The sequence below is a fragment of the Misgurnus anguillicaudatus genome, chromosome 9 (assembly GCF_027580225.2).
Source record: "Misgurnus anguillicaudatus chromosome 9, ASM2758022v2, whole genome shotgun sequence".
Classification (NCBI taxonomy): domain Eukaryota; kingdom Metazoa; phylum Chordata; class Actinopteri; order Cypriniformes; family Cobitidae; genus Misgurnus; species Misgurnus anguillicaudatus.
The window spans coordinates 33,267,016-33,555,373 of record NC_073345.2 but is presented as its reverse complement, the minus strand read 5'-3'; the positions used below and the strand labels follow the sequence as shown (position 1 = coordinate 33,555,373).

At 36.9% G+C, this 288,358-nt stretch overlaps 7 protein-coding genes, 1 long non-coding RNA gene and 1 other non-coding gene across 17 annotated transcripts in view; 4 read left to right on the top strand and 5 right to left on the bottom strand.

Annotated features, from left to right (window-relative positions):
* The window catches only part of shc3 (SHC (Src homology 2 domain containing) transforming protein 3), a 38,628-nt gene extending 27,169 nt beyond the window's left edge, over positions 1–11,459 (bottom strand). The window contains exons 1-4 of one of the 2 annotated variants that reach the window (XM_073871533.1): positions 11,350–11,459; positions 7,936–7,984; positions 7,741–7,796; positions 2,764–4,679 (exon numbers count right to left, since the gene is read on the bottom strand). In XM_073871533.1, the coding sequence (XP_073727634.1) occupies positions 2,764–3,324 (561 nt within the window). In that variant the 5' untranslated portion in view covers positions 3,325–4,679; positions 7,741–7,796; positions 7,936–7,984; positions 11,350–11,459. Of the gene's footprint in view, positions 1–2,763; positions 4,680–4,916; positions 5,106–7,740; positions 7,797–7,935; positions 7,985–11,349 lie in introns of those variants that run through there. The other variant, XM_055180279.2, reaches the window with a different exon arrangement.
* Positions 11,460–11,559: 100 nt separating this feature from the next.
* LOC129423809 (cyclin-dependent kinases regulatory subunit 2) lies at positions 11,560–17,527 on the top strand. The gene is made up of 3 exons (XM_055180280.2): positions 11,560–11,758; positions 12,058–12,185; positions 16,753–17,527. The coding sequence occupies exons 1-3, from the start codon at positions 11,700–11,702 to the stop codon at positions 16,794–16,796; spliced, it is 231 nt and encodes a 76-aa protein (XP_055036255.1). The 5' UTR covers positions 11,560–11,699; the 3' UTR covers positions 16,797–17,527.
* A 1,576-nt stretch (positions 17,528–19,103) lies between these two features.
* Positions 19,104–117,708, bottom strand: sema4d (sema domain, immunoglobulin domain (Ig), transmembrane domain (TM) and short cytoplasmic domain, (semaphorin) 4D). 6 transcript variants are annotated; one of them, XM_055179845.2, is made up of 20 exons: positions 117,510–117,708; positions 95,815–95,915; positions 54,924–55,057; positions 50,639–50,784; positions 50,488–50,550; positions 50,263–50,361; positions 49,873–49,966; positions 49,636–49,752; positions 49,240–49,391; positions 41,567–41,742; positions 41,211–41,367; positions 40,531–40,753; positions 40,333–40,448; positions 35,767–35,936; positions 34,091–34,137; positions 31,586–31,972; positions 28,595–28,789; positions 23,403–23,615; positions 20,315–20,403; positions 19,104–19,711 (listed from the first exon to the last, which is right to left on the bottom strand). In XM_055179845.2, the coding sequence occupies exons 2-20, from the start codon at positions 95,850–95,852 to the stop codon at positions 19,682–19,684; spliced, it is 2,646 nt and encodes an 881-aa protein (XP_055035820.2). In that variant the 5' UTR covers positions 95,853–95,915; positions 117,510–117,708; the 3' UTR covers positions 19,104–19,681. The 6 variants fall into 6 exon arrangements, with proteins under 6 accessions (XP_055035820.2, XP_055035823.2, XP_055035821.2 ...); XM_055179848.2 differs by lacking the exon at positions 28,595–28,789 and having other exon boundaries at positions 19,106–19,711; XM_055179846.2 differs by lacking the exons at positions 19,104–19,711; positions 20,315–20,403; positions 23,403–23,615; positions 28,595–28,789 and adding an exon at positions 77,927–77,998 and having other exon boundaries at positions 30,289–31,972.
* On the top strand, positions 87,949–90,814 carry LOC129447638 (uncharacterized). The gene is made up of 2 exons (XR_012371254.1): positions 87,949–88,207; positions 89,852–90,814. It is a non-coding gene; the product is annotated as an uncharacterized lncRNA (long non-coding RNA).
* Positions 117,709–123,926: 6,218 nt separating the features above from the next.
* Positions 123,927–206,923, bottom strand: LOC129423207 (synaptic vesicle glycoprotein 2C). 2 transcript variants are annotated; one of them, XM_073871532.1, is made up of 15 exons: positions 206,806–206,923; positions 203,072–203,186; positions 192,067–192,148; positions 160,965–161,710; positions 148,381–148,561; positions 146,833–146,984; positions 138,434–138,567; positions 136,025–136,114; positions 135,750–135,860; positions 134,938–135,026; positions 134,247–134,411; positions 130,187–130,320; positions 127,107–127,310; positions 126,612–126,771; positions 123,927–126,017 (listed from the first exon to the last, which is right to left on the bottom strand). In XM_073871532.1, exons 4-15 carry the CDS (start codon positions 161,551–161,553, stop codon positions 125,834–125,836), a joined length of 2,193 nt encoding a protein of 730 aa, XP_073727633.1. In that variant the 5' UTR covers positions 161,554–161,710; positions 192,067–192,148; positions 203,072–203,186; positions 206,806–206,923; the 3' UTR covers positions 123,927–125,833. The 2 variants fall into 2 exon arrangements, with proteins under 2 accessions (XP_073727633.1, XP_055035405.2); XM_055179430.2 differs by lacking the exons at positions 192,067–192,148; positions 203,072–203,186; positions 206,806–206,923 and adding an exon at positions 171,823–172,336.
* A 128-nt stretch (positions 206,924–207,051) lies between these two features.
* trnal-cag (transfer RNA leucine (anticodon CAG)) lies at positions 207,052–207,134 on the bottom strand. The gene has a single exon. It is a non-coding gene; the product is annotated as a tRNA-Leu (tRNA).
* A 14,029-nt stretch (positions 207,135–221,163) lies between these two features.
* On the top strand, positions 221,164–269,028 carry cert1b (ceramide transporter 1b). Of its 2 annotated transcripts, XM_073871522.1 has the most exons (18): positions 221,164–221,765; positions 222,433–222,567; positions 245,012–245,128; positions 251,557–251,664; positions 253,647–253,785; positions 256,670–256,753; positions 256,945–257,102; positions 257,648–257,746; positions 257,824–257,904; positions 261,130–261,222; positions 261,357–261,437; positions 261,794–261,889; positions 264,725–264,857; positions 265,581–265,651; positions 265,797–265,925; positions 266,131–266,260; positions 266,997–267,125; positions 267,379–269,028. In XM_073871522.1, the coding sequence occupies exons 1-17, from the start codon at positions 221,622–221,624 to the stop codon at positions 267,122–267,124; spliced, it is 1,926 nt and encodes a 641-aa protein (XP_073727623.1). In that variant the 5' UTR covers positions 221,164–221,621; the 3' UTR covers position 267,125; positions 267,379–269,028. The 2 variants fall into 2 exon arrangements, with proteins under 2 accessions (XP_073727623.1, XP_073727624.1); XM_073871523.1 differs by lacking the exon at positions 261,357–261,437 and having other exon boundaries at positions 221,165–221,765.
* Positions 269,029–274,333: 5,305 nt separating this feature from the next.
* hmgcrb (3-hydroxy-3-methylglutaryl-CoA reductase b) lies at positions 274,334–283,886 on the bottom strand. Its single transcript, XM_073871521.1, has 19 exons — positions 283,728–283,886; positions 282,831–283,018; positions 281,824–281,935; positions 281,651–281,738; positions 281,468–281,552; positions 281,147–281,252; positions 280,952–281,058; positions 280,762–280,875; positions 280,548–280,678; positions 280,237–280,460; positions 278,743–278,846; positions 278,463–278,657; positions 278,220–278,378; positions 277,977–278,134; positions 277,765–277,870; positions 275,084–275,254; positions 274,830–274,970; positions 274,593–274,751; positions 274,334–274,498 (listed from the first exon to the last, which is right to left on the bottom strand). Exons 2-19 carry the CDS (start codon positions 282,996–282,998, stop codon positions 274,334–274,336), a joined length of 2,493 nt encoding a protein of 830 aa, XP_073727622.1. The 5' UTR covers positions 282,999–283,018; positions 283,728–283,886.
* A 4,297-nt stretch (positions 283,887–288,183) lies between these two features.
* The window catches only part of LOC129423214 (urokinase plasminogen activator surface receptor), a 10,717-nt gene continuing 10,542 nt past the window's right edge, over positions 288,184–288,358 (top strand). The window contains exon 1 of the mRNA XM_055179439.2: positions 288,184–288,345. Within this exon, the coding sequence (XP_055035414.2) occupies positions 288,297–288,345 (49 nt within the window). The 5' untranslated portion in view covers positions 288,184–288,296. The remainder of the gene's footprint in view (positions 288,346–288,358) is intronic.

The following is a 288,358-nucleotide window of genomic DNA, read 5'->3' as shown; positions in this document are numbered from 1 at the left end:
TAAAAATATGATTTGTTTCTGTTGTTCTTTGTATAAACCAATACATTTTAATAAACCAATAAATTGTTCGTTCTTTGATTCTACAGCAGAAAGAAAAACCTGGTAGGGTATAATGCATGATTCATCTGTCACGAATCAGAGTCATCTTCAGCTAAATTAAGCCTCGATGTTTACAGTCAATGATCGTAAACATGCTTAAAATGTGACATTGGCCAGTTTGAACTTAAAGCACACAATGTCGAAAAGCAAATAATGTGCTAAATAGGGTTAATAATTTTCTATTTCTTTTCCAATTATTTATGATTTAATGCTTGTTGAAATTCAAAGATTTAAAACAACTCTTTAATAAGAGAATCGATAGACGGATATTTTCATGCAACTCCAATTAAAAGTGCACGTTCACTATTAGTGGTCGGCCGATATGAGGTTTTGTAATGATACCGATATGGAGAAATAACATAAATGTAAATAAGAAAAACAGAAAAATGGGGGGAAATTATGTATAAAATATACTCTTTTTAAGTACCTGAAAAATAATTATCTGTACCTCGGATCTAACAATTTATACTGTAAAAATTCCTTGTTGCACTCAAATTTTTAAGTTTAATCAACTTAAATTTACAATTAATGTGAACTTTCTTGACTTGTAAGGAGTTGCTATAAATTATAAAAAATTGAAATAACTAATAATAAGCCAATTCAACTTTATTTTAGTGCTGGCAAAGATTAATCGCGATTAATCAAATACAAAATAAAAGCGTTTTGTAACATAACATACAAGTGTGTTATGTGTGTAATTATTATGTATACACACTAGGCATGGGCCGGTATAAGATTCTGACGGTATGATAACCTTTAGCAAAATACCACGGTTTCACAGTGTTGTGGTATTGCCTTTAAATTATAATATGCTTTCAAAAAATATATTATTTTTTCATAATGTATATTAAATGTAAACATCAAATCAATTACATGACTTAATGATTTAATGAATTTTGTATAAACACAGCTCATACCTTGGATACGGTATCACAGAACATTTTAGTGGTTTTGAAACCTTGACTGTTTAAAACCTCAGTATACCTTAAACGGGTAACCGGCCCATGCCTAATACACACATTTATTTATGTATTTAAGTAACATTTATGTGTGTATATATACTTATTTATATTTTTATATATTATATATTATATACACTTTTTTTTAATATATACATAAAAAATTCTGAAATGTATACATGTGTGTGTGTTTAAATATACATAATAATTACACACAGCACACACACATATATTATGCAAAAAGTAACTTTAATTTTGTATGCGATTAATCGCGATTAATAATCGCAATTAATCTTTGCCCAGCACTACTTTATTTGTATAATTTATAGCAACTCCTCAGTAGTCGAGAAAGTTTAAATTAATTGTAAATTCAAGTTTGAATAGGTAGAATTTTTTACAATGTACGTTACTGTTTGAATACAACTTTACAGCGCAGCAAAATGTTGTAGTGTGTAACACGACGTGACGCCATTAAAAAGTAATTAAGGATTGGTCATTTTAATGTCTAGTAGACTTAGGATTTACATTTGAGTGTTTTTCATTTCGAGCAATAAATTTAACGAACAGATGTGATAAAAAAGTACAAATATCGTCCAACTTTACTTTAGAGACTTTACACCAGACCTGGAATTCATAAATATATGAGAGTATTTTGAATCAAATGCACAGAAAATGGGGTGAATTGTGCACATACCTGAAAATAAACATTTGACAAAGTGCACAGCAAAATATTATTTCATCATTCGACGCATATACAAGAATAATAACTCTAGCAACACATCATCATGTTTGGAGACGATACAGTAACAGAACAACATCCGCTTGCTCTGGTAACCGGTCGCCGTGGTTACGGGATTTGCATGCACTTCCCTTTTGATGTGATAAACTTGCAGATAATTTGAATAGATCAAATCTGTGCAGGTAAAGAAAAATAACCAGAGTCACGGACAACCGGACCACCACACCTGTTTAACGGAAAGTGACGCATAACTAGCTTGTGTTAATATCACCCTGTACATTACAAGTCTGCCAATTACACACATGCAGATCTCGGTGATAGAGATTATTGCTGTTTACATGACATTACTTATGATGACTAGAGACCAATGAAGAAACGTTAAGAGTTTATCTCTTTATGCGCAACAACATGCCACATTAACCGATTCATCTGATATGCGGTAACAGGTTTGTTTATTTATGAATTAGTTGTTTCATAATTTTTTTTTTTATTTTGCGTTTGCTTTTGGTTTACATTTATTTATGTTTTGACTGAATCAAATGATGAACTATTAAATAGATAGTACCACATGAACTGTTGCTTAACATTAAAATAAAAGGCCTTACACTGTGATGAAAGATTGTGGTCTTACCGCCCACCTGTACACGCATGTAAGACACAAAGACAAACCAGATTACCAATAAATGCTGCACTGTACGTGGCAGAACAGACTGTGCTTCTGCGATCAGCTGTGCGTTTGGCATGAAAAGCATCATTTCATTTACAGCAGAGTCACCGGTGACCTTGCTTCCAGCTGCACTTTTCCAAACCGTACACGTAATCCCTCTGTACCAGCACACGGACCGGAAGATTTTGTATTCTGTACCTTTACCTTTGTTTTCATCTCTCTCTCTCTCTCTCTTTGATGAAAAACAGAAAAAGCTGAAGAGAAATCCGAGAGGGGATCTGGCAAGTGTGCAATCTTACCTTAACGACGTACGTCACTCCAGGTCCGGAAATCTTTTCACTGGAGTGCAGCCACCCGCGACACGGCTTATTCACCAGCCCTTCGCAGCTGGCGCTGGCCAGGTTCCAGCCCTCTCCACCGTGCGGAGGCTCTTCCATCCTCACCTTCTTCCCCGAGCTCCCGGAGCCAGGCTCCAGCGGGACGTGCGGCGGTCCGGAGCTGCCCGCCGGGAGTGCGGATGAGCTAGGGCTGCCGGAGCCGCCTCCCCCCGCCCCTCCCTGGAGCTTGGACACGGCCAGGTCCTTGACGGCGGACGGCAGGCCCTTGATGCCCAGCAGCCCGGAGGAGTTGGCGAATTTGAGGTTGGAGACTTTGTTGATGAGGGTGCACAGAGTGGTTCCAGACTCTTCGGCGGGGTCGGGGGGCAAGACCTCGGCCGGCGGGGCGTAGGGAGGGTCGCCCACGGGTGGTGACGGCGGGACGGCCGAGACCTTGGCGTTCATGGAGAGACCGTGCAGAAGCTCATCGACGGACGTCACTGACTCATTCCGGAATCGGTTGTATTTAGCACGGTGAAGCATTCCCCTCTGTATGCCGGTCTACGCACGAAGGGACACCCGGCTGACCGTCCGCTTCTTTAGCATGCTGGACCCGAGAAACCGTCCTTACGCGGGCGGCGAGCAGCTGCTCGCTGGGCTGAAGACGGTGTTGATCGTGGCCGAGGGCTTTTGCTGTGGACGCTACTGTCAGGAAAATCCGATGCTGCACAGCAGCTCAGAGACCAAAAATAAACCACAAAACGCGGAATCCATGGAGACAAGAGGACGACGAGAGAAAAGCAGCGCGAGGTCGCTCCTCTACAGAGGGCCAGAGATGGCAGGGAGAGAGACAGAGCTCTAGTGAAGAGATGTCTCTCTCTCTCCCCGCATCCTGGCAGATCCCAGAACATGCATGACTCACTCGGGGAGAGAGAGAGAGAGAGAGAAAGAGAGAGAGAGAGAGAGAAAGATAGAGAGACCCTTCTCAACAAAAGAGTCACTCAACACTGCAGAGCACTTTCTGTTACAAAAAAAACTCCCACTTACAGCTCGGTAGGACCAATCAATTCTCAAAATTTGCCCTGTCCATAGGAACGCCTCCTGGTTTGATTTGGTTCATGCGACTAAACTAAAGCATATAACTGAAAAGATTGCTCTACCAATCCATCAATCGTACAAAAAACAATCGAACCTCAGAATGAAGTTAAGACTAAAACAATGCAACATTGCATTAGAAGCGAAAGGTTTTCAATTGAATGTACGCATAAAGAAACTTGAGTTTGTGGCGATCACTAATTTTCTAGATTTTATTCATTCAGTAGCATCTCACACAGACGCTGAACATTGATTACGAAATAATAATCCACCGCATTAATTACAGAATAATCTAAATTCAAATACAATCACCTTTCGCTCGCCACCTTGTCGATCTGGTAGTTTCTACCTGTCTTATCCATCGCCGCAGTTTATGGAAAACCTGGTCAAATTTAAACCTCAAGACCAATACGGTTTAATCTCTTTGTTCAACAGCTCGTCACATCTGTTCGTCCTCAAATATTACGAAACATCGGCATAATTCCATCTCCCAGACCTTCAAAACAAGCCTAGTTTTTCTCCTGAATGAGCTTTGTTAAATAATTTAACGTCTCCCTCAAACACACAATGTCGAGATGCAATCTTACTGAAACGCCATCCAGATTCAGTTGAACCAGTGATGTCAGATCTCTCAGTCCCATTAAAAAAAAAAACAGCGGCATCAAACCCACGACATTAAAATCGAGCCATTCATGAAGAATGTCCAGAGGAGCTCGACTCATGAGCGGCACTCATTCACAAGCTCTTGCACGGCTGCGGCGATCACACTGCAGTCTCTCCCTGCGACTCGCTTTTCTGCCTGCCTGCGAACAAGAAAAAAACAGAAAAACAGAGCAAGAGAGAGAGAGAGAAAGAGAGAGAGAGAGGGTTTGTATCTTCCACCGAGACAAAAGCAAGCAATAAAAAACACATAAGCTCCTTGCTCGGTGTTGTCAGGGCGACGCAGTAATGATGCTGAGGAGAGAAACAGAGGATGCTAAAGAGCCGTGCTGGTTAAAATGATTCGGTCTGACTGTGAATGGAGAGGCAGACGGGCATACCGACGATTCTGTGAATGAAGTCAGGCCTTGGCAGCTTTCTGCACGGCAATCCCTCGGGATGGATCCCGACCGGCCAATCAGGAAAGAGCAGGATGACTCATTCAGGGTAGGCTGGCTGAATAGTGGGGCAAACCACTTGAAGCACAGGTGATGGGTGAAACCATTCTCATCATACATAAGACCATGCTACCTACTTCTGATACATCTCCTGACGTGACGCATGGGTGTAATGGAGATTTTGTGTGTGACTTGAGCTACATTGATAGCGTGCAGATCAACTGATCTCTGAACTGCTCATTTTCAACATTCATATGAATGAAGGGTTATCAAAGAATACATTCTGACCTAATCAGCTTATACTGTATAATGTAGCAGTTTACCTGAATTTTTTTTTATAATAGCATATTGTGGATAATTGCTAGGGTAAAGATAGTGTTGATGCACGATTGATCATTTTAATGTGACATCACGCACTTAGCTAATACCCCGCCAGCATTTTTGGTGATTTTCACAAAAGTTTCACAAAATGCTTTCCAGAATTTTTTTTTTTTATAAATATATAAACATACAATATATCAAATGAAAAACAGACTGTCTGCTTTTAAACAAACAAAACGGGGAAAAAGCGTTTCATCCTATCTTCGATTATTCTCTTTTTATAACCTCTTAAATATGGGTAGGTTTCTTCAAAAAGACCACATTTTGAGCAAAAAGCTGAAATAATTGCATTTTTGTAAAGGAATTTCATTAGAGATTAGATTCAGAAAGATTATCAAAACATACATGAAGTTTAAAATGTTGTTAAATTAGTTTTTGCGTCAGTTTTATTATATTGGGTAAGAGCCATCTAGTGGATAGTAGCGGAATTACAGATTACCGTAAAAACTCGTCAGGAAAGTGTCACTGGCAGGGAAATGTTTTACAGAATGCCGTCAGAGACCCAGAAAACCCGGAAGAGAGGAACTTGTGAATTTTGAGACATTAACGTTTAAGCCTTTGTACCCAATGAGGTTAAATAATAACTGTCATTAATATACACTTGTAGTTACAGTGACTACTTCATCAAAAGTATCCTTACATAAACATGGATAAATTAAGCATTGTATTTATAGTAGGACTGTCAAAAGATTCATCACAAGTAATCGCATACAAAATAAAAGTTTGTATATTTTGTACGGAGCCCCTAAGGGGGACATGGAGAAAAAAATTAAATAGGGTTTAGTTTCACGTGCGCACGCGATAGTTACACGTGCGCACGAGATACTAAACTTTAAAAAAAAATTGCACATGAAGGTTTCACGTGAGCATGCAAAAGTTTCACGTAAGCACATGAATATAAATATCAATATATGTGTGTGTTTATACAAAATAATTACACACAGTGCACACACATATATTATGCAAAAACAAACTTTTATTTTGAATGCGATTGATCACGATTAAACTTTCGACAGCCCTAATCTTTAGCCATAAATCACATCTTTCAATAATTTTCTTACCTAGATTGTCATCACGTACTGAGGCAACCAACTAACTTTAGCTTTAAGTTAGCTAAAGAGTTGTCATGTGAAAATGCAAAAGTAGTGAAAGAGTGAAAATGCAATGTTTGCAAATACTTTATCAGATCATTTGTTGTACTCAGAGTGTTAAACTTTATTGCTTTTCATTAACATGATCTAATATATTACAGCGCAATGTAATATGGTATAATATTAATATAACCCTGGCAGCAGTATAAGGCAAGGAATTTTCCACGGAATAAGTTATCTAGTCAATTAAGAGAAAACATTTCCCTGCCAATGACGCTTTCCTGATGAGTTTTTATGGTAATCTGTAATTCCGCTATTATCCACTAGATGGCCATAAATTACCCAATTTATAAAAACTGACGCAAAAACTAATTTTTTAACATTTTAAACTTTTTGTGTGTTTTGATAATCGTTTTGAATCTTTAGCAAAATTCCTTTACAAAAATGCAATTATTTTAGCGTTTTGCTCAAAATTTTGTATTTGTTAAGAAACCTAACCATATTTAAGAGGTTATAAAAAGAGAACAAATTAAGATTATTTTCGCGTTTTGCTTGTTTATTGTTTGTTTAAAAGCAGAGGGTCTGTTCTTTTATTTGATATATTTGTATGTTTATATATTTTTAGATTTTTTCCTGGAAGGAATTTTGTGAAAATCACAAAAAATGCTGCCGTGCAAATTTTTTAAAAAGGCTGGCGGAAAATGAGTTAAGAGGTAATTTAAGTATTTGTGGCTTGAAACAAATTGAAAATTTACCGGCTTGTATTGCCTCTCTATTGAAAGCCCAAGGTAAACTTCCAACACCCCTGGTGCAGGGTTTCCCACAAGAAAATTTGTTAGTTAAGGTGGTAGGGTTGGTGGGTGGGCAGGACCGAGGTGTGGCAATCAAAGGGACAGGGGCGTACGCGTCATGATAAAAATGAAAATATTTTTAAAAACACTCAAATAAAACTTAATTTTTAAGAAATTATGACAGAAAATAAACACATACTATATTATTAATGAATTAAATGTTTTTAACAGATACCTCTAACGGGAATAGCTGCGTTATGAAGTGAAACTGAAGTGAAAGGGTTAATAAACACAAACTGAAGCAGATGTTGTAGGCCTTTTGTTTGTTGTTTGTTTTGTTTTTTGGGGGGGATTTTTTTTTGGACGACCTAGTTAAGGTGGTAGGGTTTTCCAGCTTAGGCGGACCGCCCGAACTGCAAAGTGCTGCGGGAAACACTGTGGTGTTTCATGTGACTGAAAACTCTAAATTGGTGAAGACATCAGTTACGTGCTAATGTTTAATACCTCATATCTGTAAAGATGAGTCTCCCATTACCGTTCACCAGCATGTAGCCATGTGTCTAGAGAGGGTGAGTGAAAAATAATGGGGCATTTGAGATGTTAGGTAAGTCATTTTGACAAAATCTATCTATACAGAATTTCCTAGTTATCCGGTTTATTTCTATGATTGCTACACAGGTCCTCAAGTAGTTTACTCACCTCGTGGAACAGGTTATCAGGTTCATCTGCTTTTCCAAAAGTGTATTTTCTGAAACAGGACAAATAAATATTTATTACAAACCTACAGGCAATGAAACCGTCTCAGTTTAAATGTATACATTATGAATTATGTATTTTCGAAAGATGTATATACAGAAAGAGAGAGGAGATAGTGGGTGGCGGGGTGCATGTGTATGTGATCATAGTCGTGACTGAAGTGTGTCGGGTTTACTCCTACATGCTCATTAAAACAGCAGGAAGTATCAAAAATAGGAGAGAGAGAGAGAGAGAGATTGAGACAGAGAGAGGTAGGGGGATGGAAGGATTTTCAAAGTCCAAAATCACATGTCTGTTGGGACATAAAGCAGGTACATCACTCATGACCGCTTATAAACAGCAGGTAATACTGACTATTTCAGAACCAGTTTAATACAGCGACTAACTATTAGATTTAGCCATCAGTTTTGACCTTAAACTTTTCATTTACCCAAACCAAACATATGTTATTGTGATAAGCATATAAATATTAAATAGCATGCATTAATTACACAATAAAACAAGATACAAAAGACACAACACCTCCCAAAATATTATAACTTTATAGAGATGCTGCACGTTTAACACTGCTAACTGCTTTAGACGACATTTAGCAGAGTAAACTGCAGCCAGACTCATACGGTAAGTCCATACAGACAGCGCCACTGCCTACAGGAGCCTTTACTGTAACCATAGTTTCAAAGACAGCATAGCAACAGGAATGAGGTGAGGGGGCCGGCCATAATGATTGGCAGCTCATATCTGGCGCATACCATTGGCTGATGTGAGTTGGTGTGAGTGTTTTCCGGTGTAGCATGTAGTGAGCTGGTGTACATGCCACTACATGTGTTCACATAAAACTAAAAGCAGTAAGATAAAATCCAGTAATGTGTTACTAGGAGACATCTCTACCAAGACGTACTGATATAAATGTAGCTTCTCTGTTTTGCTTAAAAATCCCAAATCATTGCAGATGGCAGATTAGATCTTGGACTGATATTTCAACATTCTAAACACAGATAAAGCTTTATGTATAAAAGCACATAATAATAATAATAATAATAATAAACTAATTAATAAATTAAATTATTTAATTGAATCTCATGTTTAGGGCTGTCACAATGATTAAATAATCATCTCAACGCAATTGTTTGACCACATCACGATGATTTCAGATCACCGCGATGATTGCACATCTCTCTAAAAAACACAAGGGGAGCTGCAGTGCCTGTATAAACGAGACAGTATCAGATTACTTTTAAAAATGTGTCATTTTGGAGCCAGTACATGCGCAGAAGGAATCGTCCGTGAAACACGGAGGCAGAGCCGCGATATCAAACTTCTCAAACGCCAAATTCAACAACGCCCCTTAAACATCTCATTTAACTGGCTTGCTAAAATAAGGTATGGTAAGTTAAATACAAATACAACTAACGACTTAAATTTAAAATACACATAATAATACACTGTATATTAAAAACAGTACGGTTATTTCTTAAATGATTTAAAATGAACAACTAGTCTATCACAATGAGTTGGACAGCAAAATTAAAGATTTTTAGTTCATGCAGTCTGCTTTAAATAACGTAAGGCGTGTTAGCTTAGCTAATAAAATTTAATAATTAGCTTATGATACCACATTTAACGTTACTACCGTTACTGTACTTACTGTTGGTTAGTACAGTTTACTGCTGAACAACTCCTTTTGTCGGTGTGAAATAACACAGATATCGAAAATTAATAATTAGTTAATAATAATTATTATCATTTATCGGTTTACCTAGTAGCTAAACTAATAGCTGAAACAAACACCTTGTCTGAAAAGAAAATGTTTTGGTTTGCTAAAGACGAGGTAAGACGACGAGCATGGATCGTTGCGGAGAGATTTGGCAGCCAGGCAAGAATTCAAGGACCTGTAGCTAACATTGTATACATTAATTTTACACAGTAACATTAGCTCAGTATAGTAGTTGATATGCATTAGATATGATATATGAACAAAGGCAGTAATTCTCAAAGTGTGGTCCGCCAAACCCCCCCAGTGGTCCGCCAAAAGATGAACTAGGCAAGTGTTTATACAATTGTCACTTATTTAAGTAGATTTTTAATGCACTTGTGAAACTGTGATATCAGTTCTTGCCATTCTGTTTTAATAACGTAAAAATGTATCGGTGGCTAAACCAAAGAGGAGTCAAAAGAAAAGATCAAGCATCAACTGAAAGTAGCTAAAATCCACAGATCTATTAGTTTTGTAATGTACTAGTTTTGTTTCATGTGTAAAATTTGTGTAATTTCAGTGATTTTGGACATTAAGGGGAAAAAATTTTTCAGCATTTTATTGTTAAAATAGTTACAACCATAGACGCTCTTTGGAATGACATTAAGTGGGACCTAGGCTGTTATAGTATGTTTAATTGCAGTTTTTTTTCACATGTGCAGTTTGTTGTTCATATTAAGCTGCAACTCATTTCACATTTACTTTTTCAAATTAAATAAAATTCATATAAGAATTTCTGAACATGGCACTGCATTTGTGTTTAAAGAATTAGTTTTTGACTTGAAACAGTTGCATATTAAACTTAAATCTTTAAGCTTATCCTTCCTATTATGTTGTTTTTTGGGGGCATGTTAGAGTGAGATTTTGTTAAGTGGTCCTCAGAAAAAAATTGGAAGATAAAGTGGTCCTTGGGCTGAAAAAGTTTGAGAAACACTGAACAAAGGTAATTTACCTGTCATTTATTTCCATTGTTATCAGAAATAAACTACTGTAAGGGGAGTGTTAGTGTTGTTATTTTCTAACCGGAAGCTGCGTTTAGTCCACAAAAGCCGTTTGTTTATGTTGTTGCTGCTAAATCGTCTAGTGTATGATGATGTTACACTCATGCAACAAATTTACCTTTTAATAGAAAATAATACCCTGATATAAAACTATTAAACAATAATATCAATAATAGATAAGTTATTCACTTAATAAGAAGTTTGTGTTTAAGGTAACTCTTGTAACTTTGTTCGTTTGTATCGGAGAGAGTTTGAGTGGTTTTCTAAACAGTTTTTGTTTGCATTTATTCTTAATGTAATGCATAAATGTAACGTTACTCACATTTCATTTTTCAAAGATTCAATAGCAAAAATGTCAATAATCGGCGAGGGTTTTTCATGGAGTGTTGCGTTGTCGCGGTGGACAGTGAGATTGGTGACGTATTTCTTCACCAGGTAATAAGTGACAGGTAATAAGTCTTATTATTACATGATAAACATATGACAACTCACGCTTGATTGTAAAATACACATTGACAAAGCTGACCAGCCTTTACATTGACAATACATTTGTGAGAAATACATAAACTGTAAATATTGTTTAAACTCTGCCAACTTTACCTTTAGTAACATGTTTCTAACAGAAAACTAAGATTTTTAAAAGTTAAAGATGATATTTCGATGAAATATGACGACATTTTAGACACATCCACACGTGCTGTCCAAGTAGCTCGCTCGCTGTTCGGTTACCAGGACAACCGCCCTTTCCTCCGCCCCCACCCTTCCATGGTGCTGACGCAGACTGCGATCACATGACCACGTCAGCCAATCAAGTGCGACGGCTCCGGTTGAATTGCCTGTTCAAAACTGAATCGGTTAAATTTGTCAAAAAGTTGCGAGCAAGAGTCCGCTTGAATCCTTACCAGCGACTATTATACTTTAAACATTTCACTGCAGAATTCACGATCAAAATGGCTCACAAACAGATCTACTACTCGGATAAATACACAGATGAACTTTATGAGTACAGGTAAGACTGAGACGGAAAAGATTTGGTCCGGTTTCGGGCCTCGAGGCGGTTTGAGATGAATACAACATTTAACGTTACGTTATTTCCACTCGTATTAGTGTGGAAATGAATCTTTGCCTGTTGTTTACTATACTTAATAAATATCTTTGATTACAGTCCGTTTGAAAGCATGTCTGATCGAACTCCTCCTGCCTTGGCTAGTTGCCATGTGCTTGCTAGATACTTGACGTTTACTGCAGCTTTACGCAAATCTCAGTATGTTATTTTCAAATGAACATATTTGTCATGTTTGATTGTAGACACGTGGTCTTACCGCGGGAACTAGCCAAACAGGTCCCTAAATCCCACCTGATGTCCGAGGATGAGTGGAGGAGACTGGGGGTGCAGCAGTCACTGGGATGGGTCCATTACATGATCCATGAACCTGGTTTGTGTTATACATCCATTTACATCAATGCCAATTTGTCAAACATCTGATTCAGCTGCTGATATGAGTCATTTCTGAGTCATCTTGTGTTAAATTCATAAATTCTTGTTATTTGTGCCCATTGAGTTCACTTACATTTATGCATTTGACAGACACTTCAATACAATGTGACTTAAATTGCTATATATATACGTATACATACTTTTTGAACAACTGGTCCCAGGGAATAAACTATATATAGATTTGTTTATTACCTGGGGCCTGTTGTTCAAAAAGTCTGGATTAAAATGATCCAGATTTGGAAATCCCATGTTTTGTTATCCAGGATCAGGTAAACCATCTCACGTTTGTCCTGGTTTTTCAAGGCAAAATTGAATTGTATCACCCTGATCCAGATATACACTTTTTTAGATTAGCAAATCTGGATTAAATGGGATGACATGTCAATGTTGACTATTAGCTATGTAAAAAAACAGCATGTAGTTTGGTCATTTAGGGGTTACCAAGTGTTGTTACTTGAAGAGGCAATAAAACAACACAACTTTTTATATTTACCATCAGAAATCTTGTTGTGTGGGGTAAACCCCGAGTGCAAACGCACACACGCTCTAGATTGTCACGTGAAACGAAATGATACCCAATCAGAAAGCGAGCTGGTGAAAGAAGAAACCAAAACAACTACATGGTGCGGCAGGCAAAGTCCAAAGTGAGATTGACATCAGAGATGTAAAAAAACAGTCCATTGTATTAATGCCATTTTCTTTATGCCCATTGTTGCCCATGTTTGTTTACTGTGAAGTCACGTTTGGCCTCGCAAAACATTGCAAGATCTACGTGATCTATCTATAATACAATGTGTTTGCGTGGTTTATGGTTAAAAAAATTATTTTCCACATACCGTACATTTTTGTAGCTCCAGATTTCACTTTCTTCTTGAAAAACACAGATTTGAAAAGCTCTGTGTCCCTGATTGGCCAGCTAATCTGTACGTTGTGATCGGCCTGAATATCTTTGACGTCAGCCGGAAAGTGACGCTCCTTACCCTGTTTGAAAGATTCTGTCACGATGCACCAATCACAGGAAGTAAACTGTTGCCTACAATCCATGTGTTTGTTTTAGTCCAAGAAAAGAGATTTACGTTGGAGACGATAACTTGCATCATCGTTTACCTTTTGCTTATTGTTAACATGTGCTAATACACACTTACACACCAAAGGAAATATAAAATCGTGAATCGGACGATAGGAGCTCTTTAAATCATATTTTTTTCATCATGTTTGTGGTCTCATATTTTGAAAATCTGATTAGATTTAAAAAATCTTTTGGTGTGGCCCTAGCTTAAACTGATAGTCCAAATGGATTACTTTTGAGCTTTTGGTTTAAACCCCAACTGCCAGTTGTTCAAAAGTAATCCATTTGGATTTCGGCCATCGGATTAGATCAAAATTTCAAAATGGGTTGTTAAAAACAAAAACGGATTCTGAATTTGGATTGGATCACAAAATCCAATCTAGGTTGTTGATCTGGATTAGATGGGCACTTTAGACTAGTCCTAGATTAAAATAAATTTAGAGGTGTCCAAACCGAAAACAACTTGAACTGACATATCTTAAACATTTCTTACTTAGTATTTTTGTCTTGTTTTCAGTAGAAATATCAAAAAATTCTTAAATTAAGATGCTTTTTCTTGATAAGCAAAATGACCTAAGTAAAAAAGTCTAGTTTTAAGACAAATAATATACAATTTAAGTGAAATTGTCCTTAAAACAAGCAATATTATCTGCCAATGGGGTGAGAAAAAAAATTGTGAATTAAGATTTCTTTTTTCTTAAAGGCGGAGTCCACGATGTTTGAAAAACGCTTTGGAAAAGAAGACGGGCCGACTACCAAAACACACTTATAGCCAATCAAATCAAATCAAATGCCGGGTTGCGTATGTGTGGGGCGGGTCTATCAACAGAAGGTCCAGATTCTATTGGGGTAGTAGGGGTGTGTTTGTTTGGGTGATTTCAAATATCAACATTGTCTTTCAAACATCATGGACTCCGCCTTTAAACACTTAATTCAAGTAAATTTTTCTCACTCCATTGGCAGATATTTTTGCTTGTTTAAGCACAAATTCACTTAAATTGTATATTTTTTTGTCTAAAAACTAGTATTATTTTCTTAGGTCATTTTGCTCATCAAGAAAATACATCTTGATTTAAGACTTTTTAGATATTTTTACTGAAAACAAGACAAAAATACTAAGTAAGAAAGTCATTTTTCGCAGTGAAATACATCAGTGCCCTTTCTTTTGCCTCAAAATGCACACAGGTAATGTTTTTAAGGCATGTTTGTTAAAACTAGTTATTTCCTAATTAAACTAGGGCTTAGTCCTGGCTTAAGATAATATCTTTCTGGGAAACCGCCCCTTTGTGTTCAAAACTTTATAGTAAGATTGGGATTTGTTTGATCCCAAAAAGTAGATTTTTTTTTAATCCCAGCAGACGGGTGAACAAAAATATAGGGAAAAAAATGGCTTAAACTTAAAAATCTACAGTTAGTTTACAATAGAACATTTCTATCATGTAATATTTATACATTTGTCATGTTTTTTGAATTTTGTTCTTGATTAGTTCAATCCTTAAAATGTATATGTATTCAAAGTATAACATTGGGCTACACCTTTCAGTCAATTAAAAAAGTTCATATAAATCCCTCATACAAGAGTTAATAGCAAACAAATATTTTACTTTTAACAAAATAATCTTTAACTGTCTGACCAAACAGTCAGTAGTAGTTTTAACAACCGGCATCTCTACAAATGTAAACTATCGGACATTTAGCCTCTTTATGACTTAAAATTCATGTGTTTGTGTATAATCTTGATTTGTTTGTTTTTTGTGAGCCAAAAGAACAGACTGAAGGTTAAAATGAAATAATAAAGTAAGGTAAAGTTTTATGGCATTTCAAGTAAAAACTACCTGCTGTTTTTTACATAGCTAAGTGTCAACATTGATATGTCATCCCATTTACCTGTCCCTCCAAAAAAACGTGATTTTGCGATTGGCTGATTATGCGTTGAATCAAACAAAGTTCGCTTATTTGTGCGGGGGCCGCATTTTTCAAATATGTTGCACTTTCGCAGCATAAATATGCAGGGCTTGCATGATTTCATAATCCCTGCATTTCGTAGCAAAAATCACATATATCTTAGCAGAAAGTTGAAGAATGTTGCATTTACTTAACCCAAGCGCAGACATGTCCCCTGTTGCCATTGGATTGTGTGACGTGAACATCATTGAAAAGCTGCAAACTGTTTTTGCAAGTTTCGCAATTTCATTGAATAAAATTGCATAAATATCCCGCATATTCCATCACTTTTTTTTTATGAAAATGCGCCGCAAGATCAAGGATTTTTGCCCGCAACAATCACAAAAAAACTCATCTGAAAAAGTCTGTATGGGTGATTCTCACGAAAACTTGGTTTTAAAAATGTCAAGCATGAAAATGTAAAAATTGCTTTAAAATTAACTTTTTCCCACCAGACATTGAAAAACAAAGTCTGGAGTAAATGGGAACATTAATTTAAAAACTTTTACTTATCATTTAACACTTTTTGTAACATAATTTTAAAAATTAGTCCTAAAAAATCTCATTACCGCAACAGTCAGAAAACATCAACACTGACATATTTTCAAAATGACATGACAAACCTGAAAGAACATAATTTGGAGATTCTGCACATGCATTTAAAATCAAAGTATTATGCTTCTATTAATTAAATTAACATTTAATAAGCATCTTTTGCGGTAATGATAATCAAAATGTCATGTAAGCATTCTGACAAGACAATGTCAAATTAACTGTAAAAAAATGATCTTACCTGATAGCCATCTTGAAGTAACTGGTCCATGTGCTTGGTCACTCAAAATCAAACTTTATTAAAATTCTGTATGTGTGCTTAAACTGTTCTCAAAAAGTGTTGCGGAGGATGAGAACATCAGGCATGGACACATCATTTTCCTAATTTTTCTTCATTATTATTATACATGAATATTCAGTAAATATTTTTTCTGTCATCTAAAGTAGTCTAGCAAAACATCCATTTATTTTTTTTCTTAATATTTTTGTGTTAATTTGATTAAATTACAACATAACGCATGTTCAAACACAGCCGGACACATTGCGGTAATGAGAATTTCAGCAGAAAATGAGATAAAATTTACAATTATAAATTCTTATGTTGAAATCACACATTGTGCAAGGTAGAACACAGAATTGTGTTAATTCTGATGCTTTTTAATGTTACTATATTACACATTTTAAAGCTAAAATCTTTAGTGCCGTGGTGTTTCAATGGTTTCGTGAGAATCACCTGTATCTGGGTTAGGGTGATCCGTTCCAATTTTGTTTTGGAAAGCCAGGACAGGGGTGAGATGGTTTACTCGATCCTGGTAGCAAAACATGGGATCATTTTGATTTTTTGAACATCCGCCCCTTCTGCTAATGCAATACCAAAAATGACTCATTTAAATCGTATCTATAAATCTAATGAATATTTCTCTGCTTGTCATTTTTCCAGAACCTCATATTTTGCTGTTCAGGAGACCTCTACCGAAGCAGTGACCGTAACGGCAGTACTCGTCTGTTCTGGATCATTCCTGTGGATTAATCTAGTATTCAGTGAATACTTGCATACTTTACCACGTTTCTGACTCTTGTGTTAATAATGCTGTATTTAACAGTGCTTATGCATGGACACAGAATCAAGGGAATATGGGGAAATGTGTTTTCAGTGAAAATCGCAGGGCTCTTAATTCAATCATGTGCCTTTCAGGGTGAAACCAAACCTTTGTGTGTCAAATAAAAGTCTGTGGAGCATCATTCAGCATTTAAAAAAAAACTAAATCAGTGTTTATCATAACTGCAGCATATTTGATAACCTATAGCAGGATTATGTTTGTGTTTAGGAAGGGTTGTCTGTAAAAGTTTGTGTTTTGGTGAGACTTGAATAATTCTCAGGTTGCATTGATACTTCAGGGAAGGCACATTTGTATTGTCAAATTGATATAATACTCGTATTATGTTCGTAAAGATGTGCAAACTTTTATTCTAGATTTTTAATAATGTAAAGGGAAGTAGGAGTAAGAGCCCTTAAATAAAACCTCATACGCCATCATTAAAAATGTTTGTATTTACAGGCTTGTTTAACAGGACTGTGTTGTATATTGTTAATTTTGACAGGGTTTATATGCAAGAACAAATACTTTTGATGTTTCAGAACAAAATCATAAAGAGAATTATGAATACGCTGTTGTTTTGTTCTTGTGACTTTAAAATAAATGCAGCTCTGTTGATTAATTGTTTCTTTTCTGTACACTCACCACGAGGGGGCGCCACATAACAACTAATTTTCTCACTGCTTTCCTATACATACTGCAGTTCATGTCAACCAACTTGTTTATTTAGTAATGAATATTTTATTACACATTGCAGAAGGCCAGAGCTGCTGACTTTGGCAAGGATCTGGTGCGGATCCGGCCTGGAGTCATCTGCTGCCTGGTTTATTCTTATCTTGATCAAGTGGAATACAATTTTTTACTATTTAGACATTCAATTTAGTTTTGCTTTCACTTACCTGTGGTGGCATTGCTCTCTTTATGTTTGTAAAGGCACCACATCCTGTATGTGGCGGAATAAATGCTCCTGAATGCGAGAGGTGAAAATACAGTAAAGCAGGGACCCCCAGGAGGGCCCCAGTTTTAGGACATTTTATAAAATACATTAATAAATTCTGTGTAATTAAACCTACTAACCAACAGCAAAATGTTGTATTATTTTATGTTTATTTTAATTTAAGTATTAGAATTTTGTGTCATTTTCTTTGGGGTAAATGTACAGGGTTCCCACGGCTCCTTGAAAGTTTGTGAATCTGGGGAAAAAATTCAAGGCCCTGGGAAGTTTTTAAAAATATACATATATAGATACAGGTCATTGAAAGTGCTTGAATCTATTTTATGCAAGAAGTTTTCTTGAAAAAAAATCCATATTATTTCCTGTGTAGTGCAGGATAATATAAAAATGCTAGACTTTTTAAGCACACGTGCTAAACTGTTCGCTTTAAATGATATATCTTTTGTATGCGAATGTTGATTCATACCAAAATGCTTTTTTGCCTAGTTGTGTTTGACACATGAAAACGTCTCAGGTTACGTATGTAACTGTGGTTCCCTGAGAAGGGAATGAGACGCTGCGTCTCCCTTGCCATACTTCTTGCGTCCCTGTAACGCCGTCTTTGGCAATATTTCAGATAGCGATATACTTCCTGGCTCTTTGTCGTTAAGCCTCACCGTTGGTTGAATTTGATATACACATTCAGACACACTTACCCCTGGAGGCGTCCCCAAAGTGTTTAACGCAGTGACACAGTGCGAGTTCCCTTGAAAGGGAACTGTAACAATGTATCTTAAAAGGTAACACGATGTAACCTTGCTCTCAGTTGAAATGTGTCCCCACATTTAGTCCTTGAATTTGAGGGTATTGGACCTGGAAAGTCCTTAAAAGGTCCTTGGCATTTTGGCGTGCGGCCCCTTTTGTGTACAGCGCATACGTTACCGCAAAAATATGCACTGTACAAAAGAGGGGATGCATGTTGAAAAAAGTTTGAGAATCACTGCAGTAAATAAACCACAGCAATAAACCACACGTTTCACTTTCTCACATGACTGAATGATATAAACAACCTCAGATCTTTTCCATTTACAAAAATAAGCTAGGTTTTTATTTTTGCATAAACAAAAAAATGGTTGCAATCAATTTATTTAAGCTACATTAAAAAAATTCTAATTTTATTTTGTTAAAATGTAGCTTAAAAAAATTAATTGCAACCACCTTAAAAAAAAACAGTAAATTGAATGAATCATTTTTTCAGTGTAGATTTTGACCAGAAAATGGCATGAGCCACATCTTACAAATCAATTTCTGACCATTTGAAATCTTAAAACCTTTCTTCTGAAAGTCAAACAAATATTCTTCCAACCCTGAAAGACATTTAAAATATCTCTTCTCAAATAACACACCAGATTATTTAAAGTAACAATGAGTAGATGTAGGAAACAGACATACATAAACACACACATGGCTTTCGCTAACGTGAGCTGTCATCCGCTCTCAAGGATAGGCAGACTATAAATAGAAGTCTGCAAACTATCGTAGAAAGCAGCTGTCATCGGTCTCAATGTTCTCAGAGATCCAACTCGACCGTTCACAGCTGTCTCACTGCAACAACCGTCTCGCATTGAAATCCGTCGGGATCTCCAGTCTGTGGTCCAGGAACGGCCTGATGAGCACAGAGGAGACAGTCAATGTGTGCTGGTTGTCTAATGGCCTTCAAGCACCTCACATCATTGATGATGATGATGATGTCTGTGAAAGTGTCTGTGTGCTCTCGTCCAAGCATTTGTCCCTGGAGTGGTGTCAGAAAACTGTGCCATGACCGGCGGTGAGTGAGTTCAGAGAACAGCGTGTCCATCACAGCTCTCCTGCAAGAGGAACAGAAATGAAAACCACCATTATTCAACATACTCATCTGTGCAAAAATAGCAAAACAGCGTTCTTACAAACAAAAGGGATAGTTCACCCTAAAATAAATTTTTTTTTCTGTGTTCTAATGAACACAAAAGAAGATATTTTGATGGTATATATGATGGTAAGCACACAGCTGCTGTAACCTTGACTTCCATAGTAGGAAAACAAATATTATGAAAGTATTGTGATAAATGATAAAGAAGATGTTTTGATAAATGATAGTAAGCACATGGTTGGCGGTACCCAGTGAATTACATCGTATTTGTTTTTCCTACTATGGAAGTCAATGGTTAAAATCAACTGTGTGCTTGCCATCATTTATCAAAATATCTTCTATTGTGTTCATCAGAACAAAGAAATTCATACATGAGGAGAAAATTTGGGCATGAACTATCGCTGCAGTGATACTTTTTTGGGTGTGCGTGCGTTCACTACTCACTGGATGGGTTAAATGCAGAGGTCACGTTACAAGTATGGACAACCATACATTGGTCATTACTTCACTTGATTAATTTCATAGTTTTAACCATTAAGGTGTGATTTGTAGGATTTCGTACCTGTGCTTTCTTCCACTCCTTCAGCAGTCTGTTGTGGTCTGACAGAGCGTTTCTCCACTGCTCCATTGCATCTCTGTGTGGAGCTTCATCTGACAAACGATAACAAATCACTCATTTGTGATCAATTCAAATGTATTTATATAGCACTTTTGTACATTGCTACAAAGCAGATTTACATAAAAAAAGAAATCACGGAAGAAACATGAAAACAGAGAAAACTGTACTTTTGTGTGAAATAATGAAAACGTTCTAATTGTAGTTGTACTATAATATTGAAAGCGGTATTAAAGGCGGGGTGCACGATCTCTGAAAGCCAATGTTGACGTTTGAAATCACCTAAACAAACACACCTCTACCCCAATAGAATCGGGACCTTCTTTTGATAGACCCGCCCCACACATATGCAACCCAGGCAACGATGTCAGTTAATCGACACGCCCCTTACTGCTGATTGTGATTGGTTACAAGTGTGTTTTGGTACTCGGCCCGACTACCTTTTTCAAAGTGTTTCTCAAAAATCATGCACTCCGCCTTTAACAATTTACAAATGTTAGATCTAGACTCATCTCAGCAGCCTTCCAGTAAACAAGCCAACACGGTGAAAGCAGTCAGGGAACCAAAAACTCAATGTTGTTATAATTTATATAATTTAATAATCTTATAATTTGTATTAAATTATTAAATAAGATTATCATAGAAATAATTTTCCTTTTTTCTCCATATATGCATGTTTATTTATTTACTCCTTATTTTGCTCGCGTGTTGTTGTTATTTACTTTTCTAAGAGTGCTCTGTTTATAAAAAAGTTCAATAATAATAAAAATATAAGATTATATGTTTCTCAAATTAACGTTAGTGTTCAAAGATAAACACTGTGCCAAACTTTTCATTTCCAAATGTTTTTTTTGTTTGCCCAGATTTGGGCTCCAGGATCCATGCAAAATTCAAATAAACATTTTGACAAATCATTGTCTCATCTATAAAGCGTGCACAAACGTGCAAAACGGGCTGGAAAGGTGCGTACGCCATTTCCCACGCAAAGGTTGTGATCTATAAAACAAACTTGGTGGGAGAATGGGTTTGCAGGGTGGGATCTGAGGATGATTCATGTATGCACACTTGCAGGTGATCTGTGATTTATAAAGGGAACATTGCTTTATTTGATAAATCTTAAAGGGACAGTAAGTAGGATTTACCCCCATCTAGTGGTGAAATTGTATTTTGCATTCAAAGGAATAGTGCTCTCTAGCGCCTCGCTTTTCCAAATGCGTGTTGCAACTCTGTTAGCCGTTATGAACTCACTGATCTCCTTGTACGTTTCAGCTGGTTCACGTGTTTTGAATGAAAACGTGTTGTGAAAACACGTTGGTAGGCTAGTGCTTTATGTCCCTCTCTGCTATTATAGTAAATCAATATGGCGGAATGACATGGAAGCCTCCTTAGACTTACCTGTTCAATGTACACTGAAAAAAATGGTTCATTGAATTTAATCAATTTTTTTAAGGTAAGTGGTTGCAATCAATTTTTTTAAGCTACATTTAAAGATAAGTAACGTAAAATAAAATATAAAATTTTTGTTTAAATGTAGCTTAAAAAAATTTATTCAATTCAATGAATCATTTTTTTCAGTGTAAGTAAAGAGAAGAAATTCTAAGCTTACAAAGAAAAGTCAGATCACTGGCAGAGGTCGTTTGACACCAACGAGGACATATTTATGAATAAAAACATTGCTTTTGATTAATAAAACACTTAAAACCCTACTTACTGTACCTTTAATATTTTTGCCGTATACCATTTTTGGATTTTGTGCATATGTGGACTTTTAGTAAGGAGTTTTATAAATGAGACCCCTGGTGTCCATGTTGTGTAGCAGAGGACCGCATGAATTAAATCCCTAACATCCCAACAACCTCAAATCTTACTGAATTTAAAGAAATTTCTTCTGCCTCAAACACTTTAAATCTCGTCTCTTTACCTAAACAGGTACTGTGTTTAAAAAGTTAGATCACTTCAGAATAAAACATTTGTTATGAATTACTCAACCTCATGTCATTTCACACTCGTAAAACTTTCATTCATCTTCAGAACATGGCCACGTTTTTAGCCGGAAGACCAGCGGACCCATCAGCTTGACCAGTTTTGGCAAGCTGGGAGGACCAGCTTAAACCAGTTACTTGAGCCAACCAGCCTAGCAAAGATTCCTGCCTGATCAGGCAGCTGATCTTCCAACCTGACGAGCTAAAAAAGTGTCCCAAACCAGCCTGCTACACCAGCTAAAACCAGGCTGCAAGACCAGCTGGATTTCTCATTAGGGATGTGCTGCTTTCAGTATTAATCTCTTAATTTGTGTTCTAAAAAGAAAGGTATTATGGGTGTGGAACGAGTCATTAATGACAAAATTTTTATTCTGGGGTGAATTAACCCTTTAAGAACTGTTAAAACTTTGCAAGCTAAGCATAACTTTGTAGCACTTCTCATATTATTGCCTTCCTAAGACAAATCGCTCTGTTGTTTTCCTTAATTTTGTAAGTTGCTTTGGATCAAAGTAGGGATGCACGATATATCGGCCGACATATCGTGATTGGCCGATAACTCCTAATTTTAAAAATTATCGGATATCTGTCTGATATTATCTGTCAAAATTAGGACGATAAATGAAAGCCGATAAATGATTGATTATTTTGCTTTGTTGTACTACTTCACTTGCTCATTGCTGGCATTGTGGAGTTTTGATTGGTGCTTTCTGTGACATAGCACGAAGATGACACGTGTTGCGGGCTTAAGAAGAGTATGCTAGTCTAGCGCAAAGACAAGATGTCCGCGGTCTGGGAGTTTTTCATTGTGAAAATAATATGAATTTTTTTATATATATATATATATATATATATATATATATATATATATATATATATATATATATATATATATATATATATAAGTTATCGGCCCCCAAATATAAAGAGTTATCGGTTATTGGTATCGGCCAAAATTTCCATATCGGTGCATCCCTAGATCAAAGCATCTCCTAAATACCTAAATGTAATGGACAAAGATAAGAAGAAAAGACATGGTCTGAAGAACATCTTACCCATGCTGTAGGGCCGAAGATCAATTTTGGACACGTCATTTCCTGCTGTTGAAACTGCTGTGCACTCGTACTGGACGTGTTTGTTTACAGCCTTCTCCTTTACCCAGCTGCTCACCAGCACAGCATCATGTGAAAGGGTGTGTCTGTGTTCCCTGATGGGCGTCTCGAGTCTCCGGCCATTTACGTGCCACTGAACACTTACATCATTAGGACCTGAGAAAAAACTGCACTTATATACGTACCCCAAAAACAATAGACGCAGCGATATGAAACACAATCAATTATTTTCATTCACCTCCAAAAGCAGCTGAACCGCTCACAGAGTCATGCTGTATGTGTGAGAAAACTTTCATTTGTGTTAAAACACACTTTCATACATGCACAAAACATGAATTAGGTTCAAAATGCAACACCATAAGATCATCTGTGACAATAGGGTTTTACTCTTCTCTTAATAATAAATCACCCAATTTCTGTCATTATTATTATGTGTAGTAGGCTTAAAACTTTAAATATATACATTAATTAGCCAAACAAATCTTAGGGTTGTTTATTTGCTTGTAAAACACAAATTGCATACATGTATGTGTATGTATATGTACGTTGCTACAGACTGAAAGTCACAAAGTTTTTTTTTATGTTTAACTATATTTTTAAAGTAAATTCATAATAAATCAAAAGAATAAAGCCGTAATATGTAAGAATTTTATAATAAAATATCCAATAACCACTTGCACAATGACATATTTAAGTTGCACTGTAAAAATTGCAGCATGAAGTCAATTCAACCTAATTTTTTAGGTTTTGGCTGTGAAAAGTTGACATAACTTATAAAATCAAGTTGAAATTGTTTAACTTAATTTACTTAAAGTAACATAAAAATATATGTTGATTTAACAAAAATGCTGCATTTTTTTACACTGTGTGTACTTATATTATCCCAAATATTCCCAAACATTTGTAAATCCAGAAAAATACATTATTTTAAATAATAAAGGCTCATTCCTTGTCTCCCATCTAATTGTCGTCCTTTTAGTGTCTTATCTGCGTTATCCTCAGTTTTCTGTTGCAGGAACTAAAGGCAATACAAGATGACAAAGGCGGAAGTGACGATTAAACAGCATTGAACACGCAGCTGTTGTGCCTTTCCGCTAATTAATTACATTGACATAAAATAATGTAAACAAACGTACAGGTAAAACATTAATTTATTACCGCATCCATGAACATGATTAGCGAATTCATGTCTCTGGATGATAAAAACATCATCACCTTAATGACCATCATCATTAAGCTTCACCTTTGTTATTGTATAATAGCGGCCTCTAGTGGTGAAAATCCTACATATTGTGCCTTTAAAGAAAAACACGACAGTTTTTCTATATTTTACTATGTTCTTACCTCAACTTAGATGAATTAATACATATCTTTTTTTTCAATGCGTGCACTTAATCTTTGTACAGGGCGTTGTGAATGTGTTAGCATTTAGCCTAGCCCCATTCATTCCTATGGCTCCAAACAGGGACGAATTTAGAAGCCACCAAACACTTTCATGTTTTGCCTAGATTTAAAGACTGTTACATGAGTACGGGTAAGCATGATGGCACAAAATAAAACTTTTTTGGAGCTAAATGCCAACACATTCAAGAAGCGCTGTACAAAGATTAAAAGTGCACGCATTGAAAAAAGTTAGGTATGTATTATTCATCTAGTTCAGGTAAGAACATAGTAAAATATTGAAAAACTGCGGCGTTTTCCCTCAATAGTTGCTCATTATAGATGCTGTGCAATGAGACAGTAACATCATTATTCATTTCATTATAAATTATGAGATGTTTGAAAGTTATTTAAATAACACTACACAATTTGATTGGCTGAAGAGATAAAAACGCAGCATGTGCTTTTTGGAAATCAAACATTTATTTAAGCGCTCTACCAAAAAGAGTAATATTTAATAAAAATTTACATCTTCAGACATTCTTATGTACATACACATATTTACACTGTACATGACCACTGCTGCAGAAACTTTACAGATGATCTGACATCTACAGACCTTCAATCAAAGAAGAGCCATTTGTGAACAGATGCTGCGCTTAAGAGCATATGAGATCCATGAATATTACAACTCTCCAATTCACAAGATATTACAATAATACAAAATTGGTAAATGCAAAACAAAATTATAAATACGGTTCAGAACAGATTTTAAAAATTCTTTAAAGGGGACATTTCATAAGACTTTTAACATTTAAAATAAATCTTTGGTGTCCCCAAAGTATATATGTACAGATAATTTATTACAACATGTTAAAATTGCCACTTTGTAGTTTTGAGCAAAAATGTGTCCTTTAAATATAAATGAGCTGATCTCTGCACTAAATGGCAGTGCTGTGGTTGGATAGTGCAGATTAAGGGGTGGTATTATCCCCTTCTGACATCACAAGGGGAGCAAAATTTCAATTATCTATTTTTTACATGCTTGCATAGAATGGTTTACCAAAACTAAGTTACTGGGTTGATCTTTTTCACATTTTCTAGGTTGATAGAAGCACTAGGGACCCAGTTATACCACTTAAACATGGAAAAAGTCAGATTTTCATGATATGTCCCCTTTAAAAAACTGTTTACAACAATATACATCTAATGCATTCGAAAAAGTGTCTCTCTATTATTTGTATTTAAATTTTTAAACGAATAAAAGAAAAAAATTAAGCATAAGAAAATGTGCAAAATATCAGCCAACATGCAGCAATCCAGACACACACACGCAGTAAATTAAGTGGCTTCCTCTCTTATATGTGCACTCCACCCATTCAAATATATTCAGACAATCTGATCTGTATGTCATGAGGAAAATGTCATAAACACAACATCTTTCACCACAGCATTAAAAAAATATATTTTGTCATCTGTTTTAGGCAAGATCATTAATATTCATTACAATTATTTAATTATATGAAAGAATCATTACTGTAACACAAAACTATTATCACAAAATATCTAAAATGATGAGGCTAAATGATATACGGAGGTGTGGCTTCATGTTTTATTATTTTGTGTGTGAAACACGACTTGCACTTTGTGAGACTGAATGATTAATTGTTAAAGTAACTACATTTTGTTCTGGGACTGAATCGTTCACCACACCTTAAAGGGAACATTTCACAAGACTTTTTTAAGATGTCAAATAAATCTTTGGTGTCCCCAGAGTCTATATGTGAAGTTTTATCTCAAAATACCCCACAGATAATTTATTATAACATGTTAAAATTGCCACTTGGTAGGTATGAGCAAAAATGTGCCGTTTTTGGGTGTTTCCTTTAAAATGCAAATGAGTTGATCTCTGCACTAAATGTTAGTGCATCGCAAGGGGAGCCAAATTTCAATGACCTATTTTTTCACATGCTTGCAGAGAATGGTTTACCAAAACTAAGTAACTAGGTTGATCTTTATCACATTTTCTAGATTGATAAGCACTGGAGACCCAATTTCTAAAAAAGTCAGATTTTCATGATATGTCCCTTTCAAATATTGCAACAGTGTGCAATAGAATACTTAAAGCTCTGAAATGTCCAATCAGAGGACATAAAAGTTGGTCCAGCCAATCAGAACGTTAAAGGAATAGTCTACTCATTTTCAATATTAAAATATGTTATTACCTTAACTAAGAATTGTTGATACATCCCTCTATCATCTGTGTGCGTGCACGTAAGCGCTGGAGCGCGCTGCGACGCTTTGATAGCATTTAGCTTAGCCCCATTCATTCAATTGTACCAATCAGAGATAAAGTTAGAAGTGACCAAACACATCAACGTTTTTCCTATTTAAGACGAGTAGTTATACGAGGAAGTTTGGTGGTACAAAATAAAACGTAGCGCTTTTCTAAGCGGATTTAAAAGAGGAACTATATTTTATGGCGTAATAGCACTTTTGGGAGTACTTCGACTCGGCGCAGTAACACCCTCCCTCTCCCATTATGAGAGTGAGAAGGGGAGCGGACTTTTCGTCGAAGTACTCCCAAAAGTGCTATTACGCCATAAAATATAGTTCCTCTTTTAAATCCGCTTAGAAAAGCGCTACGTTTTATTTTGTAACACCAAACTTGCTCGTATAACTACTCGTCTTAAATAGGAAAAACGTTGATGTGTTTGGTCACTTCTAACTTTATCTCTAAATGGTACAATTGAATGAATGGGGCTAAGCTAAATGCTATCAAAGCGTCGCAGCGCGCTCCAGCGCTTACGTGCACGCACACAGATGATAGAGGGATGTATCAACAATTCTTAGTTAAGGTAATAACATATTTTAATATCAATAATGAGTAGACTATTCCTTTAAATATAGGTGGGAAGAGCAGGAGGTCACTTGTCAGAGTATTGAGACATTAAGACAAGATGCCAAAAACAAACAAGAAGAGAAAAGGACAAAAACAGTGTAGCAGAACCATAGATATATATATGAAGAGTTTCGTTGCAAAACTAGATAAATCCATTTTTTAAGATTTTTTTCAAAACATGTTTATTATTATGTTATCATGTTATTATTTTTTTTTATGGTGCTACTTAGCTGTATTTTTTTAGTTATGAAGGTTTAAATCAAACCAACTGCAGTTGAATTGAAATTAATTGGAATGCACAACCAAAAAACAAGATTTCTGAAGAATTAAAAAAACGGTGGTTATCTCGTTTTGCAACGACACTCTTCATATATATATAAAATAAAGTCTAGATGTCTAACGGCGTCATCTCTAACATCATCACTGGCGGCCATCTTGTCACAGGCAAGCTCTGTGGTACCTGATGTAAGGTGAGTGATCTGCACGAACACAAATGCTCTTATCTCGCCGAAATCTTGACGGATTTACAAATGGTTTGGTTTCTTACAAATGTTATTAACGTGGCATAACATTATTCATTAGTATGCATTATCATACATCTCTGATGTTTATAACAAACCAAACTGTTTGAAAACAGTAGAAAATTGAGCAAGTTATGTTATTTAAAAGTACATGCATTAAAACAATGTTAAAAGTGAGCGAGTTGACTCTGAAAAGATGGCCGCCAGGTGCAGACGTCAACCTCAATTGGCCAGCAGCGCGGACGAGACATCTAGCCTTTATTATGTATATCTAAGAGCAGAACAAGCAGAAGACAAAGGAGAAGGAGTCAGAGGTCAAAGGTACCACTCACCCAAGGCCAAACAGAACAGAAGAAAGGCCTGGTGAGGATGAACCCCCCATGTCTGATCCATCAGGAGGGGAGGTAACAGATGAGCCCTCCACAGAGAAGAGGAGGAAGAGGAGGAGGGTAATAGAGAGGGGTGGCTGCATGACGTGGGAAGTGATGGGGTGTCGACAGAGGAGGGTGGAGGAACAGCCAAAGAAGCTGTGAGGCAGGAAACATGAAGTGAAGAGAGAGAAAAAGAAAGAGTGTGTGCTGAGTATCGGGTAAACAGAAAAGTGAAGAATGAGATCATTTTAAGTAATAATCAATGAAACAATAACAGCAAATAAAGAATAAATCACATGCATTTTAGGTGAAAAAATTCAATTTCATGTATGAACATTTTAATTTTTATTATTTGCACGTTTTGTAATTGCTTCTACATCATTATATAATCTCTATTTAAATAAAGGCTCACAATTGCAAAAAAAAGATGTCTTAAAGAGATAGTTCATCCATAAATGAAAATTCTGTAATCATTTTCTCATCCTCATGTTGTTACAAACCGGTATACATTTCTTTGTTCTGCTAAAAACAAATCAAGATATTTTGAGAAATGTTTGTATCTAACCGTTTTTAAGCACCAAGCAGTATTTTTTCTACTATAGAAGTCAATGGTGCTTCAGTACAAATATCTTCTTTTGTGTTCAGCGGAACAACAGGTTTGTAAAAACATGAGGGTGGGCAAACGACAAAATTTTCATTTTTGGGTGAACTATCCCTTAAAGCCGGACACACAACGTATGATTTTGGCCACAGTGTAGCCGTAAGAAATGAATTTTGCGAAATTTTGAGAAAATCGGTAGTTTGACATTGACAGACTATGTCTGAAATTTTGAGACACAAGACCATTTAAAATAGTACAATGTGCATCCAGCTTTACAAATCAAATGTTTCAAGAAATATTCTGTCTTGTAACCACAGGGCAAAAAGAACCAACTACATAATAAGACACGGGAACAGCATATTCTCTTTCTCTTAAATAACAACTTTAAAACATCATAAAGTCACAGGGAACTGTTAAAGGGACATTCCACTTTTTAAAAAAATATACAAATTTTCCAGCTCCCCCAGAGCCAAACATTCAACCTCTACCATTTTGGAATCCATTCAGCCGACCCTAGGGTCTGGCACTACCACTTCCAGCACAGCTCAGCACAATCCACCGAATCCGATTAGACCATTAGCATCACGCCAATTTTTTTTTATTTTTTCCTATTTAAAACTTGACTCTTCTGTAGTTACACTGTGCACCAAGACAGACGGAAAATTAAAAGTTGCAATTTTCTAGGCAGTTATGGCTATGAACTATACTCTCATTCTGGAGTAATAATCAAGGACTTTGCTGCCGTAACATGGCTGCAGGAGGCGCAATGATATTACACACTGCCAGAAAATAGTCCCTTGGATTTAAAGTTACTAAGGGGACTATTTTCCGTCTGTCTTAGTACACGATGCAACTACAGAAGAGTCAAGTTCCACACAGAAAAAGAATCTAATTTTTTTTAGCGTGATGCTAATGGTCCAATCAGATTCAATAGACCATGCCAAGCCACGCCAAAAGTGGCAGCACCAGACCCAAAGACCGGATGAATGGACTCCAAAACGGCAAAAATCAAATGCTCCACTCCAGGGGAGCTGGAAAACAAGCACACCCTTAAAAAAAGTGGAATGTCCCTTTAAAGAGACACATCACAGTGTTCAGATGTGATGGTTTTGTTATTTAAATTTTTCATGGTCTTCAGACAACCGTGACCTCCACCTACAAGCAAAGTCATTGGTAATGTAAAGATGGCAGCCCTCGTTCTTGCTAAAGCTTCACAAAGCATTTGTTATTATCTAAACAGGACCATAACTTTGCCATTTCACATTGAAAAAAAATATTTCACCAAAAAGAGCTTCATTGTTTAGTTGTTGGGTTTGAGACGAGGTCAGGCAAAGTGTGCAATCATCATCTTAACATCTGTCATTCAGGTCTATCCAGTGCTGTTACTGAGATGTCAAACTTCAGCCCGTGTATCTGTGATACTTAAAGCAGCCCTGAGAATTCATCACACACATCTGAAGAGGAAAAACACTAAAGAAACGCCAGGTCGACTAGTAAGATACATCAAACACTGCCATAAAAATAATCCTTCGAATACAGTTCAGTGCTCCAATTTGGAAAACATGCACACTTACCAATTTGGTAAATAACGTTTCCAATCTGGAATCTTAATTTCGCACGTTTCTTTATGGTTCGCTCGCTCTTTAGTGCATAAAGCAAGACAGACCTCATCCAAAAAATTTCAATTCACACGACCCTCGATATTATTCTGTCACTGCTAAGATAAGAGCTCAAAGGAGAGGTGACCACACAGGCCCCATTAAAGACAAAATCTGCGCTCTCACATTTGTATCATCACTAATGTGTGTCTGCATCTGCATCTACATATTCAATCGGCTGCGAAACGCAGTCTACGTCAAAGGGTTGCTCTTTAGATGAACTATCATCTGTGTCTTCACAGTTTGACTTAACCGCTCCGTTCCCACATTCAAGTTCGGTCTCATATCCGGTGTCTCTGTGTGGATGCACTCCATTCTGGAGCGTTTGGTCGCACGAATCGATCTTTTCCATCTGACCGCCCTCACACGCTACATATTCAGCCTGCGGCTGCTTCTTCGAGCCGAGCATTGCCGCACGCAGGCGGAGGCACGGTGCCGGGAGGTACTGCATGTAGCAGTTATACGCTAGAGCGGCGAGGAAGAGGAGGAAGAAGAGGAGAAAAAGGGACAGCAGGGCCATACTGCTGTCATGCTGAATGTACGTCGCAGGTGGGTCGAGAGTTTCGGTGCGGGTCGGAAGATTGCCGACGCCCGGCGGGTTATAATGTTTGGGTTTAATGATGTCAGTGGAAGTAGTGGTTAGTAGGGGGATCTCTGTGTGTCGCGTTGGTCCCAATGCGTTACCGTTATTACCTTCTGCCAGCTCGGTAGGGTCACGCACCGTGGATCCATACGAATGCACGGCCGCATCTGCGTCCGATGGCAGTTCGGCAGAAATGGAGGGTTCGCTGTTGGGAAGGTCCAGTCTGAGGATGTATCCAGCAACCAGACGACTGAAATTCTTTCCAGCGGCGGATTCGAAAGACCAACACTCGTAACGGCCGAGGTGCTCCTGACCCACGCCGTATATGAGCAGTCCATTCTCTCCAATCAGTAGAAAGTGAGACGCCTCGTTGAGAACGTTGTCGTTAAACTTCCAGAGCACCCGAGCAAGGTTTGAGCGCACCTGACAGGGGAGATCGGCAGAACCGCCCGGTTTTATCACCACCTGTGTGTAATCCTTCAATGCCAAAGGTTTAACTGTGGGAAAGACAGACAAAGAGATTCACGGCTTATCCTCAACATCACTTAAGTATGTTTACATTTTTGTGAAAGATTTACACATCTATTTTGCTATTAAAATCTTCTTTTCTCGATGCAATATATGATTATATTATTGCATTTTTTTAAAGTTGCCAACCAGCGCCACCATTTTTTATGATTTTCACAAAAGTTTAATGCCTTCCAGAAAATGTTTTTGTTTTATTATTATATGAAGAGTTTCGTTGCAAAACGAGATAAATCCATTTTTAACATTTTTGTCAAAACATGTTTATTATTATGTTATCATGTTATTATTTTGTTTTATGGTGCTACTTAGCTGTATTTTATGAAGGTTTAAATCAAAACAAAGCAACTGCAGTTGCATTGAAATTAATTGGAATGCACAACCAAAAAAACAAGATTTCTGAACAATTAAAAAAACGGTGGTTATCTCGTTTTGCAACGAAACTCTTCATATCAAATGACAAAATATCAAATGAAAGAACAGACCCTCTGCTTTAAAAAAAACACACATCCTATCTTAATTTGTTTTTATCACCTTTCAAATAAGGGAAGGTACGGAGCCCCTATTGCGTTTACTTTTGCGTGTGCATGTGAATCTATCGCGTTTCACTTGCGCACGCGATAGTTTCAAGTGTGCATGCAATAGTTTCAGGTGCACACGCATAACCAAACTTAAATAATTAAAGTTTCACGTAAGCAAATGAAATTAATTTTTTGATTTTTTACTCCAATGTCACCCTAGGGGCTTGGTAGATTTTTTTTTTTTGCAAAAAGCTGAGATAATTGCATTTTTGTGAAGGACTTTTGTTAGAGATCAGATTCAGAGCGATGATACACTGAACATACACAGAGATTTAACTGTTTAAATCAGTGGATACTTTAGTGTTTTATAAGTTGTGTAAGAGCGCCACCTAGTACATAATAACAGAAATTTGTATGGCCATAAAAACACGTCATTGGCAGGGAAAGACAATTTGAAATTTTTACTATTAAAAGCTAAATATAAGTGTTTACATTTGAAGTAAAACAAAAATATAATCACATTTTTACAATCCATTTTATTTTATAACATTACTAAATTCAGGGTAGTTAACTTTAAATTCAAAGACCTTTCAGGTCCAATACCCTCATATTCAAGGACTAAATGTGGGGACACATTTCAAGTGAGAGCAAGGTTACATCGTGTTACGTTTTAAGCTACATTGTTACAGTTCCCTTTTGAGGGAACTTGCGCTGCGTTACTGCGGTGAAACTTTGGGGACGCCTGCAGGGGTAAGTGCGTCTGAATGTGTATGTCAAATTCAACCAATGGTGAAGCTTAATGACAAAGACAGGGTGACGCGAGATCCAGGAAGTATATCGCTATCTGAAATATTGCCAAAGACGGCGTTACAGGGACGCAGGAAGTATGGCAAGGGAGACGCAGCGTCTCGTTCCCTTCTCAGGGAACAACAGTTACATACGTAACCCGAGACGCTTTCATGTTTAAAACACAATTATGCAAAAAAGCATTTTGGTATGAATCAACATTCACATACAGAAGATATAAGCATTTAAAGTGAACAGTTTAGCACGTGTGCCTAAAAAGTCTAGAATTTTTATAATATTATCTTACCCTACACAGGGAATAATATGGATTTTTTTCCAGAAAACATCTAAAAAAATAGATTCAAGCACTTTCAATGACCTGTATCTATGTATGTAAATTTTCAAAAACTCCCCAGGGCCTTGAATTTTTTCCCCAAGATTTACAAACTTTCAAGGACCCGTGGGAACCCTGTAAATTAGATATATTAAATATTTGTGCATATGGCAATTATTTCCATAAGCTTTTATTTGGCCATTACTATTTCTAAAGACTAGTAATTTTACTTTGTTTAAACGAAACATGCATTTCTTTAATCTTCTTAAAGCTTTTCTCGTCAGTTGATTTTTTTAGGTTTCAGCTAGAGGAAAACAGGAAACTGGTACTAACCCCCCCAGACCACATATAAACCAAACACACGATCTGTTCCATCAGATACGACTCTTTGTACAAAGAGTATTTATACAAGTTTAAGTTTGAATACAATGACATTTTACATGACACACCTGAAGGACATATCCCAGCATCCCCTTTGAGGCTTTGAATCAGCTTCCTGCAAAATCAAGCACACAAAACTTAATTACGAGTAAATATAGACATTGATAAAGGACAAAAATCGTCAAAATGATCAAAGGCTCACTTTTACTAAGAGGGGAATCTTAAAAAACCCCACTAAACCTTAAGTACAAAGAGAAACTTAATCATTTCAGACTAACAAATGAGACACAATTGAGAACTGAAATGACTCATTGACATAACCACAGGTACATTTATGAGGCATATACACCAGTGAGACAGTCAGGCCCGAATTGACTACCGGTAATCAGGAGGACTTACAATGCATAATTTGCTTTATGCCCAAATGTCCTGACCACCTATTGAGAAAAGTCTTGCATTAGGGTCCATTAACATCTAAAAAGCATTAAAAAAAGACACAACGCTTTCTTCTGCTTTTTAAAGCGCTTGCCTAGGAACATGAGTTTTGTTTCAGATGCGTCTATATTTGAGTGCGCTTGCCGCATGTCTACCTTTAAAATAAACTTGAGTGCGGTTTGATACGAAGGGCCTCTAAAAAGAAAAGGATCTACGAAATCATAGATGTAACAATGAATAGTCTATAATTGGTCATTTTCGTCTTTTGAAAAATCAAAAAACTTTTTCAACCCAACAGGTAATCTTGAGACCCTGTTTTATATATAAAATAGGGTCTTAAAGGAATAGTCTACTCATTTTCAATATTAAAATATGTTATTACCTTAACTAAGAATTGTTGATACATCCCTCTATCATCTGTGTGCGTGCACGTAAGCGCTGGAGTGCGCTGCGACGCTTCGATAGCATTTAGCTTAGCCCCATTCATTCAATGGTACCAATCAGAGACAAAGCTAGAAGTGACCAAACACATCAACGTTTTTCCTATTTAAGACGAGTAGTTATACGAGCAAGTTTGGTGGTACAAAATAAAACGTAGCGCTTTTCTAAGCGGATTTAAAAGAGAAACTATATTTTATGGCGTAATAGCACTTTTGGGAGTACTTCGACTCGCCTGAAAAGTCCGCTCCCCTTCTCACTCTCATAATGGGAGAGGGAGGGTGTTACTGCGCTGAGTCGAAGTACTCCCAAAAGTGCTATTACGCCATAAAATATAGTTCCTCTTTTAAATCCATTTGGAAAAGCGCTACGTTTTATTTTGTACCACCAAACTTGCTCGTATAACTACTCGTCTTAAATAGGAAAAACGTTGATGTGTTTGGTCACTTCTAACTTTATCTCTGATTGGTACCATTGAATGAATGGGGCTAAGCTAAATGCTATCGAAGTGTCACAGCGTGCTCCAGCGCTTACGTGCATGCACACAGATGATAGAGGGATGTATCAACAATTCTTAGTTAAGGTAATAACATAGTTTAATATTGAAAATGAGTAGACTATTCCTTTAATGATATAATTTTAATCTAAAGTGGGCCGGTCTAAGGCATGAAACTCAAGGGCTGAAAATGAGTCGCTGCATCCGAAACCTCCTACTTCCATACTATAGAGTAGGCAAAAATAACATATTGTATGCGGTTTCGGACGCAGCGAGTGTCTACAGATATCAGAGACTAAATCATGACTAAAATTCCCGTCAGAGAGACAGACATGCTGTTAGTCACAATGTGCTCGCTAGTTTCTCATTTCTCACCGTTTCTCAGTGTCAATCTGGAAAATATTCATGCATACAGCAGAACGTGTGTCCCACGCACAGTATGGGTCTCGGGCCAGAACACAATCCTGACAGGACAGGTATTTCTCACAGAACGCTGTGCGTGACTGCACCACACCTGAGTCAGAACCAACGTACAAGAACTGAGCCTGGAGACAGAGAAGACAAATATTGCATTATGACCATTATTTCAATTATTTATTTCTGACGGACAATTTAGATTGTAAATTTCAAATGCAAACATTTGACCAACAGAAATCATGTTTAATTAAATGGGTTGATAAATGTGGAAAGCTTTAACAAGTAGCATTCCCTTACTATTTTACATCTGCAATAATTTTATTTTGCCATAATCTGACCATCAGTCGCAAGGCCATACAATTTTAAGTTGGCCTTGGAAAAGAGTGGACCTGAAGGGCTACATATAATTTAAAATGACTTAATTTAACAATACAGTACTGGTTAAATTAATGACATTATGGTTTTTGAGTCATGGGTTGAATTATTTTCAGATCAGCAAACATGTGATGTGGGAAAAAAATAAGTACAAATCAAGAAATTACAAGCATATAAAATAGAAAAGAACAAAGTTACAAATAAAGTAAGATTTAAAAGTATTGATTAGGTAGAGAAACAGTATCAAATAAATATAACACTACTTTCATTCTATAAATTAAACAAAATTGATATTTTTAAAGCTATAAAGGTGCTTTTCCTTTTGTCTTCTGTAGGTAATTAACATAATGACTCAAACATAAGCAATTCTTATAAGAGGTACTGTCCCTTTAACACCGGTGGAGAAGCGCTGATCTATACACTGACACATAATCAACTTCTCACTTATAATAAATGACTGTTTTTATGAGACTACTAGCAGAGACTGTGGTATTACAAGATAGTTTGTGCGTATATCTCCTGTCAAGCCCAAAGAAATTAGGTGTTTTTGCGTGATTTTTGAAACTCGCGTTTCAGTGCGTGGGCTTTTGAGTTTGAAAACTTTAGCATCTTTGTCGCTCAAATAGTCTAAAATCGCTTAAATGTTACTGTAAACGACAAACTTTCTTATTAACAGTATTAGTAGCACTATGTTCTTATTAACCACCTTTCATGCAGTATTTTGCAGTTTTAATGACGTATTTACAGCAGTAGGCTAGTAACGTTAGACCAATGTGACTTACAAGCGAGGAGTATGTTCATCATTCGTTCCAATCCATTCCAATAAAAAATATTTCAGGTCACTTTGCAGTGTCAGTCTGTGTATTAATTGATTGACGCCTCAGAATTGTACAGTGATAGTTTTACAGCGTTTTGTGTCTTATGCTGCGTTTACACCAACCGCGGTAGAGGCGTGAAGCGCAAGTGATTTCAATGTTAAGTCAACGTGAAGACGCGTTGACGCGCGTCTGGAGGTCCCGCGGCGCGGAAGAGGCGTTTGGCGCGGCGCGGAAGACGTGTTTCCGCCTCATTCGCACCTCTAGCTTGCGCAAAAGGTGCTTTTTGTGCTTTTTGCGGTTAACGCGAATTTGCGGCTGATGCCCGAGTTGAAAAATCTGAACTTTGGCGGAATTTCGTGCCGTGTTAACCAATCAGGAGCCTGCTTGCTGCTGTGCCGTTTATTTTCCCCCTACAGTAAGGTGACCAAATACAAACTGGTAACTCTCTCAATAAATGCATAATCAACATCAGCCATCTTGCAAACAAACAACCACATAGCACTTGCACCTCCCACAAGAAGCGGGTTTTGCCTCTGACGCACGTCAAATGCTTGCTTTTTCCGCGCGCCTACTTCGCTCTATACACGTGATGCATTCAAACTGTTCAAGCGGCAAACTAGGCGCGGTAGACGCGATTTTGATGCCTGAAACGCGGTTGGTGTAAACTCAGCATTACACTTGACTTTACGTCCCGAAGGCAGTCGCTCTACGCATCTTCAACAAGCATGTGAAGCATATGACGAAGAACACAGAAAGGCGGATGACATCACAGTAGCGCGAGAGCGGTTCGAAAGCAGAGTCCTTATGACTTCTCGATTCACTCTCGTGGTACTTTAATGTCACCTGCCTGTCGGTTTTTGCAGCGCGACATGAACTCGAACAAATAAAATGTCTGGGATGCATGTTGGATGATGACGAAGGGCGCGTAAACAAATAACGCGCGCATACCCCCCAACCCCCAAAAATTTCTTATCGAATCTACATGAATCACATGGGTCACCTGTTTTGGCTTCAAAACTGCGAATTTTCCTGAAAGGTGAGGGCTTAAAAGAGGCTTGCATGCCTGAAGAAAATAAGTGTACGTGTTTGCGATTTTGGCGTTTTCTTGTGGTCTTGTGAATAGACCCGTTTGCCACTGAAACTGCATTAACGACGACAGTGGGGCTTCAGGCCTTAGTCAAACAGGTCGACATGTTTCATTTTCTTTTAAAGATCGGAAGGTGACCCTTAGTTACCATAGATACCTTCGCATTGGGCCCCCAATTTGCTAAATCCTCAACTGTGGGTAACATACTTATGCCGCAATAGTTAGCCTGTCTGGAACCAAGCTTATTTAAACCACATCACTGTATGATACTTGCATTACTTGTGAACGGCCCCTACGCTAATAGGATTTTGTTTCTCTCTCCCTGTCTCGTCCTCGACCCCGAGGACAATGAGACAAACAGACCCAGTTCCGGTAAATGTGAAAGTTGGCACACCTCTGATCTACTGGTCGTCCTTCAACGTGATGCCCAGCTGATGCCTGACCAACAACCACCGGCAGAACCCGCTTAATTTCCCAAGGGTTTTTCCCTCCTAGGACTTTTTTTTATTTCCCCGGCTAAAAAGCCCGGGTTTTTTTTTTCTCCTAGGGGGTTTATCAACCCGGGGAGGCAGCCTTCTTGGGCTTAACTTAGCACCCTCTTCTATATGTTACATGAGTAATACGCTCGCTTATAATGTTGATTCATAGCTGCAGCAAATTCTGCTGCTTATGCTATCGTGTATTATGTTGTGCTATCTGTGGGGGCCATCTGTGCTTTTCACTTATTAATGTAAAGCTGCTTTGAAACAATTACCAATTGTGAAAAGCGCTATATAAATAAAATTAAATTGTTTGTGTACACAGAACTAGAACAAAAGAAAATATTGTAGATCATTTGCTGCTAAAGGGGAACAGCCTGCCTGTCGGACTTTCTCAGCCTGTTTGTCTGTCTCCACTTTATAAAAACTTCCTTTTTTGCTGCTTAATAACTCATTGAATATCATCCTAATGCTAATGCTATTGTTTTAAATAGTTAATCATTCAAAATGTCACATTAATAAGAGGAAGAGCACGCTGCAATCAAACTTCACATCACAATCGTCTCAAACCGCAGACATTTTCACTGTAACCTCCTTTAACATACATAGTCATCACATTTTTTATTGTTTGCACCATAATACTTAATTTTTGTGTAACTAAAAACCTGTTTTCAAACAAACGTGGACACTTACACTTCTTCATGTTCAAAGAAAAATACTTTGATATTAATTAAGCAATATCGCTCGAGTAGGAGTGTGATATAGCTCTATATCATCACGGCTGTGATTAGGCCAGAGGCACGAGGCCGTAGGCCGAGTGCCGGAGGCAATCACAGCCGTGATGATATAAAGCTATATCACACGACTCCGAGAGCGATATTGCTTTTATACAACAGTTCGACGGCACACGTTTGAAAAACGAAAACAAGAAAACAACAACGGAGTTATTTGAAAAGCCTCTTTGTTTGAGAACTACTTCTTCCGCCCCGGATTTGAGGGCGGCCAGAATGACAGGTCACACTTTCGGCTGCTTTGAAGCTCATAACAACTCGATGGACGTTACTTTATATTACCGTTTCTTGGTCACAAAGTGTAGTTTTAAGATTAGTTCAGTCGAGAATGTATATGTATTATATTTAAATCTGCAGTCGATTAGTAAAGATAGCGCCTGTTTGAACGTTTGCTTAGTGAGATTCGGTACGAATGAGAACCAAAGCATGAGTGTCCACACGATGTGACAAGACATTTCTCCCATTAACTTTAACGTAACATCCAAGAGCGCTGATCTTTGATGGAATAAAAACTTCCGATTGGGGATTCACAGACTGATTTATGAGCTAGTAAAATAATGAGACACACGTAGAGTGATTCAAAACAGGGCGTCTGCTTCTTCTTTTCGTTTAATGGCTGCTCACTCCTTGGGAGTATTACTGCCACCTACTGTATACCTTGCGTATATGTGTAATGGATCAGGGCGTCTGTGTTTTTCCATTCAGAGATGAGCCTGCTTAGGACCTCTATTCACTAGGTGGCGGAATGATACGAAAGGTGAAGCGGTTACAGTGCCGTTATCAGCACAATATCGCATAGCTCTTAGCCAATCAGATTCGAGAACCAGAAAGAACTGTTGTATAATTATATCTATTGGTTCTTCCTAACCCCAAATAGTTGGAAAAATCTAAAATGGAAGCCAAACCAAAGCTTGGGTCTTAAGAGGATAAAAGTGCAAGCAAATGTATAACAGAAGAGAAATCTGAGATCATACCACATGCTTGGATAGTACAAGTGTTTTAATTGGCTGAGAGTTCTTCACAAGTTGAATTTCCTCCACCGTGTGGACATCTCCCTCCAACAGCACCGTCTTATGCAATAAGCCTTTGTCTAAAAACATAACTAACATAACTAACAATACAGAAAAAACAATCTATTTATAAATACAACATATTTTTACATGCATTCTTACCGGTGCCAGTGAAGATGACATCATAGACGTTACCGTCAAGGGCCTTTACTCTCTCCACAGCGATCTGGGTGTAGTTGATGTCTTTAGTAATGAACCGCGGTCCGTTTCCGATGGGAAGCACGGGATCCTCCAGCAAAGGGTGATCCTTTACAAACTGTAACGTCTTATCAGGCAGCTGCAGGGATGAGTTGATGTTTTGCATGCGATTCTGGTTGTTGATGCACTGTGGATCATTAATATATAAATTGTGTTTACATGACTATATTTAAAATTCACAGACCGATCATCGTCTGATATTTGGTCATTTTAAGATTACTTGTATTGGTGTCCCATCAACAGAACCATTAGTCTCCATCTTCTCTCCATGCTTTGATTAAAAAGCAATACAAAATCGCTCAAAAACGTCTCAAAATCAACTAAGGTTTGGTCAGTGAATAATGCACATGCCCTTGATATTTAAGTAGATGTTATGTACGCTATGTTCAGTTAAATGTTGGCAAACTAACAGACTTCATGTATATAAAAGCAGCTAAAACATTTGAAGATTGTGTGTGGCATAAGCCGACAAACTATTGGTTTACATTTTTAAAACTAACTCACCAACCCTGTTTTAAGGATTCTGAACGCATGTAAAAAATACAAGTAATGGAAATCCAGTAGTGTCTATACAAGATACTAACCGCTCCGGGTCTGGGATTGGGTGTGATGCCGTTAAATCGCACCCACTTCGTGTGGGATTGTTCCACTGTGGCCTTCTGCATGAAGTTTCCTTTGGAGAAAACCTCATCGATTGACGTCATGTTATACGCACACACCGCTGACAGGCCAACATTACCCCTACAATAAAGAAGAGGAACAAGGAACAAGGTATTTGCATCTGTTATCTGATAAGAGTCTCAGGTGAGCCGTGACTAACATATGTGAATCTAGACCAACAGGAACAATCGGTTTCATCTAAAAATACCAAGCATGAATTCCAACATCTGGTATGAAAAGGTTTTATTTTCATGTGACACAAGCACATGTTAAAACTCACCACTGAGAGGTAAAAACCCCATATATGACATTGTCTCTCCAGTGTGCTGCTCTCAAAATAAACACGTCATGAACCACGTTGAAGACGAAGTTGAGTTCTGGCATCGAACACACAAGTTTGGCCTTCAGAAATGACGTCCACTTCTTTTGCAGTGTCCTCTGGCCGCCCAAATCGCCCTTACAGATTAAGAGGTGTTATGAGGATGGACTCATCTATGGATCGGTGAATATTCATAGCTTAACGATAAAATAGGTCATTTGGGCCACATTTACACTGGCTATTTGAAGTGACTTTTTTCACCTGAAGTGGCATTGATCAGATATAAACCACGGATGTGTAAGCAGGAAAAAAGTGCATACATTCCAATATTCTGTGATCGGTTTTAGGCCTCATTCATATGTGGAAATAAATTGGAGATACATGCATTCGCATTCACAATGTAAGCGGACAGAACAGATGTCCCCATGTCAAGATGTCTTACGTCATTTAAAATGCAACGCTGGCACGTGACGTTCACTCAGTGAAGTAATGTTAAAGTTTTATGTCTTGTTACAGAAATAAAGCTCTAGAATATTGTATAATTAAAGGAATAGTCTACTCATTTTCAAAAATACCAAATTTTGAGCAAAAAGCTGAGATAAAAGCGTGATGATCAAACATAAACAGAGTTGTTACTCTTTTTGGATCAGTGGATGCTTTAGTATTTTATATGTTAGGTGAGAGCACCACCTAGTGGATAATAGCGGAAATATGAATTGCCATAAAAACTCGTCATTTGCATGGAAACTTTTTTCTTAATAGACAAGATAAGTTGTCAATGGCGGGGAAAGAGTTAAAGATGATGATGTAAACAGGTCGTCAAAAAAAAATCGGATATAGTCAACAAATCGGAATCTGGGAAAAATATGATTCATCCCATCTTTGTTTGTTCTCTTTTTATCATTTCTTAAATATGGGTACGTTTTTTCAACAATACCAAATTTTGAGCAAAAAGCTGAGATAAAAGCGTGATGATCAAACATAAACAGAGTTGTTACTCTTTTTGAATCAGTGGATGCTTTAGTATTTTATATGTTAGGTGAGAGCACCACCTAGTGGATAATAGCAGAAATATTGATTGCCATAAAAACTCGTCATTTGCATAGAAACTTTTCTTAATAGACTAGATAAGTTGTCAATGGCGGGGAAAGAGTTAAAGATGATGACGTAAACAGGTCGTCAAAAAAATCGGATATAGTCAACAAATCGGAATCTGGCAAAGATATGATTCATCCCATCTTTGTTTGTTCTCTTTTGATCACTTCTTAAATATGGGTACGTTTTTCAAAAATACCAAATTTTGAGCAAAAAGCTGAAATAAAAGCGTGATGATCAAACATAAACAGAGTTGTTACTCTTTTTGGATCAGTGGATGCTTTAGTATTTTATATGTTAGGTGAGAGCACCACCAAGTGGATAATAGCGGAAATATGAATTGCCATAAAAACTCGTCATTTGCATGGAAACTTTTTTCTTAATAGACAAGATAAGTTGTCAATGGCGGGGAAAGAGTTAAAGATGATGATGTAAACAGGTCGTCAAAAAAAAATCGGATACAGTCAACAAATCGGAATCTGGCAAAAATATGATTCATCCCATCTTTGTTTGTTCTCTTTTGATCACTTCTTAAATATGGGTAAGTTTTTTTCAAAAATACCAAATTTTGAGCAAAAAGCTGAGATAAAAGCGTGATGATCAAACATAAACAGAGTTGTTACTCTTTTTGGATCAGTGGATGCTTTAGTATTTTATATGTTAGGTGAGAGCACCACCTAGTGGATAATAGCGGAAATATGAATTGAAATAAAAACTCGTCATTTGCATGGAAACTTTTTTCTTAATAGCCACAAGATAAGTTGTCAATGGCGGGGAAAGAGTTAAAGATGATGATGTAAACAGGTCGTCAAAAAAAATCGGATATAGTCAACAAATCGGAATCTGGCAAAAATATGATTCATCCCATCTTTGTTTGTTCTCTTTCTATCACTTCTTTAATATGGGTACGTTTTTTCAAAAATACCAAATTTTGAGCAAAAGCTGAGATAAAAGCGTGATGATCAAACATAAACAGAGTTGTTACTCTTTTTGGATCAGTGGATGCTTTAGTATTTTATATGTTAGGTGAGAGCACCACCTAGTGGATAATAGCGGAAATATGAATTGCCATAAAAACTTGTCATTTGCATGGAAACTTTTTTCTTAATAGACAAGATAAGTTGTCAATGGCGGGGAAAGAGTTAAAGGAGCATTTCATCCATAGAAACATTAATCTTTTTTTACAGTGCATCATATTTGTAGTCGAAATGTAACATACATTTCGCATTTTGTGCCTATTTGACCGAGAAAAGGGGTGTTTGTAGTCTCATCCCCTCAACAAAGATATTGGACTTCCTGCTTTCAATGATGCAAAAAGATGATTTTTACATCATTGAAAGAAGGAAGTGCAACACTGAAATCTGTATTTCTCCTGTCTCAGCGGAAACTGAGGAAATGATGCACGACCATTCAAAAACATGACTGGGGTTCTAACGATACAAAGCTTAATGCAAATGGGTGAAGTGTCCCTTTAAAGATGATGACGTAAACAGGTCGTCAAAAAAAATTGGATATAGTCAACAAATCGGAATCTGGCAAAAATACGATTCATCCCATCTTTGTTTATTCTCTTTTTATCACTTCTTAAATATGGGTATGTTTTTTCAAAAATACCAAATTTTGAGCAAAAAGCTGAGATAAAAGCGTGATGATCAAACATAAACAGAGTTGTTACTCTTTTTGGATCAGTGGATGCTTTAGTATTTTATATGTTAGGTGAGAGCACCACCTAGTGGATAATAGCGGAAATATGAATTGCCATAAAAACTCGTCATTTGCATGGAAACTTTTTTCTTAATAGACAAAGTTAAGTTGTCAATGGCGGGGAAAGAGTTAAAGATGATGATGTAAACAGGTCGTCAAAAAAAAAATCGGATATAGTCAACAAATCGAAATCTGGCAAAAATATGATTCATCCCATCTTTGTTTGTTCTCTTTTGATCACTTCTTAAATAGGGGTACGTTTTTAAAAAAAATACCAAATTTTGAGCAAAAAGCTGAGATAAAAGCGTGATGATCAAACATAAACAGAGTTGTTACTCTTTTTGGATCAGTGGATGCTTTAGTATTTTATATGTTAGGTGAGAGCACCACCTAGTGGATAATAGCGGAAATATGAATTGCCATAAAAACTCGTCATTTGCATGGAAACTTTTTTCTTAATAGACAAAGTTAAGTTGTCAATGGCGGGGAAAGAGTTAAAGATGATGATGTAAACAGGTCGTCAAAAAAAAATCGGATATAGTCAACAAATCGAAATCTGGCAAAAATATGATTCATCCCATCTTTGTTTGTTCTCTTTTGATCACTTCTTAAATAGGGGTACGTTTTTAAAAAAAATACCAAATTTTGAGCAAAAAGCTGAGATAAAAGCGTGATGATCAAACATAAACAGAGTTGTTACTCTTTTTGGATCAGTGGATGCTTTAGTATTTTATATGTTAGGTGAGAGCACCACCTAGTGGATAATAGCGGAAATATGAATTGCCATAAAAACACGTCATTTGCATGGAAACTTTTTTCTTAATAGACAAGATAAGTTGTCAATGGCGAGGAAAGAGTTAAAAGATGATGATGTAAACAGGTCGTCAAAAAAAATCGGATATAGTCAACAAATCGGTATCTGGCAAAAATATGATTCATCCCATCTTTGTTTGTTCTCTTTTGATCACTTCTTAAATATGGGTACGTTTTTTCAAAAATACCAAATTTTGAGCAAAAAGCTGAAATAAAAGCGTCATGATCAAACATAAACAGAGTTGTTACTCTTTTTGGATCAGTGGATGCTTTAGTATTTTATATGTTAGGTGAGAGCACCACCTAGTGGATAATAGCGGAAATATGAATTGCCATAAAAACTCGTCATTTGCATGGAAACTTTTTTCTTAATAGACAAAGTTAAGTTGTCAATGGCGGGGAAAGAGTTAAAGATGATGATGTAAACAGGTCGTCAAAAAAAAATCGGATATAGTCAACAAATCGAAATCTGGCAAAAATATGATTCATCCCATCTTTGTTTGTTCTCTTTTGATCACTTCTTAAATAGGGGTACGTTTTTAAAAAAAATACCAAATTTTGAGCAAAAAGCTGAGATAAAAGCGTGATGATCAAACATAAACAGAGTTGTTACTCTTTTTGGATCAGTGGATGCTTTAGTATTTTATATGTTAGGTGAGAGCACCACCTAGTGGATAATAGCGGAAATATGAATTGCCATAAAAACACGTCATTTGCATGGAAACTTTTTTCTTAATAGACAAGATAAGTTGTCAATGGCGAGGAAAGAGTTAAAAGATGATGATGTAAACAGGTCGTCAAAAAAAATCGGATATAGTCAACAAATCGGAATCTGGCAAAAATATGATTCATCCCATCTTTGTTTGTTCTCTTTCTATCACTTCTTTAATATGGGTACGTTTTTTCAAAAATACCAAATTTTGAGCAAAAGCTGAGATAAAAGCGTGATGATCAAACATAAACAGAGTTGTTACTCTTTTTGGATCAGTGGATGCTTTAGTATTTTATATGTTAGGTGAGAGCACCACCTAGTGGATAATAGCGGAAATATGAATTGCCATAAAAACTTGTCATTTGCATGGAAACTTTTTTCTTAATAGACAAGATAAGTTGTCAATGGCGGGGAAAGAGTTAAAGGAGCATTTCATCCATAGAAACATTAATCTTTTTTTACAGTGCATCATATTTGTAGTCGAAATGTAACATACATTTCGCATTTTGTGCCTATTTGACCGAGAAAAGGGGTGTTTGTAGTCTCATCCCCTCAACAAAGATATTGGACTTCCTGCTTTCAATGATGCAAAAAGATGATTTTTACATCATTGAAAGAAGGAAGTGCAACACTGAAATCTGTATTTCTCCTGTCTCAGCGGAAACTGAGGAAATGATGCACGACCATTCAAAAACATGACTGGGGTTCTAACGATACAAAGCTTAATGCAAAAGGGGGAAGTGTCCCTTTAAAGATGATGATGTAAACAGGTCGTCAAAAAAAATTGGATATAGTCAACAAATCGGAATCTGGCAAAAATACGATTCATCCCATCTTTGTTTATTCTCTTTTTATCACTTCTTAAATATGGGTATGTTTTTTCAAAAATACCAAATTTTGAGCAAAAAGCTGAGATAAAAGCGTGATGATCAAACATAAACAGAGTTGTTACTCTTTTTGGATCAGTGGATGCTTTAGTATTTTATATGTTAGGTGAGAGCACCACCTAGTGGATAATAGCGGAAATATGAATTGCCATAAAAACTCGTCATTTGCATGGAAACTTTTTTCTTAATAGACAAAGTTAAGTTGTCAATGGCGGGGAAAGAGTTAAAGATGATGATGTAAACAGGTCGTCAAAAAAAAATCGGATATAGTCAACAAATCGAAATCTGGCAAAAATATGATTCATCCCATCTTTGTTTGTTCTCTTTTGATCACTTCTTAAATAGGGGTACGTTTTTAAAAAAAATACCAAATTTTGAGCAAAAAGCTGAGATAAAAGCGTGATGATCAAACATAAACAGAGTTGTTACTCTTTTTGGATCAGTGGATGCTTTAGTATTTTATATGTTAGGTGAGAGCACCACCTAGTGGATAATAGCGGAAATATGAATTGCCATAAAAACTCGTCATTTGCATGGAAACTTTTTTCTTAATAGACAAAGTTAAGTTGTCAATGGCGGGGAAAGAGTTAAAGATGATGATGTAAACAGGTCGTCAAAAAAAAAATCGGATATAGTCAACAAATCGAAATCTGGCAAAAATATGATTCATCCCATCTTTGTTTGTTCTCTTTTGATCACTTCTTAAATAGGGGTACGTTTTTAAAAAAAATACCAAATTTTGAGCAAAAAGCTGAGATAAAAGCGTGATGATCAAACATAAACAGAGTTGTTACTCTTTTTGGATCAGTGGATGCTTTAGTATTTTATATGTTAGGTGAGAGCACCACCTAGTGGATAATAGCGGAAATATGAATTGCCATAAAAACACGTCATTTGCATGGAAACTTTTTTCTTAATAGACAAGATAAGTTGTCAATGGCGAGGAAAGAGTTAAAAGATGATGATGTAAACAGGTCGTCAAAAAAAATCGGATATAGTCAACAAATCGGTATCTGGCAAAAATATGATTCATCCCATCTTTGTTTGTTCTCTTTTGATCACTTCTTAAATATGGGTACGTTTTTTCAAAAATACCAAATTTTGAGCAAAAAGCTGAAATAAAAGCGTCATGATCAAACATAAACAGAGTTGTTACTCTTTTTGGATCAGTGGATGCTTTAGTATTTTATATGTTAGGTGAGAGCACCACCTAGTGGATAATAGCGGAAATATGAATTGCCATAAAAACTCGTCATTTGCATGGAAACTTTTTTCTTAATAGACAAAGTTAAGTTGTCAATGGCGGGGAAAGAGTTAAAGATGATGATGTAAACAGGTCGTCAAAAAAAAATCGGATATAGTCAACAAATCGAAATCTGGCAAAAATATGATTCATCCCATCTTTGTTTGTTCTCTTTTGATCACTTCTTAAATAGGGGTACGTTTTTAAAAAAAATACCAAATTTTGAGCAAAAAGCTGAGATAAAAGCGTGATGATCAAACATAAACAGAGTTGTTACTCTTTTTGGATCAGTGGATGCTTTAGTATTTTATATGTTAGGTGAGAGCACCACCTAGTGGATAATAGCGGAAATATGAATTGCCATAAAAACACGTCATTTGCATGGAAACTTTTTTCTTAATAGACAAGATAAGTTGTCAATGGCGAGGAAAGAGTTAAAAGATGATGATGTAAACAGGTCGTCAAAAAAAATCGGATATAGTCAACAAATCGGTATCTGACAAAAATATGATTCATCCCATCTTTGTTTGTTCTCTTTTTATCACTTCTTAAATATGGGTACGTTTTTTCAAAAATACCTAATTTTGAGCAAAAAGCTGAGATAAAAGCATGATGATCAAACATAAACAGAGTTGTTACTCTTTTTGGATCAGTGGATGCTTTAGTATTTTATATGTTAGGTGAGAGCACCACCTAGTGGATAATAGCGGAAATATGAATTGCCATAAAAACTCGTCATTTGCAGGGAAGCGTTTTTCTTAATTGACAAGATAAGTTGTCAATGGTGGGGAGATGATGAGTTAAACAGGTTGTCAAAAAATATCGATTGTGTCAACAAATCGTAATCTGGCATCAAGATCTGCAGTGTAAATCCAGCCTTTTACAAAACAAATCATGAAACTGAAACGACTTGTCTGTGTTCACTTGTTTATACATGATGGTTTTATTCAGTATCTTATAAGACATAAATAAGTTTTGTTTAGAGGTTAGCAAACAGTTTAAATGAGCATACGTTTTGCTATTTCCCCGAGCACACTTTTTGTATTGTATTTTGTTTCTTAGTGATGTTTGTTTTATAAAACACATCACCACTGGTCACGAACAACTGTCATCACAAGTACAAGATGATAAAGTCACTTTATTATATCACATCCGGTCAGGTGTAAGGAACTGATCTCACCTTACACACGCGAGCAATCCTGGGGATGAGCAGTTTTCCAAAGAACTCGTATTCCACCGACACCTCGGTGAAGAAGTAATAAATCTTATCATCGTCACCGTCCGGACTGTTCTGTCCCTCCCGAATCACATCTGCATGAACAAAACTGGGTTCTGCACAGAGAACCAGAAGCACATGGGTAAGTATATAAACAGAGATATATGCAAAAAATACATGATTTTTTTAGTTCTTGTGGTTTAGTTCTGACTGAAGGCTGTTTTAAACTGCAAATTAAGTATTTTAAAATAAGCAAGACTTATAAATGTAACGTGACATAACTGTGACAAGCATAGTTATCTTTGTTGTGTTATTGATGGTTAATGGCTCTTGTGTTAAGTGACACAATTCTGTGTGTACCGTTGAGCCAGGACGTTGAATACTCTGTTCGCAGTAAACTCTGAGACCGTGAATATCTGGAGATGATCGGCTCGCTTCCCAAAAAGTTATAAGCAGTTCCTGAGTATAGCTCACTGTCTGTTGAAAGTACAGAATAAACATCTCATAACGTGTTTCAGACTGAAAAAAGAGATGTAGCGATCATCAAATGTCCTCCAGATGCGTTCAGAAATAAAACGGCAAGTTACTGTAACTTACCGACCATTACAGTAGTGAAGCTCTGTGCAGGATCAAAGGGACATTTCCCCCGACCGTCCTCTCTTTGGTTCCTTAAACTAAAATCACCAAGTGACTAAAAAAAGAAATAGAGGATGATTTCGATGAAGCACGATGTGTCAAACTTCCCGTTCTTTAATCAGGTTTCAAAGGTAAGAGGAAACTACTGAAATAGGAAATTAGTAGCTGAACTATTGTTTCACGAAAGATCTGAGGAGTTTCTACATGAAGAGATGTGACTGATACTGTAATCGAAATATCATCAATGTTTCGCTTGTGGTGTTGCATATCACATCATCAACACATCAAACTGACTGGCCGATAAGTTTAAAATGTTAAAGAGCTGGATGTTAACCGATGGCTGTTACATACCAAATAATCACAGAGGGGCTGAAACGCATGAGTCCCGCAAACATACAGATGGTCTTCATCCAAAACCTGTAAAACTCGAATGTAATTTCGACACTCCATCTGTCACACAAAGACAAACACGTGTTTAAAGTCAAAGTGCAAATACAGGCATAACTTCAGATCAAATATCAACCAAGATTCCACAGTCGGTCAAACGACATCAGGACATCTTGTTTTAATTTTTACCTCTTTAGATTTTCCCTTTAAAATGCACATTGACATGTCAGACTCTGGAACTTTCCACAGAAGCTGAAACGGTTGGAAAGGGGAATAAAAATCAGACTGAGTGTTATAGGAAAAACATTGCAGTACACCGTGTGACAGTATTATTTCTCACCTGGTTGCTTTTGATTGACACATCAGTCATGTTGAGTTGATAAATGACCTCTCGGGCTCCCACATACAGCGCACCCCGATCTTCATTGAGCAGTAGAGTCGTGTAGTTAAACACACCAGGCTCCCAAAACTCAACCAAATCCACATCTACAAACACATATACACACTTCACATCAAATGGAAACTCACACAGGAAAATACACAGCATGGATCGGAAGAAGAAAGAGGAAAATATCTGGATATGAGATCTGAGATATTAAATTTAATTAATATTTAAAGCTTTTAAAGGATTACTACACTTTCATTTTTGTGAGGAAAACATTTCAGGTTTTTTCTTCATATAGTGGACCTCAACAGCTTCAAAGTGCTCTAAATGATCCCAACCGAGGCATAACAGTACAGTCACACGGGACGTAAGCGTTAACGCTTGACGGCAGGCTTGTCTGAAGCATGACCAACAGCCAATCACTGTGGCCGCAACACATGCTCCGGTCTCCCATAAACGTAATTGGCTGGCTCTGCCTAGGTTATTTGCATAAGGCGATCTGACTGGCGGACGCACGCGCCGCCGCTTGAAAAGTTGAGAAACGTTCAACTTCTGCCACGAGCAACGGCACTGACGTGGCGCCAACGGATTTACAATTCAGTTCGGCAATGCATGACGTCACCCATTAAAAGTGAATGGGAAGCGTTAAAGGATTAGTCCACTTTCTTAAAAGAAAAATCCAGATAATCCACTCACCACCATGCCACCCAAAATGTTGATGTCTTTCTTTGTTCAGTCGAGAAGAAATTATGTTTTTTGAGGAAAACATTGCAGGATTTTTCTAATTTTAATGGACTTTAATAGGGCCCAACATTTAATACTTAACACTTAACAGTTTTTTCAACGGAGTTTCAAAAGGACTGTAAACAATCCCAAACGAGGCATAAGGGTCTTATCTAGCAAAACGATTGTCATTTTTGACAATAAAAATAACAAATATACACTTTTAAAGCACAACTTCTCATCGTGTAGATCCGGTCGTGATGCGCCAGCGTGACCCCACGCAATACGTCATGAAGTCAAGAGGTCACAGAGGACGAATGTGAAACTCTGCCCCAGTGTTTACAAGTGTGTTGAAAGAGGACCGTTCCTACGTTGTTGTATGTCAACTGATACTAATTAATGTCTTTGTGTCAGTTTATTGTTTACAATGGTCCGCAAATGTGCGTTTTATATATGTAACACGTGACCTCCCTACGTCACTACGCATTTACGTTAGGTCGCGCTGGACCGGACCTAGGCGAAAAGTTGTGGTCTAAAAGTACATATTTTTTATTTTTCTTGTCAAAAACTACAATCTCTTCGCTAGATAAGACCCCCACGCCCCGATTGGGATCGCCCATAGTTCCCCGAAACTCCGTTGAAAAAAACTGTTAAGTGCTGAGTTAAGTATTAAGTGTTGGGCTCTATTAAAGTCCATTAAAATTAGAAAAATCCTGCAATGTTTTCCTCAAAAAACATAATTTCTTCTCGACTGAACAAAGAAAGACATCAACATTTGGGATGACATGGTAGTGAGTAAATTATCTGGATTTTTCTTTTAAGAAAATTGACTAATCCTTTAACACTTACGCCCCGTGTCTTATCTAGCTAAACCACTATCATTTTCACAAAAAATAAGAAAAATAAATACTCCTTAAACCACAACTTTTCGTCTTGCACTAGCCGTGTGATGCGCCAGCGCGACTTAACGTATTATGTAATAACATCGAAAGGTAGGGATGTCCCGATCCGATCACGTGATCGGAAATCAGCCCCGATCTCGTGGTTTCAGACTCGATCGGAATCGGACGTTACCTTCCGATCAGGACTCGGATACATATGCAGGGCCTAAATTGGGCCAGGCTAAGCTCTGGCACACATACTGAAGGTCTCGCTCTGCTCCGTGCCAGTGTACACGCTGCGCTGGTGCATGTGAACTGACGCGAATAATGACGTGTTTTCATTCATAGGCTTCACACACTCGTGCATGCGTTGCACCCACGACAAAACCGGGTTTTTACCACTCATTTAAACAACGCGATGATCGTTTTTGTCACTATGTGCTCAGATAAACTACATCAGTACGCAGCTCCGTGTCTTACTCAGAACCTCAAGAACACGCATTCGCGCAGGAGGATCACATTACACATTGTAGAGATGAGAGATAGAGGTAAGAATGGTGCACACGTCGAAAAAACTTATTAGAAGTCTAGAAACAAAGTATTAAAGTATGTATAGCCATGTCAATCATCTTATTACAATATGTTAACTAGATAACTGGATACAACTGATTGTATAGTTTAATAAAATAACGTATTTTGATTATACAAATCAATTACGACCTAACTATAGTGATTGTTTAACTAACTGCTGACCAGCCTAGGGAATCTCTATGGCTAATTTATAAGACATATTTCTGAATCAGTATGTTTTTCTTGTTAATTGAGTTTTTTTGGGTAGCCTATCTTATGCCTAGAATTAGTCAAGGAGGTTGAGTCTTTCTTCAAAGTTTGATCAATTATGCACAATGACATGTGCAACAAATGCATATAGGGTGTCAGACTCATAGATTTGCATAATTTAAAGTTCAGGTTTTAAAGTTTGGATCAACCTGTGGCACAGCTTTAAAGCTGAAACTTATAAAATCCAATCAGAGGTCCAAAATGTCATTGAAACACACCAGTGGCTTTGCTGTCATCAGGATAAAACATGTTTCCCCTCAAACCCTCCCTCCTAACAGAGCATCCCCACCAAAACAAATCCCAATTTAACCCCTGAACATATACTATATTCTCATTATTTTTTAACACATCAATAGTTTTGTGCTGGCACAGAGTTAGACCCTTTTGACTCCACACAGAAACAGCAATGCGTGCGGCATGACATTAAGGAACATCCTGGATCTGTTTATGCGCTCTTCTTTATTCTTTTTTTCTGTATTATAGAAGTATCGGATCGGGACTCGGTATCGGCAGATACTCAAAATCAAATGACTCGGACTCGAGGGCAAAAAAACCTGATCTGGACATCCCTATCGAAAGGTCACGTGTAACGTGAAACGCACACTTGCGAAACATTTTAAACAATAAACTGACACAAAGACATAAATTAGTATAATTTCACATACAACAACATCTGAATAGTCCTCTTTCTCCACACTTGTAAACATTGGAGCAGTAGTTTCGCATACATTATGCGTGACCTTCCGATGCGTTTACGTAAAGCCCAAGGTATAATCTGGCCGTTCACGTATGCACGGCATCCGCATGACATCATTTTCATCATCACGAGGGTCCGCGGTCGTAGCCGCAATGACTATACTTGGAAAGCTATGTCGACGCGTGCATGGACAAACTGGACGCGGAAAAAAGGTATAGTAAGGTCGCGCAGGCATGTCACACGGATAGTGCAAGATAAAAATTTCTGTTTTTTGGCGAAAATGACAATCGTTTTGCTAGATAAGACCCTTATGCCTCGACTGTGATTGTTTTAAGCCTTTGAATCTGCATTGAAACTGTAAACTGTTGTGTAAATTCAACTATTTGGAGAAAAATCCTGGAACGTTTTAGTCAAAAAACCCAATTTCCTCTCGACCGAACAAAAAAAAGACACACACATCCTAAATGACACGGGGGTGAGCAAACCATCAGGATTTTTTATAAAAGTGGAGTAATCCTTTAACCCCCTTTCAACTCCACTTGTATTACGAACCTAAACTTATACTAAATAAAAATGTTGGCTGTTCTTGAACATCTGTATGTGTATATTTGTATTTGTGAAAATGCAGACAGTATGTAGTTTGTGTTGTGTGTTTAACTACACTTGCCAGCGTTTTTGTAAAGCCACAACGTTTTATAAACTGAACAGGTGTCATATACACATGCCGTTGTTATCTCTGTTACTTTATAACCAACACATGCAGATCTCTTTCCTGTGCTGTGGCTTCTCAACTGAGGCCACGTGAGGTTACCTTTTATACGATAATTCATCACTACCTAAAGCAATCATTCAAAATATTCATTTCAGTGTCCAATTCAATATAAATTAGAAATAACGGATGCATGCTTTTACATTTACATTCACACATTTGGCAGACACTTCATCCAAAGCCCACTAATTTTACATACCACTAATACTTTTAATAGGGGTTGTTTAAAAAAATAAAAAACATGCAATTTTAACCATATAAAAATCAACATGGCCGGACCATAGTATTTTTGAGAAGTGTGGGACAAACAAATAAACAAACAAATCTAACCTTCCTGTTTCCATGAGCTTCTGGGAATGCTGGAGGGGCCACGTGTGGAAACTTCAAGAAGCAATCCCAGAAACACCCCCAACACGCTCAGAGCCATGTTAGACTCCGGGACCTTCGACAACGTGAGGTTTCCTCTGTGAGAGAGAGAGAGAGAAAGAGAAAGAGAAAGAGAGAGAGAGAAAGAGAGAGAGAGAGAGAGAGAGAGAGAGAGAGAGACCTCACAAATGAGTCAATGCATCTAAATTTTCATTCATATTGTAGTAACTAAAAGCTTTGGCATGAATAATACACGTTAAAGTACATGCAACATTTATCTAGAATGAGTCCTCAGCAGGAATTCTGGGAAGCAGGGATAAGAAATGCCAGGAGAAGTGACCAAAATTAGCATCAGTGAGTGAGATAAAGAAAAGTCTCTCGACCAGTCGGCAAAGCACAGATGGCTCTCATGTTATGAGATAAACCATACATATCCTGTTTAATCCAAAAACAAGCTAATGTACAAAATATCGAAACATTTCATACTGTATAACACACAAACAATTTACATCACCGATTGAAAAAAGGTGTAAGTCGTGTATACTGTTTAGATTCCTAATGTAAACATTTACTTTTGCATATTTTTAGGAATTCCCACAAACCGATACACAAGTCTAACAGGAAACCGATACCAGGCCTGTACATATAATACTCAGGCATTCTGAAATCACAATACATGACTGTAAACTACGACTGACCCTCAGGACAAATGGATGATACCGAAGATAATGACGACCCGTATTTAGATCATCTAGAATTCCAACGAAAACTTACAGTGAAACACGGAGACGCATCCGTTTACAGTAACGCAAATAGAAACAGGCTGTTGTGAGAATAAATGTGGTCCTTGGATGTGATGTTTGGATCCTGAGAGTGGTTTTCAATGTGTTTGCGAAGATGTTTTTGCATATTGCTATCTGCAATTAAAAGAACAAACTAAAATTTTGTGAGCGTCAATGATCCGTTTTGATTTACAGTGATGTCTATAAGTGTAAATGAACAATCACTGCAAGAACAGATACGATGTGCAAACAAACTAAAAAAAAAACCATTAGTTATGCATAACATTTAAAAATAAACTCTTTTAAAGTACTTTATTTACAAGACATAATTCATCTCTGATCTCTCATGGTACTGTTTGAATAAATGTGTTAAAATGGTGTTGTGTGCATGACACAACATAATGTCATGTTAAAAGTGAATAATGATTGGTCATTTTACTGTCTGTCAGACTTTGGCTTTACACATTGAGTGACACTGAGGGCCCTATCTTGCACCCAGCGCAATTGACTTTGTCAGTGACGCATGTATCATTCGTATTTTGCACCGGCGCACAGCGGGTTTTTCCCTCCACAGACGCACGTCGGCAAACTAGGGAATGAACTTACGCTCCCTGGGCGGTTCAGCGCAAAAAAGAAGGCGTGTTCCGGCGCAAACCATCCCTGATGCTATTTTGCAGTTTCAAAAAACAATTGCGCCACTGACCAAAAAAAAAATGGTCTAAAGTCAGTGGCGCGTTGTGCGTTGTTCATTATGCTATTTTAAGGGCGCATGCTTGACCATAATCTATAGCGTGCACAACGCGCACACACTTTACTTATCTAATCTACACAGATTGCAACAGTTATTTTTGCAAATCATAAATTGTTACAATAAAAAATATTAACACATGAGATAAGGGAAATCATTGTGGTGAGCATTGTGGTGATAGTTTTTATTTATTGTGTGGCTGCATTAAAAAATTATCATGCAAATAACGATTAAAATATTTTCATAAGTTTGTTGTGTGGCTGTATTACGTTTATTTTATGTAAATAATAATTAAAATGTTTTCATAAGAAACCTTTATGTATGTAAACTTGATTTCTAAGTGTACTTTGGGGTTGGACTGCGTTTCTTGGCTTTCAGCGGTGAGGGTGGACGCAGCGATGTCCTCTGCTGGCGTCAGGTCATGTGTAGAGGCAGATCCACCTCCCGTTACACGGCGTGCCCGATTTATGCTGGCAAGCTTGGGATTCCCCCGTCTCCTGACATCATTGTAGCGCTTGGCGCAACGATGGGGATACCAGCTGATGAGACAATTGTGGCTATTTCCTCCCACGTCTGTTTAACCGATGCTGATTTGGGCAGGTTTCTCATATCCCCATACAAAACAACTTCTCTGTCTTTGACTGCTCTTACAATAATGTCGGTCTCCTCGGCTGTGAACCGCTCCTGGCGTGCGCCTGGTAAATCCATCATAATAATAATAGCAACCCGCCATGGAACTTGCGCACTTGCGTTTAAATGGAATGTTGGATGACGTTCTGATTGGTTAATTTGATGTTACGCCCAAACCACACCTATGAATAATAAACCTACTTCAGACAAACCCCTTATTGATTTGCGCCTGGCGCAAGAGTTATTTCTCCCGCCGGGAAAATAGAAACAGCGGCCAAGATCCACCCACAAAGTCACTTGCGCTTCGCACTTGCGTTTCAGATCATTAAAATAGGGCCCTGAATGTCTTTCTTACTTTCCAAAAATGTACTGGCTGATTGTAAGATTTATTGGCCAATGCCGATTAATACAAATAATTCAAATATCGGCTGATATATTGCCCTCTGCAGTTGATATAAAACTTATTGAATGAGGATATTTTCTTATCTACTTAAAATTAAACACTTTAATTTATGAAAAAGTTAAATAAGGCTTTAGTCTTCATCAGGCATACTTTTATAGTTTACTAAGGCAAATTATAAACAAATGATTACAAAAGTTGCAGGGCACACACTGTAAAAAATCTTTGCTACCTTACATTTTTGTTGAATCAACTCAGATTTACAAGTCTTCAGATTTACAACTTTCTATTATTTATCTTGATTAGAGAAAGAGTTATAACAACGTAACCCTAGTCAAGATAAATAATAGAAATTTGAAATGACTTTCAAGAAAAAGTTGAGTTGATTCAACAAAAAAATTTAAGGCAGCAAAGAATCTTTTACAGTGCACCACAAAACAAAAAAACATTAAGAATTTGAGATATACAAGCGGGTGTTGAGTAAAAGCTCTTTAAAACTACTATAAATAATTTCCAACCATCGTGCATTTTATTTTTCACAGATATGTTGAAATAAAGGAGCAGAATGTTTCAAATCCAAAAGAAAACTGAAGTTAAAACAATGATTTTAATAAAAGAAATCTGGAAATCATCTGTACAGAGCCAGCAGATCATCATATCAACACATGGGCACATGGGTTTATATTCACAAACACATACTCACACAGTTTCATTTTAACACATTGTAAACCTGGACAAGTTGAATTTACTTAAAAAATTGGAGGAAAGTTGTTGCCCTAAAAAAATGTGTAATTTCAATTGCTCTGTCCAACACCTCCACTTAGTTAACTGGGTTCAAAGATTTTTCATTTTTAATTCATTTATAATTATGACTTTTAGTGTTATAAATTGTATTATAACACAAAATATATGACTGACTATAAGTCAACCTTGATGACATTGTATTAACAAAATTTAAGTAGTTACATTTCTCATCAGTTTAATCAAAATATGCATGTACAAGGGATTATAAGTATTCCTTACCTATAATAATGATCATTTTAAATTAATTTATGTGAATTTTTTAGTTTAATAAAGTTTATATCCAATTAGTTAAATGAACTAAGATTTTTTAAAGTATATTGTATGTTCAAAACTCCTTTAAGTATTAAGTGATGTTTAAGTAATTGTTTAAATAAAAGACAATATCTATGTTAACAGTGCAGTTCTTTTAAAAGTAAAGTAAATAAATGCAATTTCCTCGATGAAATTCACATGTATTATGAATATGACCTGTAAGGCGGGTGCACATAGTGACATCAAATATTTATATTATTTTCCATGGAAAGAAAAATGAAAGACGACAGAAACTCACGCACTAGGAATGAAGTCAAACCTGCGTAAAAAGGCATGCAGCATGACCGATTACTGATTCACTCAGACAGTGACGGGTGTATCAGAAATCACTGCAAAACAACAACCATTGATTTCCGGAAGATGAGTTTTTACAACCTCAGGGAGGAAACAAACACACGCAAAGCCGTAATCTGCAGCATAACATTGGCAACAGGTTTTACGAAAGGAGGTCACACACATACAAAGATCCCATTGTGTGTGTTTGAGTCGAGAATGCCCCCCTTCAAACCAAACACACACACACACACACACACACACACACACACACACACACAACAATCAACAAGGGTTCAAACATAGCCATAGTGTTTCTAAGTACATTAGCGATTTATTGCGTCCTCTCGCACCATAAAGCAAAAATTTGCAGTTACACAGCTGACCAGATTCCCATGTATTAAAGCTATAGATAAGCTGTCAAACTTGTGACCTTAGTGTTGCTAGTTATGCCTCAGCAACACACAAACTATATACACGGTATATCTAAAAGCATAGTAAACTATTCATACTATTTTTGCAGTATGCAGATTTTCTTTATGCACAAAGTAGATGGATGACCTGCAGCATTTGCTTAATGCCAAACGCTTGGTACTGCAAACCACAATGCAATGCACTCAACCCAACCCAAAATGTATCTGTAATTTATCACAAGTGCATTGCATTGTGGGGTGCAGAATTAAACAGTGCACTTTGATTGTATACTGTACTACCTTTGCCAACATGTATTCTATGCATACAGAAAATTAGCATACAGTGCACGCTAAGAAGTATGCCATTCCAACGCACACACTGCCTTCTCTTCCAGTATTAATACTCTTTATGCTAAACACCTGTTTTGCGTCCACTGCACGCATGGGTTTAGAAATGCAAGCTGGGTATAAACGATGGCACCCTGCCAACTGGGCAACCGTGCAGCCGCCTCAAACATTCAATGCTTGCCAAATGTGCCCTGCATCTTCCCCGCTGCCCTTCTCTCTTTACACACTGGCACAGTGATCGATGCCGCTCTCTGCCGACCCACAATGCACTTCTGCCAAAACCAGCTTTCCCACTACGCCCGCTGACAGCTCCAACAATCCCTCTCTTCTTCTCTGCATCATTTAATGCCTCTCATGCACCTGTCTGTGTGTGTTATTCGTTTTGTTGTTTAGCTTGCACGATCAGAATATCTGAGCAATGATGACATCAGTAGAAAAACAGAGGTGAGAAGTTATTACATTTAGAGGACAAGTCTTTTTTAATAATGTGTACAATGCATATAATGTGAAGTTGACGTGAAATTATTTACTTTATAGGGATGAACCAACACCAACAAATTTCTATGCTGATGCGATATTTTATTACGCCGATTGACATTAACCGATACCAAAAGAAACCAATAGTTTTGCTTTTACGTCGTTTTAAATTATGATGTTCTGAAATCATGAAAAAAGTGCAATTTTGTGACCCATTTCAAAAAACTCACACACTATCTGGTGTTTTTCTATCAGGATATAATCTGCAGGGTTCCCACACCTTGGTTAACTTCAAATTCAAGGACCTTTCGAGGACTTTCCAGGTCCAATACCCTCAAATTGTTACAGTTCCCTTTCGGGGGAACTCGCGCTGCGTCACTGCGGTGACACTTTGGGGACGCCTCCAGGGGTAAGTGTGTCTGAATGTGTATATCAAATTCAACCAATGGTGAAGGGTGACGCGGGAGCCAGGAAGTATATCGCTATCTGAAATATTGTCGAAGACGGCGTTACAGGGACGCAGGAAGTATGGCAAGGGAGACGCAGCGTCTCGTTCCCTTCTAAGGGAACAACAGTTACATGCGTAACCCGAGACGTTTTCATGTGTCAAACACAACTATGCAAAAAAGCATTTTGTTGTGAATCAACATTTGCATACAGAAGATATAAGCCTTTAAAGCGAACAGTTTAGCATGTGTGCTTAAAGTCTGGAATTTTTATGATATTATTTAGGGATCGCGATTAATCTATAGCAGAATAAAGTTTTGTTAACATCATATATGTGTGTAAACTGTTTATAATAAATGTTTATATAAATATGCACACATGCATGTATAATTTTAAAAAGAAAAAAATATGTATATAATAAGTATTTATATTAATTATAATATAGTTATTATACACAGTTCACACACATATATGATGTAAACAAAAACGGTAACACTTTACAATAAGGTTCATTAGTTAACATTAGTTAACTACATTAATTAATGTGAACTAATAATCAACTGCACTTATACAGCATTTATTCATCTTTGTTAATGTTAATTTCAACAATTACTAATACTTTTATTAAAATTTTGTTAATGTTAGTTAATGCACTGTGAACTAACATGAACAAGCAAATAAAGCTTTATTTATATTAACTAAAGTTAACAAAGATTAATAAATACTGTAACAAATGTATTGCTCATGGTTTGTTCATGTTAGTTAATACATTTACTAATATTAACTAATGAACCTTATTGTAAAGTGTTACCACAAAAACTTTTATTCTGCTATAGATTAATCGCGATTAATCGTTAAGCATCCCTAATATTATTCTACATTACAGAGGGAATAATATAGATTTTTTCCCAGAAAACTTCTTGCATAAAATAGATTCAAGCACTTTCAATGACCTGTGTATGTATATTTTCAAAAACTTCCCAAGGCCAACCCACTTTATTGTGATTTTACCCGTTTGGTAATGTGAACCACAAGCCAAATAGCTACAGTACTTTAACTTTTAAAAAAACTTGCATAAAATAAAAGTTTTAAAAGTCAAACCTAAAGACAATTGAACAAATGTAACATATCCACAACATTTACTAGTACTGAAAATTAACATAAAAGTAAAGCCAATAATACCTTTGGTATAGGTTAAAAAGTGTAAATTAGCTGCATTTCAGGAGGGCAGCAGATCCTGAATTACTGAAGTGTAAAATCTGTTTGCAAATTCAGTTTCACATGGATTTTATTGTCAAGCGGATGGACAAAAAAAAAAAACGTTGATTTGTTGTGCATATGGAAATCTACATCCTGTGATGAAAGTTAATGCAAGGTGCTGACAGATGTGTGGTGGACCCAGAAAAAACTACAGTGGACACAAAGTCTTTGCTTTGGCATCTGATGTGGCTTTACTCTAATGACATCATTGAGAAGCAGAGGAGACAGCATGCAATTAAACTTAACATGCAAAATATACTTTACAGAAACATGTCAAACGGCCTTTAGATCTAACAGTAATTTCAGACATGGGTAATGCAGACGGCCTCTGAAGGTTCCCACACGCTTTAATAACAGAACAAGATACAAGTGCTTCACAACACCTGCTTTAAAAACAGCAAACCACACAAGCGTTCACTGCTCGGTTGCAATTACAACCAAGCTTAAATCCACCTCTTTATACTAAAGAATAACAGAAGCAACATGAATTCGTATTTTACAAAAAATGCGTAAAAATATGTACAGATTTGGTTGTACGAATAATTGAATTAAAGAGCACCTATGGTCCGATTCGCGTATTTACATTTCGTTTGGTGTTTAAGTGTGTATTAGTACATGTACATGTTAAGGATATTCAAAAGGTACAAACCCCAATGTAAATGATGACGCGAGTTATCGTCTCCAACGCAAATCTCTTTTCTTGGACTACAACAAACACATGAATTGTAGGCAAGAGGGGATTACTTCCTGGGATTGGTGATGTAGACAAGACCGACATTATCATAATTCCTCCCGCTTTGGACTCACAGACTGTAAATTAACTCCTGTTAGCATTGCATTGTGAGCAAATCTTTCAAACATGGTAAGGAGCGTTATATTTCCTGCTGATTAGCATGAAGTAGCTGGCAAATCAGGGACACAGTGCTTTTCAAATCGATGAGGGATATCTAGAGCTACAAAAATGTGTAAATAATGTGCTTTTTTTAACCATAAAGCTTGCAAACACATTGTATTATACTACATACACAAAATAACGTTGTTTTTAGTAATGAAATAGGTGCTCTTTAAGAGACAACTACTATGAGATTGTGTTGAAATAATGGATCTCAAAAATAGGAGACAGTATCTATAATATATAATCTTAATTATACAACAGTTCTCTCTGGTTCTCGAATCTGATTGGCTAAGAGCTATACGATATTGTACTGATAACGGCACTGTAGCCGCTTCACCTTTCGTATTATTCCGCCACCTAGTGAATGGAGGTCCTAAGCAGGCTCATCTCTGAATGGAAAAACACAGAAGCGCTGTGTGAATCACTCTCCGTGTGTGTGTCTCATTAGTTTACTAGCTCATAAATCAGTCTGTGAATCCCCAATCAGAAGTTATTATTCCTTCAAAGATCAGCGCTTTTGGATGTTACGTTACAGTTAATGGGAGAAATGTCTTGTCACATCGTGTGGACGCTTAACACTTGGAAAGAGGAATATAAACACTCGTTTTTTTCTGGAGCTATATCTTTTATCAGAACGCGAAAACACCGTGGAACTGCAGGTAAGCCCCGCAGCTTTTAAATGTGGACATTGATCATTTACTTTATCGTGACGTGACTATTAAAACATGTTATGAGATATCGCCACTGGTATATTTATAAGCAGCATGCAAAAACATCTCTCTGACAAAAAACCGTTTTGTATAGTACTGACAAGAACAAAGTTTAATAATAATAATCGAGTGCTCGTATCGCGTTAAGAATACATGAGAAAGCAATAGTAACGTTTCACAAGTATAGTTTTATTAACTTTTACCTCGCGCCAAAACAATAACAACACAAAAGACACTAAATATGAATAAAAAAACAAGTACAAGTTTGATCATGACACCAAATACTGCTGATTTGATCTCATTTTGACGATCATAAACAAACAAGGCCAGCATGAGAGCCAGGGAATCCCTTTCAGAGATGTAGCCCAGAGAGGGCGGTGGTCAGCGGGGCGAGTGAACACTGATGTCCGCTCATGCTTTGGTTCTCATTCGTACCGAATCTCACTAAGCAAACGTTCAAACAGGCGCTATCTTTACTAATCGACTGCAGATTTAAATATAATACAGATACATTCTCGACTGAACTAATCTTAAAACTACACTTTGTGACCAAGAAACAGTAATATAAAGAAACGGCTTTTCCGTCCATTGAGTTGTTATGAGCTTCAAAGCAGCCGAAAGTTTTACCTGTCATTCTGGCCGCCCTCAAATCCGTGGCGGAACAAGTAGTTCTCAAACAAAGAGGCTTTTAAAATAACTCCGTTGTTGTTTTCTAGTTTTCGTTTTTCAAACGTGTGCCGTCGAACTGTTGTATAAAAGCAATATCGCTCTCGGAGTCGTGTGATATAGCTCTATATCATCACGGCTGTGATTGCCTCCGGCACTCGGCCTGCGGCCTCGTGCCTCTGGCCTAATCACAGCCGTGATGATATAGAGCTATATCACACTCCTACTCGAGCGATATTGCTTAACTATGTACCTATGTCAATAAAAAAATTAATGATTTTCAATTTAATAATGGTAAATATTTCACATTTGCCCAATATATTTTTGAAAGCATACAACAGGCATTTTCCATGCGTCTACTGCACATTTACAATTGGTACACTGTTAAAAATATCTGTAGGAATTACAGTATTATTGGCAGCTGTTTGCCAGTAATTTACTGTAGACTTAAATGCATGCTATTTATTGTTCAAAGTTAAATGAACATTGAACATTAACAAGAGTAAAACTACAGAGTAAAACTAAAACAGCCTCGTGCAAAGCATTCTGGAAAACAAAATCGGAAGAAAAAAACAGCACAAGGTTGATGAGGATTTTTGGTTCCCAGAATGCTTTGCACAAGGCGGTTATTTTATAATTTTATTCTTTAAAGAGAAAGACTTGTTAATGTTTAATGTTCATTTAACTTTAAACCAACTGTTGCCAGTAAATAACATAAATTTAAATCTCCAGTAAGTTACTGGCAAACAGCTGCATAACTACAGCAATTTTTTGCAGTTTAAATCAACTTATTCGTATGCTACACAAACAAACCTGTATATAAATAGAAACTTGCAAAAGGCTTTATAAAGTCCATCAGCATAAAACTGGTTGACTGAATTAGTGTACGGCAGAAAACTAAAGGGAATGGAAACCCAATGCAAAGAAGGCAAAAAATAACTTTCACGTGTAATTACAGCCGTAGATCTGTGCTCGGAGGACAGGGCAGCTCTAAAGTCACCACACAAAAGCCAGTAAAAACCTATATTTACACAAGCTTACGAAGATCTTTAAAATACACACACTTCACATCAGCTGCAGAATCGGCACAGAAGAGGAGATGCAAAGAAAGTGTGTGTGTGTGTGTGTGTGTGTGTGTGTGTGTGTGTGTGTGTGTCTTCTTAAACACGCACCAGTCGTGTCACTACACAGTAAAATATAATGACTAACTGTGGTGCTCTAGTAAAAGGCAAAATGAACACATCTGCATTACTTCAAAATATAGGTTCCCAAAGGGGTTTTACAAACGAAAGCCATAGAAGAACATTTATTTCTCAAATGGATATTACAGACCCCCGTGCATCAGTCCTTTATAGTCATTGACACAACATTAAACTACTGCTATTTCTGTGATAGCAGTGATAAAAGTGTAGTATTTAACCCCATAAATTTAGCAATTACACTTTTAAACTGAGCCGATATTACACAGACTTTTCTTCTTCAATCTATTCTTAATAAATGTATCTATTTTTTGCCATCTTAAATAAAAGACATTTTATCTTTGCTGGTAAGATTTTTTTTCTGCTTTGACTTTACATTAAGCTCACTGAGGCTTAGTTCACACTGCAGGTCTTAATGCTGAGTTGAATTTTTTTGCGCTGTTGTTGACATTATCCTTTAAATGCGACTGCCATTGTGTCTCATGTGTCAACCATATATGGCCCTGAAGTGACCCGCATGCGCAGAAGAAGATGCGACGTAAGACGCAGTGCTTTGTATTTGCGGAAATAAACATGGATGCTGCTCGTACAATGAAATGCAACATGGCCGTTCAGACTGAAGTTGCATTGCAATACATCAGATATGTATTTGATTTAGGACCACATATGAATGTGGCCTGTGTCTGATTAAAAAAAAAAACGTATTTGTGCTGTTCAGATTGTCATAAAAAGTCAGATTTGGGCCACTTTTGCGTGCAGTGTGAACATAGCCTTATTGCTTTAGTTTAGGGTTATAAATGGGTCAATGACGTGACATTTATTATTTTGTGTTCATATGGTTCAATTAAATGTAAAAGGGTTAAAATTTCTAAATAAATTTGGAGATTACTTGCATACATTTTCTTTAATTTCTAAAATTTCTGGTTTCATTTCATTTTGAAAGAATATTTGGGGGATAATTGCAAAAAAAATCAATGTGGTGTAACCGGTCTGTGTCAATTGGTGTAACTAGTGTTTTTAAAATAAAAATATATTCATAAAAAATGTGGAATCAAATATAATCATCTAGTTTAGTATAACATGATTTTTACATACATTTTTACATCATTTATCAAAGATAATTTCGAAAACAGAGCTGTTTTCAGCATATATCAGGAAAAGGCATTAAAATTAACGCATTAACGCATTAACATTTTATTAGTTTACATGCCATCAAGTTGAATAAAATATTTAATATTTCTCATTCTTTGGCGCAATTGGCGGTTACACCATTTGACATTTTCAGGTCCATTCAGTCTTAACTTTTGTAAACATGGTGCAAATGTAATTTTTATTGCATAAAATCAACATAAATACACTGTGCATTGAAATAAACCTGATGCATGCTTTTAAAACAAGTTTTTTAAAATTGTTCTTAATAAAAAAGAGCCACTGTGACAGAGGAACCTTTGTTTTGAAAAGTGCATAAGTTAAAACTCATAAGATTTGAGTATTAATCTTCAGACCATAACCTATATTCACATGAAGTCAGTGGAGCTCAAGCAGAACAGGATTTAAACCTCTGATGTTCCTCTGATGTCACTGCAGTCAGGTATCAGTCAGTCCACGATGTTCTCTTAACTATTATAAAAGTAAAGCAGGTGGGTATTACATGAACCCCAAAGAGTATTTGGGCCCTTTAAACTGTTTGAATGTCACTGCATTAGATAAAACATATCAAAACAAACCAAATGATGTTTGAGGTTTTCTCATAACAAACTTTAACAGGTGGATTAATGCAATAATATTCTTCATCATGTCTCAGGATTTATATATACTGTACTGTCGGTACAGATCAAAGTCAAAAGTCTGGACCGTGATGTCTGAACACAGGTGTTATGTATGTGTGCGTGATAAAATATTAGGAGGCAGATCTTGTTCAACCTTGGAAGGGCCAGATTGCTTTCAGTGCGGTCACTGGGCTACTGTGTGTGTGTTTGTACTTCAGCAGTCGTCTCAGGAATCATTAACACTGTGTGTGTGTGTGTGTGTGTGTGTGTGTGTGTGTGTGTGTGTGTTGAAACCAGGAATCTTTAGTTCCTCTCTGCATAGTGTCCGAGTAAAAATAAACCTTACACACAGTGGGGTATCAGGTTTAAGAGTGGGGTATATTACATCCCTTTCTGCTGCACGACACGAGAAAAGAATCAGCAATGAAACAGAGAAAGAGACTTAGACCCCTGAGGAAAGAAACTATGTTAGTTTCTGGAAACATTAGAAGGTACAAAGTCTGTGCAATACAGTCATATCATTGAAAAATTGCTTGCTCTTAAAATACATTTTATGTACCTACCCCCTAAACCTAACCCTAATACAAACTGAAACAGTGACAACTCAAAACTCCTTTGTTCAGTCCATCCTGAACATTTACTGAAACTAAGGCTACGTTTACACAACAGCGATTTAGTAATAAAACGTTTTTCTTTTGCAAATTCACGTACACACAACAATGTCAAAATGATCCACGTTTTAACTAGGGGTGCACCAAAATTTCGGTCGCCGAAAATTTCGGCCGAAAATGGTATTATCGGTTTCGGGGCGAAACAAAAAATCCAGCCGAAAATGTAAACCGAAAATGAATGTCAACCGCGCCCATCCCATCTGTGCGCTAGCGCTTGGGTTTCACTCACGGTGATCAGTCATCACCCACCCCTCCCCTTCGTGCTCAAGCAGGTTTCACGCGTCTGCAAAGATTAAGCATGTCTTGATGTGTAAACTTCAGAGAGAGCCGTGTCTCATACTGTAATCCATTAACATACATTTGTCGAATAAAGCAATGAAACACAACGTAAAGTTATGTGAAGCGACTGTTGCGCTGTTTGAGATTCACCCTTCTTCTCTATGTGTGCGCGCGCGTTTAAGTGCCCTTAATAGTGCACATAAGAGAGAGACGCGTTTAAAAAAACAAGCAAACATAAAATCTCTGTTATTGACAGGGCACATATACACAAAATTATCTCCACAGTATTCTTTTTCTAATAAAAACATTTGTTTATGTCTTAAGTGTATGTATAGATTACAGTCAGATTAACCTACTTCAGTCTGTGTCATTAATGTTGATCAAACAACCCATGACAAAGAGACAAATAGCTCTAAAAATAATAATATATTTAATTTATACAATAAAGACAGTGTTATGATTCATTTAATTTGATTTCTGTACATAATGCTAATTTCAGACCTTATTAATGCACAACTTTGTTCTTTTTTATAAATGTTTGCAATTTCTTTATTGTTTATTAGATTTTTCCCACCCGCTTTTTGCTGGTTGGAAAAATAATCTGATATGTGGCTCAAAAACTGTAATGTGATCCGAACTGTGAGTTTTTTTATCCGTCACACACCCCTAGTTAGTACACAGTGATAGCCATAAATGCAATTGTACTAATAATTGGCATAATAATTTCTTTCTGCATTTCGGTTGCTTTTTTCGGTTTTCGGCTTCGGCCAAGAATTTTCATTTCGGTGCATCCCTAGTTTTACCTTATCTTCAAAGATGACAGAAATCTAGGACTGCAACAAATAATCGCTAAAACCGTTAATAATCGATAATGAAAGTCAACAAATTTCATTATTGTTTAGTTGGTCTGTGACGTCACATGCTCTTGCACCACACCGGACAGCACGGACACACGTCCGCTTCATACCGTACAGCGCGAGCTGTGAGCTTATAATTAAAGTCAATGCGAGCTGCATGCTCAAAGTCAGGCACTTCTTCTTCAGACAACGCAAGCTGCACGTTTATCAGGTGGTTCTCACCGCGCAAACAGCTTTTTTTAAAGCAAGCAGGAAAATCACGAAAGCAAACAAACACCTATAAAGTGACAAATGTGACCAGTCACGGAAAGTAGGGACACAAGTCGGATCTGGGGCATTTTGAGTTATTCACAGATTCTGAAAGTGCAGTTTCTAAGCTTCCAACGATGTGTAACACATGGAAATCTGATAAGATTTGGAGAAGTTATGGCCATTTGAATTTAGGAACTTAGATAAACTCAAACCGAGAAAATAGAGACGAAAAGGACTCTTTTTTTCCAGCTGGGGAAGACAATAGGGCTCATTTACATCTCATTTAGCTAAGCCATACCCCCCGTAAAGCCGTTTTGAGATACAGATGTTCTAGCATCATATATTATGTAGTATTTTGTGAGAGAAGTCCAGATGACAACATGCAAAAATAAACATGACAATGACCATTTTTGTCCACAAATGCATATAATCCGTGAAATATAGATATATATAGTCTATTGTTTACATCAGATTTCGCATGAACGTCTCGTAATAGAATCTAATATACAATCTGAGGACTATTTACATCGTAACATGTAAGGGTATATGAGATTACACTCCGGTAATTTACGTTCTGGTAAACACATGAACCCGCCTTCAAAGTTTGTATTTAAAATAGGGAGGTAGTATAATAGATAAACCAAACAGCGCCGTCGAAAACATGATGTCCTTTAGGGATGTAACCAATCGCTCGCTCGTTCCTCCATCAGCCAATGACTTCATGGAAAATATTGATAGACAAAACATGTAGCCAATTATATAACGAATTCAGTGTGACTTTTTTGTGTGTGTTTGACTTCATGCTGCACTGCAAGAACTGACAAACAGATGACGTCAAAGTACCGAGAGAGCGAGTCGAAATTAGACTAATCCATAAGATTTCTTGAAGAGCTCTCGCGGTACTTTGACGTCATCCGACTCCGGCGCCGCATAAAGTCGAACAAGACAGTGGCGCGGCTGACTGTTATCTGTTCCGCCCCAGCTTCATTTTTGTTCTTGTGTTTTGTGTGCCCGAGTTCGTTTACAGTCTGGGGAGACGCACGCTGTAAGTTTAAAAAAAAAAAAAAACTTAGCAAACATGTCTGAGGAACAGGTCAGCCACATCACTACAGTCACGTGACTTCACGCGGTTCACAACAGAACCGAAAGAGAAGACACTGCTGAATAAAGTCGTAATACTTGCTATTTTTGGACCAAAATGTATTTTCGATGCTTCAACATTTTCTAAATGACCCACTGATGTCACATGGACTACTTTGATGATATTTTTATTACCTTTCTGGACATGGAAATCATACATAGAATTTCAATGGAGGGACAGCTCATGTGTCATGTTGCGCATGTCTATAGACTGAATAAACACATGCGTATGACATCACCATAATCACAGATTTGCATTTACGTAGTTAACACACATAGATATATACGTTAGATGTCACCTTGGGGTTCTGAGCATGCGTCAAAACCGCCGCCATCTTAGGACAGGGGTCTTGTCGTAGAAAGTATCTGGGTAAAGCTGCTATCTCCACCTGTACTTCGAATTCATGGACGATGCCGGACTTTTGTGCTGCGTATGGATTTTAGGGTTACTAGCACTATGCATTACAGTTAGAAAAAGTCGATTTTCAAAATTTTAAAACTTTAATTTTTTTCTTGACCCAATGCTAAATATATGTCTGACTGTTGAAACGAACCAAAAGAAAACGAAGAAAATCGCATTCATGACGATTTATGGTGATTTTATTTCCGTTACGCCATTGCCTACAATGACGCTGATGCAGGATTCCCCTGTTTCAAGATGGCGGCTCTGCTTGACGCATTCGGTCCAATGAACTGCAGTAGCCAAGGCGACATCTAGTGTACATATCTATGGTTAACACAGAGCTGAGTCAGCCGACAAGGTGTCATGGACATTTTTTTTACTTGTTTTTAAAAGTTTGCAGTTTTATGCCGCCAAATGTATAAAACTTTCCTATTTCAGTTGAAAACGATACGTTTATTCACAGCCTCTAAACTGCAATAATAACAGTTCAAAATCATTACATCACAATCACAACTATCATCTTATAAACATATTAACACCCAAATTTGCACCTATTTAGTATGATTTTGAACCAATGAGGTTTCACTGAGAGCTAGGTCAGCTAGCACAATACTTTTATATAACAAACCAAAAATGCAAACAAAACTTTGTCTTGCTTATTAGTCGATTAAGACAAAAAATTAAGATCTATCTTTTTAAAGACAAATTATAAAGTAGTGATTTTTTTTAACCCAGCATAAATGCTCTCTCAAATTAAATAAAGACGCTCATGGCAGATTACAGTCAACGGGCCACATAAACCGAGTGTTTTTTTGTGTGCCTGTTTCCTGTTCATTAATGAGTCGTCGCCCTGTTGAGCCTTTAAAACAAGAAAAAGGCCCACAAGTCTCTCACTGTCAAACTTCACAGGCCCTGGGTCTTTAGCATTGTAACAAGACACCATCTTTAGTATGGCACCAATTTCACGCTTGGATTTAGGTCCAGTCTGGACAAAAGCCCTTCTGGATGCTTGTGTGAAAACTCTCAGCATCCCCGGCTCCTTCTGCCCCTCCACAGTGTTCATCTGGCACACATGAGGGTAAACTCTTATTCGGACAGTCAGACGGCGATTCATTAAGACAGTAAGATCGACTACTGTGGTCCTCTTGTGCAACATTATGTGACTATAAAATTCACAGACCTGCTCATCTAGGTGATAAAAAAAATTGTACAAATGACAGTAAAGACACAAAAACAAGTATTTTAAAGACATAATGCTATAAACTCTCAGTCAATCACTTAATAATTATTACTTAAAGGTAGGGATGCACGATATATCGGCGGACATATCGTTATCGGCCGATAACTGCTTATTTTTAATATTATTGTTTATCTGTCTGATAGCAAAATTAGGCCGATAAATGAAAACCGATAAATTATGGATTATTTTTGTTTGTTGAACCACTTTACTTGCACATTGCTGGCTATGTGGAGTTTTGATTGGTGCTTTCTGTGACATAGCACGAAGATGACACGTGTTGCGGGCTTAAGAAGAGTATGCTAGTCTAGACCAAAGACAAGTTGTCCGCGGTCTGCGAGTTTTTCATTGTGAAAATAATATGAATATTTATCGGCCTATAGATATCTGTTATCATCCCCAAATTTAAAGAGTTATCGGTATCGTCCAAAATGTCCATATCGGTGCATCCCTACTTAAAGGCACAATATGTAATATTTCATCACACTGTAAAGCATGAAACCCTCATTATGTGTAATTACTATTTTTATTTAAGTAAAATAATCATGGCAAGTTTTACTTTAAACTCATGTTTGCAAGTTTCCAAATAGGGATGCACGGATTGTTCGGTAACCGAAATTATTAAAAAAGTGAAAAAAGTTAAATAGGCTGAATAAATTTTACAAAATAATTATTTTTTATAGGGCTGGGTATTGGAAAGGGCCTCACGATACAATCCATATCACGATACATGTGCCATGATACGATGTATCACGATACGATACTATGCGTTGCATGTTGCGATAAATTGCAATACTTTTTCCTTTATCAAATTCTTTTTTTAAATTGAGCAGAAAGTGCTTCTACCTGTCTGCTTTGAAAGCTGCAGGCGTTTTTACATTTTCTGCCATTTTCTCACTCCCGATAACTTCTGAGACATTGGCTGAATGGTCGTATATGACAGACAACTGGACAGCGACAACTACAGCAGCGGCGTTGGAGATCGTTTGAAGCACACAGATGGATTAGATGGGTTTTCAAAATATCGATATTAGAGATTAAAATATCGATACATGTGTACGAAAAAATTATCACGATAGTTAGCTGTATCGATATTTTTGCGCAGCCCTAGTTTTTGATGACACAAATAAACTAACCAGCGCAAATTGAGAGATGCACAAATGCAGCAAGCATGTTGGTAAAAGCATTTTAAAGTGTCCGAGAAAGACGCGAAAACATACAACAGTACAAGTCTCCTTTATCATTTAAAATCAAGACATCCTGGACACCATGCAGCGTATGAGAAATACACAGCGGTGATGGGTATTTGTCTGCTGAATGCACAAGCATGCAGAACGAGAGACTTTAGCTCTTCATCTTATGTCATAGAGCAACTGCATTGTGTAATAAAAACCAGTAAAGTCATACAATGACAAACCGCTTATATTAAAGGAGAAATAAAACGTTTATAAACAATAAGATCGCTTTGTTGAGCGCATTTTCTTTGTCATCTCCTGTCAATCTTGCCGCCGTCTCTCTTTCTCTGCTTGTGCTTGACCGTGCACGCAGGCGCTCGTCCGCTGCTCAACATACAGTGCTACATAAGCGTTATTACAAGTTTCTTAAGGCAGAGTAATGAATAGGTTATTTGCATTTTGCACAGGAATAGATCCGATTAATATCAGTTTAGCCAAGACTCATTTATGTGGTCGAATGTAAATGTAACAGTTTTAACAAGTCAGATATCTATCTGGATCAGTGACCAGGTGTAAAAAGGCCCTATAATGACTGCTGGAATGTTAAAATTTTATTGTTAAATAATGTGAAATAAATATAGTAAAAAGGACATTCTGAAAATCTTGTGCAATGGTAAGAATATTGGCAATAATTTTTTTTTAATAAAAATAGATATTTGGTTGTTCTGTATTCGGCCTTATGTGATGTCTGAAAAAGTTAAACGTAAAGTTGCACATTGTTTCAACTACTTAAGTTGGAACAAAGAGCATCTTTAAGTTTATACAACACACATTTTTAAAGCTCCACTGTGTAGGATCTACTCCCATCAAGCGGTGAAAGTCTATATGACAACCAACTGAATATTACTTTCTAGCCCCCCCCCATTCGGAACGCGTTTTAACTCGTACGGTGGCCCGGCCGTGTCATGCCAAGGTTAACATGGCTTCCAGTAGCTACAAAGCAAAAGCAATGAAAAAAATGAACAATTTGCAATGTCATTTGCGTGTGATCCGTCAAAGCACACAGATTTATGTTAAACATGTAAAAAGTCTGATTGTCATGATATGTCCGCTTAAAATCACATACAAAAAACAACCATAAACGTAGCTTAGACACTCCTTTTTCATCCACGCGAGGAAAAATATCACAGGGGCTCGTCGATCAGATCACAAGTGGACGAGAGAGACACATTACGTTTACAGTTGGTGTTTAAATCCGTCTCTTTTTGTCCATTTTCGACCGCTTCTCTTCAGATTACTGAGGAGATGGTCTGTGGACGAGTCCCTCTGTCATTTAATAATGAACTGGCTTAATGAAGGGTTTAAATGGACGCGAACTAATATGTCAGAGTCCAATGCTTATGTTTAAGTAAACGTTACATGTCCGTGTATATGTAAGAGCTTTCTCTGATATTGGTGAAATAAGATCGCTCAACTTTCACACGCTTGTAAAATGAAACGAAAGACGCGCAGATCAGACGCTTTTATCAATGAAAGGCTAAAAATAGCGCTGTACACCGTGTGTTTGTGTTAGAGGTCAGAAAAGATGAAAAACATTTATCTCAGTACCTCAGATTACATAAATGGGCGGAGAGACGGCGTGTGGCTGTTCCAAGACATTAAACCACATGCATGTTTACACTAACAAGTGTTACGCATACCCATGCTATAGTTAGCCAAGGAACTATAAAACTTCAAGTTTACAACATAAACTGTATAGATGTAAACGAATATGCTGAATTACCTGTGGTGAAGTAACCTAGCAACTTCATTGTCCAATGAGCCCCATCTTGGAAAACTAACTCCAATATTGACTTTGATCTTGATGTTTTTCCTGTCGCGTTGTCGTTTAAAATCCCTGTTTCGCTTCCTTGGCGACTTGTTTTAATGTCCTCGAGAATAGTTCTTCAACAAACTTTCAAAGCATTAGATCGCAGGTTTATCACGGCGTGCGGCCGAAGGATTCAGTCTTACGCAGGTCGCATATCCGGGCTGCATACGTCATCAAGCCTGGTTTATTTAAATTAACTGAGCATTACATTCGCAAGTCATAAGCATATTACATCAATTTACAATTAACTTAGAATAATTGTCAGCTTTATAATTGTTAATATTCTGAAATAAGACTGTCTTGATTACGTATACCGCCTACACATGCAACCTCCGTAGGCTTCAGCTCGCGGCCAGCTTGAGTGTACTCTGAAAGCGCGAAAGGCGGAGCTTGAATTTCAGGAATGTCCCTCGTCGGTGAATGTATTTCAAAGATGGAGGCACAACATGGATTCAGCCAGAGAGCGCTACGGCGGTATGTATTTTAAATAGCAGATTCTACACTAACGAGAATACTTTGATTAGTGGGGTGGAAGTAATTACACATGAATGAGCACATACTTTTGGAAGAAAACATGGGTTTTTGCTAAGAATTAACTAAAAAAAGTACACACTGGAGCTTTAAGGCAGCAGGTGAACTTTTGTTTCTACGTTTAACCAGTATGAACTATTTTACAGTGCACTACAGGTCACATATTCAAAACGACAACAAAGGCGAGGCTTTATGACTTTATATCGATGAAAGTGAAACAATAGGAGATGTTTTTACCATCCAGAGACTTACTATATGGAATTTGCTAATCCTCTTCACTGGTATTGCATTAATAAACACTATGCAAAAATCGTACATATTGTGGCTTTAAATGCCTACGCTTCAATATCAGGAAGCTCACAAAATAGCTAAATATTTCTGAAACTAAGAACCCGGATAGAAACTGAAGAAAACAGCTGCAGGATTTTGAGACTTTGTTCCAGGAAGTTTCAAATGATTTTCAAGTATTTATGCTGCCTGGCAACTTCAGTCATAAAATTCATGTTTAACTACAGCACACAATACTGTGTATTAAAGTTGTTTCTGAAGAACAGAACACGTCTCAGATCTGTAACCCTAAACACTGGATCCAGTTACACACATGCTGCACAATTAAGACCAACTGAGATCCTAGATTTAGAATAATATACATTTTATAAATGCTTGGTTATTTTCAACCTAGTCTCGCGTAGCCAGACCTTCATACTGAAGGTCTGGTGTTTTTCGCTGCTTTTTCTGGACAAAGCCCACCCACAAGCTGTTTGACCGACATGTCAAACAACCAATCACAGTTTGTTTCGTCTAGCGTCACGTTTCGGACTCCTCACAATAACGAGCCGGCTGGCAACAAGTCAGTTATTGAAATAACCAGCCGCAATCGAATAGCATCTAAATAAACAACATTACTCACCATAGAACAACGTTGTGCACTTCATCAACAGCCACACTAATGAGACGCTCCCGTTAAATGTCTGTTTGAAGCATATCTCTCCACTTTTTAGCACATACAAGCAATTCAGGAGAACCAAACTTTTTGACTCCACTAACTGCATTAAGCAAAACTCTTGGACGTCTTTTAGAGAGTCTATGCTGCGAACTTTGCATATTTTTGAGAATCCAATGTTTAGCTGATCATGATAACTGGTCATTATTATCCACGTGGACATGACTGATTCTCTGCATCAATGGAACGTCAGAGCTTTGTTTTCCAGGGACCGAAACTAATTGCGACACTCGCGTCTCCTGGAAATCCGGTTTATTTCAACCAATCAAAAGACGACTTTAGACATTCTCACAGGGTTTCCAGAAAAGTGTACGAAAAACATCAGACGTTCAGCCAACAGTTTGTGGGCGTGATGTCTGAGGCTGAGACTATTTTCAACCCAGCGTTGGGTCAAAAAGGCACGAACTCAACCTGTTTGGTTGTAATTTAACCTACAGGGTTCCCACACCTTAGTTAACTTCAAATTCAAGGGCCTTTCAAGGACTTTCCAGGTCCAATACCCTCAAATTCAATAAATGTGGGGACACACAAGGTAACGCTTTACGATACAGTGTTACAGTTCCCTTTCGAGGGAACTCGCGCTGCGTCACTGCGGTGACACTTTGGGGATGCCTCCAGGGGTAAGTGCGTCTGAATGTGTATATCAAATTCAACCAATGGTGAGGCTTAACGACAAAGACGAGGTGATGGGTTTTACAGGGGCGCAGGAAGTATGGCAAGGGAGACACAGCTTTGCGTCACACTACACAGGGAATAATATGGATTTTTTTTTCAGAAAACTTTGTGCATAAAATAGATTCAGGCACTTTCAATGACCTGTATCTATGTATGTATATTTTTAAAAACTTCCCAGGGCCTTGAATTGTTTCCACCAGATTCACAAACTTTCAAGGATTTCAAGGACCCGTGGAAACCCTGAACCTATGCAATTCATGGTTGGGTGAAATATAAACATTTACTGGGTTAATCTGACCCAACACTGGGTTGAAAATAACCCAGCAAATGGTCAATAACTTCACATGAACAGTAAAAAAAATCAACAATATTAAGTGCATTATTATAGTGATCAAACCAAACACAAGCAAAGAGATGAAAGTGAGAAATAGAGGGATAAAACAAGCCTTAACAGAAACCAAAATCAAACTCAAGCATTAAAAAACAAATAAAACGGCGAAGAATAGGATCACATTGTAAATATTTACAAATTCCAGTTCAACCAAAAGATCAACATAAGGAAAATAAGAAAGTAACATGCAGATTTAAAATGCAAGGTCAGCAATCTGCAGTGGGAGGGGTTTCATGCAGTGATGTCATCGCAGCATGCAGGCCGGACAGCAAATAAAGAGTAGGAGCACCAAAACAAACTCGCGAGGGGAGAGAAAGCGTAAAAAGGGGCGAGAGGGTGAATCGTCTAACCTGTAACTCTTCCACGATGCTCGACTAGATGAGTAGATCCGTCCTTTCAGAGAGAATTATAAAATCCGCCGGCTAAAAAGAGAGACAGAGATGGAAGAGAGAGAGAGAGTTATCATGGAGTGACTGAACGACTGGACGTATGGATGAATGTTATACACGTATATGAAAGAGGAACAGAACTATAAACTTTTCACTGCCAACAGCTTACAAACACACAAACATCAACCTCATTATTTCTGAGGAGGAAAACTGTACTATCAATTTTTATTTGAACTATACTTCTGTTTCTAATTCAAATAATAAATCAATAAAAAAAGTTTGGCCTGAAAAGAACAAGAAAAAAAATAAAAATAAAATAAGACACATGCTAACAATAGATTATTGATTTATGTGCCATAAAACATTAAGACATCACATTACTTTTCTCAGAAAACAGAGAAATGGATGACAGATTGAACAGAAGGCAGATAGATGTTTTACATCTGTGATTTCTAAAGAAAATTAAAGACATTTTCACAGCTGTAAAACACACTGACAGACATAGAAAGAGATTTTTGAATTGAATCCTCCAACATTCACACGCTGATTTACAGACACATTATCACAACAGGAAAACAAAAGCAAAACAATCACAAGTATTTGGCTGCACAATTAATAAAAAAAAACTAATCAGGATTACAATTACAGGTGAAACAATTACATAATAGTATTTGGTGCCCAAACATACTGTGGAAACGCACAAAAATTTTGTCTTAAACCACAGATTTTAAAATTGATAAGTTGACATGTAGTACTTTAGTCATTCGTTTTCGATTTTAACAACATGACTTCCATAATTATTTGTTATTTACACTGTAAAAAAATTCTGTAGAAATTACAATGTTATTGCAGCTGGGTTGCCAGTAATTTACCGTAGATTTAAATTTATGTTATTTACTGGCAAGAGTTTGTTCAAAGTTAAATAAATTTTAAATATTAACAACAAGTCTTTATCTTTACAGAATACAACTATACAAATACAGCCTCATGCAAAGCATTCTGGGAACCATAAATCATCATCAACCTTTTTCTGTTTTTTGCTTCAGATTTTGTTTCCCATGTTTTGCTTGATGCTGTTTTTTTAGTTTTACTTTGTAAAGACAAAGACTTGTAAATGTTAAATGTTCATTTAACTTTGAACAAACATTGCCAGTAAATAACATAAATTTAAATCTACGGTAAGTTACCGGCAACCCAGCTGCAATTTCTACGGATTTTTTTTTACAGTGTACATAATATTATTTACTTTTGATGTTTTGAATTTACGGTGCAGCTGTTTAACAGAAAATTATAAAACATTTCAAAACTTCAGTGTGAAGGTTACTAATCGACATTAATAACTGCAATTACAATATCAAGGTTAATAATCGACTATTATGACACAAGTATAATGTTCAGAAACGGATCCTGGACGCTCTTCAAATGTTTGATCCTCACTGACAAAGACTACAGCAGTAAAAACTCACCCAATCCCAACACAAAAACTTTACTTGAACATCACAGACATTGTACTCACCAGATTAAACTTCATAAGCAGTAGCAATAAGCAATGTATATGACATTCCCTCAGCAAACTACTACTACTACTACTACTACTACTACACAATTTCTCAGACACAAACACAGCTGTTTTATACAAATATGCAAATAGGAAACACTTCTGGTTCCGACTTTATGAAATTTGTTTATATTTCCTTTACAAAAAAAAACCCTGCTGTGACATCATACTGTATGGCACAGTCAGGAATTTACTATATTGAACCACAGTTTTTACACAATACTTCAAAATGTCTTTATAGTAGTACTATGGAGTTTTTTCAAAATTGTGAATGACCAAAAGAAACTCGGAGCTTCCATTTTTTCCCCATTTTTGTGATATACTTTATTCTGAATAAAATCATCCTACATAATGTAAAGAACATTCTGTGAAAATATAATCTTGATATCTTTAATGTTGACCGAGTAAAATCATGTCAAAGATTCAAATCAATGTGAAATAAATGAAATCAAACTTTGACGCTCATGATCTCATCATCAGCTTATGATCGGGTGAGCCTCTGCATGCAAACGAACGGGACTTGGGTCAAAAAAAAAAAAATTACACTTCCCATTAAAGGAATAGTCTACTCATTTTCAATATTAAAATATGTTATTACCTTAACTAAGAATTGTTGATACATCCCTCTATCATCTGTGTGCGTGCACGTAAGCGCTGGAGCGCGTGGCGACGCTTCGATAGCATTTAGCTTAGCCCCATTCATTCAACCGTACCATCCAGAGACAAAGCCAGAAGTGACCAAACACATCAACGCCCCTCCCACTCAAGACGAGTAGCCACACGAGCAAGTTTGGTGGCACAAAATAAAACGTAGCGCTTCTCCAAGCGGATTCAAAAGAGGAACTACACTTCATGGCGCAATAGCACCTTTGGGAGTACTTGGACTCGGCGCAGTAACACCCTCCCTCTCCCATTATGAGAGTGAGAAGGGGAGCGGACTTTTCAGGCGAGTCGAAGTACTCCCAAAAGTGCTATCACGCCATAAAACACAGTCCCTCCTTTAAATCCGCCCAGAAAAGCGCTATGTTTCACCCTGTACCACCAAACTTGCTCGCACAACCACTCGTCCCAAACAGGAAAAACGTTGATGTGTTTGGTCACCTCCAACTTTATCTCTAAATGGTACCATCGAATGAATGGGGCCAAGCCAAATGCCACCGAAGCGTCGCAGCGCGCTCCAGCGCTTACGTGCACGCACACAGATAATAGAGAGATGCACCAACAATTCCCAGTCAAGGCAACAACACATTTTAACACTGAAAATGAGTAGACTATTCCTTTAAATTTTCCGAAAGATGTTTTGGTCCTCTAAGGCAGGGGTCCCCAACCTTTTTTACACTGCGGACCGGTTCCAGCTTAAAAAAAATCCGCGGACCGGGGGGTGAGGTTGGGGGGGGGTGTTGGTCGCTGAGTTGCTGTTCAAACAAAGTGCTGAAAATTCTCTTTTTGAAATGTATAACGTTTTAAACGGAATAAACATAACCTTGCATTAGGAAAATGAATAATTGCTTAATTTATAGTATATTTTCTATAGATGTGTAAAACCATATTTTGGCGGATTGTTTTTTACTTTCATTGTTTCACTAGTTTACCTGTCCAGTTAGTCTTAATAATCAATGGTAAATGAACTTGGCTTGCTGTTCTCGGAGGCAGTTCGAATCTTGGTCGGGCTCGAGCCCCAAGTTCAAGTAACAGAACAAAAAAAAATGCAGTGAAGGAGGAGAGATGCCAGAAGAATTGCGGCTGGGCGCAGAGGCTCACGTTGATTTTAATGATGATTGACAGTTTAGGTTCCTTTTCAAACCTACGTTAAAAGCACAGCCGTTAAAATATGATTAATAGTTTATTATGATCATGGTGCCACGATCGCTGGATAATTCTGAAGTTGTTTTAAATAAGAATAAAATAATTACTTTCCAGTCATTTGCGATGCCCATGTCACACAGTTGAACGTCTCCGCGTATTTACATGATTTGCGAGGTACATTTGCAAATTATTCATAAAGTTATAACTCGGCAATTCTTTGATCGATTGTGTTTTAGAAGTACTGTATGCTCAAAACTCTTATGACAGCAATGTGATCGCTGATGCGCTGGTAGAGAGAGAGAGAGAGACCAAGAAAAAGAGAGAGCGCGACTCTGTACAACAGTGGAAATGATCGATGTTATTTGAAGTCGGCTCTTAAAGTACAAAATACCCGATTAAGCTATTACGTGGCTATTATAAAAAAAAATTCCGGGACGTTCTTGCGACCCGGTGGCAACTTGTCCACGACCCGGTACTGGGTCGCGACCCGGTGGTTGGGGACCTCTGCTCTAAGGTAGTTGCTATCACGCTGATATATGTTCAATTGATCATTTTTGTGATACGTTTCATTTTAGCTAGTAATTTGATCCTATAGACACTTTCATCGGACACACGTGCGGTGACGTGATCTGGTTGGAACTTTACTTCCGGTTTCTGTTTGCTTAATGGTCTGACTACCATATCGAAAATAACAAATGTTATGGTTTCTTAGGTAATCTACATGTTGTTTCTTTTTCCTGTTATATTAATAAACTACTATAAAAGGACTTTGTTGATATTTATTCTTAGCAGAGTTTACCGGTTTTCCACGAAAGCCGCTTGTTTATGTTGTTACTGCTGAAACCGTCTAAAGAAATGGGGCTTGTTATGACTGACATTTGTGATTGACAGCTTCTCTGAGCGGACTGTCGGAGCTTCGAAGGAAGACTGAAGATATAACTAATTATTATTTTTTTGATTTCTGCGTTATTTCACACCGACAAAATAGACCCCTTCACGGTTCACGTCACAGGCAGTTTCCACTGCGCATGTCAGGGTCAGAAAAGTCATTACAGCAGATAGAGTTGCGTATTATTCGGCATCGTCAAAAATGCCTACTTACGTTGTGGGCTGTGAAAATCGCACCAGGTCTTCCGTTAAGTTTTTGCAATTCATGCAGAATCTCAAAAACAAAAAAAATACAACATCTGCAGCTGCAAGCAATTAACGTGCAGACTGGAACAATACAAATATCAAAGAGGCTTGTGTTTGTAGTGCTCACTTCATTTGAGGTAAGTCATCATTTTTCAGCCCTGTTAGATTACATTATAAAGCCTGGATGGTATGAACAGTTTGACCCCATGCTGCGCGCGCACCCGATAGTCATTCAATGTTTATAAACTTTAAAGGGGTCTATTAGTTGTATTTAACTTACCTTATTTTAGCAAGCAGTCAAATTAGACATTCAAGGGGCATGGTTTAAATTGGGCGTGCAAGCGTTTGGGGAGAAGTTCTGTGCATGCCCAGGCTCCAAACTGACTTTTTGCGTAACATGTCAGCGCCCATCGTCGTATATTTTTATTCAGTTCATTACAACAGAAGGAAGCGGCGGCACGGCGGCCATCTTTTTTTTCAGTCTATGATTATAACACTTTATCCTGGATTTTAATCTGGGATTAGATTATTTCTACAGTTTAAATATAAGAACATAATAAACTGATATGCCGTCCCCCAGATGATCGTTTTTTTAAACTTTCTAGACTAAATGCCGCCATCTAGATGACATTTTAAACTGTTTTCTAACCAAGCTACACACTCCCATCTAGAGCACATGCGATGAGGCGGCCGGCTCCTCTTCTTTGCTTATGGACAGGACGTCATTATTCAAAGATGAATGACATTTTTAAACTTTTCCCCGCGAAACCGATCTTACAGCTCAAATTATAAATCACTATTATATGCTTACCATTGTGAACTGGGCCAAGGTAACATATTCTACATATTCATTTTTTTTACGGTTTCCCACTTATATAATCACACAGATCTCATCAGAAACGATCAGAAAGATTTAATGTCACAAAGTAAACAACAGGCTGAACAAACCAGCCAATAACAGCCAGTCATGCAAACGCAATTCCAGCACCCACAAACACATGACGCTGTGACCGCGAGAGAAATACAATGAAGCAATGAGAGATTGTGTTGCATGCTAATTTCTTTCTGATGTCAGTCTAAGTTTGATTCACACACTCATCCATGGCAGGTGTCTGTATCTCACACACCCAACGTCTTGTCACATTACTGACAGCGGCCTAAAATTGATGCACTACAAGTCAAAGGTCACGTCCTTTTACAGCGAGAGGAAACCATCGCACCCCACTTTAGACGTATCGGACAAAACGTGTCTTCAACATCCGGCACGCCTCACGCTGCGATAGAGGCGTCAGTCACACAGAGGAAGAGGAAGTCAAAGATGTCACAGGTCGACTACTTCATAATGGAGGATTCGGTTATTGAGCACAGAGACGACTTTTTGATTGTTAATGAGAGATCTGAACACAAACAGGATTGATTGATGATATGGACCATGGCACTTAAAAACAAGAGGAGGATATTGTTATATGTATTCAATACAGGTCTCCGCATCTCAAGCAAAGCTCTTAAAGATGCTGGCATGTGAGTTATTAACCCATTTCAGATTGAATGTCCACTTAATAAAGAAACTGAAATTAGAATTTACTTCGTCATTAAATTATTAACATTTTCAGACTGTATGACAAATGAAAAACCTGTTGTTTTGGAAAATATTTACTCACTTCCAGCTAATCATTTTTTGACAAAATGTAAAATCCAGGTTTAAGTCTTATAACCTGATTTGGAGCATCAACGTTTGATTTCACCCATCGAATTCAATCTTTGACCTTAAAATATCATGATGATGATATTTTCTTTACATTATGTAGGATGATTTTTATGTAGAAAATAGTAAATAAAAAAAAAGACTTTAGCTGGGCTTTCACAGACTGGATCACAAATAACAAAAGTAACAAATGTGGTTGATATCCTTCCTCTTGGCTGGATACTTTAGAAACAGAAAGTAAAACTCTTTGAACACCAAAGATGGTGATTAATATTTGTAAATGATTGCCTCTCACAGCAGCTTTAGCAGATGGTTTACTGTTTGTTTTGACTGAATCAGAGTGTTTGTAAGCCTGGAGGTGATAGGTCAGGGGATCTTGACCTTTGAACTACGACTAAATCATCTCGAGGTCATGTGATCACGCGCTGTTCATATGCTGATTAGACCCGTCAGACTGATATTCACGCAGGGGACGAGGAAAAGGAGGGGATGAGGTGTATAAACAGACAGAGGGAAGAATAAAAATGAGAAGCAGACTATATAACAATGATTAAAAGGGGACATATCATGAAAATCAGACTTTTTCCATGTTGAAGAATATATATATACACAGTAAGGAAAATAAGTATTTGAACACCCTGCTATTTTGCAAGTTAGAAATCATGGAGGGGTCTGAAATTGTCATCGTAGGTGCATGTCAATGTTAATATTTGGTACAGTAGCCTTTCTTTGCAATTACCACAAACACCTTTAGGAATTATGACTAAAAAGTTTTATTTGGTCTCATCTGACCACATAACTTTCTCCCATGACTCCTCTGGATCATCCAAATGGCTTAAGATGGTCCTGAACATGTGCTGGTTTAAGCAGGGGAACCTTCCGTGCCATGCATGATTTTAAACCATAACGTTTTAGTGTATTACTAACAGTAACCTTGGAACCTAATTTCTAACCTTTCATAGGATCTTTGAGACCCCTTGAGGTGAGATCTTGCATGGAGATTGGCAGTCGTGTTTAGTTTCTTCCATTTTCTAATGATTGCTCCAACAGTGGACCTTTTTTCACCAAGCTGCTTGGCAATTTCCCCGTAGCGCTTTCCAGCCTTGTGGAGGTGTACAATTTGTCTCTAGTGTCTTTGGACAGCTCTTTGGTCTTGGCTTTAGTAGTTGGATTCTTACTGATTGTATGGGGTGGACAGGTGTCTTTATGCAGCTAAAGACCTCAAACGGGTGCATCTAATTTAGGATAATAAATGGAGTGGAGGTGGACATTTTAAAGGCAGAATAACAGGTCTTTGAGGGTCAGAATTCTAGCTGATAGACAGGCGTTCAAATACATATTTGCAGCTGTATCATACAAATAAATAGTTAAAAAAAATCATATATTGTGATTTCTGATTTTTTTTAGATTATGTCTCTCACAGTGGACATGCACTTACGATGACAATTTCAGACCCCTACATGATTTCTAAGTGGGAGAACTTGCAAAATAGCAGGGTGTTCAAAAACTTATTTTCCTCACTGCATATATACAGTGAGGAATATATATAGTTTGCAATTAATCGTGACTAGGGCTGGAACGACGCATCGACGTAGTCGATTACGTCGATTACGTAATTACGTCGATTTGCCGGAAATGCGTCGATGCGTCGCATTGTTTACGTTTTCAAATGAAGGCGGCTTCAGCTCCGACCGGATAATACAAGTGTTATACCAGACAGCCAGAACGTGATCAAAAGTGTGGGAATACTTTAAGCAGAGACCAAATAAAACACATACTGTGTAAAACTGAAATGGCATACCACAGCAGCGCAACATCTGTGCATGATCATCTTAAAAGAAAACAACCTGGAGCTCTCTCCGACCTCAGAATGACGCGACGGCAGCGTAAGTATTTGAATTTTTACAGTAAGTTTTTATACAACAATAGAATCAATGCAGGCATATATGGTGCTTAATACAGCTGTGTTTACATCTTAGTTTAATACGAGCTGCGAGACGCCTGACAGACACGACATTGCATCGCGTCTGGGCAGTATGTTGAAACAGTAAATAAAGAGCGGGACATGTTTAACTTTTTATATTAAGAAGTTATGAAATAATAAGTTACTGTGTTACACTGAGATAGGCATGTGCCCGCGTGCACTGAAAGCCAGCTGGCAGCGCGGAGTTCCCATAGCTTATTTTTTTGCTATGTGCGCAGATATTATAAAAGCTCGTCTCGTTAGGTATTCCTGACATGCGTTTATTTAAAGTAACAGCAGCGTAAACGCCGTTTATAAAATATAAGAAGATCATGCTAACTAAATTTGTATTTACCCGAGACTTAAGAAAAGTTAAATGTTAAAGTTGATGCTAAATGAGAATGCAGTAACGTTACTACTGATATAATATTAACAGTAATAATATAATGGTTACATTTTATAATAAGGGTTCATGAATCACAATGAACTTATTTTTACTTCAGTCTGAACTAATGCTGAGTAAATGCATGTACTAATCATAAACTAATGAAGAGTCATCATTAAGTACAACATGACATGTTTTTTAGTTAATGTATTAATAAACAATGATTTCATGTGAGTCATTTTGTAGTTAATGATGACTCTTCATTAGTTTATGATTAGCACTAGGGCTGCACTGAAAAAAATGGACTTAGTGGGTCTTTGAATTTAAATAAAATAAACATGTATATGCAACACAAAATATTTATATTCCTTGTGTAAACATAATTTAATTGATTAGGATTAAAATGTTTTGTTTGAATGTAAAATGAACACATTATTCTCACATTGATTAAAATTGATTGAATTGAATACTTAAAGCAATAAAATTGGGTTTGCACACAAAACGGCACCTCCTGAGCAGCAGGGGCAGTATAGCTCAATGAGAAGGACATCGATTGCCATAAAAGAAGAATAAAGATCGTTTGTTTTGGGCGCCAAAACGAAGACTCAGCAGCAGTCAGTCAGTCAGAAGAACTCTCTCAGACGGCACCACGTTATTAAAGTAAGTTCTATTATTTATTTATGTTCGCTTCATACGTGATATATCTTCACTAGATAGACTATTTTGGTTTACAATATGTAGCCATTGCAATGACTTGTAGTAAATTTTAGTTTGGAGGAGGTTGGTGGAGTAAGTTAACAGTCAGTCAAGCTCATAAAGAAAAACACAGCGTTTTAAAAATGTCAGCTGTTTAACGTTATTTCACGTTTGGTAGTTTTATCCGAGTTGAAAACTGTCAGCTTTGAGTTGACTTTTGAGGCACTTTTTACTCAGCTGTTCTATGGAAACGTATCAGGACAAATAAAACGCAAACCAAAAGTTATTCTGTCCAGAGTATACGTCATCCATGTAGGTAATTTACCAGATGATATCAATTGACTACATTAATAATGACATTGCGTATGAAACAAACTGTCTGCTTAATCAGATGAACAGACCCGCGTCAGTTATTCGTGACTTCGCTACGCCACGAGCGACACTTGATTCAACTAGAAAAAGCTTTTTTTCAATGTCTCGCGTGACGTCTGGTATATTGACTGAAAAAAAAATCGCTTTGAAGTGCCACACCTTAAAGCTGACGTTTTCAGAAGAGAACCTTGTTTTAAGGTCTAATTTTGTCCAACATTGCCTCCTATGACAGATATAATACTTATTTCATTATTGCTCTGGGTATGTGTGACCTTCATCATTTGAGGTTATGTGTTGATTTCTCCTCTGAATATTTCCTCTTATAGGTCCATCATCCTTTCATGCGCATTGGTAAGTCATTTCTTTCACTTTTGTACTGCTGTTAGGAGCTATATCTTATTTTTGTAACTAATATACAATTATTATTCTTTTACTCGCAGTACTCAAATATACAATGGTTGGTTAATTTGTTTTCAGATAAATGCTGAATTTAAAAGAATCACTACTGTCTTATGTTCCTGTGTCACCTGGACCTCCAATCCAAAAACCTGATGAAACTCTTCTATCAGAAAGGAGGACAGCTAGCAAAAAGACTTCAAACAATCAATGATCAAATGACAGAAGTAAGTAATATAGATTCATAGACTTAAAAATGTGTAAACATTGTTGGAAGTACAGAACGTTTAGTATGTTTTAGTTACAACATCTTTTGGCACACGGGTCATTAAAACACCTGGGAAGATTTAAAGGGGTAGTTCACCCAAAAATAAAAATTCTCATCACTTACTCCCTATCATGTTGTTACAAACCTGTATAAATGTCTTTGTTCTGATGAACACTAAGGAAGATATTTTGAGGAATGTTTGTAACCAAACCAATCATAAGCCCCATTCACTTCCATAGTGGGGAAAAATAATACTATTGAAGTGAATGGGGCTCATGAACAGTTTGGTTGCAAACATTTCTCAAAATAAATATCTTCCTTCATGTTTATCAGAACAAAGACATTTATACAGGTCTGTAACAACATGAGAGTGAGAAAATGAGAGACTTCACTTTTGATGTGATTGTCAGGTGTGGTAGCACACACTCGAAACGTGGCCTCTTTATTTAACTCATTCCAGTGTAGTGAACACTAGGGATGCTCCGATCAGGATTTTTGCAGCCGATACGATCACCGATTTGTAATCTTCGTGATCGGCCGATAGCGATTCTGATTTTTTTAAAGCTGATATGCAAGCTCTTTGATGACTGTAACTGTTACATTTTTTCTAGATAAAATAATACCACGGATGTTGCCTTTGTTATATTACTTGCAGTAATTAGGTATATTATTGTTTTAATAGTGACTCAAATAAATAAGCACAACAAATATTTATTCTGCATAGAGAAATTTAATATGGCTTTAAAAAGGCTTATGTCTCCTAAAAGTACTGAAAATAAAACACTTCACAGACTTTACTGTATTAATTAAATATACACGCATTCGTATGAAGTATAAAAGTTCTTTAGTCAAGAGCAGAGAGTGATTTTATTGAGAGATGAATAGGTTACTGCAGCTTTAAGACGTGAGAGAGAGATCGCTCTGTTCACGTGCACTGATGACCGGCTGCTGTGTGTGTGGGCAGCGGCTGAACGCAGACAAGCAGCTGTGAGGAAAATAAAAGTTTAAACACTCAAAACTTTAAAAAGCATGCAAATAAGAAACTTATGGCATGAGGATGCAATTGTCCGTGATATATATGTGTTGTATACGCTGTTTGATGGGGATGTGAAGACGCCTCGCGCTGTTGACCGGAGCACGTCCTCATAGAAAATATGCATATCTCTGTAAAGGCAAAGAGAGACATACAAATCTGCACGCCGAACATGAGCAAAGGGTTGTAAAAATGCTCGTGCTACGTAAAAAATGTCTTTAATTGCAGCCAGATTCAGGATCCTTTTGATGACAAAAGTAAACAGAAAGATCGGTTTATGAGATCGGCAGATTTAGCGAGCAACGATCGAGTCATTTAATGCCATTATCGGCCGATCGATCGGAGCATCCCTTGTGAACACACACAAACACACCCAGAGCAGTGGACAGTGCAGCTGCCTTGCTTTGTAACCCATATATTTGTTACCAATTGTAACATGCTGTGGCAATGCACATGGGTCTGTATACTTACATTTATATTTGTTTGCATTGTACTTATTTCCAATGACACTTTTATTGTAACAGTAACCTTTTTTCTGTTTCTTTAACTACATTTGTTTGTTTTGTACAGGGCATGGATGAAGTCAGCATCAGTGAGGTCATTTGAAGACACCAATGTTGGGATTTGTGCTCTCAAACAACATGCTTCTTGTGATGAAGAAGAGGATCTTTGTATAGTCCTGGAAGCCATGAAGGTGTTGCAACATCGTGTTTGAGCTGATGTATGCCTTAAACTTGAGCTATCCTGATCTCCGCTTTATTTTTGAGGAAATCCAAACTGCATTGAGAGTAACTTTAACGAACAGTTTCTTTCAGTGAAAGGATCAGAAAGACTGTGCTGCTCATTTTTGAATTTTTTATCTGTTTTAAGTGTTTTCTCTTATTAATACATTAACAGTTTGCTGCTCAGAGTCGATTTTGGAAATGGTTGTTGTATTTTGTTTTTGTTGAATCTTTGATTTAACAGTTTATAAATGCTGTAGTTCTGACTTTCTGAAGGATTGATATTTTCCAGTTTGTAAATCCATTTTATAAATAATAGTACTTACTGTTTTGCATGTCTCTTTGGAATGCAGTGTTTGTGCTTTAGCACTTCTAAATCTACTGTGATAGTAACTATTTTAAACATTTGGGTCAGTTTCACAGATGGGGCTTTTCCTAGTCCCAGACTTTTGCAATGCCATATATCAGTGCCATTGTTTTGTCTAAAGATGTACTCCAGTGTTGTTTTTGTAAGGTAGGTTTGTTTGTAAACTTTATTTTATTAAAAATATCCTAATATAACGAGGGCCTAGTCATGGATTAATCTACAACCTGTTTGGGAAATTGCCCCTTTATGTATGTACTGCATGTGCTGATTGTTGTAATAGTTATTGACTGTTATTGAATTAATGTGTAGTGATTTAAATTAATTGATGATCTGAAAGCAGTGGTTTGCCTCAGTATCACTAAACATTTGTACAAAACTCTTTGCTTTTTATGCCAATGCAAATGTATTTTGTATTTAAAAAAGAAATAAATAACATTTGGATAATTATGGGTGATTATTCTGGTGCCAGAGACATAATGAAATTGCTTTAGAGTTACATAATCCCATAATATAAGCATTAAAAAAGCATGTTGGAATTACAGATGAAAATCTAGTCCCCTTACATAATAAAATTACTTAAACATTACAAAATAAATGTGTTATAGTAAAGAGAAATAGCACTTTGAGTCAACATATTTCTATTAGACTACTTAAAGTAATTAAAATGTTTTAGTCTGACACATAAAAATTAATTTGAGAAAATTATTTTGGTTTTAAACAATCGGATCATGTGGGACCGATGTACACATTAAAATTACGTAAATTGAAAGGATTTTTTTTTTCAGTGTGGAACAATAAAAAGCGGGACATGTTTTTATATTAATAAGGAGTTATTATTCAGTTTGATTTATTTTTATTTTACTTCTTTAATATTAATATATTTTATGTGTTTAAGGTGAATAATGCCCCTTTTGCACTGTTTATGTTAGGCTGAATTAATGTTGGACTTGTTTTTATGTGATTTGTTATATTTTCCTTGGCACTGGCACTGTTTGTGTATTTGTTTAATTGAGAAAATGCTTCAATAAAATGTTGGCATAAATAGCAGATGTTACATTTATTATTTGTAAAAAAAAATCTTTAGACTATCCGATTAATCGAAAAAATAATCGATAGACTAATCGGTTGAAATAATAGTCGAAATTTGCAGCTCTAATCGTGACCCTATGAATCATAATCCAATCTATTCAAAAGGCTCTAGTAATCTCATTTCACTGGATGAGATTATATCCAAATCTTTTAGGGGCGGTTTCCCGGACAGGGATTAGACTAGTCCTAGACTTAAACACTTTTAAGAGCTCTCCAAACTGAAAACCACTTGCACTGACATATATTAAAATACATCAGTGCCATTTATATATACCTAAAAATGCAAACATGTAATGTTTTTAGTAAGGCATGTTTGTTAAAACTAGTTATATTTCCTAATTAAACTAAGGTCTAGTCCTGGATTAAGCTAATCCTGGTCCGGGAAACCGCCCCATAATGTGATATCTATATCCTTCCAATCAATGTTTTCATACTGTAACTAACTTGTGCGCAGTGGATCCTGATTTTATCAAATGCAACTTGCCGAAGAAATTCTTGCACAACTTGCACTTTTCCTGTTCTTGCAAACACACAAGACTTTAAAATTTTAAACAGCATCATTCACACTCACAATACTTGACTGCTTAATCCAGCTGGTTACATGTTACAGTTTATCCAACAAACATATCAGCAAACAAACCTTTTATCATATGCCAAAACACCCTGTTGACCAAAACATCCATGACCTACATAATAATGCACACTATGCATATTGCAATGGTTTGCAATAGCTGAAAGATTTCATAACTTCAAAACATTACATGCAGTGTACATGAGTGAGGCTTTCTTTTACCCAAAAAGAATATACACATTCATGCTGGTTACATCATTTTGAGGTTTTTACATTTTGAAATGCAAGTAATCATATATCGCACATTGCATTTTTCTTAAATATCGTGCAGCCCTAACCATTTACAAACAACACACACACAGTAGATTCAAAGATTACAAAGAAAGTAAAAAGTACTACGGTCTTCAAGTATTTGAGTCAATATTAATTGAGACAGATAGAGATAAAGAGGTAAAGAAACAGAGTAAGACATATATTCAGACAGAAGTCTTGTGTAGTGGGGGTCTTTGTTCTCTCATTTTTTCTCTGTTTTGCCTTTACGTCTCTTCAGAAGCACATTTATCATTCCTCCACATGAACAATTGTGCTACAAAAGTGACAGTCACAGGCAATACAATGGACGACTAAATAGGGGCCTCCGATCGGTTGGTTGCTAGGATACATCTGATCTTTCTGACAACTATTCAACAAGCTTGTCGACCCACAAGTGTCAGTGATGATGATTCAACTTCAGCTGAAGACAACTTAATTTAAAGACACCACACTTTACTCATGAAATATCATGAATATATTCTGCTGTGTCGTTCAGAGGGACCCGACCATACTACAAAATCATTGACTATAAAGTTTCCTAAAATAATTTCATGTTTATATTATATATTAGATGAATGCCTGTTTATTAACTTACATGATCAATGGTCAATAACCAGCATCTAAAAACAGAGGATTTTGTCTGCTGACACATCAATAAACGACAGCTACTGTACAAACTGTTTGCTTGTTCAGTTTAAAACTTAAATAAATAAAAGTACGGTTTCAGCTCTCTGTCCGAATTTCCAAGAGTCATCGTATCACATTTTCGCTGAATATAACACCTGTAAGAAAGACGTCTGACAGCTGTCAATTATTAATTAAGCATTCACAAACAACTTCACTGCCTTTTTTCCTTTTTCACTGATCTGTAGTACTTGCATGTATTTATACTTCTGATATCTTAGACAAGTGGTTCCCCCACAGCCCTATCAGTAAGGCTCCTTCATCGAAACTAAATCAAGGTTGTGTTTTATTGACAAATATTTATAAATTCAAAGATTTAAAACATTAAAGTAAAAAGCACAGACTGATAAAGCGTGTTTATTTGTCTTAAGATTTAAAACCAGGGATAGAGCTTAGTCTGACATTATTATGAATTGTCATGCAATCATCCGGAAAGATTAGTGGATGCAGACATTTAATATACAGTGATCTGCAAATAAGCAAACCTTTTATCACCAAAACTTGTCACACTATCAAAACATTAATGGACAGACTAACAGCTTGCATGTGTGCAAACCATCCTTTTAGCATCAAATAACGACTGACCTGACTTACTAAAGACACACAGTGCATAATTGGCGCTGAAAATGTGTGCAACTGACCTTATTGCATATGCATTTATAGATGTTTCCTTTCAGATGCAACATTAACGGAAGGAAAGTATTTAAATAAAGTTTGCAGTTGTACAATTACTGGTATTTGCGCTATTATTAAGCATGTCTTTTACTTTTTTTACTTTTACTTTGTTAGCTGGAATTTTACACTCCGCATTTTCATCTGCAATGTCCGTGGTGCTGAACTCAAGTGCATCAGGCGTAAGTAGATCACCTGCAACTGAGGAGCATCAGCTCTGGTTATTTCCGACACCAAGTGTACTAAGTTACTAATAATTTAAGTGTGCAAAGAATTGAAATTGGTGGTGGTGATGGTGCAGTGGATAAGACACGCACCTTTGGTATGAGAGACCAGGGTTCGAATCCACCGTGACACACCATTGTGTCCCTGAGCAAGACACTCTGACATATATAGCAATTGTAAGTCGCTTTGGATAAAAGCGTCAGCTAAATGAATAAATTTAAATGTAAATGAAATGATTCTGGGACTAAATACGTTACACTTTAAAAACACTGCAAATGTTTGTTTACGTCATTTGTAAGGCTGCACCGATAAATCGTCCATTGATGCTTGTTATGCTTCTCAATGAATTACAGTGAAATGCCGCTACATCCAAAAGCCAGAGGGCGCTCTCATGCAGAAACGCAACATGGGCCGCAGAAGAACCACCATTATACACGCAGCTCCAGGAAATTGCTTAAGCATATTTATATTGATATTCTTCAATGAATATCATTATTTTAACATTATTTAAAGTTAATAAACTTTGATCAGGTTCATTGAAAATAATATGATTGTTCTTGAAATGGACATTGCTTTCGTGTTTTGGAGCATGCAGCGCATTTATTCACCACTGCTAATCATATTAATGATACAATTAAAATCATTTTAACAATGATTTCCTCACAAAAATCAATGTTTCATGTGAACGTACCCCCTAGAAACTCTTCAGGTACCCCCTGGGCTACGTGTACCCCTGGTTGGGAATCAAAAGACAGCAAAACAAATTTATGGTCAACCACAATCTAACTTTGTTTATATTTAAAAAAAGGCAATCTTCCGTGTGCATCTTTTCCTAGCTACAATTCTATTCATATTTGGAAACTTTGTAGACTACACTTATTATTGGCTCCTATGACAAAATGTTTAATGCTTTTTTATTTGTAAGTTGCTTTGTATAAAAGCGTCTGCTAAATGATAAATAAATATAAATGTAAAACAGTTTTGCAGGTGCATTATTGTTAGGATAAGATTAAGAAGATACTTTGCTATGTCACTATGTTGCACACGTGGGTCTCTGCTGACACCTGGCAAAAAGGTTTAATTGTCATGCATTGAATTTGCTTCAAAATAGATGTTTATTATGAACAATGTCAATCTCAGTGGAATGTTAAAATTAGGTTACAAATAAATCCCAGTATTACAAACAACTTGAAAACTCCAAATCCAAATAATGCATCACATTATTTTAATACACATTATTGCAAGTAGACACTTGGTGAATACTAAATAAGGCAAACACGGCATCTTAGCGTCCTAACCCGCGTTCCTAAGTTACTGTAATAGCAACCAATCCTAAGACCCTGATATTGTGCTATTACTCAGATAACTATACTAGTTAACATTTGAAGTGGATCAAAAAAGTTAAAAGTTGTCCTAAGACTTTTTTATTGTTTAAAAACTTTTATGAAAGGTTGACTAGTGTTTGAAGTCATTGCCAAGGCATCAAATCAATCAATCTTTTTTCACCTTCACCTAATCGACTCAAAACAACATATCGTCTTTTCATCTTTCCCTGTAAAGAGCTCCAGATGAAAGCCCATGCAGGACAGAAAAAGCAAAGCGTCAATTTTGGACCAAACAGCAACACAAAAGAGCAGCCAAGAAACATCCAGCATCAGAATCTCAACCCTGCCAAGATGAAATGCAAATCAGCCTCCATGCAAATGCCAAACATCTCCAAGAGGCCCTCAGAGAAAAGACCCTTTATCTGCCTGTGTTTTCAGCTTCAGGCGTCCTGTCCGTTCGCCTGAAGACGTAATCACAATCAGGCTAACCTGATGGTGTGATCTGAGATCATACATGAAAACAGGAGATGCATTCTTCAAACAGAAGATATGGAACAACTACTTACTTGAACGCCACGGCATCGAGAGATGAAAACTGATTCATTAGGGATTCTTGTGTAGGTTCACGTCCAGCAGCTGAAGATTGAGCGGAGAGCTCTTAAGGGATCTGTGGAGAGGCCACAAGGACGAGTTCATTAGGAGGGGGAAGATGTTTGAACTCTCACACACACAAAAGCCGGGTTCAGAATGAAATACTGCTTTACTATATATACTGAGATGTGTAAAAGTATGCAGTATCAAAGACATTTTAAAAAGTAATATGCACGTGACCATTTTTATACTTTACATGATTAACTCATTAAACAACTTTAGATTTTATTATCAATTGGGTGTTAATGTTTCTTTTTTTAACGCCATGTTAGCTTTTCAAAAAATGAAACTAAATGGTTATTTAGGATTCATTGTTTTCTAAAAACTGCAAAACAACATTTGGATTTATTTTAGGACTGTCAAAAGATTAATTGCGATTAATCGCATACAAAATAAAAGTTTGTTTTTTGCATAATATATGTGCGTGCACTGTGTGTAATTATTTTGTATATATAAATACACACACACGCATGTATGCATTTAACAAACTTTTACATGTACATATATTCAGTTTCAGCAGTAACAACTTAAACAAGTGGCTGTAAACTCCGCTAAGAATGATTCACAAAAAAGGTAAAGTAGTTTAATATATAACAAGCAAAATAAACAACACATAGATCACCGCACGATGAAACGGTCTATATTTATTGAGATTTTTATATATTTAATATTATATATAGATAAAAAATTATAATATATATACACAATCACCCATAAATAAAAAAAATAAAATAAATAAATAAATAAAAATAATTAAAAATAAAAAATAAAAATAAATATAAAAATAAATATAAATTTAAATATATTTATATATAAAATAATTACACACAATAAACACACAAATTTATTTCAGTGCATTCACACGGGCGTAAGCGTTAACGCTTCCCATTTACTTTTAATGGGTGATGTCATGCGTTGCCGAACTGAATTGTGGATCCGTCGGTGCCGCGTCAGTGTCGTTGCTCGCAGCAGAAGTTGAACATTTCTCAGCTTTTCAGGCGGCAACGCGTGCGTCAGCCAATCAGATCACCTTATGCAAATAACCTAGGCAGTGCCAGCCAATTAAGTTTATTGAAGACTGGAGCATATGTTACGGCCACTGTGATTGGGTGTTGGCCACGCTTCAGACAACCCTTTCGTCAAGCGTTAACGCTTTCGCCCCCTGTGAATGTACAGTTATGCAAATACAAACTTTTATTTTGTATGTGATTAATCGCGATTAATCTTTTGACAGCCCTAATTTATTTGGTTAAAAACTTTTTCAAATCATCTTAACTGTATAAAATTCATCATTCATCACTATCAAAAATATTAAGATTTATACATCATCTGAATGCTAAATAAAATTTTCAATTGTTGTATGGTTTGAAAGGATAGGACAATATTCTGAAAATCTAGAATGAAATGGTGCATAAAATCAAACTATTATGAAAGTTGTCCAAATGAAGTCCTTTGCAACAAATTATTTTTTTTTGCATTAAAAAGAAGTCGTTAATTTTGACCCATACAATGTATTGTTAGCTATTGCAACAAACATTCCCGTGTGACTTATGCTTTTGTGGTCCAGGGTCACAAATGGTCATTCAGATAAAAGTTGAGCACATTGCATTGTGGTAAACAGTTTACTATCCAACGTGCGTTATATATTTAGCAATATGTGTTCCACGTATATATAGCAGACTGAAAATGGCCTAATCTTGAACCCTATATGACTGAAAATAAAACACATGCATGCATGCATACGCACACACAGGGCTGTGCTTGCAAACAAAAGACAGAGCTATAATGCACAACTGCAGCGCTCTCAATCAGGTTGTGTTAAAGGGGTTTCCGCTGGACGGTGGGGGATTCTGTCGTCATGGTGACAGTGAAGCCCTGGTGAATGAATTGAACGCGCTGAGGAATTCAGTGATGTGGAAGGAGAACACGGTCGCTCCCAGGGGCAACAGAATCGAATCTGATTAACTACAGCCATACAGACAAATATATGAGTGTTTTCATTAACGAAATATAGATTCATTGGCAACCTGAAACAGAGAAATAAATTAAAAACGTCCTTCACAAAACTGCAGTACATTGGTTTTTAAATTGAGTGCTGTGTCACTAATGCTAAAGGCTATGTAAAGGTCATGTAGAATGGTAATAAATATGTATAATAAAATGAATAAATGTATAGTTAATACTAGGGCTGCATGATACTAAAGAAAAATGGGATATGCTATAACTTAAAATATTGTGATATGACTGCTTTATGTTGGTACAATAAGTTTGAACTTTATTAAAGGTGCCAAAGAATGCACTGAAATAAAGTGTTAAATTGATCTACATTGAAGGTATGTGGCTTTATTAAATGCAAAAAATATCCAGAGATGTTTTTACATGTCAATTTACAACCCTAGGATTTGCCTTTAAAATGAAATGGTCTATTATTGGCTTATTTGAAAGGGTTATGAATAATAATGTTGAGCTCTGCTCTGATTGGTTGTTTCTCAGAGCAGCTTCTTCGGTAGCTCTGTGTGTGTGTAAACAGATCTTATGTTTGAGTCTGTATCAGATGAAGATACAGATTTTGAGGTATAATCAATTGTTCTGAGATTGTTAATGGACGTTTCTGAGGTGTAAGTTTGTATTTTTTTCAGTATGGACCTGCTAAACGTAACTGTAACGTCAATAGTAGAACTTCAAACTAAACGCTAGCATATACCATTAACTAGCATATAGCGCTAACTCCGCAGTCACAACTTTGTTTTTAACATTGTAATTAATTTAATGTGTAATTTAATGTTGGGGCGTACATTACGACTGTAACGTCAGAAGTTATGTTGAGTTATGTCTGTTTTCCAGCGGTCTTTTGCATGCACAAGGTTTAAATTTAAAGGAGGAAACAATCGTGATTGAGGCTCATGATATCTCATTACCATGTACAAAACCTCTTATTATTCCTCTATCCTCTTTGCGATACTTTCTTTACCTCTTATTTGGATTCATGGATTTGGCAGATGCTTTCATCCAAAGCGGCTTGCTGAAAAAAAAATGTCAGGGTTTCCGCAGCACTTTGCAGTTTGGGCAGCCCGCCTAACCGGGGAAATCCTACCGCCTTAACTAGGTTGTCCAAAAAAAATAATTATATATTTAATTTTTTTTAACCCTTTAGTTTCACTTCATCACGCATCTATTCCAGTTAGAGGCATCTGTTTAAAACATTTAATTCATTAATTATCTAGTATGTGTTCATTTTCTGTCATAGTTTCTTCAAAATTAAGTTTTATTTGAGTATTTTTAAAAGTATTTTCATTTTCATCATGACGCGTACGCTCCCCGCCTCTTTGATTGCTACGCCCCCGACCCCGCCCACCCGTCCAACCCTACTACCTTAACTAACAAATTTTCTGTGGGAAACCCTTAACATATAGCTTGTATGTTCCCTTGCAATTGAACCCATGACTTTTGCGCTGCTAAAGCAATGCTCCAACACTTAAGATACAGGACATTTTATTTGATGAGTATAAGTGTAAGTAGTAACTTAAACTCCAAACTAAACGATTATATTCCTGATGAAAAGTGTAAAGACTTTAGGTGTCACGACATCCAAACATCACGCAGCAGTATTCAACTGGACATTTGGTAAGACAAGGAAACACAACCCAAAAAGATTTGAGCTTTATGTGCCAATGCATGCAGTTGTTTATTTTTTACTGAAGGCAAAGTCAACCATAACTGTAAGAAGTTCAGGTGGTTTTTAAGGTTGAAAGGTTCAGGGGAGGGCTCATCTCCAGACCGCCTCAAGGCTCTTTAGTCCGAGACATCACTACAAACCTCTGGGGAGATAAACGTATGCCAGACATCTGAGCAACTTTGTCATTTGGGTTTATGCATGGGTGTGCTGTATAAACCAACAACACAAACACACAGACTCACACACTTCTAAGTCCACTAGACACAAATCAAACACTAATTGTGTAAGTTTAATAACTTATAGTTTCTACAAATAGCATACTTAGTAGTGTTTATAAGTGAAAAATAATGGAAGGGGCTATTTCCTTAAACATGACTACAAGAAAATGAATCATTCATTACATTATGTTTCTATTAAGGATTAGAGATTTTTCTTGTCTGACAACTACACTACCCATTTGCATTTGTCAAGCATCTCGGTTTTGAATCACTGGTTCAGAAACAGGGATAGATTTTCATACAGACCTAAATTCTGTCACCTCTGAACAACGGCAGGGACTGAATTACCCAAACGTGACCGATCTCTACTGTCTATCTGAATTCGTTTACTGGTCCCATGTTTCTAAAGGACTCCTAGAATACACAAGGTCAATAAAGGTGCCCGTTTTTCTTCAGGATCCCAAATCTCTTCGCAATGATAATTTATAATCGTTCCAATTCTGTGGCCTTCCACAATTCAACCAATGACCCAACTGTTTGAAAAGGTTTGGAAGGAAAAGGTTTCCAATGGGGGTATGAAGTTCCTGAAAAAATTTTCCAAGAGCTGGAGCATAAATCTCATCAGACGGAAAATATAAAAGCATAATCAAATTTTCCCCACAGGTCCCACATGCATTGAAAGGGTATTTATTTACAAGCCACCATTAAGTTAATGTTTAAACGTGAGTTTAGAGTATCTGTTACAAAACATTTTAACAGATCCCATCCAAAACGTGTCAGAATGGAAACTGGTAGACAGAAGCTGCGTTTACAGATTTGTGCAAAACTTTAGCGCTTTTTTATGTAAAAAAAAACCCTGCGTTTCCATTAACTGATGTCACCCGACAAAAAGGTAATTTGGTGTCTCGAAATAAGTAAAAACACATGTTTTTGTGACGCCACACCTCTTAGGTCTTGTCCTCCAATCAAACATACTGTACAGTGTAGGGATGCAACGATAGGATTCAACTTCTGGCCGATACCGATATTAAACACTTGTATACAATACTATACAGTTGGTCTATAAGCTAATTTATTTCTGCATCAAATTATTTTTACTGAACATGATTTGGATCTAATTAACATTCAACTGACCAACATAATAAGAGAGGCACAAATTAAACTAAAACAAATATAATAAGACAGCATGACAAGGTGGTTTTTGCTATTCAGCATTTATTTTATTAACATCATTAACAAATTTTTTAAATATAATGGATTTCTTTATGCAGTTAATTAATAAACAATCGGCATCGGCCTTTCTCGTGCTATTGCCGATATGCCGATGGTTTCAAATTTATCAAAAATCGGCCGATAAGTATCGGTGGCCGATACATCGGTGCATCACTAGTACAGTGCCATATTTAAAGAATGATCATGTGACTTTTATGCACGTCAGGTGACCTGTAAATGTGAAAAAACAGTTTCCATTGCAGTTTTGCAATATTTTGCTTTTTTGAATTGCTTAAAAACCACCTTAACCGAGTGTAAACCTTTCTGTTATATTGGCCTATATGAGAGTTTATGCGAAATTGCTGTGTTTCCAATGCGTGCATTTTCAATTTGTGAAATTTGAAGGGTAATGGAAACAAAGCTAGAGTAGCAAGAAAACCTTTAGAAGTCAATAAAGTTATTAAGTTACATTAAAATTAACAATGCATTTAACCCCTTAAATGTGACATCAATAGTGAAGCAGAATATTCGGTGAGAATAACCCAAAGTCATGGATGTAAGGCGTTAATGGGTGATTTTCGAAATTAAAGGAATAGTCTACTCATTTTCAATATTAAAATATGTTATTACCTTAACTAAGAATTGTTGATACATCCCTCTATCATCTGTGTGCGTGCACGTAAGCGCTGGAGCGTGCTGCGACGCTTCGATAGCATTTAGCTTAGCCCCATTCATTCAATGGTACTATTTAGAGATAAAGTTAGAAGTGACCAAACACATCAACGTTTTTCCTATTTAAGACGAGTAGTTATACGAGCAAGTTTGGTGGTACAAAATAAAACGTAGCACTTTTCTAAGCGGATTTAAAAGAGGAACTATATTTTATGGCGTAATAGCACTTTTGGGAGTACTTCGACTCGGCGCAGTAACACCCTCCCTCTCCCATTATGAGAGTGAGAAGGGGAGCGGACTTTTCAGGCGAGTCGAAGTGCTCCCAAAATAGTGATGCGCGGGTCGTCTCGTAACCCGCGGGCCCCGCGGGTAACCCGCGGGTCGGGTTGGGGCGGGTAAAGAAATTGTAACTTTAATGCGGGGCGGGTTGGGGCGGGTCATTAAAAACCAAATTAAAAAACTGATATGTTGCGTCTAATTCCCTGTAGCATATATATTAAATATTTGGGAATATATATTTTTACATTTAATTATGTTCTTTGATAAGGTTAAATTACGTAGGCCTATGTGGCAACGTAACTTCCGCAACGTAACTTCCGCAACGTAACTTCCGCAACGTAACTTCCGCAACGTAACTTGATATCCCCAAACCTTTGACGTCACGGAAGCGCCAAGTAGCTCCGCTGGCTGCCAGCCAAAACAACAAAACAAACGGAGAATTAAAAGATGAAAGACGATCTGCAGTAGAAATTAAGGTAGGGAATTTGTGAATAGATAATACAAATGCTGCTTTTTTGTGTGGTGATCTACTTTTAAAATGATAAAGCCGACAAGTTCTACATGCTAAAAACACTTTAAATGCGTGGACTATACTGCATATATCTCTACATTGGATTTAGGGATGTCACCATTACTCTATTTTCTTGAGGAGTTAAAAAAAATCCTGGAGCACATGTCGAGTACGGTTTAAAATAGCGGAGATTTAGTGAAACAAACTTGAAAGAAAATTACAATAGTATCAGAAGCATATATCAGCACAACGCTGCCTCTCTCTCTCCCTCGTTCGCTCGCTCTCGCGTGCTTCAGCTCGTGCATGAAAGCAAGAAGAATGCGATGCAATTGCATGCTTGTAAATTTCGTAAGTTTACACGACTGAGCTGCAGCGGGCAGGCATAAGATTTATAAAAACACATATGAGAAGAAAGGCACAGCAACTCAAAAAGACTTAAGTGTTTCACAATTACTCATAATGCCAATTTTCTCATGGAGCAGCATGAGAATACACAGTTGACTTTTGTGCTACCGGCATTGCCTTTGCGATCGATGTATTGGACACCCCTGGTTTATCATTATCCTATCTCTATATTAATATGACCATGCTGGTTTCTATGGCTCATTGGTGTATGTTGCTGCCAGTTTACAGGGTGATGTAATCTAATGGCTGTTTCCAAGCACTCTTAGGCTGAAATAAAGCCTCTTTTTATTTACATTACAAATGCCTAATATGTCTATTTTAATGGTCGCGGGCGCGGGGCGGTGCGGGTTGTAAAAATAGATACAGTGTTGCGGTGCGGGTTGGGGCGGGCCAAATATTTCATAAAAGCGGGACCCGCGGGTTGGAAAAAACGCCGACCCGCGCATCACTATCCCAAAAGTGCTATTACGCCATAAAATATAGTTCCTCTTTTAAATCCGCTTAGAAAAGCGCTACGTTTTATTTTGTACCACCAAACTTGCTCGTATAACTACTCGTCTTAAATAGGAAAAACGTTGATGTGTTTGGTCACTTCTAACTTTATCTCTAAATGGTACCATTGAATGAATGGGGCTAAGCTTAATGCTATCGAAGCGTCGCAGCGCGCTCCAGCGCTTACGTGCACGCACACAGATGATAGAGGGATGTATCAACAATTCTTAGTTAAGGTAATGACATATTTTAGTGTTGAAAATGAGTAGACTATTCCTTTAGGGGGGTCGCACACCGGACGCGGAGCTGAGCGCCGCGCCGTTAAAAAAGAAAAAAAAGAAAAAAAAGAACATTGTTTTCTATGAGTATATGCACACCGGCACCAACAGGTGCCGCCCTGTCCACGGCGCCCAGCTAGGACTCAAGCCGCATTTAGACAGCCAGCGATGTTATCGCTGTGTGTCGCACGTCTCTTTCAATGAGGCGTTTCTAAATCTGCTTGTCATAAACAAATGAGTAGCATCCGCGCCAGTAACTGACGAGAGAAGGATGACGTGAACTCCACTGCTTCGTTCTCATTGGTAGTCGCTCCTGAAATTCGCTCGACATTTGCATAAAGTTAAACTTTTTCGTAACTTTCTCGCGTCACTGGACACGCCCATACGGTCGCCAACGGTCACTTTCGCTCGTGCCGCCAGAAGTCGCCCGGTTTTCATTGAAATGAATGAGATTGCGTCGCTCTGCTACTGCTGGTCGCTGGCTATCTGAATAGGGCGTCAGGAAGTTGCTCAAATCCCTGTTACGCCACAGAATGCCACTCACATAGTTTAACATTAAATAACATCATATTTGTCCCAAATCATTAACGATGAACATTGGCTGCTAACGTATATTTTGCATTGTGAAGTAGACACTATCTGACTAAGCTTGCAATATTTAATGTGCACTTTTGATGTACGATACCACCGAGTTGTCCTAAACTCGATGCAGCGTGGCGCTGAGCTGCGCGTCCGGTGTGCGACCACCTTTAGACTTATGAGGTGTCATGAAACATTTTGCTAAAAAGTAAATGGTATCAAAAAAAGAAGCATACAGTTACAAACATCTCATCATGTACTATTTTGCACATGATTTCAAATGACATCATACAAACTAATTTTGTTGTTTTTTCCACATTTAAGGGGAAAATTTCATTACTGCAATGTGTCTATGACTGGATTTGGGTTCATAGTACCTAGACAACATTTTAGTTCTCATTACGGAAACATGAGTTTGTAAATGCATATTTAATGTAATATCATGTTGCGGTAATGATAATTTTTGATAATGATCATCTTAAAAATGTAAATAATTCTATAGGAAATATTTTTTAAATCCTCTAAAAAATAATGGTTATAGTAAGTTCAGACCTTAATCTTATATGTGCAAAAAATTAGCTTCAATGGCTTTTTAAAAATTCTGATGCTGGACACTTTCTAAATCTGGATTTCGTGAGAATCACCCTAATGTATTTAATATTGTTAGCAAGCATATCCTTAAAGCCTTTAAGGACACGATTGCTAACAATATTCAATTCATTAACGCTTAAAGGAGACTTAAAGGCAAAATCTAAAGGAAAATGGGCTCTTTTGGCCTGCAAATACATTGCAACCAAGCAAAACACCCTAGCACCACTTACTCAAGTAGAAGCAAGACCAAATGAACTCTGCTATACCAATAACACCACCACACATAATTTATAAGTACAATTAAGAGGCCCAAATAAAACAAAATCCCACAGGGAACCATCAGCTATGTTCACACATGTGAACCGTCCGGCCACTCCTGAGCCTCACAGACAAACAGATGGATCATGAAAAGACAGGCGTGTGTGCTTTGATCTGACCCCTCCTCAACATCCTCCACCCTCACATGCTTCAGAAAGACGGCCAAACTCAAATCTGAGAAAATGATGATGACAGTGGAGATTTAAATACACCCTTCATCTTGGCTTTTGGAGATAAAGAAGTACCAACAACCACAAGTCTGTCTGGAGAATAACAAACTAAATAATACACTACAGTACATCTTTTCATTTTATAAAAGCAATATGAGTGCTGCTTGTCTTGCCAAGATGTTGACATGTGGTTGCTAGGGTGTCATTGGTGGTTGCTAGGGTTCTCTTTGTTATTCCAAATGAACAAGTTCACCTCCAGCACCTATTATATTTACGGTCAATAGATATCCTTCCTGCAGGATGTTTATTTGAAGGTTTATCACACCTCACCTTAAAAAGATCACAATGTGAGCTGTCAATCATATTAGTACGCAAATAATGCAGGACAAGATATGCGATTATAAATAGACTTCTAATCTTTGTGAAGTAATATAATAATACAAAAAGACAACTTCGCTCAACCGGATTCACACACTTAAAATAAAACCTGTCAACACAAACACCATCAAAACATAAGTGTGTGTGAGCGACTAGAAATGTAACGATTACCGGTTTAATGGTAAGTTGCGATAAAAATGTCCAACAAATAATATTATCGCATCATTTTTTTTAATTACCAGTGGGACAGCAGCATCAACCAATTTAAGAAATAACATGAGACAAACTTAAACTTTAAAGCTCCTTTCTACTCTTTCTTCATTGATTGCTGTGGGCGCAGGTGCGTGCGGCTTTACCCCTGGGTCATAAAGTACACCCGATTTCCCACAACATATGCAAACAGACTTGCTGATTTGTCCTGCATTTATATGAAAATCTGATTTACTTAATTTTGTTTTATTTGAACTAGATGAACATTTATCTCATTAACCCCAAATGTGCCATGATTAATGTTAAGTAACCAATAAGGTACAAGAGGCTGTGCTGAAATCAATAAAAGCATTCCTTCCGCTAGAAAAAAATAGTCCCTGACCGTGAACAAAAACGTGTTCCAATGTGTAATACGCATGAAAGATCAAAAACAACAAACCGAAACGTGTGGTTGCTAAGGGCGCAGTGATATATAGAACCGTTGGGTGAAGCAGTCATAGCCGTGTTTTATCATGAATAAAGCACAGCTATTGACCAATCAGAATCAAGGAATGTGACTAACCGTTTTATAATGTTATTTATTTGATGTTTATGCGAACAAAAGTGCACTTACATGCTAAATCAATTTAAAATTTGGTTTGCATCAGTACTTTTTTTACATTTCTAGAAAATTTGCACAAAAGCATAATAATATTGATAAATATAGCTGCAAGCAGCAATCACCGGGGTCAAGCCAAAATGGGCACAGAAGAAAGTAAAAATTAGTTTAGATGAGCAATTTAAAGAACCTAGGAAAATCTCTTGATTTTGGACAAAATGATATAACAGTTATTAGCAAAAAAGCTAATAACTAGCAAAAAGCAAAAAATCTGACTTCGGACAGAGCGCAGCTCTCTCTGCACGTACGCGAGAGTGAGAGGCGCCAATATGCAGCGGGTCATATTTTAAACAAAAAGTAAAGTTTGCCTCAGCTCGCATGAAACGCATCAAACAGAAAAAAGACATGAGGATTACTACTTTAGTTTTTGTTCAGACTTCGGACAGATGCGAGAGCGCGTGCACGTGAGACAGAGAGAAGCGCAGCTGTTCATGACACGATGGATTTGCTAGGAGGAGTCCAAGACGCGCGCATTAAGTGCAGGTACGTGCAAGAAGGAATTCTCTCTTTACAAGCTCTCCGCGTAAAGCGAAGCCCAAAAACCCTCATGTGAGGAAAAGCATGAAATGTGGATGTTAATGTAAAACTATGATGATAATAAAAACCATTCGCCAACTATCGTCATGACTATCGCCATGAAAGCCTGCCATTGGCGATATGTCTGAAGATCGTCGACACACGATACTATCGTCTATCGGCACAACCCTAGAGCCCACCCCCATGTCTCTACGATGTTCTGATGCAGAAATATAGCTCTTGCAAAAATGGTTGATAAGGTATTCTCATTGGTTGCTAGGGAGTGAATTGGTGTGTGCACCAATGATTATACCCCAAGCCATTAAAGGCTTAATCCATGATGACTCAAGGTTTTAGTTGACCTGTAGCAGTAGTTTTAGGCAAAAATACCATATTTCTCTCTCAAAACCACTAGGTGGCGCAATGACAAAATTCTGCATGCAACCTCAGGTCATAACTGTGTTGCATCTAGTTTGTTTTATGACTAGTATAGTGAGGAAAAATGAATGTGTTAAAATAACACATCTTGTGTCTTGTTAACTTATCACATCTCTGAGTTATTTTTGGAACAACACACTTTGTGTTGTTTTAACACATCTTGTGTTGTCCCTTCTATTTATTTGTACTAAAAATCAACACGAAATTACACATAATGTGTAATAATAACACATCATGTGTTAAATAAAATAACACAAAAGAGTGTGTTAAAATGAACACATCTATTCTTAGAGTGCAACAGCGCTATGCGTCTTCACATCCCCATCAAACAGTGTGTTCAACACATATCTATCGCAAACATTTGCATCCTCATTCCAAAAGTTTATTATTTATTTGCATAACTGTTCCTCACAGTTGTTCTTGTCTACATACACCCCGACGCGTGCAAACACAGCACCCGGTCATCAGTACACGTGAACAGAGCGATCTCTCTCACGTCTTAAAGCTACAGTAACCTACTTCATCTCTCATTTAAATCACTCTTTGCTCTTGACTAAAGAACTGTTGTATTTCATATGAATGCGTGCATATTTAGTAAATACAGTAAAGACTGTGAAGTGTTTAATTTTTATTACTTTTAACAGACATAAACCTTTTTAAAAGGCATATTAAAATTCTCTTTGCAGAAGAAATATTTGTTGCTTATTTATTTGATTCTCTATTAAAACAATAATTTACCGAATTACTGCAAGTAATATAACAAAGGCAACATCTGTGGTATTACTTTATCTAGAAAAAATTTAAACAGTTACGGTCATCAAAGAGCTTGCATATCAGCTTAAAAAAAAGTCGGTATCGGAATCGGTCGATGACAAATCGGTAATTGGTATCGGCTGCAAAAATCCTGATTGGAGCATCCCTATTATAACATAAAATATTCATACCGTTTCATCTCTATGAGTGATATTAACAGCTTACTGTTCTTAAAATTAAAATGCATTCAATCTATATTATCCAAACTAATACAATGTCAGAATAACTCACCTGCTGCTAGTGAAGAGAGGAATTAAAGTCCACCCAAACTCAAAGATGCACACAAAGCCCACAAAAAAAAGAAAGAAAATACAATAAAGAAACTCATTCAGAGTGTCTGCAAATCTCATACATGCTTGCATTTCATCTGGGAGGTTCAGACGAGTCCTATAATTTACAGCAACTCCGTAATTTATAGGGTGTCATAAAGGTTGATGTTCTCAATGTCTGTGGAGGTCTGAATACCAGCAAAAAGATAAGACATTCAAACCTTACTCCCTCCCCCCAATCTCTTTCTCTCTCGCTCTCCCTTTCTCTCTCTCTTTCTGCTGAGACACCACAATCCACAAAGAGAGCATCCATGAGCATCAAGACAGTTTAACCTCAACCCTTACTCACTTTCTCTCGTGTCAAAGCATCAATTAAATATTTATGACAGATCACACACACGCTGGTGGAGCTGCTCCTCTTTGTGACAGGTGCAAAACAACAGCCGACAGATGAGCTGATGCGCTGCACATAAACATGCGTGTTGCATGCGATCAATGCATACACTTGAGACAGTTTGCAATATGATATAATCAATGCACATTTATTTCAGCTGCACATGGGCTTGGTGGTCAGGGTGTGTGTCTATTGTTTACAGGGTTATGGTGCGTCTCTAACAGATCGTCAGCTCAGTGGCCTCATGTTCAGTCCTTAATCTCAACTGACCTTACTGCATTCCTGCCTGAGATTTAACCAGCACACAACACTGACCTCAGATCAGAATGATTAAACTACTGGACTTCAAAACTGCGAACAAACCAAAAACAGATTTTCCAATGACCAAAACCTCCGAAATAGTACATTTATACAAAGATGCAACTCTTTATGGCATTTAATAAAAGTGTAAGGATCAGTGTGCAGCAAGTCTAGTTTTGCATACGCTGTATAAACACAGTAAGCTTTCACAGAAGGTAAATGTGCACAAAAATGCATAAAAGCAGCATACAGTGCATATTTTTCGATTGCAAAGATTCATATCTATGATAACTTGCCAAATTGGTGTAAATCAGACAGTTCACAAAATATGATACAATATTGAATTTTTCCCGTCAGTGATGCATATTTGCACTTCTTCGATGCAATTATGATTCAATGCAATTCAATTAATTTATTGATATTTTTATATTATGTTACATTTTTGAAAACGTACAAATGCAACAAAAATATGAAGAGTTTGTTTTCAAAACGCAATAAATCCATTTTGACTAATTTCGATAAAAACGTGTTTTCTATACCAAGAAAGTGCAAGATTAACCCAGTATTTTCTGTTACAACTTTAACATAGCATCTTTAGGTTATAAAAACATAAAACATTCAAATCCATAATTTGAGTTTCTTTTTTCTTAATGCTATAAATCTATTGAATCAATATATAAATGTGCATTCATCTTTGCCATGTCATATTCATTTTGTTGACTAGTTGTATACACGGAATAAAAAAAATAAACATTAATGGCATTAATCAAAACACTTAATTTGTCATATTAAGAACACTCACTGTCATTGCTGTCGTCATCCTTTGGACTTCGACTCTGAACGTTTTGACTGCGATCAGCTGTAAATGTTTTGGTCCTGCTTGATTTTCATTGACTTCGAGTAAAATAAATACATTTTTCAAATGTTTTCATGTTTGTTGATCACAAAGTAAAAAGTAGATGAGAAAAACTAGGATTATGCATGTATTCAATGCTCCGCCATTATTGTTTACAATGCGTGGAATGGTGCGCTGTGATTTGTTGAGCGGATTTATTGCATTCTGCAGAAAAAGAGGAGTGGCGTTTTTCACGTTTTCGGAAAAAAGGAGAAAAGATGACAGAATAATATGGCGGATATTGGATTTTGCGTAAAATTAAGAATTTACTTTTTAATACTGTCTTGATACGATACGGATTTTGGCGGTAACACATTTTTTTAATGCCGTTTATCGCGTTTTGGAACCAAACTCTTCATTATGTAACATGAACATTTAATTAAACCTGTTGAAAATGGCACAATTTCTGTCCCAATAAAAAATACACTTTTTAAATAAAGAAAATAAATAATGAGGGGAAAAAGTCATATAAAATCAAGCTTACAATTGCAACAATCAAAGTCCTTAAGTATTTTGTGCCAAAATGTGCAATAGCAACAATCACTGAGGTAGTTTATTTGCTCACTTGCTGACACTTTGTCAAAATAAAGGTACCTCATATCGATATTTAATGTGTGGCATTCAAGCATCGATCCATATCAATTTATTTTTATACCCCTGCATCGACACATCTTTTAAAAACTATTCTACTATTTGTACACGGAGTCCATGTACAAGTTGAAAGGGCACCAATGGTCAGATTTACAATTTTTACATTTCCTTTGGTGTGTAAGTGTGAATTAGTTCATGTAACGATATGCAAAAGGTACAAACCCCAAAGTAAACATTGACGCGAGTTATCGTCTCCAACGTAAATCTCTTTTCTTGGACAACAACAAACACACGGATTGTAGGCAACAGTTTACTTCCTGGGATTGGTGATGTAGACAAGACCGACATTATCATAATTCCTCCCGCTTGGACTCACAGCCTGTAAGGTAACTCCTGTTAGCAACCGAATCTTTCAAACATGGTAAGGAGCATCACATTTCCTGCGGACGTCAGAGGTATTCAGGCCAATCACAACGTACAGATTAGCTGGCCAATTTTCAAATCAATGAGTTTTGTTCAAAATCTGTGCGTTTCAGGAAAGAGAGGGAAATCTGGAGCCAGTATGTGAAAAAAAACCACGCAAACACATTGTATTATACCAAATACACAAAATAACTTTTTTAGCCATGAAATAGGTGCACTTTAAAGGTGGAGTGCACAATATTTGAAAGCCAATGTTGATATTTGAAATCACCTAAACAAACACGCCCCTACCCCAATAGAATCTGGACCTTCTTTTAAAAGACCCGCACCACATACGCAACCTTGGCAAGGATGTCGGTTTAGTAGACACGCCCCTTACTGCTAATTAGCTACAAGTGTGTTTTGGTAGGCGGCCCGTCTCCTTTTCCAAAGCGTTTTTCAAACATTGTGCACTCCGCCTTATATAAACTTAAAGGTGACATAGAATGATTGAACGGAGTATTTATCCTTGTTCTGTGATGTGACATGCAGACAAAAAAATTTTGTTTGGGTCTGTAATGCCTTAGAAGCTTCCTAAAAACCTCTCTCAGATAGCTCTATTAGGGTGGGGGATTTTAAACAAGTGGTTTTGCACCTATTTGGCCCCCCCTACTGGCTTAACTTGCAATCTCATTACTGATTGGCTGACTTTACTGCCACTCAAAAAGTGCAGCCAATTATTTTAAAGTGGAGGGGCAGTTAGATGCCTGTGATGTCATAAGCATCAGTTTTTCAGATTGGGCTGTTTTCTGGCTGACATTTCTAAAAGAGGAATTTCTATGAGACTGAGATGTTTAGCACTTTTTGTATGTTTGTGAATTGCGGATAGACTACCATTATTCAACAAAGACAAGGTAAAAATGGTTTTTCATTCTCTGTCCCCTTTAATAATAAAAAACTATAGATTTTTTAACATTATAAAGAAACATAAGTGGACAAAAGGAGGAAAACAAACCAGAAAATATGAGACCTTTAACTTTAGATGTGCTGTACCGAACCATGAACATTTTAATACACTGATCGCCCAAGTGTGACATTTTCCTCCTCCGCAAAAAAGTTTGTGTCTTTTTAAACACTCCCTTATGAAACATTTAAGCTCTTTAAATTCTTGCTTCACTGCTGAACTCCAAAAACACATCAATAACATTAATGGAAGCAGACCTCACAACAACTGGTTTCATTTGATAGGTTAAGCAAGAGATAATGTACAAGCAGTCCATCACAATATAAACAACTTTGAATTCTGGGGCTCGGGACAAAATTATGAAAATGGATGGAAATATTTACCCAGCAGTGTAAAAACATTTAGCAGACCTCATCATAAAAAGGCCTGGGAAAACTTTACTGGTTCACAACCTCTAAGAGATGCAGATTAAAATCTTGTTATCTTACACAAAATTAGACGCGTAATGCACTTTCAACCCCTATGTGTTTGTGGCTTTCTGTTTTTGGTTGAGTATTTCAGATGAAGAAAAATCTTTAAACTAATAATCTAACGAGGCCAAATGTAATAACTGTAACCCAGAGCATGTCTGAATGGAGAAAGATGTATAAATGCCACACAGAGGACAGAGAAACTCATCATAAAAGATCTGTTTACAAAAACATGCTGCTCTTAATGCAAAAGATGAGAATCATTTCCCAGAATCATTATTACCTGCTGACATTAGTCTTATCTGGACAAGAACAACACCCGTGTCCGATAACTCATGGCACGCAAAAGAAATAAAGTCAATTCACTACAATGGACTCTTTCAACACAACCGGACTGCTCCCATGGTCCGATAAACCGATTACCTCTGGAATGATTCTGTTTTAGGAATCTGGACCATATTATCTAGGAGTATTGTTATAAAAAACAAGCGAGTCTTATCTCACGTCCCAAACTGATGCTTCCAAAGTACGACAGTCATAAATGTGTTTTACATTTTCTCAAACATGAAGAATAAGTGATCTGTTTGTAAGCTGTAAGCTGTGTGGCTGTAAGCAACACATTCCTATAAATACACAGCAGACACACGCCTTTAAACTTTGACCTCCAATTAGCAGATGTTTCTCCATGAGCCAAGAAATACAAAGATGAGACAGAGAGAAGATAAGGGTGGAGAAACATCAAAGATTTGTGTGCAAACTACAAGTAAGAAAAAAATAAAGCATGTTTGAAAATGCTAAAGCGAATTTTGTTATTTTCTGTTATCACTCGCTCATCCAGGGTTTCCCGCAGAAAATTTGTTAGGTAAGGTGGTAGGGTTGGGCGGATGGGCGGGGCCTGGCAATCAAAATGCGGGGCATATGCGTCATGATGAAAACGAAAATATTTTTATTAAAAACACTCAAATAAAACTTAATTTTGAAGAAAATATGACAGAAAACGAACACATACTAGATTAGTAATGAATTAAATGTTTTTAGCAAATACCTCTAACGGGTATAGCTGCGTGATGAAGTTAAACTAAAGGGTTAATAAACACAAACTGAAGCAGATGCTGTAGAACGTCTGTAAAAACTGATTATTTCTCACTATTAATTACACTATCTTAAAGGAGTGTAACTACTGTAGCATGTAAATAACGCACATAAATAACGTGAGCAAGAGCGCTTTATACTGAATTATTTCGAATCAACATGCTCAAAAAACAAAATCACCAGCTAACTTATTTTAAATTTGCAAGAACTGCAGACTGCAATAACAGGCTTAAATAAACCCCAAAAAAGTCCACTTACAGTTGTCACGGACACGTGTTTTATCAACTAACTCCTGACATGAAGGACCACATCTTTATCTAATTTCGGACGTGTGGCGCGCGTTGTGAAGCACGTCTGCGCTATTTTCCGAGCTGCACTTGACGGTAGGGAAGATTCAACCGTGTGTCCCATTAAAAATACCTGTCTGAAATCGATTCTGAATCGCAAGGCTGCGATTCTTTGTTTCATGCACAGCTTGTGCGTGTACTATGGCATTTGGTCAGTACGAAGTCCTTATCAATCTGAAATCATAACGAGTCGGAGTCGTTTATAACGTGCATTTAAAAAAGCAACACTCGTTAAACAAAATCATTCAAAATCTTCTTTATTATCATGAAAATACCTGAAACAATTTGAAGAACAGTGATATAAATATTCCTGTAGACATTTCCTGGAATAGCATTCGTAAAGCTACTTCTTCTGTGGCACAAAGGGAGTTTCTGCACGAGAGCGCCCCCTGGCTTTCGGATGTGCCTGGATTTCACTGTATTTCATTCAAATTCATTCATTGAGAAAACGCGCATTTACACGGTTAATCGTTACACCCCTACTTGACGGCCTTTTGTGCAGCGAATTATTATTTTTTTTTTTGGACGACCTAGTTAAGGCGGTAGGGTTCCCCAGCTTAGGCGGCCCACCCGAACTGCAAAGTGGGAAACCCTGCTCATCCATAGTATAATTGTGTTTTACACCTGGTATGAAGATAAGTTTTGTTCGATCAGATCACAATTGACGGTGCTAAATACAGTTGTAAACAGGGTGTAAAACGTTTTGAGCTCATCCTCTTTCGACTACATTCAGAAAATGCATTTGACCCGATTCGGATTGCTTTTGTGATGTAGACACGCATGTGGTCGAATTTGTTCGAGCTGCGAACCACCACTTTGATGTACCTAACCGAGCACAATGTTTTTACATTGGACATGACTTCTAGCGCAAACCCACAGTGTTCAGCGCGATCTTTAGGCTTTTATTGATAAAACTGAAGTGGCTGCTCTCTGGGTTTTTTTCTTCATTTTTTTCTTTTGCGAGCGTCTGAAAGTTGTGCGTGCTTACTACAACAATTGCTTAGAGAAATATCAGAGAAAGACCTTACACTGCAAAAAATTAATTTTCAAGAAAAAAATTCTTAGTATTTTTGTCTTGTTTTCAGTAAAAAATATCTACAAATTCTTAAATAAAGATGCTTTTTCATGATGAGCAAAACAACCCAAGAAAATAAGTCTAGTTTTTAGACCAAAAATATAAAATTTAAGTGATTTTTTGCATAAAACAAGCAAAAAAATCTGCCAATGGGGTAAGCAAAAACATCTTGAACATTTTTCCAAAACACTAAATTCAAGAAAAAATCAAGAAAAATTAGCTTATACCCCATTGGCAGATTTTTCAGCTTGTAAAGTATAATGTATAAGGTATAATCAGCCCTTTTCAAAGCTGTGTTCACAATAGGACACAAAATTTAAGACAGAATGTTCATGCAGAAAGTCACGTGTTTGAATAGACTACTAAATTATAATTTTCATTTTGGTTGATTTGCCCATGTCTGCTACTGTAAGTGGTTGTAAGTCCATTCGCTTTAAAAAAAAATAATAGTTTGTTCAAATCCCTACCCTTAAGGCTTAGCAATAGTAACAGTTCTGTTTATCTACAGGTCACTGGTGTTGGTTCACAGGGATATTGGGTACCAGTCTGACCCAGCGCCAACAAATCAGGGTTGCATGATTTAATCATGGCCTACCATGAAGGTGGGTCATTGTCTGATTGTGACCTCAACATGAACCTTTGTACAGACAAACATACAGTCGCTTACTGATAACACCAGCTTCTCATTAAAACATGCCTGAGGGATTCATTTAACACAAATATATCGATCAGGATATTCCAGTGATGATATCTGCTCTAATTAGCCTAACAGAAAACGTGTTGGAAACATGATGGAAAATAATGGCAAGTAAGGCATGTTTACAACAAAATGTTACTGCATACAGTGTGCTTCACACTGCATAAAAATGAGAATTTATTAACCCTCGTGTCTATATTTAAATGGTGGAATGATCTTCCTATTGCAATCCAGTCAGCCACATCTCTTGCAACATTCAAAAAACAATTAAAAACCAAAAATGCATGACATAGATATTGACTGCATTTCTATCTCTTCTCTCTTTTCGGTAAAAAACAAAAAACAGGTATTGTTGAATAGTGAAAACTTGTATCTTCCTGCCTTCCTGTGACACATCACTTTTATTGTTTCCTAATCCTGGTAAGTCGTTTTGGATAAAAGCGTCTGCTAAATGCCTTAATGTTAATGTAAATGCATATTAAGTATACAATAGAATAGATTAAATGTTTTAAACAGCAAGACGCTATATTGTTGTCTCGTGAGTGACTGACACCATGTAAGCAAGTTATTTTGCATTTTTTTAGTCTACGCTTTTGTAAAAATATCTTAATGTTATGTGTCAAGAAAGATAAGGTAAAGTGCACCACATTTCACTTCTGGTTTATCTGTCAGAATGGAAATAGGAGTTTAGGTCAAGTACTGCATTGTGAACCAGCGATTCACACTGTGGTTTAGTTGTATGCTGAAAATTAATGCATCTGTGGTAGCTATACTAATAGAGCTTAACTATGTATCAGAGACTTAACACATAGATTTGCCCTTACTAATCCGATTACTAAATTACAATTTAACTTTTAAGAACAAAACAATTGACTACAGGGTACATGTTTGTTACAAAGTTCAAATCCACACGACAAATGTTTCAAATACATTTAACAAAAAACTATTTCAGGTTTTAAATGGATATAATAGAAAGTAAACAAGACTCATTTGATGTCCAGGGTCTCAGGGGTCATGGACACACAAGTCTCAGTCTACAGACAGGTGCAATGAGAACCTTCATCTGACAGTTAGTTCATTTTCAGTTAAGAGACACTTTTACCTGCTTTCATATAGACAGCTTTGAGAGATATGAAAGAGTTCATGCAAAAACTTCCAATGGGATCTTACTTTTAAAACACATTTGTATCTTATTGCATTTTGTCAATATCTTGACAATTTAACAAAACAAACCCACATACTTTGCTATCTTTGCAATTGAAACTCAAGTATTACCAGTTAAACATAATTTAAAAGATTCAAGAGATTGTGCTCTCGTTTTTAACAAGGAGACGCTTTTGTCCAGATAAAAAGTCTGAGGTAATTTATGCGAGTTTGAGAGCAGCACAGACCTCACAGCAGCTGACCATTAAAACACACATTTATAAACCAAAAACACAAACAGATTCACAAACATGAAACAAAAACATAAACCTGTAGTTTTCTGAACAATTTACGCGAACAAGGCGACAAACATAGATAAGATAGGCTACTTTGTAACGTCACAGTTTTCAGATGATGAACCCGAGAGCAATGTTACATTTAAAAGTACAAATATTTGTTCTGCTGTTCGATACAAAGTAACATTGAACAAAACCCGCGGGAAATAAGCTGTGAAGAGCAAAACAGTGAGTGTTTGTGTGTAAAGAAGCGGCGCTAACCTGAGGAACAAGTGCACGGGGCCGAGTACAGAGTCCAGCGGAGAAACCACCGGAGAGAAATCCGCCCGAAACCGCCAACAAACCGACAAACCGAAGCACATAAATCCCGCTGACACGTGTGACGAGCTCCGGTCCCTCCGTGCACGCGCTTAACGATTAAACTTTAAAGACTTTGAGAGCTGATGTCAACGAGTGTATTCACAGATGAGAGAGAGAGAGAGAGAGAGAGAGAGAGAGAGAGAGAGAGAGAGAGAGAGAGAGAGAGAGAGAGAGAGAATGCCCACAGCAACAGAAGCACACAATGTTGTATTTATTATTTTTAATTAGGCCTTTTATTTAATTTATTATTTAAAAATGTATAAAGTAGTAGCGAAAGGATGTTATATAAATTGCAAATTTTGTTTCACAGAAAGGTCTAAATCTAGCCCAAGACTATAACACATGTTTGAGCTGTCTCAACTGAAAATAGCTAGCACTGACAGATCTTAAAATATGCCATTGCCATTGATTTGTCTTAAGATAAACACCAGCAACCTCTTTTTGTAAGGCTGTTTTACAAAATATGCTTAAACGTCAGAATTTAAAGGGGACATATCATGAAAATCTAACTTTTTCCAAGTTTAAGTGCTATAACTGGGTCCCAAGTGCATCTATCAACTTATAAACTGTGAAAAAGATCAACCCAGTAACTTAGTTTTGGTACCATTCTCTTCAAGCATGTGAAAAATAGGTCATTGAAATTTGGCCCCCTTGTGATGTCAGAAGGGGATCTTATTATAATGATACCACCCCTTAATCTGCACTATCCAACCACAGCACTGCCATTTAGTGCAGAGATCAGCTCATTTGCATTTTAATGGACACACCCCAAAACAGCACATTTTTGCTCACACCTACAAAGTGTCAATTTTAACATGTTATAATAAATTATCTTTGGGGTATTTGAGCTAGAACTTCACATATGTACTCTGGGGACATCAAATATTTATTTGAAAGTCTTGTGAAATGTCCCCTTTAACTAAGGCCTTGTCCTGGCTTTAACTAAGTCACTAAAGGTTACTTTTTAACTAACCTTTAGTGCAAAAATCGTGTATTATTTCTGAATAATTCATAAAACTCGGTTAATGCTTATAACTCTTTCACTGGAAATATTGTCTCATCAAACTTTGTATGGCATAGTTTCTAGTAGTTTTATTTGTTTATGAGATGATTGTGTGCGTGCGTGCGTGCGTGCGTGCGTGCGTGCGTGTGTGTATATATATATATATATATATATATATATATATATATATATATATATATATATATATATATATATATATATATATATATATATATATATATATATAGGCCTAAATGATTAATTGCATACAAATAAAATATATAAAAAACTCATATTGAGTGTGTGCTGTGTGTAATTATCATGTATGTATAAATACACACACACACACACACACACACACATTCATGTATGTATTTAAGGAACATTTACGTGTATATTTATTAATAGTTTTATATAATCTATATTATTTAAAAATATACATATACAATAATAATATATAATATACATAATATTTACACACAAAACACAAATATTATGCAAAAACTCTCTTTTATTTTGTATCACGATTAATCATTGCCCACCACTCTTAGAATGGATGTGTTAAATCTTTGAGTTGTTCTTGAAACAACGCATTTTGTGCTAAACAAAATGACAAAATGTGTAAAAAATTGTCTCAGGTCAGCAAGGTTAGTGACAAATAGGTCCTTGTGAGAGGGTCAAAGGTTACAGTATGTGACATTTTCTGTCTATGGAGGAGTAAATAAAAATAATGACTGTAGAGAACAGAGACCAACAACCAACATTACAAAAAGATACAAAGAAACAACAGAAAAAAGTGTTTGTAGAAATATCAGCAATAAATTGTGATAAACATTATGAAGGTTATGAAGGTACAAATCAATATTAGAATATATAAGAGTCTATATGATCCACTTCCCTGTTCAGATATGAAGCTAAGAATTTCTATTAAATATTGACTAGTCTAGCACTTATCAAATAAACCACTAATGGGTCCCTTCTGTTTTGATAACATCTTAATAGAGGGTTTTCACGACGCGTCATCAGAGCGGAAGACGCCATATTGGAGGCACTCCGCATCACAAAGAGCACAGACACTGATGTATATGCCGAACGTCGACAAGGAAAATGGTTAATTATTGCCGTGTTTGAGATGGTACCAACAGCACATATTGAGAAAAACATTTGGATTATTATCGACATCCAAAAGTTATTAAAAACAAGGGAAAGGAATGCAAGAAATGATCAGAGGCGGCGCTTGTGGTTGGTAAAGCTCAGGAAAAAGGGTAGTATTGTATTAGAAATATGATTGAAGTACATAAAGTATAAAACAATTATGCTTCTACTCGTGCTTTATTTAAAGAGTATTTAATATGTACTTTAGTGTATGCACAAAATGTACTTAAACACAAATAAAATTTGCGCTGCTATGCCTTAATGCCAGTGTGCTTAATTGCTCATAACACATTTTCTATTGTAATGATAATAATATTTTTAATAGTAAATGGTAAAAACAATTATTGCTTTTATTTTTTACTGTGCTTATTTTACTGTAAAGCACTTTGGTAGGACACTGGCTATTTTAAATTTGCTATATAAATAAAGCTGACATTGACATATGGGCTCTGCATGAAAACTAGGTAGGTCACTAACTTATATCGGGATATGCAACTGAAGGAAGAATCGCCGGGTCGTCACGGATCCTAGAAGAGGGAGCTCGTAGGAATCTGCATCGCCTATAAATTGTAATTTCTCGAAATATCGTGCCTTTTCTTGTGGTCCAAGTCCTTCCCTATATGCCTTTGCATCTTGGACGCGTTTTCTGTTGTTTAGACATGTCTACATTCACTTAAAGTATCCAAAGCGCATAATATTCCATTGTACTCCGTTCAGTTCTTTACACCGAGTGCCTCCACGATGGCCGCGCATCCGGGTTACCGCCCAGAACGTGACGTCGGTGAAAACCCTCTATAGCACATGGTTTAAGTTTCTCTAGGTCATGTGACCACACTCACGCCACTTGGCTGATATGATGTGGAGGTACACAGATGTGTTTTCTCTTCTGTTCTCCTGCCAGTAAGAGACAGCGAAAAATCTGATCTGAGTTCAAATTTAGTAGTTCAGTAAAACTGTTATTCAGAGATCTGTTCTTTAAAGCTCTTTCTTTTGTTTTTGTAGGGTACTTTAAAAGCAAAACAGCTCGTAGGCCGAGTGATGTCAGCTTATCTTTTGAAGTAAATTCAGTTTTGGTATTGATTTGTTATAGACATTATGGTGGTTTTGCGTAGTGAAACCCTGTATAGATGTTCATCTGATCTCTTGTGTTCACTTCTCGTCTCTGTGTTTTCTCTCTGTCTCGCTGATATGTGGACGAGCTAATTTTAGTCTCACTTCTCCACGTGTATCTATGCAGTTGAGAGGAGTCAAATAGTTTACATCCATTATTCCAAGAAGCGTCTGTCTTTGTGTGCCTGCATTTTATCCTGCATAGTTTAAGTTCACTTGCGGTTTGCAGAAACGTGCAATTTGATATACACCTTCATAAAGCTTAACCAATTACCCACAATGCAACTAGTGCAATTTAAAAGTGACCTATCCTGCATTTCTCAGTAACTAAAGCAATAATGCTTACATACAAAGATTCTAGAGATCATAACACTATTATCTCTGTTTGAACATGATGTAATATTTACATTATTAAATACACATTTCTGGTCATGGTCACACTAATACAATGGTTCTCAAACTTTTTCCGCATACGGCCCCTCCTTGTGTACAGTGCATTCCTTCGCGGCCCCCCAAAAGAAAATTTATGACAAAAAATGTTCTAAAATTTAACATTTTAATTAAATAAAACGTATTAAGTTATACAAAGTAGTGCTGTTGGTTAGTAGCCTTATTTTTTTTAGGTTTAATTACACAGAATTCATGATAAATGAATGTATTTTGTAAAATGTCATAAAACTGGGGCCCCCCTGGCACCATCTCGCGGCCCCCCTGGGGGCCCCGGACCCCAGTTTGAGAACCACTGCACTAATATACAGTATTGTAGCAGAAGTAAAATGTTTTTTTTTAAGCAACAAGCAATTCCCATATCTAAGTGTCTAAGAATGAAAAACATCCTCTCTATTTGAAGTTCAGGGGTTGCTTAGGGTTGAATGGATCTACTGGGATCGTCAGACATCTCTGGAATCCCCATTATGGAGATCAGACCAGAATAAGACTCTATAAGCAGGTTTAATGGTGTAAAACTAGTCTAACCAACTCTGAATCCACAGAAACAATGCTCAGATGATCCTCGTCTCACACCTTAACCTCAGCGAGTAACACCTGTGTGATGTTATGAAGTTAGTGAGTGATCAGTTTCACTGCTAATTTAAAATGGTTTGATCAAATTTTTAACGATGCAACTTTGATTGACTGAAAGGTCTTTCTTTCGATTCCCAGCCAAGAGAGAAAAAGAGACAGAGAAGCTCGTCTGTTGGATCGGACCACGTGGGCCAGTTTTCTCTCCCCACATGCAACAATGAGACCGTCGCCGGTTCACCGCTTTTCCTTCCCTGGACTGCTTTTAAGGACAAGTGTAGTGTTAGAAGCAGGAAAAATGGGCAAGCATAAGGATCTTAGTGACTTTGACAGGGATCTAATTGTGATGGCTAGACGACTGGGTCAGAGCATCTCCAAAACCGCAGCTCTTGTGGAGTGTTCCCGGTCTCCAGTGGTCAGTAGGGGAGATCAGGGCAAAACCTCATCCTTTCTACTTTGGCTATATTATTCAAAAAACATTTAAGTTTTGAATGATATATAATTGAAATATTTAAGATTCATCTTTTTTACACAAACACCGACATCTCTGCTACAAATGAACACTTAAAGTTTGTTTGTGGGACCTACTATTATCATACAATTACTCCGAAAGTGAAAGGAGTGCAAACGTTACACTGCAAAAAAATTATTTTCAAGAAAAATTTTCTTAGTATTTTTTTCTTTTTTCAGTAAAAATTTCAAAAAATTCTTAAATTAAGATGCTTTTTCTTGATGAGCAAAATGACCCAAGAAAATAAGTCTAATTTGATAGTTTTGGTCTAAAAACTAAAGTGATTTTGTGCATAAAACAAGCAAAATTATCTGCCAATTGGGTAACCAAAAAAATCTTGAACATTTTTCTTAAACACTAAATTCAAGAAAAATTAGCTTACCCCATTGGCAGGTTTTTTGCTTGTTTTATGCACAAAATCACTTAACTTTGATATTTTTGGTCTAAAAACTAGACTTATTTTCTTGGGTCGTTTTGCTCATGAAGAAAAAACATCTTAATTTAAGAATTTTTAGAAATTTTTACTGAAAACACAATTTTTTCTTGAAAATAACTTTTTGCAGTGTACAACTTACCCCATAGGCAGTGATGGGGAAAGTTACTTTTAAAAGTAATGCATTACAATATTAAGTTACTCCCCAAAAAAGTAAATAATTGCCTTAGTTACTTTTCATGGAAAGTAATGCTTACAGTACTTTTAAAGGTGCAGTGTGTAAATTTAACGGCATCTAGGGGTGAGGTTGCGAATTGCAACCATCTGCTCAGTCCACTGCTCACCTCTTGCTTTTGAAACGCATAGAAAAGTAACGGTAGCCGCCACCGGAAAAACATGTCATCGTCGGAGACTTCGTGAAAAAGATTTGTCCGTTAAGGGCTTCCGTACAAACATGGCGGCACAAAATGGTGACTTCCATGTAAGGGGACCCTCTGTGTATGTAGATTAAAACATCTTATTTTAAGGTAATAAAAACATAACGGTTCATCATGAAAGGTCTTTATACACCCATGATAATATAGTTTTGTATATTATTTAGCATTTCTGTCAAGAGACAGAATGTAAAAATTACACACTGCACCTTTAAGTTACTACAGTTACTACAGTTAATACAATGTTTACAGTATACACACTGACACCGTTGGACTACTTTTAAACTGTTTCTGCAGATTGATGTTTTTCTGTGGGTTAGAGATGGAAGGATTTTTTTATTAGTTGTTGGTCTGTGAATAGTCATTGGGCTGATTTTGGACTAATTTTGAATGGCCATTTGGATGGTTTTGATCTGGCAACCCTGCACACTGACTATAATGATGACAGAATGTGATGCATATACAGTTTATTTGGTTATAATGCGCCATCTAGTGGTCTTTTTTTGACTGTACAAAGGAGCTTTTCCAGCTGTTTCAGTCATGTATCAAAATGACCATGAGATTTTTATTTTCACTCCTAAAGAGCAATAGCAGAGAAACTTCCGAAAATATTTTTGGGATTCTTTGTGAAGAAAAAAAAACAGAAGTAGACTTCATTACAATGAAACTCTTTAATATCAGTACATCTGGATCCAAACTGAATCCACCTCACTTCAGTTTACATTGTACATGGCACTTTTTCTCTCTTTTCAAAATAAATTCATATACATCAGAGACATTTGGCCAGTGACGTCACAGACACTTGACAAAATGAATTCGACAGGGCGGATGTGTGACTCCTTGTTTTGGCATGCCAGATACACAACCGATCAAAACCCATTTCAGTACGACATCACACACGCTCACAATAACGATACATTCGATCTTTAAAGAAACAATAAAGAAACAAACTCATTTCTCAAGAAAGCACAATGTACAAAGCTTTGAAACATTACGCACATGCAGGGGTGTATTTACCATGGTATACTCCTAATGTTTCTCTTTTATTTTCAAATAGGCCACATGTTTAGCTTGATCAGCTGAGAAATTCAAAATAAAATTTTGATTACATAAAATTTTGAGATTAGCTTTCAAAAAGCTTCAACAAGTACTGAAATAAATAACACCCCAAAACCACATCACCATCCAAAATAAACATCTATAGACATAAAGGAATGACTCTGTTTTAATAAATGCAAGACCTATCTACACATACAGTACACATGAGACATTTGCATACACATCTGACAATAAAAAAGTGGTTCAACGTTTTCATCCAAAGGGCGACACTTTATAACATTTATACAGCAACTGTTGCCCATTACAAGTTACGTCACAAAATAAATCCTTTACTTTCCTGACATACAGTACACACAACATATAATTCAGATCATCAGGCCTGAAACATACTGTGCTAATGCAAGTATGTGAATACAGGGGACAATATAATCGTCAGATTCTCATGGAGGAGAATCGCTGAGCATGTCTATAGCTTTATATCTTCATACCTGAATAACATCTGCTTTACTGGCTCAGACATCTAACAGTAGCAATGATCGAAATTTTTATCAGCACACAGATTCACTAAGCAAGCATTGACACCTGCATTTGCATAGTTGCATGGAGTATGTTTCTGGCCTTAATGTATTCAGTGCATGCGAGGTCCGAACTCGGACCAGGCTGAATGGCTTTGTTATTCATGATGTGGCCATACTGTATGTTCTCTCCCACATCACTTATATTGCACAACTGCATTTATAAACCATCAGGATGTCTGGAATGTGATGAGAAGGCAGAATTAGGAAAAATAATCACACGCGTTACATTAAGCCATACGATGTTTCGCTACAACCTACGGGAAGCCGACAGGAGACGGAGGAATTTCAGAGGCAGGAGGCACAGATAGGAAGCGAAGGCCATTCAGTTTTCCGAGGAAGAATTTGCACGTGGAAAAGCGTAGCAGCTGGGGTTAAAGTTAAGAGTTGTTTTAAAACCTTTAACCCTGAAGAGAGACACTGAATGAAGTCTATTTGAGCTACACTAATGACAATGTTGAGCAGAGAGCGTTTGCTTTTCTTTTAAATCATTATAAAAAGCAGAAAATGTAAACTGCATTATTGTTTCGTTCATTATTTAAGAAATGTTTTGGTGGAAGTCACCAGTGAATCCAACTACACTAACAATGAAAGCTGTTATCACTAATGTCTAATTCCAAATAAACAAATTATGAAGAATTAACAAACACCTGGTAACCTAAAGTTGCTAAATGTTCATTGACATTAAAAATTCATCCGCCCAGCTTACAGTCCTTGTCGAGATGTTTCCTTTTACTTTTGTCAATTATATATATATTTTATTTACCGTAGCTAAGGCATAAAAACCCTTTTTAGTCTAACCTGGGCCGTTGGCAAGTCGAAACACCTGAACATAAAATGTAAATAAACCAATAAATCAACACATGATGTAGTCACCTCCCTCCGCACCCTGAGGGTTCAGAGGTCACGTACAGTAACAGTGAGGTCACATGAGGACGTTGGCACGAGTGTCGGGTAGCCGCAGACCCACCAGACCTCCGCAGACCAGAACAGATGACGCCAGCAGGATGGGAATGGATTTGGTGATCCCGACCAAAGAACCAAATATTAGATTTCCCATTACTGCCGCTAACTTGCACATGGCATTACAGAAACCAAAACCAGTCCCCCTACAGGAAAGCAAAAGAAATATACGCAGCGTTCGGTGGATTATCAGAATCATTTCAGTACATTTTTATGTCTAAAGGCCTTCATAAGACTTATATACAGTGAGGAAAATACGTATTTGACACATCAGCATTTTTATGGGGATTTCTAAGTGGGCGATTGACACACAATTTTTACCAGATGTAGCCATCAAGCCAAATATTGAATTCATACAAAGAAATCAGAACATTTAAGTATACAAGTTGAGTCATAATAAGTAAAGTGAAATGACACGGGGAAAAAGTATTGAACACATGAAGGAGTTTGAATTTTTTTGTGCCCAGTTAGAAATCCCCTTGCCGATAGAAATGCTGATGTGCTGTATGTATGAGCATTATATGAATTTTGTGCATACCCATATAAAAGTGAACAACAATTCAAAGCAAACGCTGTCAGATCAATGTGTGTGGTATATTGGCCATCCAATCAGGTTTTCTGTTTTAGAAAGAGGGTGGGGGTAATGTTTGTAGCTTGATGCCTTTTAACATGTGCAAAGTCATGTGACAGGCCCCTAGGAATGCGTGTGAATGTCAATGAGAGATTGTGCATCCACGTACCTTCTGTTGGTGGGGTAAAGTTCGGCCGTCACCACATCCAGCGAGTTCCAGGCAGATATACTGAGTCCGTTATAAAGGCACAACATCGCTATCATCATTGATTCACTAGTGCCAAACCACAGAAAGAAACAACTGATGCCAGACAACACCATAGAGCCACCTAAACAAAAAAATAACAACAAGTTTTCACTTATTAAATATTTGGTAACATCCCAGCAGAGCAATTTTGCGTTTTAAAATAGTCATCCGAACAACCAGTCAAAATTTGATCTATCAGTCAAAAATGTTATAGGCGTCAAAGATAAATGAAATGACATAAATCAATAAATGAAATCAAACACCTTGTAATCACTGTTGACTTTGCTTACATGATGGCAAAAATGAAATTTAACCAATTTTAGCTTTATTTTGGCTAGAAGTGGCTCATTCATAAACTTTATTTATATAAATTATTGCTTGCTGGGGTTGCAATGTAACGGTAGGTAAGTTTCTCACCTAACATGCTCAGACGACCGACTTTATCCATCAGCAGGGCGGAGACGATGTTGCCAGGCAACACAGCCAGCGTCCCAAGGAAGTTGATGAAATAGACCCAGTAGGCGCTGTAGTCGTCATCAAATGTCATCTGACAGCCTGTCTTATTGTGCGCAAACGTGGAGTTGATCACAGAAGAGCCGATGAATTTTGAGTCATCAATATCTGCATAGAGCATCGGGGAAAACAGTGTTAATGACATTTATGAGACATTTTTTACGCAAACAGAAAAAGCTAAAGTATCTATAGACCGAAATACAGACGCTCTAGTGTCCTCTTCTGGTTATAGTTAAAATTACGTCATTTAAGTGAGGTGGTGTCGCACACAGGGTTGCCAAGTCTGCGGTTTTCAAGTGGAATTGGGTTAAAGGTGTCGTTTTTTCTTTGATTGTGTTTATGTGCGCAATATAACATGTGTTCATGTTTCGCATGTAAAAAACACAGTATTTTGCACACAGTTTACAGGGCTCCAGACTAACTTTTTTCTGAAAATTTTAGGGGCGCAACCAGAAAATTTAGGGGCACACACCGTAAATCAATATGCTAATCAAAAATTCACATTTCTACTAATTTCTATACCACTGTATTACTAATAAATACTTTGATGATAGATGCAGAAAGTACAATGTGCCGTTTCAAATTCAGTGTCACATCACAAAAAAAGGTCAAATTTACTGGTCGCACTTGTGCGACTGGATGTAAAATTCACTGGCACACTCTCAAATTTTGGTGGAAGTCTGGAGCCCTGGTTTAATTTAATCTATAACGCTGTTTTCAATGCCCTAAAAACGGGCTGATGTCGTCCTTGTTTTATAAAGACCCTCCTTCAGCAATACGTAATGAGTTCTGATTGTGTAGCTGATCCTTGTGATTCGACAGCAGCTTAGCGCACGTTGTCTGGAAAAGTTCCTGTGGGCGAAGGTTAGTCAAAAACTCAGAATATTGACGACATATACCCAGGAAAATAGTCAAAACCCGGGCGTTCTCTGTAGTCCTTGAAAAGCAAATTCCGTTAAAGAAAAAATATTGCTTGGCATTGAACTTTTAGCTTTATCATTTTGCAGGCATTATTTATGCTCTAACTGTGGTTTCACACCAGATGCGAGTTCAACGCGCAAGTAGATTACATACAAAGTCAAAGCAAAGATGCAATCAGAAGCGTCCTCGCATGGGGCAATGTAAATGACGCGATATGGGTGGCGCGTTTGCAGCGAAAACTCGCCTCTAATGTGTCTTCGCTCAAGTTGAAAACATTCAACTCAAGCAAAAAATTTGCATGGCACGAAGTTATATCTCACGAGTAATCTAGAGCGAGTAACGTGATGCCCCGCGTTTAGTGTGTACGTAGCATAACAGCAACCTTACACACCAACTAAAGTTTGAAAAATGGGATCACGAAAAATGGCACCTTTAATACTGTTGCTGTAGGCTGTTTTCATGTCCATAGGTTAAAAGAGATCCCAATAATGTGATATTTATCGTATTTTCCAGACTATAAGTTACATTTTTTTCATATTTTTGCTGATGCTTTGCGTCTCAGGTGTGGCTTGTACGTCTGTATGAATTAATTTTGACATTTATGAGGCAAGAGAGTCAATTACAGTCTACAGCCGCGAGAGTCCGCTATATGCTGCTCCAGTATTTATGCAATTCAGTGTATTTAGTGATGTTGAATGACGAGTCAGCGAACTTGATGCTCAGTGGCTTGTTCGGTTAATTTAGCCTATTCAACCTTCCAGGTAAGTTCTGTATTCTGTTGTTTATCGTGTAAATAACTGATAATGTTACGATTATGTACAAACATCTATTCAGCCTGCTATTGTTTAGTTGAATAACTTGCCTCTCCAGATGAAATGTGTGTTCTTCGGCACAGATTTTGTGAAATAATTTTATAAATAAATGCCACGTATGCGACTTATATATGTTATTTCGTCTGACTGACGCATTTTTGCGTGGTGCGACTTATAATCTGGTGCGACTTATAGTCCGGAAAATATGATAGCCCCAGAAAGGCAAATTTTAGCAGATGTACCTCACCAAAAAAGCAGATTTTGCCCATGGAACACAATTTTTACCACGCAAGTTTTGAGAAGCAATTTGGGTGGGTTTTGCTGTGAAAACCTGGCAACCCTGCTTATACAGCAGAAGTGGACCTTTAGGAGGTTTAACCCCTAAAGAGAAAACTATTAGTAAACATGAATATTTCTCCAAACCTGTTTTCATCACCATACACACCTATACTATTTTTTTGTCATTTTGTTGAGTAGTTCAGAAATTGCTTAGAAACATGAATTTAGAGAAAACTCAATTTCCCATGAGGCCTCTGTTCTCTCTCAAGGCATGTTTGTGTTGGTTCTGCTGAGATTTGTAGTTTGTATGAAGTGGGTTTTTGAGTCAGCAGATCCTAAAATGAGCCAATCACTATCAGCTTACACAAACACACATGCCTGAAGCAAATCAAATCCTGTTATGAATCAATGTCAACCCTCAAATGAGATGTACAGCATACACACGCACGCACACATTTCTTTATGAAACCTCATAATGTTAATTCATTTTTTTGTGGTTATTCTTATTGTTTTTAGGTCTTGCTATGTTATCAGTACTCTTAGCTTTAATCTTTCATCGGCCTAATGCATCTACTTGCCTTTTGCCTCCAAATGCACATAAATTAGAGGTAATTTCAACTTCAAAGTCAAAGGTTTTTACTCCATTGTTATCTTCAGTAAGATGCAGCAGTTAAACAACAAACATCTCTACAGAAGACACTGTGTTCGTCTCAAATCATTCATCTCCAGGTATTAATCTTACAGAAGAGAATAAAGGACAAAGCCATTCATTTCTTTTACTATAAAACTACAAGAATTTCATTATTGTTCACAACTACTGTCAAAGATAATAAACCAAGTGATGTGATGTGTTTCGTAAGCCAATATATTGTTGTAGAGTTTTTAATAACCTATCAACCACCTCCATGTCTAAACCAATAAGTACAGAAGATGAGACAACACAACATAAATATGAGTTGTATTCACATGTACCTGTGTTATAGAAGAACGCCTCTATGATGGTGCAATTTTTAAAGAAAGAATTGATGGAGGTCACATCCTCAAAGTAACAGCTCTGAAATGTGGAGTCCACAAAAGTCACCGACTTAAACTTCATGCCAATAAACCTGAAAGCAGAAGAACAGAATCACAACTGACTCAAAACTATAATATCAACCAACAAAAACTAATATAAAAAACCTTCTCCTCCTCCTCTAAAAATATGTGCAATCAGTAAATAATATACATATAACTGCTGTGTTTGTGCGTGTGTGTGTGTGCGTGCGTGCGTGCGCATGCGCAGTTTGATTGAATCTGTTCAGTAATGGGCCGCTGGCTGAGGATGGGAGCTGTGCTCTACAATAAAAGATAAGAGTTTCTCCTCCTCTATAAGAGCCAGATGAAATGATAAAGTTGGGGGACAGAGGAAGAAAGAGACTAAGGGAGAGAGAGAGAGAAGAAAGGAGGAGGAGAGATAAGAGCTTTTTAATTTCCTGCACTGTGTCTGAATGATACATTAACTGAACACTGAGAGATTATTTATGAGAGAGACCACTGAAACACACACACATGCAAACAAACACGCGCGCAAACACACTAACAACAGCTGAATAACTTCATTGTGTTTTTGTTGCAAACTTAAGAGTTTCTGCAAACAAACATATTAAGTTACATGAGAAATAGATGAAATAAGTAAACAAATCTCACGGATGTGTGATCTCTGATGTGTGATGTAAAATCACATTGTGATTTGTTAAAATTATTGTGACAAAGGAAATATTTGCCTCTTTAATTCAAATGCATTTCCGCTGTACGTCTGTCCATAAGTATTAAAATCTCAGATAAACATAGTAAGACATAAATTACCTCATGATATTTATTACTTAAAAAGGAATAACACTCAGAAGACCCACACAGAATCACATTTTTATAAACTGCTAATGGACCTGTAAGTCACATTTGGGCAGTGCCCTCTAAATGAGGTTCTAGAGAAGGTTCTATGGGAGATTCTAGAAGAGTTTCCACAGTATGTTCTATATAAGAGGTTCTAGAGTGGGTTATAGAGAAGGCTCCATGGGAGGTTCTAGAGTGGGTTCTAGGGGAAGCTGTAGAGTAGCTTCTAGAGAAGGTTCTACAGGAGGTTCTAGAATGGGTTATATGGGAGATTCTATGGGTGATTCTCACGAAAGCTTGGTTTTAAAAATGTCAAGCATGAAAATGTAAAAAATGCCTAAATTTACTTTTTTCCCACCAGACATTGAAAAACAAAGTCTTTAGTAAATGGGAACATTAATTTAAAAACTTTTACTTATCATTTAACACTTTTTGTAACATAATTAAAAAAATTAGTCCTAAAAAATCTCATTACCGCAACAGTCAGAAAACATCAACACTGACATATTTTCAAAATGACATGACAAACCTGAGAGAACATAATTTGGAGATTCTGCACATGCATTTAAAATCACAGTATTTTGCTTCTATTAATTAAATTAACATTTAATAAGCATCTGTTGTGGTAATGATAATCAAAATGTCGTGTAAGCATTCTGACAAGACAATATTTCAAATTAACTGTAAAAAAATGATCTTACCTGGTAGCCATCTTGAAGTAACTGGTTCATGTGCTTGGTCACTCAAAATCAAACTTTATTAAAATTCTGTATGTGTGCTTAAACTGTTCTCAAAAAGTGTTGCGGAGGATGAGAACATCAGGCATGGACACATCATTTTCCTAATTTTTCTTCATTGTTATTATACATGAATATTCAGTAAATATTTTTTCTGTCATCTAAAGTAGTCTAGCAAAACATCCATGTATTTTTTTCTTAATATTTTTGTGTTGTTAATTTGATTAAATTACAACATAACGCATGTTCAAACACAGCCGGACCCATTGCGGTAATGAGAATTTCAGCAGAAAATGAGATAAAATGTACAATTATACATTCTTATGTTGAAATCACACATTGTGCAAGATAGAACACAGTATTGTGTTAATTCTGATGCTTTTTAATGTTACTATATTACACATTTTAAAGCTAAAATCATTAGTGCCGTGGTGTTTCAATGGTTTCGTGAGAATCACCCCTATAGTGGGTTCTACAGGAGGTTCTAGAATGGGTTATATGGAAGATTCTATAGTGGGTTCTACATGAGATTCTAGAGTGGGTTTTAAGAGACCGTTAAGAGAACGTTCTACAGTATAGGAGATTCTAGAGAAAGTTCTAGAGTGGGTTCTAGAGTCCCTGCATCCCTCCATTAAAATTCTGTTTTTTAATTTGTCCCCATGAAGTATTCATGAACTTTGTCTGGGCTAATAAACTACAATCAGAACTCTGCTACATGGGTGAAAGAAAATAATAACAAGGATAATTTACACAAAGAAGTCATAAAGGTAATGTACAAAAACAGCTTATTTAAGAGATACAAACAGTGAAGAAAAGCTTAATTAACATTAAAAGTGGAATTCTGAGAATACATAAAATGTTACATGTCTCTAAATGAGGCTCTAAAGAAGGTTCTACAGAAGGTTTTATAGAAGATTCTAAAAGGGTTCTGGTTCTAAAGAGTGGGTTGTACATTATCTTTATTACCGCTCACATAATAAAGATAATGATAAATATAGCTACAAAAAATATAGTTTTGAAAATCTTTTTATATTAAAGAGAATAGCGGAGTTCACACTACAACTATAATGATAAAGATACAGTGAGCGATATCATTGGGATCACCTTCTGCGATTTTTCCCACCTGATGAACAATAAACCGTTGACAGCCAATCAAATCTATTTGAACTTCACATGTACGCGCACTTGAAATGACAATGAAGCTCATTTCTGAGGTCTATGATAGAGCTCCTTTCAACTTTTTAACTGTAGTTACAGTATAATGTAGCAGTTTGAGCATTAAAAGGATGTTCAGAGTTACAAAGCTAATATATATGGACACTAATGTATTTATTGCTATAGTTTTTGTCATAATGTGAACAGCCCTTTAAAGGTGGTTGTAAAGGTTCTCTATGAGAGGTTCTAGAGTGGGTTCTACGGAAAGTTCTATCGGATATTCTAAAGAGGTTCTGGTTCTAAAGAAAGAGTTGTAAAGAGTGGGTTCTATATGAGGTTCTAGAGTGGGCACTATAGGATGTTCTATAAGAGGTTCTAGATTGGGTTCTAAAGAAGGTTCTAGAATGGGCTCTACAGAAGGTTCTATATGATGTTCTAAAGAGGTTCTGATTCTAAAGAGTGAATTGTAAAGTGGGTTCTAAAAATAGGTTCTAGAGTGGGTTCATAAGAGGTTCTAGATTGGGTTCTACAGGATGTTCTAGAGCGAGAACTATAGGAGGTTTTATAGGAGGTTCTAGATTGGGTTCCACAGGAGGTTCTAGAGCAGGTACTATAGAAGGTTCTATTGGAGGTTCTAGAGTGGGTTCTACAGAAGGTTCTTTAGGATATTTTAAAGAGGTTCTGGCTCTAAAGAGCGAGTTGTAGAGTGTGTTCTAGAGTGGGTTCTAAGAGGTTATAGATTGGGTTCTACATAAGGTTTTATCAAAGATTCTAAAAAGGTTCTGGTTCTAAAGAATTAGTTGTAGTGTGAGTTTTAAAGTGGGTTCTATAGGAGGTTCTATATGAGGTTCTAGATTGGGTTCTACATGAGGTTCTAGAGTGGGTACTAAAAGAGGTTCTAGATTTGGTTCTACAGGAGGTGAGTGGGTTACCTCTTAATCTTGGGTTCTAGAGTGGGTTCCAGGGTAGGTTCTAGAGTGGGTTTGACAAAGTTCTATAGGATTTTCTAAAGAGGTTCTGGCTATAAAGAGCGAGCTGTAAAGTAAGTTGTAAAGTGGGTTCTATAAGAGGTTCTAGATTGGGTTCTACAGGAGGAGTGGGTTCTACAGAAGGTTTTATAGAAGATTCTAAAAAGCTTCTGGTTCTAAAAAAGTGGTTTGTACTGTGAGTTTTAAAGTGGGATCTAAAGAGAAGTTCTAGGTTGGGTTCTAGATGAGGTTCTATGGGGGTTCAAGAGGTTTTACAGGAGGTACTGCCTTTTTACTCACCTGTCATTGATGAAAACTCCATTTTTATGAATCTGGTTCTCCAGAGTGAAATTAAAGGTGAAATCTTCGGTTCTCTCGTTATTGTGGAGCTTCACTCGAGACGCATATTCATCAGCCTGCAGGTGCTTTATGACATCAGGGAACCATACAGACAGACCATAATACCTGTGCACAGGAAGTGACATCAGTGTAAACCCCCATAAAAATTCTGTAACTTTATTACTGAATGACAGTTATATCCATGTGTGATTGAATGTGAATTTCTTTTTTATTTTGTACCAAAGTGGGTGAAAACATGAAATTATTAAGACTACAACAAAAGTTACATTCATTCAAAATAAAATAAAAAGTAGTCTGTTTTAGCAACTTGATTTTAAACAGGATTTATACAATCTAAGTTTTGAGCCTCATTTTAAAACAGAATAGTGTTTTTAAGTTGATTTTTTAAGTAAACTGAGTACAGTACCTACACCAAAAACATTCAGTCCAGTCAAGCAACAGCCTACATGCCTTTACCAGAATAATAAATTCATCCCTCCTCCTCCCCAATCTCCTCCTTCATTGCTCTTTTTTCTCCGTACACTTATATTACTTCTATTAGGGTTGCGTGATGTCTATAATCAGGACTCAGCTGTGTAATAATGTGTGTAAGTATAGGGGTTGTGAATCAGCGGTCGATCTGCTGTCTCACCCAAACGACAGCGAGAACCAGACGATAGCCAACTTCATAGTGTTTTCCTTGACAGGGTGATCCCAACACTTCATGAACGTCAGCCAGATCTACACACACACAAACATGCACCATTACATTAATGCATAAATTACACACAGTTTTCCTTAGAATAAACAATGAAGAAATGCTGAAGCAAAGATTAATCAGCACAAAATTTCATCTGCTCAGATCACCAGATGGAGCTTTCGAAACCAGATCCTGAATGTAGTTGTTCAAAAAAAAAAAAAAGCTTTTTTAAGTAAAAGCAAAAAAAAATGTATATGCCCACCTGCTCTTAACTTTAGCATTGAGATTTTTGCTGATTTGTATATTTGATTATTTTTCCAATGTTGCAATGCTATAGAGAGCAGGGTGATAATATAAACAGAATCATAGATAGAAAAACTTTAAAAAAAAATATGAAAACTGGTTAAATTAAAGCAACACTATGTAGTTTTTTTAACTTTAAATAATGTCTCTAAAATTATTTCAGTGATAGAACAACTTTTAACTGGACCAATTGTACTGTTGCTGCAACCTGAGCAGCCTCCTAGCTGCTACAAGCACACTCTGAAAGTGGCAGTGGAGGGTAGGAAACACAGCTCCACCCCTCCCCCTGCCTGCAGAAGAGTGTCTGATACCAGGCACTGTTGCGAATTTCAACCACGTGGGGGAGCTGTAAGTCATTTTTACATGGAAACTACATAGTGTTGCTTTAAATATAAGTATCTATAGTTAGGATTTAATAATTCATTATGGCTGATTTAAGATCAGTGTTTTTTTTCACTTACTCCACGCAGTTCATTCTTGATTCTGAATAAGACTTTGAGCACAGGGTTGGCAGACTCTGACTGCATCTCCACCAGTTCATCTATCTGTTTTGGGATCTTTATACGATTGACCTGCAGGGGGAGACAGAGAGACATAAGATTACTGCACTGCTTTAATGTCTGAGATTGTAACCACAGTTGGTGCTGTAAAACTGCATCTTAAAGCACAGATTGTAAGCATTTGTAAGCGTGTGTGTAAGTGTGTAAGAGAGATAGATAGAGAGAGAGAGTCTCACAGTAAACACTTTCTCCGGTTCTCCACGAGCTCGCATGTTGGTGTCATGAATCTGTTTAAGAACCATCCAGGCCTCGTCATGTTTTCCCATCTGTACACACAGAGTACCAAACATACATCAGTCAATGGCGATCATTATTATTATGATTATCCACATACAGCATTCAGAATTACAGTAAAGTGAAATCAGGGGAGACCAAGGCATAAAGCAACAATTTTTGGCTTTAGCTCTATCATTCAAAAAATATTTAAATTAGATTAATAATTTTTTACACAATCAACACACACATATCTGCTACAAATGAACACTTAAAGCTTGTTTGTGGGACCTACCGTTACAACTTACCCCATTGGTGGGGTTTATACTATCAGAGGGTTTGTTGTAACACCTGCTAAAATTTAGTTTAATTAAATAATTAAATAAAATTGTTTCTATATACTAAAGGTTGAAATTAGATATATATCCACAAACAGTGTTGGGGAAAGTTACTTTTAAAAGTAATGCATTACAATATTAAGTTACTCCCAAAAAAAGTAACTAATTGCATTACTTAGTTACTTTCATGGAAAGTAATGCTTACGTTACTTTTAGTTACTTTTGCGTTACTTTTTCTTGGCTAAAGCTTGATCTCTTTCAGGCCTTGCAGGTGTTTTTATGACTGAAAAGTTCTGCATTCAGAAATTGCATATTTCATCAAAAAAATGTTTAGCTCTGGCCTGCCATCTCAGTTTCTGACTCAAACTGTTTCCACACAGGCACAGAGAGTGCATACGTTAAGTTTAATTCAGTACATATTTTTAAATCAAATGAATTAAACTAAAAAAGGTAACTTGAGTTACTTTTTTGAAAAAGTAACTCAAATATTAATGTGTACATTTAAAAAGTAATGCGTTACTTTACTCGTTACTTCAGAAAAGTAATATTATTACGTAACTCAAGTTACTTGTAATGCGTTACCCCCAACACTGTCCACAAAATCATCCATCTATGATCCTTCATCTAACCATCCTTGTATTATGCATCAGCGCATAAATAAATCATAATTGAGTTATTTCCCCTCACATTATACAAACAGTTATCATTTTGATTAATAGTATTAACATGAATCTGAGGCTTCTTTATAACACTGTGTGACAACTAACCCCGCTGTGTAAAATGTTTTCAATCCCAGCTTTCAGTTACTAGAAATTGCTGACATGTTTCAAAATGGTCTTATGTTTTAGGCAACAAGACAGTGATTAAAATAATATAAGGTTGGATTTGGTGACTTAAGAAAAGAAATTTACTTCCATGCTTCCAAAACACTCTTTGTTCAATATCTTAATGAAAACACATCAAAACTTTTCAAAAAATTATAGGAAGTTTTTCAAAGGCAACTAAGGTTTACATGCATGCTGGATACCTGATATTTCTTCACTCATATACTCAAACAATTACAAAAGTTAGATCAAAAACATGTCTGAGATGTCAGATGACTTAAAGGGATAGTTCACCCAAAAATGAAAATAATGTCATTAATTACTCACCCTCATGTCGTTCCAAACTCGTAAGACCTCCGTTCCTCTTCATAAACACAGTTTAAGATGTTTTATATTTAGTCTGAGAGCTTTCTGACCCTCCATTGAAAATCTATGTACGGTTTACTGTCCATGTCCAGAAAGATAATAAAAACATCATCAAAGTAGGTTATGTGACATCAGTGGGTCAGTTAGAATCTGTTGAAGCATCCAAAATACATTTCGGTCCAAAAATAACAAAAATTACACCTTTATTCAGCATTGTCTTCTCTTCCGCGTATTGTGAAGCGCATGCGCGAGACTAAAGTCACGTGACTGCAGTGACCCAGCTGACGTGTTATCCTCAGACGTGTTTGCGAAGATTTTTTTTTCAAACTTACAGCATGTGTCTCCCTCAGACTGTAAACGAAGCTGGGAAAAAAAACAGCTGGGGCGCACCAGATAACACGTCAGCCGCGTCACTGCAGTCACGTGCATGCGGTTCACAACAAAACCATAAGAGAAGAAAATGTTGAATAAAGTCGTATTTTTGTTATTTTTGGACCAAAATGTATTTTTGATGCTTCAACACTTTCTAACTGACCCACTGATGTCACATGGAATACTTTGATTATGTTTTTATTACCTTTCTGGACATGGACAGTAAACCGTACATAGATTTTCAATGGAGGGTCAGAAAGCTCTCAGACTAAATCTAAAACATCTTAAACTGTTTTCAAAGATGAACAGAGGTCTTATGGGTTTGGAACGACATAAGGGTGAGACATTAATGATATTATTTTCATTTTTGAGTATACTAACCCTTTAAACCTGATAGTAAACAGTTTAGATGCTCAATCCATAACAAAAAATACAATTAGTCAGTTCTCTCTTTCTTTCTCTCACAGGTTACCTCCAGATAGAAGCGTGGACTCTCTGGCATAAATGTCAGAGCCACGACAGCAGAGACACAGGGCAGAGCGCAGACGACAACAAAAACCCTCCAACTGTGAAACTGATACGCTGAACCCATACTGAAACTCCATCCTGCACACACAAACATACACAGAAAGAAGACAAACATGTTTATTAACTTCTGGCGATACATTGAATACATTTGAGAATGTTACTGTGATGTCCTGGATGGTTGCTAGATAGCAGCTTACTGGTTTAAATCAAAAGATTATTTGTGAGAAGCCAAAACAGTTTAACCCAAACGAGAATGCAAAGTAATTTCAGCAGAGCGAGTGAATTTCACAGTGAATAAGTTTGTGTGTGTGTATGAGAGTCTATTAAGAAGTCCTCCAGGACTATACTGCTGAACACACACACACACACAGTGAAAAATAATCATTAAAGTTGTGATCGTTTTCCACACGACTGCTGGAAATGTCTAGAGGCGGAGCAGGACCATATGGTGCATGTGTGTGCGTTTTATTCAGAAGTGAGAAATGTTGAGAGCTGTGAGATTTCCTTACAGGACAGCTGTGGGTGAGCACAGAATGAGAAACTCAAAACACCTTAGAGGACAGAAAAGTGTCTTCGAGCAGGCTAAGAAAACATTGAAATGAAGACACATGAATATGCAAATTAGTCCACACCTCCACTCAATCGCAACACCTCGGCGATAGATATATATATCTGTAAATACTGTAGATACTACATTAGGCAGTGTCAGACACTTGAAAGGCTACATCCGATTTCTCACAATGCATACGTGAACTTGTATACATTTGCAAAAAAAATTCAGCGCTGATGTTAACACGTGTGAGCATCACAAAAGTGGAGCTGAAGCAGCTGTGCTGCAATCGTTTATATCTTATTATATACATAATATCTACGACTCAAACTACTGATCCACACGTAACGTGTGATATAGGAAACCGAGGCGATTTCAAGGTTTTGAGACTATCTTTGAGAAAGTCAAATTTTATGGAAAAAACTCAGCAATGATGCTGAATGATGCATTTGCGCATGGTTTGACTTAAAGCATATTAACCCTTTCCCCGCCATTGACAAATTATTTCTCTTTAACCCCGCAAATGATTCTTCCCTGACAAGTTTTTACAGCAATCCATATTTGTGCTATTATCCACTAGGTGGTGCTCTCACCCAACTTATAAAACACTTAAGCATCCACTGATTCGGAAACAGCTAAAACACTACTTATGTTTTAATCATCGTTCTAAATCTGATCTCTAACAAAAGTCCTTTACAAAAATACAATTATCTCAGCCTTTTGCTCAAAATTTTGTATTTTTGAAAAACATTTGAGAAATTATAAAAAGCGAACAAATAAAGATAGGATGAAACATTTTTCAATTTTTTTTTTGTTTGCTTGTTTGAAATCAGAGGGTTTTTTCATTTGATATATTTTATGTTTATATACAGTATTTATAGAATACATTTTTCTGCCATTGACGAGTTATCTAATCAATTAAGAGAAAACATTTGCATTAAAAAGTGTTCCTGATGAATTTTTATGTTAATCTGCAATACAGCGATTACCCAATTTATGAAAAAATTAAACGTTATTTATCAATTTTAAACTCTGTGTATGTTTTGATAACCATTCTAAATCTTATCTCTAAAAAAATTTTGTAACACTTAACAATAAGGTTCATTAGTTAACATTAGTTATCTACATTAGTTAACATGAACAAATAATGAACTGCAATTATACAGCATTTATTAATCTTTGTTAATGTTAATTTCAACAATTACTAACACTTTATTAAAATGTTGTTAACGTTAGTTAATGCTCTGTGAACTAACATTAACAAAAAAATTAAAGGTTTTATGTCTATTAACAAAGATTAATAAATACTGTAACAAATATATTGCTCATGGTTTGTTTATGTTAGGTAATACATTAACTAATGTACCTTTTTGAAGTGTTACCAAAATTTATTCACAAAAATGCAATTATTTCAGCTTTTGCTAAAAAACAATTCTCATGTACTCATATTTAAGAATTTATTAGGAGAGGAAAAAACTATAGATAGGATGAAACATTTTAATCCCGTTTTATTTGTTTATTGCTTGTTTGAAAGCAGATGGTCTGTTCTTTCATTTGATATATTTGTATGTTTATATATTTAAAAACAAAAACAAATCCCGGAAGGCATTTTGTGAAACTTTTGTGAAAAACTTTTTTGGGAATGAGTTAAACATTTGTGAAAACATAAAAAATGCTGGCGCTGTCTGGCAATGGGAGCGGGACTTTAAATTAATTTTAATATCATTCATATTTATGTTTATAATATTATTCATAATAATATAAAATAATATTATTTATACAAATATTTTATATTATTGTACTTATTTAAAATTAATTTAAAATGAAAATTAGACTACAGAAATATTGATAAAAAATTTTTTTATTAATGTATTAATATTTATAATATTTAATATATTATTATTTAGCAGTATTTGCCCTATGTAGCACTTGCGCGCACGCACGCACACACACACACACACACACACACACACACACACACACACACACACACACACACACACACACACTCACACACACACACACAGCTGTAGAGACACAGAGATACATTACCAAAGAGATAAGATATATTACATCCTTAAAGCTCTCTCTCTCTCTCTCTCTCTCTCTCTCTCCCTCTCTTGCATTTCTGCCTTCTCACATCCCATAAACCCTACAGGAAGAGCAGATTATCTGGCAGTCATTAAGACTGAAGTTATAAAGAGTTGATCAGTGACCACAGAAAATCTTATTATATAGATAATGTGTGTAATAAAATGACTTCTTGGGTGTAAAGACATGCACACACTGTGAATAATGCAGCCCACAGAGAAAGTGCATTCATAAGCATCACACCAAACATTACATAATAAAAACAGTCTAGACCAGCTTGACATCGTACATACATTGATTAGTTGATATTCTAGTAGTGAGTCGTGTTGAATACGCAACTGACTACACACATTACTGCAACCTTACAAACAACCAAATTAATTTCCTTTAGAAATAGATAACTGTTCTAATCATATTAAAACCAAATCTCTTCTAAACTGTTTTTAGTAGGGAAAGGACATAAAATTAACGTTTATTCTTATCTAACATTTGGCATCAGTTTTACAACTAGCATGGAAGTGAGCTTTGTAGGGATACCCATAGCTTCATCCTCAAAGATGTTTTTTATTATGAACGCCCCAAAATTTTCCCCTTGAATATATTATATATATATATATATATATATATGTATATTACAATGTACGTAAACACATCATGCTTTTTTTTGTTACTGTGATTGTCATTAATACAACTATGATTGTTTCCCCTGATTTTTTAAGAGCATAAGTTCTGCTGCAATGTTTTGAAGGGATTCATAACTTATTCTATAAGATTGTCAGCTGTTACTGTTGCATGCTAGCTCATTTTCATAAAAATTTATAAAAAAACAATCATCACCAGGATGTCAATTTCTACTTTTAAACAAAATATAATGGTCGCATTTGAAATTGTAACCAACTTTAACTGGTTGCACACACACACATAATTAACTGGATCTCCAGCGTCCTCTCGCCTCAGTCCTGCAGTGATGGAGTCACTGCGGCAGAACCGCTGCACCTGACCTCACAAACTGTTAAAACATAAAGACACTAAGCCAATGACCTCAATTACCAGCCAAAGGAAAGAAGAACCAGAGAGAACCACACATTTTCCAATATACTGTACTGTATCTCATCCTGTTTCTACTCCTTCATTGAAATTGAGCTGTCATCTCTGCACTATGAATCTGTGGTGATAATAAAGCACAGAGAGGTGTTTAGCAGAATAAAGAACAAACAACACATCCCTCAGTGGAGTTTAAAGGAACACGCCCACATTTTGGGAATTTAGCTTATTCACCGTATCCCCCAGAGTTAGATAAGTCCATACATACCTCTCTCATCTCCGTGCGTGCTGTAACTCTGTCTGACGCAGCCCCCGCTAGCTTAGCTTAGCACAAAGACTGGAAGTGGGTGGCTTTAGCTAGCATACTGCTCCCAATAAGTGACAAAATAACGCGATCATTTTCCTATTTATGTGTTGTGATTTGTATAGTCAAACCGTGTACAAATAACAAGGTGATATGAGACACAGCGATCTTTTAACAGTATACATACTGAGAACTATATTCTCTGAAGACGAAGCACTGCTACATGGGCGGAGTGATTTGCTCGCAGCACCCGAGAAGCCCCTGGTGAGGAGCAGAGAGTTCGGTCAGAGTTGTGCAAATCACTCCGCCCATGCGGCAGTGCTTCGTCTTCAGAGAATATAGTTCTCAGTATGTATACTGTTAAAAGATCGCTGTGTCTCATATCACCTTGTTATTTGTACACGGTTTGACTATACAAATCACAACACATAAATAGGAAAATGATCGCGTTATTTTGTCACTTATTGGGAGCAGTATACTAGCTGGAGCCATGCATTTCCAGTCTTTGTGCTAAGCTAAGCTAGCGGGGGCTGCGTCAGACAGAGTTACAGCACGCACGGAGATGAGAGAGGTATGTATGGACTTATCTAACTCTGGGGGATACGGTGAATAAGCTAAATTCCCAAAATGTGGGCGTGTTCCTTTAATACCTTATGCTGACTTATAGGCCCAGTACGTACGATTTTTGCATTTAAATATCCCCCCAAAAAACACAAGCACAGTCTTATACACACTCACCTAAAGGATTATTAGGAACACCTATTCAATTTCTCATTAATGCAATTATCTAATCAACCAATCACATGGCAGTTGCTTCAATGCATTTAGGGTTGTGGTCCTGGTCAAGAAAATCTCCAAACTGAATGTCAAAATGGGAAAGAAAAGGGATTTAAGCAATTTTGAGCATGGCATGGCTGTTGGTGCTAGACGTGCCGGTCGGATGAGTCTCAATTTCTGTTGAGACATTCAGATGGTAGAGCCAGAATTTGGTGTGAACAGAAAGAGAACATGGATCCATCATGCCTTGTTAAGACAGAGGTCTACACGGAAGACCCGAGACCCGAAGACCCGGGACCCGACCCGGGACCCGTACGGGTTCGGGTCTATATTTTAAATGATCAGCCGGGTCCGGGTCGGGTCTCAATCTATTACTTCGGGTCCGGGTCTGTTTAACATTGTGGGTAATACCCGAGGCCGATCGGACTCGGAGAACACACACTCACATTTAAATAAAATATTTCTCCAGCAACAAAAACTTAGATGAACTGTCGCATACATTTTTTCTATGACGCTAAAGTTGCGTTAAAAAGTTTATATTTGGTTGCTCCAACCAGGCAGCTAACGCGCATGCGCTCTTGTAATGTTTCTCTGGCTACCAGTCAGGAGCTTTTGCAGTGAGACGCAATGACTTTACCTTTGACAATTGGCTATTTTATTTAGAAGCCGGGACCTATTCCGCCGTACCGCGCATTTAGCACTGACGTGACTTCTCTAATTTTTATAATAATATTATAAATTGAACGTCTTGCTGTTATATCTAAAGTTTTCGCGACTCTGCTCAAAGAGCACAGAGATGATAGCAAAGTAAAGCTAACGAAAGCAGCTATGACACTGAACGAGGAATCGTTATTATCCAAATGGGCAAACATTATTAAGCAAGTTGACCCGATACACAACAAAGTGGACTTTTAAAGCTGGAATAAGCATTAAACATTTCAATCGTCAAGAGAGGAATAACATGGATGGAACTTTCTTGGAAATAAGGATTGTGCATCACACACAGTCAGGTACAAGGAGGGAGAAGACTAACTTCTGACGTTATGGGTAAGACAAAAAGTTTAATTTTCGCTACTTGTTTATTGACTTATTAATAACATTTGGCTAAAGAATATTTGCCGGTCGGGTCTGTGTCTTCCCGGACGGGTTTGGGTCCAGCTTTTAAATAATAGACGGGTCCGCGTCGGATCCGGGTCCAGCTTTTAAATAATAGACGGGTCCGCGTCGGATCCGGGTCCAGCTTTTAAATAACAGACGGGTCCGGGTCGGTTCAGTGTAGCACATTTACGGGTCTGATCGGGTTCGGGTAGGAATTTTTGGACCCGTGTAGACCTCTACTGTGCAGGCTGGTAATAGTGGGGTAATGGTGTGGGGGATGATTCTTGGCACACTTTAGGCCCCTTAGTGCCAATTGGGCATCGTTTAAATGCCACGGCCTACCTGAGCATTGTTTCTGACCATGTCCATCCCTTTATGACCACCATGTATCCATCCTCTGATGGCGACTTCCAGCAGGATAATGCACCATGTCACAAAGCTGGAATCATTTCAAATTGGTTTCTTGACAATGAGTTCACTGTACTAAAATGGCCCCCACAGTCACCAGATCTCAACCCAATAGAGCATCTTTGGGATGTGGTGGAATGGGAGCTTCATGCCCTGAATGTGCATCCCACAAAACTCCATCAACTGCAAGATGATGTCCTATAAATATGGGCCAACATTTCTAAAGAATGCTTTCAGCACCTTGTTGAATCAGTGCCACGTAGAAGTAAGGCAGTTCTGAAGGCAAAAGGGGGTCAAACACAGTATTAGTATGGTGTTCCTAATAATCCTTTAGGTGAGTGTATATTTTGTGAACTCACATTATCCCAAATCTTTTTATTAATGTTTAAATCCAAAGAATTCACGGTTCTCTGGCCCTATTCATATAATCGCTCATTAATGGTGTCACGTCAGGGTTATCCTCAGTTTTTTAATAATCTGGTCCAGGGGTCTCAAAGGGCTCCCACAATGGAAAAACAATCTGGAAGGCTACTTTTTTGGTATAGTCTACTCAACGTTCTTGTTTTACATGATTTTATTTTATTTTACTTGTTGATATGTTAATGTTATTTTAACATACATAAAAGAGCCCAAGCTAATATAAAAAATATATAATAAATATTCAAATTGAGGCTATTATTAGTTATGTGCTGTGGCGGGCAACTCACAGACTCTGTGCGGGAACAATGATGGAGACCACTGATCAAGGTTTATGTTTCCCATTGTTTTCAGGCATACAGCATAAACAGCAACTAAAATATTCAATATAAAGTGTTTCTGGTTGCAACTTTTATATGTTTTTTTGACAAATTCACCATCTAATTCACTTCATTCGTGATTACCAAGGAAACACGGCGCACTACGGCAAGCAGCAGGTGTACGACATGACAGCTTCTTCCTCAACTACAAACGGCAAACTTCGCTATCGGTCTGCACAGTGCCACATGAGCTCGAACACACCTTTATTCTTTATCGACTGATAATTGGTTCTTTAAACTGGAAGGCGGGACTTTCCTCACCAAAGTGGCCATATTGAGCGTTGCATTGTCCCCTATTCATAATAGCAGCATTACTCAATCATCCTTTATCCTGTATCTTTGGTATTATTCAAAATGTCTTTAAAGATATGCAAATTTTTCTTCCACAACATTCACTCATAAATCTAATTAAAGAAGCTACTTGAAGCTACTTAGAATGATGTCAGTGAAAAAAACAGCATTAAAGATATAGTTCAGCCAAAAATGCTATTTAACCCATGATTCACCCACCCCGAAGCCGTCCAAGATGCATTATGTCCATCATTTTTCAGATGAACACATTTTCAGTTAATTTAGAAAATGTTATAGATCTTTTAGTTATTCAAACGTAAAGTTAAGGGGTCCACGTCCTTCAAGTTCACAAAATGTGAATCAATCCTTCAAAAAAAAAATCCAAACGGCTCCACGATGACAAACAAAGGCCTTCTGAGGGGTAATCTGCGCCGTTTTGTTGTAGAAGTATCCACATTAAAACTTTATAAATGAAAATAACTAGCTTCTGATAACGCCGCCATCTTAGTTGCGTCTGTGTTACCAGATAGCGGCGTTACCGGAAGCTAGGTATTTTTGTTTCTAAAGTTTTAAATATGGATATTTCTACAACAACACCACGCAGATTACCCTCAGAAGGCCTTAATTTATCATCCTGGAGCCGTCTGGATTTCTTTGGGAAAGGATATATGCACATTTTTTGGACTTGAAGGACGTGGACCCCGTAACTTTACTGTTTAACAGCTGAAAAATATAAGACATTTTCTAAAATAACTGAAATGTGTTCACCAAAAAAATTATGGACATATGCATCTCGGACGGCTTCGGGGTGAGTAAATCATGGGTTTAATATCATTTTTGGCCGAACTATCCCTTTAATCGTCACTTTTATGTACGCCGCAGTGACTGATGTGTTTACAATACAAACTTATACATGAATGCTGCTTATAGTGCAGGAAATTGCAGGGGAGCTCTCTGATTGGTCAGTTGGTGTTGTCACTCACCATAGTGTGGTATAATGGCCCAGGCCATGGCTGAGGCGTAGATCCCACCCACCATCCAGAACATACAGAGCCAACTCAGATGCTCTCCACGCTTCTCACGAGCCAAAAACTCAGCGAAGTATGAGAACACGATTGGAACGGCACCGCCGATCCTGAAAAACATCACAAAAAATATTTATATACGCTAGCAGGACACATATCATATATAGTTATCACATTTTTTTTTCAAGATCGTGCAGCACTATTTTAGTGATCAATAAAGTAATTTTTAACAGAAAAAAAGGTGTATGCATGTTTCCAACTATGTTGCCACATAAATAAGATTTCTGGTTTATAAGATTTCGTGCATATTGAAAATCTCGTTTAAGAGCTACAGTAAAGAGTTTACCCGCTTATAAAGAGAAAAATGAAATAAATAACGAATACATGAAAGGAAAGAAGTTGTGTTACATCACATTGAAAAGAGAACAGAAATTCTGTCAGATCTAAAAAAAAAAAATCAATAAATCTCGGTCTCTCCTCTCTTTCTGATCTCAGTCCAGAGGATCAGTAGCTCAATATCAATAATTCATCTGACACAGTCATGAGATGGGAAAACCACAGTCAGCAAGAGAAAAATAGAGATAACTAAAAGCATTTATATCATTCAGAACTGCGATAAATAGGATCTGATATCTATAAATGGCTCAAGATCATTGTAAAGAACAACTCTGGTAGGTCAGTAGTTTTTTCCCTAACCAGCATAAACCAATCTAGCACCGAAAACCATTCTTGTCAGCAGAATGAATACTGTGAATATACTACCACATTATAGCACATAAACACCCAATAACATATTCAATTAAAGTGTGCTCATTAAAAAACAATTATCATTCATCTGTAGTTGTTGAACTGTGTGACCTTTGACCCCTCACTGCAGTTGTCTCTATACGAAGGGCCGAAGTGATGTGGAGTCGCAGGACTCCTGCAGGAGGCTGAAATTCAATTAGCAATAAAACCCTTTACTGTGCACTCAATACACACACATACACACACACACACACACACAGATCTTAAATCATGGATCTGTGCCAGGAGGTTAAAACAACTGTGACACTGCAGAAGCGCATGAAAGAGAGAGAGAGATGGCGAGACAGAGAGAGAGAGAGAGAGTCAGTCTGTCTGCTTTCTAATAGTGAGAGAGTCTGTGTGTGTGTGTGTGTGTGTGTGTGTGTGTATGAGACAACAGATCACACACTTTAAGCAATAAAGATTATAAATAGCCTTTATTGCAGCGATGCCGCAGAAGAACCATTTTTAGTTCCCCAAAGAACCTTTCAGTCTAAATTTTCCCTTGTATCTCTTTATAGTCTGTCTAATCTTTCTTTCACTATCTTTCTTTCACTACACTTTTTGAGAAAAAAATGAAAAGTTTGAGAACTACTGCCTTTATTTACTGAGATTAGTAAGATTATCTTGGTAACGCAAAGTTGATTACAGCTGTACATACAGTACATCATTTCTTTATTCAAATCAAGAGTTCAGGACAATGAAGAGAAACAGACTCACCCAAAGCCTGACAGCATCCGGCAGAAGAGGAAAGTGCTGTAACCTTGAACGAATGATGACAGGAAGGCGAAGAAGCCATTGACAGACATACAGACCAGTAGACACTGTCTCCTGCCCACTTTATCTGACAGGCCGCCCCAGAAGAACGCACCAACCATCATTCCTAAATACACAACACTGCCTACACACACACACACACAGAGAAAGATTGTTATGTTAAATATGTTAAAAATGTGCAATATTTATTTTTTAAAAAGAGGTCAATTATCACGCGCACACACACACACGTGTAAAATGTTGATCATACACAATCACACACATGATGTAACAGCACATACAGTTCAATGGTTTCTCGTGTGTTTATCTCTTAGATGTGATAATAGGTTCATACAATCCTTCATTTAAGTATAAATTGTATCTCACAAACTTTCAGTTGAAAGTTTCTGCATGATAAATGACACTTCAGGTTTATTATTTACAGCAGATTGTTTTACAAAGACTCTTAGTCTCAGCCCAAATATTTCTCCTTAAATCAAATAATCATGACTTTATATAGATGTTGAATGTGGATTTCAGTATTGATCAGCAGTGATATAGAGACAATGTTTATTGATCATGTTCAGAAAATTGATCAGTACTGCGTTTAATGAAAAGCTTAAGTTTCTTAAAGGCAGGGTAGGCAGTTTTCACTGCAAAAAAACTTTCTTACTTAAAGGAATATTCCATTTTCTTAAAAGAAAAATCCAGATAATTTACTCACCACCATGTCATCCAAAATGTTGATGTCTTTCTTTGTTCAGTCGAGAAGAAATTATGTTTTTTGAGGAAAACATTGCAGGATTTTTCTAATTTTAATGGACTTTAATAGAGCCCAACAATTAACACTTTACTCAACACGTAACAGTTTTTTTCAACGGAGTTTCAAAGGACTATAAACAATCCCAAACGAGGCATAAGGGTCTTATCTAGCAAAACGATTGTTATTTTTGACAAGAAAAATAACAAATATACACTTTTTAAAGCACAACTTCTCGTCTAAATCCGGTCATGATGCGCCAGCTGACCCCACGCAATACGTCAAGAGGTCACAGAGGACGAATGCGAAACTCCGTTCCTACGTTGTTGTGTGTCAACTGATACTAATTAATGTCTTTGAGTCATGTTATTTTTTATAATAGTACGCAAATTTGCGTTTAATATATATAACACTTGACCTCACAACGTCACTACGCATATACGTTAGGTCGCGCTGGACCGGACCAAGACGAAAAGTTGTGGTTTAAAATAGGGTATTTGTTATTTTTCTTGTCAAAAATGACAATCGTTTCGCTAGATAAGACCCTTATGCCTCGTTTGGGATTGTTTATAGTCCTTTGAAACTCCGTTGAAAAAAACTGTTAAGTGTTGAGTTAAGTGTTAATTGTTGGTGTCTATTAAAGTCCATTAAAATGAGAAAAATCCTCAAAAAACATAATTTCTTCTCGACTGAACAAAGAAATACATCAACACCTTGGATGACATGGTGGTGAGCAAACCATCAGGATTCTTCTTTTAAGAAAATGGAATATTCCTTGAACATTTTTGTCTTGATTTCAGTAGAAGCAAATTGACCTAAGAATCTAGTTTTTAGATAAAAAATATCAATTTTAAGTACATTTGTGCTTAAAACAAGCAAATAAATCTGCCAATGGGGAAAGCAAAAAAATCTTGAAATAAGACTAAGATTTAATTCAAGAAAAAATGTCTTACCCCAATGGCAGACATTATTGCTTGTTTTAAGCACAAATTGACTTAAATAGTACAAGTTTTTCTTATGTCATTTTGCTTATCCAGAAAATATATCTTGATTTAAAAAAAAAAATCATGATATTTCTACTGAAAACAAGACACAAATACTAAGTAGGGGGAAAAAATTGCAGTGTGATAATTTTGCCCAGAATGTAAGGATTTTGTTTTGTGTTTAGGTCTTTCATATTTATATGTTCTGTTTCAGGTCTTTTATTTTGAAATCTGGTCATGTCCTGCTTCACATTCCACTTCCTGTTTATCAGTATATAACCGGTTTACTCTGTACATCTCACTGCGAAGTATTGCCAGAGTAACTCCTGCGTACCAAAGCATTCCTACTCATAGTCTTGTTTTGTTTCTTGTTCTTGTTCTGTTTTTGACCCTTGCCTGTTTATGTGGATTACGCCTTTGGATTTCCCTGTTTGGATTTGTTTGCCTGCCTTTGTGGATTTTAATAAAACTTCTTGCACGTATTCTCCTCTCTCTCGCTTTCTGTAAGCAGCCCACATTACAAAAAAACACTTTTTGTTCAGGGTTCTCACACCTTAGTTAACTTCAAATGTAAGGACCTTTCAAGGACTTTCCAGGTCCATTCCCCTCAAATTCAAGGAATAAATGTGGGGCACATTTCAAGTGAGAGCAAGGTTACATTGTGTTACCTATAAAGATACATTGTTACAGTTCCCCTTCGAGGGAACTCGCGCTGCGTCACTGCGATAACACTTTGGGAACGCCTCCAGGGTAAGTGCGTCTGAATGTGTATATCAAATTCAACCAAAGGTGAGGCTTAACGACAAAGACAGGGTGACGCGGGAGCCAGGAAGTGTATCACTATCTGAAATATTGCCAAAGATGGCATTACAGAGATGCAAGAAGTATCGAAAGGGAGACGCAGCGTCTCGTTCCTTTCTCAGGGAACAACAGTTAGATACGTAACCCGAGACGTTTTCATGTGTCAAACACAACTATCCAAAAAAGCATTTTGGTATGAATCAACATTCACATACAGAAGATAAAAGCATTTAAAGTGAACAGTTTAGCACGTGTGCTTATGGTATTGTCCTACACTACACAGGGAATAATATGCATTTTTTTCCAGAAAACTTCTTGCATAAAATAGATTCAAGCACTTTCAATGACCTGTTTCTATGTATGTAAATTTTCAAAAACTTCCAAGTGTCTTGAATTTTTCCCAGATTCACAAACTTTCAAGGATTTCAGGGACCCATGGGAACCCTATTTGTTAGGCTGGTTTTAAATCTTTTCACATTCTCATATCAATCCTTAAAGGGATAGTTCAGGAAAAAATGCAAATTACCCCATGATTTACTCACCCTAAGCTATCCTAGATGTATAACTATCATCTTTTAGACAAACACAATTAGAAAATGTCCCGGCTCTTCCAGCTTTATAACGGTAGTAAATGGTGTTACTGATTGTTACAAGATTGCATGGATTGCCCTCAGAAGGTCTTTATTAACCCCTTGGAGCATTGTGGATAACTTCTGTGAAGGACCAATGTACTTTTTTGGGTTTCAAAATCAGTAGCACCATTTGCTACCATTATATAGAGTAAATAGAGTCATTTTCATTTTTCGCTGAGCTATCCCTTTAAAGGAACAGTATGTAGGATTGTGGCCAAAACTGGTACTGCAATCACAAAACTTGTGGCTAAAACTGGTACTGCAATCACACAACTGGTGGCCAATACACAACATGACAACATAAACATCAGTTGAGGGCTGCAACTCCACTTTTTAAATGACAATATCCTGGCAGGACCACTGTTGTCAGTGATATAAGTATTTGAAATGAAAATGATTTCTTAATGTCTAGTGACATATCAGGGTCGTTTTATGATTAATTGATATAAATTTCTTACATACTGTTCCTTTAAGTAAAATAGTCTAAATTGGATATGGTTCGAAGACAATAGGATGTCCTACTTGCCGGACAAACCATTTTTATTTGTATACCTCCGTGCACCATGTGCTCGCTCAGACAACTGGAATACAGTACATTTGCCAGAAATTGCCACTTGTTTTTTTTTTCTGCAGGTTAAATCAGTCAGGTGTCTGATATTCATAAGCTGTCAATCTTAAGGTAAGATTATAAAAAAAATGTAAATACAAGTTTTGGTATTTGAGCTTGGATCATTGAGCTAGTTTCGAGGCTGGTTTTAGGCAGATCTGGCAACCATGCATGTTCTATTACGCCATGCAGACCAAGCAAGAATGGCAACTATCTTTCATTCCTCCTGAACCGACAAATCATTGCACAAGAAAATGGCGTAAACTGACATTTTCATAAACGGCTATAAAGTATAAAGAAGGTGGGATCTTATCCTTTCAATACCACTTGCTATGGCTAGTCTTTACAAAATTGCCAATCCAACCTTTAAATAACTGGCCTCATGTATTTTACAGTCTGACTTTGGAACAGCAAGAATACAGTAAAAGTTAATTTATTCATCACGGCCAGATATGACTGCTTTACAGATGTAAACAGTATCGAGATTATCTTATGAGCAGCAGGTGTAAAATGATAACAAATAAAAATGTGCTGTGGTCAACCGAATGGCTCGCTCTGTCCAGTCAGTGCCCGCTCAATAAATCCACTCCTGTCTCATCACACACGATACGGCTATAAAAATGCTAATTTATGTTGTGCTAGAAAGCGAAAAGCGTTTGCTGTGCACAAGCTAAACCAATGAAACAACAGAGACGCGTCTATCTTTCCATCGGTCTGCGCTGGCTTTAGCCTTATTCATCCTCGCGTTTGCTCTGCCTGCGTTATCTGCCTGCGCAGACGTGATGAGGTGAGCTGGTTATTCATTACACCTGACAGTGCTGAAAAGAAGCAGAAAAAAATTACCAGGAGAGTGGTTTCATTAAAGCCGCCGATTGACCGTGAAAACACTTTACATGCATAATCTCGGATGTTATTCTGATGTGGAATTGTTTCTGTTTGATCGTGTGCAGTAAAGCTCTTATTAGGATTAATAATTCAACTACATTCATTCATTGTAATAAACTCCTGTGACGTGAATGTAACTCACTTCGTTTTCAAGTGTTTGGAGTCGTTCAACAGAATCATTTTCTTAATACTGTCTGAAATGAGTGACGGCTCAGTTAAAAGGAGACATTTTACGATACTTTATTAAGATGTCAAATAAATCTGTGCTGTCCCCTGAGTATATATGCGAAGTTTTAGCTCAAAATACCATATAGATAATTTATTATAAATTGCCACCTTGTAGGTGTGAGCAAAAATGTGCCGTTTTGGAGTGTGTCCTTTAAAATGCAAATGCAAACACTGATCGCCATAATGGTGGTTTGTTGAACTTGAAACTCAATTGTGCTGTCAATTATTTTCTCTCTCTCACTCTCTCTGCACTAAATGTCAGTGCCGTGGTTGAATTGTGCAGATTAAGGGGCGATAATATTATAATAAGATCCCCTTGTGACATCACAAGGGGAGACACATTTCAATGAGCTATTTTTTGCATGCTTGCAGAAAATGGGTTACAAAAACTAAGTTACTGGGTTGTTCTTTTTCACATTTTCTAGGTTGGTAGAAGCACTGAGGACCCAATTATAGCACTTAAACATGTAAAAAGTCAGATTTTCATGATATGTCCCCTTTAAAGATCAGCATCAATATTATATGTCACCCTCGACCACAAATCCAGTCATAAGTAGCACAGGAATATTTATAGCAATAACCAACAATACATTGTATGGGTCAAAATAATAGATTTTTTTGCCAAAAAGATCATTTTCCATGAAGATATTTTATACATTTCCTACCGTAAATTTGTCAAAACTTCAAAATTGTCAATTTTCACATTTTGGTTTTGTGGTTCACGGTCACATATGATCTAATTGTGTTCTGGTTTTTGGTTTGTAAATGGGTCAATGACATGACGTTAATTATTTTGTGTCCGTATGGTTCAATTAAATGTAAAAAGTTTCAAATTTAAAAATACATTTGCAGATTACTTGCATACATTCTCTTTTATTCATAAAAATGTGGAATAAAATATAATCATCTAGTTTAGTGTAATATGATTTTTACATTCACTTTACATCATTTGTCAAAGATTATTTAGAAAACAGCTGTTTTCAGCATATGTCAGGACAAATATCACAAAAATGCATTAAAATTTACATTTAGAAAAACTAATACAATGAAATTCTTTGGGGATGATTACGCTTACATTCCATGGACAAAATATTTAATATTTGTCATTCTTTGGCGCAATTGGTGGTTACACCATTTGACATTTTCAGGTCCATTCAGTCATAACTTTCATAAAAATGGAGCAAATGTAATTTTTATTGCATAAATTCAACATAAATACACAGTGTGCATTAAAATAAACCTGATGCATGCTTTTAAAACTAGTTTTTGAAAAAGATTTTTAAATTTCTCATTTCTCATATATATATATATATATATATATATATATATATATATATATATATATATATATATATATATATATATATATATATATATATATAGTTTACACAAGTATAAATTTAGCACTAACTACGAGGGTCCAAATTTTTGCACTATACAGATACACAAACACACACAAACACACACATACACACTTACGCACAGTTTAGCTTGAGCTGCACAACATCTGATGTTGCTGATACTGCAGTATGTAAGGATGAGAGAGAGAGAGAGAGAGAGAGAGAGAGAGAGAGAGAGAGAGAGAGGGCAGTAAAGCGTGAAATCAGAAAGTGTCGGGCACATTACAGACGCCTCTCAGGGGTCCTTCAGTACAGCGGCGTCTCACCTCTCAGGGTTTCTCTTGATCACACATCCGCTCTCTATCTAAAACTGCACTGAGATCATTGAGATAATGGCCACACTGAATCACCAACACCCCTTTTGCTCGCTCTCTACACATTTTCTCTACTTAGTTTTGAGGAGTAGTATGTAGTGTATAGTATGCAGTGTGCATTATTCCACTCCAAACGTGTGTGTGTGTGTGTGTGTGTGTGTGTGTGTGTAATGACATAACATACACTCTTGGCGTGACTGTGATTGACAGTTGACCAGCTCCACCCACCCCACCTGACGTCTAATTTATTGATCGGATTTATTGATCCCAAGCACTCACTAACTACAGCTGATTGTGTGTGTTTTATATATGTGCTGCTGTATTAAGTTGCTGTTTCTAATGAAAGTGTGTTTGTGTGTGTGTTGTTTTGTGCGGTTATAGTTCTAGGGGTCATTAAGCTGAAAGAGTCATTGTGTACTGCAGACACAAAGAGGACGGAAAGAAGAAAGGACGAGTGATTACAGGAGGGGGTAAATAAAGCATGTTTTACTGCAGGAGAAAAGAAGAAGAGGGAAATAAAGATGAAGATAACAGAAGCTCTGGAAACAACGGAGGAAGAGCAGGTGACACAACACAAAACAAACAAACACATCTGCCTGTGTGTACGTGTGTGTGTGCGTGTGTGTGTGTGTGTGTGTGCGTGTGTGTGTGTGTGTGTGTGTGTGTGTGTGTGTGTGTGTGTGTGTGTGTGTGTGTGTGTGTGTGATAAGAGCGTACACACATATCTTCAGAGGAGGACAGCTGATCAAGACTTAAGTGCAGAGTATTGATCTACACAAACCAATCAGACAGAGAGAATCCCTGCGTCCGAAATTGCCTGCTTCCATACTATATATAGTGTGCGAGAATCAGTATGTGAAATGTCTGAAACCACAGTATGCATGTAAGAACAGATGGACATTTTTTTTACCTCATAAGGCCACAGGAGCCATCAAATTCAAAAAGTTAAAATCTTTTTCAAGTGTAAGTGATGTATTAAGAAGTGTATTCCTCACGGTTATAATGTGCTCCTGTATAGGAAAAGGTCATTGGTTTAAACCCAGGAAATACACAACTTGATTAAAAATATGTATACCTTGTAATGCACTGTAAGTCGGGTCTGCCAAACGTGTAATGGTAAAATAAATAAAACATATTTTCATGTTGTAGTTCTCACCCTGGACCACAAAACCAATCATAAGTCGCACGGTTATATTTTTAGGAATAGCCAGCAATACATTGTATGGGGCAAAATTATAGATTTTTTATGCCAAAAAACTTTAAAAAACTTAGGATATTAAGTAAAGATTATTTCACATATAAATGTATTTATCATTAGTAATATGTGTTGCTAAAGACTTCATTTGGACATTTGAAAAAAAAAGATCTTTTGCACTTTTTAGATTCCAGATTTTCAAATAGTTGTATCTTGACCAAATATTAACTCTTTCCCTGCCATTGACGAGTTAACTCTTCTGCAACTTATAAAATCGGAAGTATCGCTTTAGGGCAGTGTTTCTCAAACTTTTTCAGCCCAAGGACCACTTTATTTTCCAATTTTTTTCTGAGGACCACTTTACAAAATCTCACTCTAACATGCCCCCAAAAAACAACATAATAGGAAGGATAAGCTTAATTTAAATTTAAGTTTAATATGCAACTGTTTCAAGTCAAAAACTAATTCTTTAAACACAAATGCAATGCCATGTTCAGAAATTATTATATGAATTTTATTTCATTTGAAAAAGTAAATGTGAAATGAGTTGCAGCTTAATATGAACAACAAACTGCACATGTGAAAAAAACTGCAATTAAACATACTATATAGGGATGCTCCGATCAGGATTTTTGCAGGCCGATACTGATCACCGATTTTTTGTCTTTGTGATCGGCCGATACCAATGCCGATTTTTCAAGCTGATATGCAAGCTCTTTGATGACTGTAACTTTTAACATTTTTTCTAGATAAAGTACTACCACAGATGTTGCCTTATGTTATATTACTTGCAGTAATTAGGTATATTATTGTTTTAATAGAGAAACAAATAAATTAGGACAACAAATATTTCTTCTGCAAAGAGAAATTTAATATGGCTTTAAAAAGGCTTGTAATGTCTGTAAAAAGTAATTAAAATAAAACACTTCACAGTCTTTACTGTATGAATTAAATATACACGCATTCGTATGAAGTACAACAGTTCTTTAGTGAAGAGCAGAGAGTGATTTTATTGAGAGATGAATTAGGTTACTGTAGCTTTAAGACTTGACAGAGATCGCTCTGTTCACGTGCTCTTATGACAGGCTGCTCTGTTTCGCGCGGCGGGTGTATGCAGACGAGAGCAGCTGTGAGGAAAATTAAAGTTTAAACGCTAAAAACTTTAAAACGCATGCAAATAATAAACGTTCGGCATGAGGATGCAATGTCTGCAATAGATATGTGTAGTATACGCAGTTTGATGGGGATGTGAAGACGGGTCGCGCTGTTAGGACCGGACGGCGTTCTCATAGAAAATACACATATCTCTGTAAAGGCAAAGAGATAAATGCAAATCTGCACGTCGCTCATGAGCCACGGGTTATAAAAATGCTCTCACTGCGTAAAAATGGTCGCCAACTGCAGCCGCATTGAGGAGCCAAATGATGACAAAAGTAAACAGAAAGATCGGTCCACGAGATCGGAAAATTTAACGAGTACCGATCGAGTCATTTAATGCCGTTATCGGCCGATACCGATCTGCGGCCGATCGATCGGAGCATCCCTAATACTATAACAGCCTAGGTTCCACTTAATGTCATTCCAAAGAGCGTCTATGGTTGTAACTATTTTAACAATAAAATGCTGAAAAAAAATTTCCCCTTAATGTCCAAAATCACTGAAATTACACGAATTTTACACATTAAACAAAACTAGTACATTACAAAACTAATAAATCTGTGGATTTTAGCTACTTTCAGTTGATGCTTGATCTTTTCTTTTGACTCTTCTTTGGTTTAGCCACCGATACATTTTTAAGTTATTAAAACAGAATGGCAAGAACTGATATCACAGTTTCACAAGTGCATTAAAAATCTACTTAAATAAGTGACAATTGTATAAACACTTGCCTAGTTTAGGTCATCTTTTGGCGGACCACTGGGGGGGTTTGGCGGACCACTAGTGGTCCGCAGACCACACTTTGAGAATTACTGCTTTAGGGCAAATAGCTGTATGTCCTTGTATGTTTTGAGGATCGCTCTGAATCTGATATCTATCAAAAGTCCTCACAAATGCAATTATCTCATCTTTTTGCTCAAAATTTGGTGTGATAAAAAGAGAACTAATGAAGGTAGGATTCAACTTTTTTTTTTAAATATCTTTCATTTGATATATTGTATGTTTATATATTTTAAGAAGAAAATTTTCTGGAAGGAATTAAACTTTTGTGAAAATCGTAAAAAAAAACTGGCGCTGCTGATTTTTAAACACTCTGGCGGGAAAGAGTTAACCTATCCTAAAAAACCATACATCAATGAAAAGCTTATTTATTTAGGTATCAATGATGTATACATCTCAATAAAAAAATTGACCCTTACAACTGGTTTTGTGGGTTTAATTTAAAGGATTACTACACTTTCATGAAAAAAAACTGATAATTTACTCACCCCCATGTCATGACAAGATGTTATGTCTTTCTTTGTTTACTTGAGAAGAAATTAATTTTTTTGAGGAAAACTTTTCAGGATTTTTCTCCATATAAGGGAATTAAGTGGACATCAACCGTTTACAGTTTCAATGCAGCTTCAAAGGGCTCTAAACGATCCCAACCAAGGCATAAAAGTCTTATCTATAGAAACCATCTTCACTTTCGGCAAAAAAAAAATAACAATCCGTTTTAAACCAAAACTTCTCGTCTTGCACTTGACACGCCAGCTCGACCTTATGTATTACGTAATCACGTGGAAAGGTCACACGTTACATATGGTACATATACTTTTAAACAGACACAAAGAAATTCATTATTATTATTTCCCATACAACACAGTTCTTCCAGAAAAACACAGAGTTTTTTTGTGATTGTTGCGGGCAAAAATCCTTGATCTTGCGGCCTGTTTTCTTAAAAAAATGCAAATTTTATGCGATGAAATTGCGGGAACTTGCAAAAACTGTTTGCAGCTTTTGCAGCTTTTTAATGATGTTAACGTCACATAATCACGTCACTTCATAACGTTCCTATTGCAATAGGGGACATTGCTGCGCTTGTGTGAAGTAAATGTAACATTTTTCAACTTTCTGCTAAGATATATGTGATTTTTGCTATGAAAATGCAGGGATTATGAATCATGCAAGCCCCGCATATTTTGTGCATGGAAATCTGCAATTTATGCTGCGAAACTGGGGCATATTTGAAAAAATGCGGCCCCCACATAAATACGCGGACTTTGGCTGATTACCGTATTTTTCGGTCTATAAGCCGCTTTTTTTCCATAACTTGGCTGGTGTTGCGTCTTATAGTCAGGTGCACCTTGTAAGTCAGTATGAATTAATTTTGACATTTATGAGGCAAGAGACAACATTACCGTCTACAACCGCGAGAGTCCGCTATATGCTGCTTCTGTATTTTTGTAAATCAATTGATTCAGTGATGTGGAATGACGAGTATGTGAACTTCACGCTAGTTGGCTTGTTCGGTTAATTTAGACTATTCAACCTTCCAGGTAAGTTCTGTATGCTATGGTTTATCATTTAAATAACTTATAATATTACTTTAACGTACAGACATCTATTCAGCCTGCTGTTTTGTGCTATTGTTTAGTTGAATAACTTGCCTTTCCAGATTAAATGTCTGTTCTTCTGCTTGGATGTTGTGAAATAATTTTCTAAATAAACGTGACGTATAGCCCACTGTGACTTAAATATGTTATTTCGTCTTAATGGCGCATTTTTGAATAATGCGGCTTATACTCCGGTGAAAGTGAACGGTCCTCTTTCTCCACACTTGTAAACACTGGAGGGGTAGTTTCGCATACGCCATGCATGAGCTTTTTACATGATTACGTAATATGTACGGTCATGCTGGCGCATCACATGGCTAGTGAAAGACGAAAATTTGTGTTTTAAAAGTACATCTTTTTTATTTTTCTTGCCGAAAATGATGATCGTATCGCTAGATAAGACCCTTATGCCTCGGTTGGAATCGTTTGGAGCCCTTTGAAGCTGCATTAAAACTGTAAACTGTTGAGGTCCACTATATATGGAGAAAAAGTTTCCTCAAAAAACTTGATTTCTTTCTATTATGATGCGCACATTAGATAAATATACGGCACACTCATACATGAGACAGAACAAATTAGGCCTTTACAAATATGATCAAAGTAAATCTTCCCACACATGTACGCTATCACCTGCTGCCAAAACAACAGACTCATCACAGAACAAATCCTCAATGCAACAACAATCTCTACCCACACAACCACATAAACACACTAATAGTATACACACATACACAACCACATATGTCACCCAAACACCACCCACCTTACACACAAGATACACACACACACATTCATTAGCATTTGAAAACCTTCATTATATTAAAAGAAGAAAGCAGCTTTTCATCTTATGAGCGTGTGACTGCAGGCACGACAGAAACGTGTGGGTACAAGAGAGAGGTTTTACAGGAGCAAATGATGTATCTATGGGAGCATTACGTAAAGCCTTTGTGATGAAGGCAATCCCATAATGCACTGCAACAAGTGAAGTGAAAAAAAGCATCCAAGATGGCAGGCAAATCCAATCAGTGCTAAAAAGTATTTTACTCCAAATACTTGAGTGTGTACATTTTTTGTATGCATATCGGTCCATTGCATTGTAAGTTATGCGTGTATTAAAGCCCTATTTGTGTGTTATGTGAAGTCACTGCTTAATAAGGATGCTGCCTACAGTATGTAGATCAATTAGTCGACTACTGATGACACTTACCCAGCCACCCGGCTCCTGAGTTGGGCACACACATGTCCACCTCAGCGCTGGGCAGAACGAAACCCACGACAAACACTTCCACACCATCAGACATGAGCGCCAACCCAAGCACAAAGAAGAGCTGCCACTGAAAGCGTCCGTGTCCACATTCCTGTATGATGAGTTCGTATTGCTGAGCGAGCTCTTCTTCGTCCGCCTCTCGCTCTTTCTCCAGCTCTCGTTTGTCCTTCATGCCATCCGGCACCGACTGTCCCATCGCCATCTGGACACGCCCGTCCGAAAGCCCACCCCCTGCGGGAACGCCCTGATACTCGCCCTCGTAGATTTCATCTTCGTCGTCGTGGCCTTCGGTGGCGTCGCTGGAACCCTCGTCATCCTCTCGCTGCGCGTGACCGTCCTGATAATAATAATCTTCATCTCCACCCTCCTCTTCGTCATTATCAAAGCGACTGTAGTTGCGGCCCGCGTACTCGTCCGAGGCGCGGTCTACGACTTTGTTGACCTTTTTGACAGCGTGACGCTTGGCCTCTTTGGCGATGTCACGGGCACCTTTGACCAGGGACGTCCGGTCTCTGTACGGGTCTTCCATATTTTCCAGCAGATGTTACCAAGAGGATGCTGATGATGACTGAGAAATCTGAATTTTTGCTAACGAGGAACCGGCGAAGTGTCAGCAGCAGGTACTGATGGAGGAGTGATTCTCTCAGACCGGCAGCTTCATTTACTATGAAGAAGATCAGGAGGAACTGTGAAGAAAGAAAAACACATCATACTTAGTTTTTTTTAACTAAAAATAATAGTTACTGTATTTAGTATCAAATGTAGTTTCAAACATAAAACTTTACCAGACTGGAATATAGCACTAAGCTCATACAGCGTGACCTTTCGACGTGATTACATAATACGTAAGGTCGCATTGGCGCGTCATACGGTTAGTGGAAGACAAGAAGATGTGGTTTAAAAGTACTTTTTTTTTTTTTTTTTGGTGAAAATGACAATAGTTTCACTAGATTAGCAGTGTTGTGGGTAACGCATTACAAGTAACATGCATTACGTAATAATATTACTTTTCTGAAGTAACGATTAAAAAAACTCATTACTTTATAAATGTACATATTAATATTAGAGTTACTTATTTTAATAAAGTAATGCAAGTTACTTTTCAGTTTAATTAATTTCATGTAAAAAAAACAATGTACTGTATTAAACTGAACGTATTAATGTAGATTTACGCACTGAGCGGGAACAGTTTCAGTCATTTTTGCAATGGAAATATGCAATTTCTGAATGCAGAACTTCTCAGTCATAACAAGGCCTGAAATAAATCAACAAAAGAAACGCAAACGCAACGTAAGCATTACTTTCCGTGAAAAGTAACTAAATAACGCAATTAGTTAAATTTTTGTAGAGTAACTTAATATTGTAATGCATTACTTTTAAAAGTAACTTTCCACAACACTGTAGATTAGACCCTTATGTCTCGGTTGGGATTGTTTAGTGTCCTTTGAATCTGCATTGAAACTGTACTGTAAACTGTTGAGTAGTCCACTATATGGAGAAAAATCCTGGAATGTTTTCCTCAAAAAACGGATTTTTTAAAAAACATAAACATCTTGGATGACATGAGGGTGAGTAAATTATTGGGATTTTTTATGAAAGTGGAATAATCCTTCAACTATAGACCCGATATAGTACAGCTATGAGTAACCCACTTCTAGCCAAAATAAACTTAAAAATAAAAGCAAAGTCAACAGTGTTTATAAGATGTTTCGTTTTATTTTTTATTTTTTTATTTTATTTTATTTTATTTTATTTTATTTTATTTTATTTTATTTTATTTTATTTTATTTTATTTTATTTTATTTTATTTTATTTTATTTTATTTTATTTTATTTTATTTTATTTTATTTTATTTTATTTTATTTTATTTTTGGTCTACACTAAGACGTCTATAACATTTTTACTGTTTACTGACAGCCCAAATTTTGTTTTGTTTTAGCCTAGTAGTCTGGGCTGTATTTTGTCTTTTAAACCCAAAATTGCTTGCTGTGTGTTTTATGGCACTTTATGTCCTATTTGTAAAAAATAAACATAATTTAGTGAGGTTTATACTTAAAACAAGAATATTTACTGTATATCTATATTGATATAAATGTCAATGTGTCTATTTTAAAGGATTCTAGACAAAGTTTTTTGTTAATGTGTATACTGTATGTGGACATGTTTGGGTTAGTTTTAGTTATGTTATAGTTTTTTGTTTAATAAGTTCTTTGGCCCAGTGTTCAAATTATGTGAAAGATTATGCGGGATCCCCTAGCTAAGCTATTTTTGGCTTAGTTTATTGCAAAATTAAGACAAATAATAGACAGTATCCCTTTGTGGCAGCCAATGGCGGTCGGTGACTTCTTTATTGAGGGCCCATGATGTGAAACTCGTCACAACATGTATGTACCCCATCATGTGTGTGGTTCGTCATTTCAAAATATGTGTTCTGCGCATGTTATGTCAAAATAAGTGTCTGCTGCACTAAAGGGTTTATGATAAAAGAGACCCTCGCGTTTGCAGATACTCGCATAATTTCATGCGTAATCAGAGTTTAGTGTTAAAGGAGTGTCTTGCGAGTATTTTGTGAACGTGAGCGTCTCTTTTATCACAAACGGTTTTAACAAATGTGCAGCAGGCACATATTTTGACAAGATGCATCACATGGTTAACATTGCGCAACAAACACATATTTTGACATGACGATCAACACACATGACACTCCGAACACATATTTTTGAATTTGCGCCCCTCGAAAGATCAGTCACCAGCCGCCATATAAGTATTTTAATTTTAAAAACCCCCCTAATTTATAAGAGGTTTGGGACCACCCCAGCCCCCCCTCAATTCCAACACTGATTTGTCCTATAGAAGTAAGCAGTATGTTGGTCTGAATGTCCTCTGTTGGCTCTGTCAGTCTGATTAATGAGACCTGCTGCCAGCTGCAGGAGAGCATCAGATTTACACCGCTCTTACCACAGTCAAAGAAAGCCAAAAATACCCATCTGATTTAAAACCCAAACTGAGTGAAATTTCAATCTAATTCAAATTGATTAAAGTCAAATGGTTGTATCAAGAACGATCTAAAGAACATTTCTTTAGACAGCAGTAATGCATTAATCTCCTCACCGTCCAAAACTAACACCCAAATACTAAATGCCATCCAGGAAGTTTACTAGAAAGTACAACATAATGCAGAAGTGTACTACAGTGAGACTGTTTTGGATCTTGTGTAAGAGATATAAACATTTCAAATGGCAGAGATTATCTTTTATCATCAAAGCTGGGGTAAACATCTTTAAATGTTTCATGGTACTTTTCCAGAAGCCATTCACTTTGAAACACAAAAACTACTGTTAAAGCGAAGTAGATTATATTTCTTGTATAAAGTTATTTTGGGCCTTATCTGACAGACGAGTAAGGAGAAGACATGAAAGTACACTGTAAAAAAACAATGATTATGTGCCTTAATAGATTTACCCAAAATTTGAGTTAAAAATAACATAAAAATGTGAGTAATCTGAGTAAATCAAAATGAACACAATATTGAGTGAATTCAACTTAATTTTATGTATAATCCACTTAAATTTGTAAGAAGGAAATGAACTTAATAATTTTGTGTTGAAACGTCATGAATGATTTTGGTATACATAACTAACTATGCAACCCAATATCACGCAAATACGTGACTATTTCACGTATGGACCAACGTGAAAATGACACGTTTTGCCGCGTTTGAACGTGAGCATGTCACGTTTCCTTTTTGTCTCACTTTCACGTTTTGGTTACTCAACTTTGTTGTCCTAATTTCTTACCATTGTCGCTTCGGTTTAGGGTTAGATTTACATAAAATGACATCCTTACCTAAACAAACTCTAACCCCAACGTCGGGGACAATTCGTTAAAGTTTAGAAAATATAAAAGAATAAGTATTGTATCTTTTTTTTAATAAACCAATACTTAAAGTGACAAATACTTAAAGTGATATATAACAAAAGCACCAAATCTAACCCTAAACCGGAGCGAAAATGGTTTGAAAATAGGACAAAAAAGTTGAGTAACCAAAACGTGAAAGTGAGACAAAAAGGAAACGTGACATGCTCACGTTCAAACGCGGGCAAAACGTGTCATTTTCACGTTGGTCCATACGTGAAATAGTCACGTATTTGCGTGATATAGGGTTGCAACTATGCAGTGGACTTGAAGTTTCCAGCATGCTTTTGACTTTAATAGTAGGAATAAAAAATATGATGGAATTCAATGGGTACCATCAATTGTGTGCTTACCATCATTTATCAAAATATATTCTTCATTATTTTTCACAATACTATATAATGTTTGTTTTCCTACTATGGAAGTCAATGGTTACAATCAGCTGTGTGCTTAACATCTTTTGTGTTCATCAGATAAATGAAATTCATACAAGATAAATGAAGTTCATACAACAACATAAAGATGGAAATATTTATTTATGGGTAAACTATCCCTTTAATGTGTTAAAGATCTCACTTCGGCTGACATTTAATAACTGAATAAACTTATTCTTTCTTTGGACAATATTCCGATCAGCAGCTTAAAGGTATCGCTGAGGATTTTCTTTTTCTGGGTGGATCATCACAATCATTCTGATAATATGTTTACGTAAAGCCGTCTTATGTGCTCGTCCCTAGGTTCGCTTTCCGCACATGCACACTTTCAGGTGTATATGTGTGGGGAGCTAGCCTGGCTCCGCCCTCCTACGTTCTTCCGCTTAATTTTCATTTCGCTTCAGAAATGAAATGAATGTACGAGAGTCTGGTTGCACCAGGCTATGGTGAGCTACGGTTTCAGCCATTCATTGAAGCTCGCGTTCTCGCCGTTTTTTTTTTTTTCAAATGTCTGAGAGTCGCAATAGAAAAAGTGTCTACGAATTGTATGACAAGAAACAAGACCAGACTGTTTTTGGGAGAATATTTTACACGCTGTAAAAAGTTGATGTAAGCTATGATTAGCGATGCTAGCCATGGCACAAGTCACAAACCGCGCAGACACGGTAAACATCTTAATGCATGAGCCATGCCGACAGCAACTTGTAATTAGAGCGTGCACGAGAAGAACTACACTTGTGCATGCTCTCTCGTGCACACGTTTAATAGGCGTTCCCTCTCGGGAGCGGGAAGAGTGTTGCGCAATTACATTTTTTTTTTAAAGTGGAGAGGGCGGTTCTTTTCTAAAATTCTGGAAAATCTTCCCCTATACTTTAAGTCAAGGATACTAAATACTGTACATGAGCTGAACATGCATGTGTGTGTTTACATAACTACACCACGTACCAGACTGAAAGATGAGTCTGACTTACATCTGTGAGCAACTGATATCAAATCAGTCAAAATGCAATCAAAAATCTGAAGCAATCCCCTGATTAAGACTCCGCCCAAATACTCCTCCCATACACCCCTTAAAATAAATGATGTCATGTTCAAACAATCATTAGCCCTCAGAATTAAAATCTGGACTGTTCTGCTGATGTTCCAGCCCAGTCTTGAGAAGTCAGCGAAACCTTCATCTGTCTAGATTCAGCCACAACAAAACCAATGATTTTCTAACAGTTGGGTTTTCATGGGCCACTGATACTGTCACAGAGACCCTCATTAATCACGCCGAGACACGAGACTTCAGTCACACACATACACACGAGCTTACTAACTAACTAACTAACTCGAGATTAAATACTGAAACACGTTTGAAAAGCATTGCATCAATAAATCACAAATCTAATCCAAACTCAGTCATGCATTCCGGGTAACGACTAACCAGTAAATTACCCATCATCTATTTGCATCACCTTCACGACTTTCATCAACTTACAAACTATCTTTCCCTCAGTACTGTACAGGTCGGGTCTGCTGCTGCGGCAATCTTTATTACAGACAAAAAACATGACATCATTTCCTCTCAGACCAAATAAAGGCTGTTTCCAACGTAACTATGACATCATTAGAGGAATGATGTAATCAATGCGACACCCATTTTCTGCATTAACCCCGGCTCTGAGCACAGGGGGGTGACGGGGGTAAATGGAGCAAATTTACAGGATACTGCACCATCAGCAGTTAAAGAGACAGTGTGACCCCTCTACAGACGGCTAAACGTATACAGAACGGTGGTGTACGCAAATCTGTGTATCGGTGAACTTAAATTACTAGAATAAATCATTATTAAAATGCACAAGCAAGGTCATTTTGCTGGATTCAAAACTAATGTAGAGTTAAACTAACTGCATCAGTACACTTAATATAACCAAATAAAAGGCAACTACACTAACACACATGCAGTAGAAACACACACATGTCCTGCAGGAATGTAATGATGGATAACTAAAGGCTTCACTGGTCACTGGGACTAACCAGCAGCTGTGTGGCTTTCATAGTGGACGCATACACACATTAAACCACAATGAAATGTGTATGTTTGTGTGTGTGTGTGTGTGTGTGTGTTATATATAGACAGATTGCTACTACATATGAGCAGCATAATCTAACACTTAATTTAAGTACGTATATTAATTTAACCGATTCATAATATCATGTAGCCTGTTTTGGACACCGTAGTTCTTTATGGTATGTATCAATATGGCATTATGTATCATTATATTATTTAAAAGATCATCTGATCTTTAGTAGAAATCTGTCCATGTTGGCCATTTTATCATTTTAGGTTAGGGAAAATCTGCTAATTTGTTGTGTATGTAATGTAATGTTGTGTTTTTATAAAGGGATAAGACTAGGGATGCACGATATATCGGCCGACATATCGTTATCGGCCGATAACTGCTTATTTTTAATATTATCGGTTATCGGTCTGATAGCAAAATTAGGCCGATAAATAAAAGCGGATAAATTATGGATTATTTTGGTTTGTTGAACCACTTCACTTGCTCATTGCTGGCCATGTGGAGTTTTGATTGGTGCTTTCTGTGACATAGCACGAAGATGACACGTGTTGCGGGCTTAAGAAGAGTATGCTAGTCTAGCGCAAAGACAAGATGTCCGCAGTCTGCGAGTTTTTCATTGTGAAAATAATATGAATATTTATCGGCCTATAGATATCGGTTATCGGCCCCCAAATTTAAAGAGTTATCAGTTATCGGCCAAAATTTCCATATCGGTGCATCCCTAGATAGGACTATTGCTTTATCAATATTATCAATGTATATTTTCCAGGTTACACACACACACACACACACACACACACGCACACACACACACACACACACACACACACACACACACACACACACACACACACACACACACACACACACACACACACATAATGTACGCACGCACACACACACACACATAATGTACACATGTCACCAACACACACTCATCACACACACACAATGTATTTCAGTTAATCAGTGAAGTGGATCAGACCATGTGCTCCCCCACTACACACAGAGGTCATAACCTTTAACTCACAGGATCCTTACATTAAAGCCTTACGATTTCACAGAAATAACTGAAAGTGGTTTGGTTTAAAGTGCACCTATTGCTTTGCTAAAAACAATTTTTTTGGGTATTTCGTAATGCAATCTGTTCACGTGGTTTATGGTTTAAAAAAACATTAATATCCACATACCGTACATTTTTGTTGCTCCAGATATCTTAAACGCTCTTTTTTCTCAACATTATCTCGCATTTTTCCATGTCCGTACCACAGACTTTCTTTTCCGTGTCAGTTTCATGTATTGTTTACTCAATTGTTTTTCTTATTTTTAAACCATTGTCACTTGGGTTTGGGGTTAGATTTGGGGTTTGGGTTAGGACAGTGGGGGCCACGAGATGGTGCCAGGGGGGCCCCAGATTTATGACATTTTATGAAATACATTAATTTATCATGAATTCTGTGTAATTAAACCTAAAAAAAAAATAAGGCTACTAACCAACAGCACTACTTTTTTGTATAATTTAATGGTTTTTTATTAAAATGTTGAGATTTAGAACAGTATTTTGTCACAAATTTTATTTGGGGGGACGCGAAGGAATGCACCGTATACAAGGGGGGCCACACGCTGAAAAACTTTGGGAACCACTGGGTTAGGATGTCACTTTAAAGGGACAATAAGTAGGATTTACTAGTGGTGAAATTGTATTTTGCATTCAAACGAATAGTTGCTCACTAGCGCCTCACTTTTCCAAATGCGTGTTGCAACTACGGTAGCCATTATGTAATTACTAATCTCCGTGTCCGTTGCAGCTGGTTCACTTGTTCTGAATGAAAACACGTTGTGGAAACGCATTGGTAGGCTAGTGCTTTTTGTCCTTCTCTGCTATTATCGTTTATCAATACGGCAAAACGACATGGAAGCCTTACCCGTTCAAAGTAAGTAAAGAGAAAAAAATCTTAGCTTACAAAGAAAAGTCAGATTACTGGCAGAGGTCATTTGACACCAACGAGGATATATTTATGAATAAAGACATTGATTTTGGTTAATAAAAACTATTTTTAAACAATTGTCACCTGACGTTAGGGTTAGAGTTGGGTTTGGATGTCATTTTATGTAACGAAAGTCGTTCTTAGCCTAAACCCAAGCGACAATGGTAAGAAAATAGGAAAAACAATTGAGTAACCAATACGTAAAACTGACATGGAAAAGAAAGTCCGTAGTACGGACATGGAAAAATGCGGAGATCCGTGACAATAACACGGATAAATGAGCAAAATATTCTGTGAGTATAACTCGGAAGCTCATCGATCCAAAAAGCACTGTGTCCACGATTGGCCAGCTTACCAGTACATTGTGATTGGCCTGAATACCTCTGACATCAGCCAGAAATGTTATGCTCCTTACCATGTTTGAAAGATTCGCTCACAATGCAATGCTGACAGGAGTTAATATCGTCTTTACTATCTTATCAATACGAGGCGAATCTGATCCAGAAAATGCAGATAAGCAAGCTGATAAATCAACTTTACCAGCGCGGCTTGAGCAGAACGAAACAGATTGGTAAGGTAAGGATACTAAAACATAAAACCATGTCTGCATTTGTGATCGTAGAAACGACAAACAACAAGTGCTACTCTGCACTGCGCAAGACTCGTGTTTGAATCATGGTTTAAATTATTTAAATATAAAAAACATAAGCTAGGGTGACCATACGTCCTGCCCAGGATTTCGGGTGCGCCCTCCGGAAGTCGCATTTGTCGACCACATCAAGGTTCTCATATTTTAGTTAAAACATTTTAAAACTAACATTTATTTCTCTTAAAAGATAAAAATTTTATTCTTATCATGAAATGTAACGGTTGCGTTTAAAATAGAACCTGGAATAATAAACCTCCATGACTAATTCGGCCGACAAATGCGACTTCCAGAGGACGCACCCAAATTCCTGGCCAGGAAGTGCCGGGGATAATGGCACATATACGGTCACCCTAACAAAGACTACTTACAGGCTGTGAGTCAGAAGTGGGAGGAATTATGATAATGACTGTCGCGTTGACGTCAACCGGCCGAGGAAGTAAACTGTTGCCTACAATCCGTGTGCTTGTTGTAGTCCATGAAAAGAGATTTACGTTGGAATCGATAACTCGCATCATTAGTTACTGTGGGATTTGTACCTTTGCATATTGTTAACAAGTACTAATACACACTTACACACCAAAGGAAATGTAAAATCATGAATGTGCTCTTTAATAAATTCTTCAGAACAGACAGTGCTTAATGAAACCAGCTGCATTTTACAATTTTCTGCAAGACTTCACCATAATATAGTCACATTTTTATAATGCACCATTATAGTTCAGTATTCAGCTCCCCCCCCCCCCCTCTCTCTCTCTCTCTCTCTCTTTCCTCTAAGGCTGGTGTATCACGCACCACAGCTTTTACTAGCATTGAACGTAAAGTCATCAGTCTGCGTGCGGATCTCCAGCACAACCGGGAAAAAGCATCCATCACCGTCCGGCTCTGACGTAAGCCACGGGCCATAATGAGATTTCGCCTGTCCTGACATTGTGCATGAGAATCAATCCTGTCCCTTCTGTCACGCACACACACATACATAAGAGGACAGTGCCACAGTGGACACTCTTTTACCTTTGGTTTTATGGTACACTCTTTTGTACAATAAATTCAAGAGATTGACACTTTTATCCAATGAGACTTAGAATGCAGTGAAGCTATACAGTTTTAATCACTATATGTGTTCCCTGGTATCGAACCCATGACCTAACACGTTGCTCTCTACCAATTCAGAAAGAGAATTCAGACTTTTACTGTTCTGTAATCCCTATTTATAAAGTATAGTGTAATAGCGCCTGGTTAAGTTCAAACCTAAAATCCCAATCGTCCCCACAACGCAGATCAGTTTCATCCGTAAAGACCTAATAAACGCATGTGGATCAATCCCTACTTTATACACGTGACAAATTGCCATCATATACAACTAATAATTAAGTATAAAACACATTTATACAGTACATACTGATTCAATTTCTGTTTTAAAAATATATAAAAGAAACGATGTGACTATAAAACAGGTGCGGCATCGTTTTCAATGCAGAAATTCACTCACGAAGCGATCCTGGGTTTCATATGAGATATTTTAATAGCTGACTTACGTACACGAGCGTCAAACGGACGCGTTTGGATGTTGCGTTGCGTCCGGCATATTATTCGCGTTTATCTAACGACAAGTTAAAGCACTTCAACTTCTCCAAACTGACACGTTCCGTTTGCGCTTTAAACGCAACAGCGCGTCCCCTCAAAATGCAACAAAAGTTAATATTACGCTTTCTTTACGCTTCTAAACACTCGTGCAGAATCACTCACCGACTGTATGAGAGTCGAGTCCGGATTTCACGGGTGCGCGTCCATGTAAACCGGACCGGACCGCGGGAGCGCGGATCTTTCTTCGGCGTTTCTTTTCCCTCGTTCTCCTCAATGCAGCAGCAGCGGCGGCGCGCGCTCTCTCTCTGCGGTACTTGAAGAAAATATGAGAAGTGATGAGAGAGGGGGAGAGAGAGAGACACAGAGAGAGAGAGAGAGAGAATGAAATCAATAGTTGTAGCCCGCTGAGCGAGGCTAAATGTGACGCGAGGCAGGGGGAGCAGAATGAGCGCGTTACGGCAGTTTCATAGCGAGTACACTGTGACTGTATGCGTGGATATGAAGTACCCTCCCTCCCCCCAAGCCACCCGTGACGCAGTGCTCTTTTTCCGCGAGTCACGACTATCCTGAGCATTTTTTCTCGTTTGGAGGAGTGTTTAGCACGAGCGCAACTTTCCAAGCTTCCCCCGACTGCGCGTCACAGCTCAGGGGTAAAAACTGCGACACGGGTTTGTTTCTCGAGTCCTCGTGAATGGAGGCTCACCAGGAGATGGGAATTGACTGTGCACTGTGGAGTGGGTATCAGGTGGGGCAGTTCACACGAGAGGGGATTGGGAAGCACGCGCGTGAGACGCTAGGGAACGGAACTCTCCGTGGTGCTGAAGTGTACGCGGATAACGCGAAACAGGCCAATCTGGAACAGACCCAACACAAAACAAATCCAATCAGATCTGATCTGATCTTACAGGAACAGAACAACCCAAAAACGCAATATATGAGAACTATGTAATAAATGTTCAGCTTTTATAAATGCCTTAAAAGATTCAGCTGGAGTTCACAGCAAAGTCTTGTCCAGAGTTCTGACTGGGCCATTAACATCACAAAAGCGTACAATAAACACGAAGGGCATGTGTGAAATTAGTCCTGGGTTCGAGGAGGCTTTTCTGTTTTGAGCTAAAACGGTTCCCCGGAGAGCTGTTAGGAGAGAATCCATCTTACATCCTTTCCAACCTCTCCAGTCGGATGGAAAGAAGCCCCTCGAAATCTCTGAATGATCTTCTCCTCCTCTTGGAAATCTTGAGAATGAAAAGAAGCAGATCTGCAGGAAGGAAGAGAGGAGGTTTCCCTTCTGATTCTAACAGCCGCAATAAATATGCAAATGCTGCAGATTGCCGATCCAGCACCAGCTGTCTGGAGGGTGTTTTCAGTTCAAATGGGCACTAATAAAGTTTCCATCTCTTTTCAAGAAGATTCAAGAAGTTCTCAGTGAGAAAGACTTGAAATTGACAGCATAAAATAATATATACACATACAAGAAATCTATTTAGCATTATTTTCTAATTGGATACAAACTCTTTCTTTACGAATTATATTATTTGTGTAACTATTTGGTTAACGATTAATTCCGTTTGATCCGTTCTTGTAATCCTTTACGTCATGGGCGTAGATCATGCCCACCCCCGTCACCATTTCGCCCATGTATTTTTGTTTGTTACTTAGATTTGAGTATAGTACCATTAACCCAATCACAAGGCCAGGTTAATGTGTATAAAAACATTTTTGGTCCCAATTTTTAATCAATTTTACTGGTAGACGACTGCATGAAAAATGTGTTGGGTATAATGTCACAGTTCACTTTATTTTGCTTTACTATATAGATATACATGTCCCTCTCACTCGTAAGATGCTATAGGTTAAACGAAAATGAAATGCTGACATTATGATCTTGCTTTGCAAACACAAACATACAATTAAAAAAATAAAATTAGGAGTTTTATTGGTGCCTATTTTAATCAGCATCTTCTTTTGATTTAAATAACTCCGCCTCAAATCATTTAAAGCATATGTGAGAGGGTGGGTCTGTTGCTATGACGATGACATATTGATCAGGGCCTGCAGCAAAGGGTTGTAAAATAGGAAACAGTTGAGCCCTGTGTGAGTCATCTAGTCGTTCATTGATGTATTTAGGATGAGAAATACACACGACACCTTAGCAACCTAATAGCAATGCCTCGGCTATCACTCAGAACACCCTAGCAACTGCTTAGCAACCATTATAAATGTAATAGCAAGCAACCAGCTTTTGCTCAAACCATCACTGTTCGCCTGTTTTTCTGATAGTGTAAATCTAGTTTGTAATTCCAGTCTTTATTTACGGCCTGACCTCTTTCCATTCAGGTTCATATAATCATAGAGATTACAGTTCTCTAAACTTACAAAAGTGCAAACTTAGAAGAAAATGGCAACACAATGTTCTCAAATTACTCTCCATCATTATCTGAACATGCGATATTGCTTTTAATTGGTATGCAATTACTTGCATCAGTGAATGTCTATTTTTATGCAAATAATCTGAAAAACAGAGAGCTTTTAGTGCTTTGTGTGCATGTGTGTGTGTATGTGACACACCGTTCCTGCCTGCAGATAAAAACACACACCTGCAGGCGTGATGTTGAGGACCCCGGTGGGTGTAATTGGTGCCTGTTTAAATTCTCGCCTGTCTGCCAAAACATTAACTTTCTGCATGCAAACTTTCTACCAATGCTGCTCATTACAGACAGTCAAACACAGGTTAGAGATACACAAATTTGAACTTAATAAAATGTAAAATGTATGAAGATGGACCCTAAACACTTTTGTGTCTTTTCTGTCATGCAATGCAGTGATTTCACCACAGAGAAAGTGTTTAGCAAAGCATCGAATACTGAAGAGATAGATCTGTCAGGAACAGTATACTTTAAATTTGATCTATTGTTTTATTCTCATGGCAGAACTGTGTTGAACTGTATGAAACATCCTCTCGGTCTGATGTCATTAACCTTGCAGTCTCCTCCAGATCTCTGTCTGACACACAGAGACCTTGATTTCATCCCCTCAGTCAGGGGTAACATTTTTCATCAAACTTAAGTGGTGTTCTCTTCACAAATGTGTGTAACAGTTTGGTCCAGTGTTATCAGTGTTCAGAGCTGGGCTTTGTGTCAGAAATGAACCCGGGATCAAACATTTACAAATAGATTTATGAGAAATGCCTTTTTGCAGGCATGTTACCCAAACCCTATTAAAAGAAAGTTGTTTTGAATGATTTTGATACATTAGATATTAAACAAATTAGAAAAATTGGTAACACTTTACTTGAAAGGGTGTTCATAAGACTGACATGACACCTTTATAATCGTGACATGACACGTGTCATAGATTTTATGCACGTTTATGACAACTGTCATTAAGTGTCATTTGTTCAATTATGTCATTTTTTTAATGCATAGATGACATTGTTTGAATTGTCTTTGTTATGACAACTTGACATAAACCAATACAACATAACTTGTCATAAATCTGTCATAAACATGATATAGCAAAATAATTATCAGAAACTTTACATTAACTTTACATTAAACTGTCATTTAAATGTCATTTAGAGTTAATACTGAGTCAAATAGTTTTATAACAGCATCATGAATATTTTTCTTGACCTCAACTACACTGGTACAAATTGATAGTACTATGTCAAATCATTTTAAAAACCTTAACAAAATGCAACAGACACGTCAAAAGATTATACTTACTGTAACTTTATTTATATGCACAATACATAAAAAACTGACAATTAACAGAACTTGTTCTTCCTTACATAGAGGTTTCTGAAATTTTCTGACATTTTCAGAAAGAACTAACAAAACATTTAATCAATTTAATTTAATGAAATTAACTGTTTTCATCGATATGGCCCCAACACTGCATTGCTTAACACATTATTGTACTATTTTCATTTAATTTTAGGTGAATCAGTCTCCAAATGCAAAAGATTTTTTTTTAATCAATTTTAATAATTATTTGATGATTAATTTTATTTCTCTAAATCCTGGAGGAAGCATAAAAGAAAAACATGAATAATATTCATGACGCAGTTATTAAACTATTTGACAGAGTCTTAACACTTAGTGAGATTTTAATGAAACAATATATTTGTACCATTGTAGTTGAGGTCAAGAAAAATATTCATGACGCTGTTATAAACTATTTGACAGAGTATTAACACTTCATGACATTTTAATGACTAGTTAAATTTGTACAACTGTAGTTGAGGTCAAGAAAAATATCCATGACACTGTTATAAAACTATTTGACAGAGTATTAACATTTAATGACATTTTAATGACTAGTTAAATTTGTTCAACTGCAGTTGAGGTCAAGAAAAATATTCATGACGCTGTTATAAAACTATTTGACAGAGTATTAACACTTAATGAGATTTTAATGACAAATTATATTTGTACCACTGTAGTTGAGGTCAAGAAAAATATTAATGAAGCTGTTATAAAACTATTTGACAGAGTATTAACACTTAATGACATTTTAATGACAAATTATATTTGTACCACTGTAGTTGAGATCAAGAAAAATATTCATGACGCTGTTATAAAACTATTTGACAGAGTATTAACACTTAATGAGATTTTAATGACAAATTAGATTTGTACCACTGTAGTTGAGGTCAAGAAAAATATTCATGATGCTGTTATAAAACTATTTGACAGAGTATTAACACTTAATGACATTTTAATGACAAATTATATTTGTATCACTGTAGTTGAGGTCAAGAAAAATATTCATGACGCTGCTATAAAACTATTTGACAGAGTATTAACACTTAATGACATTTTAATGACAAATTAGATTTGTATCACTGTAGTTGAGGTCAAGAAAAATATTTATGACGCTGTTATAAAACTATTTGACAGAGTATTAACACTTAATGACATTTTAATGACAAATTAGATTTGTATCACTGTAGTTGAGGTCAAGAAAAATATTCATGACGCTGTTATAAAACTATTTGACAGAGTATTAACACTTAATGACATTTTAATGACAAATTAGATTTGTATCACTGTAGTTGAGGTCAAGAAAAATATTCATGACGCTGTTATAAAACTATTTGACAGAGTATTAACACTTAATGACATTTTAATGACAAATTAGATTTGTATCACTGTAGTTGAGGTCAAGAAAAATATTCATGACGCTGTTATAAAACTATTTGACAGAGTATTAACACTTAATGACATTTTAATGACAAATTAGATTTGTATCACTGTAGTTGAGGTCAAGAAAAATATTCATGACGCTGTTATAAACTATTTGACAGAGTATTAACACTTAATGACATTTTAATGACTAGTTAAATTTGTACAACTGTAGTTGAGGTCAAGAAAAATATCCATGACACTGTTATAAAACTATTTGACAGAGTATTAACACTTCATGACATTTTAATGACTAGTTAAATTTGTACAACTGTAGTTGAGGTCAAGAAAAATATCCATGACACTGTTATAAAACTATTTGACAGAGTATTAACATTTAATGACATTTTAATGACTAGTTAAATTTGTTCAACTGCAGTTGAGGTCAAGAAAAATATTCATGACGCTGTTATAAAACTATTTGACAGAGTATTAACACTTAATGAGATTTTAATGACAAAGTATATTTGTACCACTGTAGTTGAGGTCAAGAAAAATATTAATGAAGCTGTTATAAAACTATTTGACAGAGTATTAACACTTAATGACATTTTAATGACAAATTATATTTGTACCACTGTAGTTGAGATCAAGAAAAATATATTTATGACGCTGTTATAAAACCATTTGACAGAGTATTAACACTTAATGACATTTTAATGACGAATTATATTTGTACCACTGTAGTCGAGGTCAAGAAAAATATTCATGATGCTGTTATAAAACTATTTGACAGAGTATTAACACTTAATGACATTTTAATGACAAATTATATTTGTATCACTGTAGTTGAGGTCAAGAAAAATATTCATGACGCTGTTATAAAACTATTTGACAGAGTATTAACACTTAATGACATTTTAATGACAAATTAGATTTGTATCACTGTAGTTGAGGTCAAGAAAAATATTCATGACGCTGTTATAAAACTATTTGACAGAGTATTAACACTTAATGACATTTTAATGACAAATTAGATTTGTATCACTGTAGTTGAGGTCAAGAAAAATATTCATGACGCTGTTATAAAACTATTTGACAGAGTATTAACACTTAATGACATTTTAATGACAAATTAGATTTGTATCACTGTAGTTGAGGTCAAAAAAAATATTCATGACGCTGTTATAAAACTATTTGACAGAGTATTAACACTTAATGACGTTTTAATGACAAATTATATTTGTATCACTGTAGTTGAGGTCAAGAAAAATATTCATGATGCTGTTATAAAACTATTTGACAGAGTATTAACACTTAATGAGATTTTAATGACAAATTATATTTGTACCAGTGTAGTTGAGGTCAAGAAAAATATTAATGAAGCTGTTATAAAACTATTTGACAGAGTATTAACACTTAATGACATTTTAATGACAAATTATATTTGTACCACTGTAGTCGAGGTCAAGAAAAATATTCATGACGCTGTTATAAAACTATTTAACAGAGTATTAACACTTAATGACATTTAAATGACAAATTAGATTTGTACCACTGTAGTTGAGGTCAAGAAAAATATTCATGACGCTGTTATAAAACTATTTAAGAGAGTATTAACACTTAATGACATTTTAATTACAAATTATATTTGTATCACTGTAGTTGAGGTCAAGAAAAACATCCATGACGCCGCCACAAAACCATTTAACAGAGTATCAACACCCAATGACACTTTAATGACAAATTAGATTTGTATCACTGTAGCTGAGGTCAAGAAAAATATTTATGACGCTGTTATAAAACTATTTGACAGAGTATTAACACTTAATGACATTTTAATGACAAATTAGATTTGTATCACTGTAGTTGAGGTCAAGAAAAATATTCATGACGCTGTTATAAAACTATTTGACAGAGTATTAACACTTAATGACATTTTAATGACAAATTAGATTTGTATCACTGTAGTTGAGGTCAAGAAAAATATTCATGACGCTGTTATAAAACTATTTGACAGAGTATTAACACTTAATGACATTTTAATGACAAATTAGATTTGTATCACTGTAGTTGAGGTCAAGAAAAATATTCATGACGCTGTTATAAAACTATTTGACAGAGTATTAACACTTAATGACATTTTAATGACAAATTAGATTTGTATCACTGTAGTTGAGGTCAAGAAAAATATTCATGACGCTGTTATAAAACTATTTGACAGAGTATTAACACTTAATGACATTTTAATGACAAATTATATTTGTATCACTGTAGTTGAGGTCAAGAAAAATATTCATGATGTTGTTATAAAACTATTTGACAGAGTATTAACACTTAATGACATTTTAATTACAAATTATATTTGTATCACTGTAGTCGAGGTCAAGAAAAATATTCATGACGCTGTTATAAAACTATTTGACAGAGTATTAACACTTAATGACATTTTAATGACAAATTAGATTTGTATCACTGTAGTTGAGGTCAAGAAAAATATTCATGACGCTGTTATAAAACTATTTGACAGAGTATTAACACTTAATGAGATTTTAATGACAAATTATATTTGTACCAGTGTAGTTGAGGTCAAGAAAAATATTAATGAAGCTGTTATAAAACTATTTGACAGAGTATTAACACTTAATGACATTTTAATGACAAATTAGATTTGTATCACTGTAGTTGAGGTCAAGAAAAATATTCATGACGCTGTTATAAAACTATTTGACAGAGTATTAACACTTAATGACATTTTAATTACAAATTATATTTGTATCACTGTAGTCGAGGTCAAGAAAAATATTCATGATGCTTTTATAAAACTATTTAAGAGAGTATTAACACTTAATGACATTTTAATTACAAATTATATTTGTATCACTGTAGTCGAGGTCAAGAAAAATATCCATGATGCTGTTATAAAACTATTTAACAGAGTATTAACACTTAATGACATTTTAATGACAAATTAGATTTGTATCACTGTAGTTGAGGTCAAGAAAAATATTCATGACGCTGTTATAAAACTATTTGACAGAGTATTAACACTTAATGACATTTTAATGACAAATTAGATTTGTATCACTGTAGTTGAGGTCAAGAAAAATATTCATGACGCTGTTATAAAACTATTTGACAGAGTATTAACACTTAATGAGATTTTAATGACAAATTATATTTGTACCAGTGTAGTTGAGGTCAAGAAAAATATTAATGAAGCTGTTATAAAACTATTTGACAGAGTATTAACACTTAATGACATTTTAATGACAAATTATATTTGTACACTGTAGTTGAGGTCAAGAAAAATATTCATGACGCTGTTATAAAACTATTTGACAGAGTATTAACACTTAATGACATTTTAATGACTGTAGTTGAGGTCAAAAAAAATATCCATGATGTTGTTGTAAAACTATATGAGAGAGTATTAACACTTAATTACATTTTAATGACAAATTCAATTTGTATCACTGGTAAAAGGTGCTCAGTTATGTTTGTCTAGGTAATGTCAAGTTGTCATAACAAAGACATCTCAAACAATGTCATCTTTCCATTAAAAATGACATAACTAAGGACAGTTGTCATAAACGTGCATAAAATCTCATTCATGTTCATGACACAGGTAATGTCATGATTATGAATGTGTTATGTCAGTCTTATGAACACCCCTTCAAGTAGTGTTACAGAAAAATGTATTTGCTTTTACCTCTTCTTCCAAATGCTAAAGAGGTCAACTTTAAATTTTTAAAATGAAATGTATCCAACAAATGAATTTCTAAGATTAAGATTTTATTTTGATGTGAATAACTTTTGTGCAACAAATATTGAAAATTTAGATCATGCTTTTTTCTTTGTGAAATGATACAGCCCTTTTGGGGAGATATTCAGAGTTGGTTAGATGTTCAAAGGGGCGGTTTCTCGAACAAGGCTTATCCTAGTCCCAGACTTAAATGAATGTTTGAGCTGCCTTTATTTAAAAACACCTTGTACTGACAGATCTTAAAATATTTCAGCGCCATTGTCTCTAGATTCACACCAGTGTTGTTTTTGTAATGTTTGTTTGTAAAAACAAAAGTCCTAATATAACTAAGACCTAGTCCTGGACTAACCCTGTCCGGGGAACCGCCCCAAAGGGATTATACTCCCACCCCTCACAATACAGCTAATTAAATTTGGTATCTTTTTGGAAAAAAGGATTTTAAAGTTTCTTGATCTGTCTTGCAAAGTTTTTGTATTCATAGATGATTTAGTCAAAGCCAAACTTTAAATACAGGTTAAACTTTGAGTTTGTGCTCGTATTTTGTAATTTCCAATTACTGTATGCTCAACCAAAGGCTGATCAATACTTATATATTCATTGTTGTAATAATATGCCTTGATTGATTGTAAAGTTGAAGTAATTCATAAATAAATAAATAAATAATAAGAGAGATGAAGCCCAAAGGTCAATAGAAAGACCCAGATATACATCATGTTGACAAACCTGCACTCCAGCTACATGTGCTGCTATACATAAAGTCAACAAAATCAGCCTTTATGAACAAAACACGGTTAATTTCTTGCTATTACCAGAATAAGAAGAAATGTGTCTCTTGATTAAATCTGATATTCACAGTTTTGTCACTGGATAAATGTCATCAGCTTTACTCTCATAAGCTTTTCTTTGATCATCAATAGAAATTCAATCAATAATCATTAATGAATAAAGAACCGACATATGGATGAATAATTTTTGCAGTGAATCTTTGAAGCTCTCCAGGTTTTCGATGGGAATTCCCAGAATCTGCCTTTAGATTTCAACTCATGGGAAATTCTGCGGATTCGCTTCATTCAAGGCCGAGAAGCCCGGCATAATACTAAACTGCCCTGTGTGAATTATTCAAAGGAAGAATTTAAGTCTCTTTCATCATCTGAGTTTCCGACAGCGAGCGCGGTCGTGCCGCCGGCTGTGTGTGTGTGCGTATAAAAGAGGTTTGTGAGACACGCCGATTATTTCTGAAAGGGAAACACAGAAAATGAAACATAAATGTGGGCGCTGGAAAAGCCTCCGAGCCGCCAATAACATCCTGTATCCGCAGCAGTGTTGAGTAAGTTATTCAAAAAAGTAAGTTCCTAATTACATCTTCAGTCATGTAATTGCATTACTGTACAAATTACTCTCTACAAAAAGTATTTAATTACTTATTTTTAATTACTTTCTTAATCCTATTTAGTAAATGATACAAAGATAGGCTTGAAGCGGCTGGAATAAATTATATAAAAGTACATCAATTATTCTGGTAACACTTTTTAAGGTCCTGATGCCTCAATATAGTCCTAATTACTGCTTATTAATGCTTAAAGCAGTTGTTAAGTGTAATAATTAGTAGGAACTGTGTAGGATTAAGGATGTAGAATAAGGTTTTGCAGAATCGGGCAATGCTGTGGCAACCTGTTGGTCACGTGACGGGTGTGACAAAACACGCAGACAAAAGCGAATGGTTGTCTAATTTAAATGTTGTTAGAAATGGAAGCTCTTAGGAACGATTTCATTGGATGCACGTGCGGTGACGCGATTACGCTTAAGTTTACTTCAGGTTTTTGTTTGTTTAATGGTCTGACTAGTTGCTAAATTGAACTCTTGAACAAATACCTTGTCGAAAATAACGATTGTTTGGTCTCCTATGTAATGTGTTGTTTATTTTTCTTGTTAAACAGGGATGCACCGAATATTCAGCCACCTAAAAGACTTTTATCACCGAAACAATATGACCGAAATGTTGTGATGATGCAAACAAAAACCGCGACCTGCACATGCTTGTCTGAAGCAACATATCTGCGGTGGGGACGTATTTAACCACAAAATGGCGCTAAAGTGAGCAGCTTTTTGATCTTTTCCGTGACACTGTCACAAATTTCTATGTTTTTTCGTGATCGTATCACGAATTTCTGTTTACGTGTCTTGTCGCGTATTGGTTACTCAACTGTTTTGTCCTATTTTCTTACCATTGTCACTTCAGTTTAGGGTTAGAATTACATAAAATTACATCCTTAACCAAACCCAACTCTAACCCTAACGCCAGGCGACAATGGTTTAAAAATCAGAAAAAATGTATCAACCAATATTAAAGTGACATCCTAACGCAAACACCAAATCTAACCCTAAACCGAAGCAAAAATTTGTAACCAACACGTGACAGTGACACGCAAACAGAAACTCGCGACACGATCACGAAAAAACACGGAAATTCGTGACAATATCACGAAAAAAGAATCAAAAAGCCACGTGACTATATCACGAAATTTCATGAGACTGGGTAGCCATTAACATAAATTTGGCGAATAAGGCAATGAAAAACAATGTAACCCTTTTATGTGGAGCAACTGTTTATGCTGCGCCATTTGGTATTCGCCCTCCGTCTCTGTGTGCGTGCGTGTTTAAGTGCACTCAGTAGTGCATACACGGAGAGACGCGTTTCAAAAAGCAAGCGAACAATCTTTCTGTTCTTGACCGGACACATACAAACAAAATGATCTCCACAGTATTCTTTTTCTAATAAAAACATTTGTTTATATCTTAAGTGTATGTATAGATTACAGTCAGAAACCAGTCCGTGCTTATTTGGTCTTAAAGAGACAGTAACCTCAATTAACATACTTAACTCTTTAGCCGCCATTGACGAGATAACTCGTCAATTAAGAGAAAACGCTTCCCCGCCAATGACGAGATTTTCCGTCTTTCCGCAATACCGCTATTATCCACCAGGTGGCGCACTTCCGGAACTTTTTAAACCCGGAAGTATTGCCCTCTGGCAAGCTGCTGCATGTCCGTGTCTGTTTTAAAGATCGCTCTGAATGGGATCTCTATGAAAAGTCCGTCACAAAAATGGAATTATCTCTGCTTTTTGCTCAAAATGTGGTGTTTTTGCAGAAACCTACCCAAATTCAAAAACTGATTACAAAAGAACCACTGAAGGTAGGAAGAAACGGTTTATATATTCAAAGAAGAACATTTTCTGGAAGGCATTAAACTTTGGTGAAAATCATGAAAAACGCTGGCGCTGGCTGGCAACTTTTTTAAAAAACGCTGGCGGTGAAAGAGTTAAGTCTGTGTCATTAATGTTAATCAAACAACCCAAGACAAAGAGAAAATCACTTCTGTAGCTCTAAAATAATAATTATATTTAATTATACAATAAAGAAGTGTTTGATTCATTTAATTCGATTTCTGTACATAATGCTATTTCAGACCTTACTTAAAGGCTCTCTAAGCGAATAATGTGCGACGGCACTTCCTGTTGATGTTTGAACTGTTTTCAAACAAACGGAGCGTAGCTAACGCCTCCCCCTCCCTCTCCCGTCCGTGCTTTCATGAACGCGCCCAACCCCCACCCCCAAATCCTTCTGGTCATTTATTGGCTGGAACACTTTGTTATGTTTTGTTGTGCTAGGTTTGGCCACTATGTTGATATTGCCGTTTGTCGAGCCTGAGCTGTCTACAGAGATCGCGTTTTTTACAGTTTGATCAGCGGACAGGCAGCAAGCAGATAGTGAGGAGATGTTTGCTGTATGTAACAAAAAATGTTTTATGGTTTAAAACGCGTCAATTCGCTTAGAGCGCCTTTAAAGGTGCAGTGTGTCAATTTTAACAGCATCTAGTGGTGAGGTTGCGAATTGCAACCAACTGCTCAGTCCACTGCTCACCCCTCGCTTTTGAAACGCATAGAGAAGCTACAGTAGCTGTCGTCGGAGACAACTTAGTAAAAAAAGTTTTTCCGTTAAGGGCTTCTGTAGAAACATTGTGGCACAAAATGGCGACTTCCACGTACACCCTCGATGTATGTACATAAAAACGTCTCATTCTAAGGTAATAAAAACATAACGGTTCATTATAAAAAAGCCTTTATACACCCCTGGTAATATTGTTTTGTATATTATTTTGGATTTCTGTCAAGAGATCCTTTTAAAAATTACACACTGCACCTTTAATGTGCAACTTTGTTCTTTTTTATAAATGTTTGCAATTTCTTTATTTGTTATTAGATTTTCCCACCCCTTTTTTGATGATCCGAAAAAAATTCTGATCCGCGTCTCAAAAACTGTAATGTGATCCGAACCGTAAGTTTTGTGATCCGTCACACCCCCAGTAAAGTTGATACACATTGATAGCCATAAATGCAATGGTACTAATTGCCATAATAATTTCTTTCGGTGTTTCTGCCTTTTCTCGTTTTCGGCCAAGAATTTTCTTTTCGGTTCATCCCTAAAATAAAATACTTTAAAAGGACTAATTATTCTTAGTGGAGTTTACTGGAAGTTACGTGTGTTCCACGAAAGCCGCTTGTTTATGTTGTTACCAAATGATACCCTTTCAAAAAGTACATTGTTACCAAATATATACATATCTGTAACTAAATGGTACATATTAGGACATTTTAAAGGGTACTGCCCCAGAAACAGCTTGGGAACATTTTCAAGCTGGATGTAATCCACATGACACTGTTTTTGGGTCAGGGACACACACATACACACCTGGCACAGGTGCGGTGTGCTAGGCTGCTGTGTGTTTGCTCATTTCAGGCGTGGCTCTGTCAATATAACATGAGCTCTGATGAACAATGAGGAACGTTACGCGTGGACTCATCCTCACGGCCGCTGTGCGTTTGTGCTGGCGCTGCATCGCAGACGTGGGAGGAGAAACGGGAAGATAAATGAAGAAAACGTGTGATAGAGAAAGCTGTGGAGGCGAACGGCTCCGTCAGGACTCTCGCTGTCATCTCACATTACCTGCTTTGATAATAAATGACTGCTGACATTGATGTTAATTGGCTTTATTCTCTACTAAGCCTGTGTGTGCGTGCATGCATGAAAAACTCATTTCTGACACTCTCCTCTTTAGAAAGAAAGAAAAGTACACTTTGGATAGTAGTCGAGCTGGTTCACGATTACTCTACATTTGAAGTATTAAACTTTATCAAACGTCGAATGGGCAAAACCTGACAACCAAACACCATGGCAACCACAAAAATCCTCACATCTCATATCAGTCCCATCATCTATTTTAACAGGCAAACATCTGATCGCTTACGATTCACCTAAATGAAGCCTGCTACCTATCCGTCCATGTGTATCATCATGTGGCCACGTGGCTGCTCTATTTTCCATCTATTGCATTTAATGAACAATTGTATTCTGAACATATTTCTTCATGTAACCTTGTTTGGACGCTGATGTGCACGTGAAGCGGCGTACCGTGTTAAGCTCTAATAACCAGCCGTAATGTGTCATTAAATTGTTTAAGCACCCACACACATGGAAACCCCACACTGCAGCATCTGATTGGCTGTCTGGGGTCACATGACGGATTTTGACTGTGAGTCGTGAGTGGAAGAGGGAAACCCACCCTGAAGGGTCTGCAGCAGCAGCTGTGTGTGTCTGTGTGTGTCACGCCTCATCTTTACTCTACACAATTGCTGCTTTAACAACACATTTACAGAGTAATGGGCTCTCAGCGGTTGCCAACAACACACACATTCAATCCTGTTGATAAACCGTTGTAATATTTTTCCTCCAGTCATTTTCTTCACGTGTTCAGAAGCAAACTTTTGCATCTCTAACAGGGCTTATCAAGTGAAAAGAGAGATTTTGATCATCTTAAAGGATTAGTCAATTTTCTTAAAAATAAATAAATAAATCCGGATAATTTACTCACTACCATGTCATCCAAAATGTTGATGTCTTTTTTGTTCAGTAGAAAAAAAATTATGTTTTTTGAGGAAAACATTCCAGGATTTTTCGCATTTTAATGGACTTTAATGGACACCAACACTTAACAGTTTTAATGCAGTTTAAAATTGCAGTTTCAAAGTACTCTAAACAATCCCAAACGAGGCAAAGCGATTGTTGTTTTTGACAAGAAAAATTCAAAATATGCACTTTTAAACCACAACTTCTTGTCTATCTCTGGTCCTGTGACGCGCCAGCGCGACCTCACGCAATACGTCATCACACCGAAAGGTCACAGATGACGTATGCGAAACTACGCCCCAGTGTTTACAAATGTGAAGAAAAAGGAACGTTCCGACGTTGTTGTATGTGGAATGATACTAATTAATGTCTTTGTGTCAATTTATTGTTTAAAATGGTCCGGAAATGTGCGTTTCATATATGTAACACGTGAACTTTCCACGGCATTACGCAATTACGTGAGGTCGCGCTGGCGTGTCACAGGACCAGAGATAGATGAGAAGATGTGGTTTAAAAGTGCATATTTTTATTTGTATTGTCAAAAATGACCCTTGTGCCTCGTTTGGGATCGTTTAGAGTCCTTTGAAACTCAGTTGAAAGTGCAATTTTAAACTGTTATGTGTTGAGGTCCATTAATGTCCATTAAAATGAGAAAAATCCTGGAATGTTTTCCTCAAAAAACATAATTTCTTCTCGACTGAACAAAAAAAGACAACAACATTTTGGATGACATGGTGGTGAGTAAATTATATGGATTTTGTTTTTAAGAAAATGGACTAATCCCTAATGTCATGTCGTAACTTTGGTTTGAAATATTTGGGAATACAAAAAAAGCAGGATTTTTACTGTGGTCTTTTCACACAATGGCTATGTTTACATGCACAAAATTTTGTCAATCCGACTGAATTCAATCTGATTGCAGGTTACAACAATACATTACATGAACCCTGAACATTGCAATCTGATTAAAATGTTTGTTTAGATGTACATTTATATAATCCGAACCAAACAGGGTTGCCAGACCCGTGTATCAAAACCATTCCAATGGACATTCAAAACTAGCCCAAAAGCATCCTAATGACTATTCAAAGCCCAAATACCAATAACTAATCAACCAAATCCTTTCATCTTTAATCCGCAGAAAAAACAAAAACCTGCAGAGATAGCCCAAAAATCTGAAATCGAAAAAGCAGAGGACTTGGCAACGCCACCCAGTGCACAGCATCTCTCGTCGAATTTACGCTTTATCTCTGGATAAATGTACAAAGTTGAGTTGGAGAAAGTTGTTCTTAAGAAGTTTTCAGATGTAGGCAATAAAAACCCAATTTTTAAAAGGCACGACTCTATTTTATTGCTTTATGTAATGTTATAAAAGTACACATGAACACTGCAGAATGTGCCATAATAACACGTGTTGCCATTGCCTTGCTATTGCCTTGTAAGAATCGTGCTACGTAAATATGTAACCCAGTCTCACGGTAAGTCGTGTTATAGTAACGAAAATTTTGATTCATTTATTCGTGTTTGATGACACAAATTTCCACAGTTTTTTGTGTCCTTGGAGACGAATGTCTTTTTCGTCCTTCCCAGCACGAATTTCTATCAATGGCTGTTCGTGTCTGTGGCATGACTTTCTTTATTGTGTCATTTTATATTTTGTTTTCCCATCGTTGTTTTCTATTTTTTGAACATTGTCGCTTGGGGTTTGGGTTAGAATCACTTTCTGCGACTTCCTAACCCAAACCCCAACTCCAGGCGAGAATAGTTTTAAAAGCGGACGAAAAACATGTAGAAACAAATGCATAAAATAACATCCTAACGCAAACCCAGAATCTAACCCTAACCCCAAGCGCCAATGATTTAAAAAAACGAAAGAACGATGAGAAAACAAAATATAAAATGACATGATAAAGAAAGTCGTGCCACAGATACGAACAGCCATTGATAGAAATTCGTGCTGGGAAGGACGAAAAAGAAATTAGTCTCCAGAGACATAAAAAACAGTGGAAATTTGTGTCATCAAACACGAATAAATTAATAAAAATTTCCGTTACTATAACACGACTTGCTGTAAGACTGTGTTGAAATATGAGGTAAATATAAGACGTGAGCTTGAGCACAAATGTTCTGTGAAATGTATTTTTGCATCCGATTGAGAAAAAACTACGATTCACGTGTTTACATGCGTACTTTTCTCCTGCTGATCGGATCACAGATCGGACTGCACCACCTCGTTCGAACTTTGCATCCGATCAACCTCAATCGTATTGATTAAGGTGTTTACATGGAGGCTTTTCAATCCGATTGAGCCATCAATACAATTACAATCTAATTATTTGGTTGCATGTAAACGTACTGAATGAAATTGGACAATGACCCAAATTCACCCAAAAATAAAAAAGCATGCAGTTTTGGTCACATATCTGTTCATTTAAACAGTTTTTAATGTAAAAAGCACACAGCAGTTTTTGGTTCGCATGACTCGGACTGATTCACAGATAAATATATAGTTTGAATCCACTGTAAGTCAATGTGAATATGTAGGCGTCTGCAGATTTGAAAACCAATTCATCAGTCTGATACTGAGTAAATGAATCATCATCAATCAAAGAGAGAGAAAAAAACAGAGAGTGAAAGAGAGGAAAAGTGAGAGACTTAAAGCATTTGTTTAAAGCAAGAATGATGATATAAAATTCACACTAGCTGGAAGATCTCACCTAGGCATTATATTGACCGGTTTACTGAATTTATTTAAAATATAATTTGTTATTAAAACTGTCAAAGCCAAAACGTTCACAGGTTTTAAATGAAGGTACAGCAAACGAAGCTGCTGGGCTGAGGGTTTGACTCCTGTGTTTTTGGCTGACAGACAGATCCAGTGTGGGTGGACATATGTTTCATCATGTTTTCATCGCCTGAATTTAAAGCTGCATTTGGATGAAAGCGTCCTGGAAAATGTGCATTCATAACACCATACAAACATTTGTTCAGAGAGATTGAAAAAAGAAGTTAAGGAGACCTCTTGTTATGAAGAACTGTAGAACTTTTCCTAAATGGATTCGAGATTTGTTCATTAAGCGTCAAGTTAAAGCAGTAGTTCATAAACAAAATACAATTGTGTTATTTGTAGGTGCCTTTAACTCTTTCACTGCCAATGACGAGTTAACTCGTCAATTAAGAGAAAACCCTTTCCTGCCAATGACGAGTTTTTTCCGGCAATCCGTATTTCCGCAATTATCCACTAGGTGGCGCTCTTACTCGACTTATAAAACCAGAAGCAACCCTTTATGCTGCGTTTACAAAAATTCTGAACTTCGGCGGATTTCCGTGCCGCGTTAACCAATCAGGACCTTGCTGTAGTAGTGACGTGATAACAGGAAGCGAGCGGAGTGACGGAGTATCCGCGAAGTCACAGAAGCCCCTCCCATGACGTGGATTTCCGCGTGAATTTCTCGAATGACTAGAATTTCATGCACGGATGAAGCGAGTGAACTCAAATGTTCAAGCGGCAAACTAGACGCGGTAGATGCGGCTGGTGTGAACGCACTATTAGGGCAAACAGTTCAAACTCTGTGTATGTTTTGATCATTGCTCTGAATCTCATCTCTATCAAAAGTCTTTCACAAAAACGCAATTATCTCAGCTTTTTGCTCAAAATTTGCTATTTTTAAAGAAATCTACTTGTTCTCTAAAAAGAGAACAAATGAAGGTAGGATGAAATCTTTTTTTTTAAGACAGAGGGTCTGTTCGTTCATTTGATATATTGTATGTTTATACTGTATACAATCGTATGCAAAAATTTGAGCACCCCTGACAATTTCCAAAATACGTTCATCCAGAATTCAGACACTCATATATAGGAAGCGTCAAGAGGCTGTTGTTTCTGCTAAAGGAGGCTCTACTAAATATTGATGTGATTTTTTTTGTTGGGGTGCCCATATTTATGCACCTGTCTATTTTCATTTTGATGCATATTGCGCATTTTTTGTTAATCCAATAAACCTCATTTCACTACTGAAATATGACTGTGTCCTTCGGTTATTTGATAGATCAAAATGAAACTGCTGATCCAAACACCCAAATATTTATAAATGAAAATATTGGAAATTGTCAGGGGTGCCCAAACTTTTGCATACACCTGTATTTAAAGAGGAACATTTTCTGGAAGGCAACTTTTGTGAAAAACATAAAAAATGGAAAAAGAGTTAAAGGGCACCTACTATGCGAAATTCACATTTACAACCACCTACAACAAAAAAAAAATCCTTTCAAATCTTTCTTTGTTAACCCCTATAAAAGCATGCCATTTTAAACCTCTGGGTAATGTGAGGTCACACTGATAAAGCCCCGCCTACAGCCACTGACTGACAGCCCTGCATTACCATAGTTTCCCCCCTCAGCAAGTTGTACACTGTCTGCCATATCTAAATAATGGGATACTATTGTCTCAGACTGTATTCACAGGAATCAGATCTATTTTAACTGAAAGTGTTGTCTTTTTTGGCAGGGGAGTGAGGAGCTGTAGCTCATTTGCATTTAAAGGTAGAGATTAAAACAGGACATTTTTTGCTCTCACCCAAATAGGGTCATTTTGGACTGTATAATAAATGATATGTGGGGTATTTTGAGCTGAAACTTTGCAGACACATTTTAGGCACACCTAATGCAGGGTTCACACCAGACTTGGTAGAGGCGGCAAACGCGAGTGATTTACATGTTAAGTCCGCGCAAATTGAGCATTGCCACGGGAAACACGCAAGTTGAAAAATATGAACTTCGGCGGATTTCTGTGCCGTGTTAACAAATCAGGACCTTGCTGTAGTAGTGATGTGATTACAGGAAGCGAGTGGAGTCTCAGCGGAGTCGCAGAAGCCCCTCCCATCACGCAAATTTCCTTGTGAATGTCTCGAATGACTAGAATTTCACGAACGAATGAAGTGAGAATAGCGCGTTTTTGCCGCCTCCACCGCGGCTGGTGTGAATGCACCATTAGACTTACATTTTGTAAAAATGGCCATTTTAGGTGCCCTTTAATGGTGCCATATCTGTAAAATATATAAAGATATGTAAAAGATTGATATACTGGACAAAAACAATGTCCATGTCAGACAGTCAATATTGTGAAATGTTGTTATTCATTTATTATGAACAGGAGGAGGTGTGACGGTGACCTACTTGTTGTCAAATCTCTGCCGGAATCAGACACCCTGATCAATACGGCAACAGAACGGAAAACATCCTTAACAAACCTCCATTCATGTGAATAATGATCTGACTACAGAAACACACATATACTGTATGGATAACCAAAAAGTCATCGAAATTCTGGATGGTAATGTGGGTTGGATGCAAGTTTTGTAGGATGTGTTAATTTTTTACCCATTGGATTTTATTATTTTAACGCATTATGTGTCATTTCATGTTGATTTTTTTGTTCAAAAAAAATAAAAGGGACAGCACAAGATCACTTAAAACATCACAAAGTGCGTAATAACAAATCTCTACATTTTCTAAGAAACAGCTGTGTTTATTTTTCTCCACCTCTTACCTTACAGATGACCAAGTTGAGTTGAATGTGCATCCAAACTCAGATTTCTGTAATGGGGGATTTCAATTGAGGGCAAATGGAGCTGTAGGGAGAAAACCGAGAGAATGAGAAAACCTGAGCTGGAAAATGTTAGCAGATGTTTCAGTACAGCCTGTTTATGGCTTAAAGTATAATAGTGAGTGGTATAGCGCTGCTGGCCATACAGTGATGTCACAATGAACTAAAAATATATTTATAAAAAGAAAGTTCCCATGGCCAGGGCACACATCTGAAGTGCAAGCCTGTGTATGTATGTGTGTGTGTGTGTGTGTGTGTATGTGGTTTACCAAGAGAAGAGCTGAAGGCTAAAGTCACCAGGAGAAGAGTAAAAACTCTTCATATGATTCTCATAACGCCACTGTATGGCTTTCAGAGGAGCTGTAAAGCCCTACAGCAGCCGAGAGACACAATACAAGCACATAGCACTGTTTTCACAGGAGCAACGTTTTCAATCTCATGTTTTTTAACCATTTCACATTTTATTTGCTCTCCTCTCTTTTTTTTCCCATGTATTAACGTGTATTACTCAACCAGACACACACCCAAACCTGCACTCACAAAAACACACATACACAAACAAACAAACACATTCACAAAAAACACACAAACGTGCACAGGTTTTGGTTTAAATCATTCTTCTGATGCGAGCACACACACTCTATAATTCGAAGGCTGGCGCATAATTTGCATCACCTGCTGTACGTGCCGTTTTTGGGTATATCCTTTTAAATACATAAGCTGATGAAATGCAAACTTTGATCACCATGATGGTGGTGTGTTGAAACTAAAACTCAATTGTGCTGTAAACAGAGTTGGGTAGTAACGGATTACATTAAATCTGAATTACGTAAGATTCCAAAAATCAAGTACTTAAACTACATTTTAAAATACTCCTAATCAGACTAACGTAAATTTTTTATGGATTATATGATTGCATATTATTCACACTATGGCAATAAGATGTTCCCAATTTAGTAAATCTCATATTTTGTTTACATTTTTCATAATAAATGTACCTACCGCACTTAGGCTATCACATTCGTGATTGTTCGAGTTTTTCCGGGGAAGAGGGGGGTGTGGAATTGCACAGGAGAGAAGCAACGACGAGACAAAATGCAAAATGGAGCAGCGCTTATCGTTTGATCACTGTCTGGATGTATAGTTTCATTTTTAATGAAACTCGTGGTTTAAAGAAACACTTCAGTTTTATTTGTGAGGTGCAATTTTAGACCTAGCAGTGTTGTTGCAGTGAATTTCATGAAATTCAACATGTTGTTGCAGTGTTGCTGTTTATGTTTTTATTTACTTTAAGTATATGTTTTAAATTCATAAAGTTTGCTTTTGTTTTATTCAATGTGTTCAGTTGACACTAATAGCAAAGTAAATCAGCGTTGGTATTCTGAAATATTAACTGTCTGTACATTGCACTTTAAAAATGAGTTTTTAAGGCTCTTGTTGGTGAAAAAGAATTGAATATATTTTTCCCTCTTTATATATTTGAACTATATAAATAAGATTTGTCAAAAGTAATCTAAATGTAATCCAAAAGTAGTCAAATTACGTTACCAATGATGTGTTATCTAAGAGATTATATTACTGACTACAAATTTTGTCATGTAATTGGTAATTAGTAACGAATTACAATTCATAAGTAATCTACCCACACTGTAAAAAATGCTTTGCTGCCTTAAAATTTTTTGTTAAATCAACTCAGATTTACAAGTCATGTCAACAAAGATGAGTTGTCACAACTTATAAAATATAGTTGAGAAAAGTAAACTTAATTTTATAAGTTATAACTCACCTGTAGTTATAACAACTGATCTGTAGTCAAGATAAATAACAGTAAGTTGAAATGACTTGTAAATCCTAGTTGATTCAACAAAAATTTTAAGGCAGCAAAGTATTTTTTACAGTGCAGCTCTGGCTGTAAATTATTTTCTTTCTCTCTCTCTGCACTAAATGGCAGTGTCGTGGTTGGATAGTGCAGATTAAGGGTTGGTATTATCCCCTTTTGACATCACAAGGGGAGCCAAATTTCAATGAGCTATTTTTTCACATGCTTGCAGAGAATGGTTTACTAAAACTAAGTTACTGGGTTGATCTTTTTCACGTTTTCTAAGTTGATAGAAGCACTGGTGACCCAATTACAGCACTTAAACATGGAAAAGTCAGATTTTCATTATATTTCCCCTTTAAACTAAAAACAGTATATCAAATGAATCAACGTTAAAAATACACGTAACATACACAGAAAAATATTATTACAAAATTATAAACAAAACTTTTTTCTGCCAAATACACACTTTTAATTAATAACTGAAATTAATTAAATTTAAATGTTTATTTTAAAATATCCAGCCGTTACAGGCACGCAATGAATCTCAAGATAGCCTAGGCTGTGAAGGACCCATTCGTTCTATCCGAAGAAATAATTACGCATTTTTGAGGCTTCATTTAAAGCAGCCTTTGAATTGGGACAGCCTTACTAGCCTTCAGTTGCGCTGCTGGTCTTAGAATACGTAGAAGGTCGTAGCCTTCGAATTGGGACACAGCTTACGTTTGTTTGTTGTTTTCATGAGCATCAACAAGTGATGCTGTACTGAGGAGTAAGCATCTCCATGGCAACCAGACATACAGGTTTCTATTCTGATACTAAAAAGATGAAATGAAGATGCTAATAATGTGAATTCTGATAATGCTATTTCTGATCATCTACACACACATCACCTTCCTCAAACATACCACAGTCATGAGATTTAACACAAAAAATCTACTTCCCAGACGTTTATCCTGTTGTTGAAAAAGCCAAGAGCCTCCTCATCATCATTTGTGACCCTGGACCACAAAACCAGTCAAAAGGGTCATTTTTTTATTGAGATTTATACATCATCTGAAAAATTAAGCTTTCTGTTGATGTATGGTTTGTTAGGATAGGACAATATTTGGCCGAGATACAACTATTTGAAAATCTGGATCGAAGGTGCAAAAAATCAAAGTATTGAGAAAATTGCCTTTAAAGTTGTCCAAATGAAGTCCTTAGCAACACATATTACTAATGATAAATATTTTTTTTTATTTAAGCAAGGAAATGTACAAAATACCATCATGGGACATGATCTTTAAAGGCGGAGTCCATGATGTTTGAAAGCCAATGTTGATATTTGAAATCACCTAAACAAACACGCCCCTACCCCAATAGAATCTGGACCTTCTGTTGATAGACCCGCCCCACACATACGCAATCCGGCATTTTATTTGATTTGATTGGCTATAAGTGTGTTTTGGTAGACGGCCCGTCTAATTTTCCAAAGCGTTTTTCAAACATCGTGGACTCCGCCTTTAATTAATATCATAATGACGCAAACACGTCCCGCATATGTTCTGGGATCGCTCCGGGAAAGAGGACCTAGTAACATTCCCATAACATTCCCGGAAAGCCCTCAGTGGGAACAAGACGCAGACACAATGCTGTTAGGGGCGTGCCGTAGTGAGGACATGCGTGTCATCCCAACAAGAAGTTATAGTTTAGCTCTTTAAACCAGGGATTTAAACGCAGATTCACGACGAGAAATGTCTGCAAGCTGGACTGAAGCAGAGATCAGGGAGCTCGTCACTATCCGTGCTGAAGCTGAGATCATTCACCAGCATAACAGAACAGCACATCACGCGCTCATATCAGCTAATAATAAACAAAAATGCATGTGCATCATCGCAATAATTATCGTTCATTCAGCTTTTTAAAACGGGGTTTTAACTCATTCCACATCAGCCTTTTTTTTTAAAGTTGCTTGCCAGCATTTTTTGTGATTTTTACAAAAGTTACACAAAATTCCTCCCAGGAAATTTTTCTTCTATAAACATATATATCAAATGAAAGAACAGACCCTCTGCTTTCAAACAAACAAAACAAGAAAACAACGTTTCATTTTATCTTCATTTGTTTCATTTCTATAACCCAGTGCTTCTCAATTATTTTCTGTCACGCCCCCCCCTAGGAAGAAGTAAACATTTCGCGCGCCCCCCCAACTCTCCGCTGCGACTGTAAATAGTATAATTTGTCTATAAAATGACACATCTGCAAAGCATTGTATCCTTATTAACATTAAAGAAAACACAAAAAAGAAATATCAATCAACTTACAACAAAGAATAACTTTATTAACATTGTTTTTTAGTTTTAAAAGACTTAAAATGCATCAATTTGCCTGAAATAAAAAAATCAATCCTTATTTATAGTATATTTTTGACCATTTAATACTGAAAAATGTAATTAAATATAATCAATAAATAATAATAAAAAACGCAAGCGGCTTATCAGCGTGTTTGGGGTGTAATGTCTTTAAGTGAAGGTGCAAAAAAATCACTTCCTGAAAAAGTATTTTCCCCGGGGTCTCTCGCGCCCCCCCGGTGTTGCTTCGAGCCCCCCCTGGGGGTCCCGCCCCACTATTTGAGAAGCACTGCTATAACCTCTCTGTGGTTTCTTCAAAAATACAAAATGTTGAGCAAAAAGCTAAAATAATTGCATTTTTGTAAAATAAAAATGGTTAGAGATCAGACTCAGAACGATTATCGAGATTACAATGTTGTTAAATTAGTTTTTGCTTCAGTTTTTTTATAAATTGGCCATCTAGTGGATAATGGCGAAATTACAGATTACCATAAAAACTCGTATTGACGAGATAACTCATCAATAGCATGGGAAAAGTAAAACGCACATTAACAATCAATCACAATGAGAAATGTCTGCAAACTGGAATAAAGCAGAGATCAGGGAGCTCGTCAAATATTCACTCTAAAGCTGAGATCATTCACCGGCATACTAAAACGGCACGCCACACGCTCCTTATGATCTTATAAAAAACAAAAAATGCATGCGAGTGGTTTTCGGAGAGATAAATAACGGAAATAAGTTAACAAACTTCAGACGCCGCGGAGAAAAAAAAACGAACAAGTGCAGGACTTTAAATACATCACGTGTCTTTACGGAACGCACGCACAGATTCCAGAAAATCATTGAAGGTGTGAATGAACCAAAAATGAAACGATCCCAGACAAATCCCGGATGCATTCTCCGTACTGTCTGTGTGAAAAGGGCTAGACAGTTTCTGAACGAAGGACATTGTCGTTCTAAAGATATGTCTATATTTTTGTCAGTTTTGGAGAAAAAACTTAATTAGCAAGCTCTTGTTATTCTTCAACTTTTAGATCTATATTAGCATATAGATGGTCTCAATGGTGAGGTCATTAAATGAAGATTTTATGACCATTAGTAGATTTACAACTGACAGGGCATAAAGATTTCATTGTATTAATATGTATACGGTTAACAACTAAGACACTAAATGTCTTTAGGGAGCTGAAACTAAGGGTCAAGAGATGTAAAGTGTTTTAAATGATTTTTGGGAGTTTGACCCAGTCTCAGGTCAAGCAAGCATCTATAATAAAGCGTTTGAAACAGACCTCCACACACACATGCTTACATCATACTGTAGATGATCAAATTCAGTGGTTTCACCGCACGGCCCTCTCCAGGGGTCTGTGAACTGTCCACATGCATTAAGAGAACCACATCATGAGTAAAGTAAACAGCATTCTCTATAGTCCTGAAGAAAGATGAGCGGATATTCATCAGTGTTACAATGTCTGTGTGTTTACAAAGTGACCACTATGATGTATATTCATGCTGTTGAGGATTATTTCTGTTGCTCTTTTGTGTGTGTGTTCATGTAGATCGTGTTTATTTAGTGTATTTGCTCTCTGTATGTGTGTGTGTGTGTTTATATTTAAATGTCAAAACAAGGTTAGGCTTTCTCTTATCAAAACGTACTGCAGTGATGATAGATGATACTAAATGATACTGTACTTATTCACCAAGGTTAAAGATAATAAAAGAAATCTTAGAAAACTTGATAAATACCACATTGCTTTTAAAAAAAACTTTTTGTTATATGTGACCCGTGCTGACAAAATGAGCCTGAATGAGCAAAATTGTAAAAATGAGTTATTAATATATAAACATTCTCTATTGAAAAAACTTAAACGACGTATGATTTGTTGGAATCTGAAAGACAATTACAGAGCTACATGTGTTTGAAGTTGATCGAGTCAGCAAAGTAAAGATTTTTGAAGGTTCAAAAGTAAAAAAATGTATCCATACCTTAAACTCACTGGTAAAACCAATAGATTTAGCACACACGTCAAAAACAATACCTATATGAAAATATGTGTTAATTTTTTTATTTCTTTTATTGTTTGATTGACATCTAGACAGAAAGCTTTAAGATCTACTTTAATACAGGATCTAATATAATCAGATATTTTCCTCAACAGTTAACCAAAAATTCACTTAAAGGTGCAGTGTGTAATTTTAGAAGGATCTATTGACAGAAATGCAAAATAATATACAAAACTATAGTATCAGTGGTGAATAAAGACCTTTCATAATGAAACGTTACGTGTTTATTACCTTAGAATGAGACGTTGTATCGACATATACAGAGGGTCCCCTTACATGGAAGTCGCCATTTTGTGCCTCCATGTTTCTACAGAAACCCTTAATGGACAAACTTTTTTTTACTACGTTGTCTCCGATGACATGTTTGTCCGGTGGCGGCTACCGTAGCTTCTCTATGTGATTAAAAAACGAGGGGTAAGCAGTGGACTGAGTCATTGGTTGCAATTCACCAGCACCACACCACTAGATGGCGCTAACATTTACACACTGCACCTTTAAGACATAACAGATTATATCTGCATGAATTCTTGTCAAAACAGATATTTTAAAATTAATTAAACTAAGTAATTCTGTGTAAATGTGTATATATCAGGGTAGCGTGTTTGTACATCTGTGTGCATGCTTCAGATCTGTCAGTCAGCATGAGGAAGATCGTTTTCATGTCTTTTTGTCTTAAAAAACTCTTTTAACATCAAGCAAATCCTGCACTGTATTTTCTAATTCCTGCATGTTTTAAAACCAAAACCAAAATGTCAGACCTGCATGTGGAAGGACAAGCATCTTAGTATAGACCCCTTCAAGGTTTGTAAACATTGAATGACTATCGGGTGCGCGCGCAGCACGGGGTCGAACTGTTCATACCATTTAGGCTTTATAATTTAATCTAACAGTGCTGAAAAATGATGACTTACCTCAAATGAAGTGAGCACTACAAACACAAGCCTCTTTGATCTTTGCATTGTCCCAGTCTGCACGTTAATTGCTTGCAGACGCAGATGTTGTATTTTTTTGTTTTTGAGATTCTGCATGACTCGCGAAAACTTAACGGAAGACCTGGTGCGATTTTCACAGTCCACGACGTAAGTACGCATTTTTGACGATACCGAATAATACGCAACTGAATCTGCTGTAATGACTTTTCTGACCCCGACATGCGCAGTGGGAACAGCCTGTGACGTGAACCGTGAAGGGGTCTATAGGTTAAGCATTTACAAAGAAAACTTACAAATAAAGATCATTTTAGATGTTTAATGACTATTTAGGGCATTGGAATCGCTAGATGAGGACATAAAGAAACACTCCACTTTTTTTAAAAAAATAGGCTAATTTTCGAGCTCTTCATTTGATTTTTACCTTTTTGGAATCTATTTAGCTGATCTCCGGGTCTGGCGCTACTACTTTTAGCATAGCTTAGCATAATCCATTGAATCTGATTAGACCATTAGCATCATGCTCAAAAATAATCAAAAGTTTCAATATTTTTCTCATTCCGTCGTAATAATTAAGGACTTTGCTACCGTACAATGAGTGCAGCAGGCGCAATGATATTACACAGTAGAGCCCGACCGATATGCGTTTTTTCGGGCCGATGCCGATACAGATATTAGAAAGTAAAAAAAGACCGATAACGATATATCGGCCGATATTCTTTATGTGTATATTATAGTTCAGTATATACTACAGTATATTATACTAAAGTACTGTACATAGAATACACTATATACTTTAACATAATATACTGTATATGAATAAATACAATGCAATGCAATGATCACTCACATATGTGGTGATCACTCACAAATGTGGTGATCCAAGACTTATATTGATGTGACAAAGATATACTATAGGCAAGAAGTGAACAATAAACTTTATTATCCAAAATTAGTTGGATATCAGTGCACTAAACAGTAAACTTGACTTATTATAAATAACTTTAAAACACAAAGAGAACAAAATACATAAAACTTGCATCATTTGCAGTTTTGACGAGAATAACGTTATAAAGGGAAACTTATGAAGTCATTGATTATTAGCTTTACAGTAAGTTGTGTTCTTCACAAATTAGTTAGCCACTCACAGTTACGAAGACAATGCTTGACGGAGCACATACTAATGTACACTATGTTTAATGTTGTGCACAACGTTTTTATAACACAAACCCAGGGTTCCGTGCAAACTTTAGACTTTTATAAAAATAAAGCGTATTCGCTCCGCCTCTTTTATTTAGCAAGGGTGTAGAGTTGCGCGAGCTTATTGAATCAATTGCTCTGAAATGAGCATGTTACCTAACAACACAAGCAGCAGTAATCTCATATAGTGTTATATAAGTGCACGGCTGCGCGTAGTTTAAACGTGTCATTTCTCCGTCTCGCGTCATTTCTCCCGCTTGCGTTTTAACTCGCAAGTCGACAAAGAGACGGATTAAAAACACCAAATGTAAGCGGGAATGCGTCTCTCTTGTCCATTTATAATCCAATCGACCAAAGCGCGTCTTAATATCAGGTGTAAAAATGTTGTGAAGAAGACACTGCGTGACTGCAGCCACCTGAACTGAGAGACTGACAAGTGAAGGGGGTGGGGGATTGGATGGTGTCACTACAGTGAGTGATCTGGGTCGCCATTAGCAACCAATATGGCGCACTCTGCTGGACAAACAAGTACTTACATCTTTCAAATGCATTTAATGTGTTCTGTAACAAACGTTCATATCGGCGCATATCTGCGGCTTATACGCCGATACAGATATATCTGCGACATGCTCATATCGGCCGATAAAATCGGCAAAACGATAAATCGGTCGGGCTCTATTACACAGCGCCTGAAAATAGTATCTTTCAATAGCAGGGGACTATTTTACTGCATAATATCACTACGCCTGCTGCAGCCATGTTACAGCAGCAAAGTCCTTAATTATTACACCAGAATGAGAGTATAGTTCCTAGACATATCTGCCTAGAAATCGCAACTTTTAATTTTCCGTCAGTCTTAGTACACAATGTAACTACAGAAGAGTCAAGTTTTAAATAGGAAAAATATCGAAACTCTTTAGTTATTTTTTTGCGTGATGCTAATGGTCTAATCAGATTCAATGGATTGTGCTAAGCTATGCTAAAAGTGCTAGCGCCAGACCCGGACATTGGCTGAATGGATTCCAAAACGGTAAAAATCAAATGTTTAACTCTAACCTTTAAAAAAAGTGGAGTGTCCCTTTAATGTACTTATTTTTATTAAGCTGAAATTCCACAAGGGGGCATATTTGTTCCTCAGACGTTGCACAATAAACGTGACATCCGAATTTATCATTATAAATCTTGAATGAAAAGTTAGATTCGAAAGAATGTCCGGTAGTGAACAAATTGTTTACAGTATTTATATCGTAATTCGGTCAGAAACGTCAAGATTGTGAGGCGAACAAATCGTTTTGAATTAAAAGAGGATTTATTAACAATTTGTTTTGGACAATTTCACCGAAGCGGATAAAGGGAACATTTTGAAAGTAAGTAAATATCCTAAATCGGCGCCGACCGGTTCAGGTAACTAACAACTAGATTACAGTTTTATGACTGCTAAAAATCATATTATGCTTTGTGTGCGCTTAATGGAATCCCGAATGTCTAACGGCGGATTCACACGGGGCGTAAGCTTTAACGGCGCATTCACACGGGGCGTCAGCGTTAACGCTTCCCATTCACTTTTAATGGGTGACGTCATGCGTTGCCGAACTGAATTGTGGATCCGTCGGCGCCGCGTCACTCCAGTTGCTCGCGGCAAAAGTTGAACATTTCTCAACTTTTCAAGCGGCAACGCGTGCGTCAGCCAATCAGATGGCCTTATACAAATTACCTAGACAGAGCCAGCCAATTACGTTTATGGAAGAACGGAGCATGTGTAGCGTCCACTTTGATTGGCTGTTGGCCACGCTTCAGACAAGCCTTCCGTTAAGCGTTAACGCTTACGCCCCGTGTGAATGCGCCGTAACGCTTAACGGAAGGCTTGTCTGAACGTGGCCAACAGCCAATTACAGTGGCCGCTACACATGCTTCGTTCTTCCATAAACGTAATTGGCTGGCTCTGCCTAAGTTATTTGCATAAGGCGATCTGATTGGCTGACGCACATGTTGCCGCTTGAAAAGTTGAGAAATGTTCAACTTCTGCCGCGAACAACGGCACTGACGGATCCACAATTCAGTTCGGCAACGCATGACGTCACCCATTTAAAGTGAATGGGAAGCGTTAACGCTGACGCCCCGTGTGAATGCGCCGTTAGCTTTACAACAATGTGCCGCATGACCGTATATTTTGAAGATTTAATGCTTCAAAGTTACAATGACGTTTATGCAGCCTCACATGCAAGGGATGGGGTGTGCCGTGTAAGGCACAGTGATCCTTATCAGGTTAAAACCTCAATTTCGACCAAAATCGACATTTATACTCTCTTTGGCTGTAGTTAAAAATTACACTGTGTGCATCCCAACTCATTTTCCCAGCATGGGTCACATTAAACATCATCTGCCTATAGCAATCATATATAACAGAAGGATGTATAGAGATCCTGCAAGAGAGCCCTAACCTCCCTGACGGCATATCTTATCTCATAATTTCATTAGTGTCAGGTCAGTAAGCTATCTTTGTAAACAAGACCCATGGCTCTATAATATCTGTACCTACATCAACCCCGTGTGTGTGTGTGTGTGTGTGTGTGTGTGTATGCCCATACACAAACCCATACAGAAGGTAAATGTGAATCTCTTGATCAGCGCTCTGCCGGCTTGACGTCCTGCAGAAACACCATATGGAGGCCGGGGAGTATTTCATCTGTTCCCTGCATGCAGGTCATCCGAGTCCTGTAGATCACAACACATCATATGTTCATTAACTCAACAGGCCTTATGGTACATACAGTAACACAGCCTGTATATATGCTGCAGTGTATAAATGAATCTCATCTCATGATGTACTACTAACATAAATAAAATCATGTGGCTTAAGGAGTAATTACTTATGTTTCTCACATGTCTGTTGTATTCAAATGGGCGAAGAAATCCATTAGTTACATTAAAACAGGGACATGAGCCACATAGCTCAGCCTTTCATAGCTCAGGAGACGTAATGTAAGAATCAAAATTAGCCTCAGACTAATTTTAACATTGATATGCAGAAAGTAAATATGAATACATTTAATTTAATGGAAGAATCTGATAAGAAATGCAAGTTCATCTTGATATCTCAGCGGAGTCAAACAATATTGCAGTTTCTCAATTCAAGGTGCTTGGTACGTGACTGACAGCCATCAATCAAAGATCAGAAAGCGTTAAAGTCTGTATGTGTGTCTGCTGGGAGAGGAAATCATCTGTAACAAATAAATGACAGCTGTAGAGAAAGAGAGAAGTGTGTTTATTATAAGAACAGACACAAGGGACCGTTGAGTACCTGCGTGTCTCATACCCGTATATTTGTGTCATCTCTGTCTCTCTGGTATCATCGTTTAAAGTGTCCACAAGGAACAGAATGTGAGACGGTCTGCATTGTTACAGCACTACTGAGACATTCAGACTGATGGAGGCGCTCAGAGATGAAGAGAGAGAGAGAGAGAGAGAGAGAGAGAGAGAGAGAGAGAGAGAGAGAGAGAGCAGTACAGGAGTGCAACCTACTGGTGGATCACAATTACAAATCCCATTTAGATTTTTTGGCAAAGAATTTGTTTTTTAATACAACAAACATGAAGACAGAGACACATAAATATCTATATTATAGCCTATTTAAGATAAGTAAGCAAAAAAAATTTGTGATGTGATTGTTCTGGATAAAAAATCATGTTTATATTTCTAAAACGATTTTAATGTTCAGTCAGTGTGTACTTTATTGTGAATATAAGAAATATTATGCAATTTTGTCCGATCTAATATGGCGGGGAAGTTAATGCCGCCTTTAGAATGTGCTGTCTAAAGAGAAATGTGTGTGTGTTTTCAAAGGGGCGATAAACTGTAAAAAATATGGACGTAGTGTCCGTGACGTCACCCATAGTTTTGTGAAGAGCTTTTTTGAAGCCAATAGTTGGCGGGGCCTGCCGTCGCCATCTTGGCCACACGTCAACGCGCATCACTCACGGATAAACGAAAATGGGTAAAGAGGCGGGAGGTGGGTGAAGCTGAGGTGACTGGTTGCTGAAACCACTCCCGCCTAGCTCAACTCTAGTGACAGCAGTGGCAGGTCACCTATCATTCAAGTGGCCACGCCCTTATTATGCAGAACTTTAAGGCTTAATATAATTTTAACGGATGAGTTACAAAACAATTTACCCCCCTTACAGTTGTCATGAAGGACAAAATTAGCTATAAAGACCAAAATTTGTACCAGGCTGTAAACATATTATTTTTTTGCTGTAAAGTTGGGCATTTTAACATGAGGGTCTATGGGAATTGACTCCTTTTTGTAGCCAGCATCTAGTGGCCAGTCGATGAATTGCAGTTTAAGTCACTTTGCGTATTGGCTTCATCAGAGAGATCGGAAGGTTGCCCTTCGGTTGATACTCCCAGATACTGTATGAGGATACGAACCTTGTGTTATTTGTCGACTTCAGGTTCAGACCGCCAGCGATTAGCAGTAGCAGAGCGACGCAATCTCATTCAGCTTGGCGACTTCGGCCCTGTCCCAAATGGCACACTCCGGACTTATTGACTTCCTCAGAGTCTACACTTTGATTTTTTGTGATATGTTCTTATTGTATGTCTCATTGTCTTGCTATAATAAAAATAAAAAAATGACATCATGTAGTGAAAACTTTAGGGACCCTTGACGTGTGTCCACGAGGGCACAGGAGTCATATTTTGGGACAGACTTGAGCTTTATACCGAAAATAGTAGGAGAAGTTGCCCATCAGTGTGAACTCCTCCTTTCCGTCATCTGATTGCCCTGTCGCAAGGACTTCTGGGTTGGTAACCTGCGTGAAGCCACTGCAGTGCGGGCTTCGCCGAAGACCCACATGAAGTGCGCCATTTGGGAGAGGACCTTAGGCGATACGAGTGAAAGTGACCGTTGGCAACCGGATGTGCATGTCCATTGACGCTAGAAAGTTACGAAAAGTTTAACTTTATGCAAATTATGTATATAAATATATATAGCACATATAAGCATATATTGGGCTATATTAAAGGAATAGTCTACTCATTTTCAATATTAAAATATGTTATTACCTTAACTAAGAATTGTTGATACATCCCTCTATCATCTGTGTGCGTGCACGTAAGCGCTGGAGCGCGCTGCGACGCTTTGATAGCATTTAGCTTAGCCCCATTCATTCAATGGTACCAATCAGAGATAAAGTTAGAAGTGACCAAACACATCAACGTTTTTCCTATTTAAGACGAGTAGTTATACGAGCAAGTTTGGTGGTACAAAATAAAACATAGTGCTTTTTTAAGCGGATTTAAAAGAGGAACTATATTTTATGGCGTAATAGCACTTTTGGGAGTACTTCGACTCGGCGCAGTAACACCCTCCCTCTGCCATTATGAGAGTGAGAAGGGGAGCGGACTTTTCAGGCGAGTCGAGTACTCCCAAAAGTGCTATTACATCATAAAATATAGTTCCTCTTTTAAATCCGCTTAGAAAAGCGCTACGTTTTATTTTGTACCACCAAACTTGCTCATATAACTACTCGTATTAAATAGGAAAAACGTTGATGTGTTTAGTCACTTCTAACTTTATCTCTAAATGGTACAATTGAATGAATGGGGCTAAGCTAAATGCTATCGAAGCGTCGCAGCGCGCTCCAGCGCTTACGTGCACGCACACAGATGATAGAGGGATGTATCAACAATTCTTAGTTAAGGTAATAACATATTTTAATATTGAAAATGAGTAGACTATTCCTTTAACAACATAAGGATTATTTGAGGGAAACCCCTTCTCCTCTTTCAGCTACCTCCCAACCCTACTGAAAAATCCAGCTAAGACCATCATAAGCTGGTGAGCTGGTTTTAGCTGGTATTGCTGGTGTAGCAAGCTGCTCTAGCTGTGTTTTGGTCACTTTTTAAGCTGGTCTAGCTGGACTTAGCTGGTCATGCTGAAAGACCAACCTGACCCACCAGCTTGATCAGCTTTGCCAGGCTGGGAGGACCAGCTTAGACCAGCTACTGCCACCTTAAATCAGCTAAAACCAGCTAGCAGCTTATGCTGGTCTTTGCTGTTTTTTATTCAGTAGAGAATGACTCCGCAAATGTTTCTCTTTAGGAAACCTTCAATACATCACTAAGTCAGCTAACCAACAGTAAGATTGACAATTTATATATTTCTAATACATACATCTTATAATTTATATACAAAAAACGGTAAACATTGTGAATTCTCGTTAAGCAACAAAATTAATTGCTAAATAGATATAGCTATACAGTCTGCCTCCAGCTGCCATCAAAATAATGTTAAAAGTATGTAACACAACCAGAAACAACTGTTTAGTCTTACTTGTGAAACGTAATTGCCAGAATCTTGTTATGAGGTGTGTGTGTGACGGTTTTTATACCATCAAACTGCTCACAACGGATGCCTTTAGAAGTTGCCACCACTAATATGGCGGCGCCGTTGAGCCACGATGCAGCAGCCAACGCGCGGTCTATTTATTTATTTAATGTCTATGCTTGAACGGATGAACCCCGGATGGCTTTAACGCACCGCATAGAAATGTTTAGTCAAATGTAAAAAAAAAAGTGTTGTCAGAAGTGGGATTCGAACCCACGCCTCCAGAGGAGACTACGACCTGAACGTAGCGCCTTAGACCGCTCGGCCATCCTGACTACGTCACCAAACAGCGACACATCCATACAAATGTGTATCCGGTGCGACCGGAATTAATGTTCACAGCTAAACACGAAACCAGACACGAAAAGTGAGATATAATAAAGTGTTCGGATATATTATATTTATGAGATGAACGCGAGATTTTCTTTAACCTTTCAGTTTACGAGTTAGGGGCGTATCCCTGAGAATCATGGATATTTTACAGATTAGAGTTAGACTTTTCTTTCTGATTTGCACACAATAAACACATCTGTGTATGTGCGTTAGTTTCACATGTGCACATCAGTAATCACAAACACAAATCCATCAATATTCAAATCCTAATCAGGTATATAAAGAGGCTCCTTTCATTAAAAGCGAGTGCTTAGATTTTTGTGTCATCGTATCTTGTCAGATGCATGTGTGATATGCATGGCTGACTTTTTTTAAACGGGGGGAACAGTTTTGCATTCATGCGTGTGATTACTGTAATTCCAGCTAGGAAAATCGCTGAGATTGCATCTTCTGTCGTACAAGGTCACAGCATTACAGATCTCAGAGCTGCAGCATTCCATGGACAAATCTAATTATTTCTTTGTGAGTACTGTGTGTACATGTGTGCAGCATAAGTACACTAAGTGCTGTCAAAATGTTGTCCTTTATTATTACTTTCTAATTAGTCTTACAAACAAATTTCATTTTCAGCCAATGATTGACATGGCCAAGCCCCGCCTCTCTACTATATACTAACATGCTTCTTGTGCAATACACACAATAGGATTTGAATATATACACTACACACACACACACACACACACACACACACAATTTTTTTTATTTAATAACAGCACAAGAGGCTTGCATCAGCAAACTAGCACATCATAATGGGCAAAAACAATATAAACAACACAACTTATGTTGATAAACAGCAACACTCTTTTTAGCAATGTTCATCATTCACCAGCAGAGGGCGTCACATACAAGAGTTTCATTAGGTCTCTCTCTCTCTCTCTCTCTCTCTCTCTCTCTCTCTCTCTCTCTCTCTCTCTCTCTCTCTCTCGCTATATAAACTCCTGTTGTCTCCATAAAGCAGGTGTTTCACGTTTCACTGATAACAGCAGAACACACACATAATGGCACACACACACATGGCAAATACACATAGACACAATACAAGCACCTTCCTTTGTGTAGTTGCCTTAGAAATGCAGGGTGTAACGCGGTGAGTCCCTTGATGTTCCTGTGTGTGTGGTCCATAAATCTACTTGTGATTAGGAGCAAAAGAGGAGAGGTGGATGTGGAAATAAATTCATATAGAAACATCTACATGCATGAAACTATTACTATTTGCCTCAACCTTTAAGGACCTTCACTCAACCCACCTACCCATTTCAATGTGTTTTGTGTGCGGGACAAACATAGGAAATAATCATGAATCATTGGTTACCACAACACTATGAGATTATATAAGCCTTTTATTATACATACTACAAACTTCATTATACTACATGCTGTATAACATTTGCTTTGTATAATCTGTTTATTGCCATTGAATAGAAAATGAATAAAAGTGTCTGTTAAATGAATAAACAAATGTTAAGCAACACAGCAGCATGGATGCAATAATCAATCAGTATCAGTAATAAATTCCTCTTTTTATTGATATATTGATACCATGGTTTGTAAATGACACCAGTTAATGATCTTTATAACAATCATAAAGTTACTTTGAAGTAGTTATTAAAAACATTAAGAAAATAATAGCTAAACTCATACGGCAAAAAATATATTTTTAAATATATTTCAAAATATACAAAGAAATGCCCAAAAAATATATTTGCTGAAATGTATTTTGGAATATGTTTACAATTTTTTTTTTTCATTTTTGGCCATTTTTTGTATATTTTGAAATGTATTTATAAATTTTTAAAATATATATTTATATAAATCCAAGAAAATATTTATGCCGGAATAGAAGAAAACCTTTTAAATGTTTTAAATGGTTAAAATTAAATATATTTTTAACTTCAAAAATATACTTTATAAAATTAACTTATTTAGCATATATTTTAAATATATTTTAGCAAAGAATACATTTTTGCCATATGGGATGTAAAATTAGAAATGTATTTGCTTGCCCTAGAAATACATTTTGAAAAATATGTTGATATATGAAGGTTAAAACTAAATATATTTCCAAATTCAAAAATATATTCAATTGAGCATTACTTTCTACAAAATGTATTTAGCATATATTTTAAAAATATATTTTTGGCCAGATTATTATTATTATTATTTTTATTATTTTTGACGTATGGGAATGGTAGAGCATTGCACAAGGCAGACAAAAGGTCATGGGTTCGAACCCAGCGAACACACACACACACACACACACACACACACACACACACACACACACACACACACACACACACACACACACACACACACAGATAAAAAATGTACGTTAAAGCAACACTATGTAGTTTTTTTACCTTTAAATAATGTCTCCAAAATTATTTCAGTGATAGAACAACTTTTAACTGGACAAATTGTACTGTTGCTGCAACCTGGGCAGCCTCCTAGCTGCTACAAGCACACTCTGAAAGTGGCGGTGGAGGGTAGAGCACACAGCCCCGCCCCTCCCCCTGCCTGCAGAAGAGTGTCTGATACCAGGAACTGTTGCGCTTTTCAACCACATGGGGGAGCTGTAAGTCATTTTACATGAAAACTACATAGTGTTGCTTTAAATCACTTGGACAAGTGTCTGACAAATGCATTAATGTAAATGTAGATAGATAGATAGATAGATAGATAATATTACAAACATAAATTTTGTCCAGGTTATTTCACCCAAAAATCAAAAGAAATAAATCTTTTTGGTGAATCCCAATTTGCTCTATGCTAATTCTATTCTAAACAGTATGCCAAGTATAATGATATGCATGATTATTCGGCTATTGTTACCCACTATGGAAAAGCAGTATACTGTACTGTGTTTTCTGATCATAGACACTGAACATCATTTTCATGTATTTCCTTGCATGGGAATGTAAATCTTCCTCCAAAGAATAAGGTAATATTTCAAGAGATCAGTCACTGTGTCTGTACATCAATACGATTGCAGACAAAAATGGCCAGGACAGTGAAACAGAGACCCTTGCAAAAACAGGTTTTTGTGTATGTGTCAAAGATTGAGAATCAATTTGAAGCTGTTTCTCTCTGAAGAAAAGAACAGGTCGATATTTCCAGTCAGCGCAATCACACTGACAAACTCACCCACAGGCAAAAAGAAAGTGTGTGATGAAGGATTTATCACCAAAGAGATGCGATCAGAGATAGCCATCACACAAAGTCCATAAGACAAGAAAACAAAATGATTGTCCGTTGTTAACCATCACAAATGGTCGCACGTCGCTGTGGATCGATTTCGAATTACACAAGTTCACAAAAAAACTTAAAACTCTGCCATCATCTACCAGGGCTCACCACACTTGGTAAAAATATCCAAAGACTGTGTATGTTTGTTTAGCATCATGATTCACTTTCATTGTTTCTACATAAGCAGCACACTGTGATCTACAGCCATGCAGATTTAACATGAAGCCCTTACAGAATTTTGATTTTGGATGAGCTACAACTATAATGTGAGCTATAGCCACAGTACAGAATAATGTCACTTCTGCATAGTCAGTTAAAGGTGCCATAGAATGTAAAACAATACATATCGTGAGCCTCAAACACGATTGTTTCCTAATTCTTATGTAAACCTTGTGCATGCAAAAGACCGCTGGAAAACAGGTCAATCTCAACATAACACCAACTGTGAAGATACAGTCGTGATGTATGCCCCTGTACATTAAATTACACATTAAATTAATTACAATGTTGTTACAATGCTAAAAACAAAGCTCTGACTGTTGAGTTAGCTATATGCTAGTTTATGCTATATGCTAGCGTTTAGGCGGAAGTTTTATTATTGACGTATTATTGAAGTTACGTTTTGCTGGTCCATACTGAAAAATCACAAACTTACCATTCAGAAACGTCCATGAACAATCTTCAAATAATTGATTCAATTGATAAAGATCAAAATCTGTATCTTCATCTGATACATTTAACATAAGGTCTGTTTACACACACAGAGAGCTACTGAAGGAGCTGCTCTGTAAAACAGCCAATCAGAGCAGAGCTCAAAATTATTATTCATGACCCTTTCAAATAAGGCAATAATAGACCAAATCCTAAAAGGCAAATCCTAAGGATGTAAACTGTCTCTGTATAATTTTTGCATTTAATAAATTTTATGTAGATATCAGAGTACAATTTAACATATAAATTCAATGCATTCTTTGGCACCTTTAACTTTCCCTCTATAAACACTGACACAAGATGAAGTTAATCATAATGTCTCTTAAAGCAAACACTCTCTTAAAGTTTAACAGTGTACAGAGAGCTAACATTACCATTAAAACAACTTCCAGACAGAACCCACACACGCGAGCATCGGTGGGCCGTCTGTGAGTGTTTATGAAAGAGGGCTGTGGTGTAGCTGTTTTTGGGTGGTCTCATTTATCATGGTTTGCTTTAACAGGCTGATTTGTTGTCATTTTAGGAGTTTTCCTCACAGTAGGTTCAGACAATGAGCTCAAACTGATCCTGAATCAGAACACTGCAGTATGTCTGTAGCGCAACACCCTCTACTGGATAAACAGAGGAATCATCAGCACTTTAAAAAGAGATGGATATTGAACACAGAGAGGTTTAACATTGATCTTCTTTGTACATGCAACTGTGCTACAGGTGCTGACTCCTGCTTAAATATATATATTTAATATTTATATATTTAATATTTATTTATTTATTTATTTGGTTACTCTGAAACATTTATTGCATAGTTTAAATTTACATTATTTTTCAACCAGATTATTAGCATCATTCACTTTAGAAAATATAAAAATCTAATTATATTTGGGCCATTCCACCAAATCATTGCCATTTCTGTCCCCGGGACATTGTATAAATTGTATGTATAAAAATTCTGAAATACATATTATTAAGCAAAGTTTCCTGCATGTTAATCTTACACCAATTTTAAACTATATAATTTAAAACGTTAATAAAAACTACACAGAACACTGAAAAACAGCATTTTTATCCATTCCCAAATTTAAACATACTTTATTTTTAAATATAACGCATACATTTCTTCAGATATCTTTTTTTTTGCATTTTTATGTGGGTCCATATCCCATCTTTGCTTTAAATATTTTTTACCATTAAAAATATTTTAGATAAAATGCTCATTTCCTTCTCTGGAAATCTAGACATATTACACAAGTCACATTTTCTAGAGGAAGTTACATCATCTGGATCTCCTGAAGACCATGTGAAGATCAAAAGTAATTTTTTTCATTTTTTTTGTATATTTTATGATATTGATGCTATGACTGTGAATGTCATCTTAATGTTCAGTCCGGTTACCTATATTATTTCTTTGATGTTATCGGTTTATTTAAAAAAATAAATAAAATTGTAAATCACTAGAATTTGCTCAATGTCTTTATGCTATTAGCACCTATTTAATGCAGCTATATTTTATGTATTTGCTAAATATATGCTAAAAACTCAGTCCTATTAATGCCTCTATCCTCCATTAAGAAACCATGTTAAAAAATAAACTACCTGAGATTGACCAATACTCATTTTGTAAATTAAAATAGTGTTATAAGAATTAATAAAAAAAAAAGATTAAAAAAAGATTTTCAATCATTTCACAGATTCTGTGAAATAGAATTATTAATTATGTCTATAAAATCATTGGTCATCAAACCAAAAATACTAATAAACAGGACTGGACTCTGAACACTAAATCTGGTTAAACTTTCAACTGTGTGATAAACATGAAGACTTGATTGTGTAACAGGAAAGTACATATAGAGAAATCATAGAAACTTCAGCTTGTGAAACCGCCGTTGACCATTGTTCTTTCATAACGTTTAAAACAGCAAAATGGGATGTGGAGATTTAAGTGAGGTCAAGCACACATACACAATGAAAGTAGCTAAAATTAGATTAGTGTTGCACACTAGACATGTGATGGTTTAATGGTAAAAGCCCATTGCAAGTGCGTTGGTGCATTGCGGAGGGTAACCAGCATGACAGTGAGTCCAGCTCAGCAGAACAGTGATATTACTCCTCTAATCTCACAGAAACAGCCGACTGCACCATTGAAGGTTACTAAAAAACACACACTGAATGTCTGTGTGTGTGGTTTTATCCTCATAAAGACTCTGTGTTCACCCGACCGTTATCACAGAGGAAATGGAAACCCTCAGGCAGAGGAACTGCTCGACCCCAACGCTGTCAAACCCGCAGATGCTTTTGTTTCAGTCAAAAGCTTTCAGTCCCTATACAGTCCAGATTTCAACTCATTAGAGGAAATTTCCCGTCATGCCTGAGGGTCGCCTGAAGCAAAGTCTTTGATGGACCTCAGGATATACAAAAATCCTTTTAACATGATGCACACACATGCACATGTATGTATCTAAATGCATCAAATGAGACATAGCTGAGAACTCCTTTAGGTCAGCTGAGCAATTAAATCAGGAAATACATTACAGCTCGACTCTGGCCAGGTGCAAATTTACATGTTGCTTTGATTGAATGAACAGATAGATGCCTGCAGCTTTCAGACATAAGAGACAATGCCGCCCTTCAGTACCTTTATAAATAGAAAATACTTTGAAATAGAGAAAGAAAGAAAGAGAGAGTGAGAGAGAGAGAGCTTTGTCAGGACTATCAGTTAAGGAAAACCTCTTTCTGTCTCTCTTACAGAAGCACTGACATGTCTGACCTCTTGGTGAATTTTGGATAGGGTGTTAACTCATCATATTTCTTTAAAGGTGCAGTGTAAATTTTAGCGGCATCTAGTGGTGAGGTTGCGAATTGCAACCAACGGCTCAGTCCACTCACTGCTCACCCCTCGCTTTTGAAACACATAGAGAAGCTATGGTAGCCGGCACAAGAAAAACATGTCATCAACGGTGACAACTTAAAAAAGTTTGTCCGTAAAGGGCTTCTGTACAAACATGGCGGCACAAAATGGCGATTTCCACGTAAGGGGGCCCTCTGTATATGTAGATAAAAACGTCTCATTCTAAGGTAATAAAAACATAACGAGTCATTATAAAAAGGTCTTTATACACCCCTGATAATATAGTTTTGTATATTATTTTGCATTTCTGTCAAAATATCCTTCTAAAAATTACACACTGCACCTTTAAAGAGACATCATGAAAATTTGACTTTTCCATGTTTAAGTGCTATAAATTGGGTCCGCAGTGATTTTATCAACCTAAGAAAAACCCAGTAACTTAGTTTTGGTAAACCATTCTCTGCAAGCATGTAAAAAAATAGGTCATTGAAATTTGGCTCCCCTTGTGATGTCAGAAGGGGATCTTATTACAATAATACTGCCCCTTCATCTGCACTATCCAACCACGGCACTGTCATTTAGTGCAGAGATCAGCTCATTTGCATTTAAAAGGACACACCCAAAAATGCCACATTTTGCTCACACCTACAAGGTGGCAATTTTAACGTGTTATAATAAATTATCTATATGGTATTTTGAGCTAAAACTTCACATATGTACTCTGGGGACACCAAAGATTTATTGGACATCTTAAAAAAGTCCCCTTTAACTGTAATGTTAAATGATCTTTGCAAACACAAAGAGAATCTCTCGCTCAATGGTTTTCTTTCCCATACACATATATGCCAGGCTTACAAACTTTGCCAGATAGACAGACCAGACATGTCTAGGTTTTTTATTTTAGTACTGAGTCTGAAGCGTACACGCCACATTACAAGGGTGCACGAATACACAAATGCATGCACACATATGCATATCAGTCAGTGTTTAGGATAACTGCTGCCAAACTATTGTATTATATTTGACTATTTTTGCATATTCCGTGTGTTGTGCATTGTACACAGTTAGTTTATAAATAGCATTGGATTGAAAATGAAATAGGTATGGGATCTGGATTTCTTTGTGACTCAACTTTTAAGATTGCCTCAGGTAGTTCATGCTGTACTTGTCTCCAGTAGGGGGCGGGTGGGAGTCTGGGACCCTGAACCATAAGGAATCATTTAGGGTGGGGATGGAATTCATCCTAAGAGCTCTTGACTCACCAAGCCGAGGGAATTTGAGTGGGAAACACACATGAGATTAACAAAGTGAAGTAATTCTGAATGACTGAATGTTTCACTAAACAGGCCCGTAACCCTGTCCACCCTCGGGGCAGACATGTGTGTGTGTTTTCTGGGTGTGTCATATACAGGCCAGTAACCAGCTGGTGTTGAAATTGGGTATAAAGAACTGATGTTTATAATATCTTACAAGATTATAAGCAAAGTGTTGACAGATTTTTGGGGAGGTTTACAAAGAGCTGACAATGACGCAAACACAAAACTAAAAAGTATAAATATTTTATTATTTGTTTTATTTAGATATATGTTTTATTTGTATAAAATTAATAAAAATTATAGTGAATTATAACATATGTACAAAGTTTTGATTATTTTTGTTATTTTTTGTGTGATGCTTTTGTGATACATTTTATTTTAAATTCTTATTTTTATTTATTGTATTTATTTAATTATTTTACAGTTTAAAGTTAATCTTCCATTACTATTTGTTACATTCAGCAATTTCACTAGCAGTACTATGCACTATGCAGCTCTTAAACCTTGACACTTTACTGTCGACTGTAAAATGATGGTAGATAAACCTTTATAACCGAACAAGGGTTTAATTAAACAACAGCTGACTCTACACTTACATGCATTTAAGATGGTCGTCCGAACTGCAGTTTACACAACTTCCTCATATTGACGTGCGTTAATCGCAAACCACACTGTAGTCAGGTGAATTACTCCAGCTCTATTGAGTCAGCATGCATTATTTATGCCATATAACATTAGCTTAAGAAAAACATTAAGCTCTGATGAGTCACAGTCGCCATTTTGCTCTTGAAATGTAACCATGCTTCTGAGCTCCAGTCTTTCCCATGTGCAGTAAAGTTTTTACCTCAGTTTTACAAGGGGAAGTGTGGTTGTTTGCAATATTTTTGTGTAGTTTAGATAAAAACACACAGACATTGTGTGTGGTTAGAGATGATAACTCTGAGAATTCACACTGTTCGGTTTGACGGGTTTATTCGAGTTGTCACCCAGCAGTAAAGTCTCTCTGGTGACTGTCAGCACAATCTCTCAGATTAGACATAATCCCAGTGCTAATCTGCAAAACGTCAGGCAGTGACTCGCTTCACTACTTACATAAACTAAATTACCCCCCCCCCCCAAAAAAAAATCCAGTTTGGGACATTGCCAGCATTCTGGATAACCTCTGACCAGAAGGGTGGGAAGTGTTGGCATATTCTAGATCTCTGACATTCCAAGGTTGTAATGCAGAAGCAGCTGTGAAGATTATCCTAGAGTAGACCCAACCCACATCCTACCAATACCCTATTACTAATACTCATACTTAAACCCCATGCACATCGCACTTTGGTCCCGGAAAATTTCCAAAGTGTGAACACAAACACTTCCCATAAATGTCCTGGGATTGCTTCTGTAAAGAGGACCTAGTAACATTGCCGTAACTGTGGGTTCACACCAGACGCGAGTTCAACGATTTGCGCGAGTAGATTACATACAAAATCAATGCAAAGACGTGTTTAGACACGTCCTCACGTGGGGAGATGCGAATGACGCAATATGATTGCCACGTTTGCCGTGAAAACACGCGCTATTTGCCTCAAATGCGTCTTCGCCCAGGTTGAAAATATTCAACTTGAGTGAAAAATTCCCATTACACGAAGTTAAATCCTGCGAGTACTCTAGAGCGAGTAACGCGATGTCCTGCGTTTGGTGTGTACATAGCATAACATTTACAGAAAGCATTCTGTGTGAACAATGCCGTAAGTGACGTGACACATCCCTCTCACATTAAATATGTCACGTGTCTTACGGGATCTTTACGGCATGTGTGGCTGCTCAAGGTTTCGTGATAATAGTCACGTCATTTTTTTATTCTTTTTCCGTGATATTATCACAAATTTCCGCGTTTTTTCACGCATTGGTTACTCAACTGCTTTTTCATATTTTTACCATTGTCGCTTCGGTTTAGGGTTAGATTTGGTGCTTGCATTAGAATGTCACTTTATTTATTGGTTTATACAGTTTTTTTCAGATTTCTTTTTTATATGTCGCCTGGCATTAGGGTTAGAGTTGGGTTTGAGTAGAGAATAGAGATGTCATTTTTTGTAAATCTAACCCTAAACCGAAGCGACAATGGTAAGAAAATAGGACAAAACAGTTGAGTAACCAATACGTGATAATCACACGAAAACAGGAATTTGTTATACGATCACGAAAAACACAGAAATTCGTGATAATATCACGAAAAAAGAATCAAAACATTACGTGACTATATAACGAAATTTCATGAGACTGGGCTGTGTGTGAATGCACACGAAGATCCTGGAAAATCATTGGCAGTGTGAATGAACCACAAATCAAATGATCCCAGAAAAATCCCGGACGCATTTTCTGTCATTTCTGTGTGAAAGGGCTTTAGGGTTTAAACCCCACTAGGAATGACATTTTAGTTTATAACCCATCCTGCATGTTTGTGTAACAGCTGTAAATGATCCTGTTGAGAAGAAACACAATATTACTTTTTGAGTGAATGTATGATAAATGATCTATCTAGATTTAGATTTGGGGGTACACCTGTGTGACCACCTAGCAACACCCTGCCAATCATAGCAACACTCCAACAACTTGCTTTCATTGTGTTGTATTGTTACTGTAATATGCTCAAGATCTTAACTCTCTCTCTCTCTCTCTCTCTCTCTCTCTCTGTAGTGTGTACAGTATTTAATGGCTCACCAAATGGAAGTAAAGCATTTTACAGGTCTCATGGTTAAATATTTATGGTTGAGTCTTCATTAGATTTTTTTTACACTCACTTAGTCCACTCTTCATTTACAAACTTTGTGGTCATTATTTCCAGTCACATTCTGAAGTCTATGCTACACCAAATTACACCTAAATCAATACTCGGCCAAACTACTTATTCAGATCTGCATAATGAAGAATGCATCTATGCCTGGATTTCCGGGGAACGATGTTAATCTGGGACGTGTTGGGAAGAGGAGGAGTTCTGTTGGGCTAATGGATATCTTGATGGAGGTCTTGTGGTCTCCATCACACGTCTTATGACCGAGCCGAGATCTCAGTCGGAGCCAAACACATGACACAGCCACAAGATGCATGCAAGCACAATGAAAAACAAAAAGCCTTTGTACTGGAAATGCAAGTGCATTCTTCCCTTGGGCATCTATATTTTGGATAAAAGCTTTGAAATCAATTCAAAGTTTTAGTTTAGATTAGAAAGACAAGATTTCAAGCAAATGTGATTCATAGCATAATATCTGACTGCTTTAAAGTCATGTTGTAATGAACATATGGGTGGACATGAATGCCACCACAGTGTCATCTATACCAGCTGAAAACTGAGGATTTTCATGACTTTCTGAGTTAGGGATGTGTTATGGTTGGGAATCATGGTGCTATCAAACTATGATTATAAGCAATGAGGGTTTTTTTTTAATATTTTTATTCACTAAAATAATTACTTTAATTTGAATGTTGTTTGCAATATTGGGTGGCAGCGTTTTAACTTAAATTAAATAATCTTTATTTTAGGCTGTTTATATGACCGTTTGATGACCATTAATTAGGGGATGATACATTTTGGCTGTATATACATTTGAATAAAAGGAACTTTCTAATTTCCTCATTAGAAAGTATGAGTTTGCTTGTGTCATAAGTATGAATGCTATAACCATGACTAATACGATCATGTTCTTTTTAAAGTCAACTGTGCTTGACTCATGCACACACATCCTTCAAGCCCTGCGTAAGACAAACAGACACAGAGATGTATGCAACATTCTGTGTGTTAAGTGTTTAAGAGATACAAGATGTACTTGACAAAATAAATGACACTACTGCATAAACAATGAAGGGCTTTTCCCTCAAACACTGAAGCAGATCGTAAAGTCCACTCCTTTGAGCAGTTTATTCATCTGAAGAATTGCCAGACCCAAAGATTTAAAATCATTAATGGGATGTTATAGACTGATGTGCAACAAAGCTGTGGAAATAAAGAATGTTCATGAACACCTATACAGATAACACTGCAGAAATCTGATGCTTACAGTATTATCCTAATACAGTATTATATTACTTAATGCCTGATTTTATTTCAAAGCGTGTACAATTTCCTTGCTTATCATATTGTATTGTGAGATAAGAGCCTAATTTATTGCTTTTGATACGCAAGTCTAACATTACTTGCAATGATGCAGTGTTATGGTTTGATATTGGTATCACATTATAGACAGAGTTTTCTTTCTATAGTTGGCAGAACTGGAGCTTCAGTCATAAGAGAATGAATCAGTTAATGGGCACAGCAGCCATAAAGAGAGAATAGCTGAGTATCGATTCTAACAATGGGCCGAAGCCAAAATAAGATGCACATCATTTAAGCATGCATTGTGTTCAGTGGGAGGTAAAACATAAATTTTACAATCATTGTGAAAGTGTAGTGTTCAACATCCACCCACTACATCAATGTCAGCAGCCTAGCTACAAAAATACATGTTTCATTAGACCTTCTTATCCATTTGTATAACTTAAGGGAACGTCAAACCTACATACATTAATTTCGTTAATAAATTTAAAAATGTGCTGCCACTGTTGTAAGGAATGAAAAGTACAGTAACAGTTGAGTTATAACACCGATTTGAAGCTGATTAGTTGCGTGATGATAAATTAATGACACACAAGGGTCAACAGGAAGAGGAAGCAGGTCACACGTCTGTTGTTTAGCGGTTATCTGAATCTACACTAACAAATTCTCCCTTTGTTGTGATGTTGGTTCTTCTTTGCCTAACAAAACTGTGAATTAATCGCGATTAATCGCATACAAAATAAAAGTTTGTTTTTGCATAATATATATATGTGCTGTGCGCACTGTGTGTAATTATTTTGTATGTATAAACACACACACATGGATGTATGTATAACATGTGTAGTGTTGGGAAAAGATTAATCACGATTAATCGCATTAATCGCATACAAAGTAAAAGTGATTTTTTTGGCATAATATATGAGTGTGTGCTGTGTGTAAATATTATGTATATATAAATACACACACACACATTCATGTATGTATTTAAGAAATATTTACATGTGTATATATAGTTATTTATATCTTAATATATTCTATATGTTATATAAATAAAAAAATGAAATATACATGAATATATGCATGTGTGTGTGGTTAAATACACATAATAATTACACACAGTACACAAACATTTATTATGCAAAGAAAAATCACTTTTATTTTGTATGCAATTAATTATTAATCTTTGCCCAGCACTAAATATATTTAGATTTTGATATTTTTATGTAATATATAAATACAAAATATATGCATAAAAAACTTTTCTTAAAAGTATACATGTGTGTGTGTATTTATATATATAGGCCTATGATAATTACACAGAGTACACACACAAATATATTATGCAAACACAAACTTTTATTTTGTATATGATTAATCTTTTGACAGCCCTACTAAATGCACTTTTTGGATTAAGCATGTGTCAAATGCCTAAATATATAAAGAAATAAAACCAAATTGACAAAACTTAGGAAGTAAAAATGTTAATGTTTAACGTGATAAGATTTTTGAAATATCTAAACCAAAATAGAAAAGAGTAAAAGCTATTTTAATAACACACTAAGGTTTATTTCTTGCCTAAGGCAAGCATTAATATTAGGGTTGGTGATTTGAACGAACTACTAACTTGCCTTTTTAAAAGTAAGGACGCTTCCCCTTGGGAGGGCGGGGCAAAGTTTCCATATTAGGAAAACGTGGTTTTGGTGACGTCACTTCTGAGCCAGCGCCCCTAGAGCTGGAGAAGCGGCGGCAAGCGCGTGCCTTCTTGAGCGCAGAGTGAAGATGGCGTTGGCATGAGGTACATTCAAAAACGGACGAAATAAATTTTTATCTACCACAATTTTTCCACTCTCATAGTTCTTGTCGCAAAATTTACTATACGACTGGTGTTGATTTAGAGGGCGGCTGTTGAAGGTTTTTTTTTCGAAAGAGAGCGAGAGGGGGCGGGTATCTTCTGCGTTTACTTGCGCAGCCTCACACAGACGCTCATGAAATCAACACACGGACGTTTCACTTCCACATTTATCGGTCGTTTTCAGGATTTTCTGGATAAAACACAACTTAATCGATGTGAGGCCATCTGACGGACACTGGCCGTTGATAATTCACCTGCGTTTTTCGTTTCGTTTGCCGTTTTTTCCTCACCTCAGTCGAGCGTTCGTTCGTCGGATTCGTCATGAATTCCAGCCCGCTTCCCAACGGCAGATTGCTGCCGGACAGCCAGAGCTGGAACTCCTCCGGTTCCGACGAAGATCTGGAAGCCGAACCAGTACCCGGTCTGCACGGAGGGGTTGTGGAGTTCAGCGGGGTGCTTAGTAAGGTAGGTTGAGACTCAGAAAATACCTCCTTAACCGGGTAAGCGTATGTTTATGTGTGCGTTTCCACCTGACCCGATGTAAACAAACGCGAGGCTGTCGTGCTCATTTGCTTACATTTTTCAAGTCCAAAGGAGAAAGATGCATGTTTAGACATTAAGCTTGGTTTATATTAAAAGAGACAGTTTGTTTGAGTAATATTTGATGTGTTATGCGCAACTGTCCTTCTTTCTGCGTGTACGTCGTTAAAAAAAGCGTACACCAGGTAATGGGGCTGACAGGCTGGAGTTAGTCGGGGTTACTGTAGTTCATCAGCTTGTGTCTTTCCTTCCTGATGGGATTAAAAGAGAAAACCTCCCCTCATGACTCAGACATCTGATGAGCTGTTTTTGTGATGAGAGGAGCATTTTCCATATGGGATTACTGAATAAATCATCATGCGATGATCAATGTGTGTGAGGGAAATGTGATTGCGATGTATATTATTTATCTGCTGTCATGTCTTTGTGTGTTTTATAGGTGGTTAGTAGTAGTTATGTTGCATTAAGTGTGTACTGAAAATATAAACACACCGTTCATTCTTGTCATACATAAACAACATGGCTGCTGTGTTTGTGCACGTGCATCGGTGGACAGCTTTCGTATAACACCTCTTTTGTGTTCCCCTCACAGTGGACTAACTACATTCATGGCTGGCAGGACCGTTGGGTCGTCCTGAAGAACAACACCTTGAGTTACTACAAATCCCAGGACGAGCGTGAATATGGCTGTCGTGGTTCCCTTTGCCTCAGCAAGGCTGTCATTACAGTGAGTATCCCGGGGGGAGCATCGCTCCAGACAACCGTGGGAATTTCAGACGCCAGCCAAAATAAGAATAATGTTGCTTTACGTAACGGCAAAATCTGGAGATTGTCCTAAAAGATGTTGAGTGGAAATGAATAGCAAGTTGGTTGTCAGCTATTGCTGTTGGCAAACATGTCAATACCCGTGCATTCCTAGAAATTAGATTTGTTGTGATGTTTGTGCTAAAACGATTAGCATCGATGAAGTGCTGAGAGCTGTTTTGAGAGGGCATTATAGAGCTTTGAATGGGGACAGATACAAACCTTTGCCACAGGCAAACGGCCAGGCGTAGACAGACCGTGGCCTATTTTTCCTTGATTCAGACTAAAGCGTAATTTATAGTCATGCGTAAGGTATTCGCCATAGGCTGTGCGTAGCCTAATGCGCACCTCGGCGAAATTTTAACTACGTGGACCGCAAGTGCTGTGATTGGTCCACTAGAACTCCTCACGTCAGGTAAAAAAACTGCATCATGTTGCTTCACGGGCATTTCCGTTTGCGCCGGTGGGAACACAGATGGGCCAAGTTGAGGAGTGGTGTAACTCAAACTTTTGTTGTTGTGATATTTGTCTCGCCCCTCCTCCACTGTGATTGGATGGTGGGGAGGGACATTGACGAGTTGAGCGTTTCAGCCAAAGTTGAAAATTTTTCAACTCTCGGCGCTGAGCGCGGAAAGAGCGCAGAGCGTGAGCACTAAGCACGGGAAACAAACACCAGCTGCTGGCATTTTTGAAAAGCGCGGCACTTCCATTAGAAACAATTGAAAACATATGCCGGCCACCGGCGTAAACGTTTTGGTGTGCACGCCCCTTAAATCACTTTTGCGCTTATGCACCTGCAGAAACTAAATGCTGTTGTGTCCCTTAGGACTAGCTATGTTTGGCTTATAAGTGTTCTTGTTAGATATCGCTGAGTATAGTATTTCCAGGTGCTTGAGGTGTGCTCGGTTCAGAAGTAGGGTTGTTTGTTTCTTCTGATTTGGCCCAAATATCAGACAAGCAAAACGAAATTTGAATTCCTCGGGTTGCGTTGAAGATTAACTTGCCCAGATTTCGACATGTGTAATCCTTGCACACACCGCTTGTGTTATCTTGCGTCACCACTAAAATTGAGGAAATAGGGCGAAGGTTGTGTTGTTATGGAGACAGTATGAGAGAGGTGGAAGTTCTCTTGGTGACCCTGTTACCTCCAGTTCTTCAATAATTAAACCGTACGGTACAGTCTTGCTGAATATACAGAAGACGTACAGTACATGTCTGCTTTGAATGAAACTCGAGAGGTTTCAGGTGTATGAAATGGTTAAACATGAGGATGACGTTTTTTCAGGTTTGTGAAGTCAGTGTACAGGTAGTGTACATTTACAGTGACAGGTAGCGCATGAGTCTTACATTCTAATTTCCTGTTTTGCATTTTTGCTTTGAGAGAGCAAAAAATGGGTTCTTTGTTTTAAGACACAGTGTCACTTGTGATTTTTTTTCAGTGGTGCATTTGTTGAACTCTGGTTTTTCATAAATATTAACTTAACAGTATTAAACACACATGAAGGAGTAAATATCATGTGTCCAAAATTAAAAGGAGTAAATATCATGTGTCCAAAATTAGTTTTACCATTATAAAATATTACCATAAACTGTATTTTATTTTTAGTGATTATTAAACTTAATTTTTGTTACAATTTAATGCTAGGCATTGTGTCTTTCTTAGCATCGTACAAGTTTCAATCTCTTGTTACATTCATCTTGGTGGCTTAAAGGTGCAGTGTGTAAATTTTAAGAGGATCTCTTAACAAAAGTGCAATATAATATACAAACGATATTATCAGTGGTTTATAAATACCTTACATAATGAACTGTATTGTTTTTATTACCTTAGAATGAGTCGTTTTTATCTACATATGCTGCGGGCCCCCTTAAGTGGAAGTCGCCGTTTTGTTCCGCCATGTTTCTACAGTACCCCTAAATGGGCAAACTGCTCTACAGAGTGCATTTCCACTTTATGTTGTTTTTTACGATGACGATGACATTTCAGTCCTGTGGAAGCTAGAGTAGCTTCTCTATGCGTTTCGAAATGGACGGGTGAGCTGTAGACTGAGGCGTTGGTTGCAATTAGGAATCTCATTGCTATATAGCGCTAAAATGTACACACAGCACCTTTAATTAAGGAATGTTCCCTGTACATGAAGTTTTATGGATTATTTTCCTCCTGGTTTTGGTCAAGGACGGCATTTCTTTGTAATTTTACAACGAGAAAGGCAAAAACACACATTTTCATTTTTGTTTATTTATTTATCTATCTAGGCCAGGGGTCTCCAACCTTTTTGTGAGCAAGGGCTACCACAATGTATAAAATAATATAAGGCTACTTTTTATAGCATACTCAAAACTTTTTTGTTTTACTTGTTGATTTTATTTTACATGTTTATATGTTTATATGTTTTAGTATTGTTTAAAACATACGTAAACCAAGCCAGGCTTATATAAAAAATATGTAGAAAAAATTGAGACTATTAATAGATTGTGCTTTGGCGGGCACCTCGTTGGAGACCCCTGATCTTGGCGTTTTGTGTCCTTTATTTTTTTCTGCTGCGCTAAATCAATTAGTTATTTCTTTCTAAAATATGAAGCAGTTTTATCCAGATTGAAGCTTTACTCTTGCACGGCAGCAAATCTAGTATATCCGTGTAAATCCTCTGAAAACAGGTTATTGTGTCATACCTCTCTTCTTGCCTCTGATTACACCGTCCTTGCATGAGTCAATGTGTGCATTTGACACACATTTGCTTTAGGGGACCACCCCATAATCAGACGGGCCTAACCCCTACAGACACCACAGGATTACTGTCGAAATTCAAATCCAGAATGCCTTATCATTGCTTGTCATTATGAAACTAAAGCTGGAGGAGTGTTCAGTTCAGATCAACACACAGGCTTAAAACAGTATTAATTGTGCTCTTTGTGAAACACTCGAGCTAGTGAATTGGACTTGATTAGATTTGTGAAGTTAGGTAGATTGAAATCGGATTGTGAATGATCAGTCAACATGATGACAAAAACTATTTCACTGGCCCTTAGTCTAATTTAAACGGTCTGTCAACATCACTTAACTTGTCTTACATGCTTTTTTAACTATTGCCAAGGCAAGCATGACTGTTACTATCCCTCATATGTTGGGTTAGGGGTTAGTGATAGACCAATATATTTCAGTGGCCTATATATCAGCAGATGTTTGGAATTGTAATAAATCTTTTCAATCAACCTTTAAATCTTCCTGTTCCTTAAATTTGTTGTAAAAGCAAATAAGAAAATGACACTCAGATTAGAAACCTGAGAGTCTGACAGACAACAAAATGACCAATCATATTTCACTTTTTAATGCGATGTAACGTTGCGTTACACACAACATTCCGCCGTGCAGCAAAGTTTAACTCCGATCCACAGTATGCATGTTTATTTGGTAAATATTTTTCAAGTTCTTAAAAAGGTTATATTTACATATATATTATTCATAACAAAGGTTAATTTAGTTTGACACATTTTCTGTTTGTCTCTGATTTACTGTCATTACATTTTTGTTATATAGCAGGCATGAAAATCCCTCACCTTTCGGCGAAATTCGCCGTTTTGAATCCAAAAAAGGTGACCCACGTGAATCATGTAGATTCGATGAGAAAACATTTTTGGGGGGAGGGGGGGTATGCGCGCGTTGTTTGAAGACGCGCCCTTCGCCGTCATCCAAACATGTATCCCAGACATTAGATTTGTTTGTTCATGCTGCGCTGCAAAAACCGACAGGCAGGCAGGTGACATCAAAGTATCACGAGAGTGAATCGAGAAGTCATAAGGAAGTCTGCTTTCGAACGGCTCTCGCGCAACTGTGATGTCATCCGCATTTCTGTGGTCTTCGTCATACACGCTTGTTGAAGACGCGTAGAGCGACTGCCTTCGGGACGTAAAGTCAACACAAAACGCTGTAAAACTATCATTGTAGAATTCTAATGCGTCAATCAATTAAAACAACACATCTACATAGACTGACACTGCAAAGTGACCTAAAAGATTTTTGTTGGAATGGATTGGAACGAATTATGGACGTACTCCACATTGGTCTACTAGTCTACGGCTTAAATGTAAATATGGTGAAACTGCAAAATATTGCATGAAATGCTGGAATAAGAACATAAAGTTACTAATACAGTTCATAAGAAAGTTTGCCGTTTACAGTAACATTTAAGCGATTTTAGACTATTTGAGCAACAGAGATGCTAAAGTGAACTGTTTTCAGTGCGCATACGCGCACAAACTCAAAAATCACGCAAACGCATATTGTTTTGGGCTTGACAGGAGATATACGCACAAACTATATTGTAATAGCACAGTCTCTGAAAGTATTCTCATTAAAACAGTCGTTTATTATAAGTGAGATGTTGATCATGTGTCAGTGTATAGATCGCTTCTCCGTTGTTAAAGGGACAGTTCGTCTCATAAGAAATGCTTGTGTTTGAGTCATAATGTTAATCAAACTACAAAAGACAAAAGGAAAATCACTTTTATAGCTTTAAAAAGATTAATTATATTTAATTTATAGTATGAAAACAGTGTTATGTTAATTTGATACTGTTTCTACCTAATCAATAATGTTAGATCTTACTTTATTTGTAACTTTGTTCTTTTCTATTTTATATGCTTGTAATGTCTTGATTTGTTCTTATTTTATTTTCCCACATTACTTTTTTGCTTATCTGAAAATTATTCAACCCATGACTCAAAACCATAATGTAATTCATTTAACCAGTACTATATTGTAAAATTAAGTCATTTTAAATTAGATGTAGGCCTTCAGGTCCACCCTATTGCAAAACCAACTTAAAATTGTATGGCCTTGTGACTGATGGTCTGATTATGGCAAAATAAAATTATTGCAGATGTAAAATAGTAAGGGAATTCTACTTGTTACAGCTTTCCACATTTATCAACCCATTTAATTAAATATGGTTTCTGTTACTAGTCAAATGTCTACATTTTAAATCTAAATTGTCCGTCAGAATTAAATAATTGAAATAATGGTCATGTATGTTATGGTGGGAATTTTGTTTCTGCCCATGTGGAGGGATGTTGAGTTCCTTCCTTCTTTTTTGTCCTTGGCCATTCACATGCCTGAAGAATAAATAAGTTAAGTTACAGCATGTTCCCTAATGAGCCCATAATATTTATTCTGGGGGGGTCCTCCCACCTCGCGGCCCCATCAGAGGCCACATCGCCCCTCGAGCGCCCTTCTCACCTTTTTCACCCCTGACCCGTTTTCATGCCTGATATAGGCTGATTGGCTACATTACTTTCTCAATATCCGTATCGGCAGTGGCCATTTAGGCTGCATTTACACTGGCTGATTAAAATTAAAAAATGTTTCCCCTCAAGTGGCATAGATTAGACCCACGGACGTGTGCAGGAAAAAACGCATAGATTCCGATATTCAACGATCGGTTTTAGGCCTCATTAATATGTGGAAATAAATCGGATATGAATTGGATACATGCATTTGCGTCCGCAATGTCTTGTTACAGAAATAAAATATATAATCATGTATAATCATTTTGTCTGTGTCAATTGGATATCGTGACCTTTTACTTCATATGTGGTTTAAGCTATTTGGGGTCAGTTTTTAAAAAATTATATAAGTGGGCCATCAAAAAGCAAAAAAATGGATGCAGGCAACAATCGGAATTGGGCATCAAGATCTGCATTGTAAATCCAACCTTAAAACCCCCATATTGGTCAACCACTATTAGGGTAATTAAACTAACCCCTTAAAAGTTTGTACTACTGTCATGAATATTTCAAATAATGCCGGTTTTGAGGACAAATGTGCATAATGTTTTTTTATTTATTTAGTTTTTTCCCTGTCAAAAATAAATAAATAATTGGCAAAAAAGCCCCTACAACCCAAGTCATAGTATTAAAAAATCATAGAGATGGCTTGCTTAACTTGAAAGTGTGAAAATAACTAGTGTTAGTATCTAGTAACTAAAATCTGTTTAAATCCCAAACACGGTTTGTTGTGTTTAAGGCTGCATAATAATTCATAACTTATAGTTTGCAGAATAAAAGTTTTTGTTTACATCATATATGTGTGTGTACTGTGTTTAGTAATTATTTTATATAAATGCACAAACACATGCATGTAAAATTTTAATAAAAATATATATTAATATATAATGTAAAATGTTAATAAAAATATATTATATATTAATATATAATTCTATATGTATATATTAAGTATTTATTATATATACACACACATATATGATGAACTTTACTTTTATTCTGCAAAAGATTAGTTCTGTATTCAGACTGGGAAAACAAAGCACCCATGCCACACAAGTTTCTGCACTCAAAGTGCATTGAATTTAAAGTATATGACTGAGCCTGCCAAGTTTTAGTCTCACGTGAGCTGGATTATCTCTCTTTCTCTTAACCTTTTTACTAAGCTCTCCCACAGCACTACTCATAAACATAGGATTTTTCTTTGAGCTATGTTGGAGCTGGACTATGTCATGATCCGACAGGTTCTCCCCATCTCCGTTTCTCTCTTTGCCTATATTTCTCTGTCTGTAAAGGGGGTCGCACACTGGACGAGAAGTGTCGCGTCGTGCCATGAATTTAAAAAGAATACATTATTTTTTATGAATGTACACACACACTGTCCGCTGTGACTCTGGACGCTGCTCAAATCCCTGCCACGCCACTCGCGTAGTTTAACATTAAATGACAACATATTTGTCCCAAATCGTTAACGATTAACATAGGATGCTAATGCATATTTTGGATCTTGAAGTAGACATTGTCTGACTAAGCTTGCGCTATTTAATGGGCACGTCTGGTATGCGATATCTGCAAGTAGTCCTACCCGCAATGTGGCATGGCGCTTCTTGTCTGGTGTGCGACCCTCTTAAGTCAGAAAGTCAGATGTATCGGGGATATATGGAGTGATGTACACACAGATACAGGTTGTTCTGGTGCTGGGCAGGTCATTGCAAACACAGTTGAAGGTTCGAAAGTGCAGGGTATGGCATATGTCAGAACATCCAAAGTTCTTAATGGAGCTGTGTTGACTCTAGAAACGGCAGATAAGAGAGAAGAAAAGACATGGGCCAGTTAACTTAACCTTTGCCCTTCTATTCTTTAAGTTTTATAATATAGTTTTCACTTAGTCAAATATATGTTTTTGTGCCTTGCTAATGTAAACATTTTCTGTGATGTTTTGCTCATTCTTCAAGATAACCAAGGTAATAGGTAATGCTTGTTGACATAGATGACACATTTTGAGTTGCATTTGTTAATACTTTTTAGCGTACTTTTCCAGCAAACACTAAACAAGAAATAGTCTTTATTGTTGGGTATTGTTTATAGAGTTGTTGGACAACCACTGAGATTTTAAGTAAAGGACCAGTTGTAGATTTTGTGATATAGAAGCAAAATCAGAAACCACAAGGATGATTTAAACTTTGAAACAATGTGTATTCAGTTACTCTATACATACACAGCCATGCTTGAACCTGCTCAAGCCTGTTTCTTCTTTTTGGATTTATTAGCGAAAAATAAATCAGACGTAAATCTTCCTGTGTGTTATCTTTGGTGTTCAAATGGTGAGGTTTATCTGTGTGGCTTTCTGGGATCATTGATGTGGGTTTGGGAAGATATATTGCAGAATGACTCTCATCAAACACCAGTTTTAACTATCCAAATCTGAACCACAAGACAACTTGCAGGAGTAACTCTACTGCATTACAGTTATTCCTTAGTACTGATCTTAGCACCCATCTTTAATCAATATTAAGTCCTATTTATACTTATGCATCAAGTGTAGGGCATAGCCTATGCATTGATGCGTGCCCTGATGCGGACCTCTTCAAAAATGTAACAATGCATCAATTCTTCGTGGACCGCAAACATGGTGATTGGTCCACTAAAACGACTCTCTCCGGTAAAAAAAATTGCATTTTCTTCGTTTGTGACAGTAAAAACAAAGATGGACCGGTCGAGGAGCTATATTTAACAACTGCAACAAAGTCACTTACCTCCATCACTGCTGATGTTTCTACAACAACGTATAAAACAAGACTTTTGCCTTGATACTGCAACATGCCCGTAAACATTGCCTACTAGCGATCTGCATGTGTAATTGCACATCGACGTGAACAACAATGCGGAAGTATAAATAAAAACTGATACGTAGGTCTGACACAGAACTATGAATTATGCTTTTGAATATTACATCCAGGTTCTACAGTGAAGGTATTCCCAGTGTTTTATTTTGGTATATTTACTGTGGTTGAAAAAATTAAATATATATGCTAAAACTTGCTAATTTAATATATGCATGCACAGCTGTTTGTAGGCTAATCTGTTTGAAGTTAATAAAACGGGGGTCAAGTACATTTTAAAATGTCAATGACTGTGTGTGTTTGCATTTGTGTTTTCAATTAATGTGGTGTGCTAAACCCTAGAGGAGTGAGATTACTCTACTTGTTTTCGTTCTTATAACATGTATGTGCATGTCCTGACCCTCTGACACACGGTAAACTGGGAGTGTCATCTGAGGTCATGTCGGTGTTGTGACCCATGTTTGGTCCCATAGCCCTGGTGTTACACAGAGACAGAGTGTGTCTGCCTTTGTTTTGCAGAGGAGTATGACAGCGACAACACAAACTGCTCTCAATGTCTGTAACAGACAGCAGAAATGGTCCTCTTTGTATCACTCTCATCAGGATTCCATAGAGTAGTGCTGATGATAAATGAATCAATTCACAGGTTCATCACAATGATTCCTTACAGGACTTTGCATTGATGAGCAAAAAAAAATCATAATTATTTTTAAACAATTCTGTAAGACCAATGTAAACCCTATATGCATGTTTCCTACGGATCCTTGAAATCCTTGAAAGTTTGTGAATCTGGGGGGAAAAATTCAAGGCCCTGGAAGTTTTTGAAAATATACATACATCGATTCAGGTCATTGAAAGTGCTTGGATCTATTTATGCAAGAAGTTTTCTAGAAAAATCCATATTATTCCCTGTGTAGTGTAGGATAATATCATAAAAATTCTAGACTTTTTAATCACACGTGCTAAACAGTTCGCTTTAAATGCTTATATCTTCTTTATGCGAATGTTGATTCATACCAAAATGCTTTTTTGCATAGTTGTGTTTGACAAATGAAAATGTCTCTGGTTACGTATGTAACTGTTGTTCCCTGAGAAGGGAACGAGACGCTGCATCCCGCTTGCCATACTTCCTGCATCCCTGTAACTCAGTCTTTGGCGATATACTTTCTGGCTCCCGCGTCACCCTGTCTTTGTCGTTAAGCCTCATCATTGGTTGTATTTGATATACACATTCAGACACACTTACCCCTGGAGATTTCCCCAAAGTGTCATTGCAGTGGCGCAGTGCGAGTTCCCTCAAAAGGGAATTGTAACAATGTATCATAAACGGTAACTCGATGTAACCTTGCTCTCACTTGAAATGTATCCCCACATTTAGTGCTTAAATTTTAGGGTATTGGATCTGGAAAGTCCTTGAAAAGTCCATGAATTTGAAGTTAAAGCTCACGTAACACACGCTGTTTCTGCATTTCTGATGTTAATCTGGAGTACCTATAGATTAGTATGACATCCTTTATATCTCCCAAGAGTCTTTAGTTTAATCAGATTTATAAAAGAAAGATTAGCTTTACCGAATCTTTCCGATAACGTACGAAAAAATTAAGAAAGAGGAGTTACTACCGCGGGTGGAGCGAGTACGAGTCATGCAACACTATACAACACAACTTATGATTCACTACATGTTCGTGTCATTTATATAATATTCATGCGCATATTTACAACATAAGACAGAAGTCTTACTTACCGCATGCAACTCGTGACCCGGTTGGGAAAATTCAGCCCATTAAACACACACGCAAAACTCCGCTGCTACCCCGGATAATAAACTATATCCATTGTTTCCATAAGGCTGACTTTCTTCTCCTTACATCCAAAAACACACTTCTTCATTCGTGCCATTGTTGAGTTTTGAAATTAAACAAAGCTGTTGCGTGATGTGATAAGTCCTAGCGTCTCCCGCTGATTGACGGGTGGGCGGGGTTTTCCGGGGGAAGTGCCCATATAAAGAAGTGATGCGTATAGAAAACCCCTGAAGCGTCAGTTGGACCTGTAATCGAAAAAAACTTTCAGAAAGTTGTACGAACCCTGGTGAAGTGCATTCGGCACAGAAATGTAACATGCTCAACTGCTTTTTTTGACACTTTGCCTACGTTTAGCATGAGGAAACAACTCTATAACTGTGTTAAGTCAGAATGCGTGAAATACCATTGAACCCCCCCTTTAACTTAGGTGTGGTAACCCTTTATATGTGATTTAGACATGTTTCGGTACTAAATAGCATGTGCAATTTCTCACAAACGCGTGTACTAAACCTCTTTAAGCATTTGCAAAATTTTTCCCACAAGATGAGCCATTCCAAAAACACGGCAACAGATGCTAGCATCACATTAGCTATTATTTTTCAGGAGATGTAGGCATATTATGCAAACATTAATTGCAAGGACAGACCTTTATACTTGGGAGTGACCACGTCCACCAGGTGACCTGTAATTGCAAAATGCTTTTTCATTCTTTTGCGAAATATTCAATTTTTTTAAATTCTCTGAAAAACACCTCATCTAAAGGTGTAAAAACGTTTGCGATATATGGGAGTTTTGAAAAATTGATGGCTGTACATTAGGTATATTTTGTAATTTTAATTTGAAGGATAATATAAAATGCGCCTGAGATGTTGCATTTCTAAATTTGTCTGTTTTAAAGTGTCAACACAAATTATATTGGATGGAAATTTTTTCTAAAGTATTGTGAATAGACCTCCCTAAGTTTGTTTTGGTTGACTTATGGACCATCATGATCACTCCTATTTAAGACATCCCAATGTGCGTGGCATCTTGCAGAGTTGCTTTAAAAAACATACAAAGCCACTAATCACATCAGACTGAGCTTCATACTGAATCCATTACAGATCAAATATCCAAAAATACGAAGCTGCTGAAAAGAGAGAGAGACCAAGAGATAAGTGGTGTAAGAGAGACATTTCAAACATTCTGTGATATTTTTAAAAGCACAGATTGAGCGAAAAAGAGGCTGATCTGTCCAGATGTGAAATGAAAGGAAAAGAGATAACTAGTTCCTGTTGTCTAAAGCAGGAAGTTTGATCTCCAATGCCCTCCTGCTGATGAATTCCTGTTTGGTTACCCTGGGGTCAGGTCAGATTAGTCCTTTTAGCTCATCTGCTCGATCATCCTGCTAGGTTTACGGGTTTCTATTTACCTTTCAGGCACATAAGACATAGGCATGATTGGTTGTAGGACAGGCCATTTTTAGATTAACTTAAATAGTTTGTTCACTTCTTTTTCTTTGGCCGGTCACATGATGACTGTATGTGCTTTTCCTTTGCATCTTGCGTCCTGAGCCGTGTGTCAATGCAGTCTGTGTTTCCTGTATCTTTTTTTCTTGGATTCAAGCTGAGGTTTCACCTTCCTGTGTTTCTGATTTCCCAAAACACAGGTCAAGTCCTGTTTTAGACTGAATCACATTGTAAATATTGATATGCTTTGGATGCTCTGTAACCAAACCCAGTACTGTGTGGATGGTTTGAGCCAGATTTTCTCTTATCGGCTCCTACTATCATATTCTGCTGGTTAATCATTTCCACAAAAGTGAGAGCAAGACTCTGGTTTATCTTATAAGACTTGCAGACTTCAGCACATTATGCTTAAATTCACCTTGAAAACATCATCGTGATCAATTTTTATTGAGCACTTAAACCACACTTAAGCAATTTATTTTCTAAGTATAGACCGCCTCTATCTCAAAATAATACACTGACTCGCGTCTTTTTGATAAATTGTCATACGATTGTAGTTGTTGTCTTTTTTTTTTGCTTATTTGTCACTTTTGTTGCATGTGTAAGATTCATTTTTACATTAAACTTAATAACATGAATTTATTTGCAAAGTTGCATAGGGCATGTGTGTAATAATATAAATACTGTTTTACTGAATTGCAACTATGAAAAGGCTGTTGCCTTTATTTATTTAGCTGTATACAGCACAAACGTGTTTGAACACTGGGTTGGTGGGAAGAACTGTGGTTATCTAGTTTACAAAGTTAAGTAAATTTAGATGATTCATAAATTGTTTTTGTGGTATTGGAGCCTTTAAGCAGCCGTACTGGTCTGGCATACCAAATAATATAGAAAATAGTTTTATGTTAGGGCTTTTGAATACTTTAATAACCAATGCACATTTTAAAGGGAAGGAAGATATTTTAAGGAATGTTTGTCCCCAAACCGATCAGAGGCCCCATTAACTTCTTTTTTTCCTACTATGAAAGTCAATGGGGCCCTGATCGGTTTGGTTACAAACATTACTCAAAATATCTTCCTTCATATTAGAAGAAATGTATACAGGTTTGTAACAACATGATTGTGAGTAAAAAATGATTAACTCTTTCACAGCCAGTGTTTTAAAAAAAAGTTGCCAGCCAGCGCCAGCGCCTTTCATGATTTTCACCAAAGTTTAATGCCTTCCAGAAAATGTTCTTCTTTGAATATATAAACATGCAATATACCAAATGAAAGAACAGACCCTCTGCTTTCAAACAAAAAAAACTTTCTTCCTACCTTCAGGGGTTCTTTTGTAATCAGCTTTTGAATATGGGTAGGTTTCTGCAAAAACATCACATTTTGAGCAAAAAGCTGAGATAATTCCATTTTTGTGACAGACTTTTCATAGAGATCCCATTCAGAGCGATCTTTAAAACAGACACGGACATGCAGCTGCTTCACATAGGGCAATACTTCCGGGTTTAAAAAGTTGCGGAAGGGCGCCACCTGGTGGATAATATCAGTATTGCGGAAAGACGGAAAATCTCGTCATTGGCGGGGAATCGTTTTCTCTTAATTGACGAGATATCTTGTCAATGGCGGTGAAAGAGTTAATGATAATTATTTTTGGGTAAACTCTCTCAGCAATTAAATAAATACTAGAATACAGGGTTCCCACCACTGATCTATATATATGACTGGATTGCGCATAGAACGGTTAACGTCACAGCGTGAGGTGAAGCCAGCGCAGAGCTCGAGCCGCCATCTTGGTATACCCAACAGGCAGAGGGCGTCATTGACTTCCAATCAAAATCATGTTTTAAATTCACCCGCTTTACAGCGTATCAGTCACGCAAGATTATTTTTAGGATATGTGTACGTAAATTAACTGTTAATTCTGGTGTTATTTGCAATGTTTATGTTTTAATCAGGCAGTAAAATGGATTTATAAAAAAACGTTAAGGTTAGTGCGTCTGCTGCATTCTGTTAATGACACGGGTATAAATAAAGTTTTGTTTGACATTCAGCTACACGGTCAGCGTTATTTCTCTAAATAAGTTTAGGTAACTTGTAAGTTTAGATAACATAAAACCAGCAAATGATTGCATGCACATACGGTACAAAGTATGATTATTTATTTAGATTTCAGAATGAGCACGTTTGTCATTAATACTGAATATGCTGCGGTCTGTCTGCTGATCTGATACTCTAATGAAGATGAATGTATAATAACTGATTTAAAACTAAAATGTACAACTTTCAGTAAATAACTATGTACATGCTTAAGACGTTTGTAATAATGTACAGGGTAACTTCACATATAAAAACGAAGACTAGTAAAGTGATGTTTTAGCATTAAAATCTGATCGCGTCCATTGATTTAATAGAATGTTTGGGTATACCAACATGGCGGCGCAGTGGCTTCACAGTTGTGACGTCATGCGCAATCCAGTCATTTATATAGATCAGTGGTCTCCACAGGTCATGGAATTTCTGGAATATCATGGAATTTATAAGATCTTTTCCAAACATTGAATCTCAGTGAATTATATATATTATTTTCAAGTCATGGAATATCAGGAATTTTTGTTTATTGGTTTAAATTTTAGTTTCCATTGATAAAAATGTAATTTGCTTGTTAACTTGTGATGTAAGGAATACCATTTCTGTGTCCAAGCATCCGCTGACTACAATTTAAACGGCTGTTTATTAGCACTTGGTTTCACGCGTCATTGGTTTCACGCGTCAGCATTGTGCACGCACTTGTGTTGGGCGATATGCCCCATTTTGAGTAGGGATATAAATCGGACAGTTCATTACAATTCGATACAAAATCAGTTTTCTCCGCCAGCGATGTAATTTTTGCCAATACATCACGATTGTTTAGATTTGATTAATTTATCTGTATTTTATATTGCGTGCCTAGTTAAGTAGTTACATTTTTACAATCTCTGTCCCAATTTGAACATTTACAACAACAAACTAACAAAAATACACTTCTTTTAAATAAAGAAAAAATTATAATGAGGGGCACAATAACACATAAAATCAAGCTTATGATGGCAACAGTCAAAGTCTTTCAGTGTTTTGTGCCAAAATTCACCGCTTTATTGCTGCATTGCAGTCACTTGCTGACGCTAGCAGATGAAAAAAACGTGCATTGGTTGAAATGCATAGATGGACATAAGGTCAAGGAATAAGCACGTTGAGAGCGTCAGAATTAAGGTACCTCAAATCGTTTTTTACGCGCGGCGTCGATGCATCGGATCGTTAGAAATAAAATCGATCTATCGATCCATATTGATGTATTGTTACACCCCTAATTTTGAAATCGCAAAGTGAAGCCCACAAACCCTCATGCGAGGAAAAGCACGCAATGTGCATATTAATGACAAACTAACAATAATAACCATCGGCAACTATCATAATGAAAGCCTGCTATCTGACGATCGTCAATATCGGCACAACCCTAGCGCGCACACGTCTCAGCAGCTTTAAAAGTATATTTACAGGACATTTACAAATTTAGGAAAGATGAAGAAATCATCTTTATCCATTTATACCAGAATCCAGAAAAAATTAAAAACGGAAAACACGGAATTTGAGAATAAATACAAAAATTAAACTGATTTCATAGAGCCCTAACTGATATCAGCAGTAATCCAATTTTTAGACGAGGAACTTATATAGCTATAGTGCAACATTATTTGACTGCTGCTGCTGTCTGGATGTGGACGGTACATAATGTTTCATTTGCATGTTGTTCTGCATAATGCGTTTATTATTATCCAATTACTGCGATACTGTAAACGGGACATTTAATTTAGTTGTTGATGCAGTGCTATAAATTTCACCGATCCCTGAGTCTCTCCTAATCGCTCCCTTTGCAGAGTTGTGACTTTGCACACGTAGGCCCGTATCTGCAGGGAGTGTATCTGTGTGTTTCTAGGAGCATGCTGAGAAGTAAAATGACTGTATCCACCCAGAACGTTTGAAGTTCAGTTTACTGAGAATTTCCAATAGTACTCGAAGCAAGAACCAAATATTTACACTGATTTTGTGCTCTCTGTCTCCTGAATGAGTGTTATGTTTTTGCATGTAGAATGCATTTATTACGCCTTACATAACTTAGTTTTTCGTGTCCTTGTGGGGACAACACACTTGATTTGAAAAGTTTGTGATTTTATTGTTGCAGTGCTAGCTGAGATGGCAACACGGTCGTCAACAGATGCCTGTCCTGTTTAACATCTGTGTTGATGTTTATCATTTGTGTCAGTGTTGTGAGATGTGTTTAAGGTTGTGTACAGGCATAGGCTGATTAATTGATGGTGCTTCTGGTCTCTCTCAGGTTAAGTCAGTGCCATAGTGACGACCCTTATGTTTATTTTAGTGTCTTTCTCAGTACTAGCAGTAACCCCCTACCAGCACCCCTGCATTTCCCATCTCAACCAGTGTCTCCGTTTTCCATTCCCAGAACCCACTTTAATGTTTTTCCCATGCACAGACCAGAATTATCTAGTATGAGACCCTGCTTATGCAGGGAACTACACTAACCTTTTCCACTGGTGGCACTTGCGCTACCAACTTTTTCAGTTACTGGCGCAAAATATGATTTGGTCGCACATATTTTTTTCAAGTTATATTAAGGCGCTCTGGTTAATAATGAACAATAATGAAACTGTATTGCATACAGATATGCTTTTTATTTTACTTGCCATCTTTTAAACCACATGCCGCCTTGTTTTCTTAAACGTTGCAGTCAGTGTTTCCCAAAGATCTGAAATTTACTTGGTGGTGGTAACCGGTAAAAAGGGCAATCATTACCCACTGACAAATAATGGTCTACTATACATATGACGAAGAACTAATAATGTGTGACACAACACAATACTTTGATTTATGGAAAATTAATATTAATTTCACATTATATTTGATTAATCTAAACACTCCAAACTTTCTTTGCCATTAACAAAGCTGAAACTGTTTGTCAAAGCACCACGAAAACACTTACTGTTTTTGCACTGATATATGAAGCAATTGATCCCTTTTATCAAACTCAATATAATACAATACTATGTATAGTATATTAATAGACAGTGCAGGTCTATAGATTATAAATGTGACTGATGTTATAATTTCTATTAAATAGGCACTTTTACTGCTTCTGCTCTATCTTTCTATTTCTCTCTTGCCGATTTAAAAAGCTTAATCCACTTATTATTTCAATAATATTATTCCACTTATTTTATTTTCAAATGTACTTGCTGTCCCGGTGAGAAACTTTACATTGCTATGCTCGTTTAGTGCAATGGGCTTGACATTAGCACTGCTTTTTTGCTACAATCTGTGCAAACTTAATATGGATATGGTTTTAGAAAAGATATGGTTTATTAATAATAAGATTATTAAAAACATGTGAGAAAGAAAACGCAGCGCGTGGTCGTAACAAGAACCATCGCCATAGAAACCGGAGGCACGCTAAACTGCACTCGAGCTTTAGCGCGGTAGCGCTCATGGCCGTTTTCCGATCGACTCGGGTTATAAAATCAATATTAATCAGACTTGGGACCCAAAGTAAATAAACAAGGACCTAACCGGACCCGACAGACCATTTAAAATATAAACCCGGAACCATACGGGTCCCGCGTCCTCAGTGAAGAAAGACCTCTGCTTAAGTTCAGAAACATGGAAGACACTGCGCTTGCGTCGCGTCGCACCCAATTCATTGAGAAACAGCTGAGCACGCAAACGCACACTGATGGGGAGAGACACGACGTGCTTTCACGCAAAATGAAGCCAACGTGTTGATGGCTCAGAGCACGTTATAAAACGTATTCTTAAAATCCACATTTATGTTTTAATAAATGCTCATAGTAAATCATAGCATATTGTCTAAAACATTAGGTAGCACATTTGCGACCCATTAAAAATTAGGGTCGCAACGGCAGTTCAAAAGGTCGCATATGCGACCATTTTGGTCGCAGTGTAGCTCCCTGGCTTATGGTCTCCATGCCTAAATGTAAGCACTCTTAAATTTAAGCTGTCATTTTCAACATCATAACAGCCATTTATTAAGTTTCAACTTCTGACTATCTCATGGCATACTCACCTATGCGTAGCGCATTGTACCTGATTATGTTTGACCCCCAAAGTCTGGTTTGTTTGAGTAGTGTGATACCCGTAAAATTGTCAGACAGGCTTCTGTGTGAAAGCAAACACATCCTGTAATTTGAGGACCTAGTAACATTTCCGTAACATTCCCGGATGCAGAAACAATGTCATAAGGGGCATGCTGTAGTGACGATGCGTGTTATCGGAACAATGAAGTTATGTTTTAGTTCTTACAGTCACAACGAGAAATGTCTGCAAACTGGACTGAAGCAGAACTCAGGGAGCTCGTCACTATCCCAGGGTTCCTACGGGGTTTGGAAAAGTATGGAATTTTGAAATGAAAATCGTGTAGGAACCCTGCTATCTGCGCTGAAGCCGCGGGGAAAAACGACCAGGTCAGGGCTCAAAATTAACTTTTTTATTTGGTAGCACTGGTGCTCCCAACTTTAAAGAGTTAGGAGCACCAGCAAAAATTTAGGCGCATCCATCCAAAAATTAAAAAGCACCACAACTACAATGTAAATGTTAATAGATTTATTTTATTAAAAACAAAACACCACTACCGGGCTTTACACATCCTATGGCCAGCATTTAAAAGTTGGTCTTCTATTTTATTTTATTTTTTGCTGCATAAATTCCTAAATTAATACCCAAATGCTGTTGAAATAGTATAGCAGCAATAATAATTTAACAATTACAGGTAACATGATTAAGATTACAATAAAAAATCTTGCAAACACGTAAAACACTGATTAATTGTGACATTACAAAAGTGACATATAGAAGGCTAATATATATTGGTATTGATAACTGCATTACCAGGATGCTTTTACTACTAGATAGGCAATGTTTTAAAAAATACAACAAAAACATACCATCAGCATTGTCGTATTCCACAGCAACATGGACCACAAGGATGTTTGTCGAATGTCCATTCACCAGCGCATGCGCACATACACCATCAAACACACTTTGACAGACAGGTCGGTGTCTCCATCAATAATAAACACATTTGTCATGACACGTCTTGTGTTTTTGGCACTTTCGCCATGTTAAAGCAAGGTACGTCTGGCGCTTAAAATGTTTTGATTCCGCCATTAACGCCGTTTTACAGGTTTTACAGTAAGTTACATTTTCATAGCGGAGACACTCGAAATCTTTAAGCCACTCTCTCTGAAAGGTTTAACGTCAACTCGTATTTTCCGGTGGTGGAGTTACATTTGAATCCGGATCGTCGTCAAAAAATACATTAATAAACTTGGCTGTAATCGGCTCGCTCTCGTCATGCTCGCGACGCGTTCGTCTTTTCACATTTTCGCGCTTCACGGCAACAAGGAATGAGTGACGCTCATATTAACCAATCTGCGGTCTTCATTAAACGCAAGAACTTAATGGTGAAATTTGATTGGTTATGTATCGTTGGAGAGAACACTGAACCTGGGACAGCGCCAGCACGCAGGATCACCATCAACTCGCATCACAACAAAATGGGCAGTCGCACAAATGCTCCCAAATATATTTTAAGGTCGCACAGATTAAATTTCGGTCGCATATGCGACCAAAATGGTCGCAATTTCGAGCCCTGCAGGTGCAGGACTTTAAACATGTCATGTGTCTTTACGGTATCTGTGTGAATGCACACACCGTTTCCGGAAAAGCATTGGCAGTGTGAATGAACCAAAAATCCCGGATGCATTTTCTGTGTGTTTTTTGTAATATCTGTGTAAAAAGGGCTTTGCAGAAAAGGTGGTCTGTTATACGGCTGAGTTTGATGTAATGATGACGTAAGCTACTTGTGTCCGGATCATAAAGTGTAGTGTTTGTGCAGACCAGCAGGGGAGAAGGGAGTGGGGACAATCACGCTCAGATATGTTTTGGTAGAGTTAAAAACAATGTGCGTACACCATTAGATCTGGGTCTTTCAGGATTTGAGAGATTCACATTAAATCTAGTAATCGTTTAAAGCATTTGTAGTTTTTACTTAGAGGCGCAGCTCAATAATGTTTTAAAAGCTCTTTGTTTTGATGGTGTTTTGTTGTTGTGGTTTTGTGGTGTGATACGTCAGCATCCCTTCAGATGTGAGTGATTATTTTCAGGCCTTTAGCCGCGCACACAGTCTCATTAAAACTTGACTCAGATTAACCTCTCCCATTCATCATCTTATGTGCATTCATATTGTGATTTAGTATCCAGTTTTGTCTGAGATCTGAGACCAGGTGTTTTTAATACTGCTTGTGTTTTCGAATGCTCCATCTTTCTGTCTATAGAGTCAGATATGTCTCATACTGTTTATTTTAAAATGTATGTTGTAACCAACTTAATACACATCACACAGTCGTTTATATAACTTAATTAAATAGTCAGTACGTACAGTTCAGTACAGTTACAATACATACCTTGGTTAGTAAACCACGGTTTTCTGTTTGGTTCTGATGACATCGCCCATTAAAGTGTTTAAAGTGTAACCCCAGGGCTCCAGGCGGCATCCAAATGGTGCCATTTTGCCACCAAAATTTAAGAGTGTGCCACTGAATTTTACATCCAGTCGCACATGTGACACTGAATTTGAAACAGCACATTGTACTTTCTGAATCTGTCATTAAAGTATTTATTAGTAATACAGTGGAAATTTGTAGAAATGTGAATATTTGGTAAGCATGTTGATTTTTGGTGTGTGCCCCTAAATGTTCTGGTTGCGCCCCTAAAATTTTCAGTTGGGGGCCACTGTGCTCCTAGTGAAAAAAGTTAGTCTGGAGCCCTGAACCCTAAACACATTTTAAGAGATTTAGGCTGTGGTTATATCTCATCTAGCCGCTGTTTTCATCCTTATTCTACTTCCAAATCTAATCCTAAACGTTCCGAATGAGGATGCGATTGTCCACGATAGATATGTTTTATATGCTGCGCGTCACGCTGTCAGGACCGGAGCGCATCCTCATAGAAAATACACATATTTCTGTAACGGCAAAGAGAGTAATCCAAATTTGCGCGTAGCACATGAGGAACGGGTTATAAAAATGCTCGCACTGCGTAAAAATAGTCTCTAATTACAGCCGCATTCAGTAGCCCTGTGATGACAAAGGTAAACAGAAAGATCTGTTGATAAGATTTGAGTGAATTTAGCTAAATTTAGCGAATACCGGGCCATTCAATGCTGTTATCTGCCGATGCCGATCGATCGGAGCATCCCTAATTGTTATGTATTATAAAAATAACTTGAGCTTTTTTCTATGGATCAGCATCATTTCAGGATAGATCTTTTGCTGGTTCATGTACAGTTAAAAAAAAAATGCGTGACCGCTTTTAATGCGTTTACACTGACAGACACTTTAAGGAGTGTAAATGATGGCTTCGCACCGGGAGCTGACTATCAGAATAGAAAAGTCAAAGAGCAAACAAACAAAAGTTTAATTGAAAGTAAGTTGTATATGAACTGTCTGTATCTTCTAAGTTCTGCTTTAATTTTGTCCATACATCGTTTTAGTTTTTAAATAATGAATATATGTTTATTTATAGAAAAGAATTACACAGTTTTTTGAACAAAGGATGTATTCTGTCGTCTTATCAGTTAGTCTGATAACTTTCAGTAGCAGCTGATTTGTGTATATTTTTGCATATGTAAGGTATTGCAATACATAATATGAATATATCTATAGCCTACTGATAATACTGTAAACTGGTTCAATGGGGGAAGCCTTTTCATACCAGCTAAAATAATAAAAATAAATTACATTAATGTTTATTTGCTTGGGTAATAAAGGGGTGGTTTCCCGGACCTGTTGTGAAGTCTATTAACAGACTAAAATGCATGTTTGAAAGGTCTCATCTGAAAACAGCTTGCACGACATATATTAAAATATATCAGTGCCACTGTTTTGTTATGGGATGCACAGCAGTATTGTTTTTTGTAATCTACCGTATTTTTCCATCTATAAGCTGCGTTTTTTTTTCATATATTGGCTGGTACTGCGTCTTATAGTCAGGTGCGCCTTATAAGTCATTCTGAATTAATTTTGACATTTATGAGGCAAGAGAAAACATTACAGTCTACAGCCGTGAAAGTCCGCTATATGCTGCTCCTGTATTTATGAAATTCAATGGATTCAGTAATGTGGAATGACGAGTATGCAAACTTTACACTAGTTGGATTGTTCGGTTAATTTAGACTATTTAACCTTCTAGGTAAGTAGCAAAATACAGCGGTTATGAATAAACTTTACAAGCGAGCGTATTAATAATGTCTCGTATACAAGAGGGTGCTAAGTTTAGCCAAAGTTGGCTGACTCCCCGCTAATCATTATACATATTTTTTATTATCGTGAAAATACATGAAAAAGGCAATATCTTAAGCCATTTCCTTGAGTAAATGGTTCTTCTTCTTCTGCGGGCCATATTGAGTTTCTGCACGAGAGCGCCCTCTGGTAACTCATTGAGAAGCATAGCAAGCATCTTCGGCCAGTTTATCGGCTCATCCCTATAAATGCTGAATAAAAAATTAAAGTAAAAAGTTTGGCTGCAGTAAATCAGAGTCGAGTTTGACTCCTCATCTGGATTTGATAGAGTAGTGTACGGTCGCCTGAGACAAACATCTGGCAATAATACCAGAAACACACACTCCCACTTACAAAACACACTTAAATACTTTCTGTGTGTGTTTTCAACGGTAAATATCTCACATGACTGGGTCATGGTTCTCTCTCTCTCTCTTTACTCCACTAGTTTAATCAATAACAGATTCAAATCCTTAGACTAGTTATTCACCCAAAAACCCTTTTTTACAAACAATTCTTGCATTTGTTTTTATTTTAAGGTCATACATTAGGTCATATATATCAACTTAAGTATTCTTTCTTTTTTCTCTCTAGCCTCACGAGTTTGATGAATGTCGGTTGGACATCAGTGTCAATGACAGTGTTTGGTATCTCCGGGCTCAAGATCCAGAACATCGGAACCAGTGGATCGACTCCATCGAGCTTCACAGGGCTGAGTTCTCTTAAAACACATCAAAGTTAAGACTACTGACATATAAAGTCCTGTTCGTGTTTGTATGCTGTCATTGACAAGCATTACATAAACCCTGTGCGCGTTGTTTGCTATTATCATTTTTAATGATTGAGAGCACGAGCCATTTGATATTTAAGATTAAATAAAACTTACAGCGAAGTTAAGGAACTTGACTCTTGTCGTCTATGTGATGCGACAGTTAGCACAAGACGAATGCTCTTGTTTTGTTTAATATAAAGTTTACATTGTGTTGTAAAAATCTTGATACGTACTTAATTCATAATAAGAACGTATTAGCACAATCTTTTTATTCAGCTATAATAATATAACACTATAAACAAAAATATATGTGATTTTATATACAAAATATAATTCTATCTTGACATACACATTGGTTTGATGTATTGTTTTTTATTGTAAGCCTTTAAAAAGTTATTATTTTAGATGCCATTTTGTATTATTTACAGCTTAAATTCTATGATATCTTTTTAAAACATTTAAAATCATTCCAGAAAAAGCAAAAAGTATGCGTACATTTGTTTAATATGATTTACAGAAATAAACAACTCTTAAAGACATTATTGCTAATAAAAATTAATTGAGAGACTTTTACCAGACTTTGCATGCGAAGAGAGAAAGGTCACGCTTTTTCTACTGGTCACATGTCTCCACGAGATATGAATTCGCAGGTCAGAGTTTACCAGACTTGAACTTTGGTACGCAGTGAAATGTAAAATAACTCGCATTTACGCTCTGAGGCATGCACATGCATATGTATGGAAGTCAGTGGAACGAAAAGTGTAGTGTGAGTACATTACTACTACCCAGCATGCACCCTGTCTCAAACAAGTCTTATTGTCTCAATATGCTGCTCATAGTAGGTTAGTTACCCAACCACAGACCTTGCTTATCCATAGATGTGAATAATAATGTCAAGTGATGAGAAGTTAGATATAAACAGGCTGAATCACACTCATAATCCGTCACAGATGGTCTTTTCTCTCTAAGTGACACACACAAACCACATGTCAGTTTAGGACAAACACTCAGTTGCACATAAAACACAATGTTAGTTGTGCACGGTGAACTATGTTTGACTGTCTCATAGTACATCGAACATGGGCGTGTACAGACACGCAGCCTTATTTCAGCAGGGACGTTCAATCTCACACATGCAGTAGATCAATACTAGCATGCGTGTGTGTTCATACCACTCACATAACAATAGTTAAAATACAAGAGAGAGAGAGAGAGGATGTGGGTGAGTATAAGCAACATAGGGTTGAATGTGTGGGGAGAAACCATTGTGGTAGATATCTAAAGAGCATGAGTGTATAAATGTTCAGAAAACATCTTCAGTTTTAAAAATGTTGTTGGAGTTCATGAGTATTTTCAGGTGGATGATGTTTATGGGTGCATGCAAAAGATGGCTTCTTGAATGTATTGAATATTGTGTAAAAATGTTGCCTATATCAAGCCAAGCTGTATCTCTGAGCTCTGGTGTGTACGTATATGTTTGCTTACTTCCTTTAGTGTTTGCTGAGTTTACACACATGTCATAAGGCCACACCCGGATCCACACCTCTTCTCAAACACACTTCCCCATCCGTTCATCCCTGTCTTGCCTTCGGGCCGACCCCTATATAATGACTCACAAACACATGGCTTTCCTCATGGTCTGAATCATTGCTGAAATTCTTTCCAAGGTCCATATTCCCTCTCTCTGTCTCTCTCACTAACTCTCTGTTTCTTGTCAGGGTTCAAAGGTAATAGTACAGCTTCACAGAGACATTTAAGCAGTAATGAGGTTAAAGGTGGTTTAAAAATATGTTTTATGTTCATTTACATGTGGACTCCAGTCATGGCCGTGGCCTAGAAAAAAGCTCTGTACGTGAAGTGGGTCACTTGCATGGTGGCTGCCATGCTTGGATCACATGACTGGGTTTGACACTTTAGGCTTGTTCGACTTTATGGGACGCCGCAAGGACCGACAGCCAGATGATGTCAAAGTTCCACAAGAGCGATTTAAAAGCAAACTCCTCTGTATGATCCCTGTGTCATTTCACTTTATTTATTATGACTCAACTTGTATACTTAAATGTTCAGATTTCTTTGTATAAATTCAATATTTGGCTTGATGGCTACATCTGGTGGAAAGTTTGTGTCAATAGCCCACTTAGAAATCCCTTTACTGATAAAAATGCTGATGTGTCAAATACTTATTTTCCCCCCTGTATATGAAAAAGAAAAAGCTCTCTATGTGAAGAGGGTCACTTGCATGGTGGCTGCCATGCTTGGATCACATGACTAAGTTTGACACTTTAGGCTTGTTAGACTTTATGCGGCGCCGCAAGAACTGACAGCCGGAAGTTCCACGAGAGCGATTTAAAAGTTTACTCCTCTGGATGATTTCGTGAATCGGTCTCGCGGTACTTTGACATCATCCGGCTATCGATTCTTGCGGCGTCGCATGAAGTCGAACAAGCCTAATGTCTGTGGATCCTTGAAGCTGGCTGCAGTAGATGTCATAAGCCCTGCCCTCTCCATGCAAACAAACGGGATAATTACACTTTCAATAAAATGTGTTTTTTGTCCTTTAAGGTGTATCTAAAGAAAAAGATGCACATGTAGATGCAGTGCATTGTAAGGTTAGGCAGGTGGTGATGGTTGAGTTATATACCAGTGGTTACCTGTGATCAGTTTATCTTGCTGCACCTTTACAAAAATCTGTGTCTGATGCTTGAGTAATATGAGAGATATATCATAGGGAGTGGATGATGGTGTTTGGAGGATCTGTCTGTTGTTGCAGATTGTAATTGTGTAAATCTAATCAGAGCTGTATTGTGTATCAGAGCTCTCATCACTTTCACTGTCTCTGATCTAATAAATGACAGTGCCACACACTCACATAAGGGCTATAAAAGAAATGACATGCACACTTGTTTTATCAGACTGTCTTTATTTAATCTCATGTCATCTCCTCTATGCAAGATCTATACTGCAGCTGTAAACTAAGCTTGCCGCACAAGCCCTGAAAAGTCAAAACATCTCGATCGCCCCCCAGTGACTGGTCTTAGTAAAGGTCATAAACCCCGCCTCCCCCATGTTATTCAATGGGACTTGAGACCAACTAAACAATTTAATTACACTTCAATTATCTTTTTTCAGAAGCTGGTTTCTCTCATTTACTGTAGTTTTTATCATGCTGATTTTAATTCAAGTGTTTGTTTTTAAAACAAGTTTGTTTTTAGTTCCTTATTTAATGCTATAAAACCGTGGTGTGACATCATGATTGACAGCTGTGAAATGCGCATTCTGCGAGGGTGGGCCTTGATTTCGCAGCTTTACTTCCTGCTCACTACTGCGCAGGACTGGTCTGAAAGCGCTACTGTGCAGACTCAAGACCCAAAATGTCAGCACCGTATTGGGACACTTGCGGCTTCAATTTTCACCAATGGAAGAGAGCGAACAGGCGTCATCCATCTTTTTCTACAGTCTATGCTGTAAACAGGGATGGAAACTACTCTCCACTTCACAGCGATGCCTTAGAAGAACCATTTCTTTCCTACCTTCTCATAATCCAGATAAAGTTTCTTTACTACAAAGAACCATTTTTTGAAACTTCAGATAAAGTAAAGATTCTTTATGGAACGATTCAGACAGAAATGGTTCTTCTATGCAATTGTGAAGCAACTTTAGTTTTAAAAGTGACTTTTAGCTTAATTTACAGTGTTTACAAAATTATTTTCCCAAATTGTTTTGTGAAGCAATGAAAGAATCACTTGAAATGGACACTAAGGCTGGATTTACACTGCAAATCTTGAAGACCAATTCCAATTTGTTGCCTGTTTTTTTTTTTTGACGACTTGCTTAAATAATATTTTAAAAATGACTTTAATCTAATACAGTCATTTACACTAAACAATTCAAGGTAGACATACTGACCCGGAATGCATGTATACGATTTATTTCTACATATCTGTGCGCTTTTTTCTGCTTAAACATTCGTTAGTCATATCCCATCTGTGAGGGGAAAAAATCGGAATTGAGTCACTTCAAACATGGAAGTTTGCGCAATACAAATGATTTTTTATTCAAATTTTGACTCTATCAGGCCGCCAGTGCCACTTCAAACATGGAAGTTTCCGCAATACAAAAGATTTTTTATTCAAATTTTGACTCTATCAGGCTGCCAGTGCCGCACTGATTCGCGACATTTACAGTACATTAAAAAAATTAGGATAGATGAAGAAAAACAGCGGATTGTTTGTAGTGGAGTGTCCTGTCATATGCAGACTGTCTGCGCGGTCTCAAATGTTGCGGACCCTCCTGATGACAAAAATTACATCGTGGATGGCGCACATAAGCCTTTATAAGCCACACCTTTAGCCTACATACTTGCTTACATGAGTGTAAAAATGTTAGTGTCTGTCGTCGTTTTTATTACTGGGATTAATGATGAAAGATGTGTTATCTCTCGGTTTTTAAACTCTTAATGTCTTGTCAGTAAGTTGCGCTAGAAATCGGCTAACGCATGTTGCAGTAAGACTACTGTTTGCTGTTTAGTTGTGGCCCGGTTAGCTTACATACTTGCTAACATAATTTGTCGCTGTTATTATTGCTTGGATTAATGATGAATGATGTCTATTGATGTCGGTTTTCAACATCCAAATTTTTTGTTAGTAAGTCATGTTAGCACTAGGTCAATGCATGTTGCACTATTGGTGGACTATGCGGAGACTGTGTCAGTTGACCAATTAACCAATTAGAGCAGAGTAGGCTACCGCAAGGTGGGGTTAATGCTGACTGAACCTTTGAATGGCTTTTAGGAAGCTTAGAAATTGTACCTGACTGGCACACACACATATCCTCTCTCTCTCTCTCTCTCTCTCTCTCTCTCTCTCTCTCTCTCTCTCTCTCTCTCTCTCTCTCTCTCTCTCTCTCTCTCTCTCTCTCTCTCTCTCATGTGTAACTACAAGATTAGATTTATTGATTCAGTGTATGTGCTTTGTGATATGATGTTATCGTTGTATAGCAGCAGTCGCTGAGATTATTGATTTGTGTAATTTAGACACAGTCTGGTGTTCTTGACCTCTGATTGGTTGGTGTAGGCATTACCAATGTCATGGTCACAGTTAAAGTGTGTTTGATTGGCTGGAATCAGTGTAGTACTGATCTGGGTTTAGTTGACACACTTGAAGTATTATTCTCTGCTTTTATCCTATAGTAACCCTTAGATTCAGTCGCAAATCAATGCAGAAAGCTTATCGACGCCATCTACCGGTAGAAATGCTTTTGTACATTGTAAAGATGGTGGAATAGATAACACATGTAATGAATGAGGTTATATGAACCATGATTAAAAGCAAGAGTTAGATATTTCTACACAAAGGTAATTATAAATAAAAAAATGAGAAAATCTTGCTGTATGAACGAGATGGACTCTTATCTGTTTAAAATTAGAATGATATAAAACACATAAAAATGTGTGTGTTTGTTGTGTATATGCTTTTATCTACAGTAAAACTTTATTTGGTTGTTTTTGTGTTTTTCTTTCCCTCTGGTCTGTGTGTTCAGTATGCTAGTACAGAACTGGACTAACAGGACTGATCTCTGATTCATTTGTTTAGTTTGACTGGATTTATTCCAGCATGTGTAACATCAGAGGGGAAGTAGATAAGTTTGAATAATGACTTCACGATCAGATTTCGTCCCATCTGTCAGGCTTTCTGGTTTAGTATCGTTGTGGTGCGTTTTGTAATGAGATTATGGAAAGCTCTGGTCATCAGGGTGTGTTTAACATTTATTTGTACATGGCCACAGGAAGAGACCGTAATCTGTCCTGCGTTTGTGTTATTATTATGTTCTACTTGAGAGACTCATGGGGATTCACTCTCTGTGCGCGTTTATGTTTCTAAAAAAAAAAACTCAAGACACTATTTTGAGCTTCTGTAAGTTCTGTTACTCATGAAATGAGCCAAAGGAGAACACTCCGAGTCATTTACAGTAAAGACTTCAAGGAAATTTTATAGGTCAGACATATAAGTAGGTTATGTTAAGTTTAAAGGGGTCATATTATGAGATTTTTGACCAAATTTTTTTATAAAATAAATTACCAAAAAAAATTAATTACCAAAACAAAGTTACTGGGTTGTTATTTGTCACATTTTCTGGGTTGAGTTATAGCACTTAAACATGGAAAAGTCAGATTTTCACCCTATGACCTCTTTAAAACATGGCTATATTTGAGTTTCACCTCTTGTAAATTACTTAGGCAATTATATTCAGTGGTATTTTTATAATGGTCACGATCCCATATAATGGTTAACTTACTAACCTTCTGTATATGTTTTAATACTTATTGCTCTTTTGGTTTGACACACTTATCTTCTCACTCTTTTTCTAGGCTGAGTCTGGTTATGGTTCTGAGTCCAGTTTAAGGAGACATGGCTCAATGCTCTCTCTCACGTCTGCCACTAGCGGTTATTCAGCCACTTCCACTTCCTCATTTAAGGTAAGATCAATCATGTCCTACCTGGAGGCACGGCCACGCCCTCTGGCATTCGCTTTTGAAGGTTTTTATTTCAATGAATATCGTGCTCCTCTATAGCTCAGTGGAAGAGCATTGTGTGTCAAGAGTTCAAACCCAAAGAACACACATTTTGATAAAAATGCATACCTTTTGTAAAGCCCGCGATACACTGCGCGATTTTTGGCTGTCCTAGACGAAAGAGTTGCCATTGTGAAACAATGGGCATGATTTTTGTGATTGTGGCTCTTAATCGGTGGTCCTATGTCGTGCAGTGAAAGCGGTTCAAAGATGGCCGTTTTCCCGGACTTGCATCCAAAGATAGCCTACAATAGTTTTCTGACAGTGTCAGAAATTCACCATGATCAACGCACACTGATTAATCGCGATTAAATAAAAGTGATTTTTTGCATAGTATATGAGTGTGTGTTGTGTGAAATTATTATGTATATTTAACCACAAACACTTACATATATTCATTTCAGATTTTTTAAATATATCTTTTTTTATTTATATAGAATATATAAAAATATCAATAAATATATATAAACATGTAAATGTTTCTTAAATACATACATGAATTTGTGTGTATTTATATATACACATAATAATTGCACACACTTGTATATTATGCCAAAAATCTTTTTTATTATGTATGCGATTAATCCTTTACTAGGATGGTAAAAATTTTGCAGTGTATCGCAGGCTTAATGCACTGGAAGTCTGAATAAAGTCTTAAAAGGCTACATCTTTCTTGTAATATAACGGGATTCATTAAAGTTTCTTAACATTTTATTAGGTAGATATTCTGTATTCACAGACATTTAGTATATAGGCCTTTTAATAATGACTACTTGTCCTATGATGTCTGATGCACAATGACAGAGATTACTGATGTATCTACTGATATGATAATAATTAATTAATTAAGTTTAAGAAAATATTGATACATGTGAGTATTAGCAATACTTAAAAAAAACTGCAATACTGTAGGGCTGCAAACCAATTTTTTTTAGTGTGCACTCTATATAAATTTTTTATATATATATATAATAATGAGTGAGTATTAGGAATACTTATATAAATATATATAGTTTTAAATAAATAGTTTTTTAAAATTATCTGTGAATGTGTGTGTATTTATATATACAGAATTATTATACACAGTACACACACATATATGATGTAAACAAAAAACGATTAGTCATGATTAATCGTTTTGCAGCCCTACAATACTGTATGATTGAATTCCAAAAAAGCAATATTGATATGTTTTTTTAATAAAACCATACAAGATTCATGCCTGTTGTTTCGTTTGGAGTTTACATCCCGACCACTAAATAGCATTCTTCTTATGAACTTTGAACCACAATTTTTTTGCATATGTATATCCAGGGCTCAACATTAAGGACTGCCCGGTGGCCCAGGGCAAGCAGGAGAGACGTTCGGGCCAGTAAAAAGTATTGTCACTTGCCCGATCGGGCCAATGCTTCACCCTCAGTCACTAAAATATATTTTCATCAATTAATATTATTTAACATCTTGGAAGCAGACATTTACTTGGGTAAAACACGACGAAAGTTTGCTGTCAGTTTAAAGGTAAAGCAGAAAAGTTGGGAACTTTTTTTGTTGGAACATGTCTGTTGTATATATATATATATATATATAGACACAATTATATTTGACTTTTGAATTATTATTTTTAAATATGTGACACTGACTTTTTTTTATTGGGACCAAAATTTTGGCAGGGCAAGTGAAAACCTGAATCACTTGCCTGACGGGGCCAGTATAAAAAATTATTTGCGTTGAGCCCTGGTATCATAACATATCGCAAGATTTTTGTGGACACACAGCCCTAATAATATTATTTACAATGTCATTTACAGATGTTCTTATCCAAAACAACTATTAAATGAATTTGTAATCAATGTAGTTTTACATTTTGTTTTGTTTTTTACACACAGAAGGGTCACAGTCTACGAGAGAAGCTGGCAGAGATGGAGACGTTTCGAGACATTCTGTGCAGGCAGGTGGACACATTGCAGAAATACTTTGATGGCTGTGCTGATGCTGTGACTAAAGACGAGCTGCAGAGAGACAAGAGTGAGTCCACACACACACATCAGACCAAAAGCAGGAGTGATCTGGATATTAATATGAGTCAGAGCAAAGTAATTCTACTGATAGACATGTTTGAACAACAACAATCCTTATTCAGACTCCAGCAACATCCACATTCCTCTGCATGCCTGCCATAACTCATTCTGTCTCGCTTCTCTAAACCAGTGTTTCCCAACCTTTTTCTTTGCCACACCCCCTTCACCCAAGTACATACAGCCGCGTAAAAAAGTAAAGAACCACATCATCATTTCTACATGTTTTACGACCATTTTTGTTTGCCGTTTGTTGAATTCCAACAAAAGCAAACCTCATGAGTGACATAAAGTAACCCAACAGCAAATGTTAAAGACATTAAAGATGTGATTAAAAATTAGGGTTATTCCAACAAAAAATAATATTTCTGAAATGTTCCTAAAGTACATGTAAAAACTTTTTTTTGTTTATTTAGTTTCTCTGCAGTATTTAAGATCTGAAAACACTATTTTTTGTTTATTGGAACAAGTTTTCCCAATTTTAATTTTCAGTAAATAAATGCATATAAAAAAAAATTTTATTAGGAACTTGGCAGAAATGTTGTCGGTAGTTGGCAGAATGAAACAAATATGATAATTTTACTCAAACACATACCCATAAATAGTAAATGTTTAAATAATCTTGAAATGGTCTCTTAATTTTTCCTCGGTTGTGTATGACAATCTGAACCCCCAAACCTTCTACATCTGATTTTACTGTTATAATAACTATTTTACATGCAAGAATATTTAACTACCTTATCTTGAATGTGTTAGCATATAATTCAAATAACGTAAAATATTTTTTATAAAATTATTATTACATTTTATGCATCTTTATTTGAGCTCAAAGCATATTGGATCATGCGACCTCCCCCCTTCTGTATGCTCTGGCGCCCCCCTAAAGCTGCATTGAGACTAGCAGCGACTAGCAGTAGCAGAGAGATGCAATCTCATTGATTTCAATGGAAGCTTGGCGACTTCTAGCGACACGAGCAAGATTGAGCATTGGCGACAAAATGGGGCCGTGTCTTGTTGCAGGACAAAGTTGAGGAAAGCTTAACTTTATGCAAATAATGAGCGACTACCAATGAGAGCCAAGCAGTGAAATTCACGCTATCCGTGTCTGGTCAGTTACTGGATTGGATGGTACTCATTGTTTATGACAACCAGATTTAGAAATGCCTCCTTACGACCTCATTAAAAGAGATGGGCGTTACACAGCGAGAAAGTCGCTGCTAGTTTGAATGCAGCTTAACTTTTTCCCTGCCAACGTTTTTTGCCAGACAGTATTTTTTTTTTGATTTTCACAAAAGTGCCTTTAATGCCTTCCAGAAAATGTTTTTTTTAAAATATATAAACATACAATATACAGGGTTCCCACAGGTCCTTGAAATGCTTGAAAGTTTGTGAATCTGGGAAAAAAAATTCAAGGCCCTTGAACGTTTTTGAAAATATACATACATAGATACAGGTCATTGAAAGTGCTTGAATCTATTTTACGCAAGAAGTTTTCTGAAAAAAATCCATATTATTCCCTGTGTAGTGTAGGATAATTTCATAAAAATTCTAGACTTTTTAAGCACACGTGCTAAACTGTTCGCTTTAAATGCTTATATCCCCTGTATGCGAATGTTGATTCATACCAAAATGCTTTTTTGCATAGTTGTGTTTTAAACATGAAAACGTCTCTGGTTAAGTATGTAACTGTTGTTCCCTGAGAAGGGAACGAGACGCTGCATCTCCCTTGTCATACTTCCTGCATCCATGTAACGCCATCTTTGCAATATTTCAGATAGCGATATACTTCCTGGCTCCCGCGTCATTGTTGTAAAGCCTCACCATTGAATTTGATGTATACATGCAGACGCACTTACCCCTAAAGTGTCACTGTAGTGACGCAGCGCGAGTTCCCTTGAAAGGGAACTGTAACAATATATCTTAAAAGTTAACACAATGTAACCTTGCTCTCACTTGAAATGTGTCCCGACATTTAGTCCTTGAATTTGAGGGTTTTGGACCTGGAAAGTTCTCGAAAGGTCCTTGAATAAGAAGTTAACTAGGTTGTTGGAACCCTAAATATATATTAAATGAAAGAACGGACCCTCTGCATTCAAACTAAAACAAATTTCATCCTACCTTTTTGTTCTCTTTTTATTACCTCTCAAATATGGGTAGGTTTCTTCAAAAATACCTAATTTTGAGCAAAAAGGCTGAGATAATTGAATTTTTGTGAAGGACTTTTAAAAGAGATTAAGAGAGTTTTTACTGTTTGACCGTAAGGGTTGCTTCCGGGTTTTATAAGTTGGGTAAGAGCGCCACCTGGTGGATAATAGCGAAAATAAAGATTGCTGGAAGAATGCGTCATTGGCAGGGAAGCGTTTTCTTATGATTGACGGGTTAACTCGTCAATGGCGGGGAAAGAGTTAAAGGGGTCCCGGACCTCAGGTTGGAAAATTTTGCTTTACATTTTTGCCAAAGTATAATAACATTAAATATACATATACTGTATATACACATTAAAAATGATCTAACTTTCACTCTGCCTATCTTCCTCCGTCTTTGTCTGTCTGTCGGCCTTTCTTTCTCGATCCATGTGTTGTTGCAGCACAAGGCCCCGTTGATTCACACCAATAATCAACTACTTCTTTTGTTTGTTTCAGCCCCCCCTCCTCTTTGTCTTTCTCTCTTTTACCTTTCTCTCTCTCTCTCTGTCTATCTCTCTCTCACATCCCGTGTTGTGTGATACAGTATGTGTCTACAGTAGACTCTCAGTATGTGAGTGGGCCGATCTCAGTACCACCTACCACAGGCCATGAGTTCATAATGACGTGTGTGTTTTTTTTCTCTCTCAGTCGTAGAGGATGATGAAGATGACTTCCCTACCACTCGCTCCGATGGAGAATTTCTGCATAACAACAACGGCAGCAAAGAGAAATGTAAGTTTGTGCGTGTGATGTGTGTGGAGCTAAATTGTTTGCTGAGAGATGCTTCAGGTTCTGAAAGTGAATTTTGATGAAGTTCCTGCCAAACAGATCGCTTTTGAATGCTTATCATAGATCAGTAATATTTAATTCTACCCTTGACATTTACTCTGAGTTGTAATGGATTTCTCTTCTCATCTCATCAGTATTCCAAAGTCTGAGTCATAAAGGCATTAATGGGATAGATTTTAAAGGAGAGGCCATCACATTTAAGGCGACCACGGCGGGAATCTTGGCCACGCTTTCTCATTGCATCGACCTGATGGTAAAGAGAGAAGACAGCTGGCAGAAGAGACTGGATAAGGTAAGTCAGAGGAGGATGCTAGTTCTCATACCAAAGTGATAAGTTGCTCACTGTGCAAAAAATTCTAAACAAACTTACAAATATTTTTAAAATACTTTTTTAAAAATACGTTTACACCTTTAGCTGAAGATTTAACCCTTTTTTTTTTTTAGTTTAGAGTATTCTAGTAAAAGCATGTTCTGCATGATATAATAGATGTGAGCACCTATCTAAAAATCTTTCACTATTTCAAAAATTGTATTGGGTATCGAGGGTGTAGCAACTAGAGAAGTTAATCTGTTAATTTAATGGGTTTGGTTTGTGTTACTGAGGTGGAGCTGAATCCGTCTGCTGATGTGTCACAGTCAGCACAATACAATGAGAACGAGAACACGGCTGCCGCCCAAACAATGGAGCAGTTCTGCGCTCGTAGTCTCTCCCTCTCTCTCTTTCTCGCTCTCGCTGTGCCCACATTACACTGAGATGAGATCTAATCAAGCCAAGACATTAAACGTTACAGCTGCGGTCTGGCAACTCAGCCAAACCTTCTCTCTCTCGCCCTACAGGAGATGGAGAAGAGGAGGCGGGTGGAGGAAGCTTATAAATCAGCTCTGTCTGAGCTCAAGAAGAAGTCTCATTTCGGTGGACCAGACTATGAGGAGGGTGCTTCTCTGAGAACTTTAGGATTAAAGAAAGAGACACGTGTCAGCAATCTTTCATCTGTTGTGTTCATCAGGAGGGTCCGAACAGTCTGATCAATGAAGATGAGTTCTTTGATGCAGTGGAGGCTGCGTTGGACCGACAGGACAAGATAGAGGAACAGGTGTGTTTTTTTCTGTTTTAAGACAACTTGAAATCAAAATTAGGCCTACTTGCTAATGTCCTCAAGTCTTATTGTGAGGAGTTTGTTGGTGCACTTTTTTTGGACAACCTAGTTAAGGCGGTAGGGTTTCCAAGCTTAGGTGGGCCGCCTGAACTGAAATGTGCTGCGGGAAACCCTGCGTAGCTTCAGGAAATGTATAAGCATATTTATATTGCTGTTCTTCAAAACTTTTCAGTTATTTTACATGATAATAAAGAATATTTGTAATGATTTTTAGATTGATAAGGACGTATTACTGATCAAAGAGCCGTAATAGGGGTGAACGGGGCACAATTTCTTCGTCTAATTTTTTGTGATTTCTTAGTTGGGTGTGTAAGTCACCAAATCCAGCCTTATATTATTTGAATCACTGTCTTGTTACCTAAAACATAACACCATTTTGAAACATGTCAGCAACTCCTAGTAACTGATAGCTGGGATTGAAAATTTTTTACACAGCGGGGTTAGTTGTCAGTGTTACAACTAAGCCTCCAGTATACAATGATAATGAAATGAAAACAATGTAAATACTATTCATCAAAATGATAACTGTTAATACAATATCAGGGGAATTAACTTACAATTATGATTTTTATCTTAATTGTGCAGCCCTTCAAAAATCTATTTATATGCATTGATGGATAATACAATGATGGTTAGATGAGGGATCATGCATGAATGAATGTGTGGATAGGGATATATATATAAACAATATCCACCATTAGTATATAGACACAATAATATTTAATTATTTGTGGTAAACATCCTACGACCTGGATTTCCACATACATGGACATCACATTGTTTTGTTGTGTGCACTATAATACTTAATTATGTGTAACTGGAACCTGCAATTGCATTGCTTTATGTTCAAAGAAAAATATTTTGTTATTATATTTATTGGTTCTTTCTAACCCCAAATAGCTGAAAGAAATTGAAAAAAAAAGACAAACCAAAGATCTGGTCTTAAAAGGTTAAACTAATTTTTTTAGCAACCCCACCTATGGGATAAGTTGTAACGTTTGCACTCCTGTCACTTTCAGCGTAATTGTACGATAACGTTAGGTCCCACAAACAAACTTTAAGTGTTAATTTGTAGCAGAGATGTGTGTGTTGATTGTGTAATAAAAATGATTCATCTAACTTTTAAATAGTATTTTAATGATAGAGTGTTAGGTTGCGCCCCGCACTCCCCTACATGAAAGAGCTTTGCATAATATCGACTGTAACTGTTTTACATAATTTTAAGTATAATTTTTTTTCTACTGAAACAGCTTTTGTTTTACTGATGTAAATAATGCAGAACAGTTGGTGATAAATTATTTGAAAGAATATATTTTTTTCATGGGTTGATGTATATCCTTTCAGGGAATGTATGGTAGGACTTTTGTTGTAAATAATTAATAATCTTTATAGCATCTGCAATTGTATGTCTTGTTCACGGGTTATGGAATAGCAGGTCTTTTCCAGACATTGAATGTCAGGGATTTTTTTGCCAAGTCATGGAGTATCAGGAATTTATTTATTTATTTTTGCTTTAAAGTTTTAGTTTCCATTTATCAAAATGTAATCCGCTTGTTAACTTGTGACGTAAGGAATACCATTTCCGGGTCCAAGCCTTCGCTGACCACAATCTATCTGTCTGTTATGCACTAGGTAGCGCTCTTACCCACCTTATAAAACACAACATCATATACAGATCCAAAAGCAGCGTTTATTTTGATCTACCTTCTGAATCTGATCTGCAACATTGTCAGCTTTTTGTTCAAAATTTGGTATCTTTGAAGAAACTTAACCTTATATGAGAACAAATGAAGATAGGATGAAACTTTTTGTTGCCTAAAAGCAGAGGGTTTGTTATTTCATTTAAAACATTGTTTGTTTATATATTTAAAGAAGAACATTTTCTGGAAGGCATTAAACTTTAGTGAAAATCAAAAAATGCTAGTGCTGGTTGGAAACTTTAAGAAAATGCGGGCGGGAAAAGAGTTAAATTATTTTGGATTTGGTTGGGTACAGAGATCCTCCGGTATGGCACCTGTGCCTATATGACCGGTATCTATCGGACCGAATCAAAACACAGATTTCCTGCCTCGTTTTGGTGCCTCTTTAAATGCCTGTCAACTATATTTGGCTCTCTGTGGTGCTAAAAGCATAATCACACCAGCACATTTTTTATGATTTTCCCAAAAGTTGAATGCCTTTCAGAAAATGTTCTTCTTTAAATAGCCCATATTTCAATGCTAAAAAACAACGTTGTTTTGTGTATTTGGTATAATACAATGTGTTTGTGTGGTTTATGGTTAAAAAACCCACATTATTTTCCACATACCGTACATTTTTGTAGCTCCAGATTTCACTCTCTGCTTGAAATGCACGGATTTGAAAAGCGCTCGGTCCCTGATTGGCCAGCTAATCTGTACATTCTGATTGGTCTGAATACCACTGACGTCAGCCAGAAATGTGACGCTCCTTACCGTGTTTAAAAGATTCGGTTGCTAACAGGAGTTAACTTACAGGCTGTGAGTACGAAGCCGGAAGAATTACAATAATGTCGGTCTTGTTTACATCACCAATCCCAGGAAGATAACTGTTGCCTACAATCTGTGTGTTTGTTGTAGTCCAAGAAAAGAGATTTACTTTAGAGATGATAACTCGCGTCATCGTTTACTTTGGGGTTCGTACCTTTTGCATATCGTTAACATTTACTAATGTAACATGTACTAAGGAAATGTAAAATCGTAAATCGGACCATTGGTGCAATATAACAAATGAAAGAACAGACCCTCTGCAAACAAACAAAACAAAAAAGTTTAATTCTACCTTTATCACCTCTCAAATATGGGTAGGTTTCTTAAATTTTTTTTGTTAGGGATCAGATTCGAAATGATAATCAAAACATACACAGAGTTTTTACTGTTTTTGGATCAGTGGATGCTTCAGTGTTTTATAAGTTGGGTAAGACCGCCATCTAGTGGATAATAGCGGAAATATGGATTGCTGTAAAACATGTCATTGGCAGGGAAGTGTTTTCTCTTCTCTTAATTGAGGAGTAAACTCGTCAATGGCGGGGAAAGGGTTAAAGAAGATAAAATGATTCCAAATTTTGTTTCGTTCGAACATTTAAAGCAAACTTACTCTTGTAAGAACATTAAATCTTAACATTAAATGTGTTTGTGTGTTTAGTCTCAGTGTGAGAAGAGCAGGATACAGAGGAACAGTTCGGTGTCTGCAGGAGATGTTTACACCAGCGTGGGCACACACAGATTCTCTGAGAAAGTAAGTCGAGTATATCTGTGATGTTCTCAGCAGATCTTCATCTGATCCCTGTCCTCTGTCTGTCCTGTTCTCTGTTGGTTTCTTCTCACACATCTGATGAAGTTGCGTTTATTTCTTTTCACTCACTTGTGTAGCCTTCCTCTCCTCCTCCTCCTTCTCCTTCATCATCTGCTGTAGTCTTCACTCCTCTCCATGAGCACAGGTTCAGTGCTGAGGTAACCGTACCCTTCCCCTCACTCATTCATCACTAACTGGAATGGCATGATTCACTTGGCTTTACATTAATGCATTCAGAAACTAACACAGGTTATTAACCTAGTTAGTTGACAGTGTTTTGGGACTATATTATTGACAAATCCATAAGCTATTGAGCAATAATGTGTTGAACAACAACGTGTTGTCTTGTATCAACCGCCCGCATGTTCGGTGATGTCATGGAGGTCTTGGATGTCTGCATGAGGATTTGACTGATTTTGTCCATTTAGTTAATAGACTTGTGCTTGTGTCAGTGATATTTATTTTGAATAATGTTAAACATCAAGGCACTGACTTCTGATCTTGTTTTGGACAGGTGGAGGAGATGGTTAAGAATCACTTGACCTACTCACTACAGGATGTTGGTGGAGATGCTAACTGGCAGCTTGTGGTAGAAGAAGGAGAGATGAAGGTGAGTTTAACACAGGATTCATAGTTTACTAGAATATAACCACAGGTTGAAAGTTTTTTTCTGGACTTTTGGATAAGTATGTGACATGTAAGTGTAAGGCAAATCTTGACAGCATGACTTATAGGATTAATTTTATATTATGATAACGATATGTTTCACGGTAGAGTTTTTTTTCTGTTAGCTGTTTTCTTTCTCTTAAGCCCTAAATAGTCATGTTTATGAGGATGCTTGCAAAGACATAAGTCTGATTTCGTGAGAATCACCCATTTGTGTTCACTGTGTTCGAACCCATGACCATTTGTGCTAATGCAATGCTCGCTCAAACATGCTCCCAGAAACAAAATCTTTTTAATTTTTTTAGGTGAAGTCTCAGTTAAGTAACATTTAATAAACAGAATTATTTAACAAAATATTTGTATGTTTTGTCAACTGTGCCACAGGTTTAATGCTAAGCTGTTGACAAACCCTTTGATCAGTTTGATCGTCATTTATGAAAGAATTAATTTATTATTGCTAATAGTGATGCAACAATACAGTTTTCGGTTCTGATGCCTTGGCCTATTAAAGTGTTTTTTTTTAATTATTTTATACTTATGTAACAGGAACAGTGAGATGTTAAGAAGCAAAAATACTGGTTTTAAGTGCAGTTCTGTTTATTTTATGTAAATGCAAAATCATTACATATTTCTAGTGTACTGATACAATAATATAAGATATAATTAAATAAAGACATATAAAAATGATATCCTATTCAAACTGGGGAACATGTGAATTCATTACATTACATAAATTGGCCATTTTATATACATGTACTTAGTAAATTAACTCTTTCACCGCCAGCGTTTTTAAAAAAAAGTTGCCAGCCAGCGTTTTTCATGATTTTCACAAAAGTTTAATGCCTTCCAGAAAATGTTCTTCTTTAAATATATAAACATACAATATACCAAATGAAAGAACAGACCCTCTGCTTTCAAAAAAAAAAAACCCGTTTCATCCTACCTTCAGTAGTTATTTTGTAATCAGCTTTTGAATACGGGTAGGTTTCTGCAAAAACATCACATTTTGAGCAAAAAGCAGAGATAATTCAATTTTGGTCACAGACTTTTCATAGAGATCCCATTCAGAGCAATCTTTAAAACAGACACAGACATGCAGCAGCTTGCCATAGGGCAATACTTCCGCCACCTAGTGGATAATAGCGGTATTGCGGAAAGACGGAAATACTTGTCATTGGCGGGGAAGCGTTTTCTCTTGATTGACGAGATATCTCGTCAATGGCGAGGAAAGAGTTAAACTTTACATTGTAAATGAAGGCTATACCTTACTAGCCTGACGTTGCCATACTCAATTCTAGTCAGAATTTGAGTCTGATACCGCTCCATTGAGCTATAATTATGAGGCGTGTCTCAACCGAAAAATGCCTCTGCACTCAATTGAATAGACCTACGACCAATCAGAGCAACCGAGTGTGTAACGTATGTTGAAATTACGTCTTTGCAGCCTGACCGAACTAGTAGTTATTCGCTACAATGACACTAACATTGTGATTATACCGAGTTAGCGAATGTACATCAACACCTATTATGTTTACAACATTTCGTTTATATCACAACATGAAGTATTTACTAAGTCATAGAGTAAGACTATCTCTTACCATTTGTACGTTAGGTGAACTTCATCCATGGCGATAGCCATTACGTTTGCTTGAAAATATTGGAGCCTAGCATGTCCCTCCACTTATTTAGCAACCACGATTCCGGGCTTCCGAAAAGAAGCTGGCAACGACCGCTAATTATATCCATCTCGTCGTGCACGCTGAGTTGCATCGCCGTGATAACGTTAGCCATTTCAGTTGCGACCAACTTTTGCCGAATAGGACATCAACAAATGCCCTGCTCGCGTTTCTCTGTTCCTCTTTTAAAATCAATGCTCTGTCGATATCTTTTAGTACAGACTCAATGTCAGAATCCACACATCTGAACTCTACAGCGGCAGCCATTCAACACACGTGCTCTTTGGTGACGTGGTTCATTACGTTACTGTTGATTATCTGTCCATCATCGTATAAAGCCCGCCCTGACAATTTGATTGGTTCGACCAGCATTTGTCCTAAAATAGTAGCTCCTCAACGCAGAAACCCCAGACCCATTTTCCCGTTTACAAAATCTTGTGGGCGGGGCTAAGATGGGCTGGCACCCAGGCTAATACCTTACTGCACTACTGTTAAATCCAACATCATGCCGTCTGTGTAGAAACCAAAAATGCATTTCTCAATCAAGATTACTGGTGGGATTTATTTTATCATCATGCGCATTCTCTTCTTGAGTTGAACTTTTTGAGGACGGAAGACGTGTTTGAGGCAAATAACGCGCGTTTGCATCAATAACAAGCCCAATTTGCGTCATTCGCATTGCCCCACGCAAATTTGCATCTTTACATTGATGTTGTATGTAATCTATACTCGCAAATAATTAATCCACACCTCAGATATAAAAGACAGTCGTTCTGCTGGGTTTCTGTTGGGTGTGTGCGCACGCGAATGAAATCTGACACCAGCATTGCAAGCAGAGTTAACGCAGGTAGCGCACCGTGACTGGATATCAACTCGCTGTAGCGTTTATAAGCGTGCAGATCATGTGGACGCGCACATTAACAAAAGTGCAGGGAATATAAAACTGATAGATTTTCATGGATAAACCGAAAAACCGCAATTCACATGCGCGTATTGCACTGTGGGGGTTGAACCGAACGGTTCAATAATGTATCGAGAATTGTGGCAACCCTAATTGCTAATATCGTGTAAACTCAAAACGTGTGTGTTGTTTCTATTCTCAGGTGTACAGAAGAGAAGTGGAGGAGAATGGGATTGTGTTAGACCCTCTGAAGGCCACACATTGTGTTAAAGGAGTCACAGGTCATGAAGTTTGTCATTACTTCTGGGACACAGATGTTCGTAATGACTGGGAGAGTAAGTACTTAACTACTGCATCTTAACAATATTTACATTCATGCATTTGGCAGATACTATTATCCAAAGTGACTTCCAAAGAGCGCATTCATTTATACTGTTTTTTTTTTTTGTATGCATTAGTCCTAGACTAAAATGCATGTGTTTAGTTAAGTTTAATTTAGTTTTTAGTTTAGTTTAGTTTATTCATCCCTTACGAAAATTTGATTTGCACAGATGCCACATATCACATTAACACAATCACACACAATTTTTTTTAAGGTGTCTAAGCTGAAAACATCTCGCCCTGACAGATCTTAAAATATATCAGTGCCATTGTATTGTCACAAGATGCTGTTTTTTTTCTCAACTCAAATTTATAAAAGCTACTTAAATGTTATCATTTAACTTAATCTTTGCTTAATCTTAAGAGTTGTCTGTGATATCAGGTTATAGTGTAATATTGTAATGTGGAAGTGTAGTAGAGTATTAAGGTTTTGAAGCAGCACAAACTCTCACAATGCTTTAATATTGTTATGAATGCACTCTGCACACTTAAATTCTTATGCAGACTTGCCAGATAATTAAATTTAAAGTCTCTTAATGTCTGATGTGAAGTTCAGCTTGAGCTTTTAATGGTCATTGTCCCAGTCAATAGTGATCATCTTAAGCTTTGGATGTAAATGGATGTTTTACTCGCCTCACATCACCGTTTCTATATTCTGTCTCGTGCTCCTTTTACAGCTACTGTTGAAAACTTTAACATCGTGGAAACGTTGTCTGATAACGCCGTCATCGTCTACCAGACCCACAAGGTGAAAAAAGCGTGTGAATTAAACTGATGTCAAATGTTTGCACCCTGAATAAAACCCAGATACTCTTTCTAAAGCATACATTGGTTTATTAAACCTGCAAGTCTTGTTACTCTGGTAATTTTATTGTAATCTTTTGTTTTCTCAGAGGGTGTGGCCGGCGTCCCAGAGAGACGTTTTGTATTTATCCGCCATCCGTAAGATTTTGGCTAATAATGAGAACGATCCAGACACGTGGCTCGTCTGTAACTTCTCTGTTGATCATGAGAAAGCACAGGTGAGCTGTCTCTAAATGAATCTGCTAATTGAGTTACATTTGTATTTTTCTTTTCTTTGCATTTACAGTCGTATGACAAATTAGTCATTTTTTGTCATATTGAATTGCTTTAAACATTCAAGAAAAACTACAGTGTAAAGTATGCATCATTTAATTGATATAAAAGATAGTTTGATTGTTTAGTGATTATTTTTCTCATTCCCAGCCAAACAACAGATGTGTTCGTGCTAAAATCAACATTGCCATGATCTGTCAGACCCTGGTCAGTCCACCAGAGGGCGACAAAGAGATCAGCAGAGATAACATCCTGTGCAAAATCACATACGTTGCCAACGGTTAGATACTGTTATATTTCAATGTACATGTTAAATACAAGACTATAATGTGACTAGAGAGATATGACCAGACTGAGAGACTTTTATGGGAGTTTCACACGGTACACGGCAAGCAGTGAAATTGCTTTTCTCATATAGTGGAAGTGCAGCATTTAGTGCAAATACTAGGGGTGTGACAAGACAATAATCCATGAGATTAGATTCACAAAACGAGACTAGATTTTTACACTTTTTAAAAAATCCTCAATGATTAAATATATGAATTGGAAACTGAAATCACATTATTTTGAAATGTTTTGAATTCTAAGACTGTCCCTAACAGTTATTTTGTATTAATTGATAATTTTTTTTATTTAACCTTTATTTTACCAGGTAGGCACGTTGAGAACTATTTCTCATTTAAAACGGCGACCTGGCCAAGATAAAGTGCCGAGTGCAAACAACAAATAGTTACACATAAATAACAAAGGACAAAATAACAAAACATTACAATGAAATGAAGTCATTTGATATTATTTGGTAGTAAAAATAGACCCAAGGGTGCAATAACTTTTACAATTACATAATAATGACGATGCAATAATAATTGGTTCAAATAAAGTATCAAAACAAGTAAACACATTATAGTAATATGTAGCCTTTGCTACGTACGGTGTGAAAAGCCCATTGCTGTTTTTCTGAATCATACCTGATTATATGTGTAAAGGTTATAAAAAATGTTTTTTGTGGCTTGCAGTAAATCCTGGAGGCTGGGCTCCCGCTTCTGTCCTTAGAGCCGTCGCTAAAAGAGAATATCCCAAATTCCTCAAACGCTTTACGTCCTACGTCCAGGAGAAGACCGCAGGAAAGGCTATTCTCTTCTGAGGTGTGATTACACTACATGTATAATACAGATGATATATTATAATGTACAACTTGATTTTGTTAAAGATATTTCAGATTTGATTGGATTGTATGAATTCACATCACCTTTGTTACATTATCAGAAAATAATTGATTTCTTTAGTTTGATTTTTGACGTTATATTTAATATCGTGTCTTAGATGTTCTAGTAGTTTGGTTCTTATTAATAATAAAAATGCACTGTTATTTATTGGTAATGTTTTTGTTATTTGCAGTTTCTCAGTTCTGCCGTCAGTGTGCCTGCAGTCTGTGCACACTTTAAATGCTACAGCGCCCTCTAGTGATCAGACTGTTCAGAAGCCGCGGCGGCTCTCATCTCTACACGCTTGATGCAATTCTGTAGCATCACTTTAGACCACACCGGCAGAGGACTAGAAATGCCAAACATCTCATCCATATTTTCTGGCAGAGATATATATTGAAATAAGTATATATGTATGTATGTATGTATGTGTGATAGAAAGTTTATAAAAAACAGAGAGTCGTGAAGCTAAAGATTGCTCTATTTTAGTTTTTTTCATGTTGATCATCCATTTCAGTTTTGCTTTAGTTTGGCTTGTATAATCCTCAATCTTCGGTTCACAGACTCTCTCTGTACATTATTTCACATTGAGCTTCAGTCATAGGTGTTTAGTTTCAATCAAAGGCATGTTTGTAAATGAACACGAGGGCTTTCATCGGCCTGTGAACTTGCCTTTCAGTCATAATCATTTCTTTTATGAAGCCCAGTCTTTGGTGTTGACGAAGAGATGACCCAAGTGTTTTTTCGCTATTTAGCCAGATATCCCGTTCTTTTTTCCAGTTGTATTTGTGTCTCATTGACTGACAGACTGTAGCACAATTTGAAATTGATCGTAACGGTGTCATGAGCACAGATTTGTATATAATTTCAGCGTTATTGCTTGAAGTATGTCAGATTGTCAATGCTTTTATCAGACTAATCCAACTCCATATGCCTTAGAAAGGGTGAGATTGATGTTTGCGTGTGTATATGTGTGTGTCCTACTTTAAAATCTCTAGAAAAGTGCCTCGTTGATCTGGTACACATGATTGGATTTAAACTTACAGCTCTGGCATCTTTAATGTTTATACGGCCATTTCATTTTGATTATTTTTCAGCTCTTATTATATTATTATTATTATTATTTAAATGTGATTTTGCAATCGGCAAGGACAGAAGGTATCGACAGATGAAGCGTCCCTGTCTAATGCCAATGTAATATTGACTGTACTATACTGGACGTGGTAAAAACATGGGGCGGGGTAGATGATAGCTAGTTGTACATGGGGGAATTAGTTATTTATTTTTCATGATCCAAAGTAAAACAAGGCACAAACTAAACATCACAATGTTGTATTATCATAAAACAAAGACAAGATCTGAACAGAGCTGAAATGAGATTTCATTGTCAGACGGTTTGCTTTACGCCCCATGAAAGACTGTTAAAAACTTAAGAGAGGACATCAAGTGTAAACTGCAGCATCTTTATGGTGACGCTCCAGACACTCGCTGAACCCGAATGTACGAACCCACCACCATGAACCGAATGTCTTCAATATATAAGACATGCCCTGATTTTCCCCAGCAGGGTAGATGTTTACTAACTGAAGGGTTTTCAGCTGATCGGAGCAAGCGTTGTGTGTGTGTGTGAGGATGAGATGTGTGTGCGTGTGTGTGTGAGGATGAGATGTGTGTTCCTCTAGTTCTAGTTTGTCATTGTTAGCTCTGAATGTATGTTCATCGGGGTTCAAATGTTTTGTGTACATAAAACATCACACTAAAGATGTCAGGATGACAATGTACTGTGAACTGAGGGAACACTGCCCTGATTAGAAAGAAATAAAATGATTGACATCTTTCTGCATTTCTGCTTGTTATTTTATAATTCATTTAGTTTTTATGCATGAAGTTGCAAGTGTGGAATTTTGAATAACTCAGTGGATTCTTGCGCTAATTTAACTCATTACAGTCTATAAAAACTTAAATTCTTCTTTAGTTGCTGATTTGTCTAAACTGTGTTAAACACGCAAAAAAAAGTTTACACCAAAACGAAAATTATCCCATATTTTATTCACCCTTGTGCATATCCTTACAGTTATTAATGACTTCTGAAGTAAAGCTGTTTGCAAGAAAAACATTTAAAACTTTATAAACTTTGATATCTGGTTTCTAGCAACCCATACGACAAAAAAAAAAAAAATATATATATATATATATATATATATATATAGTATATTTCAAAATATACTAAAAATGGCCAAAAAATATATTTACTAAAAAGGTATTTTCACCATTTTTTTTAATTGTTTATTTTGAAATAATAATAAATATATTTTAAATATACCTATGCATAGATTAATCTAGATTGATCTCATACAAAATAAAAGTTTTTTTTGCATAATATATGAGTTTGTGTTGTGTGTAATTATTATGTATAAATATGTATATATATAAACATTTCTTGTATGTATGTGTGTGTATTTAAATATAAATAATATTTACACACAGCACAAACTCATATATTATGCAAAAAACTTTTATTTTGTATGAGATTAATCTATGCCCAGCACTTATTTTAAAGCATTTAATTAACGTTGCATTGAAAGAAAAAAATTGGATGTTACAAACCTGTAAACATAACAGGATTGAAAACATTTTAAGTGTATTTCAACTGCAAAAATATAATTATATAATCTTATAAGGTTTATATATACATATACATTTTATACTTAAATTGTATACATTTATGTGTGTTAATAATATGAAATATATAAAACTAAATATATTTTCTACAAAAGTTATTTCGCATATATTTAAAAAATAAAACTGCTGTATGAGGTAGTGATGGTCGCTTTCGAAACACTGCTTCATGAGGCTTCGAAACATTTACAAATCTTTTGTTTCTAAGCATCGGTTCCGAGCGTGTTTCAGATTTCAAACTGGCCAAGTCACGTGATTTTAGCAAATGAGACTTCATTACGTCATAAATATTTCGAATATCCGACGATTCACCACTAGGGGGAGTTGATCACAAAGTTCTATTATGGTTAGGTGAACTTAGGTCAGTTTTATTATTCAAGTTCATAAAACGTTCATCCTTCTGACTAAATAACACTACCATTTTGTCTACTTTTTGTTTATAGACAGATTTAATGACAAAAAAAATGCATCATTAAAAGGGGAGTTCGTTTTAATAATTTGTTTGCCCTAAATAAAACTAAACACACTCAATACACTTTTAATTATGTTTTAATTAAATAAATATTTTTTCTTAAAAACATTTTTTAGAACAATCTTGCTATTATGTTGTAAAAAGTGTCAAATGTTGGTTTGGACAGATCTTGCTGCTTTTACACTATTTTGACCAGCAGGTGTCGCCAGCGTGTATAGTGTTTTGAACGCTCTTACCTCAACTCATTTTTGAACACGCATACGTCCATTTCCATACGACAAAAAATACATTTTCCGTTTTTTTTTTTAAAATATACACTAAATACATTTTGTAGAAACTAAAGCTTAATTGAATAATGAAGATAATTTAGTTTTAACCTCCAAATATTTCATATATATTTCAGGGGCAACAAATCTATTTCTAATTTTACAACCATACAGCAACAAAAATATTTTTCCTGGCCAAAATATAAAAGTTTGTAAAAAATGTAGCCTACAAGTATGTACAAAATTAAAAGTATATTATTGCAGTTTTAAATTGTGATGTTTACAGGTTTGTAACATACAAAGGCTTTCTTCAAATGCCACATGTAATAAATGCGTTAAAATATATTTATTATTATTTCAAAATATAAAAAAATTGATAAAAATACATTGGTGAAAAAATTTGGCCATTTTTTGTATATTTTGAAATATGTTTAAAATTCAGTTTCTCGATGCGATCGAAACACCACACACGCTGGCGATACCTGCTGGTCAAAATTGTGTAAAAGCAACAAGATCTGTCAAAACATTTTACAATTTTTACAAAGTAATAGCATGATTTTTCTTAAACTTTGTTTTTAATAAAAATACATTATTTAATTTAAGACATAATTAAAAGTATATTCTGTGTTTTTAGTTTTATTTAGGGCAAACAAATCATTAAAACGAACTCCCTTTTTAATTATGCACATTTTTGTCATTTAACTAATCTGTCTATAACCAAAAGGTAGACAAAATGGTAGTGTTATTAGTCAGACGGATAAATGTTTTACGAACTTTTATAATAAAACTGACCAGCGTTCACATACACTGGTCATTTGTGATCAACTCCCCCTAGTGGTGAATCGTCGGATTTTCGAAACGTAATGAAGCCTCATTTGCTAAAATCACGTGACTTTGGCCAGTTTCAAACAAGATCCGAACCGATGATTCGAAACAAAAGATTCATAAATGTTTCGAAGCCTCATGAAGCGTGCCTGTAGTTTAACTATTTTGAATTAAATTGGCCTCAAGTGTCGTCTTATTACTCGGTAGAAAAATGTTTTGTTAACGAGACTTTTTTGACAAACAGATTATAAATAAACCTTTAATACTTTTTTTTAATAAACGGTCATTTTAAAAACAAGCGCAGCTTAACATTTCATAGCTTCTTAAGCAGGAAATTCCATAACAAATAAATGATTTTAAAGCTGTTTTAATACAGACATGGCTTCATCAGTATGACCAGAGAGTAGAATGAGGAAGATTTGCTTTAAAGCCAAAGCGCTTTACAGTCATGAATTCAGCAGTGTTGCAGTCCGGCACTACAGCATTCATTCATTCATAAGTATAAAACCCAATGGACACACACACACACACACACACACACACACAGAAGCTTTTACAAATTAAAATCTTTATCAGCAATCTACTGAAGCCGCTCAATTTACAAGAAATCTTTTCATTTAACTTAATACTTTAGTTCATCACAGTGAGATTGGCATCATCATTAAACATTTAAATACACAAATATATTCATTTACAATCTGTGACATGTTGTCAGTATAAACAGCAAATCATCCATCAAAATCCGATGACTTAATTTAATCTTAAAACTATCAAGACCTTGAGGATCCAAAGTACATTTTTCTCAGTTTGTTTGGTTCACAATGTGCAAAACAAAATCTTTCATTTTTATTTAAAGTTTCAGCAATTTCACCCTGTTTTTGACATAAACTGGCTGATATCACTATAAAAAAAACTTCAGGATCATGTTGTCAAACCATGAGCAAGTAACAGTTTTAGGCAATATTCACGGCCTTTAAACCTCACACCATAATATGAGCTCTGATTGGTCTGTCACAAAATCACTGCGTTAGTGGAAACATTACGCACAAAGCTATTAAACATCAGTGTTTAAATGTTAAACATCAGTTTTCTCCTCATGTTCTTTACAGACTTTGACTTCTGTTAGATGATTTGCTGTCGTCTACGGATGTTTCCAGCACTTCTAAAGACCCTGAGAAGAAACATGAGCTGCCACACAGATGTGGCTGTCCAAGACTGCGTTTCCCAGAATGCACTGAGGTCCTCGCTCAAAGTGCTTCAGTTTTCATTGCGTAATGATGTAAGGTTGACTTTTGACCTGTTATGAAAGAACACAATATTTTTTAATTATTTAAAATTGACAATCTACGTTTTGATCACTCCAGTAAAAAAATGGAAAAGTCTTAAATGTGAAATATTCAGAGATCATGCACCCCGCCTTTAACTCGCTTCATTTACGATTTAAACGCACAATTCGCGTGTCAAATTCAGACGTGAATAAGCTCAATTAGCTGGCTGCAGCTAGCTTGAAGTGTGTGCCTGCATGCGTCAAATTGAATAAAGAGAGTTTTCTACAACTTATCAGATTGTCCAACCTACTTACTTACTTATTTCCAAGCAAGATCCTTTTAAATCCCGTCTCAATAATAGTACAAAGATGTGTCATATAGCTCCGGGAGCAACGCCGATTTTGTCCGCCATTGTTGTTTTGTATTTCTACCTCTGCTTGCTACATCGTAATCTCCTGATTGGTTAATGCGACGCGAATATCGGCAAATTTAATATTTTTTCAACTTCTGCGATTTATGCGTTATGCGCTTCAAACGCTTAATTTGCGCAAGAAATTTTACTCACTTTTTTCCATGCAAGATCCTTTTTATTCCAATTTCTATAAAAGTACAAAAATGTGTCGTATAGCTCTGTGTGCAGACGGTATCGTCATACAGCGACGATGATTTTGTCCGCCACTGTTGTTTCATATTTTTGCTTCCCCTTGCTACATCATAATCACGTCACTACTAAAGCAAGCTCCTTGTTAACACAGCGCGAATATCTGCCAAAGTTCAGATTTTTCAACTCGCACGCTTTATGCGTTGTGGGCTTCAAACGCTCAATTTGTGCAAATCGTGCCGCAAGATGTCTGTCGTGTCTTTGCATTGATTTAACATTTATATCACTCACGCTTAATGCTTCATTCGCGTCTGGTGTGAACGCACCATTACTTAAATTAAATCTACTGACATCACATCGAATTAGTTAAAAATTATAAATATCTCACTTATAAATAACTCAAAAGCTTATGCTTTTATGATACAAAATACTTTTACTGTATACATTTTGTAGAAAGTGAAGCTTAATTAAATACATTTTGAATTTGAAAATAATTTTAACCTTTATTACACATAATATATTTCAAAATGTATTTCAGGGGCAACAAATATATTTCTAATTTTACATCCCATACCAGCAAAAAATATATATTTTATACAAACATTTAAATTTTGGCCTGGAAAAATAAGTATATTATTACAGTTTAAAATATATCTAATTTGAATGTTTACAGATTTGTAACATACAAAGTTTTTCTTCCAATGCAATGTCAATATAAAATGCTTTGAAATATATTCATTATTATTTTGAAATATACAAAAATTGATAAAAATACATTGTCGAAAAATTTTACAAAGAAAATCGATTTTTTTGTATATTTTGAAATATATTTAAAATTATGTTTGGAAATACATATATATATTTTTTGCCATATGGGACAGACCAAACAAGTGAATAACTTTATTTTAGTGTAGTAAGATTGTTCCTTGATAAATCTAAATGTTTTAATGAAAATATCAAATGGCTTTTATGATACAAAATACTTTTACTATATTTATCTATCACTATTTTTGAGGCAATAAAATAGTAGCTTTATGTCATTTTGACCTGTTATGAGTCATGTGACTCTTGACCAGATGTCCAGCAGCCAGCGCAGACATGAGAGAAAGTTCTCCAGCTAACACCGTAGCGCAGACGATTCGTGCCAGCATCCGTGCGTTCTCGCCAGGACATTCGTCGCTCGCACCGCTAACATTTAACATCTGTAACAGACACACAAATGTTTGCTGTTATTAAGTTCATAAATTATAATTCAGCCTTTGTGGCCTTCATATTGTGCAAGTACGTGTGCGTTACCTGTAAACAGGCGTTTTGTGCGGGCAGTCCGGTTCCTCCTCCCACAGTTCCCAGCTCTAATGATGGCATAGTGCAGGAGATGTACAGATCCTCTCCATCAGGCCCAACACACTCCATTAAAGTGATACAATTACTGCTGCCCACCGTCTGCGCAGGGTCCTGCACACAAAAATAATTTCAGTCAATGTTGATAAAGAGCATTTTAAAAAAATATATTAAAGGTCGCAGGTGACGCACCTGTCCGCAGGCGATGTAGATGGCGGCTACGATATTTGCCGCATGAGCATTAAAGCCTCCCACGCTACCGGCCATCGCCGAGCCCACCAGATTCTTACTGATGTTCAGCTCCACCAGAGCGGCTGTGCTGGTCTTCAAAACCTTCAGACAGACCAGAGAAACATAGTGAGCAGGAGAAACAGGTGGATAGCAAATGTACATCTGACGTTTTGGCATTCACTGGACAAAGCTAACATCATCTGTATCGGTCTCACTTCTTTGACCACTCGCGCAGGTATGAGCGCTTCACACACTGTGGATTTTCCTCTCCCGTTGATCCAGTTGATAGCAGCCGGTTTCTTATCAGTGCAGTAGTTTCCACTGATGGCTAACTCGCGTAGGTCAGGAAATTGCTCACGGACTCGACACAGAGCCTGTTCTGTACCCTACAGAGACACGCAAACACAATTCGGTCTAAAAATCCAGTTTTCCTCAGCCGTGCATTGTAAGGCTACAAAAATGTGGGATAAATCTAGGGCTGCAACTAACAATTACTTTCATAATCGATTAATCAGACGATTATTTTTCGATTAATCGACTAATCGGATAAAAAACAAATATTACTCCATTAGATTTTTCACTTATTATAGTTAAATAAGGCACTAAATTAAGGTGTTCATGTGAAGGTTTTACTAATATGTTTAGCATTTTTACATTTTACGCCTTAAATAAAAAAGTAGAGGTAGACCGATTAATCGGCACCGATAGTTCATTTGTGGTTACATCAGTTCAGCAAAAAAAAATCAATGCCAAGAGTTTTTCTGAGTGCATCCATTGCTTGATATCATTATAAAGTAATTAATTTGCTGAATATCTGCTGCATTAGCAGAGAAACAACAGCAGGAACCTAGGTTTGTCGACATGACGATAATATTAGTAGTACACAAACTAATACCCAGAGATAAATCCAAGCCAAATGTTTAATGTCATGATTATTACAATCGATTTGCATTAGTTTTTTCAAGCTGGTTACTTTTATCCATATTTTAAGTTAATAATAAAAAAGTGAACTATATGCAAATGAAATTTTTATTAATGATATACATGCGTTGTTACATTAATAAAAACCTGGATTTCCCCCTTACACTTAGTTTGTGGTTCATTAATATATGTGAGTTTTTATTTGTTTAATTGTTGTAAGGTTGTCATAAAAATAGTAAAGGACGAAATGAAACCTTTATTGACCAACGTTCATTTGCGCTTTTGTTCCGGTCATTGTCCTGTCAGGGTTGCCAGATCCACATAACAAAACCAGCCTCTTGGCCATTCAAAATTAGTCCAATAGCATCCCAATGCCTATTCACAGACCAAATGCAACTAATGAACCAAATCCTTCAATCTTCAACCCATCGAAAAACATCAGGAGAAACCGTTTAAAAGGCAGAGGACCTGGCAACCCTGCAGCTCGCGTTATATGAAGAAAACGTGTCTGAATTTAAGCACGCAGCTCGCTCTGTTGAAGATACAGCACCTGACTTTAATTATAAGTGCACAGTTTGTGCTGTATGTCCACGCTTTTCGACGGGTTGACAACGAATTTCATTATCGATTTTTATAAAAAAATTAGAGCCCGACCGATTTATCGTTTTGCCGATTTTATCGGCCGATATGAGCATGTCGCAGATATATCTGTATCGGCGTATAAGCCGCAGATATGAAGCCGATATGAACGTTCCTTACAGAACACATTAAATGCTTTTGAAAGATGTAAGTACTTGTTTGTCCAGCAGAGTGCGCCATACTGGTTGCTAATGGCGACTCAGGTCACTCACTGTAGTGACATCAGCCAATCCCCCACCCCCTTCACTTCAGTCAGTCAGTCTCTCAGTTCAGGTGGCGGCCGCGGCAGTCAAGCGGTTTCTTCAAAACATTTTACACCTGGTATTAAGACGCGCTTTGGTCGATTGGATTATAAGTGGACGAGAGAGACACATTCCTGTTTACATTTGGTGGTTTTAATCAGTCTTTTTTCTCCACTTGCGAGTTGTTTCAAACGCAAGCGGAAGAAATGACGCGAGGCGGAGAAAGGACGCGCTTAAACTGACGCGCAGTCTGTGGGAGTACAGCTGCTTGTGCTGCTGTTACATGCTCATTTTAAAGCAATTGATTAAATAAGCTCGCGCAACTTTACACCCTTTCTTAAATAGAGAGCAGACGCTTTAGTTTTATAAAAGTTTAAAGTCCCGGCAGAACACTGTGGGTTTGTGTTATAAAAAAGTTGTGCAGTACATTAAACATTAGCCTACATCAGTATGTTGTCAGTAATTTAAGCATTGTCGTCTTAACGGTAAGTTTTTAATTAATTTGTGAAGTCCATAACTTACTCTAAAGCTAATAAACAATGACTTTATAAGTTTCCATTTTTTTAAATAAGCCCAATATAACATTATTCTCGTTAAAACTGACAATGGTTTAAGTTATATGTATTTTGTTTTGTTTGTGTTTTAAAGTTATTTATAATAAGTCAAATTTACTGTTTTGTGCACTTATATCAGAATCATTTTGGATAATAAAGTTTATTGTTAACTTGTAAAACGCACCTGCCTATATTACATATCTTTGTCACGTCATTTTAAGTGTTTGATCACCACATTTGTGGTGTGATCATAGAGTGATCATTGCAAAAAGTATTTATATATAGTATATTCTGTTAATGTATATAGTGTATTCTATGTACAGTACTGTAGTAGTATAATATACTGTAGTATATGTGTACTGTACTATAATATGCACATAATGAATATCGGCCGATATATCGTTATCGGTCTTTTTTTACTCTCTAATATCTGTATCGGCATCGGCCCCAAAAAATGCATATCGGTCGGGCTCTAAAAAAAATCCCATAAAACCCATGGAGCCTGCAATATAAGAGAGTTTCTCTGTGTCACAGACTGACCTTTGACAGCATGTTCATGCCCATAGCATCTCCAGTCTGAGACTGGAAGCGGATGTACAGGTTCCTCCCAGCCAAACAGACCTGCAGCCTTTCCAGACGAGCAAACCTACAAAACACACATGCACGTGTTAGTGGTGACATTGATGACATTACCATCTGGCTAGTGCAGTGCTAAAGTTAACCCATTATTTGAAAAGTGCATGTCCTCTGACCTGCTGGTGTGATCGAAGGCCTGTTTGATGGCACTGAAGCCCTCTGAGCTCTCCATCCAGCCCTTGACCTCTGCCGCCCTGCACGCTGATGGCAGCTGCACCACCGGACCACGAGTCATACCATCAGCTAGAACACGACTGCTCACACCACCTGACAGCTACACATCAAACCAAACGGTCACTTAGTAAAAAATGTAATGCACACGAGATTATATGAGCAAGTAAAAGAAATGCAAGACTCACTTTGATCGCTCTGCAGCCTCGATTGGTGCTGGCCACTAAACAGCCTTCTGTAGTCGCCAATGGGACGTGAAATTCTTTACCATCCATAAGCAACGGTCCAGCCACACCCACAGGCACAGGAACATAGCCAATCACGTTCTCACAGTTAGTGCCAGTCACCTTAGAATGAAGAGAGAGACTCTCAATTTTAGACTCTGATCCACACGTGACCTTAAAGTGCACAGCTGATTGTGGATCAGTCACCTTAGAGTAGTCATAGTTTGTGTAGGGCAGAGTGTCCAGGGCACACTGGTTGGGCAGTTTGGCCGAGAGCATTTCCCTGCGTATGGCCACGCCTCTCTCTGGACTCTCCATCAATGTTTCCAAGCGGTATCCCGCGATGCTTCTGCACTCCACCAGTGCCACGACCTCAGCGTTACTCAGGTATCGAGCTCCTCTCTGGAGAGAAGAAGAGAGGTGATGATGTTATGACCACAAACGTGTAGTTTAAATCAGGTAAAATGAAGGCGTTATGATGAATTACTTTAGGGTCTTTAAAAATGGCGAGACACTCGTCTACAGGGCGGCACTGTTCAGGCAGTTGCTCTTTTAACTTGACTTCATCTTCTTGGTGTGTAACATCACAATCTTTTTGGATTAAATTACAGGACAGACGCTCGACAGGCCTCACCACCTCATCTGTAAACAACAGAGTGTGTGAAAACACATTTCAAAGAGGAAAACAAAATGAAAGTTGTAGGTGATGAATGATTTGAACTGTCCAATCTTATTGACCTTTCATTAGCTGATTGTCTAACTGTGCATTCATACCAGATGCATATGAAGTGAATAAATGGTGTTATTCGCACTTAGTTTGATGCTTGAAAATGTTGAGCTAGCCCACGGCACCCGCGGAGCGAAATCTTTGCGGCACCCGCGGAGCGAAATCTTTGCGGCACCCGCGGAGCGAAATCTTTGCGGCACCCGCGGAGCGAAATCTTTGCGGCACCCGCGGAGCGAAACCTTTGCGGCACCCGCGGAGCGAAACCTTTGCGGCACCCGCGGAGCGAAATCTTTGCGGCACCCGCGGAGCGAAATCTTTGCGGCACCCGCGGAGCGAAATCTTTGCGGCACCCGCGGAGCGAAATCTTTGCGGCACCCGCGGAGCGAAATCTTTGCGGCACCCGCGGAGCGAAATCTTTGCGGCACCCGCGGAGCGAAATCTTTGCGGCACCCGCGGAGCGAAATCTTTGCGGCACCCGCGGAGCGAAATCTTTGAAATCACTTTCATACCAAAATCTTTGCGTCACTCGCGAAACGAAATCTGTGCGTCACTCGCGAAACGAAATCTGTGCGTCACTCGCGAAACGAAATCTGTGCGTCACTCGCGAAACGAAATCTGTGCGTCACTCGCGAAACGAAATCTGTGCGTCACTCGCGAAACGAAATCTGTGCGTCACTCGCGAAATGAAATCTGTGCGTCACTCGCGAAACGAAATCTGTGCGTCACTCGCGAAACGAAATCTGTGCGTCACTCGCGAAACGAAATCTGTGCGTCACTTTCTAAATCTTTGAATCACTTTCGTAGCAAAATCTTTGCGTCACTTGCAAAACTAAAACTTTGCGTCACTCTCAAAATCTTTGAAATCACTTTTGTAGCAAAATCTTTGCGTCACTCACAAAACAAAATCTTTGCGTCACTCGCAAAGCGAAATCTGTGCGTCACTTTCTAAATCTTTGAAATCACTTTCGTAGCAAAATCTTTGCATCACTCACAAAACAAAATCTTTGCGTCATTCTCGAAATCTTTGAAATCATTTTTGTAGCAAAATCTTTGAAGTCACTCACAAAGCGAAATCTTTGAAGTCACTCGCAAAATCTTTGAAATCACTTTTGTAGCGAAATATTTGCGTTCCCAAAATTTTGCAACCCTAGTCTGGTATGAACGCACCTTAAAAATTACTAATTAATTAACTTCTTGTTTATAATGAAATAAGCTGATATCATGTGTGCAGTAAAGTTTTGATTGACAGCACACATTCATCTGTCTGATCTTTGCGAGGAATGTTTCGATCTGTGTGGGACGCCTCATGGATTTTGGGAGGGGCGGGTACCCTGTGACAGCAGTCCTCTTCTCCTTTCCTATTGGCCACAGGTGATCTGATGGACAGGGAGGATTCTGCTTCATCCTGCTCGAAAAACACGTACTTCACCGCCAATAACAGAGCAAGAGAGAGAGTGATGATCTGCTCCAAATCCAAACTGACAGAGAGAAAGAATGAGATGTTATCACAACACTAAACTAATAAAATCCCCCTCGATCACGCCCGTATTTCTATCAGCTCATACCGGTTCATGGCTCTGTCGGACTCCATGCTGGGCTGGGTCAAAACCACATCCGAGCCGCTTGTGTTGTGAGACGGAGATCCGGCCACCAGGCGAGTGTGAGCATGAACCAGCGCCAAACCCAACGACATGATGCAAACACAAACCAGAGGAATAAAAAAACTCTTCGAATTACATCATGCATCATGTCAGGTGTTAAAACAGAACTTACCATGATCATTTTAACTCTCTGCGTGACCGGGTTAGGTTTGTTACCCTCCTCTTCCTCCAGAACACGAGCGAAATGACTGAGCTGCCAGATGGGTCGACCCTCTCGACTCTCACGGGATAACTGAAAAAAAAAGATTATGTTAACATCATCTCACATCTGTGCACAAACACTGCTGATGTACTCCATGAGCTCTCACCTCCAACACCAGTGACACGCAGGCAGGGAAGAAGCTCATGAACACCAAATAATTGGCCAGAACCGACATGCAGCCAAAGCCGCACATGATCTCCAGCTCACGCACACCTGAAAACAGACATCAGACAAGTGATGATGATTGAGACATGATCGCTGTGTGAGTTTGTGTGTTACCATTGAGATTAAGGTATCTTACCAGACATGGTCCCCACTCCTATGACAAGACACTCCACGACAGCATCCAAAGTAAATGTGGGTCCCAAAATGGCCATTCCCTGAGCGATGTTCTCTCTGACCTCTTCCTGTGAGAAGATCAAACCAACTAATACTGTCAAGACTACTGTAATGACTACAGTAAACCACTTTACATTTTAACCATGTCTAACTATGGAAAAATCTCTGTAATGCACAGCTTTACTCCTATAATAAATCAAAGGTGGGCTCCATCCCTCACAGCCTCGGTTTGTAACTAACAAGGCGGCGGACTAAATAGGGCGTATTGAAGCAGTTTTTGTACCTGTGAGTTTGAGCTAAGTGCAAACTTGGCAAGCGTGCAGGCTTTAGAGAGGTCGATCAACAACAGGAAGAAGGGAAGAGCCTCACTGGAGAAGAAAATTAACGATTAGATTGATTCACAGCAGTTTCTGATCATAAACAAATATAAAGCAGAAAAGATAAGAAGAGTAAAAATGAGTCCTACTTTAATCCTGTGAGCTCTTTACCCAAGACTTGAACCACCACAGTACTGAACACAAAGCTTGAGAAGAAAGTAAACAGACCAGCAATACCTAAAATCCAAAAACATTACAATATAAATATAATGTACAAACATGTAAACATTTCTTGGTTACATTTAAAAATATTGTTACTTACCCAGTATGTATTTAGAGCCGAGCTGTCTTAGGTTTCTAAACTGGAAGTAGATGTAAATGATGGCTGCACATCTTGTGATGGTTAAAATTAAAACATCACTGCCTAAAACTTTCTGTAAATGACAAACAAGAAAAACATCAGCATTATAACTTGCATGTCAAGCACTTAAAGGGTGGGGGGGGGGGTTCAATGGTATTTCATGCATTCAGACTTATTAATCGTTTAAAAGTTGGCTTCCTCATGCTAAACATAGGCAAGTGTCAAAAAACCAGTTGGACGTATTACAGAGTATTCTGTGGCAAATGCATTTCGTCAGGGTTCGTACAAATTTCTGAAAGTTTTTTGAACACGAGTACATCTTGCGTATCATGGGTAGACCTTACGTATCATTTATTTACTTGCCCACACGTCAATCACCGGGAGAGCGAGAACCGAGGACGCTAGAAGTAACAGGTATCACTTCACGCAACATCTTTGTTTTATATCCGGACTCAACAATGGCACGAAAGAAGAAGTGTTTGTTTGTGTGTTGTGTGTGCGTTCGTTTAATGCTGGATTTCCGTGCGTTATCAGAAAGAATCGCTATAGCTGATCTGTCTTTTATAAATCTGATAAACCTAAAGACTCTGGATATATGTAGGATGTACCACGACTCAATAGGTACTTCAGATTAAAGGCGGAGTCCACGATGTTTGAAAAACGCTTTGGAAAAGGAGACGGGCTGACTACCAAAACACACTTATAGCCAATCAGCAGTACGGAGCGAGTCTACTAACCGACATCCTTGCCGGGTTGCGTATGTGTTGGGCGGGTCTATCATCAGAAGTTCCAGATTCTATTGGGGTAGGGGCGTGTTTGTTTTGATTTCAAATATCAACATTGGCTCTCATACATCGTGGACTCCGCCTTTTACATCAGATACGCAGAAACAGCACGTGTTATGGGAGCTTTAAAACAATTCCTGAATCCCAAGTACACAAACGTAACACTGGAGAAAATTGTCGCACCTCCTGTACTTTGGGACATTTATGATTCCAGCCACACATCTGGTCGGTGGTACTGAAAGCATTCATGGACATCAGACACATCGTCATGGCAACTGTTCCCACAATCACCTCCCATGGATGGGAGGCGACGAACAGGCCATGAAACCTGAAGACACGAGACATGATCATCACGGATCTCAGCGGATCACCTGTCAACAGAACAGATCAAAGCTGACGAATAGATCTAAATATATTAAAAACACAAAATAGATTCAAGCAATTAAATAACACCTAGTTAATATCACACATTAACACTTTTAATATAACTTCTATGTCAAAGTGACACAGCAAGGTCACAACTGACTAAATGACAAGAACATAACAAATATGAATTTATACATTTTAAGTAAACAACTTTTAGGAATTAGGAATACTTTAAAAAATTATATTGTTTTGCATTATTTTTATTGACTTTAGCAGTATTACACCAGTTAACGATCTTAAAAAGACAGGTGTTTTTTTAACATCTTTAACATAACACAAACTCAGTGGTTATGATGATACATACACACAGCACACTTACTTTAATATAAAAACATTAATAGCGTTTGACACATCGCTGTCAAGTACATGAACACATGTAATCACACCTGCCAAAGCAGTACAAAATGCACTAAAATACAAATTGTCAAAGGTAATGAAAACGTACTTATATTGCGTCCTTAATAAATCTGCTAAAAACAGAGGATGATGAAACGAAGAATGCTAAGCTAACGTAGCTAGCGCGACAGCTGTATTAATAGCGCTTCTATTCTCGGATCACATTTATATAGTCATAATAAACCGGTTAAAATTAACATAATAATACTAATAACAGTGAATAAATTGAGAGATATAACTGTTATAATTCTCTCATACCTTCATCTGATCTTCTCAGCGTCCGTGTTACAGGGTGACTAATTTAACGTCATCCGCCCTCGACTGGCTCGCGTAGTTTTTGTTCAGAGCAAACCACGCCCCTGTACAAAAAAAACACCTCACAGTCTTGTCTAGCTCAATTTCATTGGTTAGCTCTGTTGCGTAGTCTACGCATCTCGCGGACGCGTGATTCACCCCCAAACCAGTTAAGTGTAAACCACGCCCCGTATGCAAAAACCTCACCTAACTGCCGTGTCTAACTCAATTTCATTGGTCAACTCTTTTATGTAGATTACGCATCTCGCGGCCGCGTGATTTTCATAGTTCAGCGCAACCCCGCCCCTTATACGACAACCCCACACTACTGCAGTGTTTCATTGGTCAACTAACGTAGTCGACGCGTCTCGCGGCCGCGTGATTTTCTCCCCCCAGAACGGTTGAACGCAAACCACGCTTCTTATGCCCAAACCCCCACCCCACCGCAGTGTCTAGCTCAATTCATTGGTCATCCCTTTTACGTAGTTACCTGAGAAGTTTAGCCATCAAATTAAGGATACATCGCTTGTAATTTTGTATTATAAAAGTAACTTTAAGAAATTAAAGGAATTAAGAAATTATTTTGAAACTATTAAAAGTCTAAAAAATAAAAAAGCAAAGCGAATATATAAAATTGTTGAAACCTTTTCTTTTGTTGAATTACTGTAACGTTAGAATATCCCAATGTTGTTGTTAATTTAATTTTTCTTTTCTTTTTGATTTGATCCATTGTTATTTTGAATTTAATATAAGCACATTGTAATCCTCTTGTATGTAGCCTATGTATGTATGCAATGTTCTTGTTCTTGGAATAAAAAAAATTAAGGATACGTCGCTGATAAACAGTACAGTAAAGCATACGATTGTTTTTAAATATAACGCCATTTCAAGTTAACACAGAGCTTTTAAATTCTAGGCTTAGAGCTTAAAAGGATAAATTAAGACTTTTACTCAAGATAAAAGTTTGAGATGAGAAAGGCTTGTCTTAAATACTGTATTTATGTGTCGAATAGGAGAGCAGATTAGCAACAGTGAAAGTGTTTCACATATAGACATAAGAATGGGCCAAATATTGAAGGAGAAAGATGCTTTTATCCAATTAAAGGTGTAGTTACATCATCTTCCAGTAGAGGCCACTGCAGCCATGATCATCTGCCAAACCAAACCACAGTTCACAAGTGAAGCCAAATGGTTTGAGAATGAGTTTCTCCCGGATTTAGATAAGATGCCGTTTCCCAGACAGGGTTCAGATTACGCCTTAGTTATACTAGGTAATGTCACTGATATATTTGAAGACATTTCAGGGTATGCGTTTATAATCTGTTAAGGGAATTCCATTGATCTGTTATGATGATCGTATCCAAATTGTTCCACCAAACACAACATCCAGAATGACACATGTGCCTTACAATACTATTAAAATTAGATGATGTGTTATGTTTTCACCATAAGCATATAAACACAATTCCCTCATGTCATTTACTGTGACAAAACTTTCAATCCAAACTATAAATGAAGAGTTTGGTTCCAAAACGAGATTACTTTTACAATTTTGTAGTTATGAAGGCTTAAATCAAAACAAACCAACTGCAGTTTGATTTATATTAAAGGAGACATTTCACAAGACATTTTTAAGATGCCAAATACATTTCTGGTGTCCCTAAAGTACGCATGTAAACTTCATGCTCAAAATACCATATAGATAATGTATTATAACATGTTAAAATTACCACTTTGTAGGTGTAAGCAAAAATATGTGTGTCCTTTACATGCAAATGAGCTGATGATCTCTGCACTAAATGGCAGTGCCGTGGTTGGATAGTGCAGATTAAGGGGCGGTATTATCCCCTTCACAAGAGGAGCCAAATTCCAAGGACCTATTTTTTTCACAAGCTTGCAGAAAATGGTTTACCTAAACTAAGTTACTGGGTTGATCTTTTTTACATTTTCTAAATGATAGAAGCAATGGGGACAGATTTTCATGATGTGTATTCTTTAAGAAATCGATATTGAAAGAGCTAAAAATATAGTTATTAGTTGTGTGTAGCATCCATTGAAACAGTTATGAATAAACTATTTGATGTGTTAGATCAGTATAATGAGAACAAGGTACAAATTATATTTGGAGATTTTAATATTGATTTGTTCAATCCAAAAGGACACAAAGGATAACAGATTTTCTTGATATGGTGTAGAGTAAAGGTTTATTTCCTGTGATTACAACGCCAAGTAGAATAACAATATACTGCTACATTAATAATATATACACAAATGAAATTGGAAGAAAAATAGTAGGGTTATTTATAAAGGATATGAAAGTATATTTAAAACAATAAAGGAAAATAAGTCAAATAATTACTGATTAATTAATGATTAGACATAGAACACCAGAAGCCATTTCTGGCCTTGAGGAGGACCTTAAGAAACAAAACTGGAGTGAGGTTTATGTAAATGATTATCCTAATAGAGCATATGATGCTTTCTTGACTATACGGAACAATATGAAAAACACTGTTTCTATAAGATTGTAAGGAAGCGGAAAAATGATGATAAACCATGGATTACTAAGGGAATAGAGAGATGGCATGTAAAAAGAAAATGCATTATATAGGAAATTTATAATAACTAGAACAAAAGTAACTGAGAAAAAAATATAAGACATATAAAATAAATTATTAAAGTATTATTATAAGATCGTACAAAAAGGATTATTATTATAAATTATTGCATAAGGCCAAAAGCAGCACTCAAGCAACATGGAGAGTAACCTACTTAATAACATAATTTAAAAAAATACGAGCTAAGGATTATACGTTGATTATTATCACAAATAAATCGTTTATTAATTGCAGACTTAAAATTTGTTGATTTGGTGGATTTTTATACTGCGTAGGTAATTTACTTTCAAATTGTATCCAGAGGCTGTTCACAATAAGAGAAAGTCAGTATAAATTACGAGGATTATGTATGTTTAATAAAATATGGGCAAGAACTAATATAAAAAGTACAGGTAAAGTATATCTGTCAAGGGGTAAACTTATGGACTAATTGTGACATGGATATAAAAATTTGTACATCACTTTGTAAATTCAACAAAATGTTTAAAAACATGGTGATAAAAAATTCTAATATGAAATATCTGAGTAGCAATAGTTTAAACTATTATATCCATATAATATTTAAACTATTGTATTATTATATATAATGTGTATTACAAATTGTAAATATATATATATATATATTCACTGCAAAAAATCACTTTCTTACGTACAAATATAAAAAAAAGTCTTAAAGGAATAGTCTACTCATTTTCAATATTAAAATATGTTATTACCTTAAGAACTGTTGATACATCCCTCTATCATCTGTGTGCGTGCACGTAACCGCTGGAGCGCGCTGCGACGCTTCGATAGCATTTAGCTTAGCCCCATTCATTCAATTGTACCATTTAGAGATAAAGTTAGAAGTGACCAAACACATCAACGTTTTTCCTATTTAAGACGAGTAGTTATACGAGCAAGTTTGGTGGTACAAAATAAAACGTAGCGCTTTTCTAAGCGGATTTAAACGAGGAACTATATTTTATGGCGTAATAGCACTTTTGGGAGTACTTCGACTCGCCTGAAAAGTCCGCTCCCCTTCTCACTCTCATAATGGGAGAAGGAGGGTGTTACTGCGCCGAGTCGAAATACTCCCAAAAGTGCTATTACGCCATAAAATATAGTTACTCTTTTAAATCCGCTTAGAAAAGCGCTACGTTTTATTTAAATTCTTTGAATGCATTTTTGCAATGTTGAACTGCTTTAAGCAGCCTTCCCTCTTTGTCTTTATTTTGGAAAGGCATTTGTTTTTTTATATATATTTTTTGTCTACAATGTGAGTCAATGTCAACAGCAAATTTAGTGTTATCTATATTTAGATCTGATCGGGAACACGGAGAAAATTATTACCGGAAGACATACATAGCAAACTAATGCAAATAACTTCGTCTTCGCTCTCCAGAGACTGGAGACAGATTGAGAGATGCTGCGGGGCGGCAGAAAAACACGAAATGGATTATCGGAATCAGTGGATCTTAGGCGAAGCGGTAACATTAAACTTTGAGCTGGGTTGGCGGTTGGTGAGAGGGGCACCCGTAGCTGATGAGGGCAGAGGTGCAGTGGCAACATCATCAGTTTTGGGGCAGTTACTAGTCTTATTTTTAGACGTCTCTGTGGTAGTCCGTGCAGATTCTACGCTCCGTGTTTCGCTGCTCTCCGGATGAAAATGAACTAGACACCCGGCTGTCCCGGGTCCAAAATTTCGTATTTTGACTTAATATAAAATATTTTTATATTTAATAATACTGTATAAATCATCATGCGGGACGGATTGGACACCTTTGTGGGCCGTATGTTTGCCCACAGTCTTAAAATAGCTTATTTAAGTTCCTTTTCGGAAGAGCCTCGCCCTCTTTTGATCCGTTAGGCCTATATGAAAGCCCCGACAAGGGTTTGCCATTTTACTCACCCCCGGAGTCCTGACTGACCAAAGATGAATCTGAACATCTTCATTGTTCTTCTTCTGACTCTTTTCAATGGAGGTACAGTACAAAA

Bases quoted from the DNA above. Each gene is read 5' to 3' on its own strand.
- LOC129423809 (XM_055180280.2), top strand. From the start codon at position 11,700: ATGGCTCACAAACAGATCTACTACTCGGATAAATACACAGATGAACTT. The intron at 11,759-12,057 runs GTAAGACTGAGA...GTTTGATTGTAG, and splicing joins GATGAACTTTATGAGTACAG to ACACGTGGTCTTACCGCGGG. The intron at 12,186-16,752 runs GTTTGTGTTATA...TCATTTTTCCAG, and splicing joins TTACATGATCCATGAACCTG to AACCTCATATTTTGCTGTTC.
- sema4d (XM_055179843.2), bottom strand. From the start codon at position 95,852: ATGAATCAGTTTTCATCTCTCGATGCCGTGGCGTTCAA. The intron at 41,368-41,566 runs GTGAGTTTTAAC...TCTTTATTGTAG, and splicing joins GGGGTTTTTACCTCTCAGTG to GGGTAATGTTGGCCTGTCAG. The intron at 34,138-35,766 runs GTGAGAAATGAG...TTGATTTTGCAG, and splicing joins CAGATTGACACTGAGAAACG to GAAGCTGATTCAAAGCCTCA.
- LOC129423207 (XM_073871532.1), bottom strand. From the start codon at position 161,553: ATGGAAGACCCGTACAGAGACCGGACGTCCCTGGTCAAAGGTGCCCGT. The intron at 135,027-135,749 runs GTAAGTGAAAAA...GTGTGTGTGTAG, and splicing joins TCAAGAATGAACTGCGTGGA to ATCTGGCTGACGTTCATGAA. The intron at 127,311-130,186 runs GTACATGTGAAT...TGCTCTATGCAG, and splicing joins GGCGTTCTTCTATAACACAG to ATATTGATGACTCAAAATTC.
- cert1b (XM_073871522.1), top strand. From the start codon at position 221,622: ATGAATTCCAGCCCGCTTCCCAACGGCAGATTGCTGCCGGACAGCCAG. The intron at 261,890-264,724 runs GTGAGTTTAACA...TTCTATTCTCAG, and splicing joins TAGAAGAAGGAGAGATGAAG to GTGTACAGAAGAGAAGTGGA. The intron at 266,261-266,996 runs GTTAGATACTGT...TGTGGCTTGCAG, and splicing joins AATCACATACGTTGCCAACG to TAAATCCTGGAGGCTGGGCT.
- hmgcrb (XM_073871521.1), bottom strand. From the start codon at position 282,998: ATGATCATGTCTCGTGTCTTCAGGTTTCATGGCCTGTTCGTCGCCTCC. The intron at 281,553-281,650 runs GTAGGACTCATT...TTTCTTCTCCAG, and splicing joins AAAGAGCTCACAGGATTAAA to TGAGGCTCTTCCCTTCTTCC. The intron at 278,379-278,462 runs GTGACTGATCCA...CTTCATTCTAAG, and splicing joins CAAACTATGACTACTCTAAG to GTGACTGGCACTAACTGTGA.